Source organism: Phyllobates terribilis, unplaced genomic scaffold, assembly GCF_046119375.1.
Source record: "Phyllobates terribilis strain yellow unplaced genomic scaffold, ASM4611937v1 Scaffold_4__5_contigs__length_816908805, whole genome shotgun sequence".
NCBI classification, from domain to species: Eukaryota; Metazoa; Chordata; class Amphibia; order Anura; family Dendrobatidae; genus Phyllobates; species Phyllobates terribilis.
The window spans coordinates 162,445,312-162,716,244 of NW_027362764.1; the positions used below are offsets into that span (position 1 = coordinate 162,445,312).

Here is a 270,933-nt window from a genome sequence, read left to right on the forward strand (position 1 = left end):
CGGCTGCAGTGGTGTCACACATGCCAACATTTCTGGCAGTAAAGAAAGAATTTGGGTTTGTCTCATTCCCAGAGAACGCTACCTACTGAAATGCATAGTGCCTGGTCTAAGAGAGCTGCTTTTCAGACTTAGCTAGGCCCTTTATTTCTAATAAAGGTGATTTTAAAGGGGATGTTTGGGCAAAATAAAACCTCGGCACCCATCTGGATCCAACGTAGACTTCTCCATGGTCAGTGTCGGCAAAAGAATGGATGACCATCCACAGGACCGCTGCGGCCTGTGATGGCTTCAGAAGCTGGGTGATTGAACAGCATGTCATCAGTAAAACATCCCGATGAAGTATTACTCAAGTGCAGAGGCTGGTAGAACGGTGACATTTCTACTCTCCATACCGGTGTAGACCACGGAGCAGCCTGTGTTGCACCCAAGTAGGTGCTAACAGGGAATTATCAAACAGTTTGGTAAAAATATAGCTCACTGGGCAAGGATTTATTTTGCCTAGAAAAACCCTTTAATGCTATAGTATGCAAAGACATTTTAGACAAATAGCTAAACTTCTACTATTGCACTGAACAGCTTACACCCAAAGAAGCATATTCAATGTTGGCTTCCAAGGGAACTATATAAAAAATAAAGCATCTGTAAATTTAAACACACTTGGTACTTTTTACTTATTAAACAGTTTTCCATTTAAAAGGGTTGCCCCATATTTACGGTATGTCATATCGACAGGATATGGCATAAATGTCTGACAGATGCTACTGTCAGCAGTAGAACACCATCTTGTAGCATCGGCGTCTCTGCCCCCTGCCAGGCAGAGACGCCGTCCCCCCTAACGCCGCGGTCCTGCTGCTGGTGCACACAGCTTCCCTGGCACTGTGCTTGGGGAGTGCGCTCCCTCCCTCTTAAAGGGGCCGCGCGCGCCATCCTAAAAAGTCCTCGGCCAATGGCCGGAGGACTTTCTCTATAAAAGGCACCTCCTCCAATATGGAGGTGCCCATGCAAGGTTGTTGCTCTGTTATACTTCCTTTGCTTCAGCCTTAAGGTCCTCTGCAAGTCAGTCCTGTCCGCCAGTCTGTTCTTCAGTCCAGTCCGCCAGTCTGACTACTTTCCAGCCCGACAGTCTGCCTACAGTCCAGTCCACCAGTCTGTCTATGGGCTCTGCCCGCCTGCTTATCTGGAAGCACCTAACTGTTACCTGCCGTGCCCGCCAGCCTGCTTACCTGGAAGCACTTGCCAGTCACCTGCTGTGCCCGCCCGCCTGCTTACCTGGAAGCACCTGCCTGTTACCTGCCGTGCCCGCTTGCCTGCTTACTTGGAAGCACCTGCCTGTTACCTGCCGTGCCCGCTTGCCTGCTTACCTGGAAGCACCTGCCTGTTACCTGCCGTGCCCGCTTGCCTGCTTACCTGGAAGCACCTGCCTGTTACCTGTTGTGCCCGCCAGCTTGCCTACCCAGAGCACCTGTCTGGCTGTCAGCTGAATCAGCCTGCCTGTCTACCCGGACCACCCGTCAGCCTGCCTGTCGTGCTCTTCCGCAGTACCAGGTCAGTTCCTGCCTTCTGACCCGTGGGAGTCACCTGCTCTCATACAAGGTCGGTCCCAGACTGGCACCTGGTCACTCTGCTCGGTCCCTCCCTGGATCACGGAGTCCACTGAGCCGCCGTGCGACCTTGGTCAAGCCGAGTAGATACTTAGTCACACCCCTCTGGTCCCTCCTTGCACCGCAGCACAGAGGTTCCACCACCCGGATCGGTAGCACATCTATCTTGAGATTGGGGCTTCGTTGCATGCAGAGCGGAGTGGGGAGGTGACGACACGTGACGGGCACTCGCCATTCTGTTTTATTTGAGCTCAAAAATTGCAGGCAAGCATGTTTGTGAATTTTGAGAGCTCCTAGAGAACCTCTCCTTTCCTGACAGCCCAAGTTGAGACTCATTCTGAGAATAGATTTGGCTCTCGCTGATCAGATTCACATCTAGAAGTCATTTATTTCGTATCATGTCGCTAAATGTCCCTAAATGTCATAGATGGGACAGCTCCTTTAAGGTTTTTACACAATACTGAATCTGCAGTTCACGCCAAAACGGGAAACGATCTCAGCAGAAGGATGTAAGAAATGGGGGAATACTGTAGTTTTTAGGAGTCTGCCAGACCCTTCAAAGCAGAGTATTCGATCTGTCAAAGTATAAAACTGGGTACCAGCAGATGATTTGTGAGCAAATTGGATGTTTGGCACCAGAACCTTGGGTGCCCCTAATCAACAAAGTATTTTATGAATGCAAAGTATGAACGCGTGGTCTGGTCAGTAACAAGTGTGAAGAAACCAGCAGCTATATATACTTCCACTTTCCTTGACGACCACATTGTGCAATAGACTCAGATCTCAGTTACCCCAGTATGTGTAATTAGCATGCATCAGCTATCTAGATAAAAGATGTGCACTGGAATGGAAAGGATGCAGAATTAAAGGGGTTTACAAGAAAATGGAGAGATCGGTAGGTGACCGCTGCAACCAATCACCATGATGCCGAGTCAGACAACAAGAGATCACGGAGCCCAGGGTCTGAATGAAATGTGGATGTGATGTTACTAATGTGGTCTTTTTAAAGACCGGCAAGGAACCGCACAGAGGCAAAGGCTTAACTAGGCATGTAATGCTTATTTTAATTTAACGTATAAGTAGTTCTCATTTTCTCATGAAGCTGGAAAACCCCTTTGAGGAGGCCATTCACATTAGATGAATCTCGTGTAATTCGAGTGTTCCAATTTTGGAGATGTTGGTTGTACCAGGTGTAAGGCATCCATTACATCTCATTTACATGGCGAGTATCACGTGCCCGGAGCCTGTGTGATGATTCTGTGTCGCTGTATGGTGGATCTTGTGAGGTCCTCCCCTCTAGGAAAAGCTGGATTTCTAAGGGAGACAGCCTTGTATGTGCTGGAGCCACAGAGGCACATGCAGGCACAGTATGGGTGCTGTATGATGGCTGGTACTAGGCAGATCTGTAATAAACGTAAACGCAATAATAAAGGCTACTTGAAGTATTAACACACAAAGTGGAACTACTCGCGTTCTTCACAGCCGCGAGGTCTACTAGAACGTCCATCTCCTACTTCTCCTCAAAATTATTGGATGCACTGGGCAGTTTTTGTATTGAGACATTTTTGACAACCCGGCAGAGAGTTGCTCTAAGAAAAGCACAGGAGAAATACACTCCAGCTCTGCTCACGTATATGTTGGGAGGAGGGCATATATCTGGGGCAAGATTCAAAGCCGGCTAACAGTAAAAATATATATAAAAAAGTCTCCTTTGACAAAAGAACCAGTGATTTCCGAAACGCTTTAGAAGTGGTGGATTATTATTACTGCTGTCTGCTGCATTTACTTGCGCTTCACAACTATCTTTTATTCCTTTATTTTTTTAAATTTCTGATAGAATAGATGTTCGCACTGCTAATACTTTTCGTGAGCAATATTTATATTTCACCCTATTTATTAGATAGGTGCTTTATTATTTCTTTGCATGTGTCATTTCTAGTGCAAAATTTGATCCATGACTCGGATCAAAAATGAACGTTTACTTTTTTTGTTACGGACATATGAACAAATTAGTCTGTACTAAGTACGTGATGTATTCATGCGTGGTCCATATATCACAGATGTGTGACCCAGCCTAAGGCTACGTTCACATGACAGTATGTGCTGTCCATGGAAAAAACTGACCTTGCACGAACAGCACTCAGACCAATGCAATTCAATAGGCAGTTCAGAAGAAATCTCAGCGCGCAATATTCTTACCTGTATTTCAGGTGAAACCCAAAAAAAAAAAAAAAAAAATCAGACTTCTGAATACACTGCCATAGTTAGTCAGGGAAACTGGATTTGGTCATCTACTAATGTATAAATGCGGATGACACACTGATGTAAAGTACACACACACGGATGACACACTGATGTAAAGTACAGACATACGGATGACACACTGATGTAAAGTACAGACATACGGATGACACACTGATATAAAGTACGGACACAAGGATGTAAAATATGGACACATGGATGACACACTGATGTAAAATACGAACACACTGATGACCATCGAATGATTTTTTTATGCGCTCGTCTGGCCCTGGCCTAAGAGCAGCGATATAATACAGTCTTGCAGTGATACATCTCAATGGCTAGCCTAAAATACACTGCTCAACAAAATAAAGGGAACACTCACATAACACATCCAAGATCTGAATGAATGAAATATTCTCATTGAATACTTTGTTCTGTACAAAGTTGAATGTGCTGACAACAAAATCACACAAAAATCATCAATGGAAATCACATTTATTAACTAATGGAGGCCTGGATTTGGAGTCACCACCAAAATTAAAGTGGAAAAACACACTACAGGTTGATCCAACTTTGATGTAATGTCCTTAAAACAAGTCAAAATGAGGCTCAGTATTGTGTGTGGCCTCCACGTGCCTGTATGACCTCCCTACAACGCCTGGGCATGCTTCTGATGAGGTTGCGGATGGTCTCCTGTGGGATCTCCTCCCAGACCTGGACTAAAGCATCCGACAACTCCTGGACAGTCTGTCGTGCAACGTGATGTTGGTGGATGGAGCGAGACATGATGTCCCAGATGTGCTCAATCGGATTCAGGTCTGGGGAACGGGCGGGCCAGTCCATAGCTTCAATGCCTTCATCTTGCAGGAACTGCTGACACACTCCAGCCACATGAGGTCTGGCATTGTCCTGCATTAGGAGGAACCCAGGGCCAACGGCACCAGCATATGGTCTCACAAGGGGTCTGAGGATCTCATCTCGGTAGCTAATGGCAGTCAAGCTACCTCTGGCGAGCCAAAGAAATGCCACCCCACACCATTACTGACCCACTGCCAAACCAGTCATGCTGAAGGATGTTGCAGGCAGCAGATCGCTCTCCACTGCATCTCCAGACTCTGTCACGTCTGTCACATGTGCTCAGTGTGAACCTGCTTTCATCTGTGAAGAGCACAGGGCGCCAGTGGCGACTCTGCCAATCCTGGTGTTCTGTGGCAAATGCCAAGCGTCCTGCACGGCGTTGGGCTGTGAGCACAACCCCCATCTGTGGACGTCGGGCCCTCATACCACCCTCATGGAGTCGGTTTCTAACCGTTTGTGCAGACACATGCACATTTGTGGCCTGCTGGAGGTCATTTTGCAGGGCTCTAGCAGTGCTCCTCCTGCTCCTCCTTGCACAAAGGCGGAGGTAGCGGTCCTGCTGCTGGGTTGCTGCCCTCCTATGGCCCCCTCCACGTCTCCTGGTGTACTGGCCTGTCTCCTGGTAGCGCCTCCAGCCTCTGGACACTACGCTGACAGACACAGCAAACCTTCTTGCCACAGCTTGCATCGATGTGCCATCCTGGATGAGCTGCACTACCTGAGCAACTTCTGTGGGTTGTAGAGTCCCTCTCATGCTACCACGAGTGCGAAAGCACAACCAACATTCAAAAGTGACCAAAACATCATCCAGAAAGCATTGGTACTGAGATGTGGTCTGTGGTCCACATCTGCAGAACCACTCCTTTATTGAGGGTGTCTTGATAATTGCCAATAATTTCCATCTATTGTCTATTCCATTTGCACAACAGCATGTGAAATTGATTGTCAATCAGTGTTGCTTCCTAAGTGGACAGTTTGATTTCACAGAAGTTTGACTTACTTGGAGTTATATTCTGTTGTTCAAGTGTTCCCTTTATTTTTTTGAGCAGTGTACAAGAAATGATGGTAAGGGACAGATGATCGTATGAAAAATCGTTAATTTTTCATCCACATTGTCATCCATGCTGCCATCCTTGTGTTTGTATTTTACACCAGTGTGGTATCCGTATTTACACATCAACAGTTTATAATGTATATGATAAAATACAGTTTCCTATATTAACTATTGCATTGTAGAGTATAAATCACATGCTATATGGATGATCTCATGGGAAGTCATTTATTTGTGCTCCCACAGACTTATGCTGCAGTTTTTTTCCACACATTCAGTCCCTGTAGTAAAATACAGTCATCTGAGCAGCCCCGTGCATTACCTAGGTCAGTGTGCGGTCCGGTGGTTACTCACACTGCACACCTCTGTATAATACTCTCGTCTGAACAAGCCAGACAGCTCAGCCGGTCCATCTCCGCAGTATCCAGAGAAACGAAAAGAGGATATGACTACGGTCCACAAAAAAGTGCCTGTATGATCCGGGCAGTCAAAGTATAATCACATGTTATAGCAGAGCTGATAAGTCAGGAACTTTCCTGGCACTGCTACTTATCTCATGTACATACAATTAATGTCATCCAAACTGAAAACGTTACACAAAAAATAAAAGTTAAGGCCATGGGACGCAAAGTCTAGCCTAACTCTAAATGAGAGCAACTCCAAAAAACAATTTAATTCCTACAAAAACATGGAGTCATAGATCCAAAGTCATCACCCGGGACACCCCCACTTACCACACTTATAGGAATACACGTACCATTAATACCCAGCAGCTTATGGACAATCTCCACACATCTTTAGCCCCCATCTCCTGTCCAGACTTAGCATTGTCACACTACAATAATACACTGAAGAGTGCCCTAGATGAAGCTGCACCTACTACACGCAGAAAGACCCGACACAGACAACGGCAGCCCTGGCACACAATGCAAACACACTTTACTCAGCGTTGCTCTAGGTGTGCTGAGCGGCAGTGGAGAAAATCTCTTTTAGCAGAGGACTTCATCCACTCAAAACCTATAACTCTGCCCTTCATCTGGCCAAACAATCCTATTTCACCACCCTCATCACTTCACTGTCCAACAATCCAAACGACTTTTTGAAACCTTAAACTCCCTCCTGAGCCCTAAAGCACAGACCCCCACCACCAACCTCAGCAGTGAGGATCTGGCCACTTATTTCCTAGAAAAAATCAACCATATCCATCAGGACATCTCAGCCCAATCTCCTCAGTGCCTGGATCCCTGCTGCATTTCAAGCTCACTAGCCATCTTTGAGCCTGTTACAGAAGAAGAAGTTACCCAGCTCCTCATTTCTTCTCGACCTACAACCTGCAACAGTGACTCCATTCCTTCACATCTCCTGCAGTCCCTCTCACCGGTGGTCACCACTCACCTGACTAAAATATTTAACCTCTCTCTTTCTTCAGGTATATTTCCCTCCTCATTTAAACATGCCATCATAACCCCTTTACTTAAAAAGCCATCCCAGAACTGCACTGCAACTACAGACCGGTCTCTAATTTTCCTTTCATCTATAAACTCCTGGAACGCTTGGTCCACTCCCGTCTAATCCGCTATCTCTCAGATAACTCTCTCCTCGACCCTCTACAATCTGGTTTCCGCTCCTTACACTCCACTGAAACTGCCCTCACTAAAGTCTCTAATGATCTACTAACAGCCAAATCCAAAGGTCACTACTCCCTGCTGATTCTCCTGGATCTCTCCGCCGCATTTGACACTGTGGATCACCAGCTCCTCCTCACTATGCTCCACTCTATAGGCCTCAAGGAAACCGTTCTCTCCTGGTTATCCTCCTACCTCTCTGACCGCTTCTTCACTGTATCTTTTGCCGGCTCCTCTTCCTCTCCTCGTCCCCTTACTATCGGAGTTCCGCAGGGCTCAGTCCTAGGCCCCCTCCTCTTCTCTCTATACACTGCCCCTATTGGACAAACAATCACCAGATTTGGGTTCCAGTATCATCTCTATGCTGACGACACCCAACTATACACCTCTTCACCTGACTTCACGCCTACCCTAATATAAAATACTAAGGATTGTCTGTCTGCTGTCTCTAACATCATGTCCTCCCTATATCTTAAACTGAATCTCTCTAAAACTGAACTTCTTGTGTTTCTCACCTCCACTAACCCAACTCTACCTAACATCGAAATTTCCTTGGAGGGTTCAACCATAACTCCCAAGCAGCACGCCCGCTGCCTGGGGGTCATATTCGACACTAACCTTTCCTTTACCCCCCATATCCGATCACTCACTCGCTCCTGTCACCTGCATCTTAAAAACATCTCCAGAATCCGATCTTTTCTCACCTTTGAAACTGCTAAAATTCTTACTGTTGCTCTTATTCACTCTCGTCTGGACTACTGCAACTCTCTTCTGATCGGTCTCCATCTTACTAAACTTTCTCCTCTCCAATCCATCCTGAATGCGGCAGCCAGGGTCGTATTTCTGTCCGGCCGCTTCACCAATGCCTCCATCTTGTGCCAGTCTTTACACTGGTTGCCGGTCCGCCTCAGGGTCCAATATAAACTCATCACTCTCACCCACAAAGCTCTCCACAGTTCTGCACCGCCTTATATCTCCTCTCTCATCTCTGTCTACCGCCCTACACGTGCCCTCCGTTCTACAAATGACCTAAGACTAACATCCCCCATAATCCGAACCTTGCACCTCCGTCTCCAAGACTTCTCTCGTGCTGCGCCAGTTCTCTGGAATGCACTACCCCAGGCGATCCGACTGATGCCTAGCCCCCATATCTTCAAGCGCGCTTTAAAAACTCATCTCTTTAAACAAGCCTACCACCTTAACTACTCAGTAAATTAACTTTCCCCTGTTCCCTCCTTCTAAATATCATTCAGAATCTGTTCCCTATTCTTCATCTGTCTCCACACCCTCCATGCACAAGATAACTTAACTCGGTACTCGAGTATTGCACTTAAACATACAGGCTGATGACCGGATCATACAGCTTCATATGAAAATCCCTATTTATTATAATTGCCAGACCTGAAATAACAAGCACTTTTCACCTATTGTGTCCCCCCATTTCCTTGTAGAATGTAAGCTTGCGAGCAGGGACCTCACTCCTAATGCAACTGTTTAAACTGTCCTTAAATTGTATTGAATTTATTGTCTGTACATGTCCCCGCTTAGGCTATGTGCCCACGATGCAGAAATGAAGCAGAAAATTACTGCAGCATTTCTGCATCTCCCTGGCAGAAAAAAAACGCATGCATGCGTTTTTCCTGCAGAATACATGCGGAATACATGCGTTTCCGCATGCAGATTGACAAGCGCTTTCCAGGCGATTAGCATCACTTGGAAAGTGCTTGACAACTAGGTCACACTATATAAATCCATGCAAACAGCATGGATTTATATAGTGTGACCGTAAAACAATGTTTAAAATAAAGCTATACTCACCCCCGAGGCCCCGGTGTGTGCTGCAGCGCTCGTTCCTGTCTGGTTCCTGGCTGCCGGCATATCGCGAGACACAGCGGAGTGAAGGGCCTGCGGTCACATGACTGTGACGTCACCGAAGGTCCTTCAGCGCTGCCTGCATGCAGAGAGAAGCCGCCGGACAGGTGAATATAACTATTTGTTATTTTATTCTTTTTTTACAGGTACAATGGTACCCAGGTCTGGATGAGAGTCTTCTCTCCTCCAGACTTGGGTACCATCCGCACATTGAATCGCATATTATCCGCGTGTACAAATGTACAGACACGGATTCTATGCGTCTCAATGCAAGTCAATGGCAGCGCTTCCGCTGCGCCTCCGCAAAATTAATTAACATGCTGCGGATTTATGAGCGCTGCAGAAACGCTGCGGAAAAATCTGCAGCATGTGCATTGACATTGCGGAATGCCATTGGGGACCATGGGGTGCGGATTACCAAACGTTTTTGATGCGATTCCGCAGCGGAAACGCATGAAAAACGCATCGTGGGCACGCAGCTTAAATTGTAAAGTGCTGCGGTATTTGTTGGCGCTATATAAATAAAAAATGATTATTATTATAGTTGCCAAGCAGCAAACGCGCGTTGTGGTTGGAGGCACGGGTTTGACACAGGGAGCAATGGGTGAGCCCCATGATGTGGGTTACTGCCGGATTATTGGGCTTATTTTTAGCACTTCTTGATATACAAATTAGTAATCATCTATTCTTTCATCAACTAGTCAGTATACATGATATACAGTAAGTCATCTGGTTGCTGCCCCACGTGTTTAGACCTTGCACTTTTCATACTTGAGTCTTCATCTCTCATTTTATTATTACCTTTTCGATATGTATTTCGCCATGTTTTGTAATTTTCATTGTTAATCATTATTGGCGGATCTACGACTCCACGTTTTTGTAGGAATTATCTCATGTACACGTAGTGCCGGCAAGGGCTGTGGAGTCAGTAAGCCAAACCTCCGACACCTCAATTTCCATGACACAGACTCCACGACTCCCTCATACACGGCTCATGTTTAAGTGATAAATTTACTGTAGCGCAGATTCATCTCAGCTAAAAGTCTAGACCCTTAGATCAGGAATAGGACATTTCATAACTTTCCCAAATTCTTATGAAAAAATATTCCCCACAAACCGCATTGAACGACTGTACCCAATGTATTATATATTTTAGGAGTCGGAGTTGGTCCATTTTATTCCGACACCACAGCCCCGGTGCCGGCACTACTACCTGATGTACACGTAGTACCGTCACTACCATCTACCTGAGGTACAATATACAGACAGTACTACCTGCCTGATGTACAATATACAGACAGTACTACCTGCCTGATGTACAATATACAGACAGTACTACCTGCCTGATGTACAATATACAGACAGTACTACCTGCCTAATGTACATGTTGTTTTGTGTAACAGTAATTTACATCGAACCAAACAATACATTTCTGCTTCTTTAACATAATTTCTTATATTTCTGTTTGCCATAAAAAATATGTCTCTTATTTAGCTATAAAAAAAGATATCAGATCTACAAGCTTACATGGTTTTCACTAATAGCAAAGTGGAAACCCCCTTGAAGTCCTGTCTGGTTAGGGCAGCTCAGCTGTCTGGAGAATTCCTGCAGTTATGGCCATGAGTTACTGTCCTGTGCTCGGAGTCACAGTGCAGAGCCGTCCTCACACAGAGGCACACGGTGCACACACGTACCTCCCGCCGGTGTCCTGTACGGCCGCGGTCACCTCACTGCCCGGCGCCGACTCTCTGAGCTGAGCTGAGCTTCCCCTTTCAATGTTCTTCAGTCGAAGCACCTCTGGAATCCGGATCCCTGATAGGCTGAGGGTTGTGCAGCGCTGCTCTACCATTGGTTAGGACGTACGTCAATATAGGAAGTAGCCAGAGGGCGGGACTGTCAGTGTTCTGTGTCGTGCGAGCACCGAGTGTAAATAAGCGGAGTCACGACAGAGGGGAGACTCCACCGGGGTCATTATCCCCCAAAGACAGCGTAGTATAAGCGTACAGCTTATTAGCCAGAAACTGCTCGTGTGCTGGGGAACAATGGGCAACAGGACAGTTACAATATGGCACCCAGAAGCCATTGTTCATGGAACCTCATGTACTGGACTTCTATGAGTTAATACAATGGCTGAACTAACAAAGCTGAGAGGATGGGATCTTTGGATCCTGTTCACACCAACATCTGAACAATATACTGCTTTAGTTTATTCAAGGGTCAAGACTAGTTTTTTTTTTTTCATTGATGCATTTCAAGAGGCCTAAGTATTTCATTTCTTATCAATATAGTTCTATAAGGGTTTGGTTATTTTACAGATCAGCTTCTCCCACCTGCTGCCCTGGAGTGATAGGTCACTCCCTACATGCGTTCAGGACCCCGTACTGGCAACATTTTCAGACCCCCTTGAGACTCCGCCCAGGCGCCACCACAGCTCTGCCTCCACCGCCCACTCTTGGAAAAACTCCACTTCTGCACCACATCCTCACCAATCACACATTAACAGTTCCCATCGAACATCATATCACACAGCCATCAGTTTTTGTTTTGGCCAAAATATTTTTTGCAGCCACCACCATGACAAGGTAGACTCTTCTGTCAGAGCCCTACTGTACTCTAACCGACTAAACATTTCTTAAAATATCCAATACTCTTTTTAGGTATATTTTTATTTGTTTTTTAAGGGAATGTGTCAAATACATTTTTTAAAAGGACCAATAATACCCCATACAAGGGACAAATACCGCCACACCATGGCTGGACCACATATTACCACCACATAGTGACTGAATAATACCACATACAAGGATCAAATACTACCACACCATGACCAGACCACATATTACCACCACATAGTGGTGTACAGTGTACAGCAGGGGTCTCAAACACGCGGCCCCAGAGGCTGCTTCATGTGGCCTGGATGCAACATAGACCCCTTGACGATCACAGCACGGTCCATGGGTCTGCTGACGACAGCACTTTATTTCAGTTGAATATGTGTCCTTGGATGCACATTCAATTGAAATGTGTTGCCGCACAGAGACAAGCTCTCTGGACAACAATACCAATAGCAGCCGCCAGCCAATCAGAGTCCAGCAGCTGACATTAGCGTGCCAGCGCATGGCATTGACGGCGCATGGCAGTGACATCATACGCCATCACGCCAATGTCATCTGCTAGCCTCTGATTGGCAGCTGGCATTGATATTGCTGTGCAGAGAGCTTGTCTCTGCACAGGAAGACATTTCAATTGAATGTGCATCCAAGGACACACATTCATTCAACTGAAATAAAGCACTGCCGTCGTCGGCGGACCCCTGGACTGGGCCGCAATCATCAAGAGGTCTACGGTGCTTGCTGGCCGCATGTGCAGAAAAGAGGATGCCAAGAGAAAGGAGGACAAGTGAGAAGAATTTTTTTTTCTTCTATGTGGATGTGAAGAACGACACAATAGGGGACATTACTACAATATGGGGACTTTACTATAAGATTGGGATCTGGTTGGGGCATTATCACAAGATGAAGACAAGGATGGTCGCATTACTACAATATGGGAACCAGGATGGGGCATTAGTACAAGAAGGGGACAAGGAAGGGGCATTAGTACAAGAAGGGGACATTGATGGGGCATTAGTACAAGAAGGGGACAAGGATGGGCACATTATTACAAGATGGAGACATTGCTAAAAGAAGGGAACCAGGATGGGGCATTTTCTACAAGATGAGGACCAGGATAGGCACATTACTACAAGAAGAGGATCAGGATGAGGCATTACTACAAGAAGGGGACCAGGATGGGGCATGACTACAAGATGAGGACCAATATGGGGCACATTACTACAAAATGAAGACTAGGATAGGGACATAACTACAGATGAGGAGCAGGATGGGGACATTACTACAAGAGGAGGAGCAGGATGGGGACATTACTACAGATGAGGATCAAGATGGGGACATTACTACAGATGAGGATCAAGATGGGGATATTACTACAAGATGGGGAGCAGGATGGGGATATTACGACAAGATGGGGAGCAGGATGGGGACATTACTACAAGATGAGGAGCAGGATGGGGACATTAGTACAAGAAGGGGACAAGGAAGGGGCATTAGTACAAGAAGGGGACATTGATGGGGCATTAGTACAAGAAGGGGACAAGGATGGGCACATTATTACAAGATGGAGACATTGCTAAAAGAAGGGAACCAGGATGGGGCATTTTCTACAAGATGAGGACCAGGATAGGCAGATTACTACAAGAAGAGGACCAGGATGAGGCATTACTACAAGAAGGTGACTAGGATGGGGCATTACTACAAGATGAGGAGCAGGATGGGGACATTACTACAAGATGAGGAGCAGGATGGGGACATTACTACAAAATGAGGACCAGGATAGGGACATTACTACAGATGAGGAGCAGGATGGGGACATTACTACAAGAGGAGGAGCAGGATGGGGACATTACTACAGATGAGGAGCAAGATGGGGACATTACTACAGATGAGGAGCCAGATGGGGATATTACTACAAGATGGGGAGCAGGATGGGGATATTACGACAAGATGGGGAGCAGGATGGGGACATTACTACAAGATGAGGAGCAGGATGGGGACATTACTACAAGATGAGGAGCATGATGGGGACATTACTTCAAGGTGGGGATCAGAAAGTGGACATTACTACAAGATGAGGAGTGGGATGGGGACATTACTACAAGATGGGGACCTGGTTTGGGAGATTACTACAAGAAGGGGAACAAGATTGGCTGGCGGCTGTTAACTAATGCCGAATCCTGCCCCTGGGGCATAGTGAGCAGAAGCAAAAAGAGGGGGGCCCGATCCAAGAGACCAGTGACAGGATCCGCAAAAAATGTCAGAAGTGTGAAACCAGTGAAATACAGCTTTCATGTAATTTCATTCATCTACAGTTAGGTCCATATATATTTGGACAGAGACAACATTTTTCTAATTTTGGTTCTAGACATTACCACAATGAATTTTAAACAAAACAATTCAGATGCAGTTGAAGTTCAGACTTTCAGCTTACATTTGAGGGTATCCACATTAAAATTGGATGAAGAGTTTAGGAGTTTCAGCTCCTTAACATGGGCCACCCTGTTTTTAAAGGGACCAAAAGTAATTGGACAGATTAAATAATTGTAAATAAAATGTTCATTTCTAGTACTTGGTTGAAAACCCTTTGTTGGCAATGACTGCCTGAAGTCTTGAACTCATGAACATCACCAGACGCTGTGTTTCCTCCTTTTTGATGCTCTGGCAGGCCTTCACTGTGATGGTTTTCAGTTGCTGTATGTTTGTGGGCCTTTCTGTCTGAAGTTTAGTCTTTAACAAGTGAAATGCATGCTCAATTGGGTTGAGATCAGGTGACTGACTTGGCCATTCAAGAATATTCCACTTCTTTGCTTTAATAAACTCCTGGGTTGCTTTGGCTTTATGTTTTGGGTCATTGTCCATCTGTAGTATGAAACGATGACCAATCAGTTTGGCTGCATTTGGCTGGATCTGAGCACACAGTATGGCTCTGAATACATCAGAATTCATTCGGCTGCTTCTGTCCTGTGTCACATCATCGATAAACACTAGTGACCCCGTGCCACTGGCAGCCATGCATGCCCAAGCCATCACACTACCTCCGCCATGTTTTACAGATGATGTGGTATGCTTTGGATCATGAGCTGTACCACGCCTTCGCCATACTTTTCTCTTTCCATCATTCTGGTAGAGGTTGATCTTGGTTTCATCTGTCCAAAGAATGTTCTTCCAGAACTGCGCTGGCTTTTTTAGATGTTTTTTAGAAAAGTCCAGTCTAGCCTTTTTATTCTTGATGCTTATGAGTGGCTTGCAGTGAACCCTCTGTATTTACTTTCATGCAGTCTTCTCTTTATGGTAGATTTGGATATTGATACGCCTACCTCCTGGAGAGTGTTGTTCACTTGGTTGGCTGTTGTGAAGGGGTTTCTCTTCACCATGGAGATTATTCTGCGATCATCCACCACTGTTGTCTTCCGTGGGCGCCCAGGTCTTTTTGCATTGATGAGTTCACCAGTGCTTTCTTTCTCAGGATATACCAAACTGTAGATTTTGCCACTCCTAATATTGTAGCAATTTCTCTGATGTTTTTTTTCTGTTTTTGCAGCTTAAGGATGGCTTGTTTCACCTGCATGGAGAGCTCCTTTGACCGCATGTTTACTTCACAGCAAAACTTTCCAAATGCAAGCACCACACCTCAAATCAACTCCAGGCCTTTTATCTGCTTAATTGAGAATGACATAATGAAGGGATTGCCCACACCTGTCCATGAAATAGCCTTGGAGTCAATTGACAATTACTTTTGGTCCCTTTAAAAACAGGGTGGCACATGTTAAGGAGCTGAAACTCCTAAACCCTTCATCCAATTTTAATGTGGATACCCTCAAATGAAAGCTGAAAGTCTGAACCTCAACTGCATCTGAATTGTTTTGTTTAAAATTCATTGTGGTAATGTCTAGAACCAAAATTAGAAAAATGTTGTCTCTGTGCAAATATATATGGACCTAACTGTATTTACATGGATATTAGCAAATTTACGGTCATATATTTTAACAAAACTTCTACCACACCATTACATTTTGAGACAAAGGGAAAAAATACATGATCAAGTTAATCTGTAGTGCAGCCTTAGAGTTAGAATTTTATAATTTGTGCGCGGCCTCTACGCACTGCATATGGAATTATACATCATCCAATGCACTCAGTACTAGCTGTAAAAAAAAATGTGTGTCGCAAGCGTTCCCTAGTGGCCGCTGTAGACAGAACATTTTTTCAACACTTTGTGGGGCTGCCTCTCCCAAGAGGTCGACTGAAGAAGGTAGAGTTCTGGCTCAGTGAATAAATGCAGTGGTGTAGGCAAAACTAGGAGATGCGCCTCCAGCATTGGTCCATATATTGGGACAATACCAGTGAGTCTGAGTATTGCTCAATTACTGAATTTAAAGCACCGCTCCAGCATTTTTTTTATTTCAGTGCTGGAGTGGTGCCGCTAATTTAAGTTCTCTGCCCCTAGCAATATACTTACCCGCCGCTTTCTCTTCCCGATGCCGCTTTGGTACAGTGTCCCCATCTTGAGACTGCAGCTTCCGACAAACCGGACGTCAGAGGTAACGGTCACAAGCTCTCAGTGTAAGTATAGGAGATCCTCGCTCTGGCTCTCCTAGACTTACATTGAGATGTATCTTCTAGATCGGTCAGCAAGAAGGAAGCAATCCGACAGGTGACAAACTGCTGAAGACCAACAAGAACGGCAGCGAGGAAAAGATGAAGACTGCATCTGGCAAGTATAAGGGCTCATACTCATTTGCATATAAATCGGACGAGTGCAATCCGATAAAAAAATTGGATTGCACTCTGACTAATGTCATTCACTGGTTCAGTGTTCATCTGCGATTTTTTTCTCAGCTCGGATCATACTGAGAAAAAAAAAATCTCAGCATGCTGCGAGTTGCCGCGTATATTGGACCAGACTCACCAATGCTAGTCAATGGGTGCGAGAAAAAAAATAGTTCACACAGCACACGGACCATGCGTGTGCCATCCGATTTTTACGCACACATCTCATAGGAAACCCGACATTTCATCAGCCAAATACAGTAAATTCACAGAATAGATAGAAATATGTCAGTGAGATATATAATTAGTGCAGTGCGTGTGTAGTTTACACACTATTTAGCTAATAAATATAAAATTAAATTTAAAAAAAATGGTGTGGGGTCCCCCTTATTTTTAATAACCAGCTGGGGGAAAGCAAACAGCTAAGAGCTGGTGTTATTATTCAGAGAAGAAGCCACTATCCATATAGATTCACAGGCTGTTAATATCAGCTCACAGCTGTCTGCGTAGCCTTTACTGGTTATTAAAAAGGGGGGACCCCCCATGTAAAAGAATATGGGGTCCTCCCTATTTTTAATAACCAGTAAAGGCTAAACAGACAGCTGCAGGCTGATATTAATAGGCTGAGAAGGGGCTATGAATATTGGCCCCCTCCCAGACTAATAACACCAGCCCTCAGCTTCTCCAGAAATGGCGCATCCAGTAGATCTACTGGCGCTTAGCCTTGGTTCTTCCAGATTGCCCTGGTGCGTTGGAAATTGGGGTAATGGTTTTGGGTTTAATGTCAGCTGTGTAATGTCCACTGACATCAAGCCTAGGGCTTAGTAATGGAGAGGTGACTATAAGACAACCCCATTACTAATCCCGTAGTCAAAAGAAATAAACACACACAGAGAAAAGTCCTTTAATTGTAAAAAGCACTCCCGACCCACTTTTCCCCCTTAAATACCATAAAAAAAATCAAATAATCCAAAGGGGTCTGCCGTAAATCCATAACAAGAAGGTCCCACAACAATCCCTGACTCTGCTACATCTGGAGGCAGTGCTGAGCGGTGACATCAGTAATCTGACCGCTCGTACGGCCGCCGGAACACACAGAGTAGCGCGTGAATCCGGCTGCTGTGACAAGCGCTGACATCAGTAAGGTTATCGCAGTTCACCGCCTATAAACTGCGGTTACCTTACTAACGTCACTGTTCGCAGTATGAGAACTGGCAGTAAGTTCACACACTGCGAGCGATGGCGTCAGTAAGGTTTGAGTATTTGAGGGTTGTGGTTTTTAAAATAGTATCACTTTGGGGGGAGTTTCCAATATATAGCCCCTCAAAGTCCATTTAAATTTGAATAGGTTTCTAAAAAAACAGGTTTTGTAAATTTGTTTAAAAAATTAGAAATTGCTGCTAAACCTTTAACCCTTCTAACATCCTAACAAAATAAAATGATGTTTGAAATGTTAATTATTTTGTACAGCATAAATAACTGGTTTAAGGATATAAAGATTGAAAATTGCTATCTTTTTTTTTCAAAATTTTCTCCCAAATTCAGATATTTTTGCATATAAACGCAAACCATATTGAACAAATTTTTACCACTATCATGAAGTACAATATGTCATGAAAAAAACATTCTTAGAATCATTGAGATCCGGTGAAATGTTCCAGAGTTGTTACCTCATAAAGTGACAGTGGTCAGATTTCTAAAATTTGGCTTGGTCAGCAAGGTCAAAATCTGAACAAAACTGTACAAGTTTGGTCTAGCACATCTATTACGAGGAACGGGGGCAGGAAAGTTAAGTAAAGGTTAAATGAGTTTATATTTGTGACTTGTAGGTCTAAATTTAGTCTAAGTTTATCACTGTAGGCACAGAACATAAATTATGTTGAGGACACAAGCAGCACAAACATATGTTAGATCATAACATGTCTGTACATTATCTGTGCAATTAAAACAAACAACATTACTTTCTATACATATTGCTCCATTATGGTTGAAATCTATTTTACAGTTGTGTCAAAATTCTTAAAAAGCATCTCCTGTGCTGTATGGATGCCCCAGGCCCTCTTGTGCTGTATAGATGCTCCAGCATCTGCTGTGATGTATATGGCTCCAGCGCCTTCTATGATGTATTTATGCTCCAGCGTCTCCTGTTATGTATTTATGACGGTGTCTCCTACATGATGTATATGCAGCAGCCTCGGTGTCTGCTACTTGATGTATAAGCAGCAGTCTCGGTGTCTCCTATGTGATGTATATACAGCAGTCTCGGTGTCTGCTATGTGATGTATGTACAGCAGTCTTGGTGTCTGCTATGTGATGTACAGTACAGACCAAAAGTTTGGACACACCTTCTCATTTAAAGATTTTTCTGTATTTTCATGACTTTGAAAATTGTACATTCACACTGAATGCATCAAAACTATGAATTAACACATGTGGAATTATATACTTAACAAAAAAGTGTGAAACAACTGAAAATATGTCTTATATTCTAGGTTCTTCAAAGTAGCCACCTTTTGCTTTGATGACTGCTTTGCACACTCTTGGCATTCTCTTGATGAGCTTCAAGAGGTAGTCACCGGAAATGGTTTTTACTTCACAGGTGTGCCCTGTCAGGTTTAATTAGTGGGATTTCTTGCCTTATAAATGGGGTTGGGACCATCAGTTGTGTTGTGCAGAAGTCTGGTGGAAACATATCTGATAGTCCTACTGAATAGACTGTTAGAATTTGTATTATGGCACGAAAAAAGCAGCTAAGTAAAGAAAAATGAGTTCCCATCATTACTTTAAGAAATTAAGGTCAGTCAGTGCGAAAAATTGGGAAAACTTTGAAAGTGTCCCCAAGTGCAGTTGCCAAAACCATCAAGCACTACAAAGAAACTGGCTCACATGAGGACCGCCCCAGGAAAGGAAGACCAAGAGTCACCTCTGCTTCTGAGGATAAGTTTATCCGAGTCACCAGCCTCAGAAATCGCAGGTTAACAGAAGCTCAGATTAGAGACCAGGTCAATGCCACACAGAGTTCTAGCAGCAGACACATCTCTTCAACAACTGTTAAGAGGAGACTTTGTGCAGCAGGCCTTCATGGTAAAATAGCTGCTAGGAAACCACTGCTAAGGACAGGCAACAAGCAGAAGAGACTTGTTTGGGCTAAAGAACGCAAGGAATGGTCATTAGACCACTGGAAATCTGTGCTTTGGTCTGATGAGTCCAAATTTGAGATCTTTGGTTCCAACCACCGTGTCTTTGTGCGACGCAGAAAAGGTGAACGGATGGACTCTACATGCCTGGTTCCCACCGTGAAGCATGGAGGAGGAGGTGTGATGGTGTGGGGGTGCTTTGCTGGTGACACTGTTGGGGATTTATTCAAAATTGAAGGCATACTGAACCAGCATGGCTACCACAGCATCTTGCAGTGGCATGCTATTCCATCCGGTTTGCGTTTAGTTGGACCATCATTTATTTTTCAACAGGACAATGACCCCAAACACACCTCCAGGCTGTGTAAGGGCTATTTGACCAAGACGAAGAGTGATGGGGTGCTACGCCAGATGACCTAGCCTCCACAGTCACCAGACCTGAACCCAATCGAGTTGGTTTGGGGTGAGCTGGACCGCAGAGTGAAGGCAATAGGGCCAACAAGTGCTAAGCATCTCTGGGAACTCCTTCAAGATTGTTGGAAGACCATTTCCGGTGACTACCTATTGAAGCTCATCAAGAGAATGCCAAGAGTGTGCAAAGCAGTCATCAAAGCAAAAGGTGGCTACTTTGAAGAACCTAGAATATAAGACATATTTTCAGTTGTTTCACACTTTTTTGTTAAGTATATAATTCCACATGTGTTAATTCATAGTTTTGATGCCTTCAGTGTGAATGTGCAATTTTCATAGTCATGAAAATACAGAAAAATCTTTAAATGAGAAGGTGTGTCCAAACTTTTGGTCTGTACTGTATGTACAGCAGTCTGGGTGTCTGCTATGTGATGTATATACAGCAGTCTGGGTGACTCCTATGTGATGTATATACAGCAGTCTGGGTGTCTCCTATGTGATGTATATACAGCAGTCTCGGTGTCTGCTATGTGATGTATATAAAGCAGTCTCGGTGTCTGCTTTGTGCTGTATATACAGCAGTGTCGGTGTCTGCTATGTGATGTATGTACAGCAGTCTTGGTGTCTGCTATGTGATGTATATACAGCAGTCTGGGTGTCTCCTATGTGATGTATATACAGCAGTCTCGGTGTTTGCTATGTGATGTATATACAGCAGTCTCGGTGTCTCCTATGTGATGTATATACAGCAGTCTCGGTGTCTCCTATGTGATGTATATACAGCAGTCTCGGTGTCTGCTATGTGATGTATATACAGAACTCTCGGTGTCTCCTATGTGATGTATATACTGTAGTCTCGGTGTCTCCTATGTGATGTATATACAGCAGTCTCTGTGTCTCCTATGTGATGTATATACAGCAGTCTCGGTGTCTCTTATGTGATGTATATACAGCAGTCTCGGTGCCTCCTATGTAATGTATACACAGCAGTCTACGTTTGCTATGTGATGTATATACAGCAGTCTCGGTGTCTCCTATGTGATGTATAGACAGCAGTTTCTGTGTCTGCTATGTGATGTACAGTACAGACCAAAACTTTGGACACACCTTCTCATTTAAAGATTTTTCTGTACTTTCATGACTTTGAAAATTGTACTTTCACACTGAAGGCATCAAAACTATGAATTAACACATGTGGAATTATATACTTAACAAAAAAGTGTGAAATAACTGAAAATATGTCTTATATTCTAGGTTCTTCAAAGTAGCCACCTTTTGCTTTGATGACTGCTTTGCACACTCTTGGCATTCTCTTGATGACCTTCAAGAGGTAGTCACCGGAAATGGTTTTCACTTCACAGGTGTGCCCTGTCAGGTTTAATAAGTGGGATTTCTTGCCTTATAAATGGGGTTGGGACCATCAGTTGTGTTGTGCAGAAGTCAGGTGGATACACAGCTGATAGTCCTACTGAATAGATTGTTAGAATTTGTATTATGGCAAGAAAAAAGCAGCTAAGTAAAGAAAAACGAGTGGCCATCATTACTTTAAGAAATGAAGGTCAGTCTGAAAAATTGGGCAAACTTTGAAAGTGTCCCCAAGTGCAGTTGCAAAAACCATCAAGCGCTACAAAGAAACTGGCTCACATGAGGACCGCCCCAGGAAAGGAAGACCAAGAGTCACCTCTGCTTCTGAGGATAAGTTTATCCGAGTCACCAGCCTCAGAAATTGCAGGTTAACAGCAGCTCAGATTAGAGACCAGGTCAATGCCACACAGAGTTCTAGCAGCAGACGCATCTCTACAACAACTGTTAAGTGGAGACTTTGTGCTGCCGGCCTTCATGGTAAAATAGCTGCTAGGAAACCACTGCTAAGGACAGGCAACAAGCAGAAGAGACTTGTTTGTATATACATCCTATGTGATGTACATACAGAAGTCTCGGTGTCTCCTATGTGATGTATATACAGTAGTCTCGGTGTCTCCTATGTGATGTATATACAGCAGTCTCTATCTCCAATGTGATGTATATACAGCAGTCTCAGTGTCTGCTTTGTGATGTATAAACAGCAGTCTCGGTGTCTCCTATGTAATGTATAAACAGCAGTCTCGGTGTCTCCTATATGATCTATAAACAGCAGTCTCTGCATCTCCTATGTAATATATATACAGCAGTCTCAGTGTCTCCTATGTGATGTATAAACAGCAGTCTCTGTGTCTGCTTTGTGATGTATAAACATCAGTCTCGGAGTCTCCTATGAGATGTACACTACTCAAAAAAATAAAGGGAACAGCTAAAAAAACAAAATATAACTCCAAGTAAATCTAACTTCTGTGAAATCAAACTGTCCACTTAGGAAGCAACACTGATTGACAATCAATTTCACATGATGTTGTGCAAATGGAATAGACAATATATGGAAATTATTGGCAATTATCAAGACACCCTCAATAAAGGAGTGGTTCTGCTGGGGGACCACAGACCACATCTCAGTACAAATGCTTTCTGGCTGATGTTTTGGTCACTTTTGAATGTTGGTTGTGCTTTCACACTCGTGGTAGCATGAGACGGACTCTACAACCCACAGAAGTTGCTCAGGTAGTGCAGCTCATCCAGGATGGCACATCAATGCGAGCTGTGGCAAGAAGGTTTGCTGTGTCTGTCAGCATAGTGTCCAGAGGCTGGAGGCACTACCAGGAGACAGGCCAGCACACCAGGAGACAAGGAGGGGGCCGTAGGAGGGCAACAACCCAGCAGCAGGACTGCTACCTCCGCCTTTGTGCAAGGAGGAACAGGAGGAGCACTGCCAGAGCCCTGCAAAACGACCTCCAGCAGGCCACAAATGTGCATGTGTTTACACAAACGGTTAGAAACCGACTCCATTAGGGTGGTATGAGGGCCTGACGTCCACAGATGGGGGTTGTGCTCACAGCCCAACACCGTGCAAGACGCTTGGCATTTGCCACAGAACACCAGGATTGGCAAAGTCACCACTGGCGCCCTGTGCTCTTCACAGATGAAAGCAGGTTCACACTGAGCACATGTGACAGACGTGACAGAGTCTGGAGACACCGTGGAGAGCTATCTCCTGCCTGCAACATCCTTCAGCATGTCCGGTTTGGCAGTGGGTCAGTAATGGTGTGGGGTGGCATTTCTTTGGAGGGCCGCACAGCCCTCCATGTGCTCGCCAGAGGTAGCCTGACTGCCATTAGGTACCAAGATGAGATCCTCAGACCCCTTGTGAGACCATATGCTGGTGCGGTTGGCCCTGGGTTCCTCCTAATGCAGGACAATTCCAGATCTCATGTGGCTGGAGTGTGTCAGCAGTTCCTGCAAGATGAAGGCATTGAAGCTATGGACTGGCCCGCCTGTTCCCCAGACCTGAATCTGATTGAGCACATCTGGGACATCATGTCTCGCTCCATCCACCAACGTCACGTTGCACCACAGACTGTCCAGGAGCTGGCGGATGCTTTAGTCCAAGTCTGGGAGGCGATCCCACAGGAGACCATCAGCAACCTCATCAGGAGCATGCCCAGGCGTAGGGAGGTCATACAGGCACGTGGAGGCCACACACAATACTGAGCCTCATTTTGACTTGTTTTAAGGACATTACATCAAAGTTGGGTCAGCCTGTAGTGTGTTTTTCCACTTTAATTTGAGGGGTGACTCCAAATCCAGGCCTCCATTGGTTAATAAATTTGATTTCCTTTGATGATTTTTGTGTGATTTTGTTGTTAGTACATTCAACTTTGTACAGAACAAAGTATTCAATGAGAATATTTCATTCATTCAGATCTAGGATGTGTTATTTAAGTGTTCCCTTTATTTTTTTGAGCAGTGTACAATATATGAACAAAAGCATTGGGACACACTTCAATCAGTGAATTCAGGCATTTCATTCAGTTCCATTGCCACAGTTGTATAGCGTTCAGCCCCTCACCTTGCAGTCTGCAAATATGAACATTTGTGAAAGAATAGATTGTTCAAAAGATCTCACTGAATGTTAGCGTGGTCTTCTAACAGGATGTCACAGCTGTAACAAGTCTGTACATTAAATTTTTTCCCTCTTAAATGTTCAACGATCAACGGTGAGTGATATTATTGAAAAGTAGCATTTAGGAACAAGAGGAACTCAGCCACAAAGTAGTAGACCAAAAAAGTACAGAGTAAGGTCACTGAGTGCTGAGGCACAAAGTGAATAAAAGTCACAAACTCTCTGCTGATTCAATAACTGAAGAGTCCAAACCTCCTCTGGAATTATCAGCACTGCATTCCAGGAGCTTCATGGCATGCGTTTCCATGGTCAAGCATTGCATTGAAGCCTCAGGCTATGTGCCCACGATGCAGAAATGAAGCAGAAAATTTCTGCAGCATTTCTGCATCTCCCTGGCAGAAAAAACGCATGCAGATTGTGCATGCGTTTTTCCTGCAGAATACATGCGGATCCACATGCGTTAAAGCATGTGTTTCCGCATGCGGACTGACAAGCACTTTCCAGGCGATAGCATCACTTGGAAACTGCTTGACAACTAGGTCACACTGTATAAATCCATGCAAAAGGCATGGATTTGTATAGTGTGACCATAAAAATAAAAAAATAAAGCTATACTTACCCCCGATCCCCCGCCGCGTGTGTTGTCGCGCTCATCCTGGCTTCTTCCGGGTTGCCGGCACATAGCGAGACAGCCTGCGGTCACATGACCGCGACGTCATCTCAGGTCCTGGAAGGAGAAGCGCTGCAGGGGCCGCCGGGCAGGTGAATATAAACATTTTTATTATTTTATTCTTTTTTTCACAGGTACAATGGTACCCAGGTCTGGATGAGAGTCTCCTCTCCTCCAGAACTGGGTACCATCCGCACATTGAATCGCATATAATCCGCGTGTACAAATGTACAGACACGGATTATGTGCGTCTCAATGCAAGTCAATGGCGGCGCTTCCGCTGCGCTTCCGCAAAATTAATGAACATGCTGCGGATTTATGAGCGCTGCAGAAACGCTGCGGAAAAATCCGCAGCATGTGCATTGACATTGCGGAATGCCATTGGGGACCATGGGGTGCGGATTACCATGCGTTTTTGATGCGTTTCCGCTGCGGAAATTCCGCAGCGGAAACGTATAAAAAACGCATCGTGGGCATGCAGCCTCATATCACAACGCACCATGACAAGCGTTGGATAGTGTAGTGTAAAGCATGATGCTACTGAGCTCTAACAATGAAAATGTGTTTTGTGGAGCAATGAATCACAATGTTATTGCAGTCTGACGGACATGTTTAGGTAGATGGGAATTTCACCACACACACTTATTTTAAAGTAATTGCATCTGTGAGGTAAGAGTGTGCAGCAAAATTCCTATCTACGTGTTTCAGGGGCTAGAAGCTCCTTCCATCTGCACTTCGCACCTTTTACTGTGTGCACGCCAATTCTTACATGTTTAGTTTTAGAATATGCCAGGAGAACGTTAACTGCCTGACTGCATTGTACATACTGTAAAGTTTGGTGCAGGAGGGATAATGCTATGAGTTTGTTTCTTAGAGATTAGCTTATAACTAGTGATGAGAGAGCGTGCTCGCAACTGCTCGGTACTCGTCTGAGCAGCTCACTGCTCGAAATGCTCGGCGAGTACTTTTGAATGTTCGGGCTGGAGCTTGAGTCCCCGCCCCACAATTTGGCGCTGTTTTAACAGCGAATAAACATGCGGGGATTGCCTGCCACTCACTGTAATGCTGCAGCCATGTTGGTTGTGGCATTACAGTGATTGGCTGGCCACATAGCGTCATCGGGTCTCTATCAGACCCAGTGACCCTATGCTCGTCACAGTCTACCCTTCAAACAGGCAGAGTAGGGAGAGGTGTAGCTGAGTGAGGGAGAGAATTGGTGGTTGATTTAGTCAGGTATAGGTATTCCACAGAAATATAAATCTAAACTAACAGTCCTTCTAAGGGCTAATTCAGATGCATATATTTAGTACTGGTGATAGCAGGAGTTAGGCAGGCAGAGTTTGTGGACATTGTGTACAGCAGAATAGGGTCCATTGTACGTTCTCTCTGCTGCTGTTACTGATATCCATAGCCCTAGATATCAGGGCTAATTTTTTTGTTGCTCTTATTCCTGATTATTTGCTTAAAAAGCAATACAGTACACCATTTTACTGCTCTAGTTGCTTGTTAGCAGAATACAGCGAGATTTTTTTTAATTTATTCGCATTGCTGTATTATGGAAGCAGAGAAACTTGTCCATCATCAGACCTGATCCGATATTACTGCCGTAATAATCATGACATTTTTGGAGCATGCCAAATATTATACTCCAGTTAAAGTCTGCTAGTTGTGTGTTGTTCAACCTATTCACACTTGGTCGCTGACCAATATCACATCTATAAGGCCTCTGCCTAAAATCGTGGTCATCAGACGTGATCCCATATTACTGCTGTAATAATCGTCACATTTTTTGGAGTGTGAGAAATCTTACACTCCATTTAAAATGGGCAAGGCGCATGGCAAGGGACAGGGAAGTGGACGTGATGCTGATGGTGCACGACAAGTCCGAGGCCATGGGCAAGATGAAACTGTGCCCGCTGAGGGAGCACAACAAAAACCTACATCATGTCGAACTACCTTCCTGTCCCAATTTGTAGGGGCCAACAGCAAGTCCTTGTCATGTGTGACAATGGCCGGAACCTGGTGGCGGCTCTGAAGCTGGCAAGCTCGCACACGTACCATGCCTGGCCCATGTGCTGAACCTTGTGGTTCAGCGGTTTCTCAAAACCTACCCAGATCTGCCTGAGCTGTTTGTCAAAGTACGCCGCGTGTGTGCCATTTTCAGAAGTCACCTACCGCTTCCGCCGGCCTTGCCGTGCTTCAGTAGCGTTTGCAGCTTCCAGCTCACCGACTGGTTTGCGTTGTCCCCACGCGTTGGAACTCTACATTGCAGATGTTGGGAAGGATTTGTGAGCAGAAGAGGGCAGTTGTTGACTACCAGCATCAACAAGGCCGTCGGTATTAAGGTCAGACTCCACGCAAGACCTCAGGAGTGGACAAGGATGTCAGACATCTATACCATACTCCAAAACTTTGAGGACTCCACCATGATGGTGAGCGGCGATGACGCCATAATTACCGTCACCATCCCGCTTCTCTGTCTTCTGAAATGCTTGCTGCTCACAATTAACGAGGAAGCATTGCAGGGGGTTGCATGATGATATGGAGCAAGGAACCATACAGGGTGATGCCACATAGCCCAGCCTCATCTCATCCCAACGCGGATTGGGTGATAATGAGGAGGAGGAGGAGGAACAGGAGCTGGTTTCTTACACTACAGACTGTACTACCCACACAACTGTCATACCGTCTGTTCAGCGTGGATGGCCTGAGGAGAGGGAGAATGAGGAGGTGAGCATGGACAGTCGTCCTCTTGGTCAGGACAGGGAAGTCTTGCCTGTTGGCAGTCTGGCACACATGGCTGAGTTTATGTTCCGCTGCCTTTCCCGTGACCGTCACATTGTACACATTTTGGGTGACAGTAATTACTGGTTGGTCACACTTCTAGACCCACGCTACAAGGAGAACTTTCTATCTCTCCTTCAAGGCGGAGAGGTCAAATAAAATTTTGCAGTACCAGAAGGCCCATGTTGTGGAATTATTAAAAAAAATTCCCATCTGAAAATGCTGGCAGCATAGGTCACAGTTCATTGGACAACAAAGGAGTACAGGCGAGGGATACACAAATACAATGCAGAAGAGGAAAGGGAACACTGTCAAAGGTCTGGGAAAGTTTTCTCAACCCCTCCCATCGTCCAGCCCCTGATGCACAGGGTACTCTCACAAGGAGGGAAAAGTTTAGGAAGATGCTGAAGGAGTACAATGCCGACCGTACCAACATCCTCCGTGATTCCTCTGTGCCTTTTAACTATTGGGTATCCAAGCTGGACACGTGGCATGAACTGGCTCTCTTCCCCTTGGAGGTTCTGGCCTGCCCTGCTGCTAGCGTTTTGTCAGAGCGGGTTTTTAGTGCCGCCGGGGATATTATAACTGATAGGCGCATCTGCCTGTCAACTGAAAATGCCGACAGGCTGACTCTGATCAAAATGAACAAGGGCGAGATTGGGCCAGACTTCTCAACACCACCGGATGATAGCAGCGTAGCATAAAGTTAAATCCAGTGGTTTTTTTGGGGGGGCCTATTCCCATGCACCTCTTCACACCCAGACATGGGTATGAGCTTCCTGATTTTGTCTATTTTCTGTTGTCCTCCTCCTTCTCCTCATCCTCCACCACCATATCACCAGGGTTAATGTGATGCAACATCCACATAATTATTTTTAAGGGTGTTTATGATGCCCGTAGGAAAAATGTTTAGAGACCTACCTCTAACATTTTGTATGTTATACAGTATATTCATGTATACCCCCAGGGGTAAATGTTTTTCAGCCCATGCACTTAGTGCATGGGCATTACTAGTATAGGAGACCCACTCTTTAACAATGGTAAAAAATTTTTTTAATGAGGACCTCCTCTACGTCTCTTTAAAGGGTTATTGGAGTGCGTACAATTTTTTGGCAGCCCTTGCAGTCACTGCATGGGCATTACCACTATAGGAGACCCACTCAATAATGGGAACATTTTTTTTTTACTGAGGCCCTCCTCTATGTCTCTTCAAAGAAGTATTAGGGTGCGGCCAAATTATTGGCAGCCCTTGCAGTCACTGCATATGCAATAACAGTATAGGAGACCCACTCTTTAATAATGAGAACAACAAAGCATAGCCGGTTGATGGCCCTTTAGCAATAGTGAGGGCTGACTGCTGGCCCTTTAACTAAAGTAAGGGTCATCTGATGGCCCTGTAAAAATACATAGTAACATAGTCTTCCTTCAATCTTAAAAACTAAGTCCATCTAGTTCAACCCATAGCGTAACATGTTGATCCAGAGGAAGGCCAAAAAACCCATGTGGCAAACACTAAGTCCACATTGGGGAATAAAATTCCTTCCTGACTCCACATATGGCAATCAGACTAGTTCCCTGGATCAACGCCCTATCAAGGAATCTAGTATATATAAACCTGTAATATTATACTTTTCAAGAAAGGCATCCAGGCCCTTCTTAAATTTTAGTAGTGAATCATTCATTACAATATCATGCGGCAGAGAGTTCCATAGTCTCACTGCTCTTACAGTAAAGAATCCCCGTCTGTGATTATGATTAAACCTTCTTTCCTCCAGACGTAGAAGATGCCCCCTTGTCTCCGTCTCAGGCCTCAGAGTAAAAAGATCAGTAGAAAGGTCTTTGTACTGTCCCCTCATATACTGTATTTGTACATAGTAATAAGATGACCCCTAAGCCTTCATTTTTCAAAGCTAAATAACCCCAAGTGTAATAACCTGTCTTGGTATTACAGACCCCCCAGTCCTCTAATAACCTTGGTCGCTCTTCTCTGCACCCGCTGTAGTTCAGCTATGTCTTTCTTATACACCGGAGACCAGAACTGTACACAGTATTCTAAGTGTGGTCGCACTAGTGACTTGTATAGAGGTATAATTATGTTCTCCTCATGAGCATCTATGCCTCTTTTAATGCATCCCATTATTTTATTTGCCTTTGCAGCAGCTGCCTGACACTGGCCACCAAATGTGAGCTTGTCGTCCACCAATACACACAGGTCTTTTTCAGTGACAGTTTTGCCCAGTGTTTTAGAATTAAGCATATAATTATACATTTTATTTCCTCTGCCCAAGTGCATTACCTTACATTTATCCCCATTAAAGCTCTTTTGCCATTTATCAGCCCAAGCTTCTAGTTTACATAGATCCTCCTGTAATATAAAATTGTCCTCCTCTGTACTGATTACCCTGCAGAGTTTAGTGTCATCTGCAAATATTGAAATACTACTCTGTATGCCCCCTACAAGGTCATTAATAAATATGTTAAAAAGAAGGGGGCCCAATGCTGACCCCTGTGGTACCCCACTGTTAACTGTGACCCAGTCTGAGTGTGTTCCATTAATAATCACCCTTTGTTTCCTATCACTGAGCCAGTTCTTAACCCACATACATATATTTTCCCCTATCCCCATTGTTCTCATTTTATGTATTAACTTTTTGTGTGGAACCGTATCAAAAGCTTTTGAAAAGTTCATATACACAACATCCACCGCATTTCCTTGGTCTATTCCGGAACTTGCCTCCTCATAAAAACTGATCAGATTAGTCTGACAGGAACGGTCCCTCGTAAACCCATGTTGATATTGGGTCATGAGGTTATTCTTCTTCAGATACTATAGTATAGCATCTCTTAGGAAACCCTCCAGGTTTTTACCCACAGTAGAGGTTAAGCTTACTGGTCTTTAATTTCCAAGTTCGGTTTTTGTCCCCTTTTTGAATATTGGCACCACATTTGCTATACGCCAGTCCTGTGGTACAGACCCTGTTATTATGGAATCTTTAAAGATTAAAAATAATGGTCTATCTATGACTTTACTTAATTCCTGCAGCACTCGCGGGTGTATCCCACCCAGGCCCGGGGATTTGTCTACTTTAGTGATTTTTAGACGCCGCCGTACTTCCTGCTGGGTTAAGCAAGTGACATTTAATGGATAATTTTTGTTATTACTGATCACGTTTTCTGTCATGCGATTTTCTTGTGCAAATACTGTTGAAAAAAAATCATTTAGCATACTGGCTTTTTCCTCATCCTCATCCACCATTTCCCCCAGACTATTTTTAAGGGGGGCAACACTATCATTTTTTAGTTTCTTACTATTTATGTAGTTAAAGAATATTTTGGGATTATTTTTACTTTCTCTGGCAATGAGTCTCTCTGTCTCAATCTTTGCTGCCTTGATTTGGTTTTTACAGAATTTATTTAATTTTCTGTATTTATTTAGTGCCTCATCACTACCTACTTGTTTTAGTTCTTTAAATGCTTTCTATTTTGTCACTTATTGCGCCCCTTACAGCTCTATTTAGCCATAGTGGTTTCCTCCTATTTCCAGCATGTTTATTCCCATAGGGTATATACAGGGCCGGCGTCAGCACCCAGCGCACCTGGGCAAGTGCCAGGGCCCTGAGCAGGCGGGGGGGCCCACTCACCGTCGGGCACCCCGAAGCGCTATGAGACCCGTGAGTGGAGGAGAGCCGTGCCAGCGCCCGACCCCCCCCCCACTTGCTCAGGGCCCCGGCAGAATACTTACCTGTCCCCGTGCCTCCGCAGCAGGTCCGGTCTCTTCCTCGGCTGCTGCACTGTGACATCTCAGGTCAGAGCCATCACAGCGTAGAGCTGGAAGACACCAGTGATGCTAGAGCCCAGAGCAGCGGTAGCAGGTGAGGAGAAGCGAGGTGGGTATTTGATTTTTTTTTTTTTTTTTTTAATGTATGGAGGCATAGGGCATTATAAGGGAGGGGGTGTGTGACATCCTGCATGGGGCATTATAAGGGAGGGGGTGTGACATCCTGCATGGGGCATTAAAAGGAGGGGGGAGTGACATCCTGCATGGGGCATTAAAAGGGGGGGAGGGACATACCCCATGCAGTATTATAAGGGGGAGAAGTGACATCCTGCATGGGGCATTATAAAGGAGGGTGGGTGACATCCTGCATGGGGCATTATAAGGGGGGGTGTGACATCCTGCATGGGGCATTAAAAGGAGGGGGGTGTGACATCCTGCATGGGGCATTATAAAGGAGGGGGGAGTGACATCCTGCATGGGGCATTATAAGGGGGGGGGTGACATCCTGCATGGGGCATTATAAAGGAGGGGGGGTGACATTCTGCATGGGGCATTAAAAGGGGGGGAGGGACATACCCCATGCAGTATTATAAGGGGGAGAAGTGACATCCTGCATGGGGCATTATAAAGGAGGGTGGGTGACATCCTGCATGGGGCATTATAAGGGGGGGTGTGACATCCTGCATGGGGCATTAAAAGGAGGGGGGTGTGACATGCTGCATGGGGCATTATAAAGGAGGGGGGAGTGACATCCTGCATGGGGCATTAAAAGGGGGGGAGGGACATACCCCATGCAGTATTATAAGGGGGAGAAGTGACATCCTGCATGGGGCATTATAAAGGAGGGTGGGTGACATCCTGCATGGGGCATTATAAGGGGGGGTGTGACATCCTGCATGGGGCATTAAAAGGAGGGGGGTGTGACATCCTGCATGGGGCATTATAAAGGAGGGGGGGTGACATTCTGCATGGGGCATTTTAAGGGGGGTGACATCCTGCATGGGGCATTATAAGGGGGGGTGACATCCTGCATGGGGCATTACAAGGGGGGGGGGCAGCCTGCATGGAGCATTATGTGGGGGCACAGCCTGCATGGAGCATTATATGGGGGACAGTATCCTGTATGGAGCATTATATGGGGGACAGTATCCTGTATGGAGCGTTATATGGGGGCCAGTATCCTGTATGGAGCATTATATGGGGGTCGGTATCCTGTATGGAGCATTATATGGGGGCCAGTATTCTGTATGGAGCGATTCGCCGGTTTCTGAGCTATTGTGGAATGTACAATAGATATCGCTCATGTAATGTAAGAAGTGAAATCTTTGGCATTGTACTATGTACCTGGAGCCGGCCCTGGGTATATATTGTGCACAGGTCCTATTCAGGATGCTAATAAATGTCTCCCATTTGCTTTGTGTAGTTTTATGTCTCAGGATATCGTCCCAGTTTATTGCACTAAGATCATCTCTCAACTGTTGGAAATTTGCCTTCTGAAGTTTAGTGTCCTTGTAACCCCTCTACTACACATCTTATTAAAGGATACATGAAAACTTATTATTTTGTGATCACTATTACCCAAGTGACGCCCAACTCGTATATTTGATATGCAGTCTGGCCTGTTGGTTAATATTAGGTCTAGCAGTGCCCCCCCCCTTCTTGTTGGGTCCTGAACCAGTTGTGAAAGGTAATTGTCTCTCATAGTTGTCAAAAACCTATTACCTTTGCTGGAACTACAGGTTTCTGTTACCGAATGTATTTCAGGGTAGTTGAAGTTCCCCATAATAATGACTTCTTCTTGAGTTGCTATTTCATCTATTTGCTTTATGAGGATATTCTCCGCTGCTTCCATTATTTTTTGAGACTTAGGGTCTTTTTATATCAGTAATTAATAAATATTTTTCCCCTCTCCCCTTATCTCCACTCACAGGGACTCTACATTTTCATTAGATTCACATATATTCTCACGCAAGATGGGTTTTAGGGATGATTTTACATATAAACACCCCCCCCCCCCCTCGCTTGTTTGTACGGTCATTTCTGAACAGGCTATAGACCTGTAAATTAACTGCCCAGTCATGGCGCTCGTCCAGCCACGTCTCAGATATCCCCACCATGACATAATTATTTTCCAACAAAATTAATTCTAATTCCTCCATTTTGTTGGTGGGGCTTCTGCATTTTATGTATCTCTCTGTACCTCTATTCCTTCTTACTCTATTGACTGTTCTAACCCCATCCCAAATTTCTTTATTTGTGCCCAGGTCACTATCTGCACTTTCTTCCCCACCTATAAAATGAATACCCTCCCCCCAATCCCTAGTTTAAACACTCCTCCAACCTTCTAGCCATTTTCTCCCCAAGCACAGCTGCACCCTCCCCATTGAGGTGCAGCCCATCCCTAGCGTAGAACCTGTAGCCAACTGAGAAGTCGGCCGAGTTCTCCAGGAACCCAAACTCCTCCTTCCTACACCAATTCCTGAGCCACTTATCTCCCTAATCTCCCGTTGCCTCTCTGGCGTGGCACATGGTACAGGCAGTATTTCAGAGAATACCACCTTGGAGGTCCTTGCTTTAAGCTTGCAGCCTAATTCCCTGAAATCATCGTTAAGGACCTTCCACCTACCTTTAACTTTGTCATTTGTGCCAATGGGCACCATGACCACTGGGTCCTCACCAGCCCCTCCCAGTAATCTGTCAACCTGACAGGGTAGGCAGCACACTGTTTGACGATCCCTGTCTTTGTGACAGATTGCCCTATCTGTTCCCCTAATAATTGAGTCCCCCACTACCAGCAGCTGCCTGGCCTGCCCTGCTCTCCTATTTTCCCCCTTACTGGAGCTGACACTCCACTGGCTTTCAGAGGACATGCCTTGCTGCAGCAGTGCTACCCCTGTACTGACACCCCCCTCATCTGCCAACTTTGCAAACTTATCGAGGTGTGTAAGATCAGGAATAGCCTCCCTGGCACTCTTCCCTCTACCCCCCTTCTAACTGTCACCCAGCTAGATGCCTTACTGTCCTGCAGCTCCCTACTACCACCCTCCCCCACATCTACCCCAGTGAGCAGCTGATCAGTGAGCACCAGACTCCTTTCCATATTGTCTATGGATCTCAGTGTTGCCAGCTGCTCATTTACATCCAGTACTTGGGCTTCCAAACTCACAACGTGCTCACATTTCGCACAGCAGTATGCACCCACGACTGGCTGTTCAAGGACTGCATACATGTGGCAAGATGTACACTGGATAGCATTGGCAATAATGGAGCTAATTTCCTAATGGGGATTGCACTAGTCAGAAATGTTAAGTAAAAATAAATGTAAAGAATTAATAAAATACAGACAGCAATTCAGTCCAAATTCCTCCCTTCCAAACTCCCTGAATCCAAAGTCACTGAATCACAAGTCACACACTTACTTCCATTCGCACTTACGCTCCGGTCACACTCAGCTCGTTCACACTCGCTAAGGAAGAAGATTAAAAGAGGTTGTTTTTTTCCCCTTTAGCAGCAATCCAACCTACAGCTCAATGCAAAATAGGCTTTGTGACTTTCAGAGTCCCTCCTTCATAAATGAAACAGGATGTGTCTGACACACCACATGGGCAGATAATGTTGCCCAGGGTATAATGCGGCGCATGAAGCAATCAATAATCGCTCGTTCGTAAAGTGACTTCCAGTTGCTGTGCTTGGAACGCATGATGTCCCAGGTGCGCAGAACCAGAAGTCAGCGAGCGTTGAGAGTGCGCATGCTCACAGACCGAGGGTTAGGAGGAGGCACAGCAAGTATGGGGCTCGCACATACCGCATGCAGTATGGAAGGGGAGTAGTTAGTCCGTGGTGTCTGTAGTGAGCATATGCACAGACCGGTAACAGAAGGAGCACAGCCAGAACCCTTTTATCATATATACTTGAAAATGACTGTGCATTAGCATAATGTCTGAAAGTGACTGAGGATTTAATTCTAGTACTTAACAGCAGTCAGGCTGCGACCCTCCGAGGATATGCCAAACCGGTCATGCTGAATGATGTTGCAGGCAACATAGCCTGTATCAGGGCATCTCCAAACGCTTTCATGTCTGTCACTTGGGCCCATTATGAATGTGCTCTAATCTGTGAAAAGAGCAATATTCCAATGTTGGACTTGCCAATTCTGGTTTTCTCTGGCGAATGGCAATTGACAAATGTCGAGTCCTCATGGAGTCCGTTTCTAACACCAGTCACCCGCTGGAGGTTATTGTAGGGCTATGGGAGTGCTCCTGATTGCACAAGGGAGGGAGAGCTGGGGACCAAAAAACACAATCGGGTCTTATCTGGTGAGAAGTTGGAATTCAATAAAGAAACTTGCTCCCCTGGTGGCATTGTGTATTACACAACAATGTAAATAACTTAGAAATATTCAGCTGTGCAGACCCACAGGTAAAAAAAAAAACCCCCATAGAAGCAAGAATAAGAAAAAATGGGGTTCCTCTGCGCTTATAGGGATCCACAGGGTTAATGGAGATCCACAGGAATAATCCAGTAAACACGATAGCAGGAATGCGGTTTATTATCTACGCGTTTCAAAGTCAATCGACTTCTTCATCAGGATAGGCATTGTGACTGTCTTAAATAGGATGAACATTCAAATAAAGACGCCAGACAAGTGCACATGGTGTGTAAAATGTCATCACTTGTCCGTTTCAAATAGAGTTCATTAAATGGAAGAAAAACAAAAACAAAACAGGAATTAAAAACACAGTGATGTTATATGGAAGAGCAAGAAACCTTGGATGCAATAAAAAATATATTTTATATATAACAATGCTTTTAATTGTGAAAGAAAACTAATATATAATGTATAAAATAGAGACCGTCTATTACAGAGCTGGGCAACGTGCGGCCCGCGGGCCACATCTGGCCCTCTGGCTGTTCCAGTCCGGCCCGCGGACCGAGACAGCCGAAGGGCTGATAACAGTGGCCCACGGGCCGCACTGCACCGCACGCCGTCACCGCTCGCCGTCACTGCCCGCCTGCACACCGTCACCGCTGTCTCAATCCGTGGTCTCAATCCGCGGTGAATGCATTGGTGGAGGAGGGGCCGCCACTTCCCTCTTCCACCAATCAGCGTTAGAAACAGCTGACACAATGGCATCAGCCTGCACACTGTGGAGAGTCAGTGCATCAGAGACAGGAGCGTAGGGAAACGGGGAGTGAAGTAAGTATATGCTGGACACAGGGGGGGCTTTAATGCTGGACACAGGGACGGCTTTGCTTTGATGCTGGACACAGGGGGGCTTTAATGCTGGACACAAGAGATGCTTTAATGCTGGACACAGGGGGGGCTCTCATGCTGGACACAGGGGGGCTCTCATGCTGTACATAGTGGGGGGCTCTCATGCTGGACACAGGGAGGGCTGTCATGCTGGACACAGGGAGGGCTGTCATGCTGGACACAGGGAGGGCTGTCATGCTGGACACAGGGGGGTCTCATGCTGGACACAGGGGGGGCTCTCATGCTGGACACAGGGGGGGCTCTCATGCTGGACACAGGGGGGGCTCTCATGCTGGACACTAGGGAGGGCTGTCATGCTGGACACATGGGTGCTCTCATGCTGGACATAGGGGGGCTCTCATGCTGGACACTAGGGAGGGCTGTCAGGCTGGACACGGGGGGCTCTCATGCTGGACACAGGGGGGGCTCTCATGCTGGACACTAGGGAGGGCTGTCAGGCTGGACACAGGGGGGGCTCTCATGCTGGACATGGGGGGCTTTAATGCTAGACACTGGGGGGCTTTAATGCTGGACACTGGGGGGCTGTCATGCTGGACACTTGGAAGGGCTGTCATGCTGGACATGAGGAGGCTCTCGAGCTCTCATACTGGACATGGGGGGGTGGGTGGTGCACATGCTGGACTTGGGAGGGCTGTGTGGGGCTCATGCTGGACATGGGGGGCTGTGTATGGCTCATGCTGGACACGGGAGGGCTGTGTGGGGCTCATGCTGGACACAGGAGAGCTGTGTGGTGCTCATGCTGGACACGGGAGGACTCTGTGGGGCACATACTGGACATGGGAGGGCTGTGTGGGGCTCATGCTGGACATGGGAGGCTGTGTGGGGATGATGCTAGACATGGGGGGCTGTGTATGGCTCATGCTGGACACCGGAGGGCTGTGTGGGGCTCATGCTGGACATGGGGGGCTGTGTGGAGCTCATGGTGGACACAGGAGAGCTGTGTGGTGCTCATGCTGGACACGGGAGGACTGTGTGTGGCTCATACTGGACATGGGGGGGCTGTGTGGGGCTCATGCTGGACTTGGGGGCTGTGTGGGGCTCATGCTGGACATGGGGGGCTGTGTGGGGCTCATGCTGGACATGGGGGGGCTGTGTGGGGCTCATGCTGGACATGGGGGGCTTTGTGGGGCTCATGCTGGACATGGGGAGGCTGTGTGGGGCTCATGCTCATGTTAATATTAATATTGAGCAGAATTAATTTCAGCCTATTGGTTCGGCCCTCCCCAACAGTCACGGTCTCTCATGTGGCCCCTCGGGAAAATTAATTGCCCACCCCTGGTCTATTATATATAAAAATGTGTGCAGAATTAAGGATATTATTGAAATGATGGAAAATAGCTTTGACCTGAAGTTGTTGAGGATGAAACCACATTCCTGTGATCAGGTTTACTGGATTATTCTGGTGGATCTCCATTAACCCTGTGGATCCCTATCGGCAGCGCAGAGGAACCCCATTTCTTCTCATTGCATAAAGGAGCAGATATCAGTCTTGCTGTTGCCCTTCTGCGGCCCTATCAGTCAGGAAGGATAAGGAGAGAGTAATTATGGCCGCCACCTGCAAAACCACTCTTTTGGGACTTATCTTGCCCTTGTTTTCACCTTTACAAAAGCAGGTAAAAGTTGATTCACAATTGCTTATACTTCCTAAGTGGACAGATCAATGTCCCTGAAGTTTAATTCACTTGGGGATTTATGCTTTAAAGCACCACTCCAGCGGTTTTCTTTTTTTCAGCACTGTAGTGGTGCTTCTAATACAAAGTCCCTGGCCTGCCCCGGTCTTATACTCCCCCTCACCTTTTTTCAGTGCCGCTTTGGTCCCACGGTGCAATCTTGTGAGTGCAGCTTCTTACTGATCCAGAAGTCAGAAGTTATGCCACAAGCTCTCAATGCAAGTATATGAGAGCCGGAACGAGGCCACATCGAGGCTCTCATACACTGGCATTGAAGAATGACCTCCAGCTCGCTCAATGAAACACTGGTGCGATCGGGAAGGTCACAAACTGCTGGACACCGACGGGAGCAGCGGTGATAAAAGGTGAAGATGTCGGCAGAGGAGTATAAGACCAGGGTCAGAGACGTGAGATTAGAAGCACCACTCCAGCGGTAAAATTATAAAAAAAAATGCTGGAGTGGTGCTTGAAGTGTTCCCTTATTTTTTTTTGAGTTGTATATAATAAACTAGAAGTCCAATCCTATAAATTCTTGCAGGATGGGAGAAAGTAAAATTAATTCACTTCTTAATATTGGTGATTGTACATTGTGCAGTGGATTTTAGATTTCTTTTCTTATAGGTTGTTAAAACAAAATTCTGTTTCAAAATGCCAATTCATTTTAATATCTCCGTATCTATATAGGATGCCACAAATACAGATCTGTATATAGCCATTGTTCTATAACCCAACATGATCAAAGTGAAATACCTCCTGTACTGTAACATGCATCTTTTGATTCAAACACATGTAGATTTAGAAGAGCACCACTAGAGGGCAGCATAAAGCTGTAACCTTAGAGAACACTGCGGGAGTTTGCAGACCGATTCTTGGCTTCCATGTCTTCTACCATGTAGGGGAAAACGTGAAGCTGCTTTTTTTTAACCATATTATATAAGTAAGGCTGGACAAAATCTGAATAAAAAGATAAAAGTGGAAAAAGGCCTCTATGTGAAATTGTTTTATTTACATCATCATACAGAATAGTCATGCCGTACTCACAAATAATTCTCTACAGTTAAAAGTTCTCATAGCAGCTTATCTGATTAAATATTAGGTATATACATACTTTATATATGTGTCATTTATTTTTATTTTTTTTTTACAACTATCTAAGGCTATTTTTTTTGGAAGACATATTAATAGCTTTTGTTGTCACAGTTATTAAAAATATATCATTTGATACATTCAGTTCTGGATAAGAAACACCCATAGGAGTCAACTCATAAAAACATGACAAAAAAAAAAAGGCTGTGACAATTTAGACCGGGGATTATAAAACTGCAAAAGGGCAAAGCAGGACAAATGTTACATTATATACATCATTGAAGGCAAAAGTGGACATTGGTTTAATAAGGAGCAGTGTTATCCAAGCTCGACAGAAACATACACGTAAAACGTAAGTGACTAATAATAAACTCATCAGGCCAAAAATAAAAAAATATATATAAAAAAAAAAAGCGGTGAAAGCCAACTAGCCGTTTTTTAGCCACCATACCATCATCTTCCTTAAACAGACGCTGTTTCTAAGCACATATGTAATAAGGGTGGAATCGTGTAACATGAAGCTACTGAGATAAGGGCTTGTGTATGACTAGATACATGCCCAATGTTCTGAAAATGGCAACAACCAAGAACACGTTGCAAAAAAAGTTACCATTGATTTATATTTATTGTCGCTTTGTAATATTATTTTAAAGTCAGACACAATGTCTCCATTAGCCTCATAGTGCGAAGGACCAATAGAAGAGTCTACTGCTTCCTGAAGACCAGGATTGAAGGTAGTCAAACAGCAATGTTCCTAAAAGGGTCTGTCCCCTACACTTTCTTATAAACAAACGGGTACACAGGAGAATTTGAAAAAAAAATAAAAATAAAGGATAAACCCTTTCCACTCTTCCAAATGTGTCCCCCACTGGTGTCCTTGCTTCCTGTTCTAGCAGGGAATATCATACACCCACTGCAGACGATCAGCGGCCACTGATCAACTGCAACCTTCACATTCTGTCTGAGCTTGAAGAGTCATTGTTTCTACTTGTTGGGACGAAACATGAAGCCTGCAGCCGATCAGTGGCAGCAGCCATATCATGTCCTTCACTGGAAAAGGACGCAAGACCACCAGGGAATACAGGCAGGGAAAGGTCCATCTTTAATATAAAAAATATAGAGAAAAAACCCCTTTCAAGACGACCTGTCACAGTCAAATGTGGCTAGTTTTTGTTCCCGAGTACCCCTTTTTTTTTAATCCAACATACTGTTCCAGAAATATAAGATTTTTTATTTAGTGCACCCAATATGCTATTTATTGTCTTTGCCAAGGGGGTGGGTCTTAAGGCTCATCCATAATTACCCCGTGAGCAACTCCTCCTTTGTAAAGACCATAAAAATGAGCATATTTGACACATTAAATGAAAAACGGACCATATTTTTGGAACTGTATGATGGATTTTAAGGAAAAAAAAAAAGAATATCTAGGGGAACAGCATGAATAAAAGAAAAACTGTTCACTTTTGACTTGGTGACGGTCTCCTTTAAAGTGACTGTCCACCTTTTCACAGCCTGTTGTTTTCAAGATATCTAATCCACCGGTTTCTCGTGCAGCCATAAGAGTTACAATACCTTTGTGACTGTCTGCGCACTGATTTTTCTTTTTGTTGAGTTCAATGTATAAATTGTTTTTTATTCTGTTTTGTGGGATAGCTCACAACCCCGACCTTGCTAACTGTTCAATGATAAAATCAGATCTAGTTTTTAATGCAGTATATTAAGAAAATACAGGGCAACAATATAAACCTTGTATTAACTTTTTTTAATTTGTACACTATACTTTCATTTACATAACCCTTTCATCTCGGTTCTGTGCTCCTGTGTTTTCCACTAGAGATCCTCCTACCCAACAGATATCGGGGTATGGTCAATAGGCTTCTGTACACATTAGATGGCTGTCTGCTGAATCATCATCCGGCCAACTGCCATCTCTCCCAAGTCCTCTGTACACAGGACCTTTCATCTCGGTTCTGTGCTCCTGTGTTCTCCACGAGAGATCCTCCTACCCAACAGATATTGGGGTAGGGTCAATAGGCTTTCGTACACGTTAGAGTATCGGTGGGTTTGGCCAACTGAAGTCTAATGAGTAATGTGCATGGGGGCCTTAACAAGTGTAAGGAGCTGATTATTTTTCTACATTTTAAAGCTGCTATGGTTGGGAAATTGTGTTGTTAAAGAGTTTCTCCTGAAAAAACACTGGCTAAAATGCTAATTTTTAAAACAATGAGTTCTAGTACAGGATGATTGTGTGGACCTTCGGCTAAAATATCATTCGGACAGTACAATCACATGCATGTTAGAAGATAACACCCCCTCTGATATATAGGGCAACAGTGATATTTACGGACTTTTCCTGCGTTAGATCTGTGTGGAGATAAGCGGTTGTTGCATACTGTAGGGCCGCTAATCTCATGGAAATAACAGAATTTGACAGCCAAACACTTATTTCATGACGCATCTAGATATGCTGATTTTGACTCATCAAAGCACCTAAATGAGCACCAATCGACCATATAACAAGTTTTTTTGGCGCTCATTTACCAAATGGGGATAGAATGATGGTGAATACAACCATGCAGTCCCCATATTGTATCATGTTATCGGCAGCACATCCCTTATCTACCTGGGGTGATGTGCTGCCGATATTTTTTTGCTGGCATAAATGATTTGAGGATTCAATGAACGAGCACATTGTTGGAATGATTACAGGGGTAGAACAACGGGAACGAGCATTCTTACAAAGCATTCTCCTACTGTCCACTTACTTTATCTAAGTGCTACATTAATAGATGGAAGGTCATGGCTTAATCCGGTGCTGAGATGTCCTATGTCTTTAACGTGCTTGAGCTTTCACAGAAGGAAACCATTTACTGCCATGCCAATGGTTTTTTTCGGAACATTTTATACCATCAATCAAATGACATATTGACTTACTGATCGGTGAGGGATGGTTGACATTTTGTATGGGTCTGCTTGGTTAAAATGATATTGATTGAGTTCACTGTGGAGGAGGGAAAGTTTATTTCTGTAAATGAAGATCTTTTGTATGAAAGTGATCAATCAATATGAAGAAAATCCATCTGTGACGGTGAATGTATTTTTATTCACATTAGTGCACACAGAGGGTTAAAACCAGAGTTTTCATGTTGTCTATGACATCGGAAGAAGTGGCATCAACGCGTTTCGAGTGACAGCACTGGTTAGTCAGGACTTGTTCAACAGTGCTGTGTCACTTCTTCCGATGTCTTAGTCAACATGAAAATTCTGGTTTTAACCCTCTGTATGCACTGATGTGAATAAAAATACATTAACTGTTGGAGAACTTGATTTTCTTCATATTAATTGCCTTCACGCTGAGACAGTTTCTCCCGTGCTCCGAACCAGAAAAATAAAACTAACGGTGAGCTGGATAATTCTTCAATTAAAGTGATCAGCCCTGAATTCTGATCATTACTCCGATACACAAGTCTTGGAGCGTCCAACCCTGAAATCTCCGGTGACCTTTTCTGGATGATCTCTCTTGGTGCGTCATTGTATTGCACTGTACCGCCTGGCCTGGATTCTTACTTCTGTTCACTTTGGATTCATTTAAAGTGCTTAAAAGTCAACGGCATTACGTGTTCAATGGAGTTCTCAATAAACATCATTTTAGAGAGCTCATCATTTCCTTTGGCTCTGGAAGCTAATGGCTTTAAGTGCTAAGGAAGCTGTTAGCTCCTCTGCGGAGACTCACATTTACCCTACTTTATATTACTATAGACAGATACATTACATTTGCTGAAACAAAACACAGATGTTACATGCCGGAGTAGTAACTGCTGCGCCTTTTAATGGCCTGTGAAATAGCTGGAGACTAAAATAAGCTATTTTGGCTGGATATTAAAGGGATTTTCCAGGACTTTTAATACTAATAACCTATCCTTAGACTAGGTAATATCAGATAAGTGGGGAGCAGAACCGACACTACCACTGATCAGCAGATTGAAGGGGGCGGCAGTGCAGCTCCATGTAGTGGCTGTAAGTGGTACTGCAAGTCTTTTCCCATTCACCGCAGTAACAGTGATAGTCGCTACATGACGTACAAAGCTATGGCACCTTTGATCAGCAGATCGTTGTAGGGGCGCCCATCGTATGATATTGATAACTTATCCGAAAGTCCCAGAAAACCAGTTTAATACCCAACACAAGCCACAGTAATGATTTTCAATGTTTTTATTTTGGAAATAGAGACGTATATGTGATGCCCGTGTAGCCATGAATCGACAGCAGTGCTACATACGGTGCATTTGAAGAACAAATTCATGATTTCTGTTGATATGTCTTGTGTTCATGAAGTAGACAGAATAGGTCAATCAGGTTGCAGGGAAGCCGATTTCATATCACAAAAAAGTGAAGACCTTGATGTGTTGCAGATCGCCCTACGTGGCCGGTGGGCAGACATTTGATGAAAGGTCGGCTACAAGTGGAATTTCCAGCATCTTCATTTAATAAATATACTGCATTGTGCACGATTTTGGGAGCAGGAGGACACAGATCACCACATTATGGGGCAATCTAGTTTAGCAAATCCTGGATCTTTTCGTAGCTGCCAATACATGCCGTTCGTCATCCACGTGTCTTCAGTACATTTTCTGTGGATAGAGACACACTTGTCAGTGAAGCTGTACAATAAGAAATCATTCCCATCTTTACAAAAAAACAGGCGAGAGATAAAGCGTCTTAGCGTATACCGCACACAATACAATGTCCTAATCAACAGCATTCTAGGATGAAACATCATAAATTGTCTTAGATGCCAGCAGCACATTTCTGGGTCCTTCAGATAGGGTCTTAAAGGGATAGCTAAGCAAAAAACATTAGCCAGCACTTGCCGCTCTAAAAACTTACACAAATTAAATATCTACAATGCAGAGTCTGAATACCGGCAGGTATCTAATAGAACGAGATCACGGACGAGTATAAGGCAATGCGTTTCTGACCTCCACGGTCCATACTCAAAGCCTGTGTAATAATACAAGAGTCGATCAAATCTAATCCCATTGATCGGGCACATTTCTATTCCAGGTCCATGTATTAACAGGAACAAGAAATCAAAACAGACAAAGAAAATATTTCTTAAAAAAATATATCATTAATAATGGAGAACTGAATCTTATCAGTGATTTAGACTTTTCGGGTGGGAGGAATGAAGCATTACGATCCAAAAGACTTCTGAGAAGGAAGGAGATTTCAGAAATCTCATGCACACACCTGGGCTTTTCTTCCTGACTGTTTTCTCAAAGAGCTGTGTTTTTGCAAAATGCAACATGTCACTTCTTTTAGAGGTTCGCAGGGTTTCTCATCCATAGAAAGCAATGGGTAAGTGCAAAAACGCTACAAAAAACGCAGATATCATGTTTTGCTGCCAAAACCTGATGAAGATGAATCAGATTTTTTTATGCACTAAACTTTATCAGCATGCACAAGAGACAAAATGTACCCTGACAAAACCGCAGTAAAAAAAATGCAGCAAAAATGCAGCAAATACCACAGCAAAAACTGCTTTTTGTAAGCAGCTTAAAATTTGCAAAAAAAATGCTGCAAAAACGCCACTTGTGAACATAGCCTATGGATCTAGGATTTTTTTTTTCTTCATGCTGAACTGTCATTGGTTACTATTTAAACCCTGACCTCATATCCCTCCATAACAGCTATGAATAAGGTTTGCTAACCCGAAATGCTAAAGCTTATAGAATCTGAATCTTTTTTAGCTTTTTGTCTTTATCTCACCATGTTTTTAATTGTACAGTAAAAGTTCTGTTTTAACATTTTTTCATTGGTGCTGGAGCCCAGTCCTTATGGACCCTTCTCTCCCATTTCTGACCTGGATACCAGCCTGGTGTGTTCCTACACTCCCTGCACCACACCCTGACCAAACCACATCTACCAGGGTCCCTATGTGGATACAAGTGGTTTTCACACTGAATTGTCCTCACTGAAAGGTGAACTGATTAACATTTTTTCTCCTTCACTACATATGCTTTCTTATACAGTAATAAAGAGATATGTTGATGCATACTGGTCGAGATGGCCACAGGGGTCCTGTGATATATTCAATATTTAGCTTTAAAAGCAATCTGTCAGCTGTTTGTTTCTATGTAATCTGAGAGCAGAATGACTTAGGGGCAGAGACCCTGATTCTAGTGCTGTATCACTTACTGGACTGCTTGGTGCAGTTTTGATAGAATCCCTGCTTTCTCTGCTGTAGCAGTAGCAGTGGTCAGAATGCGAAGCTCTGTATAACCCCGCCCACACCCCTGATTAGCAGCTTCCTGTGTACACTGCACATTGTCAGAAAGCTGCCAATCAGTGGTGGGGGCGGGGTTACACAGATTAGCTGGACTACCTGGCACATGACCCCTAGTGTTCTAATAATAATCTCTTGCTGATAAAATAATGATTGTATTGAAACTACAGCAAACTGCTAAGCATGTGTCATATTTCTAGAATCAGGCTCTCTTCCCCTACATTATCCTGCTCTCAGATTAAATAGCAAATAACTGTTGATCGATTCCTTTTAAAGCTTGTTATATACACATCAGATGGCTGTCATCTGAACTATGATTTGGCCGGTCATTTGGCCAACAGCCATCTCAGCCAATACTCCCAAACACAGGAGCGCTCGCTCGGCCTGTGTTCTCTATAAAAAACCTGCCAGACTACGTGTTATCTCAGGGAGAACAATACGATCGGCAGTCTGAAACTGGACATGCGTGATCAACATCTCTCCTAACCATCAGTTGGCTGGCCCCCCATAAACATTACACCATCGGCTGAACCTGTCGATATTACTACTATAGTAGTAATGCTTTTGTCAGTAAGGCAGCAAACCACAGATGACAAATACATGCCTTTGTAATGAGTGCAGTCTTGTACTTCTACTTCTGTGGTCTAACCAAAGAGGACCAAGCTTCTAAGGGGGATGCCCATGTGCTCAATCAAGGTCTTAGACTGGCTGTAGAGGGGAGTGATCCAATGTACCCCGATAGGGAGGTGACTTTCATCAATGACCAGAGAAAAACAACTGCAGAACCGAATCACAGGTCAGTGTGGCTAAATGTACTGTATGAACATGAATGACAAGAATACATCCCGTAATATGGCTGCCACAGTCTCCACAACTCCTAAAGCAAGTAGGCCTAGGCCCAAATGGCCAAATCTAGAGTAGCAAAACTAGTATGCGTATGACTATCCCCAACTGGATCCATGGCTAGGCTAGAATAACCCAGGATCCAGATTGATTACTTGATACATAAAGTCATTCAAAATTTGAAGGTCAGAAGGAGGCAGCTAAATACAAGTTGACTTGGGTCAATAAAGAGGTATACAATGTACTATGAAGAATAATGTACAGGCCTCACCGATCTATATGAATCTGTGAAATACAAATTGGACAGTTTTGGCTACAATAATAATGACAACACTATCGTAAATAGAGTAGGTGACATGGCAAGGACAATTGATGGCCAGTATATTATATCATTGCAAGCAGGGCTGTGGAGTCGGAGGCGATATAAAATGGACCGACTTCGACTCCTAAATATATATAATACATTGGGTACAGTAGTTCAATGCAGTTTGTGGGGAATATTTTTTCATAAGAATTTGGGAAAGTTATGAAATGTCCTATAAATGTCTGTCCTATTCCTGATCTAAGGGTCTAGACTTTTAGCTGAGATGAATCTGTGCTACAGTAAATTGATCACTTAATCCTGAGCCGTGTATGAGGGAGTCGTGGAGTCAGTGTCATGGAAACTGAGGAGTCGGAGGTTTGGCTTACCGACTCCACAGCGCTGCTTGCTAGTGTGTTTCCTACAACAGTATAAGCACATTTTTAGAAAGATAAACACTAGCACTTTTTTAAAGAAGCACTCGGAATTGCAGTCATGTGATTGAGAACAGGACAGAAGGGGCGCTGGAAACTGGGAGATTGCGAATGGTGAGTATATTAATGCACTTACACTACATTATGTAGACATTTACACAGGTTTCGGGAATAGAACATTTTGTGGCAGTGCTTCTTTAAAGACAGAGTTCATGCCCTTCATATTCCATGAGACACTTTTGAACTTAATACTAGCTATTTGGATTAGTGAAGGAGATTAAAGGCGTACTGTCACCAAGTCGAAAGTGGCCATATTTTGCTCTTTTCTCGCTGTTCCCGAGTATTATGATTTTTGCTTTGGTTTGTTTGTCTTTTATATCCGTCATAAGGTTCCAGAGATCAGTACTTTTTTATTTAGTGCAAATTTTTATGGCCATACTGAAGGCATACTCTTGGCCTCCATAAATAATTTTTGACTCATCTGAACCTCCAAATCAGGAGAGATTCGGTGTTATCCTTCAACTTTGAGAGGTCCTTGGCATCTACTTGGCTGCAGAGTCATGTCATGGTGACAATAATTCAGCAGCTTCACAGTAAAGATGCATGGAGGAGTGATAAGGGGTGCAGCTTGAAGGGGGATCTGGTCTGCCTGGTCGACACAAAAGAGAGGAGAAAGTCTGTTCCATAGGTGTTTCTGAAGTGTGTTTCTAGGAATTCACAAGGGTATATCCCCTCCTCCGAAGCAGTTAATTCAGGATCATCCGGGAATTGTGATTTTGTCCCATTTGCATTCCCATTGCAGACCAACAATAAATTGTCCACAGCTGCTTGCTAGACTTTTTTCTTGCGTACTGACAAGATATAGAGTAGAAAATAAATATGATCTCAGGAATGATAAATGCAATAGTGCAGCGGTAAAAGGCCAACCAAGCGTATTCTTATGGCAATTGTGCAATCCGTTACATAAAACAGAAGGGTGCCACCAATACAGAGTAAGATGGAGTCAGAGAAACAGGAGGATGATTAGGTAGCAGAGTGTTCCTACACAGATCTGTGCACAGATCTCCAGGCGTGTAGCTTCACAGGGCCTGAGGCCTTACGAGCAGTCTGGAGCAGGTTTCCTGGCCAAAATGACAAAAGGCCCAGAAGACCATATATATCCCCTCCGCTGGAGTCCAACTGTATTATGAGGAAGCAGATGGATTCTTTATTCAGAGTAGCCATGATGAAGGTCAAGCACCAGCCACTAAACGCTTCACACGGAAGGGTGCAAATTAAAAGTGGGCCAAATTGCCCAAGAGTCAGCTCAAACTGTTCCCCAAGGTCCGATGGGCCGAAATGTGGTGCCCACTTGTGCGGTATAATGCGATAGGCCATGGATAAGCTCTAAACTGAGCCAAAATGAGCTCTTTGAAAGTGGCTCCTCACATCTCAGTGGCTTGGCGAAGTTCTTGGATTTCCTTTGAGCCACTCTCGATCTGTACTAACCACTGTATATAAGAAACATCCCATGAGCCCCACTATTATGGGGATGATCTAATGTAGTCATCTAGATATAAATCAGAGCAACCAATGTTATTCACATCACCTGTTGGTGGTCTTAATATTCGTGAATATAAAAATGTTAGAGCATGTAGATTAGCGCAGTCTAAAGCAGACTGTGGTTAAAAAAAGGCATACAGATACACGGCAAACTACTAATATGGATTTACATTGATATAGAAATGAGCAATGAACAGATCTACACCTGAAGAACCGAGGCTGGTGCTCCAGATTGTTCTCTTCCAAAACTCTTCTCCTCTCTCTCTGCAGCTGTTCTATCCTCTGTTTTTGTGCTTCTGCTCCTTCCACGTTCCCTTCCTCAAGCAATCTGTCAGAAAAAAGCCACACATATACTATTAGCAATGGAGATGAATGTACTCTTGAGAATACCACTTCGTTGTGCCATTACATGACGTAATTAGATTTAAAATTATTTTCAACGTAAAATCATCATTTTTTCGGATGTCCTCCAGGATAGGTCAGACGGATCTGAATGCAGAATATTTATGATGTGCGTAAGCAGTCTGCAATCAATTCCTTAAATAGAATAAAACTTCTCCCTAGACAATCCATGCCTCATCACACTTATTGGGCATTGACCTCCCCGTTACTGGAACTTCAATATTCAGTAAAGAAATCTGTGATGGAGCTTGAGGTGTGCATGTGTGAAAACTCTGCAATCCAATGAGAATTGCTCCATACTAGTTTTATAAATTCCCTTGAAAATTTACGTATTCCGAAAGTTTTCTTATCAGTCATAAATTTTGCCACAAATTCCTATACAAAATCTGTTTTACATGTGTAGGTGTAATCTGCTATGAAAATCCATGGACAAAGGCCACGATTCATCACCGCAATTTTTCCAGAATTCTGGTGTATATTGCTTAGAAAAAAAAAAAAAGGGTGAAAAAATTTTTTTTTGCACATAAATGTTGTGGCTTTTAGCGTTTTCGCACCATGTTCTCATAGCTCTACCAAAATGGCCGTGACTGAACAGGATGGGGGCGCAGTGTGGGGCTGAAGCCTCAGCCCATCTAATTCATGACGAGCTGTGGTGTTCCCTACCCCAGAAATCTCACTGCAGTCAGGCTGCACCTCTTAATGATCCACGAGTCTCTGACTCCACCACACCCCTCATCAAGACTGGCGAGAAAATTGCCGGACTTGATGAATCGGGGCCAAGGAGATGAATCTTTTCGCTGTAGGAGATGTGCTAGCGTTAGGACACTTTAATCAGTATAAGCTTTTCTGCACTAGGTATGTAGAGTCTGATCCTGCTGTCCTAATTAGATCTAAAGGGGAAGTACCCCATTAATGCAAAGTAACATATTAACTTCACCTGTTATGTAGCCATATTTCCTACTATTTTCTTATGAAATATACATTTGATAGGTTAGGAAGCTACAGATAGAAGTATAACCGCAGGAACAGATCACCCATAAGGATTGTTTAAGTTTTGCAGCTATAGAGACACATAGCTTTGCATGTGACCTGTGGACTAAAAATGATATAACATTTTTAAATATCTTCATTTTTATTTCATTTTTGTTTTTCTATGCACTGGAACAACGAAAAGAAAAGTAGCAAACATGTACATAGCCTGCATAGCAGATCTGTAACCTAAATATAATGCCCCATGTAAATACAGCATATTTTAGGGACAGATATGTCGTCCTATTAACTAAAACTGCACAAAAATATTGCGTAATTTGGCTAATTCAGTGACCAGAGAATACAGTGGCGGACTCAGATATGAATCTAGTGTTTTTATGAGGGAGTGGATCCTTCTCCACTTTATTAAAGCCAATAAACCACAGGTATGAAACGTTACCTTTGGTCTGGTCTAAGCCTGGTGTCGGTAGAAGGTAGCTGCGGCTTTGTCTTTGGTTCTAATTCATTTAACCGTAGTGCAAACTTTGTAAACCCATAGTACAACTCATATTCCTTGGGCATTGGGTCTGTTACAAATGAAAAAAACAAACAAACAGCAGATAGCGTGTAAGTATAAAACAAAACCACAAATATCAGTAAAAAAGACAACTGCATACCGTATTTTTCGGACTATAAGACGCACTTTTTTCCTCCAAAATTTTGGAGGAAAGTGGGGGGTGCATCTTATCATCTGAATATTATATACATGGCTGTGCGTGGTGGTGGGTGTGGGGGAGCGGCAGCGGGGGATCAGTGTGGCATAGGAGGCAGCAGCCGCCTGCTGCAGACTACGCTGTGCCCGCTACTAAAGAAAATGAATATTCCCTGCTCCTCACGCCCATGGAGAGCAATGAATATTCATTTTTCTTAATAGCCGACACACTGGAGCCGCAGCGCGGCTCCTGCTGCCACTCTGCAGTCAGTGTGCCCACTATTAAAGCTCTCATGGGTTGTAGTGAATATCCATGGTCTTTAATAGCGGGCACACTGACCGCAGAGCGGCAGTAGGAGCCGCTCTGCGGTACAGTGAGCCGGCTATTGAACAGACTGAATGGTTACTGCTCCCCATGCACTGAACAGACTGAATGGTCACTGCTCCCTACGCACACAGTCCCGGCATGGGGAGCAGTGACTATACCAGCACAGCGTCTCACACTGTGTGAGGGCGCATGGCAGGGACGCCATGCGCGGCTCACACAGTGAGAGTGTCGGCAGCAGATCGGGACAGTGCTGGAGGAGAGAGGAGGCGAGTATGATTGTTTATTTTTTTGTGGGAAGCGTAATGGGGGCTCAGAGGGTGCCATGCATACCAGGATGGGGGATCAAGGGGTACCATGCATACCAGGATGGGGGATGAGGGCCAGGTATACCGGGAAGGAGGGGCCATACATACCAGGATGGAGGAGATTAACAGAATTGGGGGACATTACCCCAATACCAGTGTCAGCAGCAGACCCCCTCCCCCATAACAGGGCATCATGACCACATTTTTTGCTTACATTTTTTTTTCCTATTTTCCTCCTCTAAAACCTAGGCGTGTCTTATAGTCTGAAAAATACGGTATATAAAACGGCACAATTATGTGTATACAAAGGAGGAATATGTAGATCAGTCGGGATTGTCATCTTTGACCAGGATGGAAGTGCGGTTATCTCAGGTCACTAAGCCTTTAGATGATGCAGAAAGGTGGGTACAGCCAAGGGGCAAAACAAGCCATCTTTGTGCTCCCGGAGGAGTCCTTGGCATGTGACACCACCCTCTGCCCTTGAAGTCCAGAGTGATACCTGCTCGAAAGACCACGATTCATTCAATTGCAGTAAATGGAAGTGCTCATGAGATCACAACCTAGAGGATTGTCAGCAGCCACATTCTTGCCAACAGTCACAATTCTAAGGTGCGGCGGTCCCGTGAAACAGGCCACTAAGCATGGGCGTTACAGATGTATAGCCACACCCATAGTGGGAGTTTTTGTGGGGGTGTTCCTGTCCTGTTGGCAGGGTTTAACTATCCTGAATTTTGCAGTGTAACTGTTGGTACTATGCTGATTATGAGACTCATTGGGCAAAATGAAAACTGCAAGATTTTTTTATATATATATCTAGATACTTATATGGGAAAAAAAATCATCAAAAATCTGTGGAAAAAAAAGTTTAACATACATTTTTTGAAACAGTAAGTCATTTTTTTGACAAAAACATTCCTTTTAGGACACTTCTATGGACTTACTCGTCCGCCAGATGCAGATTGGTGAAGAAGGGGACCCGTAGAATAGGCTCTCATGCCATTTCCCAAAGAGCCGATATACAACTTTACCATTCCTGTCTGTCACCGATCCTTCAATTTCATGCACATTTGGATTCCAATACTTTGCCTACAAGTGAACATAAAGTGCCTTTTTATTTGACAAACATGAGGATACAACAGTGTAGTGGCCATCTATTAAAATACCCGTGTGCCCAATATATGTGAATTGGTAATTTAGTCCCAAAGAGGTTTAGTAGATTTTAGGATAGCAAGCTCAGCAAATACAATTTTTGGGTCCATATACCTTGGCCATGCGATGTATGTGAATAACTACTGCTAGAAGATAATTCTACCGATTTACTGCAATCTACTACACAAGTACTCATTATGCCCCTTTATTCAGTATGCCAGGAAGCATCTTATAGCAACTTACCTTTACAAATGTGACTTTGCAGTGACAGTTGTTATTTTTGGTGTTCTTGATTAGGATTTCTCCGTAATGTTCTATCCACCTCTGGCCACTGAGAATGTTGTGAATACAGGAGGTCACCTTGTTCCACTCATAATGGTCTCCGTATCTTGAATTACAGAAAATATAAGTCAAAACAAGTTTTCTCCTCTTGTATATTTATGGTATATCCAGAGTATATGCCAAAAATGTATAGTAGATGTGGATCCCGCATCTTTGTCAAGAACAGGGCTCTGATGTGAACCTCTGAGCAGTAAGGTGGCTGGAGATCCCATTCATTTCTATGGGAATTCTGACCATCTCTTGACTGACTGCAGCAGGCGATGGGACCTTGTTCCGATGTGGGTCTACATGTACTGTACATTTATGGCATATTCTGTGGGAATACCACTTTAAATTTTTAAAAACCATTAGGCTCGATTCATCAAAGCTTTCACGTCAGCATTCTGGCATAAAAGCTTTGAAAAGGTGAAAAATTTAAGTGCAACATTTGAGCCTAAATTTACAATTTTTGGTGTTTGCGTGCCAGTTTCTCCCAGCTTAGACAAAATGGGTGGAGCTAAAGCGGAACAGGGTGCGGCAAAGGCGGGACGTCTCAGCTCATCAAATTCATAACGAGCTGTGACATTCCATACGCCACAAAGCTTACTCCAGTCAGGTACTGGAGTGACATTTCTGGCATAGCACATGGAGGCACAAGCCATTCGTCAGACGCTCCAGATTCATGAAGAAGAGTGCACACCTTCATGAATCAGGAGCGTCTGACTATGCCCCCTTATTAAGACAGACGTGAGCAATGCCAGTTGAGATGAATCGGGCCCATGGAGTTAGTATCTTCACCACGGATTTTTTCCAATAACTTAATTTTCTTCCCCCACTCCAGAAAAATTGACTTCCTATGCAATTATTGCAATGATATGTACACCCAGTAAAGCATCTTGGCGCACTATTCAATAATGCATGTAAATATATAATTTTTCCCTGTTTCTCCATCAATAGTGGCAACTGTTCAGCTAAAAAAAGCAATTCTGTGGAAATATTACTAGATCTAGTATTAAATCAGTCAATAATGTTTTCCTGCAACTTGATAGAAAACAAATACAAATTCCTGTGTATTATACTGTAATATAACTTTCTATATTATATCACTATGTGACGGGGACTTACCCTGGTAGAATCAAATGTGTTGTCCCAACTGGGACTATTTCCATAGATTTACCCCAAAATTTATTTTTCCATCGTATATCTGAAATATAAAAGAAAAATGTGTTTAATAAAGAACGGGAAAAATATATGGATATAATTATTATTCATACAGACAGAATTCATTGTATAAAGATGCTTTAGATGTTTCTTTAGATCATTTCCTTACACAGTTCCTTATAATAAAATGTACATTTCCAACTAGGTCATCTTCTACCTAGAATACATATATTTTTTATTATGTACTCGGGATCCATTCACATTTTATAAATATTATCCATCCTAGGTGACAGTGCATTTGGAGAGAAGACCACTAGGGGGCAGAGTAAACCGTGTAACAATTCTCCGTTGTAACATCCAGCTATATATTTTATTTTAACACAATGCAGAATTATAAAAGATCACATACAAAGTAAAACTTTGTATACACTATAAACAAAATAAAGGCACTAATATTGTTCACATAGTATATAAAGATATTCTATAGTATTATTATGGGTTCTCAGAGCTGAAAATATGGGACAAAGCAGAAATCATGGCACATAAATTTCTGGATTCACAGTCAGTCATCTTATTAAGGTACACTAGAGTGTCTACCCAGCCAGCGTTGGCTGCTTACAGGGAACAATAGCTTGCTCTAAAGTGCTTAGCACATCATATAAAACTACTACAATCACCACTAAACATTGACAATGAATACGGCTTTTTAAGGCCCCGTCACACTTAGCGACGCTGCAACGATCCCAACAACGATACGACCTGTCAGGGATCGTTGCTGTGTTGCTATGTGGTCGCTGGTGAGCTGTCAAACAGGCAGGCTCACCAGCGATCAGGGAGCAGCGACATCGTGGAAAGAATCTTTCCACGATGTCCTGCTCCTGGTTACCAGCCTGCTGAAGCAGGAGCAGGCTGGTAACCATGATAAACAGCGGGTTACTGAGTGCGCGTGTGCCCTAGTAAAGCACTGTTTATCATGGTTACCAGCCTGATCGCTGCTCCCGCTGGTCACACACAGCGATGTGTGCTGACCAGCGGGAGGGCAACGACCAAAAAAAGGTCCAGGACATTCTGCAGCGATCAGCGACCTCACAGCAGGGGCCTGATCGCTGCAAAGTGTCACACATAGCGACATCGCTGGTGAGGTCGCTGTTGCATCACCAAAACCGTGACACAGCAGCGATCTCGCTATGTGAGACGGGGGCTTTACAATATATGATACTGAACGGAAAGTGGAGCATAACAATAGAGATCAAATAAGCACCCGTACATAGAATAGCTAACAGCATGTGGAAAGTCTGTATAGGGGAAATGTCTATTCAGTGAAATTCTGAATTTTGAACATTCAGAAACACTGACAGCCAAGATCGCAAGTAATAAAAAGTGCCTTTCCTTTTAGCCTTCCTAATCATCTGCTGCTAAAAGGCCTTGAACACATTGACCCCCAATGCAGGCGACATTAAACCAATATGTGCAGAAAATTTAAAGGGGTTTTCCAGTTTCAGAATACCCAACACCGTTGGCTGCAGTTTGTTTTACACAAACAAACTGGTCTTTACTCACCCTCCCCTGGTCCAGCGTTGAGTCCTTGTTGCTGCTCCCAGTGCTGACGTCACACACAGAGTGCAGCAGCTAGCAAGTGAGTTCAGCGTCTCTGCCCGATCTGACTATACAAGCTGCTGAACCCACTGATTGTTATTGTCTGCAGCACTGTCACGTGCAGCCAATCAGTGAGCTTAGCGGTTTGCATAGTCATCTCGGGCACAGACACTGAGCTCAGTTACTAGCTGCTGCACTGTTGGCGTGATATTAGCACTGCAAACAATAAAAGCCACGGGGAGCAGCACCAGAGACTCCGCGCTGGACAGACAGGGGAGAGTGTGTACAGCACAGTTTGTTGATTTTTAATAAACTGCAGCCGGGGAAAATAGTTATTGCAAAACCAGAAAGCCTCTTTAACACAGCGTTTCTCATCTCACAAAATCTTTCCTATCTACTATTGTCTATCATGTCCGTTTCTTGAAGAAAACTATGACCGTTATTGGTCAAAGTAGGAAGGTAGGAAAAAGATATTTGTGGCACTACCAACCAGATCATAAAAATTAAAATTTTTTATTATGACTAAGGGTACGTTTTTTTGCACCAGAAACATGTCAGGTTTCCTTCTTCTTAAAATTATTCTCTTAATAAAAATTTAGAATTTTTTTATTATCTGGCTGGTAGTGCCGCAAATATCCTTTTCCTACCTTCCTACTTTGACTGTTCTCACCAGTGGATCTGGCACCCGCCTGATGAACTCCTCTAACGACCTGAAGAGGTCTACAATTTGACGTGTGTGAGCTCCCACCCTCCTCCCCTGACGGCTTTATTTTATGACAGTTATTCTGTATCCTACACATTACAACTTCCCCAGAACATGGAAGTACATGGAAAATGGGAGACGGCCTGGAACTTCAAAAAAGAGTCAGCCAAACTCGCAGGTCCCTCTGAAACTTTACGGAAATCAGCAATTCTGTGAGTTTTCTTTTGCTTGGTGAGCCAAGGACCGAGGTGTAGAGAGGGCACAGAATGGGCGTAAAGTGGGTTATGCAGGGCGCATGGCTTCTAAAGAGGGCGTGTTGGAAAAACAAAACTTTTTCAGCGACACGCAGCTTCTTCCAGGTGCCAACTTCCAAAAGTTTAGATATGTGTTGGAGGCTCGGTAGAGAACTGCCACCGATATCTAGAGATTTCATGTGAAGAATATCATTATGCAGCTCTGTTCTTCACGTCAAAGTGAGAAACACCATGATGGAATCCAGACAGCCCGACTAGAAGTCAGTGTGATCCGTTGGGACCTTTTGGTGTCTGTCATGTGAACGTAACCCAAGGGCAAAAAGAAGGAACTAGGAATTTCTTTGAAACCCAAGTATCAATCCCTGTTGTGGAGGCGTTGGATATGATAAAAATGAGGGATACAAGTTTCCTGGCTGGAGGGCATTTACTATCTGGTAAATGTACCAATGAAGATTGAGTAATGTATTCCTATAATACACTGCCATTGTAACTCACTGCTAATGTGCATTCGAAATCCCATTTACAATCATAATTTTCTCATAAAATGCCATTTGGAGTCGTCATTTCCAAACACATTAGACAGTATAGGCTATTTGGAGAACATCCTGCATCCCAAGATGATACCTGACCCATTAAAAGCTGCCAGTAATATCAGCCAAACATGACATATCACTGTAATTTACAACGGCAATTTATCTTGTCTGAACACGTTATGTTTAGTCGTAGGAACAGATGAATCCAGAATTGCTATGTATTTAGATTACTAAAATGTACTGTTTCTATTATTGGTCACATTTTACTTGTGGTTTATTTTGGCAACAGAAGGCAGAAAAGCCATTTTAGTGAATGTGAATAATAGAGGAGGAATGATGTTTTACAGCACTGAAGCTTCTACCTTATGTAGATATTCTACCAAACCTATAAGGCTATGTGCCCACGTTGCATTTATGAAGCAGAAAATTTCAGCTGCATAAATGCAAGTCCTCTCCCGGAAAAACGCATGCGGAATTCCGCACGCGTTTATCGCGCATTTTTCGCGCGTTTATCACGCGTTTTCCACATGCGGAATTGCCTTGCGTTTTTTATGCATTGGACAAAGGCAATTCCGCTTGCGGAAACGCAAAATTAAATGACATGCTGCGGATTTTTGAACGCGGCATAAACGCTGCGGAAAAATCCGCAGCATGTGCATAGAACTTGCGGAATCCCATTGGGGACCATGGGGTGCGGATATACATGCGTTTTTCAAGCGTTTACGCTGCGGAAATTCCGCAGCATATACGCTTGAAAAATGCTACGTGGGCACACAGCCTAAAACCTTTTTTCTCTGTCTTTTCCCTCCCATGCCATGTGGATAAAGGGATGTAAAAAATGGAAGGAACAGAGTTACTAAAAACTAAGAGGGTACTGCTGACTTTTAAAGTGATGGAATATTGCAGGAAGAGGTTTCACATGTATTTTTTTTTACATTTTAAAGGGGCTATCCATTAGTTTGATATTGATGGCCTATACAGGGGTGTCAGGAGCTGGTGTACATTGAACAGAGCTGGGACACCATGGCTCAATACACTGTGTAGTGGCTGTTTTGGGTACTGCAGCTCAGCTCCTACAACAGTATTTGAAAGTTGTGAACCCTTCAGTATTTTTCCATAAATTTTAAACAAAATTTTCCTTAAAGCAAATAAAGAAACCAAATAAAAAAAATTACAGTCTAATATTTTTGCTCATTTTTTTTTTTTTTAATTATCCAATTTCACATCTTTGAGTGGCAAAAGAATGTGAACCCTTGCATTCAGTATCTGATGTGACTCCCATATGCAAAAATAACTACATCTAAATGTAACCAGTAGTTGTTTATTAGTCCAAAACACGCCTGAACCAAGTTATTACCACCGTCATGTTTCAGAGACTATATGAGATTTTTATGCGGTTATATATGTAGAAAGAAAAACAGTTCTCACTTAAACCAAAAAGTTATATTTTCATCTCATCTTTCCACAAAGCAATGTTCCAGTTGCCGTGTGGCTTGTCCATGTGATTTTTAGAAAACTGCAGACTGGTAGAAATGTTCTTTTTGGAGAGCAGTGACTTTCCCCTTGAAATCCTGCCATGCTTACCATTGTTGTTTAGGGTCCTCCAGTTGGTGGGCTCCTGAGCATTAATATTAACTAATGTGAGACAGGCCTTTAATTGCTTAGAGGTTACCTTGGGTTTCTTTGTGATCTTGTGGACTATTACACGCCTTGCTCTAGGAGTGATCTTTATTGGTCGATCACTCATGAGTAGAATAACATGAGAATACATTTCCTCCATTCGTACACCGTTTGACTTCTGGATTTGTGGAGTCCCAACACTTTAGTAAACTAAACTAAAGGTTTTGTAAACTTTTCTAGCCTGATGACCACCAGCAAACCTTTTTTCCAGAGTTCCTTATGAATCTCCTTTGTCTATACAATGATATACTTCTACAAACATATTGTGAAGATCAGACTTTGATAAATCTCTGTTTTTTAAATAAAACAGGTTGCCCACTCACACCTGTTTGCCATCCCATTGATTGAAAACACGAGACTAATTTCCCCTTTGAATTCACTGCTAATTCTAAAGGTTCACATACTTTTGACTCTCACAGACATGTGATATTGGATGGTTTTCCTCAATAATAAAATTCTAATATTTTTGACTCATTTGTTTGATTGGCTCACTTTATAGACATTTAAGACTTGTGTGAAAATAATCTGATGTAGTTTTAGGTCAAATTTATGCAAAAATATGGAAACTTCAGGGTTCACAAATTTTCAAGCGCCACTATATTATTTATTATACGTAATAAGTTCATTACATTTTGTCACATCAGATTATCTGATTATTTTGGGAAACATTTCCAACAATACCTCTGCATCCGTAGGTTAAATATTTACCTTGATGTAATACAAAATTATCAGATTCGGCATGACAGGCAGATACAGGCGGGTGATGACTCACCTGAGAAGAAAAAAGACATTCATTCATTCTTTTACACTCCATAAATAGAAATGGTTTGTATATTTCCCAGATATCCACTGCACTACCATTCAGAATCTGTTGCTGTGGTCATCACGGACACTTGTTTTTATCAGCGGATTTTATTTCACGCTTCATTCTTTAAAAAAAAAAATCCCTGCTTGCTATGAGTGAATGCCTTTTTGCTAACACAGTGGCTAAAAGCTTACGTCCAGCTTTCACAGGTGTTGGGCTCTTTTAAAGTTGTATCATTATGGTAGCGTTTTATCAGAGCGGATTTTTATCTTCTGTAAGTAAATTAAAGGAGCTGTTTTCCTTCATTAAAAGTTAATTCCCGACTGCAACAAATTGTGCTGCACTCACCTTCCCCAGGTTCGCCTGCGAGTCTCACAGTTGCTCCCAGTGTATGGGTTTGGCTGCAATGTTGTCAGCGCTACTGAGTGGGCACTCAGTCTACATGGGAACTACTTGCTCAGATCCAATAGCTCACTGTTTGGTTGCAGCGCTAACGTGGCAGCCAAAGCCAAACACCGACAGCGACACTTGCAGGTGGAGCCAAGGAAGGCGAGGATAGAACGGTTTGTTGAAGTTTGGGATTAACTTTTAATGAAATGGAACAGCCCCTTTAAGCTTCCTATTGAATGACTGCAAGCATTGAACGGTATATTGGAAAATTGTACAATGAATAATCTGTGTTTGCTTAAATGAATACTCTTGAAGGCGCTTTCTGGAAATTTTTCATATTACAAATATAGATTTAAAGATCTTAAAATTGGGTAGGAGCAAGAAAAAAAAAAAAGTTTTTAGCTAAACTCATTGCTATTCCTAAGCCTCAGACATCCCTATTGCCACATACAAAATCTCTCCAGCCATGGCTGCGTTCCTACAGAGACCTGTGCAGATCTACATATACTGTTACGTCTTCTAGGCTTCAGGATCAATTAGACTTTCAGCAGAGGAGACTCGCTCTTAAAGATTCAATTTTCAGTACAAGAATCAATGACACAAACAGTAATAGTGTTTTTTTTATCAATCTCTTAGGTAATGCTTTAACACGTCTAACAAAAAGCTCTTGCAATAATCCATTACAGGCTGAATTCCTTCTCCACACTAAATTAGGTAGAGCGTAGGAACAACACTATCTGCACCGTGTTCTTACTGGACTCTCCTCACAGAGAACGTCTAAGGGCACCAGTCTAACAGAATTGGCAACACATGTGGCCCCTGGGACTGGCTCGGATAAGAGCCAAAATAACAACCCTGCCTGCTTCCTGACAGGGCACAACGTACAAGTATTCTTGGTGGAAAGAAAATCAAAATACAATCCTTTACTCAGGTGTCTTGTTAAATCTATGGATAATACTAAAAAAAAAAAAACCAGATTTGTATTTTTTTTTTTTTTTACACTCAATGTATAAAAGGTTATAAAAAAATAAGATTTTGGAGGTTGTACAACATTTTCTGACATGAAAATTAAGTTGTATGAAATGTCTAATACCATCCTAATTCTTTAGTCTCCGTGTGCAGGCTCGGACTGGCACACAGGATAACAGGTAAATCCCCTAGGGGACCCCCAACCCTTATATGGACAGTAGACTGTAGAATACATATTTTTTCACTATGTACAGACAAAAACAACATCTCATCATTCATTTATTCAACTACCCATCTGTAATAAAACGCTGCAAGCGTGTCTCTGTCTGAAGCCTCGATAGACTGCGCATGCGTGACGCGCAGTCTGGCTCCAGACAGAATCACGCATGGAGCCGTTACAGGTAAGTGGAGTGTATGGCGCTGGAGATCGCGATATGCGTAGACACTGAACGCATAGTGTGATCTCCAGCGCCATACTTACATACTTACCTGACTGGGCGGAGAATTGCTGCGGCACCTCTCTTCGCCGGAGACCGGGGCAGGAGTGAGGCGTCGGATCAGCGCATGCGCATAGCGCTATCCGGCGCCATTTTACTGAAGACACATTTGCAGTGTGTCTGTAGCAAAATGGCGCCGGACAGCACAGGTCTCCGGCGCCGCACTCCTCCCCTGGCCTCCGGCAGAACAGGACGCAGCAGCGCTGGAGTACAGAGAAGAAAGGTGAGTAGAACGGTTTATTTTTTTGTATGTGTGTACAGTGTGAAAGGGATGAGGGGGCCACACATACCAGGATTGGGGGGTGAGGGGGCCACACATACCAGGATTGGGGGGTGAGGGGATCATGCACACCAGGATGAGGGGTACCACACATACCAGGATTGGGGGGTGAGGGGTACCACGCATACCAGGATGAGGGGTACCACACATACCAGAATGAGGGGGTGAGGGGACCATGCATACCAGGATTGGGGGGTGAGGGGTACCACGCATACCAGGATTGGGGGGAGAGAGGACCATGCATACCAGGATTGAGGGGTGAGGGGCACCAAGCATACCAGGATTGGGGGATGAGGGGACCATGCATACCAGGATTGGGGGATGAGGGGACCATGCATACCAGGATGAGGGGTACCACACATACCATTATTGGGGGGTGAGGGGACTATGCATACCAGGATTGGGGGGTGAGGGAACCATACATACCAGGATAGAAATGCGGGGTGCCATGCATACCAGGATGAGGGGTGCCATGCATACCAGGATGAGGGGTACCATACATACCAGGATTGGGGATGAGGGTACCATACATACCAGGATTGGGGATGAGGGGCCTATGCATACCAGGATGTGGGTGAGGGGCCTATGCATACCAGGATGTGGGTGAGGGGCCTATGCATACCAGGATGTGGGTGAGGGGCCTATGCATACCAGGATGTGGGTGAGGGGCCTATGCATACCAGGATGTGGGTGAGGGGCCTATGCATACCAGGATGTGGGTGAGGGGCCTATGCATACCAGGATGTGGGTGAGGGGCCTATGCATACCAGGATAGGGATGAGGTATGGGGTACCACGCATACCAGGATAGGGATGAGGTGAGGGGTGCCACGCATACCAGGATTGGGGGTGAGGGGTGCCACGCATACCAGGATTGGGGGTGAGGGGTGCCACGCATACCAGGATTGGGGGTGAGGGGTGCCACGCATACCAGGATTGGGGGTGAGGGGTGCCACGCATACCAGGATTGGGGGTGAGGGGTGCCACGCATACCAGGATTGGGGGTGAGGGGTGCCACGCATACCAGGATTGGGGGTGAGGGGTGCCACGCATACCAGGATTGGGGGGTGAGGGGTGCCACGCATACCAGGATTGGGGGGTGAGGGGTGCCACGCATACCAGGATTGGGGGGTGAGGGGTGCCACGCATACCAGGATTGGGGGGTGAGGGGTGCCACGCATACCAGGATTGGGGGGTGAGGGGTGCCACGCATACCAGGATTGGGGGGTGAGGGGTGCCACGCATACCAAGATTGGGGGTGAGGGGTACCAGGATAGGATGGTGGGGACAGGATTGGGGCAGCGCAAATACCAGGAGGGGGGCAGCACATACCAGCATGGGAGACCATATAATGAGGGGTACCACACATACCATTATTGGGGGGTGAGGGGACCATGCATACCAGGATTAGGGGGTGAGGGGACCATGCATACCAGGATTGGGGGTGAGGGGACCATGCATACCAGGATTGGGGGGTGAGGGGACCATGCATACCAGGATTGGGGGGTGAGGGGTACCATGCATACCAGGATTGGGGGGTGAGGGGTACCATGCATACCAGGATTGGGGGGTGAGGGGTGCTATGCATACCAGAATAGGAATGAGGGGTACCATACATACCAGGATAGGGATGAGGTGCCACGCATACCAGGATTGGGGGTGAGGGGTGCCACGCATACCAGGATTAGGGTTGAGGGGTGCCACGCATACCAGGATTGGGGGTGAGGGGTGCCACGCATACCAGGATTGGGGGTGAGGGGTGCCACGCATACCAGGATTGGGGGTGAGGGGTGCCACGCATACCAGGATTGGGGGTGAGGGGTGCCACGCATACCAGGATTGGGGGTGAGGGGTGCCACGCATACCAGGATTGGGGGTGAGGGGTACCAGGATAGGATGGTGGGGACAGGATTGGGGCAGCGCAAATACCAGGAGGGGGGCAGCACATACCAGCATGGGAGACCATATAACAATAAAAATGCTCGCCACCCGGGGGTTTAACGGGTTCAATAGCTATTATATAAAAGCACAGGTAAATTTGTGAAGGAGGGTCAGGAAATATTGGCAGGTAACAGAAGAGTGGACCCCCATAGTCATTGTTACCGGTAGGGCCCATGACACCCCAGTGTGACACTGCCCGAGTGGATAGAGACCATAACAATAGACCAAGGTTTTCCGTCACATGAGTAGAGATATTGTAAGGGGGGTGCTAATAAGATGTTAATGAACTGAACTAAAATTGGTCCTTAACCAACTTCTGGCGAATGGGAAACCGAAATGTAAGAAAACACAGTACCTGCTCAGCAATAAAGCGGAATCCTTTGTCTTCATTTACACATTCATACGTTTCTCCGAGCACAGGGTTAAATGGTTTGCTACCAGCCCTATAGAAACTGGAGGCATATGCGGATACTGCAAATGTGGCAATGTAAACCTACGATACACAAAATAAATAATCTCACGGAAATTAACACTTTATGGAAGAGTCTATTAAAAACAGTTAATCGCTTGTGTACCAAAGCCCCTTGTGTATCTGCTGTTATACATAGAAGAGAGACCCAGCTGAAGTGATGCTTGTATTGTAAAGTGCTGGGGAAAATATTAGCAATTTATAGATGCTAATATTATTATGGTTGGGCGTCATTTAATTCAGGAAAGGAGAGCAATATCAAAATGGAGGAAAATATCAGAAAAGAACAGTTCACTGATTTCAAAGTAAGCCGATCCATCCTTATAGCCTTGTACAAAGGCCTGTCCAATTTGCTTCCTTCCTAGTGAAGTTATTAAGGGGGTTGGAGACGACCTTTCACCAAATTTTTCATGTTGAACTGAACACACAATATAATAATGGCTGCAGAGCGGATTAAAACGTCTTTTTTTTTCTTATTTCATCTCTCCGTTATGGAGAAATTAGCAATAAAGTATTTGCAGATAATGAGTTAACTTTAAGTTCAAGTGGGTGTTACCAGATAACTCCTACAGAGAGTAGAACAGGCCCCAGTGAGAAGTATCTAATAACACCCTCTCATTAGTTAGCAAATACTCTGATTGCTCATATCTCCACAACGGAGAGGCAAAATGAAAAAACAATTCCACACTGCAGCCACTATAAGGCTGTGTGCCCACTATGCGTTTTGTAAGCGTTTCCGCTGCGGCAATTCTGCTGCAGAAACGCTTAAAAAACGCATGGTAGAAGGCCTGCCATGTTCCCCAATGATAATCCGCATGTGCTGTGCACATGCTGCGGAAATTTCCGCTGCGGATTATCATTGCGGAAAAAAGCGCAGCACTACCAGTTATTTTGCGGAACCGCGGCGTTTTCGCCGCCACTGACTTGCATTGAATCGCTTAATATCCGCATGACTACATGTGCAGATGCGGATATTAAGCGATTCAATGTGCGGATGGTACCCGGGTCTGGAGAAGAGGAGACTCTCCTCCAGACCCGGGTACCATAGTACCTGTAAAAAAAAATAATTAAAATAAAAAATATACATTATACTCACCTTCTGATGGCCCCCGGTCTCCATAGAGATGCGTCCTGGCTTCCCGGGGTGTCACGGTTGTGTAAAAGGACCTGCCATGACGCGTCATTTAGTCATGTGACGAGTCACGTGACCGCTGACGTTGGCGGTCGTGTGATCTGTCACATGACTAAATGACGTCATGGCAGGTCCTTTTACACAACCGTGACACCCCGGGAAGACCGGACGCATCGGATAAGGAGACTGGGGCCCATCAGAAAGTAAGTATAATGTTTTTTTTTGTTTTTGCTTCTTTTTTTTTTTACCATTTTTGTTCTTTTTTTTAACTAACTTGGTCACACTATATAAATCCATGCCGGTTGCATGGATTTATATAGTGTGACCAAGTTGTCAAACACTTTCCAAGTGATGCTAATATCGCTTGGAAAGCGCTTGACAACCCGCATGCGAAATTGCATGATCAAAAAGCTTCAATTACGCTGGTCCCTTGCAGGAAAAAAGCATCTAAAATCTGCATGCTTTTTTTCTGCCAGGGAGATGCAGAAACGCTCAGGAAAAATCTGGAGCATTTCTGCATTGTGGGCACTTAGCCTTACATTGTGTGTCCAGCTCAACCTGAAAAATTTGGTGAAAGGTCCTCTTAAATTTATAAAATCTACTAGGAAACTAAGTTACTACAGGAAAAAAATTATATTAAAAATTCTCATGCATTAGCCAAACAGAAAAGCAGATAGAAATGGTGTCAATCTGAAGGACACAACACTTTCTGCATTGCTTTCAGCTTATTGCTTGCAATGACCACCACATAATGATTCATTTCTCAAGTGGTGGTGCTGCACTAGAAGAACTTAGTGCCAAATTTATCTAAACAGTAAAAATGATGAATTGAGGTACCAGCAACAGAACACCCAAGAAGAAACCACCCATTATATAATAGGTGAGCCTTCTAACCAAAATATATAATACATGATGGACAACCCTTTTACAAAGCACACTCAGATATGAACAGAAATCATTTGTAATATATATGATGTAAAAATATATATATACATATACTGTTATAGATATTTTTTAATCTATATAGTCACACATTATATATAATATAGAAACACATTATATATAAACGAACATTGTTTATATATATCATACATAAGGTGTGTGTTTATATATATATATATATATATATATATATATATATATATATATACACATATACACACATACACACAGTACAGACCAAAAGTTTGGACACAACTTCTCATTTAAAGATTTTTCTATATTTTCATGACTATGAAAATTGTACATTCACACGGAATTATATACTTAACAAAAAAGTGTGAAACAACTGAAAATATGTCTTATATTCTAGATTCTTCAAAGAAGCCACCTTTTGCTTTGATGACTGCTTTGCACACTCCTGGCATTCTCTTGATGAGCTTCAAGAGGTAGTCACCAGAAATGGTTTTCCCTTTACATGTGTGCCCTGTCAGGTTTAATAAGTGGGAATAATAATAATAATAATTTCTTGCCTTATAAATGGGGTTGGGACCATCAGTTGTGTTGTGCAGATGTCAGCTGGATACACAGCTGATCGTCGTACTGAATAGACTGTTAGAATTTGTATTATGGCAAGAAAAAAGCAGCTAAGTAAAGAAAAACGAGTGGCCATCATTACTTTAAGAAATGAAAGTCAATCAGTGCGAAAAATTGGGCAAACTTTGAAAGTGTTCCCAAGTGCAGTTGCAAAAACCATCAAGCGCTACAAAGAAACTGGCTCACATGAGGACCGCCCCAGGAAAGGAAGACCAAGAGTAACCTCTGCTACTGAGGATAAGTTTATCTGAGTCACCAGCCTCAGAAATCGCAGGTTAACAGCAGCTCAGATTAGAAACCAGGTCAATGCCACACAGAGTTCTAGCAGCAGACACATCTCTTCAACAACTGTTAAGAGGAGACTTTGTGCAGCAGGCCTTCATGGTAAAATAGCTGCGAGGAAACCACTGCTAAGGACAGACAACAAGCAGAAGAGACTTGTTTGGGCTAAAGAACACAAGGAATGGACATTAGACCAGTGGAAATCTGTGCTTTGGTCTGATGAGTCCATATTTAAGATCTTTGGGACGACGCAGAAAAGGTGAACGGATGGACTCTACATGCCTGGTTCCCACCGTGAAGCATGGAGGAGGAGGTGTGATGGTGTGGGGGTGCTTGCTGGTGACACTGTTGGGGATTTATTCAAAATTGAAGGCATACTGAACCAGCATGGCTACCACAGCATCTTGCAGCGGCATGCTATTCCATCCGGTTTGCGTTTAGTTGGACCATCATTTATTTTTCAACAAGACAATGACCCCAAACACACCTCCAGGCTGTGTAAGGGCTATTTGACCAAGAGGGAGAGTGATGGGGTGCTACGCCAGATGACCTGGCCTCCACAGTCACCAGACCTGAACCCAATCATGATGGTTTGGGGTGAGCTGGACCGCAGAGTGAAGGTAAAAGGGCCAACAAGTGCTAAGCATCTCTGGGAACTCCTTCAAGATTGTTGGAAGACTATTTCCGGTGACTACCTCTTGAAGCTCATCAAGAGAATGCCATGAGCAGTCATCAAAGCAAAAGGTGGCTACTTTGAAGAACCTAGAATATAAGACATATTTTCAGTTGTTTCACAATTTTTTGTTAAGTATATAATTCCACATGTGTTAATTCATAGTTTTGATGCCTTCAGTGTGAATGTACAATTTTCATAGTCATGAAAATACAGAAAAATCTTTAAATGAGAAGGTGTGTCCAAACTTTTGGTCTGTACTGTATATAGTGTGTGTGTTTATACATTATATATAGTATACAAACACACATACATAATATATAAACATACACATTATACATAGCACACACTACTATGCAAAAAGTTTTATTCGGGTAAGGAAGAAATGCCGCAAAGTAAGAATAGTTTCAAATATAGAAATGTCAATAGTTTATTTTTTAATCAATTAACAAAATGCAAAAGTGAATGCAGAAAACAGAAATGTAAATAAAAGCAATATTTGGTATAACCACTCTTTGCCTTCAAAACAACATGAAAGCATCAATTCTTATAGGTACACAGTTTTGAAGGAACTCGGAAGGGAGATTGTTCCAAACATCTTTGAGAACTAACCACAGATCTCCTGTGAATGTAGACTTGTGCAAATCCTTGTATCTCTTCATGTAAACCCAGACAAACTTGATGTAAAAATCAGAGTTCTGTGGGTCCGTATTATCACTTCCAGGACTCCTTGATCTGCTTTACGCTAAAGATAGTTATTAATGTTATTGGCAGTAGGTTGGTGGTTTATTGCTGTACAGCAGCAGAATAAATTTGGAGCCAATCAGGCACCTTCCTGACGGTATTGCACGATAGATAAGCATTTGCTTATATTTGTTTGATGCTTTTTGAAAGTAAAAAGAGTGGTCCCACCTAATATTGATTTCATTTAGATTTCTCAATTGTTCATTCACTTCGCAATTTGTTAACTCATAAAAATAAACTTCTTAGCTTCTATTTTTGATAGCATTCTTACTTTTTAGCATTTTCCAACACCAGCTTGTGCTATTTAATTGCTATTAAAAAGACACAATCTTAAAAGTCAGTATCTTACCATTCTTTCAAATGGGTCCTGGGTTTCTGCTGCTTTGTCTAGAAGTTCACTGTATTCAAGTTCTTCACATAATCGTTGCAGAGTGTTGAGAGGCTCATTAAGCTGCACAGGCATGGACACCTTGGATAGGTCCTTCCCAATATTATTCCTAAGAATGTTCCATAAACTGATATTACTTGTGTTTGGGCACGGGGCTGGAAGACACGTTCTGTGCTTTGGAAAACCATCTACTACACAAGCCCCATCTATGAAATGAGGACATAAGAGAGAAAAAAAGATTACCATATAAATCACCCATGCTCCCTGTAATATACTACCGCTATACTCTTCTATACTTATCATCACAACACATGAACAAGTGAGAAGTTCAAAGATGATGAAACTATGGAAGATTAGTATTTTGAACCCACTAAACCTCTCTCTGTACTCTGTAGCCTCCATTAGGCAGCTTGAATGTATATTTTTACTGTTTTTGTCAAAATTGTTGCCATTTCTTCCTGAGGGGGAGGGGATGGTAATATTACTTTCATCAATTAATTAGAATATTATCTGTGCAAGTTATTCGCTGGGCGTCCCTTTTTTTTTTAATTGATTGAAAGGCTGAAATGATGAATTGTTCTTGTGGGACTTATTGCAATTTTTGTTAGAATAATTTAGGGGTAAGTGCAATTCATTAAACACATTTATTGATGGTGATTTAAAGAGCACCTGTCAGCAGGTCAGTGAAGGTACATTGAGTTGTTATAAGAGCATACAGAGGAATATGTAATCAGAGTACCAGATAGCGCACCCCCCACAGGCCGCCCAGAGCATGGGCATATCATTATCTCCAAACTGAAAATAAAGATTACACAAGAACCACAGGACGGATTTCATCACCGCAGGTATGATTTTAATCAGTGTAATGTTGCCCACCTGACAGTTTATGTGGTTTACGGAGCACAATCCTGCTGACAGGTGTGCTTTAAGGAAGTTTGGAAAAAAAAGGGTCAAGTATTGTTTTGATTACTCAAGTACCTTATAATACTAGAGGTAAGACCATCCTGATTGGGCACAACTTGTCGCGGTGGGATGGCTTTTACGCTTTTTTGATCAAAACAGTGAATCCTTTTTTTTTCATTTCATTAAGCTTTACTGTTGTTGATTTTACTTTTTCCAAAAATGAGGGTTGGCAGCTGCAACTGTCTGGTTGATTAGCATACCAAAACACTGTCAAGCTGACATCTGCCCCAAACTGATTGACAGGCTTTTGTCAGAACCCAGGAAATCTCAGGACAGCGTTGCAGGTGGCTTAAGTGTGGCCAACCAATGATACATCTCACACTAGGACATGGTTTCGTTATAAACAGGGACTACAAGGAAGATGTGAACATGGAGGCCAAAAGACTTCCCATTGGAATAATTTGGTTATAGTTAACCATTTACAAAAAATGTAAGCAAAAAAATATATCGAAGTAGACACAGAGTCACTATTAGGAAAAAACAGCAGAATTCAGGATATAACTCAAGACCAACATACCTAGAGACTGCCTTTCATTGTCAATGTCATTGCTTAGATTGTCCTCTGATATGTTATCACTTATATCACTGACATACGAGTCATCATCTGATACCTGGGAAACAAACAACACATATATTAATGACCGAGTGCAATGGATAGCAAAGACTGAAGTATATCTGATAAAGACTGAAGTATATCTGATAATGGAGACACTGGCCATATGAGAGGAAAACATTTCCATGTCCCCTTCATACATTAGCTATGAAATGAACCTCTTAGTTTCAGCAATAAAATGCAATTATTGAGCAAATGAATAGTGCAATCCATAGAACATATTTAGAGTTCAGATGTTAAAGAAAAAAAAATCATTCAAATCAAAATATACAACTTGAAAATTATAAATAAATTACATTACTTACAGGGGTTGTCGACTAGTAGGACAACCCCTTCTTGATCTAAATGTTTGGCGCCAATAAAATAAAAAAGCTTATACTCGCCTCCCGTGCCGGCGCCGTTCCAGTGTTGTCGGCACTTGCTCTCCCGGGAGATAGGACCATCCTGAGTGGGTACACCTTGTCAAGGTGTGTTGGCTTATGTGCTTTTTTGATCAAAACAGTGTCAACTTAGTATCCCATGTTATTTACATGTACTATTACCCTGTCCTATAATACCCAGACAACACATTAGCCAAAGTGTAATGCTTCATTTCTCCTGTGGCGGTGCTGCAGGGAAACTGAACACTTCACAACCAGATTTCTGCACGTTACCGCTAGCTGATAGCTGCTGATCCCAGCAGGTAAAAACTAATCTGCCTAATGGCAAGAAACCTTTCTAACAAGCAAACATTGTCCACATGCTTTAGTTAATATGGACAATAACCTACTGGAACAATGAGGATTCCACGACCCTTGTAAGTATCCCAGTAAGTAGCTTGCAAACGCTGCTAACTTTTATAGTTTTGGTGAAATAGGCGGCTCTGTCAGTAATTGAAGCCATGAAGAATAAGCAGTAATTCTGAGCATTATAACGAGGGCAACAAATATTTATAACCTAACAAAAGAAATACTGCAAAATACAGAAGAGGTATAACATTCCCAAAATTCTCTATACTGTAACCATAGCAACAGAGGATGCCTGGACAATATGGGATTGACAGGAAAGGGAAAATAACAGACTGCGGGGAGTCTATTCTAACTACACAACTGGCAACATGAATGTTTCTATAGCATTGTGACATATTTGATATAAAAAAACAACATTAATAAAAGAACCAGTTCCACATAGCAAATTTTCATACTATGTCTCCTTAACCAAGACCAAATGACCATATCACAGTTTACAATTGTAGAGTCACTTTCTATGTGCTCCATTAGAGAAAATGTTACACAAATCAGGAATTGGCATTCTTGAATGAAAACATTTTTTTTTTTTTCAATTGTCATTATGATTGACAATCACGTCCCTGTCCTCAATCAGCACTGAATATGGTGCCCTACGTGCTGGCAACATACAGAGCAAGTGTACATCATCATACAGCAGTCAGTCATTGAAGAAGACTCTCCCCTCCCACTTATGTTCTCAAAAGTCCACTACCTCTGGTAAGGTGCCCTGTCCTTCACCCCACACATCCAAGTCCTGCTTCACTATCAGGGGCATACCGCCAATGGTAGTTGTGGATGAGGTTCTTTAATTTCTCAGATGGTGAAGCTGCCCATTCTTCTTGGCAAAAAGCCTCCAATTCCTGTAAATTCCTGGGCTGTCTAGCATGAACTGCACGCTTGAGATCTCCCCAGAGTGGCTCAATGACATTGAGGTCAGGAGACTGAGATGGCCACTCCAGAACCTTCACTTTGTTCTGCTGTAGCCAATGACAGGTCGACTTGGCCTTGTGTTTTGGATGGTTGTCATGTTGGAACGTCCAGTATTTGCTGATAACGTGCTGCATTCATCTTTCTTTCAAATCCTACCAAGTTTCCTGTGCCTTTGTAGCTCACACATCCCCAAAACATCAGCGATCTACCTCCGTGCTTTACTGTAGGAATGGTGTTCCTTGTTGACCTCTCTCCAAATGTAACGTTTATGGTTGTGGCCAAAAAGATCAATTTTGGTCTCATCACTCCAAATTACCTTGTTCCAGAAGTTTTAAGGCTTGCCTTTGTGCTGTTTGGCGTATGGTAGGAGAGATACTTTGTGGCATTTGCGCAGTAATGGCTTTCTTCTGGCGACTCGACCATGCAGCCCATTTTTCTTCAAGTGCCTCCTTATTGTGCATCTTGAAACAGTCACACCGCTAGTTTTCAGAGAGTCCTGAATTTCAGCTGATGTTATTTGTGGGTTTTTCTTTGCATCCCAAACAATTTTCCTGGAAGTTGTGGCCGAAATTTTTGTTGGTTTACCTGACGGTGATTTGGTTTTTACAGAGCCCTTGATTTTCCATTTGTTAATCACAGTTTGAACGCTGCTGACTGGCATTATCAATTCCTTGGATATCTTTTTGTATCCCTTTCCTGTGTTATACAGTTCAACAACCTTTTCCCGTAGATCCGTTGACAATTCTTTTGCGTTCCCCATGACTCACAATCCAGAAACGTCAGTGGCTGGATGAAAGATGCAAGAGTCTGTCTGGATCCCAGAAACTCGCTCAGCTTTTATACACACACACTGATTACAAGCAAACAGGTCACAGGTGAGGATGTTACGTTTAGTAGCCCTTCAAACCCATTTGTGTCAATTTCTGTGCATGTTATCAGGCCAAAAACACCCAGGGTATGTGAACTTTTGATCAGGGACATTTGGATGTTTTTGGTTGTCATTAAGATTTAAAAAGAGAAAACACAGTAGTTTGACAATAAATTGTTCACCCAACTAATAACCATGAGTGGAGAAAAAGTTTTTTTGTTATAATTCATATTCTCTGAAACAAGGCCAAGAAAGCAAAAATTCTGCCGGGGTATGTAGACTTTTGAGCACAACTGTATCCTGAGTTTTTGTCTCTGGAACCCCAACAATGTCACTTGAAAGCCCTTTTCTGAATGCAGTAGAGGTACGCAAGCTCATCTTATGCTCATTAGTAATTAATGGAACTACATAGCTCGGATTTCTCTGGAAGTCCCATAATAAATAGATGGAACAGAGGTTGAGCATGCGCACCTCTGCTCAATTCAAGATGGTGCCACAGAGCCCTATTCTCGTGGTTCCAGAGCCCAAGTCTTGGGGACGCTGGTAGGCCCTGCGATTATCCGTTGGATAGGGGATAACTTTTTTTTCTTTTGGCGGGGGGGGGGGGGGGGGGGGGGTGATTAACCCTTTAACTTACTCTCTATGTTTTCTCTCTCAGATTAGAAGTTCTTGGGGGCATTGACCTCTTGCCTTCTGTGCCAGTCTGTTACTCAGTAAGCGCATTTTAATTGTACCGTCTTGTTTTTATCATTTGTTCTTGTATTTAAATCCCTCTTCATTTCACGTGTACAGCACGATGGCGCAGTGATTTATTGTATGGATCCAGAGAGTTCATTCTCAAAAAGTAAAATTGTTTGTCAAATTAAAATGTCCATACTCTACCAGTAGAAACATAACATGTTCTCACAATCTATTCCATGACCAGCCATACTATCAAATTAAAGAGACCAAAAATAAAAAACCAACCTCATTCTCAGATGAGCTCGAAGACAGTAGAACTTCCTGAGCATCAAAGAACTCTGTAAGGGAATCTGTGATAGACAGGCGGCTTTCATTAGACATCTGATGCACCAAGGTCCTGTTCTCTTCACGTGGCGTCTCCTGTAAGTTTTAGGGTAAAAACAAATTATTATTTAATTTCTATAATTGTTACTGCCAGTCATGTAAATATCAATCTGTCAAAGGTGGAACTGGTAGAAAATTCAAGTGCATGTAGTGCCAGTCTGCAAACAAAGGCTAATAATTCATTTAAAAAACGGATTTGGGCAATGTAACCTAGCACTCTGTATAATACATCATTACCAATTGGAGTGTAATAAAAATAAATCAATGTTGCTACTTGAAAACAGTCAACATGGTAACTTGCTGTTGCTGGCAAATGTTATAATTTATGCTTTTGTCTAGTAAAATTGCACAATGACATAATACTTTCAATAGGGCGTGGGTGTGATTAGGCCATTATTCAGTGAGATCTTCCAGCCTAATGCCGCGTTTAATTTACAAATGAACACATGAATGCCAAGTCTACTATTATTGACCTTATTTTAAATATCCCAATCACACCCACTTTCGATCTTAAAGTGAACAGGTCAATCCACATTTTGTTTTTATTTACTACAGAAAAAAGTGAAGGATCCACTGTTGGATCACAGTTCAGACAAATTCAAATGCATTATTTTACACCAGTTCCACTAGGATTATTTATTTTTTTTTTTTTAAACAGACCACAAAAAGTTCAGGCTATCGATTATTGGGTACCTAAAAAAATATCACAAATTGCAATGAAAGATCAATCATCCTGCGCATTCATTTTTATGGGTAATAGGAACACAGTTCTTAAAGAAACGGTCCAGAAATAATCTGAATGTCTCTCAATCACTGCAGTTCTCTGAGTACATGGTGTACTAACACCCATGTAGTTCAGCCTCAATTCTCTGCCATCAATCCCATAATGCATTAGCACAGCATCACATGGCCAACCCAGTAGGGACAATCTGATTATCCCAACCTCTATATTCTCCTAAAAGAGTTTATAGATTATCATCATACAGTCATAAAACGGAGCTGTGATCTCTTACATTCTAATTATGTGACAGGAGCTGTGTAGTCATCATCATTATCTGTGATGCCATTTTTTTTCCCCCTTCCCAGTCAAGAACGTAAGTACAGTCTATGTAATTTCATTATGCAGGCAGCTCTGGTGACTGAGATGGTCACCCTCTTAACAGAACATAAAAGCTTGTAATTCTCAGGAGGTCACCATGAGATCACATTACCTATATTGGGCAAAATATTAAAAAAATGAAAAAAAAAAATTTAAAAAGCAAAATATTGTACTGCTATATTAACAAGCATGTGTAACAGAACCTCTCAAAAACACCACCTTTTAGAGAAAACTTCCTTGGAACTAGACCATATTTTTCAATTTCACTGTATCATATGCATGTTAGCTGCCTTCGTTGAAAAAAACATTCCCCTAGAATGCAATTTGTCACTGAAACTCTTAGGAATGTTGCTCAATAAAAGTTTCACTGCATTTTCATTGGAATAAAAAAAATAATGAAAACTGATCATCTTTTATGTCATTGTACAATTATTTCAAGTAAAATCAGGAAAGACTCGTGGTGGGATCATGAGTGTGTTCATTAACAGATTTCTTCTACACAGAGTAAAAAGAGGAGCCGAAAACATAATAAATTACAAAAATACTTCATATTACTTTGCCGATTATATAGCTCATGCAAATCTTTAAAAGAGATGGCATATCAGTGGGATGCCCAAAATGCTCAGAATGAAGGGGCGGAAGAATTGCTGTTTTTCTTTTCCCATTGACACCCCTGGTCAACTGCTGAGCTGCAAAAGGCAGCATCACCCTTATTCAAGTAAATGCACTTCGTTGCAAACTTTGAAGGACTAAAACAGTGCTGAAGTCTCCGTATTCTCAGGATCAAAAGGCATCTCAGAGATTGGAAGCTTGCGAGCCGGACCCGCACTCCTTCCGGTATCTGTTGAGTTATGTGTCTTTGTCTGTACAAGTCCCATCTAAAATGTAAAGTGCTGTGGAATACGTTGGCGCTATAGAAATAAAAAATTACTATTATTATCCAGGATCTCAGATCCTCACTAATCAGACAGTGATTGTAAATGCTATCAACTTGGCATAACTTTAGGAATAACTCCATGCTCTGTCATATTCTTCCTGCAGTCAGTGTAGAGGGACTGATATTCCTGATGACAATATTACTACATCAATACTCTAGAAATAGTCAGAAAATATCTTGTGCTTTTAAATATTGCAGACTCAGATACATACATTTTCCAATACTGCAAAGAGACTGAAATCACAAAGGCTGTATGTAGGTCATGACTACGCTGTGTTTAGGAAGCCGGAGCTACTATTTCTAGTTTTCTATTATCATTCTTCATCCTCTGTGCCATTCACCTGAGGGGAATCTGCTCTCCTGACACAAGGACATGAAATCCAAATGCTTTTAGGTTTTGTTTTTTTTATATAATAGGAATGATGGTGGATCTCACATAACAGTAATCCTTAGGCCATCCCTCAATGGGACCTGGCTCTTCATGAATGATTGATTGGACATGACAAGCTGGCTCTGTACATGATAAAGCCTGGGCTCTTATTATCCACATGAACAGACTCAAAGTCTTCAAAGTCTCACAAATGGTAAAGGCTTGTCTGATCCTTAAAGTGCGAATAATAAATGAGGTTAAATTTCTCATCATGAAATTTAGAAAATTACTTACATAGTGTAGTATTATTATTGGGACCAGTCAGAGGAACTTATCAGTACTTCTACTAGCCATGAAGGAACTACTTTATTTTGGTGTATAATCTATACGTCTCTGCAAAAAAGCCTATAGTAGAATTTGCGTGGTAACAAGGTTCGCAGTGCCGTACCCAGAGCCCTTATGGACAGGGCCCACTCTAATTCCAGTCTGTCACTTGCTAAGCTCAGGTTTATTGTGCTTCTTTTCACATTGATTGTGTTAAAGAGGACCTGTCACTTTTTTTTTGCCAAATGGGCGGGGTCCTCATGAAGAGTCCCATAATGAAGAGTTGAGGACCACAACCACTTTGCTAAACAGACTAAATTTATATACAGGGAAGAGGGGACATATCTCAGAAATGGATAGATGCAGGAACAAAAGCACAAAAAGCAGCCATATTTATCGTAGGCCGGCTGCATGCTGTAGTGCATTAGTATTGTGACATGGCGTTGGTAAATATGGCTGCCTTTTCTTTTGCGTAACAAAACAGCAGATTAGGGAGAACATCAGCATTTACACCAGGTAAATTACATATATATAGCAAGGATCCCTCTAGTGATAGGCTAGAATCTGTGAAGGAACCTGGGAGCATTAAAGAGATTTGTAGCTTTAGACTGGACAACCCATGTGAAGCATCCACAAAGTTATACAAAGGTTCCTTTGAGGATAAGCTGATCACAAGGTGCTGGGATCCCTCTAGTGATAAGCTAGAATCCGTGAAGGAACCTGGGAGCATTTAAGAGATTTGTAGCTTTATACTGGACAACCCCTTTAAGTCCTATTTATACCCCCTCTCAGTATTTGACATGTGAAGCATCCATGAAGTTATACAAAGATTCCTTTGAGGATAAGCAGATTACAAGCTGCTGGGATCCCTCTAGTGATAGGCTAGAATCTGTGAAGGAACCTGGGAGCATTTAACAGAACCACAGAAGAAATTAAGTTTTACACAGTTTCATAAGGACATCAGTGGGCTACATGTAATGAATGGACATGAAGGGTCCTTTAGAGAGATAGACAAAGAATGAGTTTCCAGATGAGGTTCCTAAACAGGCTACCTTTAAATGGGTTATCTAGTTAGGAAAACTATGAGCTAAAATGGGAAGATTTTATTCATGGACAGAGATAAAATTGGTTACAGGGAATCTGTCAGTAGGATCAGCCCTCCTAAGCAATCCATGTGGGTATGCAGGTCATTGAAAGTTGAATAAAATGATACGTTGAGATATGTGATCCGCCGTCTTATTGCAGAGAAATCCATGTTTTTCTTAATATGTGAATGATCAGTTAAGATCTATGGACCAGACACTGATCTGCATGAAACTTCGCCTCCAGAGCTGGGTGTAGCCCAGTCCCTGAAACGAAGGTCACTGATGACGCTTAATTTCATGGAGGGGGCAGCGCCTGCTGTAGTGACCGCAGCCTCTGTCCCACGATGACTCTTCGTTTGAGTATCCTAGCATGCACCGGGATTCACAAAAGAAGCGTCATCAAAAAGGAAGTTGTAAAAAAAAAACACTAGGATGTGGCTTTGACTGTTTGAGTGGTCATCACTAGCTTCTCTTCCTTCTCTTCATATTCCAATGAAAGAGGCAGGAGAAAAAGCATTCGGCACATGACTGCAAAGATGCAAATCCCATACAAGCAAGCACGTGATGACCAACTGGTAAATTGAGTGGAATCCTTACACACCGTCAGGATCCAGCATGATACAGTCTCTGCAGAAATGTATGCCTGGCCCGGAAAACCCCTTTAAAGGGGTGTTCCTATACATTTCTGATTGATTTAAAGTGGTTGTCCGGTCTTAGGCTACAAGTCTGCACTTAATGTGACTGCAGATTTATAAATCCTTACTTCACACGCACAGCATGCTGTGAAGATTCTTTGGTTGCGGGAGCGGGCGGTCACGGGACCGCAAGTATGCGATTTGCATACTTCTGGCCATATTCAGACTAGACTGTGTCTAGCCTTGATCAATAAACTTGCATTGAGTGAAAGTGCACCCATTTAGTTGGCACGTGATCGCATATATGGAAATGACATACTTACGGTCACGTGCCCACCCCTCCCGGCACCGTAGAATACTCACAGTGCTCAATGTGCGCGATCTGAGGATTCACAAGTCAGCAGTCAGAATGTGACTGCAGACTTGTAGCTTTAGATCGGGCAACCCCTTTAAGTCCCAAAGCTATAGAGATTAGCAGCATGTACGACCTTCTCCCAAAAGTACATGCCGATGCTCCTTTATTGGACATTTATGGCATATCCTATCGATATAGATGAAGCAACCCCTTTGAAAATTGATGCGGCAACCCCATTCAAAATAACTACATGTAAATCAATTACAAAGCATCAAAAGGTTAATTAACTCAAATAATATAAATTTGGGAGCAGAAAATAATCTCTCTTGACGATGCAGACACAAATTGCACCCACTTACCACTGATAAGGCGTTCTTCAAACCCATCATCTGAGCGGTTGGGGAAGAGTCTTGCTCCATTAGCTGCTTAAGTTTCTCTCGCTCAGCGAAGACGCTGCTATAAGCAGACTTTAAAGTAAAATAAGCTGCACAGAAAAAAAAGGGAATATTAGTAACGTCAACTACATCATGAGAGCATCCACAAAAAAAAAAAAAAGACAGAGGCGCACTCAGTATAGTGAGCCGCACAACAGTCATGCAGAAGACTTTAATAAATTAGTACAAATTCTTCTAAATTTATCGGGATGGAAAATGCAACATTATGCATTCAGCTCAACATATTTCTGTACATATTGCTCTCTCTTATGCTGAATCATGGCAGTTGTATATGTAGGCTAATGCAATGTGCCAAAAAACTGTGCTCCTTTATAATAAGTACAGGCAGTTGTACTACCTTTTTTTGAAATTTGGACAAAATGGGATTAAAGGGACACTGTTGTCCAAAATTGACATTTATCTGCGGGTATAGGGTAAATAGCATTAAAATGCTGCCTGGCTGCCTTACTGGAGCAACTGATACAGGGAGAAAAAGTCCTTATATCCTCCCTATAGCGGCCAGCTTCCAGTCATCAAGGTGAGGCAGGGAGCGTTTACAGTCACTGCTCAGTACACAATGACTAATCACTCCCCTGCACTTTGATTGTGCAAAGCTGGGTGTCATACACACACTGCGGTGCAGGCTTTTAATCAGTGCGCTGGGGAGTGATTTCAGCTGTGCTCACTGTGGAGTTAGTGGCAACTATAGCTGGTCCCAGCACCACCACTCCAATGATTTAGCTTCAGGGAGGAAATACCATATCTTTCGGACTATAAGACGCACCGGACCATAAGACGCACCTAGGTTTAAAGAAGGAAAAAAAATGGCAAAAGGCAATAAATGTGGTCATGATGCACTGTTATGTGGGAGGGGGTCTGCTGCTCATACTGTTATAGGGGGTAATATCCCCCAATTCTGTATCTATATCCCCCATCCTGGTATGCATGGCACCACCCTCCTCATCACCGTGCACACAAAAATAATAAAGGATTCTACTCATCTCCCCTCTGCTCCAGCGCTGTGTCCTGTTATGCGGTCAGCAGCTGATCTCAGCGGTGAGCCGTGCATGACATCACTGCCATGTGCCTTCAGACGCTGAGATCAGCTGCAGGAATAGTAACTGCTCTCCACACCGGGACTATGGACGTGGGGAGCAGTAACTATTCACTCTCCTTAATAGCACGCACAGTGTCAGCCGCAGTCGCGGCTACTGTAGAGGCTCAGAAATCACATGTGGCGCCCATGGAAGTGGGGAGTAGCGAACATTCATGCTCTTTAATAGAGGGCACACGTGTTTGCCCGGCCGCTACAGGAAGCTGGCAGTTGCTGCTAACACTGTGCATGCTATTAAGGAGAATGAATATTCAGTGCTCCCCACACCCATGGGCGTGGGGAGCAGTGAATATTCATTTTCTTTAGCAGCGGGCACAGTGTTAGCCGCAGCAGGCGGCTCCTGCCTCCTGTGCCCTGCATCTCCGCCACTGCCGCTCCCCCCACATCCACCACCATCCACAGACCGAGTCCCATTTCTTCCTGCAGCTGCTGCTCTAATAACACCAGGCAGGCTTTTATCGCAATTTACCTGCAGATTAAATTTATTTCTGCAGACAAGTTCTCATTAAAAAAGGCACAAGTCACAAATATTAAACAGTCCATTAAGAAATATCTTCATCAAATCTCCTATACGGGCAATAGCATATTTGACAATAATGTATGTAAAGCGCTGCGGAATATGTTAGCGCTATATAAAAATAAAGTTTATTATTATTATTTTCTACACAGGAGACACTTTATGTTCTGACTCATTGCCCTTTAATTGAACTATGACTGAGTAATGCTAAAGCGCGCTGAAAAAGTTCAAGCTTTTATTTTACACGGTCAACTGAGAGCAGAACATGAGTAACATGTGCCTACAGAGGATAGCCAGCACTGCAGAATACAGTTACAGCAAGCGTCCATAGCCAGGACATACACTTCACTGTTCCAAGCACAAAAATGGCAGAAGGATTATTGTTCTGTCATAAGTCTACAAAGACAAGGTGAACGTTAAAGGAAAAAAAAAAAATTAAATGTCAGCAATCAGTGGTTTGGCAGCGGTACAATGGCATAGGGCATGTCTGTGTCTGCATTTTGATACATATGACGATAACATGAATTTTTGGGAAAAAGACAAATACTTCACCTCTAAATATGACACACCTGTAATCACCCGATCATAGTTCAGCAAAAAAAAAAAAAATTAAATCAAAATCGAACAGTACGAACTAATTATTCAATCTGTGAAATTCCTGAATTTGGATTCATGCCTCTTGTAAAGTCTCTGCCATATGTGATCAATTAATAAGTAATAGTAAATGGATAAAATTCAGTATCTTCGTATCTGAAGGAGATTTTAAAAGGGAAGCAGTCACCATGAAAATACCGTCCAATCTGCAGGCTCCATGTTATAGAGCAGGGGAGCGGGCAGACTGATATATAGATAAGTGAGAAAACATTCAGTATAACCCTTGATTTAATCATTTAGTCCTCTGCTTTTTCTGGGGTTTTCAGTCCTGCCGGCGGTCCTATCAGTGACTGACAGCTATCTATGTATAAGTGTGCATAGAGAGAAAGCGGTCAGGTACTTTGGCCAATTCTGTGCTAAGTACCTTCATTATTTAACATGTTTTCTACAGCAGTAAAGCAGTTCCAATGTCATATATCCAATGATTACATACTATAGCCTTGCAGAGTGCAGCCGTAATTTGTTAGTTCAGTGTAACTAGGGCTGCTCCCACCTTTGTGTGCAATATGACACAAATCATCCTGCATCTTGGAGAACTCGGAGCTGTCCGATCCGCTGGAGTACTGCTTCTCCTCGGCATAATCTATGGTGGAGAGGTTTGGGTTGGAAGCGTGCAATCTTATATTCCCAGCAATGGTTGGCGGCACCTATATAAAAAATGGGGGACAATTAAAACCCAGCATTACACATTGATGGATTATATGTCTGCTTGGGCAGAAAGTACAAGGAGATAACTGGAAGAAACATTTCTTTTACCTCAGTTTTAATGTAACAATTTAATTCCGTTCACACAACCTGATCTCCAGACGGATGGATTTATATACAGGAACATAGGGAGAGAACAAGGAGCATTTCTACACTAATGCCGGAAAAGGCTATGGACACACGCCGAACATTACATCTACAGCAGGGAGCGGCAACCCATGGCTTCTCCACGGCCGATAGCCTTCAAAGTTATTTCTACAAGTCATATCTGCCTGTAAACTAGTAAAAATCAGCATTGGAAGGGACTCCCTAAAAAGCAAACACCAGGGCAAGTGTTAGAGTGCTGCAAAATAAGCAATCACCCAATCAATGCCTATCTTAACATGGATGGTAAATACCAGTACTAGATGCCACACAGAATTAGCCACCAGTGCATTATTTAAAGGGAATCTGTCAGCAGGTGTTTGATATGTAATCTGACAGCTGCAAGACATACGAACATAGACCCTGATTCCAGCAATGTGTCACTTGGTTTAAGCAGGTGTTTGATATGTAATCTGACAGCTGCACGACATACGAACATAGACCCTGATTCCAGCAATGTGTCACATGGTTTAAGCAGGCGTTTGATATGTAATCTGACAGCTGCAAAACATAAGAACATAGACCCTGATTCCAGCAATGTGTCACTTGGTTTACTGGGTGCAGCAGTTGTGACAGAATCAGAGTTTTCTTTGCTGCAGATCTAGCAGAGCTCAGAATACTGAGCTGTACAACGCGCCCACACCACTGATTGGCAGCTTTCTGTGTGCAGTGTATATTGATAGAAAGCTGCTAATCAGTGCTGGGTGACGGGTTGGACCAGGAGGCACGAGGCACCTTGTTCTCTAGCGATAATCTGCTTCTGATAAAACACCGATTTCACTAAAACAGCAAAATACAGCCTAGTAAGTGACACATGGCTAGAATCAAGGTCTCTGTCCCTACATCATGCTGCTCTCAGATTACATAGCAAACACCTCCTGACATATTTCCTTTAAGAGGTGAAATGCAATATTATTTGGAAACTATATGGGATTCTCTAGGGTCTTAAAATATGTTTTGTAGGACTTCACAATCTAGGATAGGTCATCACTATCAGACTGGCGGTGTCGAGCGCTGATTACAGGCACTACTTACCAATCAAGCTCATGCAAACACCAGAAGTAGCCTGAGTCTGTACATTCTGTTCAAGCTCTATCAGATTCACTGGCATGAGCAGTAGTGGCTTTGAATATTACTGCGCCTCTGTCCCATTCCCTTATATGGGAGAGACCTTGCAGTACCATTCACCACCACTACACAGTGTACGGAGCTGTGTCACTTCTCATTCACTGAAGGGCACCTTCAACCAGTCGATCAGTGAAGGTCTAAGAAAAGACCCTGAAAGAGTATCATTTGAGCACCGCATTTATTTGGCCATTAAGAGGAATTACATGGATTGTACATACTGTACATCTTCTCACTATATTGATTTGTGAGCAGAAATTATGAGAAAAAACATATCTAAAATGGCAAGAGGGAACCAAACTTTCCATTACCCAGGGTCCAATTTTCAATAAAACCAAGCACCCACCTATATTTTGGTTATCCTACAGTTCTGGGTCCATACCATTGACCATACATTCTATCAACAGAGATCAAGGACAATAAACCAAGGAGGGAAACATACTGCTACCTGTAAGGAGCCTTTAGTGTCTTTGTTATTGCCTTTTGTCCTCCACTTCTTCCTGTGTATTCCTTTCTCTTTCTTGGGACTTTCAAGAGCACCAACCTTCCACAACACATTAAGAGCCGATATCAGAACGGTTTCCAGGAAATCTAACACTTACTAAGAAGTAGCTACACAAACATACAAAACCACAAACCAAAGCCTCAGTCTACACAGCTAAATTACAGTCATAAAAGGCATTGTCACTATGTGTAGAGGACCCCTGGCAGTGAGACCTTAGCGGGATTTGTATGGTCTCTACATGGTTAATTCTGTATTTAAATAGATGCTGAAACATGGGATCTTCACGGCCCATTGAAAACAACTATGTGATAGTTTGATAAAGGGCTCGGTAAACTTTAGCAATTTTATATACTTCGATATTGATGTGCCTCAGACCTGCAAACATAAAACAGTAGGATATTTTATTGTTAAAAAATGCAGTTTAATTAACGTTAAATGCAATGAAACAAAGTATGGATTTTTTTATTTTATTAAAAGTCAAAATTGGATGTTGGCATAAGAGAGATGAAAACATTTCCTTATGTTTCTTTTCTTCATTAGAAGCGTGCATATATACCCTGTATATGAGAGACCGGATCTCCTGAATGCGATCTCCATGGGGTCCAACACATGAAAGCATGTCAAAGTGTTATGAGCAGAGCGGGGGCCATACATGCAAAACATTAATTCGCCAATAATCGACAGATTCGGCCAACACTCTACTATGTATGGTGGCACCGGCCAACTGATTGGGCAATGATGATTTACGTTTGCCGATCGCATTGTTCTCCCGGAGATAAGTCACCAGAAAAGAGGTCTATTGGCGGCCGAGCGAGCGCTCCTGTATATGGGAGCGCCGGCCAAAATGTTTTTTGGCTGAACGATTGACCAAAGCATCATCCAGCCAACAGCAGTCTGAGGTGTACGGCTGGATTTAGTGCGGCTTATTGACTCAGAACAAAATGACTAGGCATGTTGAAATTCAGCAACCCAAACTTTTTACTCATTTTTTTTTTTCATATTTGGAGGATTCTTGACATTAACAAATGCATTAGATGGTTGTCCACTGTAGGTAGGGCTGTACAGATGACAGTCTAGGAGTCTCATTGAGCGTAAAGTAAAGGCCCCCCACACACGTTCGCTGAACCGGTCAATATTGGTGGGATTAGCAGTCAATCTAAGGTGTATGGGGGCGCCAGACTGGGCTGACCGACTAATTCCAATGGCCGATCCTTTTGTTCACCCTGGAGATAAGCCGCCGCCAGACTCCTCTCATGGAGAACACCGGAATTTTCAGCCGAACTGAGTGTTCCTATGTACGCAGTAGTTGGGAACATAGTTGTCGGCCGAACGATGATAGGAAAAGCTAACTAAAACTAATGTGTATGGTGGTCTTAAAGTTCCTGAAATAGGTCACAAAAATATGGAACAGGCTACTGAACAATGCTATTTTTGTGTAATTATGGCAGAATATGTGCCTATCTGCTCTCCTGACATGTCTATTTTGGCAAATATCATATCCCAATAAAATAATAATTATGGAACATTGTCTCATATCACTTTACAGTTTCATTGCTCTTGGAAATGTGCACATTGTCATGAATACAGCATCAAAAGGGTCTAACTAACAGCGTCAAACTGAAAGTCTTGACAAGGGCAATAGTAAACACACATACATACCTGGATGGCATTTATTGCAGGTGCAGAATATGTCCTATGAAGAACCTCCATGTTTTGAAGAAGTTGACTCATTTCCACCAGATAGCTGTGACACTGTGAAAGGTCTGCGGAGCGAAGAACAAACACTACTGCTGTGAAACCCTATCCTGCCAAGTTATTTACTGCTGAACCCAACAGCCCTGAAACCTTCAATTGCTGAGATATGTATCCCTGGCCAAAAAACATGATGCACAAACATCTCTCAATGAGAAGCTTTGATAAAAACCAAAATGACTGAATGTAAAATCTTACACAACCACAGGACATGGACACATTCACACTGTATATGTCTTGCCAAAATGGGGCCAGACCTCATGAGTGGTTTAGGAGGGCAACCTTTTCATAGTGGGTCTGTTTGCTCTCCTAATAAGTCTTGGATTCTTCTTGAAATACTAATTCTGGAGCACATAATTTGGAAACTCTGCTTTCCTGCGTTCCTCAGTTATTAATTTTAGAAATCTATGAAGCTTTAGAGAGGAACTGGCTCTCCTTAAAGGGGTTGTCTGGCCAAGTGATACTGTTGACCTATCCTCTGGATCAATATCAGAATGGTGGGGGTCCAACAAACAGCACCCCATCATTCAGTTGTCACAAGCTCCAGCGGTGGCCGGATGTGTGTCATCCATTGCTGGGTACTGCAGAATAGGTCATACCCAGTAGTGGCCTCTATGTATAGGTCATACCCAGTAGTGGCCTCTATGTATAGGTCATCAATACTACTAAACCAGACAACCCCTTTAAGGATACCAGACAAAGTCTTATTGGCCATGCTGCATAGAAGAAAATATGCAAATTAGAACAAAAACATGCAAGCGAAATACTGTAGACTAGGGCATGCAGGGGGTCCACACTAGGTCTCATCTAACCTTATCTGGGCAAGCTCATTCACTTACACTGGTCCATGAGCTACCCGAGTGGTGCACAGACCGAAAATGCACTCATCTGAATGATGCCTTTTCGGATATGTTCACACATGACAGTTTTGCAGCACTTTTTCTGCCCAATTTTTTTTTCTGTAAGGAAAAAATACTATTTTATAGTGTCCGTAATGTAAATAAGATTTCTAAAACCTCATTCACACGCTGTGTTTTTCTCCCTGCATTTATTTTAAGCCCCTGGGCGTTCTTTTGGAATCCGCAGCCTGTCAATTCTTTCAGTGGTTTTCACCCATTCAAATGAACGGGAAAAAAACCTGCCAATTAAAACGCTGCAAAAACGCACCAAAACTACATATATATTTTTACACAGTGTTTTTCCTGCCAACACGGTCGTTTTTGGTATAGAAAAATCTGCAGCAAAAACACTACGTGTGAACATATCCTTTGGCTACAGACATCAGTTCTCATCCGTGTGCAGACCCATAGAATTTATTGGAACTATTCACACACCCATTTTTATAAGAGACCTGTGTGTCTATTCCAGTAAATGCAGTGCTTGTTGCATTTTTTGCATCCATTTCTGCAGATCAGAGTCGGCCATTCAAGTCTATGGGGATTTGTAGGAAAACAGATGAAAAACTGAAGACATTAGTTTTCCATGCACCATCCACTTTAAATAAATCCATGTTTAAGTAACACTTAAAAATATACAGCCCACACAGTTTTCTCTTTTGTTGATGAAAAAACTTGTAAAGTGATGTGTGAATGTGCCCCCTGGTGTTGTAGGGCCACAACCAGTTGCCAATTTACTTCTATATTTCCAGGAGGAATAGCAGAAGGATGACAGAGAAGAATGCAGAGTTCTAAGAAAAGACGGAGGTCTTACACGGTGGCAATAACTCAGCCTTACAGATGGAGCAGGATTCATTGAAACAGTACATCATGTCCAAAGATGATTATTTTGTAACTTCTGATTCATTGAGGACATTCAAAGCCACTAGCAAAATAAACCCTGAATATTAAAGTACAAGGAAATAAATGCCATGGCGTCACGCTCTCCGCAATTTATTCTGCTCCATCTGTTATACAATACTAAACGGTAATACAATGAAGGGAGTAGAAGTGCTGCCCAGGCAGCTTCTAAATACCCAAGCCGAGCACGTGAAAAATAACCGCACCATTATAAATCAGATTAATTATTTATCGTGCTTTCTTGTGATGGCGCCACAACTTTCTGCAATGTATTTCGGTACCTTTAGCACATTTATCCATATCATCATTAGACTGGAGCCAGGCTGGAACTTTGCTTTCATTATTTAAACAGGAAAAGTTTAGGCCCCCTGCCAGCTTCAGTGAATTCTGCCGGGTGAATTGACTTTCCTGTGATAGTAAGCAAGAAATCACATATTAATGAACTCCTAAGTATCAGTTTGGCAAGAGCTGGATATTCCCAATATATGTCACACCACATTATACATTTAAGACAGCTGAATAATAAAACAGGTCATGAATTATAATTCATTACAGGGAATTTGTCGCCAAGTTTTTGCTATGTAATCAGAGAGCAGCACAATGTATGGGGCAGAGACCTGGATTCCAGCACTGTGCCTTACTTTACTGCCAGCTGCAGTTTGAATTGAAATCTGTTATCTGCTGCAGATCTAGCAGATCTCTGAATGCGGAGCTCTGCTTAACCCCACCCACACCACTGATTTACAGCTTTCTGTGTACACTGTGCATAGGCAGAAAGCTGCCAATCAGTAGTGGGGGCATGGCTTGACTACCAGGCAATAGGTTTACTAGTTCTCTAGTGATAATCTCCAGCTGATAAAACAGTGATTTTCTAAAAACTACACTAAGCAGCCCAGTAAGTGACACCTCACTGGAATTAGGGTCTCTCTGCCTCTTCATCAAGGTGCTCTCAGATTAGGTGGCAAAAACCTGGTGACAGATTCCCTTTAAAGCATATCCAATCTATACTTCACCATCATCATCTAGCAAAAATAGGATTACTTAAAGTGGACCTGTCCCTTGCCAGAAATATGTTTGTTTGCTTATTTTTTAAACCTGGTGTAAATGCCACTTACCAGAGTCTGGCATTTTTTTCCCTGCGCCTCCCTAGCCCCGAGATATAGCCCCCTCTTCCATGTTTCTCAATGTAGCAATTTGTTTGTTAGATTTCAAGCTCAAATTCTTTAAAAAAATTGAAACTTTGTGTTTCTCTGTGTTGGCAGGTGAACTTTCTGGACTTGAACATGACTGAAGACCATCACTGAAAATTATATACATGTGGCTCAGGGGATATAAAAGATTGGGGATCTCTGGTCTATATCTTGTATGTTTCTGCACATATAACTAGCTTATTGGGAGGCTATGTAGAGCAGGGTTCCCCAACTCCAGTCCTCAAGGCCCACCAACAGGTCATGTTTTCAGGATTTCCTTAGTATTGCACAGGTGATAATTCCATCATCAGCACAGGCAATAGTTACATCACCTGTGCAATACTAAGGAAATCCTGAAAACATGACCTGTTGGTGGGCCTTGAGGACTGGAGTTGGGGAACCCTGATGTACAGCACATAAAACATATGGTACAGAGCAAGAAGAGTGCTCCTTGTAAAGCTGGGGCGGCAGGAGAGATCTGACACATTTACTCAGCTAGAACATGTCAGATACAAGCATAAGGCAGAAGTGACCCAATGTAATGAAAAGCTCGTCAAACTACAGGACAAGGAGTCGAATAAAAGAAAAATGCACAAGTAAACGGCTAAAAATACACAACTAAAAAAGCCAAAAATGAATAACTAAACAGCTAAAAATGCATAACTAAATTTGCCAAAAAATGCACAACTAATCTGCTAAAAATGCATAAATAAATAGCCAAAAATACAAGAATAAACAGCCATAAATCATAGCTAAACAATTTCCTAATAATGATGAATACAATAAATATAGGGTTTCTCCCATCTCAGCTTGTTGATGGATAAGACTGGAGTACCTGCGTCCATGTGCCGGTCCGGAGCTGGGGCTATGGAGACAGCTAAGGGCAGCTGCATTGCGCTGTTGGCATAACTTTCATGGGCATAAATAGGAGTTATGGACACAGCTTGGCACAGTGAGCTACTCCATTTTTGTATATCCTATTCAATTAAATGGGAGATATGGAAATAGTTGAACTCGCCTGTTTTTGTAGACCCCATTCCAGTGGCCGCCACATGGACGCAGTAATTCCAGCCTCATCCATGAACGGCTGAGAAGGTGTATCACTTTTAAACACTGTAGTTACTTGCACAAAGTTTAACCTTTTTATTTTTCCTCCTGGTTTCGATGGCTGGGTGTATACATAGTGGCCATAGCTCAGTCTGTATATGCCCCCTTCACTTTCTACGTATATTGCAATAAGAACAGCTCTGTGCAGCAACCAAAGAGGCCCCCATCATTTGGCCGCTAATATTAACATCTATTGGATAAAGCGGTAATGTGATGAAGCCACACGTCCACTGTTCAGAGAGGATCTCCATACAATGTACAGAGAAAGCAAAGCAAGCAACGGGACAACAAAGCCATCACTGCAGAGCTTACTGTGACCAGCTGAGGACAGAAAATGGAAACATTTCTAATAAAAAATAAATTAGTTAAATGTATTCACATTCTTGGCGATATTGCTAAAAACATATTGTACCCCAAACAACCCTTTATATCATAGAAAGGCTTAGCGGTAAGTTCTACTTAACACGGAATAGTACTAGTATTACCGCTCATAGGCGGGACAGGGCAGATCACATACCTGTGGACTGGAGATGGGGTCAAAACTGGAAGCGGATTCTGTGGCTGAGAGAAGTGGGTAGAACGGAGCATTTATATCATGGGGAAACACAGAAATTTCATTCTGACGAAAAAGGCGGTGGTCACGGAGCTTCAGTACCCAGTCCTCAAAGACCTCCGGAGGTTTCACCTGTAGAAAACCACAGAAAAATAAACAACATGAAAAAAGGAAAGTAGTGACATAAAAGGCTAAAAACTAAAACTAAAATAAAGTTAAAAGGTCTGTTATGTTGCTTCCATAATTGTAGTCAGATGGCTAGTTAATCCATCTTTTTTAGGGAAGCTGGGGGGCAAAAAATATGGCAGCTGTTACAGCTACTACATGAGGCATCGCCTAACACTTCTGGACTCTTGAAGCAGATTTCTCTGATACAGATATGTTATAAAGTTTTTTATTATCATGTGCACTATTGATTTATGGAAAAAAAGCAAAAAAAAAAACAACAGACAGGCAATCTTTAAAGAGGATGGGACAGTCCCTGTCTACATGCCCTGTTAGGACCAGATTGAAGAGTTACTGGTTTAGGCAGCATTCACACGTTCAGTATTTGGTCAGTATTTTACCTCCGTATTTGTAAGCCAAAATCAGGAAAGGGTGAAAAATACAGAAGTGGTGACTTGTTAGTATTATACTTTACCTCTGATTTTGACTTACAAATACGGATGCAAAATACTAACCAAATACTGAACGTGTGAACGTGACCTTAAAGTAGCTCCTGCTCTGGCAGACCCAGCCAGTTTCATACATTACATATCAGTGTTCCTCAACTCCAGATCCCAACTCAACAGATCAGGTTTTCAGGATTTCCCTAGTATTACACTGGTAATGATAACTTCACCTGTACTATACTAAGGTACTAAGGAAATCCTGAAAACATGATCTGTTAGTGGGTGTTAGGACTGGAGTTGAGGAACACTGCATGACAGGCGAAGTCTTTCAATTTAATTGTCAGCATGTATTGATATATTTTCCTAGATTCAGTTTAAGAAACTTGACCTACTGTGTTTCGCCAGCTTCTATTTAAAGAGGACTTGTCAGCAGGATTTAGCACTATAAAGTAAAGGTATGACGATAATGTTGTTATTACACTGATTAAATTGATACCTTTGTTGAAGGAATCCGATCAGTAGTTCTTTTTTAATCATGGTTTTAAGTTTTCTTCTAATGAAGTCTTCTTTGCATTGGGGTTGGCCTGGGGGGTAATTGGGTTTTCTGCTCTGGCCTCTCTCCCTGCCTCCTGTGTTTCTACAGGTCACTGATTATTCAGTGACCTACCTCAGTTTTGAAATTTGAGGCAGACACGGACCGCCGCCATCATAGGTTGGGCGGTCCGTGCGCAGTGTGAGATTTCACATATGGTCTTTGGGACTTCAACAAAATGGTGCAGACACATGTGCAGATCTAGATCTCAGCTCAGATCTCGATCCGCACATGTGCCGACTCTAGCACAGTTTTATTAAAGACACAACGTGAAATCTCACACTACACACGGACCGCCCAACCAATGATGGTGGTGGTGCAAAAGGCCCACCCCAATGCACAGAAGACGTCATCAGAAGAAAACTTAAAATCACAATTAAAAAAGAAACACTGATCGGATTCCTTCAACAAAGGTATCAATTTGATCAGTGTAATAACACCATCATGGCCATACTTTTACCTTATGGTGCTAAATCCTACTAACAGGTTCCATTTAAAAAGGCCTTTTCTTCATGAAAACTTGTTTCTTTATAGCCACATAGATGGTAGTGGTCAGAGCACTAAAGCCCCTTCACAGTTTTTTATTGCACAGCAGCTCACCAGAAACCCGTGCATGGAACCGCAACAAAAATACATTCAAGAGAAGCCGGTGGTCAGGGAAAATTCTGTAAGAGCCCAGAATGTGGCCTGTTTATTCCGGCCACCCACCAATAATAAATAAAAAATAGCACAACTTTACATGCAAGTTGAGTGGGCAAGTGTGAATCAGGCTAGGGTGAGCATGGTGGGTGGTGGCGGCCCAGCGTTCACCCATATAACACCCACAGGTGGGGCTAGCAGTTTATCCCCTCATATGCTGCAGTTAGTTTAATCATGGGATTGCCAATGGAATTTGTGATATTTGTGGCCTTATAAAGGCATTTGTATCTGCCGTCCTTGTACTTTCATGCCAGGTAAGGCTTCATAAAAAATTGCTAAAATGAGACATGTGATCCACTAGAGCCTACGACTAGCGGCAGTGTCACATGCATGTCCCTATGTCGTCATTTGCTTTGTGATGTTATTACTTACGCAGGAAGTAGAGACCAACGTGGGACCAGTGTCAGAAACAGAACGGCAAAGGGTCGATAAGTGAAGTATATTACTTTTTTATTCTTTTACACTATTCTGAGTGATTTTTAAGCTAATTTCCCTTTCCTGGAAAATCTCTAATTGATTGATCTAAAAGGCAGAATAATTTGTTTGTAAAGAAAATTCTCCAAAGACATCCACAGGGGAAAATTGGTGACAGAGCAAGCGGTATAATTCCTTCATTTTATTTATTGAAAGCCCCAGTGTATTTCTAATGGTCCGGAGCCCTGTGTGTGCATTTAAAAAGAACAATTTTTATTTTTTAGCTACAATCGGCGTTAAAAGCCATCTGGTTGGATTCAGTGAAGGGTAAATCACGGAGACTAACTTGCTGTTTTCCCACCTGCTCTGGCTCATAATTTGAGAGCGTTCATAAATTTGTTTACTAGCGGAGAGCGTCAGTGAATGAAATCACACAGAAATGTGTGCACAAGATCATCTGTTAGCTGACACATGCCAACTTCCTTCTGATGAATCTACCAAGATAAAAAAGCGGTAAAAGAATTGCTGACATTATGGTTGTCATAATACATTTGATGAGAGATGCCAAACTTCATCTGTTTTATTGATGAAGATGAAATGCTTGAATACAGAATGGTGAACAGCTACTATTAAAGTACACCCAACCACCTCTCCTCTCAAACCACAAAAAAAAAACCCAGAAGACCCTACAGAGGGGAGATCATTTCAGCTCTGGGTGCACTAAAATTCTAAAATTATTCAGATTAAATTCAGGGGATTAAAGGACACCTGTCTCTTAACAAGCCTGCTAGATCTGCTAGTGTCACGATTTATAGCTGTGTGAAAAAAGATTTATTACTTGAAACTTGTTGATTGAAACATTAAGAGTCCAGTGGGCGGTCTTATCAGTGATTGACAGCCTTTGTTACAGGACTTTGATTTTGACTGCCCACTAAACTTAAAAGTTTAGGTGCAAGGAAAAAATGAGGCACTCACCACTTCACATTAAAATGGCACTTTACTGTGGTCCCATAAAAAAGAACATGGAGACAAAAGTGTGACAGCAGTTTCGCGTGTGAATCACGCTTCCTCCTGAGCCGCAAAACAGCGGTCAGACACTTGTCTCCACATTCTCTTTTGTGGAACTGCAATAAAGTGACATTTTAACGCAAAGTGGAGAGTGCCCCATTTTTCTCCTTGCACCGTATTCACAATTGGACTGTTTCATAGTGAGCACTATCAGATCAGTTTTTGCTGCAAGTCATCTGTTTAAAGATTACCATTGGAAATTGCAGAGTGTCTCTAGAAAGAAGACAATCCAAAAAGCTCATGGGACACGGTTGACATGTATTATATGCACCACTTCTAATTGACTACAGAGGTTCAACAATGGTACTGATGCCAGCAATCGCGCAAACTCATATAAACCAAAAGCAGTAGGTGACCATAGCACAACCGGTCAAAAAGTGCATCTATAATTGGGTAACAAAAGAAAAATCTTTTGTCACTGGACTTCAGGAAATATTAAACTAACACTGAACCGTATAAGTATGTATGGGAGATTCATTTAGTTTCTCATTAATTATAAGGAGCAACTACTGGTGGCATAGGATTTTTTTTCTATGGTGATTACATAGGTTTCACATTAGGCTGTGCACTTAGTGAAAATACCTTTAGGTGGTATATATGTTCTTCAGTATCCAGATCAATGCACTTCGTTGATTTCTTTACAGACATCACAGATAGCCCAACATCAATGCAGCCATGTAGTTTACCCTTTTCAATCTAGAAATACAAATACATTACACATATATATAAAACACAATTTAGATATTCTGCCTCTAAAACATAGATGTTATCTATATAGTATTGTGTGCGTGTATGTGTGTGTGGGAGTGCCTGCGCCTGAGCGTGGCGGTGCCTGCGCCTGAGCGTGGCGGTGCCTGCGGCGGTGCCTGCGCCTGAGCGACGCAGTGCCTGCGTCTGAGCGTGGCAGTGCCTGCGTCTGAGCGTGGCAGTGCCTGCGTCTGAGCGTGGCAGTGCCTGCGTCTGAGCGTGGCAGTGCCTGCGTCTGAGCGTGGCAGTGCCTGCGTCTGAGCGTCGCAGTGCCTGCGTCTGAGCGTCGCAGTGCCTGCGTCTGAGCGTCGCAGTGCCTGTGTCTGTGTGTGTAGAAATATCCAAAATACTTTTGTTTTGTAGTCATGAAAACTTACTTCAATCGGACCCTTGGCATACTTCAAAATCCCTTTGTCCAAGTAGAAGTATCTCTAAAAGGAAAGCAGCAGAATGTAAAGCCTTCAATGCTGGTCATGAGAGTTAACTGTATGATAACACCAATTCACACTGAAAGTGTTGTTCACTCCTGAGTAAATTTTTAGCAAGCAGTGCAGCCTGCCTAAAAATTTGAGCTCTGAATCATCCCACCTACACCAATGATTGGCAGATTTCTGCCGATGTACAGTGTATACAGAAAGCATCCAATCAGTGGTGTGGGGCAGGATTATACAGAGCTTATGAATATTCTTGACTACCTGGCAGCGTGTTTACTTGTCCTCTAGTGATAATCTTCTACTGATAAAACAGTGATTTTATTAAAACAACAGAAAGCAGCTCAGTAAGTGACACATCACTGTTATCAGGACTTCTTCCACTACATTATGCTGCTCTCAAATTAGGTGGCAACAACCCTGTGACAGCTTCCCTTTAAGTATACTGAGCCACTGTTACAATATATTAATGCATATTTTTAAAAGGTAATCTGTCAGCAAGATGGAACCCCGCAAATTATTTCTATGCACACGTAGCTCTTTCAAAGACAAACCAGCAATACCTTTACATGGCCAGACCTTTCGGTCGTTAAAAAGAAATCAGCATTTAAATTGATATTAAAATGAGGCTGAGGAACTATAGTAGATCTGAAGTTTCTGTCACTCCAGCTCTATTTTCTGCCTAGCATCCCCTCCTCCTGTTTGACTGACGGCACCTTTGCTTGAAGTCACCTTTGCTGTCCGTCAAGCAGGAGACGGCTTCTTTGGATGGGAAATAGAGCTGGAGTGACCGCAGCTACAGATCTATCATAGATATGATTTATTAGTTCAAAAGGCATTGCTGGACTTCTCTTTGACAGAGCTACATGAGCATATAAATAATTTGAGGGGGGGGGGGGTGAAATCCTGTTGATAGACTCCCTCCTAGTCCACTGATGTATTGCTTCACTTTCACTTCAATTTCCTTCCTTTGGTCAAAAACATTGTAGCACAGCCCGTGCTGTAAACCCAGCCATCTCTGGAAATGGCACATAGACAGAGTATTGCCGTCTCAGCAATAAAAGGCTGACATGGGAATACCCCTTTAAGAGGTTAAAAAATATTTATGTATATTAGTGTCGAATAAACTTAAAAATGACATTGCTTTCCTGATCTTCTCCTATTATTACATTATGGTCGCTGCATTTAAGAGGTTGAATTTAAAATTCTGCTGTTCCCTCGTTTCACGACCTCAGAAATCGCTGGAGCGCCTAGAAGTCACAGGTTTCTAAAAAGCATATGGTGGTCAACATATTTATAACGGTCATTTTTTATTACACAAAAATCAAACATCTTAAGGATACAACTGCTTGGGACGTATTTGCTGCAATAGAAAATATCACTGCGGTTTTAACGTTGCAAATGCTGCGGACACACCACTGCATCGCAAAGGGCGAAATCCAGGGTGAATATCTGCTGCTTAAAAGGGTTCTCCAGGCTTTTGATACTGATGACTTATCTTCAGAATAGTTCTATAATATCAGATGAGTGGGAGCCAACACCCGTCACCCCTCTGATTAGCTGTTATTAGCTCTGTTGGTGGCCGGATGTAAAAACATAGAAAAGAACTGTGCAGCTCCATTCAACATGTAGTAGCCACTGCCAAGTACAGGAGATCACCTCCTATTCTTCAGAATGTCAACATCCAGCTGCCACCGGAGCTGCAAGAAGCTGACTGATGGGGGGTGCCGGGTGCCATGCCTCCACCGATCTGATAAGCAGAGGATAGGTAATAAATATCATATGCTCAGAGACCTCCTTTAAATTGACAGGTAGCAGATGTTAAAATAGCAGCATTGCTCCAATTGCACTGCAGGTTTTCTCTGCAGCATATGGGTGAAATGACAAAATCTCATCCATGGCACTGTTACTCTAACATAGAACTTATTTTATGTCCAGATATCTGCTGTGTATTCAACCCATGTGGAAACACCCTAGGGGTATGTATGCACTGAGTTGTTTTTTTAGAATATTTTTGGGGCAAAAATGGAGAAGGAACTCTCCAAATACACCTCAAATGCTCAACTTTTCAAAAACTTGGATGGTCTCCAACAATTCAACAAAAGAAAAGACTCAGTGTGAACACACGCTAAGGCTATGTGCCCACGATGCAGAAATGCTCAGGATTTTTTCCTGAGCGTTTCTGCATCTCCCTGGTAGAAAAAAACGCATGCGGATTGTACATGAGTTTTCCTGCCAGGGACATGCGGAAATGGAGCGTTATTCACTGACATTTCCGCATGCGGGTTGACAAGCGCTTTCCAAGCGATTAGCATCACTTGGAAAGTGCTTGTGACAACTAGGTCACACTATATAAATCCATGCAAACTGCATGGATTTATATAGTGTGACCGAGAGAGTGGTTAAAAATAAAAATATAAATATATACTTACCCTCCGATGGCCCGCGCTGTCTTGCTTCACTCGGTGCCGGCAGCAGTGGATTGAAAGACCTGCCGATGTCAGCGTCGCGTGACCCGTCACAAGACTCTTGAAGTCAGCGCAGGTCCTTCAATCCACTGCAAAATGCCGGGAAGCGAGGAGGAGCGCAGCGCAGGCCGCCAGAAGGTAAATATACATTTATTTTTTATTTTATTCTTTTTTTACAGATTTTTTTAATGGTACCTGGGTGTGGATGAGACTCTCCTCTCCTCTCCACCCAGGCACCATCTGCACATTAGAATGCGCCAATTATGCAAGTACAGATGCAGTCTTGCGGAATTGGCGCAATCTAATGCAAGTCAATGGCGACGAAAACGCAGCATTTCCGCAAAATAATTGGTAGTGCTGCGCTTTTTTCCGCAATGATAATCCGCAGCGGAAATTTCCGCAGCATGTGCACAGCACATGCGGATTATCATTGGGGAACATTGCTGCCCTTCTACAATGCGTTTTTAATGCGTTTCCGCAGCTGCAAAAACGCTGCAGAAACGCATTAAAAATGCATCGTGGGCACACAGCCTAATCATTGTTAGATGTGAATAGATAAGCAAACAATAAACACATATCAAAACCGAACAAGTGAAGCAAAGCATATATAAAGTTACTATAAGTTTACAGTGAACTGCAAAACAGAACAAAAAAGGTGGAGATAGATTATTACAAAAATAGAAAGACAAAGTTCGGCCGCATCTTTTTTTTTTTTTAATTCATTTATTAAACAGCAATAATAATAAAAAAAAGTACACGTTTTGTATATAACCAATATAACGTATACACACGCATCATAATAATTATAAGAAAACAGCAAGTTTGTATAATGATTTATTTGTATAAACTTCAATTCCGCAAGTCCATATTATTTTGAGAGGCTTATGGAACAATTGAGGAGTAATTAAAAGACTCATTATTCAGATTTATATGTTTGGTTAAACATAATTCAGAATGATACAATACATCCAACATAGCTATCATTTTTAAGAACAAAAAAAACTAAGACTATCCTGCTGCCAAGAGCGATTTCGACATTGTTAATAAAATTATGATACTATCAAGTGTGAGAGTCAATGTATTCTTTACTACAGCTATTATAATGGTACCGGACCATTATCGACGTGTTGATATAGCAAGGTGAGATGAGTTCCACACATCCCAAATCTTATTGAATTTCCCCAAGCAGCCTCTATTCTGATACGTTGTCCGCTCGTAAGGTATAATGGAGTTTACCAGCTCAATCCAAGCTCTGAGAGATGGATGTAAATCATCCAGCGTAGGGTCAATATTTTCCTAGCTAAGAAAAGAGTCTTCCGCAGGAAAATTTTAACATGATATCCCCATATCTCTTCATCTAGCACACCAAATAAGCATACTAACGGATTAAGCGGAACAGGAGTAGATATAAGGGAGGTTAACATCGAAGTTACCTCGTTCCAAAAGGATAGGATAACTGGACATCTCCACACCATATGTATAAAATCCGCATCCATTGAATGGCATCTTAAGCATTCTGAAGTTTGAGACCGTTCCATTCTGAATAACAATAAAGGGGTCAGGTATGATTGGTGTACTATATATAATTGGGTCATTTTGTTATTAGCCGATGGGGACACCTTGGTTGGAGTTTCAAGAATCTTCTACCAATCTTCATCTTGGATATCAGGAACGAGGAGTTTCCATTTTTCTCTTACTGTCAATAAAGTAGAATCAGTACTCACCGATAACATGTATGTATATAAAGTGGAAATAAGACCTTGTGATTTAAGGATCCCTATTAAAGGGAAAGATGATATTGTTTGAGTTGTATTTATGTTACGAAAGTGTGATTGAATTGCTGATCTGAGCTGTAGGTAGCAAAAAAATTGGGGCCTAGGGATTCTGTATTTAGTTTGTACTTGTTCAAAGGCCATTAAGACACTGTGATCATATAAATCTTTAACCAAGGAAACATTATGTGAGATCCAGAATTAAGTGGATGGGTGGTTTAGTAGCACTGGGAAGTATTATTCCATAATGGCATTTCAGCTATGTCGTCATCAAAGCGAATCACTTTTTTAATTTGTCTCCAGACTGATCGTGCCAATCGGAGTAAGGGTAATAATCTAGGGGTATTAGGTTTATCTGTTTCTAAAAAACCCAACAGGCAATCGACTTTTGCAGCATGGGCCAAATGGCTCTCTGAATTAGGTAGGTAATTATTGGGCATGCACTTACTCAAAGCTTTGATTTGCCCAGCCAAATAATACAAAAAGAAATCCGGCAGTGCCGCTCCTACCATTTGTTTAGATCTATGTAAGGTGGACAATTTAAGTTTGGGTCTAGTCTTCCCCCTTATAAAGGACGAGATTAATGAATTTAGGTTTGAGAAGAAACATTTAGGAATCAATACTGTACTATGCTGGAGGGAATAACTGAGCTTTGGAAGTAGAATCATTGTAATCAGGTTTATACGTCCTGAGACAGATAACGGTAATTTACTCCAAATGGCAAATTTAAGCTTGGCGAGTTCTAACAACGGGAGAATATTAAATTGTAAACCGAGTCTGCTGTGTTTTGGTATATTTATTCCTAGATATTTAAAATTAGATACAATAGGCAGTGGGGATAACGTTTCAAGGTGATCCATTGGATCCTGGGAAAGAGGCATTAAAGCGGATTTATCCCAGTTTATGTATAATCCCGAATATTTACTACATTTGTCTATAGTGGTAATCACATGTGGTAATGTTTCTTCTACTTTATCCATAAATATCACCATGTCATCAGCATATAAGCCAATAGTGTCTAAACGGTCTGCTATAGTTATACCCATAACGGCTGGAGTGGATCTTATACGTATCGCTAGTGCTTCGATTGCAAGAGCAAAGAGGGCAGGGGAGAGGGGACATCCTTGACGTGTTCCTCTTGCCAAAGAGAACGACCCTGATATAGAATTGTTTATAATTATTCGGGCTTTTGGTTTCATACATATTGCGCAAATCCACTTCCGAAATTTAGGACCGAATTCATATTTTTGTAAACATGCAGATAAAAAGGACCACTCAATGGAATCAAAGGCCTTAGCTGCATCCTGCGAGGCCAGGGCCCAATTATCATCTGTCACCAGAGAACTGTACTGAACTACTGATTGAACTCTCCTGATGGTAATATATGTATTCTTCCCGGGCATAAAACCGGTCTGGTCTGGGTGTATTATTTCAAGCATCACCGAGTTTAGTCTAGTGGCCAGGATTTTAGTGAAAATTTTGTAATCCACATTTACCAACACTATGGGGCGGTATGACCCACATTCGAGGGGATCTTTCCCTTCTTTCTTAAGCATTATTATATTTGCTTCATAAAAGGAGTCTGGTAAAGAACCTTCCTCCCAGGTCCTCTAAAACACTTTTAGAAGGAGTGGTGCCAAAATATCCCGATATTTCCTATACATTTCTATAGGAAATCCATCTGGCCCAGGTGCCTTCCCTGAAGCCATATCCACTATAGCTCTATTTATCTCCTCTATAGTAAAATCAGCATCCAGAAAGGCTTGTTGAGTGGGGCTTAACGTGGGAAACTTTATGTCTGAAAAATATTCCAGACACCTTTGGAGCTACATAGTGTTTTATAGTAATCATGAAAACATTGGAGTATGTCATCTGTTGAGGTTACTATCGAGTTATCTGGTTTTCGAATTTGAAGTATGGTGTTAGATGTGTTATGCTGGCGTACTATAAATTCCAGTAGTTTACTGGACTGGTTCCCTAATTCAAAATATGACTGGAGAGTAAAGAATAATTTACGCTTAGATTTGGTGTCCATATATTGGGTATATAACCTATAAGAGTACAACCACTCAATTCTATTTTCATTTGTTTGATTAGTAATATAAGTTGTTTCCGAATCCCTCAGTCATTTTTCAATTTCATCATCATCCTTTGATGTCACCCGTTTAATATAAGATATTGTAGAAGATAAACATCCTCTTAAATATGCTTTAAGGGCATCCCAGAACAAGTTAATATTTCGGGGTTCAGGGTGAGATGAAATGTAACAATCCAAATGATCTAGAGTTCTATCGTTGGAGCCTATCAATTTCAGCCAGAATGGGTTTAGCTTCCAAGATAAATTCTGATTTGTTTGGCCAAACCTGAGTTTAATTATTATCGGACTATGATCTGAAATACCCCTGTTACCATGTTCCACATCCCACACCCACATTGCCAAGTTACTGGATACAAATATATAGTCTATACGGGATAAAGTGCGTCTAGTGGACGAGTGCAAGTATATGCTCTCACATCAGGATGACGTACCCTCCACAGATCCAACCAACCATTGCCTTCCATGAACATTGATAACTGGGATGGAGAGGAGGTCACCCCGGAGGCTCCGTCATCCAATCTGAGTCTATCAAGACCGTTGTCCATGACAAAGTTAAAATCTCCCATGCACATAACATGTGCATCCAGATAATTTAGGGAAAAGCTTACAGCCTTCTTAAGAACTGTCATATTAGCTGGGGGCGGGTTATAGATACACATTATGACTTAAACTTTCAGATTTACGATGCATGCACAAAAATAAAGCGTCCCTCAGTCTCTCCGAGCCTCTTTGACCTCCCATCTAACGTCTTTGTGTATTAACAAGGACACCCCTCTAGAGTAACTGGTGTGAAATGCATGCATGGACCATTGCACCCATGGTTTCTGCACATAGCGAGCCGAATCTCTGGTCAGGTGTGTTTCAACCAAAGCTACAATGTGACGATGATGATGCTTAATCTGGGAAAAAACCTTAATTCTCTTTCGAGGAGATTTGAGACCCCTCACATTCCAGGTCATACATATAACTTCAGATCCCATGTTCTCCTATCCAGATATGATGTACATTGTCACACGGGTTAAATTTTGCAGGCAACTTAATTAGTGTCTTAGCAGCAGTATCTATATAAACATTAACTATCAAAACTAAAACAAGAGAGAACAAAATAAAGTTCAAGAAGGAGCACAATCTCATGCTCCTGTCATATTCCAAAAAGAGGGTACCTTCACTGAACACAGTGTCCGGTATTGTTGTTCTATTGGACGCTGGAGGAAAGAGCTCCTATCATTACAAATATTGAGAGAGTTAAATTTCGTATGCACATACATAGGGACGGCGGCAAACAAATCAGGGCTACTTTCCATTTGCTCCTGGGTGGGACCGCAGCCATTCCACGGCCTCCGCTGGGGTTGTAAAAAATATGGAGGAACCCTCAAACAATTCGGAGTCGAGCTGGGTAGGTCATTGAATACAGAATATTCCTTTCTCTGAGTTGTTTCTTGTCCTCCATGAATTGAGCCCCTTGTTTCTGAAGCTCCATAGAGAAATCCGGGAATATTGATATTGTGGCATTGTTGAATTTAATGGGACTTTTTTGCCGTGCCACACGGAGCATAGTGTCCCTGTCCCTGCAATTTAAGAGGCGTGCCAGAAAAGGTCGCGGTGGAGTGCCCGGGGGGAGAGGTCTTGTGGGGACCCTATGAGCCCTTTCCACAGCAAGAACTCATCCCCTAAAGTGTCCTTGAGCCAGCTTTCCAAGAATTGCTCAGATCGCTGACCTTCCGAGCGTTCTGGTAATCCAATGATTTCGGATATTATTCCGGCGCATTCTATTCTCCAAGTCACCCGCCTTCTGCCTCCAGTCATTTATGGAACCAGCCACCTTCGTCAATTTAGTCTCCATAGTTGCAAGGTTATCCTCCAGGTGGGACACTCTTGATTCGACTTCCGTGATGAGCCCCCCCATGGCTTGCATATCCTGTCGGAGACGTCCCACTTCAGAATGCACCTCCTCTATTTTCCCAGTCAGGGATGTCCTAGTTAAAGATATGGCTTGCATTAATTGTTCAGATGCCTGTCTCAGAGTTAAATCTTCTTGATCTCCACCTTCTTCACTGTCAGAAGCACAATTTTTACGTTGGTCTGCAGCTTTAACATTTAATGGGTTATTTCTGAGAGATCGTGAGTTGTCTGGGGGTCAGTTCTTGCAAACTCTTTTAGCTTTTCAGCCACACCCGAACTCTTTGAGCGGCTCATAGTTAACGTTTATGAGAAACAGTAAGATGGTTAGGTATATTCTCTTCTTCCCTAGCTCCCAACTGAAGTAGTACTTTTATGAGATGCAAGTACAGTTTTCCTGGTTTACTAATAATGTGAAGCAGTACAGACAGTCTTAAGCAGAGTAATAGAGCAAAAACTGGCATGGATTTCAGCAATGTAGAGAGAGTCAATATAGTCTGGTTAGTGAGCTTTATGACTAGCCCAGTCTGCTGTGCAGGTCTTTTTGCAGATATGATATGTTTCTCTGTCAGCAGGCTGCTGCGTCATCTATGGCTCCAGCCTCAGGGGACTGGGAAAGTGAAAGCACAGAGATCGACTCCAGCAAGAAGTCTAATCTACTGCCCTGCCAGCAAATTGTTATACCAACTATGACCCCAGCCTCTGAGCGGTGAATGCAAAGTATAAGAGTCCTGTAGCAGACCTCAGCGTGCGGTCTGGCGTACTGCGCTGTCAGCAGACTGCCGTAGCAACCGCCGCCCCAGTTCTGAGCAAAGGAGGTGATAGTGAAAGCACTAGTACAAGTACAATGGCGGGCGCTAGCACGCGGTCTATGTCATTGATGAGGGAGCGTGGGGCTCATTTTTCAGAGCTCACACCGCGTTTTCCTCCCTGTATATCTCTGTGAGTCCGGTGCGCCATCCAGCTAGCCACTCCTGAGGTGGATTCTTCCTTGCTGTGCCGCCAACTGCTGAAGCGCGCAGCAGCAAATAGCCGCCTTCTTCTGCTGGCTCTGTCTCCCACTTGGGTTCTCCTGCATCTGATCCGACCGGAGCCGCACACCGCACCTCCTCAGGAGTCGGAAGTCCCCAAGAGCCCAGGGGTCCACAGTATCACCGGGTGAGTCCTTTTTGGATAATATAAATGCAGGAATTGGGTCAGGATTATAGGAGCTCTGCCTAGACACGTCCTCTCAGCTCCACTACATCGCCACACCCCTCGGCCGCATCTTTAATGAATAAAATATACATTTTCTAGTTCAGACGTCAACATAAAAACATGAGCTACAAAACTTAAAAGCGTAATACAGCAATATAGAAAATTCTCTTTGATATTATCTTGGCTAATGAGCTCTGCGTGTGACTGAAGCAACAAATTACCATAGAGTATTTAAGAATGCCTGGATTTACTGAGAGATTATTTTATTTTAGGTGAGCATGAACGTCAAGGGAGCGGAGAACAAAGACTTCAACAAACATCCGTGCGGTTCTAAATAATGATCTCATTAAATTACACTAAGCCTGATGTCTTATCCCTCCAAGTCGTCATGATATCTATATGAATGGACAGGGGGGTTATGGCTCTCATTGCATAAAATCAAAATTCTGAAAATGAATCATGACTTGGATGCTTATTCTGCAGCGATTTCATTTGTTTCACTATGGGCAGGTGCGGACTAACGTGTATTCTCTCTTTCGAGAGAACCGGGTCAATTAAGTAAATCACACACTGATCAAACTCTGATCAGTGTGATCACAGTGTGCTTCTATTCTCTCAGATGAGGAGAAGATGGGGGAAAAAAAAAAATCTATCTTCTCCATTCTATCAGTCAGATGTCATCCGAGTGCAGTCCGATGGTTTCTTTCCACTTGCATGGCCAAGTGTGATCTGAATATCAGATCAAACTCGGGCGTGTCGAGATTGTTTCCTAAGAATGGCTCGGTCCGAGGAAAAATCTGACATGTCCATGGTCCTATAGAATAACATTGGTCCGAGTGTGATTCAATTTTTTGTCGGATCGCACTCAAACTGAAAGTACGGCCATGTGCACGAGCCTTATTTAGATTTTTCCTGCACTGCTGTAAGGGTAAGTGCACATGATGCCTTATAGACACCAGTGTACCACAGTTTTTGAAGCAAAAAATTCTTCAGGAAAACGCTGGGGTGCATTTTTCCTGAAGTGTCTTCTCTGTCGTTTTTAAGGTGTCTTTTTAAAAAAAAAATCATATATAAACTAGTGGCGACTTCTAAGAGGAAGGCACATGAAGAATGGTCAGGTCACTTTTTAGCTGCATCATGGGATAAAAATCAGAATCAGTTCAAAGAAGTTAAGAAAGATGGAATCTCGTTTGGAGATTGCTGTGAATATGTCCATTAATTTTAACATTTCTTGAGCACTTTTTTTAAGAAGATTGCAGGTTAAATCTACCTGATAAAAACGTTGTGTCCATATACCATAAGTGGGTTTTGTAAACCAAAAAATAATTGAAAAAAAAGCAAAATAATTCAACATGCAAATCATGGCCCTTAAAGGTTTGTTTATTTATTATGTGTGTTTATAGTAGCCGACTGGCAGCACTAAACGACCACCAATCGGCCATTTGCTGATCGGCGGTGGCTTAACAGCCTGTTTACAGAGATTGATCCTGCTACAGGTGCAAACTGAATGATCTACTGTATAATAGATCATTCAGTGAACACAGATAACATTGTTCTTGGCAGCCCAAGACCTGTTTATACAAGACGATGCACTGCCAAGAACGATGATCTTGCATGCAGGCCAAAAGGTCATTTCACCCAACGAACAAGCATTTTGCTGGGTGATATTTAGAGCTACATATCTTGAATTTCATGATGGGACTGTAATGAGTCCTTAAATCACCCACTAGTAGAAATTATTGGCAAATGTGATGCTAAAGTAGTTGCACCCAAGGTCAAAATGAAACTTAAGAGAATCCAATGAATTACTCAATGCACGCTCATATATGTCACTATTAGAAGACTGAAGTCACTAAAGCCCAGGCTAAAAACTAAATGCAGTTTAAAAAAAAACAGACTACATCTTCAGAGGGTTTACGGACATTTCAATGACTGACCTACACAAGCCACCAAGAAATGCTTCAGTCCATTCCTGAGCACATCAGTAACCATAGTGCATGTTCCCTCCATTGTACTTCTGTATGTAAAGTGCATTGTATAATGTAATTGGAGCGTGTCATTTAATAGCAGTCCGGGTCCAATTCCTGGCTCTGACAATGGTGCTTACGATAAGACAAACCTTGTGCCAGCCTTTCAGAGGCCATTTTCGCTTCTTCAGCAAGAAACCCTCCTTTTTTTGCGGCTCCTGTGTACAGATTGTGCTTCCCCGGAGGCCTTCAACAATTTCCCAGCTGTCCTGTTGGGAGAAAATAAGAGTTAATAAACTGGTCCGTCCGATGAGAGAACTCAAATACTGATTTGATCTGATCAATAACAATGTTTTGATGGAAAAGCTTCATTATAATTGGAGCAAAAGTTGTCCCAAATTCCAATAACGTGCCGTCACGGGAGTCAAAAATCAGATCAGTCAAGTAAGATTTAAAGTCTAATTTTATTTTTATATGTATAAAAAAATATTTACCATTTCATTATTTTTTGTGGGTTTTTTTTATATCGCACCAACACATTGCACACGAATTGTAATCAGCCAAATCAACCAACCAGTCGCCAGTGGGGTTCATCATGTAATTTCACCATCTCAGACACACAACAGGGGCAATTTTGTTTAAAAACTCAATTAATATATCAGTATGTTTTTTTGAAGAAATATATCTTAAATGGTTATCTCATCTGATAATGTGATAAGTAGGCAATCGTAAAAGACAAATGTACCGTTATTCACTTTTGTTCTAATATTATGTAAATCTTGGATCCCACCACACCAAAAAAAAATCTCTAAAAAGCCGGCAACTAGGTGTCTCTCCTCCGTCCCCTGCCTGTTAGGGCGCATTCAGACGGCCATGTATATTGGGCCAAGATCGGACCGCAATGCATGGACTGGCCGGCGGTTCTCCCGACCTGAGCACCACAGCTTTGTGTATTTCTATGAGGCTGTCGTCCGAATGCGCCCTTAAGTGTACTCCATCTCTAGCAGAAAACACAGGGAGGTATTAAATAAAGTGGGGGCGTCTTTGTCTCTCTGCTCCTGCTCTTTTGTTTCTCAAACTGCAAATAAAGCATTAACAGAGACAGGCTTTCAGTTCAGAGTAGGCAGGACGATGCATCCTGGGAAGTGAGGAAAGTAAAGTTACAGAACATAAAGTGCTGGTAGAATACTGATGAAAGGGAACAGCCCACTTAGAGAGTGGATGAAAAATTGCTAAGTAGGAGAATTAGGATTTTTTTTCCTTAACATATTAGACTAGTATGTGCACCAAAAGAAGTTTTACCTTGTAGTGGATAAGGTCAGCATGACCATGAAGATTATGCTTTTCTATAGTTTTGGGAGAAAATACAGGAACTCTTTAGAGAATAATTATAATATATGAATTGCACTATAAAAAAAATTCTATATCCCATTCATTAATGATTTTGCTCTGAATTGCAGCTTGGACAGTCCATGGTCCTCGCTGTCTACAGAGAGACGTAGGAGACACCATGGGACCATTTCCGACTGTGCTGCTAATGAATGTAAAGTGGCTAATTAAAATGATTGCTCCTGTGCTATGCTCATATTTCTGTATAACTGGAGGTACAGTTTACAAAAAACACAAAATTTGTGAACAAAATATAAACTAACGAATCTACTAAACTGGCCCATTAACTAAACATGATAAAACACAAAACACAATAAAAGGGCATATGTTTTGGGAAACTTTTCTCAAATAAATACGGAGGAATATAATTTGACTGAAAAGTAGATATATAACCTTTAAGTACTTTTTGAGAATTGTATTATATAGATTTAGGCCTTGTGGCTGCCCCTAGGCCAGTATGGGAAAAAACCCCAACCTCCTGATGAAGCCGCAGGGTAGCGGTGAAACGCACATCGGGATTGCTTTACCCCATACAGGAAGCAGGATGTCCCTAGGTATATATATCATAGCTGACCTATTAATTCTGCTTTTTGGCCATTGTTTGATATTATGGTTATTTGAACCTGGTATGTTTATGCTATATTCTTTACAATGGGCCAGTTACTTCTCTGCTCAGGGGTGTCCTATTTTGTATCAGATTACATTGTATACACCTTTTCATATTTAGCATTATTAAGTGTATATTTATATGATAAACCTTTTTTTCAGTTTATGGTATATTATATTGCATCTATGATTTTACTATGTAATTTTAATCAATATTAATCTACTTATTGGTCTAAATAGTTACTTATGGGTTTTCAACCAAGTGTGGGAAGAAAGCCTGACCTGTATTGGTCTTATGCACATAGGCTTTATGGACCTTAGTAGAGCCCGTCTCCATATGCACCACAATATTAGAAAATATTGGGGAATGGTACAATGTGCCATTATACAAGGAATAGGTAGGCGATAGAAAGAAGGTCATGTCCACTTATTCCATTATGGTGTCAAGAACCTGGCTTCATTTTGCTCTCCCAATAGGGTCAATCTATATACAGCCGCTTGTCCACTAGTACATTACATATATAGTAAACGATTCCTTTAAAAAAAACAGAAAATTAGGGTGTACATTTTTTTTCTACCACGGCGATGATAGCTTATGCAACATTAAGATCGATGACTTATGGACTCATCCCTGCAAGATGCACATTTATCATAAGCATATCATACTGATACAAGCCGGAGAAACGAGATGCAATGATTTATTACAGCCGCCTGTCAGATTTACTAAGCGCTTCTCTTCAACATTACAATTAATAAAGGATAGCAAGCAATTTTATTTTTACTGTGAATCTGCCTTCTGCACACGTCAAAATATTTCTGACACTACAACATACAAGAACTCGTGACATTTGTACCATAAATCTCATAAAAATGGAGAAAACGCTTCAATAAATAGAGATAGCAATGTGAAAATAGATCTGATTTTTTAAGTGGTAAGATCTAAACCAGGTGTCAGATTAAAGAATCATCTTTAGAAGTAAAGACAGTCTTATGATACACATCACAATTTCTGCAGAACTTCTTTTAATCCTTCAATCATGCCTTATGTGGAAGTCAGATTAAAGGGAATTTTTTTGTAAGACCTCATTCAGACTGTGTTAAATTATAGTCTAAGGGAATGTTTACATGTCAGTGTTTAATCACGGACCATGTGTCAGTGCAAAAATCACGGAGTCTGTTTTTTTCCGGTAGCACAGGTGAAAAAGTACCAATACAGGTTTAATATTATTTATTTATTTATATAGCGCCATTGATTCCATGGTGCTGTACATAAGAAAGGGTTACATACAAAATACAGATATCACTTACAGTAAACAAACTAACAATGATAGACTGGTACAGAGGGAAGAGGACCCTGTCCTTGCAGGCTTACATTCTACAGGATGGTGGGGAGGAGACAGTAGGTTGAGGGGATGCAGTAGCTTAGGTGTTGTTGAGGTGGCAGAAAGCAAGGTCATGGCAGGCTGTAAGCTTGTTTGAAGAGATGGGTTTTCAGGTTTCGTCTGAAGGATCCAGGTGTGGTGGATAATCGGACGTGTTGAGGCACAGAATTCCATAGGACGGGGGATATTCGGGAGAAATCTTGGAGGCGATTAGGTGAGGAACGAATAAGTGTGGAGGAGAGAAGGAGGTCTTGGGAGGAACAGAGATTACGTAAGGGAATATATCGGGAGATTAGTTCGGAGATGTATGGAGGACAAAGGTTATGGATGGCTTTGTAGGTCAGTGTTCGTAGTTTGAACTGGATACGCTGGGGAATTGGGAGCCAGTGAAGGGATTTGCTAAGGGGGGTAGCAGAGGAGTAGCGAGGCGCGAGATGAACCAGTCGCGCAGCAGAGTTGAGGATGGACTGGAGGGGTACAAGAGTGCTAGCAGGTAGGCCACAGAGGAGGATGTTGCAGTAGTTGAGGTGGGAGATCATGAGGTAATGCACAAGCAGTTTAGCAGATTGAGGGTTGAGTAAAGGATGGATTCTGGAAATATGCGATAGGAGGTGGCGAGAGCTTGGATGTGGGGTTTGAAGGACAGGGCGGAGTCAAGGGTTACACCGAGGCAGCCGGTATAGGGGAAAGCGTGATGTCATTTATTGTGATAAAAAGATCAGGTGGGGAAGATATGCGAGATGGGGGAAAGATGGTGAGTTCAGTTTTGTCCACATGGAGTTTGAGGAAGCGAGAGGAGAAGATGGAGAGTATGGCTGATAGACATGCTGGGATTCTGGATAGCAGAGAGATGACGTGTGGGCCAGAGAGGTAGATCTGGGTGTCATCAGCACACAGATGGTAAACAGGTCTACAAGTGTATAGTCGGTATGCGGTCAGTGATTAATCTTGCTAATTACAAGAGAAGCTCTGTCCTTTATTTATGCATAAATGAAAAACCGATCTAAAACATTGACAGGCTGTGTGCCCACGATGCGTTTTTTAAGCGTTTCCGCAGCCGCAATTGTACTGCAGAAACACTTAAAAAACGCATGGTAGAAGGCCTGCCATGTTCCCCAATGATAATCCGCTGCGGATTATCATTGCGGAAAAAAACGTAGCACTACCAATTATTTCACGGAAGCGCTGCGTTTTTCGCCGCCATTGACTTGCATTGGAACGCATGGAATCCGCATCACTGTATCTGTACATGCGGAATCCATGCGTTTCAATGTGCGGATAGTACCCGGGTCTGGAGGACAGGAGACTCCTCCTGACCCGGGTACCATAGAATAAATAAAAAATAAATATTATATTTACCTTCTGATGGCCCGCGGTGTGCTTGTCTTTGCTTGCCGGCAGATCGCTGTGGACTGAAGGAACTGCGCTGACGTCATTTGGTCATGTGACGGCAGGTCCTTCAGTGTACCGCGAGCTGCCGGCAAGCCAGGACGGATCGAATAAAGACACCAGGGGCCATCAGAAGGTAAGTATATATTTATTTTTTGACATTCTTTACGGTCACACTATATAAATCCATGCCGGTTGCATTGATTTATGTAGTGTGACCAAGTTGTCAAGCACTTTCCAAGTGATGCTAAAATCGCTTGGAAAGAGCTCGACAACCTGCATGCGGAAATGCATGTGAAGAACGCTTCACATCCGCATGTTCCTGGCAGGAAAAACGCATGTACAATCCGCATGTGTTTTTTCTGCAAGGGAGATGCAGAAAAGCTCAGGAAAAAATCCGGAGCATTTCTGCATCATGGGCACATAGCCTAAGAGGGGCTTAAAGGGAACTTGTCTGGTCAAGAAACACCTGCAGATATAGGCTCCGATACATTAAATTGGGTATGAACAACGCTGGTCTTAATGAGGGGGCATGTTGGAGTCAGACGCCTCTTAATGAATCAGGAGTGTGTCTGACAAGTGGTGAGCGCCTCCGTGCGTCTCGCCACAAGTCTTACTCCAATAAGATTTCTGGCACCCCCATTACCCATCAGCTCTGTGTTGCGCAAAAAAGTTTTAAAGCAATTTTGGTGCAATTGCTTTTTTGATAAAATAGGGGGTCTTAGGTTTTATCCGCAGGTAAATAGCATTTAAATCCTGCTTTGCCATCATTACAGGAGCAGCGGCTGCAGGGGAAAATTAAGTTTTATTCTCCCTGCAGCAGCTTGTTTCCAGTCACCTGGGTGATGCTTGGAGCTGTTATGTCACCACTTACTATATGAACAGCACAGAGGTAATCACTCCCTGTCAAAGTGCTTGGGAGTGATTACAAGACACTCACAGTATAGTGACTGAAGACTAACTTCTCTCTGGACTTCCCTGATGATTGGAAGCGAGCAGCTGCAGGGAGAATAAAACTTAATTTTCTCCCTGTAGCCGCTGCTCCAGTAAGACGGCTTGTTAAAATCAGCTGCTATACATCAATCCAGTGCTGAATTTAAAGAGATATTAGCATTTCCAATATTTATGGCATATCCACAGGATGCTGATTGATATTATGATTTTAGCCTTCTTCTTACTCTGGCGATATGAGTGAGGTTGGGTAAGGTGCAGGACCCAATTTCCTTCACAGACTGTACAATTACCAGTGGGAATGGTCCAGATCTCTTTTTCATACTAAGCAGAAGATGGGAAGCTAATTCTGCAACTAGTTATTTTCACAGTCATGTTGCTGGCTGAAAGTATGAAATAGCTGATCTTCCAAGACACATTTAGAAGAATATTAGAGACGTTTTTTGAATGGTAATATCATAGAACCCCTCTAAACCCACAAAGAAATTTTGAGCAGAACAGAATGAATAACCAATGCAAAGACTCCAGTAAAAGACAAAAGATGAAATAAAAGTTTGACAGACCGTAACAAAAAAAACCAAAAAAACAGAAATCCTAAAAATCAAAGAGGCTGTAAAAGTAGATTACATCTCAATGCATCCAGGAACCTGAAATGGACGGTTCACTGCTCACACAAAAGAATAAAAGAACAATATGATCGAAGAACGATAAATGAATGTATGCAGTGGAGGTCAAATCCTGAAATCTGCAAAGACTACTTTGATTTATTATGATACAAAAAAAAGAATTTTAGAAATGTTTGAAGCTCAACCAGGAAGCAATTCTGGAGATATGAAAAATCATTTTATAAAAGTCAAGCAAAGGAAAAAATAAAAAAGGGATCCTGCTGCATATATTTTTACATGATATTATGGAACATAAAACTCTGAACATTTATATTGTATTAACATTTTCTGTGGTTGACTAAAACTGTGGTGGTCATCTTGCAGCGAGGATATGCCGTGCGTGCCCGTATGATTACTACAGTCAGTCACTGGCCTCAGAGGTGAACCTTGCATGTAGGGCACAACACACGAGTGATTGGCTGCAGTGATCACATCCGCACACAAGGCACATAATCACTGCAGATCGAAAGACTAGTCAGGACCACCAGGGCAGTGGCCCTGGAATGATTGGGAAATAAACAGACAATTGTAAGTAAATAATTATGTTCCCAGCTCTTGGAAAAGTTTTTCAGGACAAGCCCTTTAAAGGAAACCTGTGATTAGATGCATGGTGCCCAAACCATGAGTTGCATGTATCAGGGCCTGGCTGAGCAATTATAGCCAGGTATTTTTAACTCTAAAATGCTGCTGCATTCTGGAGTTCACACACTTTGAACAGCCAGCCAAGACTAGAGGGAGAGACCCGACTAACCCAATGTGGTCCCCAGCCGGTTTGCCTGCCCCACTCCAGGTGATTGACAGATCCCTCCCATACCTCGCTACAATCACACAGCCATGCAGCCTGTGATTCAAGCAGCAAGACTTTAATGAGAGGTTACCTTTAAATGCTTAACTAGTAGCTGATCTGCAGCACCCAGGAGCAGCCACTGAACAGTGTGATGGAGCAGGGGTGTTTAAACCCGCTACTGCTGGAACTGGGAACAGTTGATTGGTGGAGGTGTCAGACCACCACCCATCTGATATTGATGACCTATTCGAAGGAGAAGTCGTCTCTATCCTAGTAATGGAAAATCCCTTTAAAATTTTTGGAATAACCATGCCATATGAGCTGACATAGTGGGCAGTGGTGTATGCCACAAGCAAGACGACTCAACAGCAAATTTACATTTTAAGAGTTTTGAAAATATGTGATTGTGTAAGTTTCACAAAATATTATTGGGCAAATCCTGAAAAGTATTTTGACCCTTTAGATTTCATTATGGCCAAGACTGGAACGGTCAGTGAAAAGTTATTAATTTTGTAAAGTGTCTTTACCTTATTACGGTTATTTTATTTATTTTTATTTTACTCACTTATATAGTTATATAGGTTATAGGTATGGTAATTACTGTATCACTAACCTTTTGGGAGTCCAAGTCCGGAGATCCCCACTGATCGCTCAAAAGACATCCTAAAAATGTGCAGCTAAGGAAACTTCTAAGAGGTATTTTGAACGATTGGTGGGAGTCTAAAGATCTGGTCCCTCAGAATTAAAAAGCCTAAACATAAAAAAAATCTTCAGAAAGTTTAGTTACTCTTTAATGAGTTACACTTTAGATTACATAAATACTTGAAGAGAGAAAATACGACCATATCAACCCAAAAGCTTTTTGCTTTTGCTGTGGCGCCGAGGCCCCCTTTCATATGTGGACCACATCGTCCCTTCAGTGAGACGGTTTTTTCTACATGTGTGTCTTTCTGTATTTCTGTATTGTGCCTTATATTGACTATGAAGTAAACTTTTTATACTATTTATGAATAAAAGTTAATTTTTATAATTGTTTTGGGTTGATATGGTCGTATTTTCTCTCTTCAAGTATTTATCTATGTTTAAACGACCTAACCTAGATTTCCACCAGTAGGTGCTAGCTATTTAGCAAGATATATACTATCTTTAATATGCACCAATTGAGAAACTTATATTGGACTTTAGATTACATGTAACTTCCATTTAGGAGTCAGGAACATAAATGCACTTCTCCAAATGAACCTTGTCATTTAGGAATCAATGAATGCTTTCCTACACGAGTCAAATCGGCAGAATTCTGCCTGCCTGCAGTCACCACTAGAGGGCGCTTATTAGAACACATCTACACTGCTCCCAATGTACATGATCAGCTCCATTGCTCCTTCTAGTGGTAGCTGCAGGCATCCAGAATATTATCATTTTAACTACTGTGTGAAAGGAAGGTTTTTGTCACATAAAATTCCAATAAAGATTTATTGTGACATTACTTCAAATATAATTTTAAACCTAAAAATATGTTATTAAAATAGAGATTCACTTGATGCATCACAAAAATATGGACCTGTTGCACACAAAAGTCAGATTGATTGAATATTGGAGAAAACATGAAATCTGACCTCTGGTTGCAGTGGGTGAGATGGAGACTCTCGGGGAGAGATTTGATGCGTTTCTGTACAGCAGAGTGACTAGTAAAGCCATGCATCATCGTTCTGCTTTGTTACCTGCCTAACACAGTGACCTTCTCCTGCACTGGCCGCTTTATTACTGTCTGAGATCCATTTAAATTAAAGGCATTGATTCTTTTGAATAATAACACAATTCCCAGGAGAACTTTGAAAAAAATCAAGGAAGCGGTTGGCAGCAGAGTTTGGTGTGGGCAGCCGGGAATAAATGAGCAAGCTATTGATCCTAGAGAGGGCTTCCTGGCCTCGGTAGCCCTTAGGAAGTAATGTACAACGTGCTGTCTGGAACTTCAGTAACAACCAAAGGACATACTGCTGGAATAAGAGAAGCACACGGGTGCACAGACAGCAATGTATCAGACTAGCAATATGGAAATATTGGCAGTGACGTAAATGGGAGCCGAGCTGCAGAAGCCAAGAAGGGCCACTACACCGTATATACAGAGCTGAGGTGTTATTGTGCCGTACGACATGGTAACCAGATCTGTGGAGTCGGTAAGCCAAACCACCGACTCGTTCTCCTCAATTTCCCCGACTCCCGACTCTGACTCCACAGCCCTGGCAGGAGGAGCTTCACTACTGAGCGTGTACATAAAGTGCAGCACAGATTCATCTCCACTAAAAGCCTAGAACAGACATTTATAGGACATTTCATAACTTTCCCAAATTCTTATGAAAACATTTACAGCACATCCTGCATTGTACTACTGAACCTAATCTATTATATATTTTAGGAGCTGGAGTAGGTCTATTTTATACCAACTCCACCAAAATGGACACCAACTCCACAGCCCTGATGGTAACAAATTGGTGGGGTGTCAGGCTTTCAATCCAGACCAATATGAAATTGATGACACAAAGGGAGTATAAAGTGAACCAAGCTTGGCAGCTGCATAGAAATACATAAAGCTGTCACACTCTGGTCAGGACAGCCACCGGCCAGTCTGTGCACTTCGTTCCGATCTTGGTCCGATTCATAGAGCCGTCTGACTGCGCCATTAGAGCAAGTCCTCAATAGTCCTGGCCAACCCTTAAAGTTAAGGCGACATTCACATTTGTGTTACTACTTTAGTTCACCATACACGACACACCGATCTACCAAATCTGTCATGCGACAGGAGTAATTTTCCGTCAAGTGTAGAAAAAAAAAAGCCCCCCTCCCCCCAAGCAAAAACACTAGCAAAATGTTCAAAAAGTCGCCCGGGCATCAGCCTTCCCATTGATTTGTATTGTAAAGTATAAAGCATTTTCACAGCAAAAACGCCTGCAGACTGGTCAGGTCACTTTTAACTGCTTGGCGTCTTTGGAAACCTGAAGCGGTTAAAATACGCTCAAAAGACAGGACATATGAACAGCCAGTTGTTTTTCCATAGAAATACAGATGCCCATTATTTTGAGTTATTTTCTGGATGCTTTTTCATGGGGGTTTCAGAGTGGACCTGCCTGAAAACTACGTTGTGTGCACTTACCCTAACACACACTTTGGGCTTCGTTTTTTTTTTAGTTTGGACACTTGCTGATGGCGGCCCTGTTACACATAAACAGAGTCTTTTGGTCACTTTCTCATTAATTTAATGTTTCAATCTATTTGATGAAAATCAAAAGTTAGAATTGCCAAAATCAATGATAACTATATGATAACGATGTCACCACTATATTATTTTGCACTTTCCATTGTTGCAAGATTAAAATAATATAGTCGGCTATATTTCCTGTCCGGCTGAACTAGTTTCTCAACTGGTTACATACCATCATACTTCGTCATTAAGATTGCATGCTGAGAAAGTCACAGCTGTCAATTAAAGGGGTTGTCCAAGACTCTGATACTCATGTCTTATACGTGTGATAGGCTATCAATAGGTCATTGGAAGGACTGGCCCATAAAGTGATGTGGCAGCACGTCATGTGCCATTCTCCTGATTAGTAGGCACGGCTCAGCACATTTTACTGCTTGCACCCGGCATTACAGCTCATTGCTGCTCAGTTCCATAGACGTGAAAGAGACTACTGTAACTACGAGAAGTACAGAGCTGAACCAGGTCTTTTGCCTTTGATGGGGTCAGGTTGCTGAGCTCACAGTAGGCTCTGAGGTTTGTCCATAGATGCCCATCAGACCACTAGGAGCAGAGCACCATGCAGGAGAGCAGTAAACAAGGTACTTTTTAGATGGACGCAAAGGCGCAAGGAATGGGTCTTTAGGATTCTAAATAAGGCTATGTTCACAAGTCGAGCTTATGCAGTTTTTACTGCGAAAACACAGTATTTACAGTCCCAGAAAAGTGAATGAGATTTCTGATATTGCTTATTTTTTCCTAGCAGATATGAAGCAGTTTCAAATCTACAGCACATCAATTATTTCAGCGCTTGTGCAGCATTTTTCACCCTTTTTGATGAATGGGAAAAAAACGCACGGATTATACACAGTGTTTTTCTTACTAACAAATCAGTATTTGCAGCAGATTTATTTTTGCTGCAATACTGAATGTGTGCACATGTCCTAAGAGGGACATAACGTGCTGGTGGTAGCAGTTTAATAACTGGAAGTCTAATGACAGGTTCCTTTTAATATCAGGATGATAGTGCCATTCTGAAATTGATTTTCAAAGTAAATACACAAGCCTCCTCAGCTTTAATACATCTATTTAACAATATAGGTAGTTTGTATCGTGAAATCCGGTGATAGTTCCGCTATACTGTAATAAAAAGTACCGTATATACTCGAGCATAAGCAGACCCAAGTATAAGCCATGGTACCTAATTTTACCACAACAAACTGGAAAAACGTATTGACTCGAGTATAAGCCTAGGACGGGAAATGCAGCAGCTACTGGTAAATTTCCCCATCTTGGTAAGTATTGCTCACTCATCCCCAATCCAGGTATGCATGGCCTCCTTATCCCCCAATCCTGGTATGTATGGCCCCTCATCCCCAATCCTGGCATGTATGGCACACCCTCATCTTCAATTCTGGTATGTATGGCCCCTCATCCCCAATCCTGGTATGCATGGCACCCCTCATCCCAATCCTGGTATGCGTTGCACCCCTCATCCCCAATCCTAGTATGCATGGCCCCCTCATCCCCAATCCTAGTATGCATGGCCCCCTCATCCCCAATCCTAGTATGCATGGCCCCCTCATCCCCAATCCTAGTATGCATGGCCCCCTCATCCCCAATCCTAGTATGCATGGCCCCCTCATCCCCAATCCTAGTATGCATGGCCCCCTCATCCCCAATGCTGGTATGCATGGCCCCCTCCTCCCCAATCCTGCTATGCATGGCCCCCTCCTCCCCAATCCTGGTATGCATGGCCCCCTCCTCCCCAATCCTGGTATGCATGGCCCCCTCCTCCCCAATCCTGGTATGCATGGCCTCCTCATCCCCCAATCCTGGTATGCATGGCCTCCTCATCCCCCAATCCTCGTATGTATGGCCCCATCACTGCACACATAAAAAAATAAACACATACTCACCTTCCTTCCTCACATCTTCTCCAGCGCTGTGTCCTGTTCTGCTGAAGCAGCTAATGTCAGCATCTGAGCAGCGCATGGCGTCACAGCCATGCGCTCTCAAACGCTGATGTGAGCTGCCGGCATATTCATTCTCTCCTCACCAGGACTATGTGCGTGGGGAGGAGGGAACATGCATTCTCTTTAGTAGCGGGCACTGTCAGCAGGAGCTGCGGCTCAGTGCTCCTCCGTGCCCGCTACTAAAGAGAATGAATATTCATTCTTCACCATGCCCATGGGAGTGGAGAAGAGTGAATATTAATTTACCTTTAGCAGCAGGCATACGTGGTAGCTGCAGGAGCGGTTACTGCGTGCCCCGCTCCGCCGCCGCCATCCCCCAGCCCCCACTATCCACCAACGGAATTTCTATATACTCGAGTATAAGCCGAGGGGGGCTTTTTCAGCACAAAAAATGTGCTGAAAAACTCGGCTTATATTCGATTATATACAGTACTTGATAATCTACATAACCAGAAGCTATTGTGGAACATTATACAAATCTGAACATAATGTCACTGATATTACTAGCTTTAATTATACAACAAACATTGTACTTGGAACATAGTGAATGCAGTCATCCCACATATAAGAACATATAGATTACACCACTAGATAAACACCTCCCATGGGCCATCCCCAAGTTATTTAGAGGGCACACCGAATTTATACCATTATACAAGCTGTACACGGACTACTTTACATTGCATCAAAGAGTCATATCTTCAGTGTGGTCTCATGAAAAGCTATAATAAAATATTAACAAAAATGCGCGGGGTGTACTCACTTTTGAGATATACTGTATGTCACCTTAAATATACAAAAAAGGTTTCTGGTCTATATGGCTTGTCTGTTCAGCTTAAATCTGTGTTTGAACTAACAGAGCAAAGAGAATGTACAGAGTTAAGGAGATACATCGAAAAGGAGAGTTTTTTTTCTACTCTCAGACCTTACAAGTAAATACTACGCGATATATGTTCACATGTGTGGCACCTCTATGACCAAAAGCTTTGAAGAATTATTTTTTTGGGGGTAAATATTATTCAATTGAATTAAGAAAAGCTAATTTTTTTTCTGTAGTTATTGATTAGCTTTTGCAAGGTTAAGTTATGAATCTTTGTATTATATTCCATAACTTTATATTGCTTCCTTTGCTCTCAAGCATTATGCCGAAAGGGTTGTTTTAACTGCCTAGTTCATGCTCTTTTAGAAGTGGCTTTGTACTGCTGTTGCAGTAAGAATAGATACTCAAACACAACTTACAAAACACTTTCACTGTCTGAGCATGGGTGAGAGAAGAATAGACGCTCACACAGGAAGAGTGCTTATAAATAGTGCTGGAGTACAGATTTTTGCTAGAGCAGCAGTTCGAAGGCACTTCTAAAGACAAAAAACAAACCATGAACTCAGGTGTTAAAACAGAACTTTCAGTAGAATGTTTGAGACAGAAGGAAGCAAAATAAGATAATGGATAAGAATACAAAGATTCCTACATTTTCAAATGCACATCAATATTTACATAAAAAAGTTTAGCTACTCTTTAATGATCACTTTTGAAGCAGAAAATGTCAAAAAAGCAAAAAATAGAGAAAAAAATATCACAGAATGTAGTGCTCTAAAAGGTTAGATTTAGTTCTTGGCAGCAAGGCCTAAGAGACTTCCAGAATCTGGAATCATAAAATCATGGCATTTTGCACATGAAAGTGAACAAGATTTTTTTTTGGCTCCACTTTTAGGGAAACATTGTCCTATAATAAACTATAAAGTGTATAACAGATTTTATTTTAAAGCCATAATTTGTATTATTGCATATTCTATATGTTCCATTACAGCTTACACGTTTAGACTTCTATAGCTAGAAATCTCCACTTTTACAGTATTAAAATAAGCAATTCCTCCCACACTCTGTACCGAGTGTACAAATATATTTGAAGATTTGTTGCCTTATAATTGGATTTTGCCTGTGCTATGCTTCTGCAAGAAAGGATGAAAGCAACATCTTACTCTCATCACAGACACTAAATTAATAACCACAATCTAGTGGAGTCTATGGTTTCTAAATAACTCCCAGTAAATAACTGATAGAAGTTTTCTTCTTTTTTCTTTAAAAGCAAAATAATCTATCACCAGGTTTTTGCTACCCCACTTAAAAGCAGCATGATGTAGGGGGAGAGACCCCAATTCCAGTGATGTGTCACTCACTCGACTGCTTGCTTTAGTTTTGATAAATCACTGCTATCAGCAGGGGATTATAACTAGAGGACCCCATATTCATGAGCTGTGTATAACCCCTAGCCCACCACTGATTGGCAGCTTTCAGGCAATGTACATTGTACACAGAAATCTGCCAATCAGTGGTGGGCCAGGGGTTATACACAGCTCAGCATTAAAGAATACTAGATCTGCAGCAGCGAAACTGACTTTATAAAAAAAATTACAATGAGCAGCTCTGAGATTAGTAACAAGTGTCTTTTCTAACTTTGCATGCATGATAATACACGGAGCCAGGCCCCCGCCTCGGCAGAGTGCAGCCTCAGCCAGGCCCCCGCCTCGGCAGAGTGCAGCCTCAGCCAGGCCCCCGCCTCGGCAGAGTGCAGCCTCAGCCAGGCCCCCGCCTCGGCAGAGTGCAGCCTCAGCCAGGCCCCCGCCTCGGCAGAGTGCAGCCTCAGCCAGGACCCCGCCTCGGCAGAGTGCAGCCTCAGCCAGGACCCCGCCTCGGCAGAGTGCAGCCTCAGCCATGACTCCGCCTCGGCAGAGTGCAGCCTCAGCCATGACTCCGCCTCGGCAGAGTGCAGCCTCAGCCATGACTCCGCCTCGGCAGAGTGCAGCCTCAGCCATGACTCCGCCTCGGCAGAGTGCAGCCTCAGCCATGACTCCGCCTCGGCAGAGTGCAGCCTCAGCCATGACTCCGCCTCGGCAGAGTGCAGCCTCAGCCATGACTCCGCCTCGGCAGAGTGCAGCCTCAGCCATGACTCCGCCTCGGCAGAGTGCAGCCTCAGCATAGTGCACACAGTGATGTCGCAGCATCGGGACAATACACAAATTCATAATGCAGCAATGGGATAATGCACAGTGATGTCTTGGCCTCGGAATAATACATAGTGATGTAAAAGTACAGGGATAATAAGCTCAAAGCTACAGTTTATGAATCTTACACGGTGATGTCAAAGTACAAGGATAATGCAAAAACAGATGTCACAGTACAGGAAAGACACTCAAAGTCACATATCAGGAATAATGAGCAATACAATGTCAGAAATTGCCACGTTTTATTGATTTCACAGTAATTTGCATTAAAATTTTAATTCTCCTTTCTTCAGCCAGAATCCTCACTAATGTGGTCTTACCGGCAATGGATTATAGGGCCCCACCTTATTTGCTAGTTCCCATCTACTCTGGCAGTTACGCACTTGGATACAATAAAAGAACCTAGAAATTTGGACAACTGTGGATTTTTTTTTGAAAGGGAGATTTCTAAACTTTAATCCACATCAAAATGTAATAGTTTCTTTCATGCAGTAATAATGGTGCTACAGAAATACCTGTGTACATCGTCGGCTAACCTGGGGACTGTGAGCGGAAGGCAACCTGGCTGGATTTCGTTCCATTGTGTAAGCAGATATTTGTTAAAGCGCAACAAATTATATTCTTACTGAAATTGGCAAACTGACCTGGCGGCTCTCCAGTTTTGAGGAGCCACTGCTGGTACTTCGGGATGGAGACAACATCTTCTGTGACATTCCGAGGTTCCTTTCTTCCCCCATATTAATATTCTGTTCTTGACTCAGGAAATGTAACAGAGGCTCCCGGTAATTTTCTTGTATTTAGGCTGGAGAGCGCCAGATAGGCACAATTGCTTATTCATCTTCTGTTCGGTGTGCACACATTCCTTCAGCTCCTATGGAGGTAAAAGGAACAAACTACAAGTCAAAAACTTGTGCAACTTTTGTTTCTTACCTATTGTTTCAGTACAGAACATAACTACCATAAAGCATTGCTAATATCACCTGGGCATTCATACAACGAGCATGTCTATACAAAAGCTCTATTGTTGGATTCATCCGTCTTTACATGGTATGATATTGATTACTGAATCCTACCAGCAGACATTCTTTAACAGAAAAAAAAATCCCCTTTTAATGGATGACTTGTTCTTAGAAAAATCTGCAAAAAAACAAAGTCATAAAACCTCTTAAAATGAAACAAATAAAAGCAAATAACCCAAAAACTAAAACAGATCGATGATGGTCACATTCAGTTAGGGTAATGTGGCTCTGCTCTCTTCTGTATCGGGAGGTGAGTGGTGCGGTGACGTCCCGTCTACAGGCATCTCTAAGAGATCACCCACCACACACCTCCTCAGTGGAAGTGAACTAAGCTGGATTACCCATATAAACTGGACAAATGTTCAGTACTGTCTATCGGCGCCCCCGCCTGTAGTCAATATAGTATGCTTAGCTGTAGGTACAACACAGTGCCTTAGTAGTAGCCCAACATAAAGCTTATGCGGGTGTTCCTAGCTTAGACACTATTGGTATCCTCTGGACATGTCAAAAATGTCTAATCTCCAAAACAGTGATACAGTGCCGGCAAAAAAAATCTTTACAAGTTCAATGAAACCACAAAATCTTAATATTCAAGTGGATTCAAGTGTTTTATTGTGGATATTTTATTACAATTAGTATTTTGTCATGTCACCCTTACATTTTATCACCATCTGCAGTCGTTTAGGCATGGACTCAGCAAGGCTGGCTAAGTATGTGGAGTCCATGTTTACCCACAGTGTCTTCAGCACCTCCTTTAGATTGTTGATGTTGCTGGGTCGTGTCTCTTGAACCTTGTTTTTCATTAAATTCCAGGCATTTTCTATGGGGTTAAGGTCAGGGGAATTACCTGGCCACTCTAAAATGTTAATGTTATGGTCACTGAGAAACTTTCTCACGGCCTTGGCTTTGTGGACAGGGGCTCCATCATGCATAAAGTAATCACACTGATGTATGACCCAAAAAGTAAGCATGTGTTCTTCCAAAACAGTAATATAATTGCTTGCTTTCATAGTTATAATCTTGGGAAGGAAGTACAAACCTGCCCTGCCCATGCTTCCACTGAATGCACCCCACACCATCACACTGTCAGGGTGTTTAACAGTCTTAACTGTATATTTTGGGTCATAACGTGACACTGTACTCGGACGACGCACAACCTTTGAGCCTCCCCTGACCAGCCTGAAAGTGCTCTCATCACTAAACATCACTTTCTTCCACTCTTCAGATTTCCAATCTTGATATTTCTTACAAAAGGCCAGCCGTTTCTTCTTCATTGCTGCTGTGAGCAGGGGCTTCTTTGCGGCACGGCAACTTGGTAGACCCAGGTCCTTCTGCAGGCGGTGACGAATTGTCCTAGTTGCGATGTTCTGGAGGAGCATAGTGTACTTATTTTTTATTTCAACGGCAGTTATAGAAGGATGTGACATCACTTCACGCTTCAGAAGCTTATCAATCCTTGGTGAAGTCTTCTTAGGTGCGCCAGAGCCTGACTTCCTCTGCGGTACCATCCCAGGAGGCAATAATGCCGCCAACCGCTTCAGTTGATAAATTGCTTCTCTTGACACTCCCAGATCTCTAGCTACAGCAATCACTGAATCCCCCTTCTCGAGCAGAGTCAAGGCACGGGATTTCTCTTCCATTTTAAGCTTCTTTCGACCCATTGTGGGAGAGAATATAAAACTGAGGGAGATAATAAAAGACTGCCTAATAGCAAAACTGGCTGAGCTGCACATAACAACCAATGAGAGTGCAGCTTTCGCTTGACCAGAGAAGTGAAAACTGAGCATTGATTGGTTGATATTTGCAACAAAGCCAGCTTTAATATTAGACAGTTTTTTATTATCTCCCCCATTGTGTACACTTTTAAAAAGTGAAATTATGATGTGGATTTTATATGTAAAGTTTTTTTTTGCTGCGCAAGTGTAAAGATTTTTTTTGCCGGCACTGTAGGTGTGGGTCCCGCATCCAGTAATGAATGAAGACGTGGGCCGCACATGCTTGGCTGTTACTAGGACTCCTATAGAATAGAGAAAGCCACACCTGCATGGCCACCTCGCCATTAATTCTCCATCTGGATGCAGCTACAGCATCATTAGGATGGATGGGAGTCAGGGGCCCTTCATTCAGGAGATATTTTGGGATCTACCAGAGCAGATAAGGGATATCAATCAATTACAACACTTATTTCTCAATGCTTGTTAATAATCAAACACTGACTTACAAGATAGCTACCTTTACTAGATGGCAATAGCACTATAGCTGTCTCTTTTTAAGAAAGACCTAATTTACATGTTTTCCCAAGAATCATTACCAATAAAGGTCCGTTTACATCATACATACAAACTCTGGCCCGTGGGTCAAATCTGGCCTGCAGGGTGGTTTTATTTGGCCCACGACACCAGAACCACCAAAAGTATATGGGCCCATTATTCTGTATGGCGGACTATGCGGGGCCCATTATTCTGTATGACGGACTATGCGGGGCCCATTATTCTGTATGGCGGACTATGCGGAGCCCATTATTCTGTATGGCGGACTATGTGGGCCCATTATTCTGTATGGCGGACTATGCGGGGCCCATTATTCTGTATGACGGACTATGCGGGGCCCATTATTCTGTATGGCGGACTATGAGGGGCCCATTATTCTGTATGGCGGACTATGAGGGGCCCATTATTCTGTATGGCGGACTATGAGGGGCCCATTATTCTGTATGGCGGACTATGGGGGGCCCATTATTCTGTATGGCGGACTATGGGGGGCCCATTATTCTGTATGGCGGACTATGGGGGGCCCATTATTCTGTATGGCGGACTATGGGGGGCCCATTATTCTGTATGGAGGACTATGGGGGGCCCATTATTCTGTATGGAGGACTATGTGGAGCCCATTATTCTCTATGGCGTACTATGTGGAGCCCATTATTCTCTATGGCGGACTATGTGGAGCCCATTATTCTCTATGGCGGACTATGTGGAGCCCATTATTCTCTATGGCGGACTATGTGGAGCCCATTATTCTCTATGGCGGACTATGTGGAGCCCATTATTCTCTATGGCGGACTATGTGGAGCCCATTATTCTCTATGGCGGACTATGTGGAGCCCATTATTCTCTATGGCGGACTATGTGGAGCCCATTATTCTCTATGGCGGACTATGTGGAGCCCATTATTCTGTATGGAGGACTATGTGGAGCCCATTATTCTGTATGGAGGACTATGTGGAGCCCATTATTCTGTATGGAGGACTATGTGGAGCCAATTATTCTGTATGGAGGACTATGTGGAGCCCATTATTCCGTATGGAGGACTATGTGGAGCCCATTATTTTGTATGGAGGACTATGTGGAGCCCATTATTTTGTATGGAGGACTATGTGGAGCCCATTATTCTGTATGGAGGACTATGTGGGGCCCATTATTCTGTATGGAGGACCATGTGGGGCCCATTATTCTGTATGGAGGACCATGTAGGGCCCATTATTCTGTATGGAGGACCATGTAGGGCCCATTATTCTGTATGGAGGACCATGTAGGGCCCATTATTCTGTATGGAGGACCATGTAGGGCCCATTATTCTGTATAGAGGACCATGTAGGGCCCATTATTCTGTATGGAGGACCATGTAGGGCCCATTATTCTGTATGGAGGACCATGTAGGGCCCATTATTCAGTATGGAGGACCATGTAGGGCCATTATTCTATATGGAGGACCATGTGGGGCCATTATTCTGTATGGAAGACTATGGGGGTGCATTATTCTGTATGTAGGACTATGTGTGGCCCATTATTCTGTATGGAGGACTATGTGGGGCCCATTATTCTGTATGGAGGACTATGTGGGGCCCATTATTCTGTATGGAGGACTATGCAGGGCCATTATTCTGTATGTAAGACTTTGCGGGGCCCATTATTCTGTACGGACGACTTTGCAGGGCCCATTATTCTGTATGGATGACTTTGCGGGGCCCATTATTCTGTATACTGGGTGGCCCGCAACTTTATCCAAGTTTTTCATTTTGGCCCTCTGTATGCTTGAGTTTGACATCCCTGAGTTACATTGACCAAACAGCGGCACAATATGACCGCCAATCAGTAAGGGTTTACTGATCGATGGCTGTTTGAATGCCTGTTTATAAATGTAGGCCAAAGTAAATAGATAGCCAAGTGTGCAGAGGCTACCGCTGTTCTCAGCAGCTCGAGTCCTGTTCGATGATGCACAACCAAGAAAGATTATCTTTTTTGCTGCATAAAAGATAATTTCTTTTGATGAATGAGCGTTTTGCTTGTTCATTGGGTGATCGACAGCCTGTTTACACGGTCAGATAATTGTGAAATGAGCGTTTTTTAACACTCATTTACGATTATCTTGCAGTGTAAATGCCCCATAAGACTCCATATTCAGCTGGTATCCTCAAGGAGAGCAAGTTCCCCCACCAAAAGTCAGGTAACAGAATGCTGGGCTTTGGAGCCTTTTTGTTCTCTGCGGTCTGTTTTCACAACAATGCAAGTCATCATGTGGAATGTAACACTACTGCTCTTCTCACAGCTCATCTGGTAACACTATTAGGGGGATCATTATTTAGGCAGTGACTATACAGATTTGGGTAGTGTCATCAAAGCCATGTACACAGTAAAGATGGCAGATTACAAGTGCAATAAGATTAAATTAGTGAGAATAAAGAACAGCCTGGTCTCAACATCCCTATAAATTAGCTGAGCATATAATAAAGCCCGTGACGATACACAGGTTATTTCAAGATCCGCATGCCTAAGGTTGCCTGAAGAAAAAAAAAAAAAAACACACAAGTAGCACAGCTATAAATATCAGGAGCCTGGGGAAATATTAATAGAGATTTAAATGGAGAGCCAAAAGGCAGAAGCAGAAGAAAAAACCCTAGCCATGGGGTTTCAGTGTGGGAACCCATTGCCATGGAGATTAAACAAGGCTCGTAAAGCGAGTATATAAAAATAGCATAGTACCTGGATGGGTGTACAGCGAGTGCCGAGGTATTCAGACACACAAACTACAAGGAGCGTACAAGGAGGAAGTGGTCTTATGAGGACACGAAACATGGAGAAGGGGGATAGGAAATCCCAGAGACAAAGCAGAGAGCGCCCACCTATATCTATATCATAATACTGCCATATCACCTAATCTAAGCAGGCCCAAGTGAAGGTATTGTGGATCATGGCTTTAAAGGAAAGGTCAACAGAAACCTTTTTTTTTTTTTTATCAAATATTAATGTTAAACATACATTTTTTTTACATTTTCAGTCATATATATAATTTTTGTTCCATACCACTATCTACACTAAACAAATATCTTGTAATTTTTACTCTGACTACTAAGCCTAAATGTCCGTCAATCAGCAACATGTTTGCCAATCGATGGTCATTTAATAGCCAGTTTGGGCATACAGATGAGCACAGAATAATCAGTAGTAAATGGTTCTGAGCGCAGGCTGCAGTATACTGAAAAATCTTGTAAGACAGTCAGACGATCATTTCACCTGACGATCAAGCGTTTTGTTTATTCATGGGGGGGGATTATCAGCCTGTTTACACTGTACTGTAAAAAGAGTGTTCTTAGACACACTCGTTCTCAATAGTTGTACAGTGTAAATGTACTTTAATATTAGGTAGACAACTCCTCGTCTACATAGGTGTTATATCATCACAGGTAAGATTGAAATGAAAGAGGACACAGGATCGTCCATTTACAATAGGAGAGATGAAAGCTCACCTCCTCCTCCTCCCTGCACAGTGACCTCTGCACAGCTAACAGAGCATTCCTGGAAAACTCTTTCATAGAAGTCCATGAACATCTTCAGACTATTGTTCCCCATGTCCATATTGCTGTAGGAAAACATAACTGTAAATGCTATTAACAGATTGCGTAGGGAAGAGGACTGCCCCCATAATCATTTACAGATAATAGAAGAAGCAAATGTACAATAAGATTATAAAACCAGATTGGAAAAAAAATGGATCAATATATGGTTTTAAAGGACATCTGTCGTAGGAGCTACCCTCCTAAGCAGTCTACATGAGCATGCAGGTCATAGAAAGATCAATAAAGTGATACCTTGATATCTTCAATCCGATGTCTTATTCCAGAGAAATCCATGTTTTCCTTATATGCAAATAAGCTGTTAAGATTTATGGGCCAGATATAAATCTGCATGAGAATCTGTCTCCAGAGCCAATTTTAAATGAAAGGTAAGTTACCAGATTGAGACATGTAATGAGTAACAGTCTGCTCTCATAATTACACATAGCTCGGCAATGAAATAAGAGAACAGTACAGCAGAAGTGAAGTCTGACTAATTACAAACACATTTGCAGTTATCCTCTCACAGTGCTTCAGCTTCCATCTCACAGGCAGCCAATATGGGGGGTGGGGTGGGTAAAGAAGAAGTACAGCAGAGCTCCAGCACTAAGAGGGGACAACTGCAAATGTGTTTGTAACAAGACAAGGTTGAACTCTGCTGTACTGCTCACACTGCGGAGCTGTATGGGATTATGAGAGCAAACTGTCAGTCATTACATATCTCACACTGGTAACGCCTCCTTTAATTTAAAATAAGTTCTGGAGGTAGATTCTCAAACAGATCAGTATCCAGCCCATAGATCTTAACAGCTTATTTGCATAAAAGAAAAACGTAAATCTCTAGAGAACAAAGCAGGGGATTGACAGATATCAAGGTATCACTTTATTCAGCTTCCTATGACCTACATGCCCATATAGACGGCTTAGGAAGGATGATCCTACTGACAGATTCCCTTTATTTAGTACAGGTTATTATAGGTGATAGATGCACTATGAAAGGGGATTTTCAGACTGAACATTAAATTCTACAGTCCCTGAGCAGATTGCTGAATCCTGACAGTTTTTAACATGCACACTGTCAGGGCTCCACTCTCTGTTAGCTCAAATGGTCGTCTCATGACCACACGTATGCAGTATCCCAATGTCTGTGTGGCTATTGTAAAACTGAACTCTAAATGCTGCCAACAAGCTCAAGCAGGATGAGCTTCTCTATACTATGAGAAATGCTAATCATAATAGAAAGACAGGGACACAGTGGTGCTACTGTCCAGAAACTGTTTTACCCGACTTCCCTTTTGGATTCACATCTACACTGTTCAGAACGGTTATATAATGTCCCCCATGGTGCAGCTGCTTCTGAAAATGCATGACAAAGAAACAAAGGAGCAGCAATCCCTCATGTCTCTGTGTAGTGTGTATAGGAGACATTACAGCAGCTTGTCTTCACCCACTAGCTCAGAGAGAATTGAAAATTGGAAATAAAGCCCATAAATGGGAAGACTGCTGAAAATGCATGATACAAGTCATATAATAGCTGGTCATAGTATTACTCATGCACAACCCATGGCAGTTTAGGCTAGGTTCATATTTATACAGTCTATTCCTCTGGACGTATACGCATGAATTGCAAAAAAAAGTATTCAGGTGTAAAAGGCAGCAAAAAGCCATTGCTTAAAACTGGCAACATGTAGTAAACAAATGTTCTTTTGACCAAGTTTTCTCAGGTTTATATTGTATTGCAAGTTTTCTTTTCTTTTTTTTGAAGTACAAAGAAATCTTAGTTGATCACGTTTTTTACGCACTCAAAAAAAGATATTAAAGACTTAAACTTTTTTCTCAATGAGAGATGTATTGAAACATATAGCTGTACATATTAATATATCAAAAATGTATCCATTTACCACAAAAAGCTAGTTGAGGAAAGAATTACAAAAATAAGTTTTTTTTTTTTTTTTTTTAAATATATCATCGTAGATGACATGCACACCAAAATTCAGACAGACGTAGGTTGACGTATTTCACGTATACGTCATATACATATGTCTGCAGACGTACAAATGTGCACCTAGCCTACTTCTGAAAGTTACCTGAAATGGGAGGTACACGGTCTACTCAGTGCTGGGTGGTTGATGCCAATATATGCTGCCATGTATCACGTCTGATCTTAGATAGGAATGGTAGTTTATGGATGTGGCAATAAGGGACCTACAAGACAGGTCCCCACGTCAAGCAAACAGTTAAATGTAAATGGTCCATAGTAGGATCTGCAGGTCTGTTGTGAGTCCATTAAGATTCAGATCACAGATTGCCTACCCTATATAAAAAAAATGAAAGAGACCAACTGAAAGCCTGAGCTTTTAAAGAAAAAGCACAAAAGATTTAACCGGAGTTATATCTCCCTTAGGGCAGATTCACCATTACATGCACATATTTTTTTTTTGTTTTTTTTAATCATGCATCACAGTCTTTGGCAAGAAAGGGGTAAGGGGTGCACGCGTGCTGGGGTGTGCACGCGTCTTCTTGTGCAAAGTGGCTTCGGAGAGAAGTGGCAGTTATTTCAGAGGCCATGGACTAACATTCGTCTTCTTCTTCTCTTTCCACAGGTACATGCTCTGCATAATTCCCCTGCTCCTATGTATGCTGTCTGCTAATGCTCTGCTGACCTGTCTCTCTGGTACATGCTCTGCATAATTCCCCTGCTCCTATGTATGCTGTCTGCTAATGCTCTGCTGACCCGTCTCTCTGGTACATGCTCTGCATAATTCCCCTGCTCCTATGTATGCTGTCTGCTAATGCTCTGCTGACCCGTCTCTCTGGTACATGCTCTGCATAATTCCCCTGCTCCTATGTATGCTGTCTGCTAATGCTCTGCTGACCCGTCTCTCTGGTACATGCTCTGCATAATTCCCCTGCTCCTATGTATGCTGTCTGCTAATGCTCTGCTGACCCGTCTCTCTGGTACATGCTCTGCATAATTCCCCTGCTTCATCTGTCCCACTCCAATCAATATTCACATATGTTTCTTCTTTCCCCACTATATACCTTATCTGATTTTTAGAGGTGTTAAACTGCAGAGACTTGCGTCCTGGCTCTGTCTTTGATCACCCAGCCATCTCCTGTTGAAATGACCAGCTGTTAATTTATCCACAAGCCGTTCCCACAATGCCCTACACCTGATATAGTTTAATGTGGCCTATATATTTAGACTCTCTGTAAGGGGTGCACGCGTCTTCTTGTGCAAAGTGGCTTCGGAGAGAAGTGGCAGTTATTTCAGAGGCAGTTAGTCAGGGCAGGAGTCAGGTAACAAACACTTTGACCACTTACTCTCCTTTAACTATGTTTCTGTTAGCTCTCACTTTTTCCTCTATAGTCCTCCACTTTCTAATAACCCCTCAAATCCCTACACCAAGTAAGAAACTCATCATCTCTCCCTCTATCCTCCCCATTCATCTCACCTCCTCCTCCAAATTATTCCTCAACATTCAATCCTGGATCTCCAAACACAGACAGCCACCTCATGCTCTCTCTTGCTCCCACCTGCTAACACTTTCTCTGCTCCTCCTCACTGCTGGAGATATCTCTCCAAATCCTGGTCCTCCTCGCCATATCCCCACAGTCACTTCTACCTCCTATCCACGACCTTCCTCAAAGTGTCGCAACCCTTCTAACCTCATACCCATCCAACTAATACCCACCTCCTCAGCTATACTAACAGGAGCTCTATGGAACGCTCGCTCTGTCTGCAACAAACTTTCCTTCATCCACGATCTTTTCATTACAAACAAACTCTCCTTCCTCGCCATCACCGAAACCTGGCTCACCCCCTCTGACACAGCCTCCCCAGCTGCCCTTTCATATGGCGGATTCCACCTTTCCCACACCCCCCGCCCCAATGGCAAACATGGTGGAGGCGTAGGTTTCCTCCTATCAGAACTCTGCGCTTTCACCAAAATCCCACTGCCACCCTCCGTTACACTCCCCTCTTTTGAGGTGCACTGTGTGCGCATCTATTCCCCCTCCAACCTCCAACTGGCCGTCGTTTACCGACCCCCAGGGCAAGCCACCACCTTCTTAGACCATTTCACTACCTGGCTGCTTCACTTCCTTTCCACTGACATCCCCACTATCATAATGGGTGACTTCAACATCCCCATTGACACTCCCCACTCGTCTGTCTCTAAGCTCCTATCCCTCACTTCCTCCTTTGGACTCACTCAATGGTCTTCCACACCCACCCACAAAGATGGCCACACACTGGACCTCATCTTCACCCGCCTCTGTTCCCTATCTAACCTCTCTAACTCACCACTCCCTCTCTCTGACCATAACCTCCTCACATTCTCTACCCTCTCCTCTCCGGGTGCACAATCCCCACTCCACAAACTCACACACCCTCGCAGAAATCTCAAACACCTTGACCTACACTCTCTCTCTGAATCCCTCCTTCCTCTCACAGACATAAATTCCTTGCACGATGCAGACGTTGCTGCTGCTTCATATAACACCACAATAGCTGCAGCTCTAGACTCGATCGCCCCTCTCACACACACCACACCTCGCACATTCAACAGGCAACCCTGGCACACTAAACTTACCAAAAAACTGCGCCGGGCCTCCAGGGTTGCGGAGCGGAGATGGAAAAGGTCTCACTCCATCGAGCACTTCATCGCATTCAAGCAATCCGTCACTAATTTCAAGTCCGCACTCACTACAGCAAAACAAACCTACTTCTCATCTCTCATATCCTCCCTATCTCACAACCCTAAACAGCTATTTAACACTTTCAACTCTCTCCTTCGTCCCCCAGCACCTCCTCCCTCTTCTCTCATCTCAGCCGACGACTTTGCCTCATTCTTCAAACAGAAGATTGACACCATCAGACAAAACTTTGGCCTAAAGTCCACACAACCCCTCCTCATATCTACTCAACCCTCCTCCTCCAAACCCCACTTCTCCACCATTACAGAAGGTCAAGTCTCCTCTTTACTCTCCAAATCACACCTCACCACCTGCGAACTTGACCCAATCCCATCCCACCTCATCACTAACCTCACCTCAGTCTTCATCCCAACCCTAACCCACCTCTTCAATCTATCACTAACAACCGGAGTCTTCCCCTCATGTTTCAAACATGCCGCAATCACACCCATCCTCAAAAAGCCCTCCCTTGACCCTTCCTCTCTGACCAGCTACCGCCCCATATCACTTCTCCCCTTTGCCTCAAAACTTCTAGAACAACATGTCCACCTTGAACTGTCCTCCCACCTCTCCTCCTGCTCCCTCTTCGACCGTCTACAATCTGGCTTCCGACCGCATCACTCGACTGAAACTGCCCTGACCAAAGTCACCAACGACCTACTAAATGCCAAATCCAAGCGACACTACTCCATCCTCCTCCTTCTGGACCTGTCATCTGCCTTTGACACAGTGGACCATTCCCTCTTACTCCAGATTCTCTCATCTCTTGGCATCACGGACTTGGCTCTATCTTGGATCTCCTCATACTTAACAGACAGGACATTCAGCGTCTCCCACTCACGCACCACCTCCTCATCTCGCCCCCTATCTGTCGGTGTCCCCCAAGGTTCAGTTCTAGGACCCCTGCTCTTCTCCATCTACACCTTCGGCCTGGCACAGCTCATAGAGTCTCACGGCTTTCAGTATCACCTCTATGCTGACGACACACAGATCTACCTCTCTGGACCCGATATCTCCTCCCTACTAACCAGAATCCCACAATGTCTGTCCGCCATCTCATCCTTCTTCTCCGACAGGTTTCTAAAACTCAACATGGATAAAACAGAGTTCATCATCTTTCCACCCTCTCATTCACATCCCCCATCCGACCTATCCATCAACGTCAATGGCTGTTCACTCTCCCCAGTCCCACAAGCTCGCTGCCTTGGGGTAACCCTGGACTCTGATCTCTCCTTCAAGCCACATATTCAAGCCCTTTCCACCTCCTGCCGACTCCAACTCAAAAACATCTCCCGGATCCGTGCATTCCTCAGCAAAGACTCTGCAAAAACACTAGTGCATGCCCTCATCATATCCCGCCTCGACTACTGCAACCTCCTGCTCCGTGGCATCCCTTCCAACACTCTTGCACCTCTCCAATCTATCCTAAACTCTGCTGCTCGACTAATCCACCTGTCCCCCCGCTATTCCCCGGCCTCTCCTCTCTGTCAATCCCTTCACTGGCTCCCTATTGCCCAGAGAATTCAGTTCAAAACTCTAACCATGACATACAAAGCCATCCACAACCTGTCTCCCCCATACATCTGTGACCTAGTCTCCCGGTACTTACCTGCACGCAACCTCCGATCCTCACAAGATCTCCTGCTCTACTCCCCTCTTATCTCCTCCTCCCACAATCGTATACAAGATTTCTCCCGTGCTTCCCCCCTACTCTGGAACTCTCTACCCCAACACATCAGACTCTCGCCGACCGTGGAAACCTTCAAAAGGAACCTGAAGACCCACCTCTTCCGACAAGCCTACAACCTGCAGTAAACACCACTGCACGACCAGCTCTACCCTCACCTACTGTATCCTCACCCATCCCTTGTAGACTGTGAGCCCTCGCGGGCAGGGTCCTCGCTCCTCCTGTACCAGTCGCTGACTCGTTTTGTTAAGATTATGTAAATGCTTTTGTTATGTATATCCCTATCACATGTAAAGCGCCACGGAATAAATGGCGCTATAATAATAAATAATAATAATAATAAGAAATAAACGCCAGGCATGTGGAAATTACTATATATATATTATATATATTTACAATGTATTAAAGCTAGATAGTCAATCTTTTTTCTGATTTGTACATTTTAATTATATATTCCATATGATAATATCCACCATCTTGCCTGAACTGCTGTAAATAGCATTCAGATATGGTTTACAGCATCTACATTGCCCAAAGTCAGCAATAGTCTCGAGATTTTCACTCGCTTCCATGGGAGTTTTCTAGGCATGTTCTGTGTCCTGTGCAGAGGTCACTGTGCTAGGAGGAGAGCGGTGACCAACACATTACTGTAATTAGTGGATTCAGTCGTATCCATCTATAGAGGATACCTCATTGTAATCTTGCCTGTAATGATTATGTAATGACTGCATGATGTGATAAGAATAAAAAATAAAGAATTAATCATAACTAAGGATTCTTAAATCAGTTTTGTTAGCCCAATTACTGAAGTGATGGGTGTATGGCTGGAGTATCATATTAAGGCGTACAAGCACATTCTCCCCCCTCAATGAAATCTTCAAACGTAACCTAAACACTCTCCACATTATTCTGATCACACTACTTGTACCAATACTGGGACAACTCTGTTGTCATCCAAGTGCCCAAAATACCTGACCAACATGGATAGTGGTCGATCAAAGATCACTCCAACAGCAAGGATCATAATAGTCAATGAGGTCACAAAAGAGTTCAAGGTAACCGCTAAGAAACTAAAGGCCTATCTCACATTAGGTAATGGTAATGCTCATAAGTCCACCATCAGTAGAATACTGAACACCAATGGTGTGCATGGCAGGATTGCACAAAGAAAACCACTGCTCTTTGAATATTGCGGCCCATCTGCAGCTTGCTAAAGATCACATGGCCATGCCAAAAGGCTACTGGAACAAGGTTTTGTGTACAGATGAAACCAAAATAGAGCTTTTTAGTTCAAACAAGAAGTGTTATGTTTGGATAATGAAAAAAACTGCAATTACAGCATAAAAACCTGATAAATTCTGTAAAACATGGTGGTGGTCATGATTTAGGCCTGTTTTACTGGAGCTGGGTTAAGACAGCTTGCTTTCAATGATGGAACAATGAATTCTGAATTAGATCAGCAAATTCCAAAAAGTAAGTATCAGGACAACCATCAATGAGCTGGATATCAATTGAAAGTGCTTCATGCAGCGAGATCAATGACCCAAAGGACACAAGTCTTTCTACAAAACTAAAGAATAAAGTTAAAGATTTGAAATGGCCAAGTCAAAGTCCTGATATACTCCCTATAGAAATGTTGTTGAAGGACCTGAAGCAAGCAGTTCATGGGAGAAAACCCACCAATACAATAGAGCTGAACCTGTTTTACAGGGAGAAATGGGCTAAAATTCCTCCAAGCCGATGTGAAGGACTACACGGTGTTCCAAATTATTATGCAAATAATATTTTCTCAGATTTTCCCAAATTACCTATATGAATTGCAGTCATTGTAATTTGTCAGTCAAATAACTATTAGAGTACAATTGAAAGGTTTTTGTACAAACTGCCTATGATAATGACGCGCCCCTGGGCCTGAGTCGCGCAGCGTTGCGCACGCGGGAGCCTACCCGGAGCCGGATCTGATAGGGGTAGTAGTCTCGTGGCGGTGACCCGGTCCGTGCCCAGGGAGTCAAACTGAGCGGCAGAGTTTAGCAGAAGATGGTACGGTGTTCGACTACGCCACCCGTTGAATGCGGCTATGAAGCCGCCGCTGCAGGGCAGACCGCTGAGGCCGGTGGTAAGGTTGTGCAGCGTAGCTGGTAGAACCCCCAACGGGAGGGGTATGGCCTCAGGGCAACCGACGTGTTTGAAGGGGGTAGCAGGAACCACTCAGAGACGGTGCGGTGTAGTTCTGGGTCTTTACTGGTGACAAGGTAGACCCTCCCGGAGTACTGGCCAGCGATCGGGGCCTGGTCAGTCCGTGAGCTGATGGGATCTCCCCTGGCCAGGCGGAGTTGTAGGCCTCCCCAACTAATCGTACTCTTCTGGCTACCTTGCTAGAGGCTGGTAAAAGTAGCCCACGTCCCTGAGTGTACCGTGTGGTGCTCACCCGTATGGCCGGTGACTCGGGGCCTTTTGGTAGCTTCCGCTCCACGACGGCGGTGCTGGTCCCTTGCGTGTGACCGTGCCTTCGGGTTTCTTGGCCAGAGGACCTGAAATCCCCTGCCGGGCGGTTTCTGCTGCTGGGTAAGGATTAGTCCCCACAGCCTCGGACTCCGGGTCCGGTAAGAACTCTTCAATCAGGGCGAGCTCTACAGCTTCCAGCCCCTGACCTCTTTTAGCACAGCTCCCACAGAGCTCCTGATCTTTCTTGTTCCTAAAGCTGCTCCACTACAGACCAGACTGTGTCTCAGTCTGTGTTCTCTGCTCTTTCTCTACTCTAACCCTGCCTCAGCCCTAGTTTTATATAGGGGAAGTTCTTCCCCTCCCAGGACTGGGCAGGAGGTGTGGCATGCATAGGATGTCTGACCAGGAAACCTCCCACCTGCTCACAGACGTAATATTGCTATTACTGTGGAAACCAGACCCCTGGGGTGCCACAATAACAGTATATTTTTAAAAAAATAAACTCAAACTGCACTCAAAATGCATGTTCCAAATTATTATGCACAGCAGAGTTTTCAACCTTTTCATTTTAATAAAGAACAAAAAAATGGTCATTTTTGAAATTATAAGCATTAGCAGGTTATTACAAACTGAAATCAAACAGTTTTCAACTCAAAACTTTATTCTAGGTGATGTTACTTTTGCACATAGGACCCCTTGTTCGAAAGGAGCTTCTGAACTCTCTCGTCCATTGAATTTGTCAGGTTTTGGATGGTTTCTGCTTCAATTGTTTTGCATGAGGACAGAATACCCTCCCAGAGCTGTTGCTTAGATGTGAACTGCCTCCCGCCATCATAGACACTCCTTTTGATGATGCTCCACAGGTTCTCAATGGGGTTGAGGTCAGGGGAGCATGGGTGCCACACCACAAGTTTGTCCCCTTTTATGCCGATAGCAGCCAGAGATGCAGATGTGTTATGTGCAGCATGAGACGGGGCATTATCATGCATGAAAATGATCTTGCTGCAGAATGCACGGTTCTTCTTCTTGAACCATGGAAGGAAGTGCTGTTTGAGAAACTCAACATACATTATGGAGTTCATCTTTACCCCTTCAGGGATCCTAAAAGGGCCGACAATCTCTCTCCCCATGATTCCAGCCCAAAACATTACTCCACCTCCTCCTTGTTAGCGCCGTAGCAGTGTTTGCATGGGGTGTCCATCAACCAGCCATCCTCCACTCCATCCATCTGTACCATCGAGATCATTTCATGCATGATAATGCCCCGTCTCATGCTGCACATAACACATCTGTATCTCTGGCTGCTATGGGCATAAAAGGGGACAAACTTATGGTGTGGCACCCATGCTCCCCTGACCTCAACCCCATTGAGAACCTCTGGAGCATCATCAAAAGGAGTGTCTATGATGGCGGGAGGCAGTTCACATCTAAGCAACAGCTCTGGGAGGGTATTCTGTCCTCATGCAAAACAACTGAAGCAGAAACCATCCAAAACCTGACAAATTCAATGGACGAGAGAGTTCAGAAGCTCCTTTCGAACAAGAGGTCCTATGTGCAAATGTAACATCACCTAGAATAAAGTTTTGAGTTGAAAACTGTTTGATTTCAGTCTGTAATAACCTGCTAATGCTTATAATTTCAAAAATGACCATTTTTTTTGTTCTTTATTAAAATGAAAAGGTTGAAAACTCTGCTGTGCATAATAATTTGGAACATGCATTTTGAGTGCAGTTTGAGTGTTTTATTTTTTTTTAAATATACTGTTATCATAGGCAGTTTGTACAAAAACCTTTCAATTGTACTCTAATAGTTATTTGACTGGAAAATTACAATGACTGCAATTCATATAGGTAATTTGGGAAAATCTGAGAAAATATTATTTGCATAATAATTTGGAACACAGTGTAGTCAGCAATTACAGGAAACGCTTGGATGCAGTTTTTGCTTCATAAGAGGAGGGGGGGTTTACATCAGATAGAGAGCAAAGGTTCACTTACTTTTGTCACTCAGACATGAGATAGTGGGTAATTTTCAGCATTCAAAGTCTAATATTTTTAACTCATTTGTTTGATCTCTATCTACTTTTAGGAACTGAGGGAAAAAGCATATAATTTTGTATTTAAATTAATGCAGAAATATGGAAAATTCTGAAGGGTTCACAAACTTTAATAAACATATATACACACACAGCATAGTTTGTCCTGTTTTCCTATACTGTGTAAAAAGGACAGTCTTTTGGTGCCTGTCAGATGAAGGAGGCCCATGGTTACGTTAAACATATGCACTTAGCCCCCCAACACCACATATTTTGAACCTGTCCAGATAAGATGCGAGCATAGCCTTCTAAAAAGAGAAAACTAACCAGATAAAGACAAGTAATGCGTCATCGGCAAAACGTCTAAGCGGACTTGTTTTACACATGCTGATTGTATCTCTTATTCATATGTTATTTATGGCAACAATCATAGTCACGTGGTGATAGCTCTGCCCTGAACATGGCGATAAAAATGGAACTAAAGAGATCACCTGGCTCTATTGTACTACATGGAGCACCTGGGAAACAGATCCAGCAGGTCGGTAAATTGGTTATACAAGTGTCATCACCGTTCATTACTGCTACTGTTTACATGTGGTAATGACAGGGTAGAAAATGTTGTGCTCATCCCCCCAATTCTATGTATTTCAGGACGACCACATCAAAGAGAGATTAATATCAATATACATTATGATTAATAAATATATGAGACCTAGAGAAGGATCAGGATCTGGGTAGAGTTGAGTGATCACTTCTTTGCCCACAGTAACGGCAGCACTATAGTGGTAATCTCTTATGGTCGACCTGCTATCACTCCTATTGGCTCCTTCCACTTCCCCGTCATATTCCCACCTTAACGGGAACCTGACATCAGATTGTCTTGGATGACTAGTCCAAAAGGCTGGTAACTGGCAGCGTCTCCCTGGCCCACTTTCCTAGACTGACGGGCCTCTCCCTATACACATCTGTAGAGAGAGATCTATGGGTCGTGGAGAGCAGGGCGGGTGGGTTGAAGCCACCGGGGACTAGCCTCTTGGACTAATTATCGGAGACACCTTGTACCCCCCCTTGCTGGCTTTTCAAAGTATATTTTACCTGAAGCACGACAGAGTTTAGAGCAGTACAACATTCACAGCAGCAATAGCACAACCAGCGTCTGATTCATGCTGCCCAAGGTTCGGGAGCATTAATCTGATGTGTAACTACATTGATTCTAGGGAAGAAAATCTCTGTACACACAAGGTCTTCAAAGCAGTGAATAAGCGCCAATACATACAGGAAGTATATATCTATAGTGTGGTACTGCATTGTCACCTTTCATTGCCAAGTCTAGTTTAGATACTCCATCACCAGGTTTTTGCTGCCCCATCTGACACAAAGTAGGAGCAGAAATCCTGATTCCAGCATTGTGTTACTTACTGGGTTTCTTGCTGTATTTTTGTTAAACCTTTTTCTTATCTGCTGTACCTCTGCTAGTCCTCTCAATGATCAGTTTCCACTATATAGTATTTGATACCCATGAGCTAAAGCTATTCTTCTCTCTCACCATTGAGTTACTACTTTCGGTCTGAGCACCGTGTAGGCAGAAAGATATCAGTCTATGATCAAGCATGATTAAACAGAGGGATCCTCATTGAGAGGACTGGCAGAGTAGCAGAAGATAATTGTGATTTTATCAAATCTACAGCAGGAAGCCTAGTAAGTGATACACACTGGATTAAGGATCTCGGTCTCTAAATTATGCTACCTTTAGATGGGGAGCATAAACAGTGTGGAAGATTCCCTTTAAAAATTAAAATGTGAGCTGTTAATTAGTGGCACGGGTGGAGTAGACAGAGCTCCTTAGTGAGAAGTTAAACAGGTAAAACAATGGTAATCAAAACTGTAGCACGAAGCCTAAAAAGTGATTCACCACTGGAATCAGGGTCTTTGCCAACCCTCCTCCAACAAAAAAGGATTGGGCAGCTTGAATTCAATCACCCTGATCCTTTTGTTCTCAGAGTGATAAATCTGGCAGCTACTTACTCCGCTCTCCCCATAGAGAGCATATAAATGCTTAGCTGAGCCGAGCATTCATGTGTATAGGGAAAAATAGCCAATAGCTAAATGAGCATTCGAACAACACTTATATAATATGTATAGGTACAGTTCAGACTGGCATTATAGCTTTCTTTTTTACAGGCGCTATGGCAGATACACGATCTGCATGAGTTGTCCCGATTGCTTTTTATTGTTTTACAGGAGAAAAAGCTGTAAAAAAGCAGCAGAAAGCAATAATGTACAGGGCGTATGTTTCTTTCATAGTTTAAAATATTTTACTGCAGATCTTCTAACTAGCTTAGTTTCTGAAACGGTGTCAGCCGAAAACCACACAGGATTTCCCTATAGATGGCTTACTAAGAATACAGGACAGAAGAGGAGACTAATAGTAACACTTTCACTACCGTCAAACACAAATATCAGGAGGGAAGTTCTAGAACAAGTTTGAGCCCAGGAAGGTCAAATACACAAGTATTTCACCATTTACTAAAAGTTTCCCTTAGTAACAACCCTAAAAAATTCCAGACAGTCTTCAGATTCCTACACATCGATGGAAAACGCACAAAATGTATAAAAACAGAGATAATCAGCCTTTCCCCGGTCTGACATTTGTTACTGAGCACTTTATTAGGTGCTGCAGCAAAATGACGTGCAAGGACCCAGTATGGGGGCAGGTGGGAGCGCCTATGATTCCGTAGTATGCGGACATAGCACTACATGTGCTGCCGCATGGTGGAATATTCTGGAGGTACTCTCCACTTAGTAACTTGATCTGCTCCAATAAACCTCTATGGCTTCTAAAACATTCCATACAACTTTTATAAGCCTCAACAGTCATGCGCATAAGGCCCGAGAGCTCGTGCTCTTTCCACTGGGCTGTATTCACACAATGCAGCAACATCAGGGGTCAGAGTTTTTCACAAGCTTTGTGACAAATTAGTGAAAAATAATGCAATTTTACAGTACCCTGTGAATAAATATGAATGAAGCCTACTGCTTTTTATAAATATAATAAACACATACTAGGTAATTCCAATACTGATTATTGACATTTAACCCTTAAAAGGAACCATCATGGAATAGCTTTAGTTAAGGCACCATTGTGATAAACCACAGTGATCGCAGAGGCTCGGAAGCTGTGGTCATGCAATCATCACAGTAGCCCGGGCGGTGAGCGACAGCTGGACTCTTACCGTCATAGCCGGAATCCGGGCGTTTAACCCCTTAGATATCACAGTTTATGGCGACTGCTGCGTTTTTGGAGAGTGGGAGGGAGCTCTCTGTCACCCCAATGAAATACACTATGGAGAACTATGAAGCCCCAGATAGATCCCAAATGATCAGCAAGGAAAACTGCAGATGGAAACCTCTCTGACGCACTACATTGGGAAATATGGTTATTATAAGATCATGCACCAATTTACATGAATGGCCGCTCATTGCACTAGCTTTCTGCTTTGGCTAATATATATGTTTTTCAGTTCCATCCATTAATGTATATGTCCCCCTATTACCATCTACAGCCCGTTTTGACATAAAATGAAACTGAAGCATTTGCAGATGTACAACTACATTGATATTAGTGGCAGTTTTGTGTGTTTTTTTTTCTTTTACACCACCGCATCCTCTGGGTGTGGAATTTTTGTGGCTTTTTTTCCCACCCATCTACTGACTTTAAAAGGGGATAAGCCACATTTTAGAACTATAGGCGGCACTGAATATAGGGGATTACGGTATTTTGTATCAGTCGCTGGAACATTTGTAAGAACGTTCTTCAAACATCGGCACCTGACAGAAGCCGGTCCTAATTCTAGGAAAGTATACTGTCAGTTACGTTCCACTATCACAGTGACTGTACAGAAACCTATTCATAGTAAGACGGAATTACTCAATGGTTTCCCGATGCAAAAGTAACGAGAATAGAGACACTCACCTCTCATAAGCGAAGCATGTCTAACACGGAGATCAGACTTTTTACTCCAGCTTGTATATAGTTGCCTAGCAATACGTAAATTCACTGAAGTATACACCCCATCTACGTGGTAATGTGTCAGAAGCAGCATCATCTTACACACTGTGGGACTGACAATGTACGGCTTCCTGGATCCTGACACTTTGTAGAATCACATAATAAACTGCTACAATTCTAATAAAAAGGGAACTGAGCAGTTAGGCTATGTTCACACGTTGCGTTTTTTGCATTTTTTTTTTCTGAAGGCAAAACTTGCTCTCTTGGCAGTAAAAAAAAGCCGCTTACAAAAAGAAGGTTTTGCGGCATTTTTGTTGCTTTTTTTGTGTGCGTTTGTGATTATGTGTGTCATTTGTCTACAATACGTTTCATAAAGTTAGTTTAAGGCTACGTTCCCACGATGAGCTTTTGGGGCGTTTTTTGATGCTGCGTGAAAAGCACAGCGTCTTACAGTTATAGCAAAGTGGATGTGATTTATAGAGATCTCCTGCCCACTGCGCTTCTTTTTTACTCAGCGTAAACTGACCTGAAGTGCGAGTTTCAAATCCGCAGCATGTCAATTTCTCTTGCCGGTAAACAGAGTTTTATGTGTGGATTTTCCCCCATAGACTTGCATTAGATGCGAAAAATCTGCAAGTAAATAATGCACGTACATTTTCTTAGTGCATTTCCACGGCGGATAGGCATCAAAAACCCATGTAATCTGCTCCCATGTATATCAATATGTTTTCTTTAAGCCAAATACCAGGAAGTATCAAAACCAAAGCGGCTTTATTTAAAGCATGACACCAAAAAGACAAACGCAGCATCAAAAATGCAATAAAAAAAAAGCAGGTTAAAATGAACACAATGAAGAAACACAAGCAACATAATTTAAATAGTAGGTGCAGAAAATCTGCAGCGTCAAAAACTCACCAAAAGCAGCAAAAACGCATGGTTTCATTACTTTGCAGCATTTTTGCTCTTCCTCATTGATTTCTATGGGTGAAAATAAGCTGCGAAAAAAGCTGAAAGAATTGACATGCTGCAGATTGCAAAAACACTACGGTTTTCTAATTCAGTCTAAAACAACAAAAAAAAGTCAAGTATTTCAGAATTCTCAGCTTTTTCTAGTACTGTAAAAAGTAGCTTTTAATTTTAATAAAAAATATATATAAATAGCTGAAAAAAAAAAAGTTGCAAAAATGCATGTGAACATACCTTAATGTATGAGAGATCAAAGGACGTTAAGCAACTATCAAGATATACGGTATCTACCTTACATAATGAAGAATGCTCTACTATGTCATAGCTCTCAATACAAAATGAACATATACCCTGCTGTAAATAAGTAAACGCCATAGTGCATATAAATAACATTGGATACTTAGGAAACACCCTATCTTACCGTAAAAGCCATCCCACCAGCGCCAAGGTGTACCCAAATCGGGATGGTCCTATGTTGTAGCTGCAGTCATTTGGGTTTACTGGTGTCCTAATTGGTAAAAATTATTTTTAACTACTTCTGGATTGTCCATAGACTATAACCATAAGGGCAGTCCACACTTACACTCTACGCTCTGCACTGACATTCGAAGTAACACTCCACAACAAGCATCTTGCAGGTAATTCTGCGGGGGCAGGGAGCTGGCTGTCAGATACAGCTAGACTCCCCACAGAGAAGGTAGACATAATTAATCACCATCTCTTTCTCCTTGATCTAAAAAAGTGTTGTGTATACAGATTAGGAAGCACTGACAGTGCTTCCTCCTCCAGACCAGAGATTAAAACTGATTCACTGGGTGTAAGAAGGGAGGAGAAGCTCCCAGTTGCAGGGGAAATCAACAAAAAAATAATGTATTAATACGTTCAAATTCCCCCCAAAGGTATTTTAAAAGACCTTATGGTGGGAGAGGGGAGGTCACAGTGTGTAATATGAGAAAGGGAAGGAAAACACTTTTTAGACCTGATGCACATACTTTGGAAGCCTCACTCAGAATGGCTGTATAATCCCAATATGAAGAGGAACATAAAAATACACATTTTAGTACCAGAAAAATTAAGACCTTAAGTACAGAAAAATCTCTGTATACACTTTGTATTGTGACATCTGTTATCAGGTTCCCTTTAAGAGCATGAAACTGACTACACAAAAAATACAATGGTAAAAAAAAATACTTAAAAAAAAAAAAAAGTGATCATCATCAGCAGCATTCCTTCAATCATGATTACAATCTAAGACTTCCTGACAGAATAGCTTTTAGTGTGTTCTTCGCAGATTGTATCATTCTGGCAATTCCAACATAAGTGCAGTCATTATAGTGAACTAGAGTAGTAATTGGCTCGATTATTTTATTATTTATAGGTTTTATGGTGGGAGGGGAGGAATACCCTAATGAATGTTTTTGTGATGGTTTGTGTGATTGTGGAAATAACACATCTCTGTTTTGTGATAGTAAAATAATTTATTGGTAATATTTTGATGGATATGTATAATTACAGTTATATGAAAAAGTTTGGGCACCCCTATTAATCTTATGCTTAATGTTTTATAAAAATTGTTGTTTTTGCAACAGCTATTTCAGTTTGATATATGTAATAACTGTTGGACACAGTAATGTTTCTGCCTTGAAATGAGGTTTATTGTACTAACAGAAAATGTGCAATCTGCATTCAAACAAAATTTGACAGGTGCATAAGTATGGGCACCTCACCAGAAAAGTGACATTAATATTTAGTAGATCCTCCTTTTGCAAAAATAACAGCCTCTAGTCGCTTCCTGTAGCTTTTAATGAGTTCCTGGATCCTGGATGAAGGTATTTTTGACCATTCCTCTTTACAAAACAATTCCAGTTCAGTTAAGTTTGATGGTCGCCGAGCATGGACAGCCCTCTTCAAATGATCCCACAGATGTTCAATGATATTCAGGTCTGGGGACTGGGATGGCCATTCCAGAACATTGTAATTGTTCCTCTGCATGAATGCCTGAGTAGATTTGGAGCGGTGTTTTGGATCATTGTCTTGCTGAAAGATCCATCCCCTGCGTAACTTCAACTTTGTCACTGATTCTTGAACATTATTGTCAAGAATCTGCTGATACTGAGTGGAATCCATGCGTCCCTCAACTTTAACAAGATTCCCGGTGCCAGCAGTGGCCACACAGCCCCAAAGCATGATGGAACCTCCACTAAATTTTACTGTGGGTAGCAAGTGTTTTTCTTGGAATGCTGTGTTTTTTTGCCGCCATGCATAACGCCTTTTTGTGTGACCAAACAACTCAATCTTGGTTTCATCAGTCCACAGGACCTTCTTCCAAAAAGAAATTGGCTTCTCCAAATGTGCTTTTGCATACCTCAGTCGACTCTGTTTGTGGCGTGCTTGCAGAAGCGGCTTCTTTCGCATCACTCTCCCATACAGCTTCTCCTTGTGCAAAGTGCGTTGTACAGTTGACCGATGCACAGTGACACCATCTGCAGCAAGTTGATGCTGCAGCTCTCTGGAGGTGGTCTGAGGATTGTCCTTGACTGATCTCACCATTCTTCTTCTCTGCCTTTCTGATGTTTTTCTTGGCCTGCCACTTCTGGCCTTAACAAGAACTGTCCCTGTGTTCTTCCATTTCCTTACTATGTTCCTCACAGTGGAAACTGACAGGTTAAATCTCTACAGCTTTTTGTATCCTTCCCCTGAACAACTATGTTGAATAATCTTTGTTTTCAGATCATTTGACAGTTGTTTTGAGGAGCCCATGATGCCACTCTTCAGAGGAGATTCAAACAGGAGAACAACTTGCAAGTGGCCACTTTAAGTAGCTTTTCTCATGATTGCTTACACCTGGCTATGAAGTTCAAAGCTCAATGAGGTTACAAAACCAAAAAAAGTGCTTTAGTAAGTCTGTAAAAAGTAGGTAGGAGTATTTAAAACAAGAAAATGATAAGGGTGCCCATACTTATGCACCTGTCAAATTTTGTTTGAATGCAGATTGCACATTTTCTGTTAGTACAATAAACCTCATTTCAAGGCAGAAACATTACTGTGTCCAACAGTTATTACATATATCAAACTGAAATAGCTGTTGCAAAAACACCAATTTTTATAAAACATTAAGCTTAAGATTAATAGGGGTGCCCAAACTTTTTCATATAACACACACATATACACATATATATATATATATATATTTTTTTTTTTTTTAAAAAGTAAGATTCATAGGCATCTGTATGCCCTAAGGGTATGTGCCCACTAAGTATCTGCAGCAGACATTTCTGCGTTTTTGATGTTTTTTAACCATTTATTAGAATGGGTAAAAAAAAAAAAACGCTGCAAAAATGCTGAAAGAATTGACAGGCCGCAGATTGAAATGGCTTTAAATCTGGAAGGAAAAAACAAGTGTGCATGAAATTTCAGGAATCTCACTTTGTTGGGACAGTAAAATGCTGCATTATTCGTGGCAAAAATGCGACATCTGAACATACCCCAACAGGTAGTGTCAAAGTAAACGGGTCAACCCTGGTGATTGGATTATGTGGCTAGACAGTGAACAAAATATTCAGGCCTTTAGTGGGGCTGTGAATCAAAGCCACCCTCCCATAGACGACAGCGGGATATGACCACTGTGCCTACACAATAGTCCTCCTTATAACAAAAGTATTCGTCCCAATGCAGGAAAGGGTTACAATAATGTAGTGTACTTTCTGCAGTTCTTGGTACAGTATGCCTGAGGTCTACTTACATTCTTTTCTATCCAGTTATTCCAGTATAATTACCAATATAGAACATACAGCACATATTTCTTTGTTTTTACGTAAAGTCTCGAGAAAGATAGTCTCGGCGCAGAGGACAAACAACCGCCACATCATGCTGATGTAGAGGTTAGGTGTGTCATTGTGCCACAGCCACATTGCAGTATGCGTATTTTTAGATTAATGTAAGCCAGTGCTTTGGCCATGATAGCATCACATTGTCATCCATCCCAGTAATCCATTTTAATTTTGTAATATACATAACAATATTTTAATGGGACTTCAATTGCACAGTCTGATAGTGAGACTCTCATTCAAATGAATGACTCTGCAGGGCTGGTATTAAGGAAGAGGAGGAAGTAAAACTGTTCAGCTGCCCAGAGTCCGCATCCTCAAAACATAAAGGGTGCCTAGCAGTGTGTGGCAACGCCCATGCAGTGCTGGCGCAAGTGCAATGCCCAATGCAATATACAGCGTGTGTAGCATGTAGCACATGCATGCGTGTAACCGTGTATGTAGCATGAAATATGTTTAATATACAGTGTGTTTAGCCTTCACATTAAAAAATGGCAGCAGCGCAGATGAGAATAAGTAGTTGTAAACATGTTGGCAATCACCCAACAAACTAGCAAAACACTCAAGAAATCGGGTTACGGGATCATTTATGTAAACATACAATTGTTATCGGCAGCACAACCCATGTACACATGGGATGTGCTGCCGATACCCTGATACTGTATGGGGACAGTATGAGCGAATTAGCGATCATTCTAGCCCCATCAATCTAAAGTTGTCTCAAGAGGACAGTAAGCAAGCGCTGATCAACTTGAGTACAGTCGATTGGTGCGCTTTTAATGCACTGAAAACGCCTTGTGAAAATGCACCCTAAAAGTTTCGGCGTGATCATGAAATAAGTTAGCATTTTGAGCCCCACTTTTAGTTGTGCCCAGGGCCAAACTTCAAACATGCACAGACAATGAGGTTGAGATGATAAAAATAAATTCAATTCATGGGTTTGTCATACAAAAATGTACATCGTATCCCCAGACTTACACATTGCGTACATCAGGACTATGAATTGGAATGGAGAAAAAAGGTATACTGATCGATACAGCACATACGTATGCTAAAAACATAAGGCTGTGTGCCCACGATGTGTTTTTGGTGCAGATTTGCAGCGCGGAAACGCTCCAGAAACGCATTGCATACCTTATCCCATGACTTCCTATGACATTCTGCAAGTTCTGTGCACATGGTCAGGATTGTTTCTGCGCGGATTTTACTTGCAGAAAAAATCCGGACATGACCAATTCTTGTGTGTTTTTGCCTATACAATGCACTGGAAAAACGCATGGCAAATCCGCATGCGTTTTTCTGCCAAGGAGATGCAGAAATGCTCAGGAAAATTTCTGCTTCGTGGGCACTAAGCCTCATTGGTACAGTGTGTCTGAATGTGTCTATGGCTGTCAATGCATGGCGTATGCTAAACAAGGGTGTTTTTAGCATACGTATGTGCTGTATCGAACAGTATACCCTTTTTCTCCATTTCAATTCATAGTCTTGATGTACGCACTGTAAATTCATACTGATTCACTGAGGTATTTCCAAGCTAGATACGTATAACATGTCTACAGGATATGCCATAAATGTCTAAAATATGATGTTCCCGCTAATGTGAAAAAATGAGGTCGGCGAAAACTAATTATTCGCCATGATAATGAATGTTCGGCTGCTTTACGTAACTCCCTTAGCAGTGAATGGAAAGAGATTAGTGTGACCACTTCTCATTCAATTTCTACCTGCTTGGGGAACGAGCCTCACTGTAGATGAAGGTCTGCAAATTACCCAAATTAAGTGTAATCATTGTTTTAATTTTTATCTAATAAATCAATAAATAAGAAACTTTGTATTATATCTAATCAGAGAAATCTGCTTAAGGCTATGTTCACACACTGCGTATTTTTGCGCGCTTTTTCAAAATATGCAATGTGCCTTGTGTCTGCCGGCAAAGTGAATGGGAAATTCACTTTGCCGTTCAGACACTGTGTAATTTTACGCAGCGCAAAAGCGCAACTGCGTAAAGAATTGACATGTCAATTCTTTACGCACCGCGGCCTGCGCTTTCTCCCATATTGTGCCCAAGGCTAAGTGCCCACGAAGCAGAAATGCTCCGGATTTTTTCTGCATCTCCCTGGCAGGAAAAACGCATGCGGATTTTACATGCGTTTTTCCTGCCAGGTAGAACTTTTGTCAAGCATTTTCGCATGGCAGGTCCTTTTACACCACCGCGAGCCACCGGGGAGCCAGGACGCATTGCTGAGGAGACCGGGTGCCATTAGAAGGGGAGTATAATGTTTGTTTTTTTTATTTCATTTCTTTTTTAACTACAGGTACTATGGTACCCGGGTCTGGATGAGAGTCTCCTCTTCTCCAGACCCGGGTACCATCCACACATTGAATCGCTTAATATCCGCATGTGCACATGTAGTCATGCGGATATTAAGCGATTCAATGCAAGTCAATGACGGCGATTACGCTGCGTATCCGTAAAAATAATGGACATGTTGCAGATTTTTCCGCAATGATAATCCACAGTGAAAATTTCCGCAGCATGTGCACAGCACATGCGGATTATCATTGGGGGCCATGGGGCACATATTACCAAGCGTTATTTAAGCATTTTCGCGGCAACGCTTGAAAAACGCATAGTGGGCACGCAGCCTTATTCTCCTCTTGAACTGGTCTTTTACTCTCAATTCAGAGGAAAATTTGTATTCAGTGAATATTTAATATGAACTGGATAGATGACAGTTGGTGCTCAGAATATTCTATGGAGAGGGAGGAGCTAGAGGCAGATACAGACATTCTGGTGCAAGTTCTTCTAAAACAACAGTTACACTTTAAAAAAACAAAAACATTTAATTATTGTAAAATTTGTATTCTGGGTTTTATTAAAATCAGTAAATGTTTATTCATAGTGACAGGTTCATTTTACACTAAAAAGCCTGTACGTGCTCGGAACAATACACATCGAGTAGTCAGAATAAATATGATGGCAAAAAAGAAAGGTCACATTAATGACTGTCCTCATCTTTATTCTGTCTGAAGTTGGACCCCAACAGTCTACTGCTTAGATTTAATTACAGCTATTTACAGTGAAGAAAAACATCGCCACTTGGAAAAAGAAAAATAAATAATGAAATTGCATAGCAAATAACGAAGAAGAGCTGTTTGTTCTTGCACAGTCAGCTTAGAAGAGGTGAAAGATCGCCTCCGAAGCCTGGTTATACAGCAGATATCCAGCTCCTGCCCACTTAGTAACTCGAATGAACAATTTCTCAGGACTTTTGGCAGATGACAAATTATATATATTAGCCCTGGTAATTTCAAGTGTATTCTGATAGTTTTTTTCTTGAAGGGCACGCATAGAATTATTCATATTTTTGCCATTTGAGTCGCCAGTTTGGTTTCAGCTCATATTTCCATCTGTTCAATTATCAGTGGGTACCGGCTCCCGATGAAGAGAGACTTAGGCCGATTTCACACAATCGTAAAACATGGACCATGCTGTGATCGCAATATCTGCCCTGACCACCGGGTGTACTGACCTCAGCTACCTGCCTCATATATGGCCTATGAAGCAGTTCGCTCAGATCAGGTCAGATTTGGTGGATTGACTGAGATATTACAAATCACATCACGGTCTATGGTTTTATGTATAGCGGGTGAAATAAGTATTGAGACTATATTCTCCAAGTATTTCACAGACTTGTCTAAATGTTGAACAAACTTTAAATGTGCTTGAAGATGCTTTTTGTTCAGCAATGGAGTCTTGTGTGGGGAGTTTGCATACAGGCCAAGGAGGTTGAGTGCATTACTTATCCTTTTCTTTGAAACAATAGTATCTGCTAATTCCAAATTTTTCTGTAGCTCTCCACAGGTGGTCCTTGGCTCTTGGACAACTTAATTCTTTTCACTCTCCTGTCTGAAATCTTGCAGAGAGCACCTGGCTGGTTTAGGCTATGTGCCCACGTAGCAGATTTGATGCAGAGCGTTTTTGCCTCTCTCCTTGCCGTCCCGCGGAGTACTGCCAGGACCTGCAGTGACGTAATTTAGTCAGCTGATGATCATGCGACCATCACCTGACCGCTGACGTCAGCGGTTGCGTGACCATCAGCTGACTAAATGACGTCACCACAGGTCCTGCAAGTACACCGCGGGACGCCAAGGAGAGAGGATGCCGCCGGGAGCAGACTGGGGGCCGCCGAAGAGGTGAATAAACCGTTTTTTTTTTGCTTTTTTTTTTAAACTTTTTTTATTTCTTTTTTTCACCGCGTGGTAGCCAGGATGAAAAGGAGTTGTAGTCTCCTCTTCATCCCGGGTACCACACGCACCGCGATTACGCCGCAAATTCACATATACCTGCGGGTTTGCTGCGTTTCAATGTTCCTCAATGGCCGCGAATTTGCAGCGTAATCGCGGTAGAAATGGCCATGCTGCGTTTTGCAACGCAATGAAAATTCGGCTCGCCAATTAGCGCATCATGTGCACGGCACATCCGAATTCACATTGCTTTTCGCGGCCGTAAAAACACCGCAAAAACTCTACGTGGGCACATGGCCTTATAGTGAAATGATGTTCTTTCCACTTCCAGAGTATGTCCCCAGTAGTGCTCACTGGAACCTTCAGTAGTTTATAAATTCTTCAGTAACCAATACTATCAAGTAAGTTTTGCAACAATAAGGTTGCGAAGATCTTGAGACAGTTCACTTGTTTCACCCATCATGAGATGTTTCTTGTGCGGCACCTTGGTAATGAGACATGTTTATAGGCCATCAGTTGAACCAGCTGATATTTTTCACTAACTAGCGGGATTCTTTTCTAATAACTGATAGATATCAGCTGGCGTAATTACTTCCATGGCTTTTAGCACCTCTCTTCCTTCATGTGCTCAATACTTTTTCCCTGTGTCATGTCTCATTATTACACAATTTAATTTATTTACATCTATGGTTTGACTTCTTTGCCTGTGTTGATTGGACAGGTTGCTACCGACATCTGGTGAGAATTTCATGACAATAACACTTTTAGAAATGTATTTACTTAAAAAATTGGTGAAGTGCTCAATATTTATTTCAACTGCTGCATGTGTGAAATTGGCTTTACCTACAGTCAATGTTCTATTGGAAAAAAGTATGCAGATTATCATCTTTTTACCAGGAAGGGAAACTCTCATACTATCTAATCAACACACTCATCTGCAGACTGTGGTTTCAGAGTGGTTTCTTCTTGTCAGTATAGACGCAGGATACTACTACCAATCAGTACCCTGCTCTATACTGATCTTCAAAACAGGAGTCTACAGATGGATGTATGGTTGGAGTTCAAATTTGTTTTCTTCCTCTTATCTTTTGGAAATCATAAGTGGAAAATTCCAAAAAAAAAAAAAAAAAAATGAATTACAGGTTTGGCATTGCATTGTGATAACACCTGTTAGAGAAGTCAGACCTGCAGCATCTGAGTCAACCACTTTAAGGCAATGACATAGTTAATAGGGAAAAGACAGGAAGGAGGATAGTGATGGACTGCTGGTAGAATTTAAGTCTGTGGCATTCAGACCATATGTGGTTTATTCTCAACGCGTTTCAAGATCGAACCGACCTCTTCCTCACATCTTGCTATTGTGGGATCCTGAGGAAGGACGGTGTGACCTCGAAAAGCGTTGAGAATATACCACATAGCATCTGAACACCATGGATTTTGGAATTTGTTGATCTACCAGAAGCGCAGCACTATCCGCCTTCCTTACTTTTCCCTAATAACTACATTGGATTTTCCAACCCAGCTGGATACCTTACTAAGTTTTTATAAGAGTTGCGCTTGTCACAGCTAAATCAGGTGAGAAAATACAGCACCTTAAAACGCTTTTATCTGGATGTACTCTGTTCATTTTTAATTTTTGTTCAAAACCATGATATACGAAATTCAGTTTATTGTGGGATACACTGTAGTACTTTTCAAACCATCATTTTGGTGTACATTTAAATTAGCACTAGAATTATATTAGTGTGAAGATGATACAGGGAAAAAAGTGATCCCATCATTTAAGTTTTATACCGGTCACTGGTCACCAATTTATTAACATCTCTAAATATTCCATAACCATAAGTGTTATAGCCAGCTTGAACATTTTGAGAATCAAATAATTTCCCACATGTGACAACCCAAAAATGTACAGAACAAGTGGACGTTCAAAAACTGCACCTAAAATATTAGTCAACAGTGACGATTTTGCTAGGACAATGTGGGCTTACGCAAATCCTGACAAAAAGTAGGTAGTTTTCGGGCACACCCAAGCAGGGCTGGAAGGTTCCCAATTTTGGGCTTTCAAATGTTGGTAAGTATGACCTACCGTCTGCCATTTATTACATTGATGCCTTGACATATGCAAAGTCTACCTTAGGCAACTTCAGCACAAGGGCCAAGGTGTAGCGCCCCCTATACTGTAGCTACACCTGAAAAATATTTATACATATAGGTTACGATGAGACAGCTGGTAAAAGGCTCAACCAACGAGTGCAGTATCCCTTGTGTACATTCCTATCATACACAAAGTCAAATGTCCTATGTTACAGGAGATCGCTGCACCCACTGCATGTTATCCACCGAAAATTAAAAGCCGCATTGCTCAGAAAGCACCTGGATCTGACGCACTAAACAAGAGGTGATGATGACAGATCCTCATGTACCCTAATTGCTACAATAAGAAGTCTATTTCCATCATTTGGGCCCCGGCCCACAGATGACGATCAGCTCGCTGGCTTTTCTACCACTATTAATGGGTGGCTTGCTATACGAACACTGTAAGTTAATGAAAGGTGAAGTCATTTCCTCCCACAGAATACATTCTTCCTCACAATGCCCTGTAAATTGCTTCACCTCCCTCTCATTAAGTGCAGGCGCAGCAACTCTGGGGGTCGCACCGTCTCCCACGTACACAGGCAGTAGGTATGCACTCTGAACGCTCATGTGATACTTCATTTATCATGACGGCTCCAGAGCTTCTTTTTTTTTTTTCATTCAAATTAAAATTAGTGACACCATGATAAAGTGAAGTCAAAGATTTCAATTAGAAATAATTAACTAAGCTGGAGCTGGCGGGCTCCCTATACTGCAGATAGCATGTACTCCAACAAGGCACAATTGTGTATTTATTGCTCAACGCCTGGCATAACGAGGTGATTTGTCAATCCTTACAACCACTGAGTCAAGAATACTTCTATGTTCAGAAAGAGTTTTAACAGGAAAGAAGTTTATTCTCTCTGTGCCACATGACCTTAAAGGGTTAAGAGTGGAAGTTATCAACTATCCATGGGCTAAGGTAAATTCGCTATCTTCAGAGATTAGAAGGTTAATTTACAATCTTGGTACAAACCTTTTAAAAAAGGACCACCGGGAATCACCGGAACCACCACCGGGACCAACACCACCACTACTACTACTCTTTTCATTCTGAATGTTTGCCCCCGTTAAAATAAAAACACCTATACTCCCCTCCCGTGCCGTTCCAGTGGAGTCGGCACTCGCGTTCCCGGAGCTCACGTGAGGTCGTTATGTCACATGAGTCCGGTGCCCAAGCACTGGCGGAATGAAGAGGAAGTGAGTGGCCAGCCGCAGCCCAGAATTCCTGATGATTACTTATATATCCAAAGTCAGGGAAAGTGAAGCCGGCGCCAATTGGGAGCAGGGCTCGTGTGACATAATGACGTCACATGAACCCCGGGAACACGAGTGCCGACATCGCGAGAACGGCGCTGGCACTAGAGAGGAGGATAGGTGTTTTACCTAGTAGTGGACAACCCCTTTCAGGCTGGGGTTACACAGCAACTTTGGCCGAAAATTGTGCTATGCCGGCGCTACATGGTATCATAATGTAAGTGAATGGGGTTTCACTATGACCGGGACATATGTTTATGAATAAAAAAAACAACAACATTCTGGCTCTTGGAAGACAGGAAAGAGAAAATAAACAAAGAACAGAAACGGTTTATCTACTTGTCAGCATCTCACATATATTTAAGCTAAATGTTCACAGAAAGTGCTATGGCCAGAGTTCGGCTCCATATACTGCAGACGCTGGGTGTTATAAAACATACCAGTAATATGTACAGTACAGACCAAAAGTTTGGACACACCTCATTTAAAGATTTTTCTGTATTTTCATGACTATGAAAATTGTACATTCACACTGAAGGCATCAAAACTATGAATTAACACATGTGGAATTATATACTTAACAAAAAAGTGTGAAACAACTGAAAATATGTCTTATATTCTAGGTTCTTCAAAGTAGCCACCTTTTGCTTTGATGACTGCTTTGCACACTCTTGGCATTCTCTTGATGAGCTTCAAGAGGTAGTCACCGGAAATGGTTTTCACTTCACAGGTGTGCCCTGTCAGTTTTAACAAGAGGGATTTCTTGCCTTATAAATGGGGTTGGGACCATCAGTTGTGTTGTGAAGAAGTCTGGTGGAAACACAGCTGATAGTCCTACTGAATAGACTGTTAGAATTTGTATTATGGCAAGAAAAAAGCAGCTAAGTAAAGAAAAACGAGTGGCCATCATTACTTTAAGAAATGAAGGTCAGTCAGTGCGAAAAATTGGGAAAACTTTGAAAGTGTCCCCAAGTGCAGTTGCAAAAACCATCAAGCGCTAAAAAGAAACTGGCTCACATGAGGACCGCCCCAGGAAAGGAAGACCAAGAGTCACCTCTGCTTCTGAGGATAAGAAATCGCAGGTTAACAGCAGCTCAGATTAGAGACCAGGTCAATGCCACACAGAGTTCTAGCAGCAGACACATCTCTTCAACAACTGTTAAGAGACTTTGTGCAGCAGGCCTTCATGATAAAATAGCTGCTAGGAAACCACTGCTAAGGACAAGCAACAAGCAGTTTGGGCTAAAGAACACAAGGAATGGACATTAGACCAGTGGAAATCTGTGCTTTGGTCTGAGGAGTCCAAATTTGAGATCTCTGGTTCCAACCACCATGTCTTTGTGCGACGCAAAAAAGGTGAACGGATGGACTCTACATGCCTGGTTCCCACCGTGAAGCATGGAGGAGGAGGTGTGATGGTGTGGGGGTGCTTTGCTGGTGACACTGTTGGGGATTTATTCAAAACTGAAGGCATACTGAACAAGCATGGCTACCACAGCATCTTGTAGCGGCATGCTATTTCATCCGGTTTGCGTTTAGTTGGACCATCATTTATTTTTCAACAAGACAATGACCCCAAACACACCTCCAGGCTGTGTAAGGGCTATTTCACCAAGAGGGAGAGTGATGGGGTGCTATGCCAGATGACCTGGCCTCCACAGTCACCTGACATGAACCCAATCGAGATGGTTTGGGGTGAGCTGGACCACAGAGTGAAGGCAAAAAGGCCAACAAGTGCTAAGCATCTCTGGGAACTCCTTCAAGATTGTTGGAAGACCATTTCCAGTGACTACCTCTTGAAGCTCATCAAGAGAATGCCAAGTGTGTGCAAAGCAGTCATCAAAGCAAAAGGTGGCTACTTTGAAGAACCTAGAATACAAGACATATTTTCAGTTGTTTCACACGTTTTTGTTAAGTATATAATTCCACATGTGTTAATTCATAGTTTTGACGCCTTCAGTGTGAATGTACAATTTTCATAGTCAAGAAAATACAGAAAAATCTTTAAATGAGAAGGTGTGTCCAAACTTTTGGTCTGTACTGTACATTACATGATAAATTAAAACGTAAAAAGGTTTCTGCAAAAAACAAAAACCTCATACAGCTATGACGAGGTAAAGAAAAAAAAAAGCACTAGGAATACAGGGGGGAGGGAGAAAGGAAAAGCAAAAGGTATGTAAAAAAATAAAAATGGATGTACAGGCAAAATTTAATTTAAAGGCAAAATGATAGAAGTATGGTATATTGCAGTAACATTTGGTGACCACTGTGATTGAGGGGGGAGTTGTTTCTTCACAGATCTGTTCTGCATGGACAACCTTGTAATACTTGCAGTACCTCGGTATTGCTGCTCTGAGTGTCACCATTTAGTGTCTCTGTGTTCTAGCACATTATAGAGGATACTTCCATATTATGACATCTGATGCAGCACGTCATTTTTTTTTCCACCTTTGTATGAAGACATATAAGGTTTTCTGCACCCTGTACAGGACGGCAGCACGGCCATACGTAGGAGATATTTTAGCATATTTTATTCCATACCATTCAGGATCTACAGTCAATGGCAAGACATGAGACTGGGGCAATGGCTGCCACAAGTAATTGTTACTTTTGGTAATCTAGCATCAACCTGAAACAGCAACATAGACTTCAGGTTAAGTGCACACATCGCGTTTTTGATGCGTTTTCGCGGCAGTTTTTAGGTGCGGAAACGCATCAAAAACGCTTGTTAATCGGTCTGCCAGCTATTGCAATGGCAATCCAGATGTCATTGCGGAAAAAAACGCAGCATGTCCTTTCTATGCAGCTTTTCCCGCCCATTGACTTTAGTTGATCTGTAGCAAATCTGCAAGTATAACATTTATACCTGCGGATTTGCTGCGGTTCAATTTAGGTCAATGGGCTGCAGTAACGCTGCGCCCCCCGGCGATGTCATCCTCCCGGCGGCACACTGCGCTGCCAGGACCTGCAGTCACATGAGCTCTCAGCTGAACATCACGGCCTTCACTTTACGGCACCGGTGCTGCGTGGGAGCATTCTCAAGAATGTTCCCACCAGTATTGATGCTAAGGTCACCGGAGCTGATCAGCTGATGAACCCCAGTGACCTCACTCCTGCAGCAGCATGTACACTGATAGAAGTGATTTTACACTCCTGACAGTGTACATTGCTGTCTTCTACAGCAGTGACATCAGTGATTGCTGATGTCACTGCTGTAGAAGTGACCCGGATTGCCGAAGGACAATCCAATGGACTACGCCGTGACGGCGGACAGGTGAAGGATATGGTTGTTTATTTTACTTTTTTTTCAGGAGACGAAGGCTTAGGGAACGGAGAGTATAATAAAAAAAAAATTATTAAAACCATGTGTAATTTTATGTCATTAAAATACTTTATTCTGGCTGTGTATTTATTGAAAAAGAAGCGACAACTTTACTATGCGGCTAGTAATGGGGGCGTCTTATATACGCCCTCAATTACTAACCTGGGCTTCAGGTCAGCCGCCAATACAAGGCTGACATGAACCCCAACCCCATTATCCCACTCGCCACCGCTACAGGGCAGTTTAAAGAGCGGAGGCCAAGCGCCAGATTTGGTGCATCTTATGGATGCGCCATTTCTGGGACTGCTGATGGGTGATCTTAATCGCCGCAGAGGGGGCCAGGATCCATGGCCCATTCCCTGGCTATTAATATCAGCACGCAGCTGTCTGTTTAGCCTTTTCTGGTTAGATTTTATAGGGGGACCCTACATCAATTTTTTTCTGGGGTCCCCCTGTAATCTAAACAGTAAAGGTTAAACAAACAGCTGTGGGCTGATATTAATAGCCAGGGAACATTTTTGGCTAATGGCCCCTTCCCCGTCCTGAAAGAAGCGCCGCATGTCAGTGTCCACGGGTAATCCGCAGCCTCAGATGCACGCATAGTGGACATTGGATTTCTAGAGTTTCCATCCACTATGCTGTAACATTTGGACGCTTCAAGTTTGACGCTGCATAAACACGCAGCGTTAAACCTGCAGCAGCTCCTGGGCCACGTACCTAAACTCACCCGCAGCATGTCAATTTCTGTAGCGGATATGCTAGTCTCCGCTGCATATTTTGACCGACTGAAGTGGCATTACATGCGGTGGATTCACATGTACCGACAACAAAAGTGCGGCATTAGAACACCGCGTTTTGGATGCAGCAAAAATACGCTGATCATGGGAGCGTAGCAACTGTGAGCTGTTAATAGCCAGGGACCATGTTTGCCTAATGGCACCTTTCTAGGCTAAAAATAGCAGCTCACAGCTGCCCCAGAAATTACATGAATGGGAATGCTAATGAAGATTGGGTGAATGGGATTAGCTGACACCTAGCTCTTTTGTTTGGTGATGACAAGTAGGGTTGAGCGAGTATGTTCTGTCCGAGTATGCTCGGGCCGAGCTTCGAGTATTTACAGCTGCTCGGTGATATGGTTGAATCGCTCCCGTGTGCATGATTTGCAACTGTATGACAGCTTTATTACATGTGAGGAATGTGTAAGAAATAGACATTCCTCACATGTAATAAAACTGTCAAACAGTCGCAAATCATGCACACGGGAGGGATTCAACCATATTACCGAGCAGCTATAAATACTCGGAGCTCGGCCCGAGCATACTCGTGAAAAGGGTTAATAGAACATACTCACTCAACACTAATGACAAGGTGTCAGACCCTTTCACCAAACCTAATTAAAGTAAAGAGTTAAATAAAGACACACACACACAGTAAAACAATTTATTTTAAATACAACAGACACATTCTTTAATCATTTAAATTACTCACTATACTCACCCCAGTTCTGACGGTAATCCAAGGGTTAAAGCAACGTCCCACCAAGTAAATTTATTTAGCTCCAAAAAGCATTCATTCATGTACAAAAACGCTTAAAAACAACGTGGCAAAAACGTGCATTTATTCTGTAGCGTTTTTCCTGCTAAGGAGATGCAGAAAAGCTGCAGAAATTTCTGCTTCAAATCCTGAAAGTGCGAACATACCCTTATAGAGAGTTCACACAAGATGACCCTGTAACCTGGAGTTCTGGTTCATTCTTTTTTTTATAGGAGTTATTGCTTTCTAGCAAAAAAAAAATTTGAAATGCAAACAAAAATAGGCAGTATACTTCTTATTAAGTCTGTGCATGGCAATTTAAAATCATAAATAATGTAAATTAATCTTTAAAACCCAAAGGAAAAGCCAAGTGTCAGGATAATGACCCAGAAGACAGTGATTGCACGCACTTTTCTAGTATGAGAGATACTGTCTCTTCATGATTCAATTCCCACATATCTGAAAAGCGCTAGTCGTTCTGCAGCTCACTCACCTGCTATGATCCTAATACATGAATGACTGAGTCAGAGCTTATCTATTCACAGAAGAGGAAAATCATTAACTTTGTTAATAGTCATCAAAATGGTCATAAAATACTTGAGAAAAGTCCAGTGAGGTAAGAAGGATGTAATAGTACAAATAAATCTGTTACATCACAAAGCTACCAGACATATCCCACAGTATCAGACTAGTCAGATTTTAATTGTACAGTAAAGTATATATTAAAAATTAACATAGTAAAACTGTATCTATAGTAAAAAGTTTTAAAGAATGCTCATTTAAGGGTCACTATTTAAAAAAGGAAAGCGGTCATTGTAACGTTTTAGAAAAAGGGTCATGTTTATAAATGAGGAATAACACTATTTGTACCTAACATAGGCCTTGTAGCCTGCATTTTCCCTCTCTGTAGGCTCTAACTCGAATTGCTATGATGTCTCCTATACACTATGGATGGATAGACGTTCTCCTGGTCGTCTTTCTTTTGGTAGCAAGCTCAGAAGCAGCAGCAGCAGTACGGAGGATATTATACAGCAGCACTGAGCAGTGTAGATCTGAATCCAGCACTAAAGTGACAACTGCAACAAGCTGCAGCATGATCTGTGAGCTAATGCCTCTCTAACTTTCCCAGGTCCTGCCCCTAATAAGAGCCATCACCTGACATTTTGGTCAGCTGGTAGTTCTTCCTGTCTAGAAAAAGATGGATTTAAGCTATTTTTTTCAGAGCAAATGAGGAGTTCAGAGAGCAGATGGAGGAGAAATGGCTCTAATGAGAAGATATATTAACAGTTTCTTATATTCACTTGTTCTATTCATTTAAAGGGGTTGTTGTTTTTCTTTTTTAGATTATGTTCAGCCCCAGCTGCAGTTTGTTACCAAATAACAGACCACACTGTAATCACCTTCTTTGAGGCCAAGGGCAAAACTCCGCCGCTGCTCCCGTTATCTGGCAGTGCATTGCGATGCTGATGTCACACTGACGGTGCGGGAGCCAATCAGTGAGCTCCACAGAACTGCCGTGTAGATGGAACGCCCCCTCAGAGCCGCTGAGCTCACTTGATGTGATGTCAGCGCCTCAGACGACTCGCCTGTGGCTCCAGGGAAATTGAATACAGTGTTACAATATAATAAACCACAAACAAACAAACAGAGCTGAACATTATGTGAAAGAAAACAACCCCTTTAAGCAAAGTTTGTCGAAACAACTATTTGACCTTTTAGTGTTAAGGCAAGTATACAATGCCAGAAAATTAGGTAATGGCAGTATCATGTTCACTCTTGAAAAAAGCCCCGAAACTTCAAATCGGGGGTCCCCAAATAATGTGTGGCTAGGTTATCTCAGGAAATCAGAATCGTGCAGAATGAGAGAACGGCATGGCCAAACGAGCCTTCATGCGCAAATTAAGAGTGTTTAGACTCCAATCAAAGGTGTACCATGACGGAAAAATATCTGAAACAGATTCAAGTGCAAACTAGATTTGTCTATTTGTGGACTTGTCTTTCAAATAGTTTGGGGTGTGAAAAGCCTGCAGATAGATTACCTTTAAGGATAAACTACAAGGACAAAAAGTTGCAGTCAAAGCACTTTCTTTAAAGGGATGGTACAGGATTGAAAACCAAAAACACCACAAAAGGACAATTTTTTAAGGAAGTTTAGGCTATGTGCCCACGTTGCGGACCTGAAGCATATTTTTTACGCTTCTCCCTGGCGGGAAAATCGCATGCGGATATTACATGCGGTTTTCCCGCCAGGTAGAAGCGTTTGTGAGGCGTCTTTGCATGCATTTCCGCATGCGGGTTATCAAGCACTTCTCCAAGCATCACTTGGAAAAGTGCTTGACAACTTGTTCAGCCTTAGGCTGTGTGCCCACGTAGCGTTTTTCAAGCGTTTTTGATGCGGAATTTCCGCAGCGGAAACGCTTGTAAAACGCTTGGTAACCCGCACCCCATGGTCCCCAATGGGATTCCGCAAGTTCTATGCACATGCTGCGGATTTTTCCGCAGCATTTAGGCTATGTGCCCACGTTGCATAAATGAAGCACAAAATTTCTGCTTCATTTCTGCAAGTCCTCTCCCGGAAAAACGCATGCGGAATTCCGCACGCGTTTATCGCGCGTTTTCCACATGCGGAATTGCCTTGCGTTTTTTATGCATTGGACAAAGGCAATTCTGCTTGCGGAAACGCAAAATTAATTGACATGCTGCGGATTTTTGAACGCAGCATAAACGCTGCGGAAAAATCCGTAGCATGTGCATAGAACTTGCGGAATCCCATTGGGGACCATGGGGTGCGGGTTACCAAGCGTTTTACAAGCGTTTCCGCTGCGGAAATTCTGCATCAAAAACGCTTGAAAAACGCTACGTGGGCACACAGCCTTATGCTGCGTTCAAAAATCCACAGCATGTCAATTAATTTTGCGTTTCCGCAAGCAGAATTGCCTTTGTCCAATGCATAAAAAACGCAAGGCAATTCCGCATGTGGAAAACGCGTGATAAACGCGCGATAAACGCGTGCGGAATTCCGCATGCGTTTTTCCGGGAGAGGACTTGCAGAAATGAAGCAGAAATTTTCTGCTTCATTTATGCAACGTGGGCACATAGCCTTAGGGACCTAAAAGACAATGAGGACCCCTTGACGCGGGTTGTGAGCTTGCACACTTTAGATAGATTATATATATATATATATACATATACATACACACATATACAGTGCCTACAAGTAGTATTCAACCCCCTGCAGATTTAGCTGGTTGACACATGCGGAATTAACTTGGCATTGTGACATTTGTACTGTAGATCAGCCTGGAAGTGGGAAATGCACTGCAGCAAATTTTGTTTTTGGTTTTTTTTTTGTTTTTTTTTTAAAACGTTAAAAGTTAATTCAGAGTGTCATTTATTATTCAACCCCTCAAACCACAAGAATTCTGTTTGGTCCCCCTAAAGTATTAAGAAGTAGTTCAGGCACCAAGAATAATGAGCTTCACATGTGTGGATTAAAGATCTCTTTTGCCTGCCTTTTCTGACTATTTAAGACCCTCCCCAAACTTGTGAACAGCACTCAGACATGGTCAACATGGGAAAGACAAAGGAGCATTCCAAGGCCATCAGAGACAATATCGTGGAGGGTCACAAGGCTGGCAAGGGGTACAAAACCCTTTCCAAGGAGTTGGGCCTACCTGTCTCCACTGTTGGGAGCATCATCCGTAAGTGGAAGGCTTATGGAACTACTGTTAGCCTTCCACGGCCAGGACAGCCTTTGAAAGTGTCCTCCCATGCCGAGGCCAGGCTTGTCCGAAGAGTCAAGGCTAACCCAAGGACAACAAGGAAGGAGCTCCGGGAAGATCTCATGGCAGTGGGGACATTGGTTTCAGTCAATACTATAAGTAACGTACTCCACCGCAATGGTCTCCATTCCAGACGAGCCCGTAAGGTACCTTTACTTTCAAAGCGTCATGTCAAGGCTCGTCTACAGTTTGCTCATGATCACTTGGAGGACTCTGAGACAGACTGGTTCAAGGTTCTATGGTCTGATGAGACCAAGATTGAGATCTTTGGTGCCAACCACACACGTGACGTTTGGAGACTGGATGGCACTGCATACGACCCCAAGAATACCATCCCTACAGTCAAGCATGGTGGTGGCAGCATCATGCTGTGGGGCTGTTTCTCAGCCAAGGGGCCTGGCCATCTGGTCCGCATCCATGGGAAGATGGATAGCACGGCCTACCTGGAGATTTTGGCCAAGAACCTCCGCTCCTCCATCAAGGATCTTAAGATGGGTCGTAATTTCATCTTCCAACAAGACAACGACCCAAAGCACACAGCCAAGAAAACCAAGGCCTGGTTCAAGAGGGAAAAAGTCAAGGTGTTGGAGTGGCCTAGTCAGTCTCCTGACCTTAACCCAATTGAAAACTTGTGGAAGGAGCTCAAGAATAAAGTCCACATGAGACACCCAAAGAACCTAGATAACTTGGAGAAGATCTGCATGGAGGAGTGGGCCAAGATAACTCCACAGACCTGTGCCGGCCTGATCAGGTCTTATAAAAGACGATTATTAGCTGTAATTGCAAACAAGGGTTATTCCACAAAATATTAAACATAGGGGTTGAATAATAATTGACCCACACTTTTATGTTTAAAATTTAATAAAATTCAAATGAGCAACATAACTTTTTGGTTTGTAAGATTTATGCTTCTGTTCATAAAACCTACTCTCGTTTGCAGTTTGAAGGCTCTAACTTATTTGAATCTTATCAAACCAGCTAAATCTGCAGGGGGTTGAATACTACTTGTAGGCACTGTGTATATGTATATGTATATATATATATATATATATATATATATATATATATATATATATATATATATATATATATATATACGTATACTGGAGTGCTGCCTCTTTATATTTTTTATATATATATATACACATACATACATACACACCTATTATAACTGTACATTTTTCATTTCTATGCAGGATACAGCCAAGACCATCAATGTTGGCCCTGTAAACTAGGGTGCACTTATATAATGCTAGGCAGATCACCTGATCTAATAGTTTGGGCGTCACTAATAGGCTGTAAGACAGACTGTGCGCCCTATACAAGCCTTGTCAGTGTGCAATTTTAACGCTAGACAACCACCTCCTCCGTGAATTGGCAGGTTTGGGGGTAGTTGTCCCATCAGTATTTTGCACCTGTGCTGCTTCTGCCTTTATCGGGGGGCTGCAGCATCCTGTAAGTGCAGTAGTTTTGTGACATGTTGGTAAATAAGACTGACTTTTTTCTGCTATGTTTGATGGTACAGAATTAGAAAAACACTGTTGCGGTCTTCCAAAAAAACAGCACAACACTTATTCACTGTTTATGTCTGATACTGCAGCTCAGCTTCATTAATGTGAATAGGGCTGAGCTGCAAAGATTACGTGGACAGATGTCGCACTATTTTTAGAGGAATGCAGTCAAGTTTCCAAACACTGTACAATCCCTTTAAGCAAGGAAACACAAAATGCTGAGAGTCAAACTGGAAAATAGTTAGAACTGTATGACTTCCATAAATAAAATGTAGTTGAAGCAACGGACTTGTGTTGAGTTCTCCACAAATGTTACAACATAAGAGATGACGGACCACTAGCACACACCTGATAACGTGTCATGTCCTTTAGCTTAAATGGTCAAGGTCAATAATCACATATCAATGCAAAGCTCATTCAGAACTGTAGTTTCACTGCTACATTCTCAAATACAGAGTCTGTACAGAAAGAAAACATTGCTAAAATCTATTCTAATACAACACCAAGCAGCAAAGGTCACATCATCACAGGCGATGAAAGCAACAATGCTTACAATATGTCAGCAGTTCCATGTACCCAAAGTTTAAAGGAAATCTGCAGGCATGAGCAGATAAATATATAGTTTTGTGGGGGGAAAAAAAATCATTAACACTTGCAGTTTATTTATGAAATTTGAACCCATTTGGGCTTTTCAGTCAAGTGGGCGGTCCTAATCAATGACTGACAGCCTTTCTTGTATAAGTAGGCATAGCTATAACTGTCAGCCCCTGATTAGGACAAAATTGCCCAGAAAGAGCAAAAAATACAGGGGATACAGAATATTTTCCTACAAAACTAGATATCAATCGGCTCAGCTCCTCCTGCTCCATGTTGTACTGCCTACAGATTGGACGGCATTTTCTATATGACAGATTCGCTAAAAAAAAAAAAAAGGATCCATAATTAAGAATATGAAGTCCAGATCTAGGATTTGTAAAGTATGGTACAGACGTTATACAGTCCGTCCGTATCTGTAGGTGCGCAGGAAGGGTACCACACTGTAGAAGTAAAAAGGAAAAACCCGGCACTCCTTGTAGTGTTGAAGTATCAATGGTTAGTAAGGCGCCTTTCTAACAAATCAATACAGAACGTTTTAGCTACACAGCGCAATCCACCTGAAGAAGGTCTAAGGTGGACTGAAATGTCATGATATTTTTTTGGAATATACTACAGATTTTTCTACTTCAACACTGCATGGCGTGCTGGGTCTTCATTTTGGTATATAGAAATATAAGTGACAACCATATAACAGCACTGTAAGGTCTCTAATGGAAGAAAGGTTGTGTTGGTCTGGCTGGTGTCTTGAATGTGTTACATTCCACATGATAGGGCCATTATCAGAAATATAACACTACTTAGCTATGGGAAACAAAGATCCAGGGCAGGAACAGGAGCAACAAATGGGACAAACCAGATTTATACACACTTACACTATCGCTTGCCTTGCCTTGTATAAGTGTAGATATGAAGATATGAAATAAAAGGCACATGGAGGTACAGTTAGCATCTATACACTTCACAGGGTAAGTTCATGTTAGATTTACATATTGCAAATAAGACATTTACTACAGTATTTGCAGCAGAAATTGAGTGTCATGGAGGACACTCACTGAGGCTCACCCATAAGTAGCTAATCTGTGGGGTTCTTCTTGCAGAATGTGCATTATTCTCTAGCATGTAAACAGACTTGAGGAATCTCATTCCTGAGCATTGGAAACGATTCATCAGCTTCCACCAGAATTCTGGCAACATTTTTTTTCAAAACTCACAGGTGCACAAAAAGTTTGAGACGACATTTTTATGCCAGTGCTGACCATCAACTAACAGATAAGGTTTCTCAAAAAAGGGTGAATCAAATACTGGTTAACAAACTTCCCCTTAAAATGTGTCTTGTATTATAATTATTAAAAGGTATATTAACAAAAAACAGTGAAAATGTGCACTATAAAAATCATACTCCAAATTCTGGTGTACACAGCTGTATGTAGATTATTATATATGAAGTCTATATGTCTCATTCAAATCTACCTCACCGTGGAGGTCAATACTCCAAATGGACGGTGTGGTTGATAGCTCAGCTCAAACGTGGTCAACTCCACTAAAGGTCGGAATTTAATGACGGACCTGCATATACCGTATTTTTTGGACTATAAGACGCACTTTTTTATTCCAAAATTTTGGAGGAAAATGGGGGGTGCGTCTTATAGTCCGAATGTTGGGGGTGGGGTGTATATATGTATATATATATATATATATATATATATATATATATATATATATATATATATATATATATATATATATATATATATATATATATATATATATATATATATATATATATATATAGGGTGTGGGGGGAGGGGTAGCGGTGGAGGAGCGGGGCACAGGAGGCAGCAGCCGCCTACTGCAGCCTACACTGTCCCTGCTGCTAAAGAAAATGAATATTCACTGTTCCCCACGTCCATGGGGCGTGGGGAGCACTGAATATTCATGCTCCTTAATAGTGGCATACAGTGTAGCCGCGCTGTGGCTCCTGTCAGCTATCTCCCGCTGTTAAAGGGCATGAATATTCAACCTCTCTCCACGCCCATGGGCGCGGGGAGGGGGTGAATATTCATGTCCTTTAATGAGCGTTAGCCGGCAGCAGCCGCAGCGGGGCTCCGCTGTGTGCCGGCTATGAAGGAGAGTGAAGTCACTGCTCCCCGCGCACACAGTCCCGGCGTGGGGAGCAGTGACTTCCGGCAGCTGATCTCTCCTTGTGAGCCGCACATGGCAGTGACGTCATGCGCGGCTCACATGGAGAGATCAGTGCAGGCAGACAGGACGCAGCGCTGGAGGAGAGAAGAAAGGTGAGTAGGAGTGTTTATTTTTTTTTAATGTGCAGCATGATGGGGATTAGGGGGACCATGCATACCAGGACAGGGATGAGGGGTGCCATGCATACCAGGACAGGGATGAGGGGTGCCATGCATACCAGGACAGGGATGAGGGGTGCCATGCATACCAGGACAGGGATGAGGGGTGCCATGCATACCAGGACAGAGATGAAGGGTGCCATGCATACCAGGACAGAGATGAAGGGTGCCATGCATACCAGGACAGGGATGAGGGGTGCCATGCATACCAGGACAGGGATGAGGGGTGCCATGCATACCAGGACAGGGATGAGGGGTGCCATGCATACCAGGACAGGGATGAGGGGTGCCATGCATACCAGGACAGGGATGAGGGGTGCCATGCATACCAGGACAGGGATGAGGGGTGCCATGCATACCAGGACAGGGATGAGGGGTGCCATGCATACCAGGACAGGGATGAGGGGTGCCATGCATATCAGGACAGGGATGAGGGGTGCCATGCATATCAGGATAAGGATGAGGGAGGGGTGCCATGCATACCAGGATGGAGGGATGCCAGGCATACCAGGATGGAGATGGGGACCACGTATAAAAGGAAGGGGGCGGCATATATACCAGGATGGGGGATATTGTCAGAATTGGGGGACATTACCCCTATACAAGTGTCAGCAGAAGACCCCCTCCCCCTTAAAAGTGCATCATGACCACATTTTTTTGCTTAAATTTTTATTTTTTAATTTTCCTCCTCTAAAACCTAGGTGCGTCTTATAGTCCGAAAAATACGGTAATAAACAGATAGATCCAAAATGTCAAAAGAACAGTGCATCTCCCTAATGTGCCCTAGAGTGACCCTTCTGTCTGCAGGAATTTGCACCCTAATGATAGTACGCATTTGGTGCCTCCACTGTCCCTAATGTACCCTATAAAGCCCTGTTTAATCCGTATGTACAGAAAAGATAAAGTTAAGGGATATAATATTGGACAGTAGTATAAATACAGGAAATATGAACAACTCTGGGTATTCTGTCATGTGAGCAGGAAAGGCCACTCAAAAAAACCAAACATATATGTAGGAGAAATGTGCACGGCACCCACTGATATGCCATATATTCAGAAGTTAGTGAAGGATATATAGAAAAGATTCCAGCAATACAACTACAGGAGTCACAGAAGACCTGCAGGATAGACAAGGACTTCATGTATAGTATTGATATACAGTAAACATAAGATGCTAACATCAGATATCCTTAAATAAAATAGAACAGACAGCATGTGCCAAGGTACTTAGCAATCCACATGTTAGTCTAATATCTCGACGCGTTTCTCCTCCGGATGATGGTTCCTCAGGGGATATAGGACTGAAGGATCCATGGCCATATCCTGCAGACTTGAGGGATCTCATTCCTGTGCATTGGAAACAATTTAGTTTTCACCAGAATTCTGGCGTAAAACTATTTGAAATGTGGCAACATTTTCACCAAAATTTTGAGACTTGGTATTTTTAAGCAAGTCCCGGACAGTTTCCCCTACTTTTACAAAAGTAGATGGAGCTTTGTTGATAGGGGTGTAGTCGAGCTTTTGTAAATTTGTGACAAAAATGTATATCTTTCAGATTTTCTAAAGGGTGAAGGCCCCAATAAACACCAGATGTTTCCATCTCTCGCGATTCCCCCACACTCAGGAACGCTCGGCTGAGTGCTACTACGGTGTTCTCTATGAGAGGGCAGCTGCCACACACCTCTGGTGGAGGCTCAACTCCAAGAAGAACAAAATGAACAACTGCTGAAATTCAACAGGCTAGATATTTTGCCAATCAAAATCTGTCAGGGGAGAGTCAGGAGACCGCCATACACATTTGACTGTCAGCCAATCCCACCAGACTGTCTTAAAATGGGTCAGATTTATCAGTGAACCATGACATTTGATAAATCATTAAAATTTTAGAATTTTATTAGTTGGCTTACTATGTGACTGTGTCACATGTTAGACCACAACCCTTTCCCAGTAAGCCACACACCCTTTCAACAAAGCCAAAAAAGTATGATTTTTGTGAAATTATAAGAACTTGTAATACATCATAACTGTATCAACGGCAATGGAACGCAAACAACCGCTTTAAACTTTAACATTGCTTGATTAACAAAGACAAAGGCTGTGAGGAAGAAGATAGAAGAGGTCCATTACCGCTTCTGTCTTCTCTTCTGCCAGCTGCATATCATTAAATGAGCACAATGCAGTGAACTGAAGCATCTGCACTGCCAATACTTTTATAGGTCTGGCAATCACATTAATGCCCACGTAATGCTGATTGACAGACGGCTGTCAATCAACATGACGTCAGAAGTCACGCCTCGCCAACAGGTCAGCCCAGAGAGGAAGAGCTGCTGTGTTTATGAGAAGCTGCTGAATCCCCATCAGGAGGGTCAGCGCCCGATCTGAGCCGGTACCCGATACAACAGGCAGGCAGTTTGAAGCAACCTACATGTTCTCTTTTTTTTTTTTTTTTTTTTTTTTTTTAACTTTGAGCCTAAAAACTAAGTCTTAGACAACCTCTAATAGTAAAACAATTTGTCCTGCATAAAACAAAGCCTCATAAAGCCATGCCACTACTAAAGAGCAGAGAGGAAAAAACACAAAAAAAGGCAGGTCATTAAGGCCACACAAGGCCTAGTCATTAAAGGGGTTTTCCATTTTCGAAAAACCCATCTGTACACGCGTAGTTTATTTTTATTTATTTTTTTTAAAAAACAAAAATGGTGTTTTCTTACCCTCACTAGATCTAGCGTAGTCTTCACTGCTGCTCCCAGTATCTGTTATGGTCTGCAGCGCTGTTATCAGGTTGACAGCGCTGCAGCCAAATCAGTGAGCTCAGTGGCTCATGCAGTCTTTTCAGAATTCAGTTTTTTTTATATTCAGTCCTGTGACCACAGGTGTATAACATCAAAGAGGGCGATCAAAGAGTCCGAGGGCTGTACTCAGGGGCAGACATATCACTGGTAGAACCAGTGTACCCCCATAGAGGCCCAAGAGGCAAGGGGGCCACTTCTACCTCAAAAGTGTCAAGCAGCTTCTACCTACAGACATATTACTGGACTTGAAAAGGGCCCATATACACTGTTCTTGCACAGGGGCCCTCCTTTGTGTCTGGCAATGTCTCTCTAAAAAAAATTGGCACAAAAACTGTGCACTGGGAGCTTCATGGCATGGGCTTCCATATTAGAGTGTGTGCATGCAAGCCTTACATTACCAAGCACAATGCCAAGCGTCAGATGAAGTGGTGTAAAGATGCCATTACTGGACTCTGCAGCAATGGAAATGTTCTTTGGAGTGATGAATCACACTTCTCTATCAGGTCGTCTAATGGATGAAAATGGGTGGCCGTTATAATTACAATTGTAAAGTTTGGCAGAGGTGGGGTAATACTAGGGGATGTTTTCAGGCGTTGGCCCCTCACTACCAGTGAAGGGAAATCCTAATATTTCAGCATACCAAGACATTTTGGACAAGTTTATACTTCTAACTTTGTAGAAAGAGTTTGTGGAAAGCCCTTTTTTGTTTCAACATGATTGTTGGGTGCAGAAGAACTTGCCTGGCCGCACAGAGCCCTGACCTCAACCCCATCCAACAACTTTGGGATGAACTAGAGAGACAGGAGCCCCTCTCGTCCAACATCAGAGTCTGACCTCACAAATGCTCTTCTGGATAAAGGTGCAAAAATTCCCACAGACTCCACAATTGTACAAATCCTCCCTAGAAGAGTGGAAGCCATCATATCTGCAAAGGGGGAATCAACGCCATCAACTCCGAAACAAGTAAGCTGAGCAAATATCAGATTTATTTCACAAGGGATTTCTGCCATGATAAGAGGACGTATTGAATCACAGCTAAACGAGTCCCACACTATTTCCTAAGAAGCTTTTAACGTGTTTTACGGAGGTAAAATTAACATACTATTATAACAGCTGCTCATTTACATAGAGCTTTGCCTTTTAACGCTCTAAAGTATCAATTTTATGGAGAGTACAACTAACCATGAAACAGTCTTTATAACTGAACATTTTCTATAGCTCTGCACAGACCAGATACATAAGAACTATGCAGGCTTCTATAACATGAAGCACCTATGATCATCAGTAGGGGCATGTGCACACTTGTACACACCAGATGCATTCCTGTCAGCAGACAAAAACCTCTAATGTTACCCATGGGCATGTTATAGCAGAAAACTGAATGTAGTAGAAAATACCCTTATTTATCAGCCCCCTCTAAAGCCAAAACATCACCAAAAATGTCAAAGTAGTTTCTATACGGTTAAATGGAAGAAGTGATCAACATGGCCGCCATTATATCTCAGCCAGATTTGCTGACAGGAATTTGAAAAAGCTGTCAGTCTTTATCCTCATCATAACAGTCACTTAAGGAAATCGACAAATACACATTTTTAGATAAGAAAATATTACTACATAAAGAGCTCAATGTTGAGGTGAGTCCGAGAAAAACATCAGATGCAATACTTCAGTAGGCCAGAGGGGCAGCATACAGAGATTTCCACGCCATCTGCCTGAAGTATTGCAGTTGATGTTTTTCTTGGACTCACCTCAACATTAAGCTCTTAATGTAGTAAGACGGTCTGTCATCTCTGTCTCTGGCCCTTCCCCGACTTCATCGTCATTGTTGAGGAGGAGGAGGATCTGGGCCATGTTTAACCTCGGCCAGGCCCCTGCTCCTCTTTCTCTCATTCCCTCTTCTCTCTGATCTGGGGCAGAGGCTTCTACAGGAAGGGGCTCAGTCACACTCTGCGGCAGCGGTTCAGAACAGGCATGGAGCTGCTGTGCTGCGAGATGGACACGATCCGCAGGGCCCATGTCTACCAGAACCTCCTGACTGAGCGGGTGCTGCGGACCATGCTCAAGGCGGAGGAGACCGGCTGCCCCTCCCCCAGCTACTTCAAGTGTGTGCAGAAGGAGATCCTGCCCTACATTATGAAGATCGTGGCCACATGGATGCTGGTGGTGCATGCAGCTCCTCTGCCCAGGGTCTGCTGCAGCCTGGAGGGCTGGGTGGGTGGTCAGCAGATGGCCAGCGCCCCTGGGGACACAGTCACAGCAGGCGCCAGTTGTTGCTTCGGGCCTACCGCCCCCGGGGTCACCTATGCCTTCCCTAGGTGTCACTACCTGCCATCCACGTCCGCGAGACTCCGCCACCTTCATCCTCTGCTGGGAATTAGGCTTTCATGTGAATATATTTTATCTTTGCCCCCCCAAAAAAAAACTTTAAAAAGTCTGCAACCAAAACTGCCTCTTCTGCCCTCAATGAAAGGAGCAGAAGAAGGTGCAGAACTTTCCAAAGCCATTGCATTAACCCCTGCAAGAACAGAGGGTAAGGGAAGGGCTGCACTGGGGGGGGTAAGATGACAGCTTTGTTGTTCATCATGTAAAAAGGCTGATAGTTAGTGTTGAGCGATACCTTCCGATATCGGATCGGACCGATACCCAAAAAATATCGGATATCGCCAATTCCGATACCTGAAACCAATGCAAGTCAATGGGACACAAATATCGGAATGAAAATAAACCCTTTCTTTCCTTGTAGGTGAATTCTACATGAAGGAAAACAACTAAGAATAATGTAGAATGTATTACATGAAAAGCCGGCAATTCAGCAGCGGCATACACCGGTACCCAACAATTTAGAACAGAAAGAATAGAGCTTCACACATAGATTAGATAGATAGAAACATGTCAGTCACATATATAAGAAGTACAGTGACAGTGTTGCTTACTGTACTTGTCATTTAGTGTTAAAGGATTTATTAAAAAAAATAATAGTGTTTTCATGCACCGTCTCTTTAAAAAAGCCGGCCGGCAATTCAGCATCGGTACCCGACAATTTAGAACAGAAAGAATAGAGTATCACACATAGATTAGATACATAGAAACATGTCAGTCACATATATAATAAGTACAGTGATAGTGTTGGTTACTGTACTTGTCATTTAGTGTTAAAATAAAGGATTTATTAAAAAAAAAAAAAAAATTGGCGTGGGGTTCCCCGTAATTTTAGTCTCTAGCGGAGGCTAAGCAGACGGCTGGGGCAGATGTTTGAAGCCTGGGAAGGGCTTAATTAAAAAAAAAAAATAAAAAAAATACGTGGGGCTTCGCCCTATTTTTTTGTCCAGCCAGGTACAACTAGGCAGTTGGGGGCTGGAATCCGCAGCGCAGGGAGGCCCAAGCTTTCTGGGCAACCCCCCCGCTGCAAATTGCAGTCCGCAGCCACCCCAGAAAATGGCGCGTTCATAGAAGCGCCATCTTCTGGCGCTGTACCCAACTCATCCAGGGCCCTGGTGCGGTGGCTCACTGGGTAATAAAAGGGTTAGGGTCAGCTTGGCATTATCAGCTGGCCCTAAGCCCGAAATTCATGGGGTCACGCCAATATTAGACATGACCGCCATGAATTTCTAGTAAAGTATTTAAAAAAACACAACACCCAGAATAAAGTCCTTTAATTGAAATAAACACACAATTTTTTAATGTTCTAAATTAAACCATACTTACCATCACGCCCATTCCAGCTGAAGCCAACGATCTCCTGCAATAAAAGAAAAATAATAAAGCAACCTCATCCTTACCTTTCCATGGTTCTCACGATAGCTTCAGCTCTGCTACATTCACATGACAGGCTGGATCGCAGCCGAAAGCTGCCATCCAGCTTGCCATGCCGCAGACACTGAGAAGCGCAGGCATGCTTGCACTCTGCAGTGTCTCTGAAGGATGAAAAGCTGGATGGCAGCGCTCAGCTGCGATCCAACCTGTCATCTCCATGCCATCCCAGCGTGGGAAAATTCTCCTGCTGAAGCGCTGAGCGCAGGAGAATTTTCCCACACTGTCAGTGACGTGCATGAGGTGAGGTGAGTTCATTGGACATGACCTCGGCTCATCTTTATGCCGTCACAGCCAGACACTGAGGAGCGCAAGCATGCCAGCGCTTCTCAGTGTCTGCGGCATGGCAAGCTGGATGGCAGCTTTCGGCTGCGATCCAGCCTGTCATGTGAATGTAGCAGAGCTGGAGCCGTCCTGGGAACCATGGAAAGGTAAGGATGATGTTGCTTTATTATTTTACTTTTATTGCAGAAGACATTGGCTTCAGCTGGAATGGGCGTGATGGTAAGTATGGTTTAATTTAGAACAATAAAGAATTGTGTGTTTATTTCAATTAAACAACTTTATTCTGGGTGTTTGTGTTTTTTTTTTAACTTTGACTATGGGGTTAGTAATGGGGGTGTCTTATAGACGCCTCTCCATTACTAACCTGGGCTTGATGTCAGCTGGCATTATAAGCTGACATCAACCCCAGCCCTATTACCCCACTGCCACCGCTACAGGGCAGTGGGAAGAGCGAGGCTAAGTGCCAGAATTGGTGCATCCTATGGCTGCGCCATTTCTGGGGCAGCTGACGGCTGGTGTTTCTCGCCTGGGAGGGGGCCAATATTCATGGCACCCTTCCTGGGCTATTAATATCAGCCCCCAGCTGTCTGCCTAGCTTTGCTAGCTATTAAAATAGGGGGGACCCCACGTCATTTTTTTTGGGGTCCCCCATTTTAATAGCTAGTAAAGGCTAGGTATTGAGCTGGGGGCTGGTATTAGTAGCCTGGGAAGCTCCGTGGGTATTACCCCCTTCCCAGGCTTCAAACATCTGCCCCAGCCGTCTGCTTAACCTCCGCTAGAGACTAAAATTACGGGGAACCCCACGCCAATTTTTTTTTAAATAAATCCTTTATTTTAACACTAAATGACAAGTACAGTAATCAACACTATCACTGTGCTTATTATATATGTGACTGACATGTTTCTATCTATCTATCTATCTAATCTATGTGTGATGCTCTATTCTTTCTGTTCTAAATTGTCGGGTACCGATGCTGAATTGCCGGCCGGCTTTTTTAAAGAGAAGGTGCATGAAAACACTATTATTTTTTTTAATAAATCCTTTAACACTAAATGACAAGTACAGTAAGCTGAGCGCTGCCATCCAGCTTGTCATCCTTCAGAGACACTGCAGAGCGCAGGCATTATGGGAACTTCCGATTCCGGTATTCGATATTCTAAAAGTATCGGAACTCCGATACTGAAATATCGGGTATCGACCGATATTCGCGGTATCGGAATGCTCAAAACTATCGATAGTTTTTATTACATAAAGTACACTTTTCTAGCTTCCGAAACGTATTTGTTTTGGAACTCGGGCTGCTAGTATAATTATAATAATAATAATAATAATAATAATAATAATAATAAAATAAAGTCAAATAGTGCCAATCAGACACGTCCCTGATGGTATTGCATGATGGATACAAGTATCTGCCCAGAAGCATTAAAGAGAAAGCGCCGTTTTCATTTTTATTTCATAAATCAATAGTACACATGAAAATAAACAACTCTAATATACAGTGGCATGTAAAAGTTTGGGCACCCCTGGTCAAAATCACTGTTATTGTGAACAGTTAAGCAAGCTGAAGATGAAATGATCTCTAAAAGGCATATTGTTAAAGATGACATATTTCAGTTGTATTTTAGGCAAATAAATATATATAGTCTTTTTTTTTTTTTCATTTTAAAAAATTACAATAAGGGAAATGGGCCTATGCAAAAGTTTGGGCACCCTTGGAGATTTGTGTGCTTTGATAATTTTGACCAAGGTTTCAGACCTTAATTAGCCGGTTAGGGTTATGGCTTGTTCACTACCATCGTTAGGAAATGCCAGGTGATGAAAATTTCCCAGCTTTGTAAAAACCAAGCCTCCTCTAACTTTATACCAAAAAAACAGCAGCCATGGGTTCTTCTAAGCAGCTGCCTAGCACTCTGAAAATGAACAATGGTGGAGGCCCATAAAGCAGGAGAAGGCTATAAGAAAATAGCAAAGTGTTTTCAAGTTGCCCTTTCCTCAGTTTGAAATGTAATTAAGAAATGGCAGTTAACAGGAACAGTGAAGGTCAAGATAAGGTCCGGAAAACCAAGCAAAATTTCAGTGAGAGCTGTTCGTACGATTGCTAGAGAGGCAAATCAGAACCCCCGCTTGACCTCAAAAGACCTACAGAAAGATTTAGCAGACTCTAGCTTTGTGGTTCATTGTTCTACTGTTCAGACACACCTGCACAAATAGGACCTTCATGGAAGAGTCATCAGAAGAAAACCTCTCCTACAGCCTCACCATAAAATTCAGCATCAGAAGTATGCAAAAGAACATCTAAACAATCCTGATACATTTTGGAAACAAGTTCTGTCGACCGAAAAGGTTAAAATAGAAGTCTTTGGCCACAATGATCAAAGGTATGTGTGGAGAAAAAAAGGCCACCAAATTTCAGGAAAATAACTTCTCGCCAACTATTAAGCATGGGGGTGGATCACTCATGCTTTGGGGTTGAGTTGCAGCCGATGGTACAGGGGACATTTCACGGGTAGAGGGAACAATGGATTCAATGAAATTTCAACAAATTCTTGATGCAAACATAACACCATCTGTAAAAAAGCTGAAGATGAAAAGAGGATGTCTTCTACAAATGGTTAATGATCCTAAACAAACATCAAAATCCACAATAGGCTACCTCAAAAGGTGCAAGCTTAAGGTTTTACAATGGCCCTCACAGTCCCCTTTTCTGAACATCAATGAAAATCTGTGGCTAGACCTCAAAATAGCAGTGCATGCAAGACGACCAAGGAATCTCACAGAACTGGAAGGATTTTCCAAGAAAGAATGGATGAAAATCCCTCAAACAAGAATTGAAAGACTCTTGTCTTGCTACAAAAAGCTTTTACAAGCTGTGATACTTTCAAAAGGGGGTGCTACTAGGTACTAACCATGCAGGATGCCCAAACTTTTGCATTGGTCCATTTTCCTTTTTCGTCATTTTTAAAATGTAAAAAGATTAAAATATATATATTTTTTGCCTAAAATACAAAGGAAATCTGTTATCTTTAACTTCAGGCCTTTTAGAGATCATTTCATCTTCAACTTGCTTAACTGTCCACAATAACACTAACTTTGACCAGGGGTGCCCAAACTTTTACATGCCACTGTATCTAATCAGAGAAATCTGCTTCTTTATCTGTTAAAATTGATCAGTCATTCTCAAAATTCTCAATTCTGAGGTAAAATCTGTATTCAGTGAAGACAGACTTTCCCATTACTGGGATAGGAAAAGGCAGCTGCTACGGATACAATTCTATGTAGATGGCTCTGCCTTTAGCTCCTTCCATCTACATAGAATTGTATCCATAGCAGCTGCCTTCTCCTATCCCAGTAATGGGAAAGTCTGTCTAGAAATTACAAATGACGTTTTATGCATGTACAGAGGCAAATATGGGAGACTTCAGTCAGAAATGTTCCAGGTACACAAGACTGAGGTTAAAAAGGAGACTTTGGCCACGACACAAATCATGTGGCCAAAGATCATTATATGCTGCTGCTACATCACGGTATAATGCAGGTGAATGTGGTGGCATGGCAAACTGCAAGATACTTCAACCACCAAACGCAGGTCAGATAAAACCTCCAACTTGATCCGAATTTTTGAGACTTGTCTGACGCAGTCGCAGTATCCGGGGCATCATATTGTGACCCAATTCACCTGCACTGGCCACACAATCTGTGTCATGGCCAAAGTCGCCACATATCTCCAGCCCAAGTCTGATGGAAGGCTGTAAATGAGGTGAACAGGCCTGTGTAGGCATTACCCTCCCGGCTAAGCCATACTTTGATCTAAGCGTTGGTCTAGTTCAGATCTTCTTCAATTGTACATCGCTCTTGTATTGGATTTTTCTTTACCACTGGGAAGTTCAGAATATACTTTCTTATATCCTGAAGACACAAATGTCACATCACCTATAACAGTTATTGTCTTAGCAAAAATAAAAAAGCGCAACTTTTTTGATCTATTGTTGATTAGCCCTCTAAAACATAAGAAAACATTACAAAAAAGTCCACAGACCTCTATATATAAAACCTCTGTGCAATATTACACAATGACATGTCTCCAGACAACCGTAGCTATAAACAGACTTACCAAAGATCGCACATATTTGGCTCATAGTCTCATATCCACATACAACCATTTTGATCTTGCTGTAAAATAACTCTTGTATACATACAGCTCAGTGTCTATAGTATCACCAAATAACAAAAAGCATTTCAGCAAGACACAAGCATGACCATCCCAGGACCTGGAAACCAGATGTACAGGTTAGGCTAGACAGGGGTTACTCAGTTTACATGGGTGTGCAAATAGGAAAAAATAGATATAAATACCATGACTACAGTATTGTAATATGAGTGAGCTAGCAGACTTCTATACTCCATAAAACCTACATAATATGCACATAACAGAGTGGCAATAACTACCAAGAGAATTTCTTAAAGATCACTCATTACTTGTCAGATTTGTGGAAGTCCCATAGACAATGAATAGAACAGAGGTCCAGCATGCGCACCTCCGCTGCATTCAAGACGGGTCTCTGCAGAGCCTGGTTCCTAGGTTATTGGGATGACTGAGGAGCACTGTGGTTGGACCCCCGGCGATCAGCAAGGTATTCCCTAGCCTGCTTCCACTGCTTCATTTTTGAGATTGCAGGCAGGACTGTGGAGTCAGAGTCGTGGAGTTGGAGTCTGTGTCCATTTTGGTGGAGTTGGGAGTCGGTACAAAATGGATAGACTCCTAAAATATAATAAATTGGGTTAAGTAGTTCAATGCAGTATGTGAAGTTTTCATAAGAATTTGGGAAAGTTGTGAAATATCCTATAAATGTCTGTTCTGTTCCTGATCTAAGGATCTCGGCTTTTAGTTGAGATGAATCTGTGCTGCACTTTATGTACATGCTCAGTAGTGAGGCCGTGCTGTGGAGTCAGAAGGGAAATTGAGGAGTCTGAGCCGGTGGTTTGGTTTAACGACTACACAGCCCTGATTGCTGGGAGTCCCTTAAGTGGTTCCCCCTGCGATCACCAAGTCCTGTGAATAGAGAATTATTTGTTATTAAGGGACTAACCCCTTCACTCAGCTTCCAAAATGTAATGGGATAGTTGTTCACCGGAGAGAAAATCCTCAACGTAAGCTCAGTGCAGATATTGAGGCAGCAGGGAATGCTGGGAGATTTCAGCTCTGAAATTAGTCACTCAATCTGTGCATGCAGCCCTCAATTGTTATACAAACTGTAACTCGCAGAGTATTCACAACCAAGTCGAACGGCAACACCAACAAATCCCAACATTAGATTGCACATCTCGAACAGTTTCTTCTAATCAAATGACTCAAAGATCAGTCTGTCATGGAAAAGCTGATGAACACACTTCTCAGGGACATTTGGGTAGATTTAGGACGTCGCTAGGCATTGATTGGTAGATAAAAATGTTTCATGACATACAAAATATTCCAGACATCATGTGTGCTTCTTGTTGTATGGATACATATGCGAAAATGACATTTGTTGGCAGTCTCCGCAGGATTGTATCTATGCTCTGGTGTAAACGGATATATCTCTTTTTAGCATATGACATAAAATCAGAAGCTGCGTGACTCATAAATGATGATTTCCTGGAACTTTCTGTTGAGCACAAGGTAAAATGTCAAAAACTACTGAAGTTGTATCTATGTATTCATGTCGGATAAAATAGGAAACTTACAACATAATTACATTTTAGCTTCATGATCTAGAGGGGCGTTACAGAAAAACTTGTATTTTTACTTACTTTTCAATTAAAAAGACTCATAAGAGGGAACCCAAGAATGTTGGAGTTCAGAGTCACCTACTCTGAGCTCATACTAAAAGGGGGCTAGAAGGCATTGGGGAAAAAATTGGTTGTTGGTTGAACAATTGGTGAAAGACTTTTCCACCAACTCAGTACACATGGCTATATGTCTACCTATTGTCTTATAGATCCAAGTGCTCTTTGGCATCATCCTTCTGTATCAACGTAAAGGGAAAAGGTCACAGGGCTTTTGATACCCAATCTGAGAGCAGCATGATATAGTAAGACAGACAATAGCTCTAAAAACCTGGTGAGAGATTCACTTTAAGGAAGGATTCCGAACCATTTATCATAAGATGCTTGTACTGTACATATTAAAGTCATCCAAATCTGCCAATTTCTATCTAAACATCTAATGTCTTTAGGGGCCACCTAACTATCCCTCAACAGATGATATCAGAAGAGAGAAAAATGCCCAATCCTTTGGTGTTCCCAGGACATAAGCTGATGCCAGGCATCTCTGCTATTCCCATTGAAAACATATGAACCTTTGGCTCATGTGAGCATTCCTAAGTATGGGGGAATCGTGAGGGTTGGCGAAACGTGAGCCAGCAATAGGGGCACTCCCTTTCATTAAGAGAATGTGTAAGTGTGGCAAACCTTCAGAAACCGTCTAACACACCCAACAGCAACAAACTAAGATCTTTTCACAGCCAATGAATATAAACTCTACTAGTTTATATTCAAAGGATGAAAATCTGTCCTAATATATGGTAAATCTATTCACAAAGAGGGACGTCCCTGATATAAGAGCTCTGGAACTGTGCACCATGCACCTACGTGTCTGCAAGCACAGATGCCCAAAGTATAACCAAAAGTTTCATTACTTCACTACCTTGTGTGAATAAGCATTAGTGACAAAAAAAAAGAACGAAAAAGCTGAGCTGTAATGTGGGACCAAATACAAAACAGAGAAGAGGTAAAGTGCATACACTCAAGAGCGCAGACAGTTCAAGGAGAGGAACTAAGTGCAAAAAACTAAAAACACCTCTCTAGGTCAGTCCAATAAAGTGTAAGGACATGTAGAACTTGATATTCATCTGATAAAGTCACAGCTCCGTCCCAAAAGGTTAAGATTAGTCGTGGACATCCGGACAATAGAAAAGCAACATGGTGCAAAACCACTTTGAATGAAGATACAGAAACAATTTATGGAATAAACTCACAAACTGAATCTAAAGAAGTGAAAGAGAAGCTAGCTCCTCCCCCTGGACTATCTGCGTGGAGTGGGGGGAGTGCATGCACATTACATTTTCTCCTGGTTAGACTTATGTCTCAAGCTGCAGTCAAACATTTTTTTTTTTTTTAAGTTTATGGCATTTTTTGGACTCTTCCCATCTACTCAGCAGGGACCTTGTCCAGACTGAGGGGGCGACACTTTTTATGCAATTTCCATTAGTTACAAAAGCCTCTAATCTGTGGCTCTAACCTGTAAATCTCAGAGGTAAGGGACCTGAAAAACAGAATGCAACTTCAATGATAAAAATGAGAATATACCGGTATGTGCCGTACATTTGATGCAGCAGAGCACAGGAACTGTATCTACTGAGTGATAACTGGTTCACCGAATACTCCCAAAATAAGTGACACCCAGTGTAACCTAATCCATTAAATACCGCGGCGTTCATCACCCACTGTAATTATAGGAAGAGACTAATATTTTAATGAGGATTTCAACAGCAATATAATCTTTACTTAATGCCTAATTTCTATTATAAGTGTATCTTTGTTTCACAGCTGGATGGTCCATTTTCATAAGTAATTACACCAATTTGAGGAAAAGATATTTGTTTCCTGTAAGGAAAAATGAAATTAAAACTTCAAATTTCCACCATAGATAACTTCTACCATCATGTACTGTACAGAGAGAAAGAACTCCTCATCTTAGTAGCTCATGGAATATCTCGTAATGTGTATTCTTTTACTATGGGAGTCAATGGCAGATATATGTGACTGTATACGGCGGGGGGAGTACGACCAATGGAATATACCTCTAGCGCAGACAAAAAACAAAAGGGCCTGATTCATTATTACACTACCGCCTTTTCTGCCTGTTTTTCCATTTGGGCCCAATTCTTTTAATTTGCAGTTTTTTTAATGCCTATTTTACATGTTTGTCTGTTTGGTTTTTTTTGCCATAAAACAGGTTAAAGACTAAAAAAGGATTTTTTGTTTGAACCATGTGCGCCAAGTTTGATTAATTTGGCAGAAAAAAAAAGTCAGCAAATACCACAAGACAAAAAAAAATCACAAATGATGAATCGTGCCACAATGTGAACAGACCTTCATTTATTGCTGGCATTAGCTTAGATGCCACAGGAAGGGTAAAGATATAAAACAGCAGATTTTTTTATGCTCCAGATTTTAAGTAACAAAAAAAAGGAAGTACAAGTCTGAGATAAGTGTCAAGGTTTAATGTACCGTCACCCCCCCCCCTCCAGAAAAAAACAGGTTCACATTTTTCATGGGGATGTGGAATGGAGTTGAAATGACAAAGTTCCTTTAAGAAAACCTATTGCCACACTGGGATTCTCTGCTGAATATATGTATTTAGTCTATATGGATTATTCCTATGTCACTTCTGCAGCAGCCTATCAAATTTTAAGTCAAAATCTTAGAAACAAGTCCATTCATTAGCTGATGAGATGAAAAGCTTTTCATGCTCTAATTAGCGCTCTGCCTGCAGATTCTTGCATTGCACTAAGTGGCAGCGGTCCCGCCGGTCCGTATTGCACAGTGCAATCAGCTGCCACCTCCTGCTCCCCAGACGTGCTCATCTATAGAAAAAGTCTCCGAGCCCTGGATTACTCATCTGCAAGATTTATGAATTAAACTTTATTTTTTTTGCAATGACAGACTGAATAGTGTCTACCTAGAAAGGTGACTGAAATCTACTTCCTCTTCATATAGAAAAGTCTTCAACAAGAAAGACTCAGCTGCAAGTAAATCAGCCTTGATGTCCTGACCGAAGGATTTACGGTCACAACCAGGCCTAATACATCGGTGTCTCACAGTACGGACTGGCCACAGGTATCCTGACTCCAACTTGACAGCCCGACTGGACATATATATGCGGCTGTCAAGTTGGGATTAAGACCCACAGCCACTCAGACCATCTCATTCTGCTCTCGGACAGTGAACACACAAATGTGTGAATCCGGCCTTACGGTACGTAACAAAACATCTCTCCACTACAGAGCGATCAATACGATTATGTTGCTTTTTTTGGCTCCTTAAATGAGAAAGCTTGACCTATCAGTACACTATTCCCCGAGGTAGCATAGAAATTCAAAATCTTTTCTTGGAAGATCCAAAATTCTTAACAGTAAGTAGGCGATCCAATATTTATGCACAGTTAATGCACCACTTAGTAGAAAATCCTTCAAGACAGTAATTTTGAATTTGATGAGATAAACTGTAGACAACAGTAAAAAGCATGTACACTATACAAAACGGAATTAAATTAACCACAGGAAGCACGCCTCGCATTACAAATCCACTATATTTAGCCACATAATTTAATATGTAATGTGGGTATTAAATATTACATTACACTCTTTTACGCAAGGCTAATACAGTTTCCAGTACTGGACACACACTGTACATATGAAAGAGGAAATTCACTTGTCATTCTTAAAAAAATAAATAAATAATAAAATAAATGAAAATATCAAGTTATCACCTATCCATAGGAAAAAGGGACAACTTGTTGATCATTGGTGATCCAACCGCTGTGGAACCCTAAAAATGGGGCTCTGCAGCCCTGTCCTGAACGGAGGGAAGGTGTGCATGTTCGGCATCCACTCCATTCATTGCCTATGGCACTGCGAAGTACAGTGCTCAGCTATTTTCTGCAGTCCCCATAGGTAAAGGAATGGTGTAGAGGCCAAGCATGCGCACCTTCCCTCCACTCAGGAGTGGTCAACACAGCACCACACTCAGGGCTCCAGAGCCCCGGTCTCTGGATTACTAGGGGTCTCCGCGGTTAGATGATTTACAGCGAGTGACATAAGTATTGAACACATCACCAATTTTCTAAGAAAATATATTTCTAAAGGTGCAACTGACATCAAATTCTCACCAAATGTCTGTAACAACCCATCCAATCCACACAGGCAAAGAAATTAAACCATAGATGTCCATAAATTAAGTTGTGTGTAATAATGAGAAATGACTGGGAAAAAGTATTAAATACATGAAGAAAGAGAGGTGCAAAAAGCCATGTAAAGTAATGACACCAGAGGAAATCTCAGTAATTAGGAAGTAATCCTGCTACTTATTATTTTTCACTATCAGCTGGTTCAACTGATGGCCTATAAAAAGGTGTCTCATTAGCGAGGTGCAGCACAAGAAACACATCATGATGGATAAAACCAGTGAACTGTCTCAAGACCTTCACAACCTTACTGTTGCTAAACATATTGATGGCATTGGTTACAAAAATCTTTCTAAACTACTGAATATTCCAGTGAGAACTGTTGCAGCCAAAATTCAGAAGTTGAAAGAACATTTTAGCATAAACCGGCCACAACCAGGTGCTCCCCGCAAGATTTCACACAGAGGACTGAAAATAATTATCAGAAGAGTTGCCCAAGAGCCAATGACCACCTGTGGAGAGCTACAGAAAGATCTGGATTCAGCAGGTGCAATTGTCTCAAAGAAAACAATAACTAATGCACTCAACCTTCATGACCTGTATGCACACTCACCACACAAGACTCCATTGCTGAACAAAAAGCATGTTCAAGCGCATTTATAGTTTGCTCAACAACATTTAGACAAGTCTGTGAAATACTGGGAGAATATAGTCTGGTCAGATGAGACCAAAATTGAACTCTTTGTATGCCATAATACACACCATGTTTGGAGGCCAAATGGCACTATCACCCCAAAAACACCATACCAACAGTGAAGTTTGGAGGTGGGAGCATCATGCTTTGGGGCTGTTTTTCAGCATATGGCACTAGCAAACGTCATATAATTGAAGGAAGAATGAATGGACAAATGTACTGACACATAATTGATAAAAATCTGCTGCTATCTACCAGGATAATGAAGATGAAACGAGGGTGGACATTTCAGCAAAGTAATGATCTCAATCACACAGCCAAGGAAACTCAATTGGTTTCAGATTTAGAAAATAAAGCTGGTAGAGTGGCCAAGCCAATCACTGGACCTGAATCCAATAGAAAATTTATGGAAGGAATTAAAGCTCAGAGTTCATAGAAGGAGCCCATGGAATCTTCAGTATTTGAAGTGTGTTTGAGAAAATGGGCCAAAATCACACCTGAGCAATGCACAAGACTAGTTTCCCCATACAAGAGGCGTCTTGAAACGGTTACCACCAATAAAAGCTTTTGTATGAAGTATTCTACACGTTGTCTTTGTGTCATTTTCTCATTATTACACATAATTTATGGACATCAATGGTTTGATTTCTTTTCTTGTGTGGATTGGATGGGTAGTTATCGACATCAGATGAGAATTTCATGTCAATAGCACCTTTACTGAAAAAAAGGACTAAAAATCAATTAAAAGGGAACCTGTCACCATTTTTGGAATATAACAACTAAAAATATGACCTTATTCAGTACCTGTGCTTAACTCCATAAATGTACCTCCTGACTCCCCCTGTATACTCCCCAAAAACCTTTTAAAGTTCTCCCACGCTGTATAGAAATCGGGTCGGTCCCATCCAATGGGGGTGGTTTCAGGCCTCTCCATCCCTCTCCCCGGCATGCCCATTATGCTTTGCTCTACTGTCGGCGCATACGCACTTATGTTTTCGGCTCGTCCCGCAGACTCAAGATTTCGCCCAGCAATATGGAGGACGCGAGGAGTCTTACATGTCAATTAAAGGAGGACAGCAAGCAGCAGCCAGAGGGAGGGATGGAGACCCCCGAAACCTCGCCCATCGGACCGGACTTACCCAATTTCCATACAGTGCGGGAGAACTTAAAAAGGCTTTTGGGGTGTATATGAGGGTGGAACCAGGGAGTTATATAAGCATTTATGGAGCAGAGCATAAGCGGTGCATAAGGTCATAGTTTTAGTTGCTACCAGTTTTGTCATATAATATTTTTCCTTTAAAAAAAAATCACTGAAAAAGAAAAATAGCATATCCAGACACAAATGCACAACAGGACAAAGGCGGGGGCAGCACAGGTGCAAAATACCAATAGAACAACCACTTACTAACACACCAAACCTCCGTGGGGTGGCTGCCTAGTATCCAAAATGCAGACAGGCTTGTAAAGGATGCCATTCACACCATTTCGCAAAATGCATCTTTGTCCGCATAGCCTATTACCAACATCCCTACTATTACATTAGTTGGGCTGCCAATACCATATGTGCACCCATAACCCAGCCACCACTGGAAGGACCCAGCCTGTACCCTGTATAAAAAACATGCAAAAAAAGATGTATATAATTCATGAGGTATGGAGGACCCTTGACGTGGGTTGCGAGCTTGTGTCTTTTGGCCAAAATATAGACCAATACTATTAGCATTTTATAGAAAAGCCCATGGTCCGTAAACACCTTACAACACAGCAAAGGGATCTCATTATTGAGTCAGTGGAAGAGTACAAAAAAAATTCCAAGACATTAGCTAAACCATGGAACACTGAAGACCTTAATCAAGAATTGGCTTAAATTTAGAAGAACAGTGACATTACTTAGAACTGGACGTCACACAAAAATTGATGAAAAGACAAGAAGAAAATTGGTCTTGCTATGCTGCCAAGAGGCCTACAGCAACATTAAAGGAGCTGAAGGAATTTCTGGCAAGCACTGGCTGTGTACTTTATGTGACAACAATCTCACGTTTGGCCTCTGGGGTAAAGTGGCAAGACGAAAGCCTTTTACTTACAAAGAAAAACATTCAAGTTGGCTAGGTTTTGCCAAAACCTATAATAAGTCGGCCAAAAGTATGTGGAGAAATGTGTTATGGTCTGACGAGACAAGGGTTGAGGTTTCTGGCCATAATTCCAAAAGGTATATTTGCTGCAAAGTCAACAATGTCCACCACCAAAATAACACCATACCCACAGTGAAGCATGTTGGACGCAGCATTATGTTTAGTGGTCATTTTTTCTTTTAGCAGATGGAACTGGGGCTTTATTCAAGGTGAAGTGAGTTATGAACAGTTCCAAATATCAGTCAATTTTGCAACAAAACCTTCAGACCTCTGGTAAAAGACTAAAGAAAAAGAGGAATTTTAACTTTCAGCAAAAGAAGGATCCTAAGCATACATCCTAATCGACAAAAGAATGGCTTCCCAAGAGGGATAAAAAGGTTTGGAATGACCCAGGCAGAGCCCAGAGATGAATTCATTTGATAATCTGTGCTGACCTGTAGAGGGCGCAGTACACAGGAGAGGCCCTCGCAATCTAATAGATTTGGAGAGCTTCTGCAAGAAATAGTGGGTAAAGCTTGCTAATTTTAATTTTCCAATTGAACCGTACAGATTAGAGGTGACACTGAAGCTGGAAAAAGTACGAGTGACACACGTAGCAGTGGCGGAGGCTAGAGCCCTGGACCCGGGGAGGGTGAGTAAAAAACAGTTTGTTTTTTTTTACTAGTAGCAAAACTTATAGGAAAAAATGTTTTGAAAGGGGACAACCTCTTTAATATCAGATCATATCAGTGGCTTACAGCTCCAAATGCAGCCAGATGTATTGAGCCACAACAACGCGTCTCTGTACATTCTGCAGTGTCCGCTCTCAGGCACTACGGTTCCACATTTCAATTAGAACATAGCTGCAGTACCCAACAACACCCACTACCTAGTTTACATATCTGTGATGTTTTGGCGCCATACAATGTATACATCCAGGATCAGCAGGAGTCGCAATCAGCTAGTGGTCCAGGGTGTCGCACCCCCATCGATCAGATATTAAAATCATGCAAAGCAAACCTTAGGAGCATGAACTAAAATATTAAACTGAAGCTTTTCTTAGGCCATGTGCCCACGATGCGGAAATGCTCTGAATTTTTTCCTGAGCGTTTCTGCATCTCCCTGGCAGAAAAAACGCATGCGGATTGTACATGCGGATTGTACATGCGTTTTCCTGCCAGGGACATGCGGATGTGAAGCGTTCTTCACATGCATTTTCGCATGCGGGTTGTCAAGCTCTTTTCAAGCGATTTTAGCATCACTTGGAAAGTGCTTGACAACTTGGTCACACTATATAAATCCATGGATTTATATAGTGTGACCGAAAAGAATGGTAAAAAATAAAAAAATAAATATATACTTACCTTCTGATGGCCCCCAGTGTCTTTATTCGATGCGTCTCGCTTGCCGGCAGCTCGAGGTACACTAAAGGACCTGCCGACGCCAGCGGTTGTGTGACCCGTCACATGGCTAAATGACGTCATGGCAGGTCCTTGAGTCCACCACGATCTGCCGGCAAGCCAAGACAAAGACACCGGGGGCCATCAGAAGGTAAGTATAGTATTTTTTATTTTAGTCTTTTTTTTTTTTTTTTTACAGGTACTATGATACCCGGGTCAGGAGGAAAGTCTCCTCTTCTCCAGACCCGGGTACCATCCACACACTGAAAAGAATGGATTCCGCATGTACAGATGCAGTGATGTGAATTCCAATGCAAGTCAATGGCGGTGAAAACGCTGCGCTTCCGCAAAATAATTGGTAGTGCTGCGTACTTTTCTGCAATGATAATTCGTAGCGGAAATTTCCGCAGCATGTGCACAGCACATACGGATTATCATTGGGGAACATGGCAGACCTTCTACCAAGCGTTTTTGAGCGTTTCTGCAGCGGATTTGCCGCTGCGGAAACGCTTAAAAAACGCATCGTGGGCACACAGCCTCAGGAACTCTTTAGATGGAGATGTCCAGCCTGTTGTGCACAAAGTCATTAAAGTATGTAGTTGGTCCACGGCCTTAATGTCAGAACATATACTTGTCCATAAAACAGTGTTCTAAATGTTCAAAAGTTGCAAACGTCTGTAAATTACAAGTGCATTAAGGCTGTTTATTAACCACACAATCTGTTGGATTATAAAAGACATTTACAGTGTAACTTACCAGGATGAGACCAGCAGCTCTACTTCACCAGTATTGAGAAAGATCAACACCAGTTACTGCATTACATACAGGAGAGCAACAATCCTCAGCGACGTCCCAGTCCTGTGACACAATGGTGATGACGCCTTCAATTAATCCTGCATTAACAAAAGGGACAGCTTCACTATGCATTCAATAAGGACAAGTTGTAACACATTCCTGGTAAATGCCAAACACCATGATGGAAACCCAATGAATGCCATGGCAGTTAAAGGGGTCTTTCGGGCATTGTTTATGTGCATCACTTGACAGATTCATTTTCATTAATCCATTTCTAGATTTCTATAACAGAACAGTAAAATAATTTCTAATGCTTAGTCTGTCCTTTATTGTAGCTATCCATTTCTGTAGATCTTTTCCTATTTACCTTTAGGCTATGTGTGCACGTTCAGGATTTGAAGCAGAAATTTTCTGAGCGTTTCTGCATCTCATTGGCAGGAAAAATGCTGTGGAAAAACGCTGCTGTTTTGCCGTGATTTTGCAGCATTTTTTGAAGCGTTTTTGTACATCAATGAATGCTTTTTGGAGCTAAATAAAGATATTTGGTGGGACATTGCTTAAACCCTTGGATTACCTTCAGAACTGGGTGAGTATATTGGTTAATTTAAATGATTAAAGAATGTGTCTGTTGTATTTCATATAAAGAGTTAGCTCTGTGTCTGTTTTTATTTAACGCTTTACTTCACTTTAATCAGGTTTGGTCATGAAAAGGTCTGATTCACACCTTGTCATAACCAAACAAAACAGCTAGGTGTCAGCTAGTCCCATTCACCCAATCTTCATTAGCATTTCTATTGAATTTATGCGGCAGCTTCGAGCTGCTATTTTTAGCCTAGGAAGGTGCCATTTGCAAACATGGTCCCTGGCTATAATTAACAGCTCACAGCTGTTTCATTAGCCCCTACATCCCCCCGATCAGCACTCAGCAGCGCTTTGGATGCAGTATATTTTTGCTGCTTTCAAAACGCGGTGTTCTAATGCCAGACTTTTGATGTTGGTAAATGTGAATCCACCGCATCTAATGACACTTAAATCGGTCAAAATTTTCAGCGGAGATTAGCGTGTCGGCTACAGAAATTGACATGCTGCGGGTGAGTTTGGGTACGTGGCCACAATCAGGAGCCGCTGCAGGTTTGACGCTGCGTGTTTATACAGCGTCAAACCCTCAGCGGCCAAATGTTATAGCATAGTGGATGGGATCTCTAGAAATCCCATGTCCACTATGCGTGCATCAGAGGCTGCGAATCACCCGTGGACACTGACATGCGGCACGTCTTTCAGGACCGCAGCATGTAAAGTTCTTTTGTGGAGTCGCTAGTCTCCGCAACAGAAATTTGACCACTATAATGTATTGAATGCAGTAAATCCGCATGGCTCAGTGAACACATGTGGATTTACTTGTGTTCAATAGAATGGAACATTTTGGACGCAGCAAAAATATGCGTCCAAAGCGCTGCTACGTCCAGATCGTGGGCACAGAGCCTAAAATTAAAAAAAAAAAAAAGACTCCCGCATCATTTTCATAACCAGCAGAGGGAAAGACGACCGCTGGGGTCTGATACTAGTAGCTGGGGAAAGGGCCATTAGTCAACAATGTTCCCTGGCTATCAATATCAGCCCACAGCTGTTTGTTTAGCCTTTACTGGCTAGATTACAGGGGGACCACAGAAAAAAAATGAAGTAGGGTCTCCCAATGAATCTAACCAAAAAAAGGCTAAACAGACAGCTGCGGGCTGATATTAATAGCCAGGGAAGGGGCCATGAATACTAGCCCCCGTATATAAGACGCCCTCCATTACTAAGCGCGTAGTAAAATGGTCGCCGCTTTTTCAATAAAAGACACGGCCAGAATAAAGTATTTTAATGAAATAAAAAACACGCGGTTCTACAATTTTTATTTATTTATTTTATTACCCTCTGTCCTCGAATCCCTTAATCTTCTGAAAAAAAACAAAACGTAAAATAAGAAACAACCATATCCCTCACCAGTCCGCCGTCAATGACGCAGTTCACGTACCGCCAACGATTGTCCCAGATTGGCAATCTGGGTCACTTCTACAGCAGTGACATCAGCAATCACTGATGTCACTGCTGTAGAAGACAGCACTGTATACTGACAGGGGTGTAAAATCGCCCGTTAGTATACATGCTGCTGCAGGAGTGAGGTCACTGGGGTTCATCAGCTGAACGGTCACGTGACTGCAGGTCCTGGCAGCTCAGTAACACTGCTGGGAGCGAGCCCGCTCCCCTCAGTGTACCGCCAGCTGCCGGAAGCATCAGACCGCCGTCGGGGACCAGGAGTACACAGGGGGTCGCTGGACAGTTGAGTATAAGGTTTGCTTTTTTTAATTTTTACTTTTCTTTCTTTTTTTTTTTTTTTTAACCGCGGGCTGGGCAGAGCAGACTTCTGCTCCCCCCAGCCACGCCACTCTCGCTGTTATCAGCTGGAGCGGCGGTTGAATGAGAGGAGTAGCAGTCCTCCTCTCCCGACCCGGGTACCACACGCAGCGCGTTTCCGGTGCACATGCGCGCCCATTGGCTTTAATTGAAACGCAGCAAATCCACAGGTATAGACATTATACCTGCGGTTTTGCTGCGGTTCAATTCAAGTCAATGGGCACGAATTTACAGCGGAAACGGCCGAACAATGGTCATGCTGCTTTTTTTTCCACAATGGTAATCCTGAGAGGAAATTTCCGCATAATGTGCACAGCACATCAGGATTAAAATTACTATAGCTGGCAGACCTATTAACAAGTGGTTTCGCAGTGTTTCCATGGCGTGAAAACCGCCACGAAAACACATCAAAAATGCTTCGTGTGCACATAGCCTTATTCCTTAAATTGCACAGAATACAACAGTTGAAATGATTTCAAATTTCAAGCAAAATCTTTGAACTTATGGCAAGGTTATAGTTCTTATGAAATTAATCTTTGCACCTCAGAAGTTTGCCGCGTAAAAGATTGACCTATAAGTCGTACGTGATAAAACCTGCTAAGCCATGCATCTGTCCACCAAAGCAGGGGACACCCTGCACCACTTGTACATATGAAAACAAGAAAAGCCCAAGGGATCAATAATTGAGCATGATAAATCCCAAACATGTCCTGAAAATAAATCCACAGAGTAAAACTGGTAATACCGACGTATACCGATCTACAGTATAAGATATGAACTAACAGGTGGTAAAATTAGGTAAATACAACCTCAGATGAACAACACATAATAAATTACAACTTGTTAACTAAAACTTATTATTTAATTTCACTGTTATCCACTAACACTCACTGCAGAGTCTCAATGTGATACAGGCTCACTTTGTCTGCCTTCTGCTTGCGATAGGTTTTTCTCTGTCCGCTCCTACGAGCAGGAGACAAGGGAGACAGGCTGATCTTATAAAAATAATACAGTACTCACAGATAGTAAAGACAGCAATTGAGAGGAGTTTCATAAAAGTTTAATGGCTCATCTAATATATCACGGCTCTTATGTAAAGCAGACATTATATGTTAAGCTGCAGGCAAGAGGTAGGTGAACAAAGAGCAGAGCTGAATGGAGCGAGATGTTTGAGAGCTGTTAGTAAGGCTGCGTGCCCACTATGCGTTTTTCAAGCGTTCTTGCAGCGGAATTTCCGCAGCGAAAACACTTAAAAACGCTTGGTAATACGTGCCCCATGGTCCCAAATGATAATCCGCATGTGCTGTGAACATGCTGCGGAAATTTCCGCTGCGGATTATCACTGCGGAAAAATCCGCAGCATGCCCATTAATTTTGTGCACACGCAGCGTAATCGCCGCCATTGACTTGCATATTATCCGTGTCAGCACATTTGCACACACGGATATTAAGCGATTCTATGTGCGGATGGTACCCGGGTCTGGAGAAGAGGAGACTCTCATCCAGACCCAGGTACCATAGAACCTGTTAAAAAAAGAATTTAAAATAAAAAAATACATTATACTTACCTTCTGATGGCCCCCGGCCTCCTCAGCAATGCGTCCGGTCTGTTGTATGGGTCGCAGTGGTGTGAAGGACCTGCCATGACGTCATTTAGTCATCTAACAGGTCACGCGACCGCTGACGTCGGCGGTCGCGTGACCAGTCACAAGGCTCAATGACGTCACTTAAACACAACCGATACAACAAACCGGACGGAGCGGAGAAAACACCCGGGGGCCATCGGAAGGAAAGCATAATCTTTATTTTTTACCATTCTTTTTTTTTTTTTTTTTTTTAACTATTACTTGGTCACACTATATAAATCCATGCCGGTTGCATGGATTTATATAGCGTGACCAAGTTGTCACACTAGCGCCGCCCACATATTTGAATTTTGCTCCTGGTGAGCTCTGAAGTTATGTGGCGCTTGTGCAATATGACACGGCCAGGCAGTAAAGCTTCCAGCGCTGGGAGCCGCGTGTGCCCAGCGAGGCTGTGTAGTTTCCAGCTTCACTGCGCATGCGCTATGACGAGCTGCTCCCCGCGCAGTGAAGTTCCCTGCTGGAAACTCATCATATCGCATAGAAAAAACCTGAGAGTCTGAACTGAAACGTAAATTGGTGTGCATGCAAAGTGTAAATGCATGTTCACATAAGGCCTTTAGACAGAAAAAAACAAAGACAAAAGCACAATACACAAATACCCAAAGTTAAATGGATAAATCGCAAAGTGCATAAAAATAATCATCATAGAGCATGCGCAGCGAAGCTGGTAGCTACACGGTCTCGCCGCCCGGCTCCCAGCGCTGGAAGCTTTACTGCCTGACCATCTCATACTGCGCAAGCGCCACATAACTTCAGCGCTCGCCGGGAGCAAAATTCAAATATGTGGGCGGTGCTAGCCCTGACTAAATGTAGACCCGCCCATGACTGAATATGAGGATTAGACCCCTATGATTGAATGAGCATGTAGGCTTATAAGTATATAAAATGTCATATACTCATTATATTTGCACCAATTTTAATGAAAAAAGCGTGTAATACACATTGCATCACTAACAATGCTATGAGGGCAGTTTACATAGTAGATAGGACATGACAGGTTCCCTTTAATATATTACAATTATATTATAAAGCACTGTGTACTTACAATTGCTCATTTTGCCTTTCTACCCAGCTAATTCTTCTGTTTTCCATTAGGCCTATGGCATCACATAATTAAAAACTGACTAGCTGAATCCTTCTAAGCTCTGTGTAGAAACAGGAGGTCAGTTTTCCCTGCATGACTCATCAGTCACTGCAAAAGCCAATGGCAGGGGCAGAAGGGAGCAGCTGGGTCAGGAGTTGAAGAGGGGAATGATAAATGCAGGGACAAGAGACTTCCTGTTTCTACACAGAACAGAGAAAAGAGAAGAATTAGGCTAAGTGCCCACGAAGCAGAAATGCTCCGCATTTTTTCTGCATCTCCCTGGCAGGAAAAACACATGCGGATTTTACAGACGTTTCTCCTGCGAGGTAGAAGCGTTTGTCAAGCGTTCTTCACATGCGGGTTATCAAGCGCTTTTCCAAGTGATTTTAACATCATTTGGAAAGTGCTTGACAACTTGGTCACACTATATAAATCCATGCAACCGGCATGGATCTATTTATTGTGACCAAGTTAATAGTTAAAAAAAGAATAAAAACTGCAAAAAATAAAGAAATAAACATTATACTCCCCTTCTGATGGCGCCCGGTATTCTCTCCGGTGCGTCCTAGCTCCCCGGTGGCTCGCTGTGATGTAAAAGGACCTTCCATGACGTAATTTAGTCACGTGACAGATCACGCGAACGCCGACGTCAGCGGTCGAGTGACTTGTCACATGACTAAATGACATCAGAACGGGAGTATAATGTTTATTTTTTATTTTAAATTCTTTTCTTTTTTTTTTTTTTTTTTTAACAGTTACTATGATACCCAGGTCTGGAGGAGAGTCTCCTCTTCTCCAGACCCGGGTGCCATCCGCGCATTGAATCGCTTAATATCCACATGTGTACATGTAGTCAAGCGGATATTATGCGATTCAAAGCAAGTCAATGGCGGCAATTACGCAGCGTTTCCGCAATAATGGACACGCTGCGGATTTTTCCGCAATGATAATCTGCAGCGGAAATTTCCGCAGCATGTGCACAGCACATGCAGATTATCATTGGGGCATGTATTACCAAGCATTTAAGAATTTTTGCTGCGGAAATTCCGTGGCAAAAAAGCTTGAAGAACGCATAGTGGGCACGCAGCCTTAGCTGAGTAGAAAGGGATAATGAGCAATTCTAAAGTACACAGTGCTATAAATATGATGAATGCAATACTGTATATTAAGAGAATAAAAAAGTTTGATGGGAGTGCTTTTTTTTTTTTTTTTTTTTTTTTAAGACTGGTGGTGCTCACCTGCAATAGTGTACACAAACGGATTCTTAAAAAAAAAAAAAAAAAAAAAAAAAAAAAAAAACACACCACAATAGTGGCACTCACATGGTTTAATTTATCAAGCATGAAGTCGGGGAGGGTGCTGAAACGCTGAGCCAGCAGCTGCTTTGCTTACTCTGGTGCTTCAATGGGCCTCACATTTGCTTTAACATTCTAATAGGTTCCTAAGAAAAATTAAATTAGCCCTAGGATTCGTTAGGCTAGCTCAAAAGCCCATCTTTGCCATAACCCTAATCTAATGATATTTTTATAGCCATGATCAAGTAATCGTCACAATGTCGTTTCCAGATCACTGTGGCATTCATTTAACATTGAGACCTTACTCTTAAAGTGACATTTATTTCCCATTAATGTCTATTTAGGTGCTGTTCTTTGTACTGGAACCACACAAAAGGGTAATTCAAGAACTCTGACAAGAACAACGGAAATTCTGCTTGTAATTCCTCTATCAGCTTCAGGGAGACGTAAGAGCATTTGTCAACATTGACAAGTGATATGGCTGACTGCTTAAGTATTGCAAAAATCAGTGTTTTAAAGGTGCCAGTAGTCAGAAGCCAGCAATATTATTCCTTTATTCATTACATTAGTGATCTTTGGTTTATTGAAAGATAATGAAGCAGATTTATCAATCATTGCAAGCATAATATGGGATAGTGTCAATTTAAAAGGTCTTATCCGGGTGTTAAAGGGAATCTGTCACCCCCTGGCACTTATGTGACCTCTAATATGGGAATACAGGTGAAAGAAATGTAAATCTATACCTACCTGTATGCCTCATATTAGATGTCTTGTTGCTGTAAAATGTCTTTTTATTCAATCAAGTTTCTGATGCTTGCGGGTCGGGGCCAGGAAGAAATCCCAACCTCCTGTGTGAATTATAATGTTTCCCACCTCCCCTGCACATCACAGTGCTGTGACATGCAGTTGCCACGGCCAAATCTGGGCACTGACATGCAGGGGAGGTGGGAAACATTGTAATTACCACAGGAGGCGGGGATTTCTTGCAGGCCCTGGGTCTGGAAGCATCAGAAGCTTGTAGGAATAAAAAGACATTTCACAGCAACAAGACCCCGAATATGAGGCATACAGGCAGGTATAGATTTACATTTCTATCACCTGTATGCCCTTATTACAGGTCAGATAAGTGCCAATGGGTGACAGATCACAGCTATGGCAAATGATTGGCATTTACGGTCTGTTAAGATGGGCACAGAAGACATAGAAGGAACTTGGGATTTGATAGAACAGGAACAGTGGGGGCTCAGGAAATTCTTGCACAATCTTTGTTAAATCTTATAGAAAATAAAGTTCGATTAATAGTCCAAATTTCCATGGGATCAAAAAACTAAACGGAATGTCACTGTAGACAAAACATGCAAACATTGAAAATATCGAGGAGACTCCTCCAAAATCAGTTGGCCCCTGCAACTGAATGTTGCATTCAGAGCTAGAAAGAACTGAAAAAAAACTGCATGTCCAAGCAGAGGACTGTGCATGGGACTTTGGATTTAATCTGGAGTCTAATTTGTTGCCTGTATTTTCTTTCAGGGTCAAAGTAGTTTTTAAAATGGATTTTCTCATCATCATGAATGAGTAAATGTTATGGCTTATCCGGTGAGGTGGTTTCACTAAGCTGCAGCACAGGATGAACACACAGGCCGAGAAAGATGCCAGATGGCACGTTGGACAGTGAGAAACAGGACAGCAGGCAGACAAGCATAGCAGGACACACCAGAAGACACAGCGCAGGGGAGTAACCAAGTACAGAAAACCAAGATGTATAAAAACTCCAGGAATAGCTGCAGCATTTGGGAATTGGAACTAGCCCAGAGGTAAGTTCGTAGTGCTTTCAGCAGATGAAGGGTTAATAAGCAAACAATGGATAGCCACTGCAAAAGAGATAAAGTGGAAAATTGTTTATAGAGAAGATACACTCTGTTGCAGCAGAAATAGTAACGTGAACATTCGCTAGAAAGGAATTTGATATGCTTACAGCAAACGATATATTGAATAGTAGGTCACAGCCAGGAAACAAATGCAGATTGTAGAAGCAAACAGGAGTTTCAAGAGATGATTCCAGCTGAGTAAACTGTTTGAACAAACCCAAAAAGGTAACAAACACAAGGCTTAGTAAATACTCAGACACAGAGGCCTTGAGTGTTGATGTCACTGGAGTAGCTGGCCAATTTGTAAACTTGACATTGCAGAAAAGGGCGGTGGCCAGTGGAGAAGGGAGCAGAGTCCAGCCCTGGAGCCACGTGCTGAAGAGTCTATAAACGGTGGCCGGTTTTATAGGCAAGAAGCATACGCTTGCAAACTCTTTTCTATACCTACAAATGTTTCTCTGAAGCTGGCTGGATGACTGGATCTAGCCAGTTTCAGAGTGCCTGCACTCCACTGATGCTGCAGAGACAACGCTGCCTTGGCCAACACCATGAGAAAGTGCACAGTTCAGGCCAGTGGCGCATCACCTGGCAAGCAAGAAGTCGAGAGCCAGGGTAGCTCTGTGCACCTGAAGACAAATCATGTGATCAATCCATAAAGTTTAATTAAAATGTCAAATGCACTTTTTGGGAATTAAAGTGCACCTGTTGGTTCACTCAGCCTGTCAAAAATCATAATATTATCAGCCACAAGTTTGGTGCATAAACAAAATTAATATGATGAAGAATTCTCCTAATGATCATCCTATGAATGTTGCCATCAACTCTTTCAGTAAGCAGTTAGTCTTCGTCAGCATTCTGCCAGTAATACAGGTCCTGGAACTAGCTTTCCCCTCTATTCTTAGAATGTGTTGACTTTTTTTAATTAATTGATTTGCAGATTGTCTATATTACCTTCTAAATGAGAACAAGTTGCCAGAAAGTACAGTAACCAAAGACAGTAGATCTACGTTTGGGTTGTAACCCATATACTGATAAATATGATTTTGTTGCACCATACTTTATCTCACTGATGTCAGCGTAGACAAGTATGCCGAAACTCGTAAATCAATTTATTTACTTTGAACTCACAGAGCAGCAGAGTCATTCTGGACAACCACATTTACTGACATCTGGTAACACGGTCCATAATAGTGTTGTGCGGTCAAAATACACTGCTCAAAAAAATAAAGGGAACACTTAAACAACAGAATATAACTCCAAGTAGATCAAACTTCTGTGAAATCAAACTGTCCTCTTAGGAAGCAACACTGATTGACAATCAATTTCACATGCTGTTGTGCAAATGGAATAGACAATAGATGGAAATTATTGACAATTATCAAGACACCCTCAATAAAGGAGTGGTTCTGCAGGTGGGGACCACAGACCACATCTCAGTACCAATGCTTTCTGGCTGATGTTTAGGTCACTTTTGAATGTTGGTTGTGCTTTCACACTCGTGGTAGCATGAGAGGGACTCTACAACCCACAGAAGTTGCTCAGGTAGTGCAGCTCATCCAGGATGGAACATCAATGTGAGCTGAGCAAGAAGGTTTGCTGTGTCTGTCAGCGTAGTGTCCTGAGGCTGGAGGCACTACCAGGAGATAGGCCAGTACACCAGGAAACGTGGAGGGGGCCGTAGGAGGGCAACAACACAGCAGCAGGACCGCTACCTCGACCTTTATGCAAGGAGGAACAGGAGGAGCACAGTCAGAGCCCTGCAAAATGACCTCCAGCAGGCCACAAATGTGCATGTCTCTGCACAAACTCCATGAGGGTGGTATGAGGGCCCGACGTCCACAGATGGGGTTTGTGCTCACAGCCCAACACCGTGCAGGATGCTTGACATTTGCCACAGAACACCAGGATTGGCAAAGTCGCCACTGGCGCCCTGTGCTCTTCACAGATGAAAGCAGGTTCCCACTGAACACATGTGACAGACGTGACAGAGTCTGGAGACGCCGTGGAGAGCAATCTGCTGCCTGCAACATCCTTCAGCATGGTCGGTTTGGCAGTGGGTCAGTAATGGTGTGGGGTGGAATTTCTTTGGAGGGTCGCACAGCCCTCTATGTGCTCGCCAGAGGTAGCCTGACTGCTATTAAGTACCGAGATGAGATCCTCAGACCCCTTGTGAGACCATATGCTGGTGCAGTTGGCCCTGGGTTCCTCCTAATACAGGACAATGCCAAACCTCATGTGGCTGGAGGGTGTCAGCAGTTCCTGCAAGATGAAGGCATTGAAGCTATGGATTGGCCCACACGTTCCCCAGACCTGAATACGATTGAGCACATCTGGGACATCATGTCTCGCTCCATCCACCAACCACAGACTGTCCAGGAGTTAGCGGATGCTTTAGTCCAGGTCTGGGAGAAGATCCCACAGGAGACCATCCGCAACCTCATCAGGAGCATGCCCAGGCGTTGTAGTGAGGTCAAACAGGCACGTGGAGGCCACACACAATACTGAGCCTCATTTTGACTTGCTTTAAGGACATTACATCAAAGTTGGATCAGCCTGTAGTGTGTTTTTCCACTTTAATTTTGGGGGTGACTCCAAATCCAGGCCTCCATTGGTTAATAAATTTGATTTCCATTGATGATTTTTGTGTGATTTTGTTGTCAGCACATTCAACTTTGTACAGAACAAAGTATTCAATGAGAATATTTCATTCATTCAGATCTAGGATGTGTTATTTGAGTGTTCCCTTTATTTTTTTGAGCAGTATATATCACCTTTTAACCAGTAGATCAATGCCCTTAGGATTATCCAGATCATAACCTGCCATAAAAGAGCACTTCGACAGCTGACATTTCCCTGACATTCATGTGATCCTTGGAAATATATGACAACGATGTAAATGAGCAATGCTCTTCTGCACGGCATCTGAACCATGAAACAAAGCACCACAGGACGGTGATAACTAGAAAGTGTTAGAACCTTGCTCTTAGGTTTTTTCCTTTGCTGGTCACATGACCTTGTTGGCCTATTTAATCCTGCTCCGCCCTTCTGGCTTTGCTGGACTTCATTGTATAACTACTTTCTAGCTAGCCTGTGCTCTGTATCTAACTCTGTTAGTTTGCTTGGTCTACGGACCTCTATGTTCTATATATTTTGTTTGTTCGTCTGTCTGCTACTATTTCTGTTAGGAGGTGTCCCATTTTCCTCCCAGTCCTTAGTACTTGTAGGGATTCCTTCCCCACATCTATAGGTCTCCGTACAGACTAGCTTAGGACTTTAGCAGGTCTGATCGCAGGATCAGGTTCCCTGTTACATCGTAGGGATTCAGCTGAGTTCTATCGTAGGGACAGATCTCCTCTCTTTCCTTAGCTCTGGTAGCAGAACATAACAGAAAGCCAATACTCACACCTGGGGCTGGAGATTATCTCTTGGCTCAAGGTACTCGTGGTTTAAAGGAAGCACCAGCTGAGCTCCCCTGGAAGCCCCGTTAACGCTGCTTAGGTTTTATTGATTGTCTCTATCCTTCTCTGTACCATTAGTGGATGAAACAACTGCAGAGAGATCGCCAACTATAAAAAAAAAAGGAGAATTTGTCTTCTACTTACGGAGTATGTCCAACGTAAATTTTGCCACAGAGTGCCCAATGGGTATGTTGTGCAAAATGTAACAATGAGAAAAATGCACCAAGAAAAACACTAAACCACAACATAGCGGCCCTAGGATTCAATAATGGTACCACTAAATGATACAAATAGGGAGGGATGATGCATGAGAACATTATATGCAGCACAATACAGTATATAAGTGACTGCTGTTGTCTCTGTAACCAATGCACCCAACTTCCACTTTACATATTAAGGCCGGGGACACATGTAGACTTTGGCTGTAACATAGGCTGAACAGCTAAAGATCGATGCTAGATTGAAGCATGGTGCAAATGAATGGGGTTGCTTTGTGACCTGCAGAGTACCACGACAAACATATCCAAATGGTTCTGACTTTTTGCAGAACATTGCGGGTGGCATTGCGACCTTATTTGCTTGCATTATGCTGTGTAGCGGTGGACTACAGCATTCTTTAGTACATTAATGGCTTGGGTCAGCCAAAGCAAGAGAGGCCCTTGTAGGAAGCCCTCTGTTCTACAAGACTGAAGCACTCTAATAGGGCAATCATGGACGGTTTTACACTCCACTGTCAGGATACTTCTGGAGAGGTACAAAGAGCCTAGTCCCAATATCTCTGGTCCTGTCTGCAGACCTGCCTTTAGACTGGAGCTATGCATCAAGAAATGAGGTGTAATTTCTGCGACTAATATATTGCTCGAACATATGCAGAGAAAGTGAGGTGAGGCACAGAAAAATTAAAACAAAGTTATTACTAAACTAAAAATAAAAAAAAAAGGCTCAAACTTTTCACTTTTTTATGGAAATGCCCTTTAAAGATACATCTCTGATAATCTCCAACCTCTGACAGTTGTTTCCCATTACAGGCTTGTGATGCAGGAGGAATGTGCTCTTTTTACTGTCCGGCTGAAATTTCGTCTTTATCAGATGTTCTTCTCTCATTAAAGAACAGCCTATATCACATGTAAGCCTGTCCTCATTTTTCAGGTTGCGGTTGTTACACTCACCTCAACACATAAGAGTCCATTTTACAAAAAGCATTTTAAAGGGAAAGTTTCATCACAAAATGACCTACTGTTTAAATTATTTTTTTGCTTTATATGTATAGTTAAAAAAAATGGTCACTTTGTTCTTCATGTCACAACCTATATTAGTAATCTTGCAATTTTTACACTGGACACTTAGCTATTTTAGACTCATATGTCCGGTTCTTTTAGGAAGAGTTTTCAGCAGGCTTCTTATCAGCAGAGGCAGGGTTACAATAACCGGTAACACTTCTATACACAGCTGATATCACCTATTTTGATAGGTTGATCCTGTGTTATTACAGAGGACCTTGCTCCCTCGTCCCTTCACAAGGACACTTGCACACGCTCATTAGATGGGTCTCAGTCAGTCTATTGCTGCTAATGTACATGTTAATTTCCTGAAATAACAGGAAGTTCAGGCACTGTAATGCTGATTATATCCATATGTTTATTTTAAGAATCTGGGAGTATATTTCAGAGACATTTATTGTCGAATTGTTATCCAAATGAGCTGCAAATGCTGTGGCCGGCACTGCACTAACAGCTCTGTTGCCTCTCTTCTATATTCTTCCTTCTCACTGACGGCCTCCTGTTGATGATTGACAGGTTACTCTTCTTTCAGTGAGCTGCCTCTCCTCCTGCGATTTAGCACAAGCGCTGTCATTCCCTTTCATTTCAGGCACAGTAAGATCCAGATGAAGACGACTGTCATGAGTCTGGCACAATCTGCACAGTTATCAGATCCCGCCAGATACGGACCACCGTCTTCATTCCTGCTACTTTTTCCCCAGGTCATTTGCCCTAGTAAAGACTGTCAGTGTCTGGAGCGATCTGCATATTTTGCAGTCTCATTCATCAGCATCCTATTGTGCATGACTGATAGGCGGGAGGGGCAAGTTACTGAAGAGTGGCCTGTCAATCACTGACAGGAGGCAGCATAGAGAAGAGCGGCTGCAGAGCTGTAGGTGCGGTGATCGCCAACTGCACTTGCGGCTCATTTGGGTAACAATTCAACAATAAATGTCCCTGAAAAGTAAACTCAGATTTGTAGAATGAAGGTATGGATGTAATCAGCCTTTATATAGATGCCATTCCTTTGGGGTATAAAATCTGATGACCGGTTCCTTTAAAGTATGCATCAGACCGGAAAGTCATTTTGCAAATGATACAGTGCCGACTGGCGCCTAGCTCGTGCGACAGAGCTAAACATGGAAGCGGCCATTTCCACAATTGCAGACGTGACTGGTCTGTGAATTGCCACGTAGTTATAGTTATAACTGCAATTAAACTGTCAGTAAAGATTCCTGCAAAAAATTGTAAGCGGAGACATGATGTGACAGCATCGGTCTGACACAGGGTCACCGTATCTCGGATATTTAAAAAAAAAAAAAAATTAAAAAGTTGTGGCGATATTGTATTAGGCAGTTCTCCCTCCCATGGAGAGTTACCCAGCTGTGGCCTTTAGCCTATCTGACAACTTCAAAGTCTGATATTTTAATTCGGACACATTGTTAAATTGGCTATAAACAGGGGATGTGCAGAGACAACGCCTGGAGTGATGCAAGGGAGACAGACGCGTAGTACAAAGTCTCCACAGATGTAACCTCCGCTGAGAGGATGCCAAGACACAGAAATATCAGGTCACCAGCAAGAAGGGCGCAATAGCTTGTTTATGAGGATACAAAGTCCAGCGGGAGCCAAATTGTCACATACCATTATCTGCTGGTTTTGCTTATATTATCTATATCCTCTTAGATGGTGTAACAGCAGAAAATGGATTCTCTGGCCCAATATATTTAAAGATGATCCATCATTAATTAAGGTCATCAATATCGGTAGTGATCTGATTCCCATAACCTTAACCCATCAGCAGATTGGGCAAAAGATACACAATGTACATGGAAACTATTGTTTGCCAATTCCTCTTAGAAGCCCCGTTCCTGGGGTCATCCCAGCGGCCAGCCTCCGAGCAATCAGGAAGTTAACCCCTACCCTATAGGTAGGGTAGACCTTCCAATCTTGGTACAAAACCTTTACTAAGGGAATCTGTTAGTAGGATGAACCCTCTGTGGACATGTAAGTCATAAGAGGCTGAATAAAATGATACCTTGATATCTGATCAAATGTTTTATTCCAGAGAAATCCATGTAAATGAGCTGTTCCAGGCTATGGGCCGAACAATGATCTGAATGAGAATCGGCCTCCAGAGAATGTTTTAAATGAAAGATGAGACATGGTCTCTGCTCTCCTGATCTGACTGCAGAGCTGTGTGTGATTATAACTAACACATCAGCATGTGTTCAGCTTCTATCTCTCAGACAGATAGTATTGCAACACAGCAGAGCTGTGAGAGCTGTAGAAAATGTGTTTGTAAGAAGACAAAGTTCAGTTCTACTGTTTTGTGTTAGTAACATGGTTACGCCCCTTTCATTTAAAATAAACTCTGGAGGTGAAGTCTCATACAGATCAGTGTCTGGTTGAAAGATCTTAACAGCTCATTTACATATTAAGAAAAATGTGGATGTCTCTGAAATAAGACATCGGATCACAGATTGCACCAAATGCCCTGATTTAAGGGCATGAAAATTGCAAAATTTTCGCCAAATTTCCGATTTTTTCACAAATAAATGCAAGTGATATCGAAGAAATTTTACCACTATCATGAAGTACAAGATGTCATGAAAAAAAACAATCTCAGAATCAGGGGATCTGTTGAAGCGTTCCAGAGTAATTATTTCATAAAGTGACAGTGGTCAGAATTGTAAAAATTGGCCTGGTCATTAACGTGCAAACCACCCTCGGGGGTAAAGGGGTTAAACTCATCCAATTGTGGAACTTATTATTATTCCAAGACCTATTGATTAAAATGAACTTTTGTTTGTGGGAAAACCCCTTTAAGAAGGGATACTAGTGATGGTTTCTCAAGTACTCGAATGTGAGGAAATACTATTATGAAAAGACAAAATTACCCTGATATATATTTTCAGAAAGACAAGTACATTTGTAAAAAAAAAATATTTTGCAAAAGTAAAGAGCAGACAAAGTGGCTTGCATTGAATAAATGAGTGAATTAGGAGTGCACTCCTCTGCAAAAATAAAAAAAAACCAAAAAACCAAAAAAAACACAAACCTACATACAAATGACCTGTACAAAAAGAACGGAGCGCAGTTTATCCGTATCTGTGGTGATATTCACAACAAGAATTCAACCTCATGCTAAAAGGTTTCCTAATCTAACCAATGTGAAAGGTTTCAATTATAGTACTAAAATTAACACTACAGAACACATGCCACAAAGAATGAGGAATATTCTGCTCGCTTCAGAGCTGAGAACTAATTTTTTTTTCATACTTTAAGAGCTTTGGCTCAGTCGCATTAAAAGTTATGTTCACAGAAGTTTTTCCTTTTAATGTGGAAAATTCCAATGTGGTTTGAAAGGAAAAAAAAAAACAACAAAAAAAAAAACTTGAGATCTTCTTGCGAGAATTTTATTCTTAATGATTTTTTTATTTTTTTTATTTGAGGTTTTCCACTTTTTATCTTTGTGCAGATTGCACGTTCTGCATTAAAGCAAAGTTTTATTGTGCCACAGTTTTTAAGACCTCAAAATTAATATTTCAAGTGCTTTCGGATTTAGATTTCAGCGGATCCACTTAAAATTCTGCATAAAAAAACCTCTATGAGAATATACTGTGAGGCTATCAATAGGATATTTACTAAGAGCAGCTATTAGATGGTCTAGAACAAACAGCTTTGTAAGTGCCTTGGCCAGTTTCCCTATACAATTTACTGTACCTCTTATCCAATCAGTGAGATTATAAACTGATCTGACCACAGGAACATCTTCCATATCGAGGGATAATAAATGCATCAATGGACGATGTATTCTGACAATAAGCTATTGTTATGTTATCAACCAGGTAAAAATGTTATATAATAACTGGTGACAGGAAGCTTGCTGTTTGCAGTACAATTGATACCATTTACAGTCATCGGCTACATTCAAATCCCTTAAAGGGAATGTGTCACCCCCCTGGGCGATATCAGACCGTTAATATGGGCATACAGGTGATGGAAATGTAAATCTATACTTACCCGTATGTCCATATTAGAGGTCTTGTGGCTGTGAAATTGCTTTTTATAAAATCCTTTTTCCTAGGCCTGGCGTCCGGGGGAGGGGGGGGGGCAAGAAATGCCAGCCTATATACTTAATTTAAATATTTCGCCCCTCCCCTGCACGTCATTTCTATCACCTGTATGCCCATATTAGCAGTCTGATAACTCCCAGGGGGTATGACAGATTCCCTTTAAAGGAATTCTGTCAGCAGGTTTTGCTACGTAATCTGCGAGCACCCTGATGTAGGGACAGAGACCTTGATTTCACCGATTTGTGACTTACTTGGCTGTGTTTGTCTGTTTCAATAAAATCAGTATTTTAAATCAACAGGTGATTATGAATGCAGGACAAGCTGTCTTGTGCCTCCTGGTCCAACCCCTCACCCACCAATGATTAGCAGCTTTCTAGCAATATACACTGTACACAGAAAGCTGCTAATCAGTGTTTTGGGTGAGGTTATACATAGCTCAGCATTCAGAGCTCTGCAGAAAAATCTGTGATACTATCACAACTACTGCACCCAGTAAACTAAGTGATACATCACTGGAATCAAAGTCTATTCCCTTACACCATCAGATCACATAGCAAAAACCTGCTGACTGATTCCCTAGAAGATCTGATGAGGACTTTAGGATATCATGAATCTTTAAAAATAAACACCACATATCAACCTCAAGGGGTTCTACTCACCCATGCACACTTCCCTCCTTTAGTAGATGGTGCCCAAGTCAACCATTACGTACATAGTTACCAACAGTCCTTGTGACAATCTTTTTTTTATTTATTTTTTAAAAAAAAAGAGCACACAGCAAACACTTGTCAGTTTTATTTATTTATTAATACGGGCTTTATCTATGTTTAATTCAATAAATAAATAAGCAATATTTAAGCATCATCCTCTCGTTGTTCCTGGTTATAGGTGCTGTCATATATGACGTTCTGATATTGACCAGTGTATGGACGTGTTGATTTGCTGCAAAATCTGGGCTGGACTTCTTTATTTACAGTATTTGACTGGCTTCAGGGTACAAGTCTGCAGTCATTCAATGCGACTGCAGACTTGTGAATCCTCATTACAATATTGCAAGTTATACAGCCACATCTCTACAAGAAATACAATAGAGTTCACACGTTTCAGTGGATATAAAAAGTCTACACATTAAAGGAGCTGCAGGAATTTCTGGCAAGTACTGGCTGTTTACTGTATGTGACAACAATCTCCCCTACTCTTCATATGTCTGGCCTGTGGGGAAGGGTGGCAAGACAGAAGTCTTTTCTTACAAAAAATATCAAAGGCGGCTATGTTTTGTCAAACTCTACATTAAAGTCTGCAAAAAGCATGTGGGAAAACGTGTAATGGATTTATGAGACCAAAGTTGAGCTTTTTGGCCATAATTCCAAAAGGTTGTTTGTTTGGCGCAAAGCTAACACTGCGCATCACTAAAAGAACATCATACTAACAGCAAAGCATGGTGGAGGCAGCATTAGGCTTTGAGACTACATTTCTGCAGCTACCACTGGGGCTTTCAGTCAAGGTGGAGGGAATTATGAACAGTTCCATATATCAGTCAATTTTGCATCAAAACCTTCAGGCCTGTGCTAAAAAGCTGAAGAAGAGAAATTTCACCTTTCAGCATGACAACGATCCTAAACATACTTCCAAATCAACAAAAGGATGGCTTTGCCAGAAGATCAATGTTTTAGAATGGTCCAGCCAGAGCCAAGGCCTAAAGCCAAATTAAAATCTATGGGTGATCTGAAGAGGGCGGTGTACACAGGAGATGGTCTCGCAATATGCCAGATTTTGAGCGCTGCTGCAACGAAAAGTGAGCAAAGATTGTCAATTGTAGATGTTCCTTGCGGATAGACTCTTACCTAAAAGAGTGAATGCTGTCATAAATTAAAAGGGTACTTTAACAAAGTATTAGTTTAGGTGTGTGCACAATATATAACAAAAAGTACGCACGTGTTCTATATTTTTCACAGAGAGAACACAAATATTATGGTGCTAATCACACGTCCGATTTTTTGTTTGCTTGGTTATTTTGCAGACCATGACAGTGTTTGATCGGTGTCATGGATCACAATTATCCACATTATGGCAACTGATCAATAGATTTGTCATTTGGATGTGACGCGCCCCCTGGGCCATGTAGGGCAGCGTTGCGCATGCGGGGAATACCCGGAGCCGGATCTGATAGGGGTAGTAGTCCTCGTGGCGGTGACCCGGTCCGTGCCCAGGGTGTCAAACCAAGTGGCAGAACTTAGAATAAGATGTTATAGAGTTCGACTACGCCACCCGTGGATTGCGGTCAGTGGGGACCGCCGCTGCACTGCCGACCGCTGAGGCTGATGTTATTTGTGCAGCTGAGAGTGGGATGACTCCCCACGGGAGGAGTATCGCCTCAGGGCAGCTATTGTGGAGATGATGATGGGAGTGATGGTGTGGGTGTCCCAGTACTGATGGTGCAGGTGCGGCGATGAAACACAGAGGCTTGAAGTGCAGTTTCCAAAGCTTTACTCACTGTAGGTTCAGATCACTTCGGCCAAGAGTGACCACCCGAGCCGTGCTGCGTTCACCAGGGGAGGGACTCGGTCAACTCCCAGGCAATTCCGGAGTGTGGTTCAGGGCTTCCCTCTCTTTCCTTTCTCTGGCCGTCCCCACCAGGGACCCACCTTTGTCCAGCTCCCTCGGGCCTTCTGGTGGCGAAACCTTTCCCGGTTTCCCTGACCCTATACGGTATGCCTTCCTGGTGGATATGGTGAGGGGTCGCGCCAAGACTTGACCACGACCTCCGGTTCCTGGCTAAGGATAATTGGCCTCCACCAGTTTGGGATCCGGTACCCTGTTCTGCCAACCCTTCACCCGTTATTCTGTGGGATCTTAGGGTTCCCTCTTTTCTTGCATCTCTGGGCCTTTCCTGGTGTTTCTTGCCTCCTTTCTCTTTCTGCTGTCTCAGGCCTCCACTCCAGGCCTGCCTCTGGAACTGGGCCCAGACTGAGCCACAGCTCCCTGTCAGCCCTCCCTGGCTGAGCTCCTCTCTGAACTGAACCGGACTGGACTGACCCTGTCCTAAGATGGTGCCCACCTTTTATACTCCCTTCTGACACCCGAGCCCAGGTGACCAGCACCCAATGGGCTCCTACCTATGCCCAGAGTCCCTCCCCTGTCTACTCCTACACCACTGGGATATTCCTCCCCCCTCCCCACTCCAGCCAGGGACAGACGCTGTCGTACCTGCACATCTATCTGGTGGGAGTACCGTTGATCTGTCCCCCGGAAATGGGGTGAGTGTGGTGCATGCAGCCTACTGAGCCCCGGTCCACACTCCATCCTTACCCGGGAGTGGAATATCACACCTCTGGTTCGAGGTGCAATACCCCTGTAGCAGCCGAGTCCTCGGGGTGCTACAGATGCACTAGTCACTTTTCTACAAGCACTTTATTAAAATGACCATATCTTTTTTGGCAATGTCTAAATTAACTATATCTTTATAATCAGGCGCTTTCTTTTCTGGTGATGTCGCTTTTTCACCTTGTAACCAGTTTTTAATCATGATTTGCCTTAATAAACTGATAGATGTCCTGTACATATTTTTGTATTATCAGGTATTTTTTTTGCAGATTGTATGGATAGTACGCTGTTATGGAAGCAGAAAAATCTTAGTAACTTACTGGTAACAGGATTTACAGAGCCCATGACAGCACCACGGAGAGAGGGTTTCCTATCAAGGACAGGAAACCTTCTGAATAAAAGGGCGGTACCTCTCCTCTGCATCAGTTGGGTTTCAGAGCACAAGAGGACCTCCAGACAGTTATTTGTACAACCAACACCAAACAAACATCATTATTCCTAATTATACACCCAAATTTAAGCAGTGCACACAGTGATAAAAGGGAGGAAGTATAAAAGGTGCTGTCATGGGCTCTGTAATTTCCCATTACTGGTAAGTAACTAAGATTTTTTCTCCCTTTCTCCCATGACAGGACCACATGAGATATTTATATAGAACAAACACCTTAGGGAGGGATCACCACTTCAAACACCTTTCTCCCAAAGGATAGCTCACTAGAGGAAGACAGATCAAGTCGGTATTGTTTATAGAAGTTGGAAGGAGAGGACCATGTTGCCGCCACCTTAAGTATCCGGTCGATAGACACTTCCACCTTCTCTGCTCAGGAGGTCACTTGTCCCTTGTAGAATGAGCCTTTAAGATCTCTGGAGTTGACATTACTAGAGGAGTAGGCTAACCCAATGACCTCCCTGATCCATCTAGCTAGGATTCCCCTTGTCACCTTGAGGCCTTTCCTAACCCCCTAGAAGGAAACAAACAATGCCTCACTCTTCCTCCACTGTTTCGTCACAGCCAAGTACTCAACTAGAACCAGTCTAACGTCTAGGGTGTGAAGTCTCCGCTCCTTTGCATTTTTAGGATTACTAAAAAAGGTGGGGAGAACAATTTCCTGGCTACTGTGGAACTTTATGGCCACTTTCGGAAGATAGAATTGTCTTAAGACCAGATCCAGCCTATCTTCAGCAATCCGCTTAAACAGATGGTTAACAATACCTGTACGTCACTGACTCAACGGGCTGAAGTTAGAGCCACCAATATCACATTTTTTAAGGTGAGAGTCTTGACTGGCAATCCTTCTAGTGGTTCAAAGGGGGCCTTAGTTAATGTCTCTAGGACCAGATTTAAATTCCCAGGGAGGTATTCTTAGGCCAGGTACTGGCCTGGATCTTTGATATGACTTGATGAATCTAAATCCACCTATCAGCCGCCAGATTATAGTTACCGTATTTTTCGGACTACAAGGCTATGTTCTCACATGTTGTGTTTTTCAGCTGCAGATTTTTATGCAAATTTTCAGCTGCGTCATGCAGTACCAGCAAAGTCTATGAGAAACCAGAATTCTCTGTACACATGTTGTTTGTTGTTGCATATTTTGTGCCTTGTTTGGGTTTTTGGATAATGGAGCAAGTCACTTCTTTCAGCATTTTTTCACCCAAAGGAAGTAATGGGTGGTGAAAAAAAAAACGCACCAAAATTTGCATCAGCATTTTTTCAGCGTTTTTGATGGCAAAATAGAATGGGGTTCATTTTTTCACAGGACTTTATGCACATGCATAAATAAATAAAGAAGGACAATGAAAAAAAACACACAAAAACGCAACAAAACCTGTGTTTTTGACGCAGCTGATTTCCTGCCAGAGACTGGGTTGTGCTGCAGATTTGTGACGCTGAAAAACCCAACATGTGTGAACACAGCCCTAGATGCACCGGACCATAAGAAGCACCTAGGTTTTAGAGGAGGAAAATAGAAAAAAAATGTAAGCAAAAAACGTGGTCATGATGGACTGTAAGGCTATGTTCACACATCATGGTTTCTTTTGCGTCACATATCTACAGCAAAAACAGATCTCTCAAGGGAGGTTTGCTGCAGATTTTTCTTGCAGTTTTGGTGTGTTTTTTCAGCGGTTTTTTTTTCACTATCCTTCTGCCTCTTTTTATGCATGTACATAAAGTTCTGTGAAAAAAAAAAACATTCTATTTTGGGTTCAAAAACGCTGAAACAAATTTTGATGCGTTTTTGGTGCGGTTTTTTTTTTTTTTCACCACCCATTACTTCCTATGGGTGAAAAAACGCTGAAAGAAGTGACGTGCTCTATTTTCCAAAAAAACATGCAAGGAACAAAAAAAAAAAAAAACATGATGTGTGAACTAAGAATTCTGGAATCTCAGACTTTGCTGTAGAAAATTTGCATAAAAAAAACATGATGTGTGAACATAACCTTAAGGGGGAGGGGGTCTGCTGCTGACACTGTTATAGAGGTAATGTCCCCCATCCTAGTATGCAGGTCCCCCGTCCTCTCCCCTCCTCCTGGCATGCAGGGCCCCCCTCCTCTCCCCTCCTCCTGGCATGCAGGGCCCCCCTCCTCTCCCCTCCTCCTGGCATGCAGGGCCCCCCTCCTCCTGGCATGCAGGGCCCCCCTCCTCCTGGCATGCAGGGCCCCCCCTCCTCTCCCCTCCTCCTGGCATGCAGGGCCCCCCCTCCTCTCCCCTCCTCCTGGCATGCAGGGCCCCCCTCCTCACCCCTCCTCCTGGCATGCAGGGCCCCCCTCCTCACCCCTCATCCTGGTATGCATGGCACCCCCTCATCCTGGTATGCATGGCACCCCCTCATCCTGGTATGCATGGCACCCCCTCATCCCTCATCCTGGTATGCATAGCACCCCCTCATCCCTCATCCTGGTATGCATAGCACCCCCTCATCCTGGTATACATGGCACCTCCATCCCCATTACGCTGCACAAAAAAAATAATCAATTCTACTCACCTTCCCTCCTTCTGCTCCAGCGCTGCGTCCTGCTCTGCTGCCAGCACTGATCTCACCATGTGTGCCGTGCATGACGTCACTGTCATGCGCCCTCACACGGTGAGATGATCTGCCGGAATAGTCACTCCTCCCCACACCCGGACTATGGACGTGGGGAGCAGTGACTATTCACTCTCCTTAATAGAGCACACAATGTAGCCGCAGCCGTAGCTCCTGCTGTGGCTCAGTGGTCACCAGTGCCCATTATTAAAGAGCATGAATATTCACTACTCTCCACTCCCATGGGAATGGATTGCAGTGAATATTCATGGTCTTTAATAACGGGCACACGTGACCGCTGGAACAGGGATGAATTCTCATCGCCACTCACTAAAAGAAAACAAGGTGCCACAGCCGCGCTATTAAGGAAAATGAATATTCACTGGTCCCCACGCCCATGGGCATGGGGAGCAGTGAATATTCATTTTCTTTAGCAGGGGCACAGTGTGGGCTGCAGCAGGCGGCTCCTCCGCCGCTGCCCCCACATCCACCACCATCCATAGCATATATATCTAGCACTTACAGACTATAAGACACCCCCCCCCCACACTTTCCTCCAAAATTTTGAAGGAAAAAAAGTGCGTCTTATAGTCCGAAAAATACGGCATATAAGGCCTCTAAGGCCGACACCAGCAACTTGAGAGTACTAGTAGATAGGCCCATCTCCATACCTTTCTGGAGAAATCCTAATATGGCATTAATTGGTATTTTACCTTCCAAGGTTTGTCCCAAACTAGACAAGAACCTTGCCCAGGTTCTACCATATATCTTAGTTGTTACTGGTTTTCTGCTTTTAAGGAGAGTAGAGACTAGGTTCAGGAAAAAACCCTTTCTGAATCAATAATGCTCTTTCAAACTCCAGGCTGTCAAATGAAGGCCCGAATTCTGCAGATGGAAAATTGGACCCTGATTGAGGAGATCAGGAACATCTGGGAGGATCCAAGTATCCGATATGGACATCAACCTTATCCATGAGAACCATGGTCTCTTGGGCCAGAATGGAGCAATCATAATGAACCACACTTGTTCCTCCCCAAGTTTCCTCAACACTGCAGGAATCAACATCAATGGGGGAAAGGCATAGGCCAGGTCAAAGTCACAAGGAATCTTCAGAGCATCCACTGCGTGAGGTTTCTCTCTTGGATCTAGAGAGCAGAATCTTTCTATCTTCCTGTTTTGTTTGTTTGCAAACAGGTTTATATCTGTGGATCGTTGGGGGCCAGCCAATCTGTTGGAATATTGTTTGATTCAGTTCTCATTCCCCTTGTCTTCGTTGGTTCCGGTGGTAGGTTTGGTGACTGCTGCTCACACTAAGGACTTGATCTTTTCTTCCGGCAGTAGACAGGTCTGATCTTTTCAAGTTCAAAATAAGACCTAAGAAAGATTGAACCCTCTGTGGCTCTAGTTTCGATTTCTCTAGGTCTAGAAGCCAACCCAGTCTGGCTAGGCTGGTCCTGACTTCTATCAGTTGACAACTGCAGTGCTCTATTGACCTGCCGACCACTAGAAAATCATTCAAGTATGGGATTATTAGGCTGTTTGCCCACTATGCTTTTTTAAGCATTTCCACAGAGGCAATTCCGCTGCAGAAACGCTTAAAAAACGCTTGGTAGAAGGTCTGCCATGTGCCCCAATGATAATCCGCATGTGCTGTGCACATACTGTGGAAATTTCCGCTGCGGATTATCATTGCAGAAAAATTGTTTTCGCCGCCATTGACTTGCATTGGACCGCATGTCATCCGCATCACTGTATCTGTACATGCGGATAACATGCAGTTCAATGTGCAGATGGTACCCGGGTTTGGAGAAGAGGAGACTCTCTTCCAGACCCGGGTACCATAGTACCTGTAAAAAAAAGAATAAAATAAAAAATACGTCGACGGTCGCGTGACCAGTCACATGATTAAATGACATCATGGCAGGTCCTTTTATTCTACCTCGAGCTGCCGGCAAGCCAAGACAAGGACACCGGGCCATCAGAAGCTAAGTATAATATTTTATTTTTACCATTCTTTTGGTCACACTATATAAATCCATGCCATTTGCATGGATTTATATAGTGTGACCAAGTTGTCAAGCACTTTCCAAGTGATGCTAAAATCGCTTGGAAAGCGCTTGACAACCCGCACGTGGAAATGCATGTGAAAAACGATTCACTTCCGCTTGTCCCTGGCAGGAAAAACGCATGTAAAATCCGCATGCGTTTTTTCTGCCAGGGAGATGCAGAAACGCTCAGGGAAAATCCAGAGCATCTGCATCGTGGGCACATAGCCTTAGGGTATTTTGTTCCCAGAGATGTGCTGTGACTTCCAGTATAATTTTTGGAAACATGCTCGGAGCCATGGACAGGCCAAAGGGTAGAGCTCTGAACTGGAAGTGTTTGACCTGCTTGTTCACATATTAACACAAATTTTTTTACCAGGATGTATTGTAATAACCCAGTAAAACAGGAAGTAACAAAATAATTTTAAAATAAATATTTTATTATAGACATATTAAAATCAAGAATAAAACCGTAAAAAGAAAGGTACCAATCATAGGGAGACAGGAGAAGAAATATTAAAGTCTTTAGAAAAGTATGCATAAATTGCTGGTTGATTGTTAATACATACACCCAGCTTAAATAGTCTTATATCAAACTTGTTGTACCATTAATAAAGTACCCATAATAAATTAGAAGGGTGTATATTTTAAATTTTTTGTTATATATATCAACACGGAGTATCAGAAATGAGTTATTATGCCACACATTAGACAGAATCAACAGAGCAGCAGTGCTGTAACATACTGGTGCTCTCGTGCACAAAGGCACATAGATCAGCACAATTCATTAATTACATGACCAGCACCTGCTGCCAAAGTGATCATTCCAGTGCACATAGAAACATATAGATCTCTCACTGCCGATAATAACTGATACTGAGTGGATACAATCATCACATAAGCATATACCAACAATAAAATGTATAGTGCTATTTCATACCAATATAGACGCTCCTGCTTCCTGCCCCGACGCGCACGTTTCGCATTAGCTTCTTGGCCTCTCGAAGAAGCTAATGCGAAACGTGCGCGTCGGGGCAGGAAGCAGGAGCGTCTATATTGGTATGAAATAGCACTATACATTTTATTGTTGGTATATGCTTATGTGATGATTGTATCCACTCAGTATCAGTTATTATCGGCAGTGAGAGATCTATATGTTTCTATGTGCACTGGAATGATCACTTTGGCAGCAGGTGCTGGTCATGTAATTAATGAATTGTGCTGATCTATGTGCCTTTGTGCACGAGAGCACCAGTATGTTACAGCACTGCTGCTCTGTTGATTCTGTCTAATGTGTGGCATAATAACTCATTTCTGATACTCCGTGTTGATATATATAACAAAAAATTTAAAATATACACCCTTCTAATTTATTATGGGTACTTTATTAATGGTACAACAAGTTTGATATAAGACTATTTAAGCTGGGTGTATGTATTAACAATCAACCAGCAATTTATGCATACTTTTCTAAAGACTTTAATATTTCTTCTCCTGTCTCCCTATGATTGGTACCTTTCTTTTTACGGTTTTATTCTTGATTTTAATATGTCTATAATAAAATATTTATTTTAAAATTATTTTGTTACTTCCTGTTTTACTGGGTTATTACAATACATCCTGGTAAAAAAATTCATGTTAATAATTGATGTTTTGGAAGTATTATTGGTTTACCAATTATTTGGACACTTTTTGTGAAATCTGCTTGTTCACATGCAAGGCCACCCTCAAAAACTTCTGATCTTCCACATGGATTGAGACGTGGTAATGAGCGTGCTAGACTTGAAAGACGTTTATGTAGCACCCTGGGAACAGCATCTTTATGGCCGATTTTATAGACTCCATCTTGAAGGTCCTGTAGATTAGGAATCTGTTCAACCCCTTCAGGTTCACTATAGTCCTGAAGGTGCCATCCATTTTTTTTTTTTTTTTTATTAGAAATAGGGGGACTAAAATCCCTTCCCTTGCTCTGCCACTGGTACTTCCGTCAGGACTTGCTTCTGCACCAGGTTCAAAACTTCAGTCTCCAGAGCTAATTGTTCCCTGGAACCCTGGAAGATGATACTCTGAAGGTGTGTCGGGGGAACAGATCTGAATTCCAGCCTGAATCCTGACTGTAGTATCCTGAGGATCCAGGCACTGGATGATATCCTTTCCCAGGCAGGAAGGAAGTGGGACAGCCTTCCTCCTACCTGGGAAAACCCGTCACTGGGAAGACTTTCTTGGCTCCGAGGAAGGGCCTCCAAATGTGAAACCTCTATTTTTTGGTTTTCTCTCCTTCCATCATTGACAATAAATATGCTACTGCAGTGGCTGCTGCTGCTCTTCTTGCATATCCAGGCTTAGAAAGAGAGGAAAGCTAGAGCCATCTGCATTCTGGTGGTCATACTTCCATTATATACATGAGGGACCATCCACAGCCACACCTCCAGTCTTCCAAACCCTCCCCCGGACATATCCTTAGGATTTCTGGATCAGACTTTTGTTCCCCGACACGCTCTGTGCAGGAAGCCATAAGATGAGCCCTGCGCACATGCAGACCCGGAATTTCACTGCCGTAACCTGCTTTCTGGCGCAATTGTCATCAGGGCACGCCGATTACATCATCAGCGCGTGCAAGACCCAGGCGGCCATGTCTCCAGCATGCTCGACACCAGGCATGTCAATCCTGAGTGCTCCAGCATGAGAAGACCCAGGTAAGCGTGTCGGCTGAAGACATTTTAGCAAAGAGGTCTCCACCTGCACGCGACCGCACACCACCAACCTCCTAGCTGGCGGTGATGCTCCCAGATCCGCCAGTGTCCCGGACCTCAGCAGACACTAGCCAGACCTTGATGAGTCTTTAGTACCGTCCTTCGCTTTCTTTTCCAGACCTTGAGGGAACCTAAACTGATGCGGAGGAGAGGTACCACCCTTTTATTCAGAGTAGGTTTCCTGTCCTTAATGGCTGGATACCCTCTCTCAGATGGTGCTGTCATGGGGGTTAGGAGAAAATTATTGATTCACTAATAATCATAAAACAGGAGTAAAAGTGATCTGATTATTGTTCGAACCGTTTCCAGTCACCACTTGCTTGTACTGTAAAGGATGACTCAGGAGGAGAAACTGTGGAGCAATCATGAGATGAAGTTCTACAATCCAGGAAATAGAAGTGGAGACAGTAAGAAATTTGGAATGTTTGCAATGTTAAAATTGCAGGAAGGCCACATTTTCCATTATTATTTCAGTGAGTGCATGTAAATATATGCAAAGCTAAGCAGGTGAAAACAGATGTGCACATTGAATGGGGCAGGACCAGACAAACCAAAAGCACCTGAAAACCTGATGCTGGTGCCCAACTTTTAAGATTGGGCAATAAGGACATTAGCATAAAGCAACTATTAAAAAAAATCAAATTGGAACCTCAAATAGTCTTCAGTCAACTAAGATTTGTTTACTTCTGGTATGAAATAAATGGAATAGTAGGTATTATGTATTAAAGGGGGTTTTCAAATTTCAGGAAAGGGATCCCAAACACTCATAAACACCTAAAATAAAAAAACAGATCAGGTACTTATGCTCCCTGTGTTCAGTGCCGGCCTCTCGCCATTGTTCAGAGGTCTTAGTATTCTGGTTGCGGCGGTGACATCACATTGACAATGCGCATCAGTATAGCCAGTCACTGAACTCAGCAGCTAAGCAGATGTGGACGGCACGAGCTGCTGAGCTCAGTGATTAGCTACAGCGGTGATGCGGGTTGTTACTTTAGGTATATTTGAGTGTTTCGTGTCCATTTTCCTGAAAGGGGAAAACCCCTTGGAAAAGCAAAGGCTATACAAGCAGGAAAAACTGAAAGCCATGATGCCACAATAAGTCTACGCTTACATCTGCGGTGGAAGCTTTATTTAGAGCCTCGGTCATAGATTCCACACAACAGAAACCATAATGGAATCCAAAGGTTCCAATCGTTCATGTGTTTTTAATGGGGTCAGGGGAGTAAGCCGCTGCCAGACAGGTATAGTGGCAGCTTATCAACTAGACCAACAAAAGGATCAGCAGCTGAAATGTAACATACCCAATCCTGCTCTCCCCCAACATCAACTCGTGGGGGAAAATTGTGAAGACTCGTACACAGTAGGTCCAATTTACACATCCATAAAACACGGACCGTGCTCGGATTGCAGTACACGGCCTGACCATCTGGTGTCCTGCCCTGAGCTCACTGCCCCACAGGGATATATATGTAACTTATCTCAGGTCCAGGGACTCGCCAGTCGGACGTGTGAATTCAACCTTAGATGATTGGCAGCTTGGAGAGACTTTTCTTTCAAGCGTGCAATGACCTTTATTTTGTAACCATAAAATGTATGTATTTTTGCTTTGTTGACCTCAATATACCACAGTTTTTAATAAGTCACAATATGAAACAATAATCGCACTCAAAGTTTAAAAAAAAAAAAAAGAAAAGCCCAATAATGTTAATGTTTCAATCTTGCCCCGATAAACAAAAATTATGGAGTATTTTTTCTCTTAAACCTGTTCCAATTCTTCTGTTATTCATCCTGGAAAAGTATGTGCAAGTTGACACTGTGATCAGAGTTTGATCAAAGCATTATATACACATTTGAGCCGATGCTCTGGGATGAGAGAATCTACGTTCGTCTGCACCTGCCCTAAGGACTTATTCACACATCCGTATAGAGGCCGTACTTTCTGGTCTGTATTACGGCAGTTAGGCCAGAAATTGTGACTGTAACAAATACCAAGAATTGCAGACGCTATACGGTCATGTGAATAACCCCTGAAACTATCAGCAAATTTAACAGGGGGACAGAGCACAGGGACGCACACCATCCACAAAATGGAGATTCACACCTTGCTTTTAATTTGCACATAAGTTTCCAGGAGGTAACGAGTGACGGTGCAATGCAGATGTCTAATGAAAGATGCTCTAAAATTATATCATGGCGAATACTAGCATTTACTAAAAAGACAAGTTGTGGATAAACTGCTAACAAGTATCCCTAGGTTTGTACATGCTTTTCTTTCAGAGGGTTTGGCTTTACTCTCACATACGCCCAGACATGTCTGACCCGGGCACCAATCACCTGACAATGTTGTGATCATATATATTTTGTGACTCAGACAATGAGGTTAGTGACTCAGCTTGTTCACTAAGTCACTGTCATAGCAAACTGAGAAAACAGTGACCTGGAAATGCTCCTCGCTCGCGTACACTCATAAATATTACATCTAGTTTCCATCTACTAAGTGCTCACTAACCAATTACCTATTCAGCGAGCTGTGGGAGAGGGGTTATCACGGCTTCTTGGAAATTATTTACTTGGAGGGAAAAAAAAAAAAAGTACATTTAGTAGCAAGTGTCACCCTCAATATTAACAAAGAAGAGCCACAGAAGCAGAGAAACAAGTGACGGTAAAATATTCATGATGGGAACATGGCTCCAGCTGTGACAAAACGTTCTACACTAACAATTCTCACTCAGGTTACCATTGTAGTTACCTATACTACTGGTGGATTATTGAGAAGGCGTGAGACCAGTTAAAGGAGAACTCTGGGGGACGTGAAGTCTCCAATAGAAAGGAAGACAAAGATCAGCTTTCAATAAATGTTCCCATTGAGGCCACGTGCACACGGTGAGTATTTGGGGAGTTTTTTACCTCAGTATTTGTAAGCAAAAAACCAGGAGTGGAGCAACCAGAGGAAAAGTGTAATAGAAACAAGTCACCACTTCTGGATTTATCACAGGGATGTGGAGTCAGTAAGCCAAAGCTCCGAGGCCAGCTCCGAGGCCAGCTCCGAGGCCAGCTCCGAGGCCAGCTCCGAGGCCAGCTCCGAGGCCAGCTCCGAGGCCAGCTCCGAGGCCAGCTCCGAGGCCAGCTCCGAGGCCAGCTCAGAGGCCAGCTCAGAGGCCAGCTCCGAGGCCAGCTCAGAGGCCAGCTCAGAGGCCAGCTCAGAGGCCAGCTCAGAGGCCAGCTCAGAGGCCAGCTCAGAGGCCAGCTCAGAGGCCAGCTCAGAGGCCAGCTCAGAGGCCAGCTCAGAGGCCAGCTCAGAGGCCAGCTCAGAGGCCAGCTCAGAGGCCAGCTCAGAGGCCAGCTCCCTCATACAAGGCTCATGTTTAAGTGATAAATTTACTGTAGCGCAGATTCATCTCAGCTAAAAGTCTAGACCCTTAGATCAGGAATAGGACAGACATTTATAGGACATTTCATAACTTTCCCAAATTCTTATGGAAATATATTCCCCACAAACTGCATTGAACTACTGTACCCAATTTATTATATATTTTAGGAGTTGGAGTTGGTCCATTTTATACTGACTCCGATTCTGACTCCGCAGCCCTGATTTATCACCCGCTCCTGATTTTGACTAACAAATACCGAGGTAAAAATCTCACCAAATACTCAATGTGTGCACGTGGCCTTAGGAAAAGCATTCTAAACTGTTAAACTGGCAATTTGTGGTAAAGTGTGTGTAGTTCCTGGCAGGGTGGCACCCTACCGCAACACTCAAGCCCAGCCTTTATGGCCAATTAAAAAAAAAGTCCTAAAGTTGCAAATATGTGGCTAGAAAAATAGCTCACCACATGTCCTCCTTGCTCTTTGAGCCCACCTTAAAAGTTGCTATGGTGCTCCTCACGTCCACATTATGAAGTTCCAATGATGACATCCCGTCAAAAGGTGGCTCCCTGCTCCTTTCCTACGATACCTGGCAGCCATGCACATGTTCTAGGTGGCACTTGTACATACGAAAATAAATGGTGCCAGGAGAACGCTTTAAACGACTTTGTCTACTTTGGACACTCCCTACTTGTAAGAAGAGTCCCCTGACAATAGTCTTATCACAAAGTGTCCTCCTTTTCGTACTCCCACTGATCAGCTGTAATGTGTAAGAATAAGGAACCCTGGCAATAAGGCTATACAGTGACATAGTGTCCAACACCTGTCAATGTGGATAAGTTGTGGGATGTGACTGCAATGTAAGTGTCCAAAAATCAAAAACTTCAGAGTTTTTGATTAAATGTTTGGGCCACTTGACATTTTTATAAACTTCAACATAAGTCTCACGCAACAGATCCTTTTTTGCATTCTGGCTGCCATATGGTGGTTTCGGTTTTTTTACATCTATATCGTTGCTCTAAAATAGTCATGCACGGCATCAGGTAACGCACAAATATTTGGTGTTCTGCAACCAGTCTGATACTCGATGTGACTAAAGTTCATGAAAAGCCCTAGGCTTAGGGTGCATTTTTCCGGTCATATTATTGTATTTGGTCTGTGTGTAAACAGGCTATTAAACCACCGCCGATCAGTAAAAGTTTATCGAATCATTTTTGTGCCGCCGGTCAGTCCGTGTATTTCCCCACATAGATTTTTTATACAAATAAAAATATACAGTACCTATTGATGTCTTTCCCGCTCCAGCACCACCTCCATGCTGACACAGCTGTAGCAGGAAAGTCATGTCTACAATAAGTGTCCAATGCAGTTAATCACTGAGCTCAGCAGTGATGCAGGCGTACACGGCACGAGAACGCTGAGTTCAGTGTTTGTCTGCAGCAGTCACGTGTTACAGACGTGATGTCACCACTGCAGGATTGTCAGCAGACATTCAGGGAGCAGAAGAGGTGACAGAGGCTTCAATAGGCAAGTATTGATTAGTTTGCCATTTTAAAACATAAGCAGCGATCTCTCCATTTTCCTACAAAACTGAACAACCCCTTTAAGGCAGGGCTCACATTAGCATACAACATCTCTTCTGCAAGCGTGAGCTGATTGTCATTCTACTGTGATCTGATCCTCTTGCATGCTAGAACCGGATCACAGGTGAGAAGATGAAGGAGAGATTAATCTCTCCATCTTCTCCATTGCCGGTCTCGGCATATACAGGTTTACATACCCCAGCAGAATTTTTCCTTTCTTGGCCTTGTTTCAGAGAATATGAATGATAACAAAAAAAAACGTTTTCTCCACTCATGGTTATTGGTTGGGTGAAGCCATTTATTGTCAAACTACTGTGTTTTCTCTTTTTAAATCTTAATGACAACCAAAAACATCCAAATGTCCCTGATCAAAAGTTCACATACCCTGGTGTTTTTGGCCTGATAACATGCACAGAATTTGACACAAATGGGTTTGAATGGCTACTAAATGTAACATCCTCACCTGTGACCTGTTTGCTTGTAATCAGTGTGTGTGCATAAAAGCTGAGCGAGTTTCTGGGATCCAGACAGACTCTTGCATCTTTCATCCAGCCACTGTTTGTGGATTGTGAGTCATGGGGAAAGCAAAAGAATTGTCAACGGATCTACGGGAAAAGGTTGTTGAACTGTATAACACAGGAAAGGGATACAAAAAGATATCCAAGGAATTGATAATGCCAGTCAGCAGCATTCAAACTGTGATTAACAAATGGAAAATCAAGGGCTCTGTAAAAACCAAACCACGGTCAGGTAGACCAACAAAAATTTCGGCCACAACGGCCAGGAAAATTGTTCGTGATGCAAAGAAAAACCCACAAATAACATCAGCTGAAATTCAGGACTCTCTGAAAACTAGCGGTGTGACTGATTCAAGATGCACAATAAGGAGGCACTTGAAGAAAAATGGGCTGCATGGTCGAGTCGCCAGAAGAAAGCCATTACTGCGCAAATGCCACAAAGTATCTCTCCTACCATACGCCAAACAGCACAGAGACAAGCCTCAAAACTTCTGGTACAAGGTAATTTGGAGTGATGAGACCAAAATTGAACTTTTTGGCCACAAACATAAACGTTACATTTGGAGAGAGGTCAACAAGGCCTATGATGAAAAGTACAGTAAAGCACGGAGGTGGATCACTGATGTTTTGGGGATGTGTGAGCTACAAAGGCACAATAAACTTGGTAAAAGTTGAAGGAAAGATGAATGCAGCACGTTATCAGCAAATACTGGAGGCAAATTTGCACTCATCAGCCCGGAAGCTGAGCATGGGACGTACTTGGACGTTCCAACATGACAATGATCCAAAACACAAGGCCAAGTCGATCTGTCATTGGCTACAGCAGAACAAAGTGAAGGTTCTGGAGTGGCCATCTCAGTCCCCTGACCTCAATATCATTGAGCCACTCTGGGGAGATCTCAAGCGCGCAGTTCATGCTAGACAGCCCAGGAATTTACAGGAACTGGAAGCTTTTTGCCAAGAAGAATGGGCAGCTTTACCATCTGAGAAAATAACGAACCTCATCTACAACTATCACAAAAAAACTTCAAGCTGTCATTGATGTTAGAGGGGGCAATACACGTTATTAAGAACTGGGTTATGTGAACTTTTGATAAGGGTCATTTGGATGTTTTTGGTTGTCATTAAGATTTAAAAAGAGAAAACACAGTAGTTTGACAATAAATGGCTTCACCCAACCAATAACCATGAGTGGAGAAAAAGTTTTTTTTGTTATCATTCATATTCTCTGAAACAAGGCTAAGAAAGGAAAAATTCTGACGGGGTATGTAAACTTTTGAGCACAACTGCATGTATGTATATCACACATACGTACATACGTCTTGGTGATTCGGACCACAGTGTATAGAATAGTGCAATCATCTATACGGCAAAACTCAACTCCAGAAGAGGATCGCAGCCATCACAGTCCCCCTTTCATACTTTTAAGACCTTTTAAAGAGCCTCTTTAGGCAATGCCATGGGCAGTGTCTGTATGGCAGCACTAGGAGTCCCAACGGGGTCATATTTCAGAATCATTTGCACACCATGTTCTGGCATAAGTGATTTCCGTGGGGTGCTGTATCCATTATGGAAGAAATGCATGATGTGTTGAAGGATGCCACAATTTTAAAATCAAAAATGCACAAAAAGTAACAGTATGATCCTACAGATTTCTAAAAATGTCCCATTACAGATCCATAATACATTCAGATTCTAACTCTACCATGTACATAAATTGTATTTTTTTTCAGCGGAGTCAAATATATCACATCTGTCATCCATAAGAAGCTCAGTAAATGTTGCAACACAAATGCCTTTTTTATGTGTTGTGTTATACACTAGCAGTTTATTTAATCTGCAATGGGACGTGCATTTCTTTTTTTTTTTCTTTTTTGAGGGAGGTTTTGCATCCTTAAAGGGGTTATCCCCCTTTTGAAAAACCTTGGTCCCAAAGTGCAGTTTGTTATTTAAAAAAAAAAAAATTATTAAGCCTCGCTTTACTCATCATCCCCAGGTCCAGTGCTGAGTATCTGCCATGTGTGAGGTATTGGCTGCAGCACTGATGCCGTGTCGACAGTGCAGCAGCCAAACAGTAATCTCAGTGGCTCTTACTGTTTAGACAGAATGACTCACTCGGAGCCGCTGAGATCACCGATTGGCTGCGGTGCAGCCAACATGATAGTGCTGTAGCTAATCCCAGACACTGGAGAGCAGAGGTAGAGACTTAGTGCTGGACCTGGGAAAGGTGAGTAAAGTGCATTTTTTTTGTTTTTTAAAAAAAAAAAAAAAAACTGTGCCTGGGGTCTAAGATTTCTTGAAAAGAGGATGAAGTCCCAAACCAATCTGCAATAAATAATCAAACTACCCAGGACATAAATAAAATCGCTTTTTTTTTTTTTTTTTTTACTAAGGCCTCTAAATATTAGAATTTTAATTAAAAGAAAATAAAGTGGTATAATAAAAGTGACTGTAGTTTTAAAGGTTGTAGTCTAATTTAGATAAGTGTCCTAAGTATGGGAGATACCAGAGCAGCAAATCCCCGATGACTCCGTGAAAGGTGAAAGCTAGAAGGTAGAAAACTGCTAAATAAATAAAAAAAAAATCAGGATACAAGTCATATAAAGCCCAGAAATAGTGTCACTCCTTATGTGCTCACACAGGACAGAGTATTCTGAAAATTCACCTGAACCTTGGGAGCCATATCCTAATGATCCGGGACGGTCCAACTGATCATATCATATGTTCTCACCTATCTGAAGGTGCGAGGACCAAGAGTGACCTACCCAGCAGTTTCTCCAAAGGAGTCTACACTACTATTCATTCAATTTGGCATATGATAGTCCAGAAATGCAACTACCACTGAGAAGATACAGCCAAACGTGGTGTTCTCCTGTTTGTTTGTTTTTTGTTTTTTTTTAAAGAGGATCAGTCACTTGTCATAAAAATGTTAATAAGTAGTAGTAGATTCTGCTGTTCTTCTAAATCTGCACTTCTCAGTTCTAGACACACGGCCCTCTCTTTCCTGAATGTAAATTTAGCATTTTTAGGCAACGGGGTGTGGTCAAGAAAACACCCATAAAGAGAATCTGCGTGCCACGCCCACTTAGCTTAAAAAATGTATGTATGTATGTATGTGTATATATATATATATATATTTATTTACATAGGAAAATTTACAACGGTTTTCCGCTACTTTATTTTTTTTTTTTTTACTTTTCTTAACTCTACATATGGCCTTCGTGTAATAAAAAATAGATAGCAGTATAAACCCACCCTTTACAGTCGCTGCTTCTCCTCCGTCCTGCTAGCTATGTCTGCCGTTAGTCTTCTCTCCTATTCCATCAGGGTTGGCACTTGATGACAGCTGTGGTTGCATGTGAACCACGACAGGAGAAAAGTAGATAACACCAGTGGGTGTCATAGTCAGCAAGACAGGTGAGTGTCGAGGGATCAGAAGCTGAGGATGCGCAATTTATTTTTACCAAAGTGGGGCCACATGTCAAGTTAAAGAAAGGGGCATAAAATCCCTTTAAAAAGGCACTTAAATCTGAGAATTAAAAAAAAAACAGAATTTGGGGACAATTCCTGGGGAGTATGGGGATGAAGCCGACCCTAGGGGGTAAAGCATTGCTCCTAGCCCAGGCAACAATGGTATGGACAAGGCATTTAATGGTGACAATGACAGCAGATGTCAGTTAGTTATCACTACAGATCATTCATTTTGCCAGGATATTAGCGGCTGGTGCTGAGAACATTTATGACAGCCATCCCAGTCTGTACAGCGCTCCCAGCAGCCTCTCACTTCCCAGTAGGAGACTATATTCCCTTGTGCTGATGTAGGAAATACGACAAAGACGTAGTGTGCAGCAGCGATCCTGAGCCAGCCAAGCATTTCCTCTGAGATAGCTTAAGATTTACCGGCAAGAAAAGCTCCGGCAGAACCGACCGCACTTATATCCCCAGTGCATCGTGGCCAAAAATAAACCCAGAGGGTCTCCTGAAGTCACTGGCTGCTTATGTGACTGGACCATTACCTTCTATGGAAGATCAGGACTGGCCCTGAAAATGTTTTTTATTGTCATTAACTAGTGGAGTACCAGGTCAACAAAAAAAATATCTCAGTCCAGGTTGAATTTCTGCAGTACAGTAAGACAAAACCTAATTCACATGGTGCGGCAAAATCAGCGTAGATGTTAGCGCCGGCTGCGCAAATCTGTCCGATCTACTGTACTGTGAGCGTCAAGCTTCAGTGATAATCCACATGTCCATTCAGAAGTATCTGCCTTCAGATCACGAGCGCGCTATTATATGCGCCATTTATCTACTGAAGCCTCAAAAGGATTTAAATGTACAATTCTGATGTCAATCCGCTTCAAAATCCACATCAAATACTGATTCAAATACTCTGATGAAGCAGATCTGCATCAAAGCCCATTTAAATAAAAGCTATGTGTGAACATAGCCCTAGTCGCCACTCATCAAGCACAAATGAGAACGGGGATTGCCCCTTTTAGTAGACTGAGCATTTTCAGGGTATAACGGGGGTCATTCAATAGATCTGTCACATCTGTTTACTCCTTGGCAAAGCTGTGCCCCTCACACAGACCCCACAAGAAGGACCCATAAGGCATTAATAGTGTAAGGATTTTGCTATATTGGTGGTCACAGGGGGGGGGGGGAGAATGGGGCAAAGTGATGGGTCCCCAGGAGCTGTATAGTCATCATCAGTGTCAGTGATGGGAGCTCTACTCCATAACTTCTCCAAGCAAAGCACTAACGTACAGGTACGGCCACATCCCCCCGGGAGCGTGACCCCTGCTGCCGTCCTCAGGAGCCCCGCTCTGTCTAGCCCCATGTAAAGTAATGAGCGTCTTACCTGTCTGGACTGGAGCTCATGTAAGCTGCTTTTTCCGGTTGCTGAGTTACAGCAGATAAAGGCACCGGGGCTGTACAGACGGGACAGGCGGCGCCGGGAGCTGTCACCGGGCAGCGCGCAGCTCCAGCACTCCGTGCGCACAGTCCCCGCTCCGCCGCACATTGAACTTCTCCCCGTACACCCAGGTTCGCGCTGAGGCTCCTCCCCCTTCTGAGTGCTGAGTCCGGAGCTGCCACAAGGGGGCGTGGTATTGTAGAAATGACTGACAGGAGCATGGTGGACACGCCCATTTTCGAAACGTCACGTTGCTCTCTGCGGGTGGCGGCGGCCAGGTGCAGGGGGCACTACCTGGGATTGTCCAGTGTGCGGCGTGATGAGATGATAAATGTCATAGAGCACATAACACGGGGGCTTAAAGGGGTTGTCTGCTGTTAACTACTGTTCTCCCCTGACTGTAGTTTGCTAGAAAACAACAGCTGTGCTCACCTTCCCAGCGACCACCAGCGAGTCTCCACTGCTAACCAAATGTACTTAATTATTCTCCTGGTGGTATGCGCTCCCGAAACACAGTAGGTAGGATGCGAAGATATATTAAATAACCAAATTTTATTAGCTTACAACGCGCTTTGACTCTATATGAGCCTTCTTCAGGTATTACATATCATAAACAGGACAGTTTTGTTCACTTCAGAAAAGAAAGACGATGCTGAACAGAGGCCAGACAGAGTCCAGAGTAACTCTGCTGCCTCATTATAGTGAATAGATCTCTGGCGGTTTCATCTGAATCGTGTCACCTGGAGATTTAGATGGAAACCCCGATGTAAGTGCTCAGTGTGCAGGATAAACGTGATCCAAAATGTTATGTAAAATGTTCTCAAAGCTTCAACTGAATCCACAAAAAAGTAAGTCCCCAATCAGGTCCGTCATCTGTTAACTGAAATATAGCAGCTTCCACGTTACTGGTAGTACAAAGGCTCTGGAAAAGCTAAATGACTCATAGCCCTCCAAAAGAAATTCAACAAATTCTGCACTCCCAAATCCAAATGCCCCCTCCCTTCTGAGCTCCAGTCTGTGCCTAAACCGCAGTTAACATTCACATGTTTGGCATTTCTGTAGCGATGAGACCCCATCTAATTTACGTGTGCATGTCTCCAGAAGCATGAGCTGGGCATAACATACTGGTCAGTACAACGTACTGGTCACTACAATGTTTTGGTCACTACAACAGCAGTTTGCAATTGTCACTTAAGCCCCCGTCTCACATAGCGAGATCGCTAGCGAGATCGCTGCTGTGTCACGGTTTTGGTGACGCAACAGCGACCTCACCAGCGATGTCGCTATGTGTGACACTTTGCAGCGATCAAGCCCCTGCTGTGAGGTCGCTGATCACTGCAGAATGTCCTGGACCTTTTTTTGGTCGTTGCCCTCCCGCTGGTCAGCACACATCGCTGTGTGTGACCAGCGGGAGCAGCGATCAGGCTGGTAACCATGATAAACAGCGCTTTACTAGGGGCACACGCGCGCACCTAGTAACCCGCTGTTTATCATGGTTACGAGCCTGCTAAAGTGAGCGGTAACCTCCCGCTCACCGTAGCAGAGTGGTAACCATGATAAACAGCGCGTTACTAGGAGCGCGTGTGCCCCTAGTAACCCGATGTTTACCATAGTTACCAGCCTGCTCCTGCTTCAGCAGGCTCGTAACCAGGAGCAGGACATCGTGGAAAGATTCTTTCTACGATGTCACTGCTCCCTGATCGCTGGTGAGCCTGCCTGTTTGACAGCTCACCAGCGACCACATAGCGACGCAGCAACGATCCCTGACAGGTCGTATCGTTGTCAGGATCGCTGCAGCGTCGCTAAGTGTGACGGGGCCTTTAGCAACATCTACTGCTGCTTGTTTCTGGAAAACACCCATGGAGTCAAAATTGTAACTACACCTGTAGATGAATTTACAAAGTGGTATAATTTCCAAAATGGGTTCGCTTGAGGGGGGATTCAGCTCTGCTAACACATATGGGCTCTGTATATGGAGTCCGCAAACTATTCTAGGAAAATAGCGCTCCGTCCCTTCCTAGTCTTGCCATATGGCGAAGCAGTACTGTACAGCCACATATGGGGTATTTCTAACTTCAGCAGAAAATGTGGGACACATTTTGGTGCCATTTTTACCCATTTCCCAGTGTGAAAAGGTAAAATCTGGGGCTAAAACAAAATTTTGGTGATAAAAATTCACTGCCCAATGGTATCAACTACTGTGAACACCTGTGGTGTAAATATGATCCCCTAGATGAATTCATTAAGAGGTGTATTTTGTAAAATGGGGTCACTTATGGGGGATTCGGCTGATCTGGCTCCTCAGGGGCTCTACCAATGTGACATGGCACCTTCAAACCAGTCCAGCAAAATCTGAACTCCAATATGGCGCTTATTCCCTTCTGAGCTTTGCACTGTGCCTCAAAAGTAGTTTTTGACCACATATGGGGTATCTGCGTACTCAGGAGAAATTGCACAACAAATTTTGGTGTCCATTTTCTCCTATTACCCTTGTGAAAATGCAAAATTTGGGGCTAAAAAATATTCTTGCTGGAAAAATGTGATTTTTTTTAATCTTCATTCCTCAACGTTATAAACTTCTGTGAAGCACCTGTGGTTTCAAGGTGCTCACCACACATCTAGATAACTTCCCTGATGGGTCTAGTTTCCAAAATGGTGTCACTTGTGGGGGGTTTCTACTGTTTAGGCACATCAGGGGCTCTCCAAACGCGATAAGGTGTTCGCTAATTATTCCAGCAAATTTTGCATTTTTGAGACTGATGTCTGTTGTTTTTGTATATACTAAAATTTGATAATTTGTCATATGCAGATAACCTTGATAAAGGCCCAACGACCAAAACGTTGGTTTTGAAATCTGTCTCATATATAATGGCATTAAAATGACATGAACCAAGAATTCATTTGTGCCTAAGGTTTTAATTTTCTGGGAACTTGTGGGTGTTTCCACTGTTTAGGCACATCAGGAGCTCCCCAAAAGCGACATGGCGTCCGCTAATTATGCCAGCAAATTTTACATTCAAAAAGTGAAATGGCGCTCCTTACCTTCTGAGCCCCGCGTGTGCCCAAATAGTAGTTTTTCCCCACATATTGGGTATCGGTGTGCTCAGTACAAATTTCACAAAAAAATTGGGGTCCATTTTCTCCTGTTACCATTGTGAAAGTAAAAAAAAATGGGTCTAAAGTAAAATTTTTGTGAAAAAAAGTTAAATGTTTATTTTTTCATTCCACATTCCATTAATTCCTGTGAAGCACCTGAAGGGTTAATAAACTTCTTGAATGTGGTTTTGAGTACCTTGAGGGGTGCAGTTTTTAGAATTGTGTCACTTTTGGGTATTTTCTATCATATAGACCCCTCAAAGTCAATTCAAATGTGACGTGGTCCCTAAAAAAATGGCTTTGTAAATTTTGTTGTAAAAATTAGAAATCACTGGTCAACTTTTAACCCTTTTAACTTCCTAACAATAAAAAATGAGGTTTCCAAATTTGTGCTGATGTACAATTCAGCGCAGCCGTCTACCAGGAAATTTTAGAGCATTTCATGCTTCCCTCTGCCAAAGAGCATTTTGGAGATGGAAATTTCATTTTCCATCAGGACTTGGCACCTGTCCACACTGCCAAAAGTACCAGTACCTGGTTTAAAAACAACAGTATCACTGTGCTTGATTGGCCAGCAAACTCACCTGACCTTAACCCCATAGAGAATCTATGGGGTATTGTCAAGAGGAAGATGAGGGACACCAGACCCAACAATACAGACGAGCTGAAGGCTGCTATCAAAGCAACCTGGGCTTCCATAACACCTCAGCAGTGCCACAGGCTGATCACCTCCATGCCACGCCGCATTGATGCAGTAATTGATGCAAAAAGAGCCCCGAACAAGTACTGAGTGCATTTACTGAACATACATTTCGGATTTTAAAAACATTTTTCAAGCTGTTATTATAATGTATTCTAATTTACTGAGATATTGACTTGTGTTTTCATTGGCTGTAAGCCATAATCATCAACATTAACAGAAATGAACACTTGAAATAGATCACCCTGTTTGTAATGACTCTATGTAATATAGGAGTTTCACTTTTTGTATTGAAGAATTTAAATAAATTAACTTTTTGATGATATTCTAATCTAGTGAGAAGCACTTGTAGATGACTTATTCTTGGGCTAGACTATCACTATCAGATTGGTGGGGGTCATACACCTAGCAGCACTGCTGATCAGCTGTTAATTTCTGGGGCGGCCACTAAATATAAATACTTTGAAAGGAGCCGCGAAGCGCAGTTCCGAATAAAGTGCAGTCGCTGCTGCCAAGTGCTGCTGAAAAGCTCCTATTCTTTAGCACTTTGCCGCTTCGTTCAAGGTGTTTGCATCCGGTGGCCGCAGGAGCAAATAATAGTTGATTGGTGAGGGCACCAGTTGTCATTCCCCTGCCGATCTGATATTGATGACCTGTCCTATACCCGGCTTTATTTACCCTCATGTTGCCATTGGAGCATTCCTCCTGCAGTCCCAGTAGTGGTCGAGCTCTTGCTGAGCATGCGTGGTGGTGAGCTGATGTTTGCAGCTGAGCGCTCCGTAATTCAGTTATTACACCGCGCCGGCGTTGTCTCCACCTATAATGTCAGCACTGTTCTTACTGCACCTGGGAAGCAGTGACAGTAATGATTCTACACTCAGTGTTGGCTGCCCTGATACAAAACCCAATGATGTCATGACCATACGATCAGTCACATGTGTGTAGAGGAAGCGGGCTCCGGGGTGAGCTTCTCAAGTGTTTTATTGCATGATAAGTCTGCACTTCACTTCAGTCATCTACAGCAGAGGTGTGTGTATATTCTGTGCATTTATCTCAATTTCTGTAAATAAGAAAGAGGTGTACATCCTGCGGCGCTGTGCGCGCCACAACAATTTTTATTTTACGTTGATCTAGTACCCTTATCTCGCCCACTCCTTTATATGTGCCCACACAGAACTATTGCTTCTAGTGAAGCCCCTTAGTGTTCCCACACAGTATGGTACCACTTTCATGGTCCCAGTGTGCTCCCTATACAGTACGATAACTGCAAAGTCCCCCACACATAGTATAATGCCCCCACAGTGCCCACCAAACTGTATCATTCCCCTATAGAACCTCTTATCTCATAGTATGATGCCCCTGCAGTAACCCCTTCACACAGTATGATGCCCCCACAGACCCCACCATGCAGTATGATGCCCCCCAGTACTCCCATCACACAGTATGATCCAATCACAGACCTCACCATGCAGTAAAATGCCCCTACAGTACTCCCATCACACAGTATGATGCCCCTCACAGACACCACCATGCAGTATGATGCCCCCCAGTACTCCCATCACACAGTATGATCCAATCACAGACCTCACCACACAGTAAGATGCCCCCCAGTACTCCCATCACATAGTATGATGCCCCCACAGACCCCACCATGCAGTATGATGCCCCCACAAACTCGCTCATCACACAGTATATCTCCCACAGTGTGCACACAGAGAGCTCTGCAATATGAATATACACACTCAGCTCTGCTATATATACACACACACACACACACTCAACTCTGCTATGCATGCACACACACTCAGCTCTCCAATATGCTCACATACAGCCAAGCCCGCCATCAGGGCATTACTGCCCTTACTGCTGTATGGGGCCCGGTGACCAGAAACAAAAAGGTGGGGCCGGCCAGCCTGGGCCCCAAGCCCACAGCCCGGGGCCCCTCTCTCTTTGCTTCTGCTTACCGGGCCCTTAGGGACAGCAGCTCGGCGCATGATGCACCCGGCGGACGGAAATGAGCACTGTACCTTTAATCCGCAGCCGGGTGCATCATGGTCCTGGTCATGTGACACGCACCCTAATTTATTATATAGGTTGTGCATTCTTTTCCCTTAGTTTTCCTAGTTGGTCATGTGACAGGCTGCGCGCTCATCTTCAATCAGGAGCAGAGCAGCAGCGTGCTACATGTGTTTTGGGGACGGCAACGGGTGGTAAGTGTGTGTGTGTGTGAGTGTGCGTGCGTTGCTGAGGGGACACTAATGGAGTGGAGGCTGCTGAGGGGACACTGATGGAGTGAAGGCTGCTGAGGGGACACTGATGGAGTGAAGGCTGCTGAGGGGACACTGATGGAGTGGAGGCTACTGAGGGGACACTGATGGAGTGGAAGCTGCTGAGAGGACACTGATGGAGTGGAGGCTGCTGAGGGAACACTGATGGAGTGGAGGCTGCTGAGAGGACACTGATGGAGTGGAGGCTGATGAGGGGACGCTGATGGAGTGGAGGCTACTGAGGTGACTCTGATGAGGGAGTGGAGGCTGCTGAGGGGACGCTGATGAGGGAGGGGAGGCTGCTGAGGGGATGCTGATGAGGGAGGGAAGGCTGCTGAGGGGAAGCTGATGAGGGAGGGAAGGCTGCTGAGGGGACGCTGATGAGGGAGGGAAGGCTGCTGAGGGGACGCTGATGAGGGAGAGGAGGCTGCAGAGGGGACGCTGATGAGGGAGGGGAGGCTGCTGAGGGGACGCTGATGAGGGAGGGGAGGCGGCTGAGGGGACGCTGATGAGGGAGAGGATGCTGATGAAGGAAGCGGAGGCTGCTGAGGGGACGCTGATGAGGGAGGGAAGGCTGCGGAGGGGACACTGATGAGGGAGGGAAGGCTGCTGAGGGGACGCTGATGAGGGAGGGGAGGCTAATGAGGGAGGGGAGGCTGCTGAGGGGACGCTGATGAGGGAGGGGAGGCAGATAGAGACGACTAGTTGCTAAATGTGGCGACCCCCCCCCCCCTTTTACTCTTGATTACTTGATAAGTCTTTTATATTATCACTTTGAGTTATCATGTTTTGAAGTGTATTTATATTCTAGAATTTATAAGTTTTTAATGAATACCAATAAAGATATTTTTAGTAGTGTATAATCGGTGAATATATATGCAATAATATACCCTGTTTACATTTATTAATTCGGTGATCGCAGACTGAGACGGCGGCGGTGGTGGCGGTGGGCAAGCTGAGGCGACCATTAGATTCTTCTTGACTGGGCGGTGGGCGGTGCCACTGGCTATGTGAGTAGTTAGCTTAAGTCCATGTATTAATTTGTCCACCATTTCAGTACATGATTGTATGATGCAATCATTGCCTCTCCTCCCCAGAGCCTGGTCAGAGTCTCAAGGGGGCCTGCAAATTTTGACAGTATGGGGCCCCTAAATTCCTAGTGGCAGCCCTGCATACAGCTCTGCATGCTGTATACACATATCGTCTATACACACACTCATTCAACTCTGCTATATACTCACTTGACACCCACACTGCCGCCCACACTCAGCTATGCTCTACACTCTGTCAGCTCTGCAACACATACTCAATTCTCCTATACACACACTCAGACCTTTCAAAAAGTTGCTGATACTGTTGGAAAGTATCAACATTTTTGCCCAACTATGATATTTAAAACAGTTTTAGACAAGGTTTCTGTAGCAAACTGTTTGATGAATTGGCGAACATGTCTTTAACTCTGTCATGTCATAACTGATGAGAAATTATTCTATCCAATCTTAAGTAAAGTAAGAAAACACCTCTCTACAGGCCAGCCCTGACCCAATGTACGCCAAATGATTGTCCTCTTGGCCTATGCTTGGATGTTACGTGTCTGAAAACCTCTTTTAACTTGACTACATTTCTCAATGCTGAGGCATTCAACAAAGAAGCATATACTACATGGCAGCGGCATACTTCCAATGGATGCAGACAATGCAGCTCCTATGGGACCCATGGGTGCAGAGGCCTACTGATGAATGTTCAGCACCTAGTTACTGTCACGATGGTGTTGGGACTATGGGCGCTAACCTGGTCCCTAGAACAAGGGGCGCCATAGTCTATCCCTGTCCCCCCAGACTTCGGGTTCACGTGCCTTGCTATGCTCCTATCCTTATCTGTCCCCTCACCCACCCAGGGTAGTGGGAAGCTGAAGTGTATAGGAACACACTAACCAAACAAACAAGGGAAGACAGACAGGGATAAATGAAAATACCAACCATACAAAATTTACACACCAAACTACAGAGTGGGACACAGGGGAGTTAAAGGAAGGAGAAACCAAATAGGAGAGGATGAGGATGTGCACACAGACAAACTCCAAGCAACAATCTCCTGAACTAATCTCCAAAATGCCAACTCCAACCAACTACACCTCCAACTCCAGAACCAGGCAGTAAGAACTAACACTGACAATCCCTAAGTGCCAGAGTTTGTGAAACCTGACACTGCGGTCTTCAGGCCCCTCTCTGTCACGGTATCCCCATCACAGTTACTCTTGCGTGAAATCTTGATTTCAACAGTGTGTTGAAAATAACAGTACATTGAATACAATGGTGGTGCAGGGAGCCTTCATCTCTCTGCTCCATCATTGAGCCTATGCTAAAGGCGTAATGATGCTTCTAGATGGTGCCGGCTTTGTGGACCTACAAACAGCACAGACTGGAGCAACTCATCGTGGGATGGGGCTAGGTGAGAAGTTTTTTATTTTTTTTTATTTTGTCTTTATGGGGAGGAGGGGCAATTTGTTCTAGGGCTCTATGATTTGTATGTGTTCTTGTCGAATGGAATGCTTGTCTGTTAAGATCGGAGAGTATGAAAGTAAAGCATAAATCTGATGTGAATAGAACATTACATTTACTTTTCCTTTGTTCCTAGAATGAACACCTCATGCTTTGAGGGAAATCTGGCCTGATATATAATCATAACTATATTTTACAGTGTGTAATATAACATTGTCTTGTAAATTACTTTAAAGACACAGGACAAAACTCCTTAACATTTACTGATCATGAACTTTATTTCCATGGAATTACTTAGAAACTTGTAATGTGTGTACAAAGGTTTAAATTATCTCATGTATTATGCAAGGATTTCCATTTACTGAAAGTAGCCATGCAATTGAGTTGGTAAACCAGCTGGCAATTTTCCATTTTCTGGGCACTGATTCCTGATATCACTCCTTTAATGTAATCTTGGAAGCCAAATTCCCTTTCAGCTGCTCCCTAAAGTGCAAAGAGCGATTATATCCGGAGCCAGTAAACACATCAGCATTCCTACCAAACAGCACACATTTATTTATTTTTTCTTGTCAAGGTATCTATGTTCCATGCAGATATGATTTTGGAAAGTCATTTATGCTTTACCTGCACATCAGCTGAATATTATTACCATACATCTTTCCCTCCAATTACAAGAATCAGCTGCACTCATGACCATGGGTTATGTCTGATTTTGTAGCTCAAGCCAATTCACTTGCATCGGAGACCCTTGTGTTTAAGCCAGTTCTGCAAGTGTGTATATAACACAAGCCGAACCATCCCTGGAAAGGCTGGCCTACCAAAATTTCACCAACAGCAGATCGATTACTCATCCAGGAGGGCACAAAGAGACGAACAGCGGAAAAACTGCACCGCAGTGTTCCGATTTCAGTCATGGGGACGACGCCAATGCTGGTTCAGTCACCGTTCTGAGTTACCGGTGAGTATACAGAGCAGCGGCTGTAACCGCAGCCCTGGCACTGACTGACAGATGGCCCCAATGCAGAGTGAGTGTCAGTCAGGGTCGGGGGCAAGGTTACAGCCACCGCTCTGTATTCTCACTGGTGACTGGTGGAGCGGTGACTGAACCAGCGCCGCCGTGACTGAAACCAGAACACTGCGGGGGGAGTAAAGTTCATTTTCTCCCTGCAGCGCTCGGGTAAGTGCAGGAGCCGGGCAGCTTAATAACGCTATTAATCTGCAGATTAACCCCATTTCTGCAGGTTAATAGTGTTTTTCCAGGACATCCCTCCTGACAACACCTTCAGGAGGACGTCTTTCATATCTCTAATAGGGACAGGAAACACTGAAGAGTTTAAAAGGTCCCCCCTCCACCCATACCTTCAGTGTTTTTCCTGTCCCTATCAGAGACAGGACGTAGAAGACCTACTTCCAGTGAGCAGGAGCTCCTGATGCCGGACGCAGGAGGATCGTGATGGGGTCCTCGCACTACTCTCCTTCCTTCTGCCGCGGTCCGGAGCCCGACACCCCACCAAACAAGGGGTCCCTCAGCCTATCCGGTTGAGCGGTGGCTCCCGAGGTGGTCCGTTTTCCCCCGCAAAAGGGGGCTCTGGGCCCATGCTGCTGCAGCCCTGCGCGTGGTCCTGTGCATGCAGGGGAGAAGAGTGAGCAGCATTTCCGGTTACAGGGGCAGTGGAACACATGCCTCTAGTAGCCGGCGTACGTTCCACGCTGGGATGCACTTCCGGTTTCCGTTCTCCATTTGAAAAAAAGGGCGCCAAACTTGCAATTGAAGGGAAAACGGCTATTTTGACTAAACAGATGGAAGACAGGTGAGATAGAGGCTATTTAACTGTGGGGCTAGATCTGCTGTTATTAGTATGTCCTGGCCACCAGTTTTGGAAGGACTAATCACTAGTCGCCCTGATACGCCAGCTGAACCTCCGGTACAAGTGAGTTAATGGGAGTTTCCTTGTCTAGTTTGCTCTGTTACCATCTGTATTCGGTAGTATATTATTATATGATCCCTTGTTGTTATAAGACAAGGAGATCTCTAAAAAATCCACAACGTCATCAACCCCTAAGAAAAAAGGCAAAAGATGCGCCATCTGTAACCTAAAGCTACCGGATACATACTACCGGATACATATGGGAAGCAACTATGCACCAACTGTATTGCCTGAGTAGTCAAGGATGAACATTCCTTCTTTATGTCCGACATAAGATCCATAATAAGGGAGGAGGTCCAAAGTTCAGTTGCATATTTAATCCCCACACAAACTTCCCAGCCTGACCCTAGACAAAAGAGACCCCGGTGGGAGATTGAATCCAGTTCGGAGGAGGAGGAGGAAGAATTGTCAGGTTACTTCGATCCTGAACAGAACGAAAGGGAAGGTTCTATTTCAGTTCCCCCGGAGGAAAGGAAAAAATATCTCTTTTCATGGGAAAACACTGAGACACTTTTATCTGCAGTAAGGATGACTATGAAAGTGGAAGACACCCTCCAGCCATCCTCGGTACAAGATGAAATGTTCGGAGGGTTGAGAACCCGTATGAACAGAGTATTCCCTGTCAATAATCATATTAAAGCCATGATTTTAGAGGAATGGGAGGAGGTAGAAAAAAGATTAGTCATTCCCAGAAGTTTCAGATCCCGTTTTGCCTTTTGAACCAGAGGAAATCAAGTTGTGGGAAGAAATTCCAAAAATTATATTCCGATAGCTAGGGTAGGAAAGAAGACGTTGATTGCTTTCGAAGACTCGTCATGCTTAAAAGATCCTATGGACAGGAAGGCAGACAACCTCCTCAAAAAATCTTGGGAAACCTCAGCTGCAGTAATCAAAACAAACATCGATAGCGAGATCCATGATCATTTGGTTAGAACAATTAGAAGACCATCTGAGGAACAAGACTTCCAGAGATGAGATCCGAGACTCCATCCCTCTGTTAAGCATGGCAACAGAGCTTATGGCCGACGCCTCAGCCAAATCAATTAGATTTGCCGCAAGAAATGACGCATTATCTACTACGGCTAGGTGAGCAATATGGCTTAAGACCTGGTTTGGGGATAACCACTCCAAGAACAAGTTATGCTCCATTTCTTTTTCTGGCCTCCGAGTGTTCGGCCCGGTTCTAGATGATATGCTAGAAAAGGCCTCGGACAAAAAGAAACTATTTCTGGAGAAAAAGAACAGACAAATAACATCCTTTCGGAAACCACGTTCCCAACAGAGACCAGAACACACTGGAAAGGGAAAATCAGGTAGATGGAGCTACCCGAAAGAGGGTAAAAGCAGGAATACCTTTAATAGTACGGGAAATAGCTCGCGTAGACAATGACACAATGAGAGTAGGATGAAGACTCCAACACTTTCTAGGAGCATGGTCGGGGGTATCCAGCAATCCATGGATACTGCAATTAATTGCAGATGGGTACAAAATAGAGATGGTAAGGGTTCCCCTGGAGAGATTCCATCTAACTACTGCCCAGTCTCCACTAGTCCTACAAAGATTGCTGACGGATGTGGAAAAGCTGTTATTAGCAGGCGTAGTAATACGGGTGCCAGTGACCGAACAGTTTTCGGGATACTATTCAAACCTGTTCCCGATAAAAAAAACCAGGAGGCGACTACCGCACAATTATAAACCTAAAGCCGTTGAACAGGTCAGTGGCATACAAAAAATTAAAAATGGAATCCATCAGATCAACGATTCCTCTGGTCATAGAGAACATGGTGATGTGCACATTAGACCTCAAGGAGGCATATTATCATGTACCCATTCACCCCCACAGTCAGAAGTATCTAAGATTTGCATTGAAAGACGGGCTGACCATACAACATTATCAATTCAGATATCTCCAGTTTGGTCTCTCCTTGGCCCCACGCATTTTCACCAAACTAGTAGCTGAGGTTATGGCTTTCTTAAGAGAGCAAGGAATTCTAATTGTCCAGTACCTGGACGATTTCCTACAAATCACAGACTCTCGCCAGCAACTAAGAGCCAGTTTATCCTCAATGACCTTGGTTCTAAAAAATCTAGGTTGGATTATAAACTGAAAAAAAATCAGACCTGTTACCAGGAAGAAGAAAAATCTTCCTAGGGCGCCTTCTGGACTCGGAAAGACAGATGTGTTTTCTTCCAGACGAGAAGCGAACATATCTCAGTGACTGAGTCATCGCTTTCGGGAGAAAATCAAAGGTTTCCATCCGAGAATGCATGAAGGTTTTAGGTCTGATGACAGCCTCCATACCTGCGGTTCAGTGGGGCCAATTTCATTCAAGACCTCTTCAGCATCAGATCCTGAGATCTTGGAACAGAAAAATGGATGGTCTAGACAAGAAGATAACCTTGTCAGGGATAACAAGGAAATCTCTGAAGTGGTGGACTTCGAGAACCAACCTAGAGAAGGGAGTCATGTGGAAGTTTTTCCCCTTCATCACTCTCACCACCGACGCAAGCAGCAGTGGCTGGTGAGCACATGTGAAAGATCAGTACCTACAATCTACCTGGCACACATAATACCTTCCTGTATTGTCAAACCTAAGAGAACTCTTAGCGGTCTGGGAAACATTGAAAAGATGACAGACGGATCTGAAACACCGACATATCAGAGTCCTGTCAGATAATATGACAGCCGTGGCTTTCCTCAGACATCAAGGGGGGCCAAGACATCACCAGCTGCCAGCCTTATCAAGCAAGATCTTTCAGTGGGCAGAAAAAACAGTACTTTCAATAACGGCGATATATCTGAAAGGGTCTCAGAACTCGGTGGCAGACTTCCTCAATCGGAAAACTATACAACAAACAGAATAGGAGCTGAATTGGGAGGAATTCCGTCGCATAAAACTCCGATGGGGTTTTCCTCAATTCAATGTATTCGCCACTTGGGAAAACGCAAAAACAAAAAAAAATTTCTCCCTCAACCCAAGAGGCAGACCAACAGCGGTAGATGCTCTGTCCCAGAAATGGGACATGGACCTGGCTTACGCATTTCCTCCTCTACCCTTAATTCCAGTAGTATTAAGGAAGATACAGGAAGACCAGGCCAAAGTGATAATAATCCTACCGTTCTTGCCCAGGAGGAGCTGGTTTCCTTTACTGAAAAAAATGGCCCCAGAGGATCCAATCATTCTGCCGGAGAGACAGGATCTACTCTTCCAAGGACTGTTATACCATCCCAGCGTGAAATTTCTACAACTCCCAGCCTGGATCCTGAAAGGCAAATCCTAAGGTCCAAGGGGCTCTCAGACGCGGTTATATCAACAATGCAAAATAGTAGGAAACCTGTGACATCAGCAATCTACACAAAAATATGGAAGAGGTTTTGTGCGCTATACGGGGAATCTGCAATTGAAGATTCGAGTCCTAACATCCCAGAGGTGTTAGAATTTCTACAGGCCGGTTTAGACAGAGGTCTAAGACCTAGCACTCTAAAAGTGCAGATTGCAGCTCTGAGTACTTTCATGGATTTCCCCCTAGCACATCATCCCTGGATTGAGAGGTTCATTAAAGCCACAACGAGAATGAGGCCGACAGTAAAAACTCATATCTCTCCTTGGGATTTGAATGCAGTCCTAAATAACTTGTGCAAACAACCTTATGAACCCCTCAGGGAGGCAAGTGAAAAATTTCTCTCCTTAAAAACTGCCTTTTTAGTGGCTATAACCACTGCGTGCCGCATTGTGGAAGTACAAGCATTCTCAATAAGAGATCCCTACCTAAAGATTCTAGATGACTGTATCATCCTCAGACTTGATCCAGCATTTTTACCAAAAGTGGTAACACCTTTTACATGAATCAAGAAATAGTTTTACCCTCGTTCTATCAGAACCATAGAAGTGAGCAAGAGCTAACCTTTCACCCCCTAGATATCAGGAGAGTAGTTCTTCAATATTTAGAAACGACAAAAAACTGGCGAATTGATCCTAACCTGTTTGTACAGTTCACAGGTAAAAACAAAGCAAAAAAGGCTTCAAAAACGACTCTGGCAAGGTGGGTCACATTAGTGATACATCTAGCCTATTCATCAGAAGGAAAAACTCCTCCAAAAAATATTAGAGCTCATTCTACTCGTGCAATGGCCACGTCATGAGCAGAACGAGCAGGAGCATCGATGGATCAAATATGTAGGGCTGCAACATGGACAAGCTTGAACACCTTTTGCAGACACTATAAGCTGGACATTCTGTCTGGCCAAAAATGTTTTTCGGAAGGAAGGTCCTCCAAGCTATAATCCATTCCTGGGTGTATACTCTGGTAGTCTCCTGAGCGTGCTGTCAGGAGGGACGTCCTGGAAAGTGTGCATTAGACCTACTGGTAATAGGTTTCCAGGAGTCCCTCATGACAGCACCTATTACATTCCCCCCTAATATTCCATTCTTCAGTGTGATGTTAACATAGATAGAAGGAAGCTAAATAAATTAAATAAAATAGTGTTGCATCCATCCTGGCGTGGTACTTTGAAAATCACTGAAGGTATGCTTGGTGGGGGGGGGGGCCTTTTAAACTCTTCTGTGTTTCCTGTCCCTATTAGAGATATGAAGGACGACCTCCTGGGGGTGCTGTCATGAGGGACTCCTGGAAAACATATTACCGGTAGGTCTAATGCCTGCTTTTCTGGTGACAAGTTTCCTTTAAAACGATTCTTAAGAGTTAGGCCAAAATTCCCCCACAGCAATGCAATGTTATCGCCAATGTATGATTGCAGTTATTACTGCTAAGGATGGCACAATCAGTTCCAGGCTTGTTCACACAATGCGTTTTTTTGCAACTTTTTCCTCCACTTGTTTTTCAAGGTTAAAACACGCTGCAGTTTACAGTACCAGAAAAGTGAATGAGATTTCTGAAATCTCGCGCACGCGCTGCTTTTTTTTCCTTGTAGATTTAAACCATCATAGCATTTTCTCAAATCTGCAGCATGTCAATTCTTTGGGCTTTTTCACACACTGCATTTTTGCTGCAGAAAAAGGGAGATTTTTTTGTACCAGCAAAGTGTAACCGATTTCTGAAGTCTCATGCACATTCTTCTTATTTTGTCTTTGCAAATTTGAACCATTAAAGTGTTTTTTTTTTTTAAATCATGTGACTCGCCCCCTGGGCCGCGTGGGGAACCCGGAACCGAGCCTCTGGTGGGATGCTGGGGGTGGTAGTCTCAGTGTGGCGGCGACCCGGTCCGTGGCTCAGGGTGGTCAAACCAGTGGCAGTCTTAGTGTAATAACAAATGTCCGACTACGCCACCCGTGGATTGCGGTCAGTGGGGACCACCGCTGCGCTGCAGGCCGCTGAGGCTGATGTTGTAAGCGCAGCCAAGTATGGGATAACTCCCCACGGGAGAAGTATTGCCTCAGGGCAGCTAGTGTGGATGATGGGAGTGATGGTGTGAGCGTCCCAGTACTAATGGTGCTGGTGCGGCGATGAAACACAGGGTCTTTACTGATGGTATAAAGCAGACCCTCCCGGGAGTACTGGTTAGCAGTAGAGGCCTGGTCAGTCTGTGAGCAAGCAGGATCTCCCCCTGGCCAGGTGGAGTTGTAGGCCTCCCCGTCTATCTGCACTCTTTCCTGGCTACCTTGCTCTATGCGGGTAGAAGTAGCCCACATCCCTGAGTATACCGTGTGGTGCTCACCCGTATGGCCGGTGACTTGGGGCCTTCTGTTAGCCTCCGCTCCACGACGGCGGTGCTGGTCCCTTGCTTGTGACCGTGCCTCCGGGCTTCTAAGGCCAGAGGACCTGGAATCCCCTGCCGGTTGGATTCTGCTGCTGGACCTGGATGTCCCCACAGCCTCGGACTCCGTGTCCGAGTTTAGTGTCTTCAGCCAAGGCGAGCAATCTAGCTTCCAGCCTCTGGCTCTCACTCCTGCTCCTACAGAGCTCCTGCTGTATCTTTCCCTCTCCAAGCTCTGACTGACTTAATCCCGCCCCAGACCCAGTTTATAAGGGCAGATTCCTCCCCTCCCAGGTCTGGGTGGGCAGTGTTGCATGCTTAGGGCTCCTGACCAGAGAAACCTCCCACTTGCTCTCAGACATAATATTTATATTACTGTGGCAACCAGAACCCTGGGGTGCCACACATGCATCGTGTCAATTCTTTCAGCATTTTTGCAGAGTCTTTCACTTATTCAAATGAGTGTGAAGAAAAAGCATAAAAACCGCCTGTATTATATGCAGTGTTTTAACTGACAACACTCTGGTTTTTGGTGCTGAAAAATCTGTTGCACATAACTCAACGTGTGCACCTACCCTATGGGTTTTAGGAGGATAAATACTTTTTCACATATTATAGGTTATATATCCATCTACATGTTCAATTAATGGAACAATGATTTAAAAGTTACATTTTGTGGTTACTGTTGTGGCTTTTATCTTATATTAAGATAAGTTGAATGATCTGAAACATTTAAATATGATAAATTAGCAAATACTTTTTCTTAGCACTGTATATATTATTAAATGCCCCAGAATCAAGTTCCCAATATCTATGAAAAGAAAGATTAAAGCATAACCTCCACTTTCACAAGATTACAATTATAATGTAGTATAATAATTTTCCTAAATTAATCTATTACATGCTTTTACTGATAACTGCCTCATGGACCGCCCAAAGTCTGTGCCGCGGGCTATATTAAACTAGTCACTGTCCTTCTTCTGCTGCTGGGCTACTGTCCTAACCAGTAGCAGTTGCTATAAAATCCTATGACCTTGGCTCATGCACTGAAGACGGTAGGACACTGCCATTCGCCATCCGGAAGCGCATCACAAGTCTTGCCCATCGGTGCTCCTATCACGTGATCGCGGGGCGCCAATGGGTTGTCATACAGTACAGGCGAACAAATGATCGCAGCTTCAAGTCTCCTAAGGGGACTATTCAATAAAGTAAAAAGTGAAAAAAAAGTTTTAAGAATTATTAAAAAAAATAAAAACACAAAAGTTCAAATCACTCCCCTTTTGCCTCATTAAAAATAAAACAATAAAAAAACACTAAAAATACACATATTTGGTATCGCCACGTTCAGAAATACCCAATCTATCAAAATATAAAGTAAATTAATCTGAGCGGTAAACGGTGTAATGTGAAAAAAAATCAAAGCCCCAGAAGTACTTTTTTTGGCCGCCACAACATTGCAATAAAATGCAATCACAGGAAATCAAAACATTGTATATACCCCAAAATGGTATCAATAAAAATGTCAACTTGAGGCGCAAAAAATAAGCCCTTACCCGGCCCCAGATCCCGAAAAATGAAAACGTTACGAGTCTCAGAATATGGCGAAAAACGCAAAAACTTTTTTTCGTACAAATTTCTGAATTTTTTTTCACCACTTAAATAAAAAATAAGCCATGTATGTTTGGTATCTGCGCACTAGTATTGACCTGGAGAATCATATTACCAGGTCAGTTTTACCATATAGTGGGCATGTTGAATAAAAAACCCAAAAAACAATTGTGGAATTGCACTTTTTTTGCAATTTCACGGTACTTGGAATTTGTTTTCCATTTTCCAGTACACTATATGGTAAAATCAATTGTGTCATTCAAAATTACAACTCATCCCGCAAAAAATGAGCCCTCACATTGCCATATTAATGGACAAATAAATAAAGTTATGGCTCTTTGAAGAAGAGGAGGAAAAAGCGAAAATGAAAAATCGCCCGGGGGTGAAGGGGTTAAAGCTCATTAGCTTGTTAAAGAGCACCTATTGCTAGTTTGTGACTCCCCTTCACTTAAGAAAACAGTGGGCTGACAAAGACAGAGGATTTTACAAAATATAATTCTGCATGATGGGATCCCACAACTCTGAAGTTCAGAACCGACTTTGTTAGAAAGTCGGGTCCTTTAGCCTTGCACTAGGGACACTTTTGGGCATTTTTGCTAATAAGTTATATTTAGAAAAATCCTGTGTGTTTCCACTGTTTTGTTGTATAGATAGGGTCTGCAGTACAGGTGTCTCTTGCAGATTCTGGATACTAACAATAAAAATACTTTATTATGTCTGAAAATATAGAGAAAAATATACAGATCGATCTGAAATGAACAATTATTACATCATTCAGCCCCCAAGGTGAACAAGTGAAACTGAAATAAAAACACTGCCAGAATAGTTTCTTTATGTTCATCCTTCCTCACAAAATATGTAGGGTAACTGCGCATGCGCAGGAATCCACTGGAGGAGGCTTGTGATACCCGGCTTGTGGATGTCAAGTATGTGAGAATGGGATTGGCCAATTTTAGCGTCCTTGAGAGCAGCTTCACCTCCTGAGCTCTCACTTCGGTATCAAAGCAAAATTAATTATTTTTTCATTTTATATCTAATGTGTCAGAAGATATAAGACCATCATTATGGATCCAGTATAACAAGGAACGGCAGTTCGAGGGTCTAAAATCCTGCTGACAGTTTCTATTGAAGTCAAATGTCATAACCTACATGTACTTTAATGCTCATAAGATGCAAATAAAAAAAGTTTATTACTTATGTAATCTCATGGTCAGTATTGGACTGGGATGGCAAGGGCCCACCAGTAGCATTGAATTTGGGGATCCTCTCTTCAACTACATGCAAATATTACATTACCCCCATTCATAAATGTACTTATTTTTCTATATAATAATACACTGGGTAGATTGTTGGATGCATGATGAGATGTTTCTTTTGTCTGTACATAGTGACTCAAATGTATTCGGCCAACTACTGTTCATGTTGGGGGGTAAATTACTTAGTCCTGCATTGGAGCCCACCTGGGAATTCCCCTGTTCCCCCGTGAGCCAGTCCAAACATAGACATGGTTAGCTTATGTTTCGATTATGGATCAGTAAATCACTATGGGCAGTCAAAAGAATAGCTCCACACAAGTTTGGTCAGAAACTTTTCTTTATTTTTTTCTCTCAAAGTTATGCAAACAAGGTTTTCAATTTAAAAGAGATTTCCACTAAAGTTTCTCAAGACATGGGTGTTCCCCATTGAAGTGCAGTCACTTGAATTCACATCTTTGATTTGCCCGTTGTTGTTCACTGATGTCTCCCAGCTCTTGATTAGAAGGTTGGCAAAAAACATAATTTGATGAGCTGCGGGCAAAGAAGTTCGCTGTGTCTGACGATATTTGTTTTTTTTTTAATCATTGCAGTAATGTGTCTTCTCTTCTCATATGGTGGCACGTTTCTAAATGACTAATATTACATTTCACAAATGTAGACAAATATGGTTACGAGTATGACTGGGACACATCAATGACAAGTGTGTAACTTTGTTTGCTGAGGACAGTAATGTTCTAGCTGGTGTAGAAAGGACACAGCACCGCATTTAGCACAGCATTAGAATGATATTAATTGCTTACTTTTAAATAGCTCTGTTTAATCAGCCAGAAGCAGAAGTGCTGTAACATCATCAAATGACCACAGATCCCATTACATAAAGACTGTGGTGGCCAATTAAAAATAAAGCAAATTTCAGAAATTTAAAAACTCATTACATGACCATTAAAGTTCCACCCAGGTGAAGATTGGGAGAGATATGAGCTACCTCATAACAGGATTCATGAGCATTTTACTAACTGTCAATGCACTGGAGGACACAGACAGAAGAGGGTCCCTGTGCAGGAGCAATATATGGGCCCTTTACAGTCCAGTAGCTCATCATAATGCATAATTCCACATATTTTGGAGGTGGAAAAGGGCCCCCTTACCTCTTGGACCCCTGTGCGACTGCACAGGTTGCACCAATGGTATGTCCGCTCCTGCGTCAATGTCTTAACACACTTTTCTTAAAGTAAATCTGTTAGTAGGATCATTCCTCCTAAGCCATCGATATGAGAATGTAGGTTATACCGTAGGAAGCTGAATAAAATATTAGCTTGATATCTGTGAACCAATGTCTTATTTTAGAGAAATCCACATTTTTCTTATATGCTAATGAGTTGTTGCAGGCAATGGGCCAGACATAGATATACATGAGAATCTGCTACCAGAGATAGAGATAGAAGGGATGAGTTCCCAGTGTGATGTGTGATGGCCGGTCTCTGCTCTCCTGATCTCACTGCAGAGCTGTGTGTGATTATACCTGACACATCTGCAGGCTCCTCTGAGTGTTTCAGCTTCCATCAGACTGGCTTGCAATATTGTTGCAAAACAGTAGAGCTGTGAGAGCTGCAGCTGCTAATGTGACAAAGATCAGTTATACTGTCCTATGTTAGTTACATGTCTCACAATGTTAACAGCCCTTTTATTAAAAACAAGCTGTGTAGGCCGATTCTCATGCAGATCAGTGTCCAGCCCAAAGTCCTGAACTGCTCAGTTACATATATGAAAAACATGGATTTCTCTGGAATAAGACATTGGATTGCAGATATATGAAAGTATCACTTTATTCAGCTTCCTATGACCTACATGTCCATATAGATGGCTTAGGAGGGATCATCCTACTGATAGATTCCCTTTTAATCAATTCCTCACCAGGACAAATAAAATCAGGTGAAGCTTCTCCACCCAAATAGCAATCCCTAAAATACCCATTTTTGGTCCTGTTATAAGGTGTTCCTATAATATAAATATAGCATTCTCTAAAGTTATCTTCATTGTGATGTGAGATAGTTTATATTTTCTCAGCCATAGCACCGTAGGCTGAGTGCTGTCTGTCCCCTTTTTTTTGTTTCCCCATAGGCTGAGTGCTGTCTGTCCCCCTTTTTTGTTTCCCCATAGGCTGAGTGCTGTCTGTCCCCCTTTTTTGTTTCCCCATAGGCTGAGTGCTGTCTGTCCCCCTTTTTTATTCCGCCATAGGCTGAGTTCTGTCTGTTCTCCAAGTTTTTAATTTCTGTTTTGTATGCTGGATACAATAAAGAAGCTTTACTATTTGGTGAGTGCCATAACTTCATCTTCATATCTGGAAGTTTACATTTAGATTTTTTAGCTTTGAGTGTGAGTTGGGGGGAAGGTAACAACAATTAGTTGTCCAGATATAAAGAAATGAGTAGGTGTGTTATTTTGAGGTCACTGAGAAGATGAGGTGCAAAGTTACTTTGTACTTACACTGTCTTAAATGGTAGATATCAAGGAGGGAAATGTACCAAGGCATTTTCAATCCTTTTTTTGCCTTCAAATGTTAAACAAATATGTTGGGAACATATATTTTATGGATACACATTACTTTCAAACTGACAGAGAAAAGCAAATAATTGTAACTTCCATTATCTCATGTGGTAAACAGGGAAGCTTTATCTTATATTTTGTACAAGGGAAAACCTAGAATTTCACATAGTTTATGACAGAGCCTTCAGCCTATGATCCAATTTGTCTCACTAACCAAGAGTCAGACAAAACAGAAATATTAGTTTTCAGTTTGGTCAATAGTTGATGGGTAACCAAGGCAAGTGGAAGGAAACAAAGGCGGATCAAAACCACACACATTTTACCCCAAAGTTATCATAGTTTGTCACAGTTTTCTTAGTTGTGTCTATTTGTCATTTCACTATAGGTGTATTCCACAAAAAATAATGGCAAAAAAACTTTCTGCAAAATTGCTCACATTTTTACAGCCAATTACTTAATTTTTAATTTACTGCTTTTGGGTATGTGTTTATTTCTGCTAAAGGCAGTTCTACAACATATTGATTCATGGCTTGTACTTAATTTTTCATGCAGTGCGTCTGAATTTTGGCATAGTTACTCCATGTCTTAATTTATTTATGTGTTGTGGTTGTTCATCAGAGGTCGTATTTACCCAATTTTATGACCTTCCAATAACCAGATTTCTTTTTATTATGTCATTATACATATAACCATAGAATTCAATGCGTTTTTCTCATTTATATATGTACGGCAGAAGTCACAAAGATGCCATTGCAATCTTACAGAGTAAATGTCTGCCAGTAATAGCTGCGGCTGGAGCTAGCTCTGATCGTTGCAGTGTAACCCATAGATGGCAGCGATCATAGCATCTAAATGGTTAGAATGGGGGGCCTATTTCACCTACATTGGACCCCATCAACGTGATCGTGGGAACCTGATGGGTTGTTTAGTGGCAGCTAGCGCTCTGCTCTCACAGTGATGTCAGCTCAGCTGTACTCCCCACCCCCACACCAACTGCATGTGAGATGTAAGCTAAAGAAGTGTTAGTTGTAATCAGGCACAGCTCTGCAGCAGAGCTGACATCACTGTCAGAGGAGAGCTGCAGCTGCAGATGTGTTTGTAATGAGACAAAGCTCAGTTCTGCTAATCACACACAGCTCTGCAGTGAGCTCAGGAGAACAGTCAGTCATTACATATCTCACACTGGTAACACCCCCTTTCATTTAAAATAAGCCCTGGAGGCAGATTCTTAGGAAGATCTGTGCTCATAGATCTTAACAGTTCATTTGCATATTAAGAAACATGAATTTCTCTGGAATAAGACAAGGGATTGCAGATATCAGGATATCACTTTATTCACCTTCTTCAACCCGGTTGATCCTACTGACAGATTCCTTTAAATCTGCAACTTCTTCAGGCAATAACTGTTTGAGAACAAATTTAGTTACATGTTAGCCTTGGCACATACCCATCTGCTGTTGTAATTCTGAAAGTATGTCTTCATTTTTATAGTCTCACTTTCAGTAGTCTATAAGAGGTAGGAAATGTCTCTCCCCAGGGAGCAGGAATTTAGCCAAACTTATTCATTGTTGCAAGAAACACTAGGTACAATGTAAAGTTGTGTGGCATTTGAAGCACGTAATTTTTTCTTTATATTCCTGTTTGGATGATGCAATTTTAATAGTTGTAGTAAAGCTTGATGTTTTTATTCCCCGTCAACTGGAACAATTTTTGATATTTTCTACCTAGTAAAAACGCCTGCTCATTGCAGGTTTTGTGCACCGTGGAGCAAACATCATATATAATGGAAAGTGAGCTGTTTTTTTTTTCCTTTTGTTTGAACGTAAACTATCTTTATACGCTTTCTGCTATGACAGTTTCGGGCTTCTCCATCCCTCCCCCCAGCTGCGACTTGCCACCCTCCTTCTTTAATTGACGTGGAAGACGCCTCCTAAGTAACGTCACTGCAGCGCGCGATCTGGACCAGGGACCGCCCACCTCCTGATGTCTAGCGCGGCCATAGTGAATTCATGGCTGCGCCCACAAACATGCTGCTGCCGCCGCTCGTTACTGGGTAACACTGTTCCAACACCGCCCCAGCTGCCGCAGCCCTCTCCGCTGCCGCAGCCCCAGCCGCCCCCACATCACAAAACGGTACATTCGGACCATAAGGCGCACCCCCATTTCCCCCATAATTTGGGGTAAAAAAAGTGCATCTTATGGTCCGAAAAATATGGTAAATGTTAAGTGGCCACTTAAGAAGCATTATTGTTTATAGGGGCACCAGTAGTATAGCTAGAGGCTGCTGATCTGGCTGTCAGTCAGTGCCAGGGGCGCAGTTATAACCGTCACTCTGTATACACAGCGGGGTGACTGAAACCGTGCCAGCCCACCCCTATGACTGGAAGAGCAAGGCTGCCGGGAGGAATAAAGTTAATTTGCTCCCGGCAGTGGGGCTCTCAGTGCGGGCGCCGCGCGGTGTCAGAACGCTGCTAACTTTCCGATTAACCCCATATCTGCAGGTTATTATCGTTACTTTACATGACAGGTTCCCTTTAAGCACTGCAGCAGAGCAGGGAGACATGATCTCCCTGCACGTCCACTCTCTGTTTTGTGGACCGCATGTCGCTTTAAGCCTGCAGTCTATAGAACGGCAGGGTGATGCACTGGCCGAGGCGCCAGCGCATGCACAGAATGTCCCAGCGTGGTGATGTCATTGCGTGCCATCATACAATGTAAGGACTACTCTGCGGGGCCCTCATAAAGTGTAGAGACTATTGTGGCTGCTATTATGAAGTGTGAGGGCCATTGTACAATGTGGGAGATACAATAAATATCAATTAACATTGTGGGGGCTACTGTGGGGGACATTATATATTGTGTATGCTACTGTGGGGGCCAATATACAGTGTGGGGGCCAACATAAAGTGTGAGGACTACTGTGGGGGTCATTATACTGTGTTTTGTGGGAGCAGTGCGGGTATAATTCTATGTATAAGGGCAATCAGAGTATTGTGACCATCAAAGTTGCATATGGGGTATTATTACCGTTAGGGACAAAATGTGGAGCGCACTTGCACAGGGCACTAATATTTTCTAGGGGACAATTTTACCATCTAGAGGGCACAAAGGAGGCGTTATTACTATGTAAGTGGCACGGTGGTGGCATTACTATATAGGGCGGTAAGAGGAGCTTTGTTATTGTACCACACAGCAGGTGCAGGTATAGGAACACATACGGCAGCAGCGGCTCAGTATTGGGGAATCAACAGGATGAGGAGTTTGTGCAGGTTGGGAATAGATGAGGACGGGGCCTGAAATGTAAGGAGTCAAATGTGTCTTTGTTGTAATCTCTTCAGCTGAGTCGTGGCTGGAAGAAGTTGTCATATCGGTCTGGGCCAGAGGGAGAAGGTGGGAAAAGTGAACGACTCCATAAAGAAGAACATTAGCTGTGAGTTACTATCTGTAACTCTACTGTAATCACTTGTATGTTCTGCAGGACTGGTATCTACCACTATATGGTCACCATATGGCGGTAATATCAGTGCTGGTCTTTGTAGATAGACTTATTTTTAATAACAGAGCAGTCATCTGCTGAGGTTCACCTACATCCACTATTAGGCTATGTGCCCACGATGCAGAAATGCTCCGGATTTTTCCTGGGCGTTTCTGCATCTCCCTGGCAGAAAAAACGCATGTGGATTGTACATGCGGATTGTACATGCGTTTTTCCTGCCAGGGACATGTGGATGTGAAGCGTTCTTCACATGCATTTCCGCATGCGGGTTGTCAAGCGCTTTGCAAGCGATTTTAGCATCACTTGGAAAGTGCTTGATAACTTGGTCACACTATATAAAATCCATGCAACTGGCATGGATTTATATATTGTGACCAAGTTATAGTAAAAGAATGGTAAAAAAATAAACATTATACTCACCTTCTGATGGCCTCCGATCTCCTCCGGTGCGTCCGGTGTGTTGGGCCGGCTCGCGGTTGTCTAAAAGGATCTTCCATGACGTCATTTAGTGATGTGACAGGTCACGCGACCGCCGACGTCAGGGGCGGCGTGACCTGTCACATGACTAAATGACGTCATGGAAGGTCCTCTTAGACCACCGTGAGCGGCCAGGACTCATCGCTATGGAGAGTGGGGGCCATGAAAAGGTAAGTATAATGTATTTTTTTATTTTAAATTCTCTTTTTATAACAGGTACTATGGTACCCGGGTCTGGATGAGAGTCTCCTCTTCTCCAGACCGGGTACTATCCGCACACTGAATCACTTAATATCCACATGTGCACATGTAGTCATGCGGATATTAAGCGATTCAATGCAAGTCAATGGCGGCGATTTTCTCTGCGATTATGCAAAATAATTGGTAGTGCTGCGGATTTTTCCACAATGATAATCCGCAGCGGAAATTTCCGCAGCATGTGCACAGCACATGCGGATTATCATTGGGAAACATGGCAGACCATCTAAAGCGTTTAAGCGTTTCTGCGGCGGAATTGCCGCTGTGGAAACGCTTAAAAAACGCATAGTGGGAACACAGCCTTAGGGTTCGCCACTATAGTTGTAATCAGGGTGACCGGTTGGGGGCCCACTCAGAAGTTTCGCCCCCCCTGAGCTGAACCCCTAGCTACGTCTCTAAAGTTCGTATATTAAAGCTATTTGATTGCATAAAAAAAACAAGACGTTTCAGAACGGTTCTGGTTCTTTCCTCAGACCTTTATCATGCTTTTTATCATGTGCACAGTTTCCTTATGATTTGCAGCATTAAATCACCTCTCAGATGCTTTATGATGAACTTCCAGTGGAGCAGTGCCTCCTGTCTAAGGCTGTTTATCATGAGATATATAATACATTATTCATCTAATGAAATTTAATGCAATATTTGTTTGCAGAACGCCTTTAGAGTCAACTGAAAATCTCTGACAAACCATCATCGCCGCCTCGTTCTGAGTCTGCAAATTGCTCAGATAAAGGCAGCATCCGCTGGCTGGCAGCTATTCGATGATATTGATGCACACAACGTGGCTACTAATCAGCAATTGCTTTATTAAAGAATTGATGCATTAGGAATACAATACACAAAGTACAAGGCTGTGTGTCATATACAATTCTGTTCATCTATAGAGACATAATGAAACAAATATTGAATTCATACAAGAGTAAACATATTTATCATTCTAATAACACTTTTAAAGTATTAAGCTGCAACATTTAACTCGCAGTCCACAGGGAGCCTTCTTGCGATTCCTAGCTCCATCGTCCTGTATACCATGTACTCAACTTACCAAGCTCTAAATCTATCACCGGGTTTATGCTTTCCAATCTGAAGGCTGCGTAAAATATAGACAAAGATCCTGATTCCAGTGGTGTGTCACCTACTGGGCTTCTTGCAGTAGTTTTAATGTTTCATCTGCTGCAGCTCTGCTAGTCTTTTCAGTGATGAGCTCTGTATAACCCAGCCTGGAGCACTGATTAACAACTTTCTGCCTACACTGTGCACAATCAGAAAACTGCCAATCAATGGAGATGGGTGGGGTTATGTAAGGAGATGGGTGGGGTTATATACAATGGGTGGGGTTATGTAAGGAGATGGGTGGGGTTAAACTGGTGTATAATGGATTTAAAGATACAAGATAAATAATACAGTTTACTGAAATGATAATGAAAATTAATGAACAATACAATACAAAACATGCAGGCTATCATCTAGTTGGAATGTGACCGGGAGTATGCGTATCGCATACTTGCTCTCACATGATCGCCGTTCTCGGTGACAGCAATGGAAAATCTTCACAATGACAGTGCTTACGCTTAAGACTGAACAACCCCTTTAAGTACTTCAATACAAAATATTTGGTTGAGGTCTGACCATTGTGGCTAGGTACATGTGTTGTTTCCTGAAACTACAGGAAATTAGAGTCAAAAGAATCCCCAGTGGCCAGTAAGAAAATTGCAAGATTTTTATTTTTAATACAAAAACTTCACCCGCAAAAACCTGATTTAAACAGGTCATTTTCTGATGATAGCTTCCATTTAAGGATGTATGATAAATTGGTTTTCTAATCAGATGTACTGTATAAGCACATATATGAGCTGAGCCTGCTCCATACTAGGCAGGTGCTAGATCCAATTGCTGCTGTTCAACCATTCAGATGCAGCTGACAATCGCTATCAATGGCATTTGATTGGTTGGGTTGTTGATTTTGTCATGAAGATGTAAAAGTTATAATCGCTCCCCTTTTCTCAATTCAATAATAAAAAAGTAAAAAAATAAACATGTCTGTTTATATACGCATCCATAGAAGGCCGTACTATGGAATTATATATTAAAATAACCCCAGTGGTAAACTACAAAAATGGCAGAATTGCGCAAACTCCAGAATTGCTATTTTTCACACATTTCCCCTAAAAAATAAAATAAAGAGTAATCAAAATATCATGCGTGCCCCCAAATCATATTAATAAAACTACAGCTCGCCGCTCAAAAAACAAGTCCTTACACAGCTCTATTGATGGAAAATAAAAGAGTTACAGAAAACTGCGATCATTTTTTTTTTACTTTTGTTTAACTAAAATAATAGTTTAAAAAGTTAACTTAATAAATAAAAAAAAAACTATATAAGTTCGGTTTTGATGTAATTGTACTGACCTGTACAATCACGCTCCTGATTAGGGTATGTACACACGCTGAATATTTGATTGCAGAAATTTCTGCAACGTTTCTGCATCGCTAGGAATTTTTTGGCAGCAAAAACGCAACGGAAAATACATGCTTTTTTGGTGCATTTTTTCAATTGAAGTCAATGGGAGAAAAACACGCAAAGAATTGACATGCTGTGGATTTAAACGCACAGCAAATCCTGAAAGGAAAAATACTGATCATGTGCACAGCACTTCAGGTTTTTCTCACTGACTTTGCTGGCATAAGGATTCTTAGCGTTTTTGGGCCAATTCCAACCAGAAAAAGCCCTGCAAAGATGCACTGTGTGCACACAGCCTGGTATCTCAAAGTGAACGCTGTAAAAAAAATAATGGCGGAATTGTGTTTTTGTTTTTTTTCACCATTTCATCTTTCTCGGCTTTTCTTCCACCATTTTTCAGTACATTATAGGGTAAATTGAATGGTGTCATTCAAAACTACAACTTGTCACACAAATAACAAGCCACCATGCTAGTTATGTTGATGGGAAAAAAAAAGATGATGGCTCTTAGAGGGTAAAATTGAAAGTGCATAAACGTAAAATGGCTTGGTCCTAAAGGGGTTAAAAAACCTACAACGTGTGAAAAAAAAAAAAAAGCAAACAAAACAGGCACCCCAGGTCCCCAGAAGTCATATACTAATACAGTCAGTGAACAGAGGGATGTGGGACCACCCGAGTAATGATGTTACATGAAGAAGGAATTAAAAAGGTGAATACTGTATTTTTTTTTATTTTGTTTTGTATTTTTAGGGTATTTTCTTATTTTTTTCTTAAAATCTTAAAAATCCAAGTGCCCTTCGTGCAGCATCAACTTCCCAATGTGAAACATCATTTTAGTCTGTCACAAATCTAAATAATGTAGAAATCACATGCATTTTTCATAAATTGCTACTTTTAGCTTAGCATATGACAAACCTACTTACAGCAAGCTTCCTTACATTTTAGGGAGCCTTCTTCCTTTCAGTTCAGTGATTTGTTACAGTTTACAAGGTAAAGGACTTGGCAGAAAAAAACACTAATCCCAGAGCATGAAAATTGTAAGGCTATGTGCCCACGATGCAGAAATGAAGCAGAAAATTTCTGCAGCATTTCTGCATCTCCCTGGCAGAAAAAACGCATGCAGATTGTGCATGCGTTTTTCCTGCAGAATACATGCGGATCCACATGCGGATTCACATGCGTTTCCGCATGCAGATTGACAAGCGCTTTCCAGGCGATAGCATCACTTGGAAAGTGCTTGACGACTAGGTCACACTGTATAAGGCTGTGTGCCCATGCAGCGTTTTTCAAGCGTTTATGCTGCGGAATTTCCGCAGCGGAAACGCTTGTAAAACGCTAGGTAATCCGCACCCCATGGTCCCCAAGGGGATTCCGCATGTTCTAAGCACATGCTGCGGATTTTTCCGCAGCGTTTATGCTGCGTACAAAAATCCGCAGCATGTCATTTAATTTTGCGGAAGTGCAGCGGAACTCCCGCCATTGACTTGCATTGAGACGCACAGAAACCGCGACTGTACATTTTTACAAGCGGCTTCTATGCGTCTCTATGTGCGGATGGTACCCAGTTCTGGAGGAGAGGAGACTCTCATCCAGACCTGGGTACCATTGTACCTGTAAAAAAAGAATAAAATAACAAATAAAGTTTATACTCACCTGTCCGGCGTCTTCTCTCTGAATGCCAGCAGCGCTGAAGGACCTTCGGTGACGTCACAGTCATGTGACCGCAGGCCCTTCACCGCTCTGTCTCGCGATATGCCGGCAGCCGGGAACCAGCCAGGAAGCAGCGCTGCAGCCACACCGGGGCCTCGGGGGTGAGTATAGCTTTATTTGTTTTAATTTTTACGGTTCACACTGTATAAATCCATGCTGTTTGCATGGATTTATACAGTGTGACCTAGTTGTCAAGCACTTTCCAAGTGATGCTATCGCCTGGAAAGCGCTTGTCAATCTGCATGCGGAAACGCATGTGAACCTGCATGTGGATCCGCATGTATTCTGCAGGAAAAACGCATGCACAATCTGCATGCGATTTTTTCTGCCAGCGAGATGCAGAAATGCTGCAGAAATTTTCTGCTTCATTTCTGCATCGTGGGCACATAGCCTAAATCCATGTAAACAGCATGGATTTATACAGTGTGAACCGTAAAAATGAAAACAAATAAAGCTATACTCACCCCCGATGTCCCGGCGTGGCTGCAGCGCTCGTTCCTGTCTGGTTCCTGGATGCCGGCATATCGCGAAACAGAGCGGTGACGGGCCTGCGGTCACATGACTGTGACGTCACCGCAGGTCCTCAAGCGATGCCGGCATTCAGAGAGAAGCCGCCGGACAGGTGAATATAAACTTTATTTGTTATTTTATTCTTTTTTTACAGGTAGAATGGTACCCAGGTCTGGATGAGAGTCTTCTCTCCTCCAGAACTGGGTACCATCCGCACATAGAGACGCATAGAAGCCGCTTGTAGAAATGTACAGTCGCGGTTTCTATGCGTCTCAATACAAGTCAATGGCGGGAGTTCCGCTGCGCTTCCGCAAAATTGTGGCTGCGTGCCCACGTTGCGGATTACAAGCGTTTTTGATGCGGAATTTCCGCAGCGGAAACGCTTGTAAAACGCTTGGTAATCCGCACCCCATGGTCCCCAATGGGATTCCGCAAGTTCTATGCACATGCTGCGGATTTTTCCGCAGCGTTTATGCTGCGTTCAAAAATCCGCAGCATGTCAATTAATTTTGTGTTTCCGCAAGCGGAATTGCCTTTGTCCAATGCATAAAAGACGCAAGGCAATTCCGCATGTGGAAAACGCGCGATAAACGCGAGAAAAACGCGCGATAAACGCGCATGCGTTTTTCCGGGAGAGGACTTGCAGAAATGAAGCAGAAATTTTCTGCTTCATTTCTGCAACGTGGGCACATAATGACATGCTGCGGATCAGCATAAACGCTGCGGAAAAATCCGCAGCATGTGCATAGAACATGCGGAATCCCCTTGGGGACCATGGGGTGCGGATTACCTAGCGTTTAACAAGCGTTTAGGCTGTGTGCCCACGTAGCATTTTTCAAGCGTATATGCTGCGGAATTTCCGCAGCGTAAACGCTTGAAAAACGCATGTATATCTGCACCCCATGGTCCCCAATGGGATTCCGCAAGTTCTATGCACATGCTGCGGATTTTTCCGCAGCGTTTATGCCGCGTTCAAAAATCCGCAGCATGTCATTTAATTTTGCGTTTCCGCAAGCGGAATTGCCTTAGTCCAATGCATAAAAAACGCAAGGCAATTCCGCATGTGGAAAACGCGTGATAAACGCGCGAAAAATGCGCGATAAACGCGTGCGGAATTCCGCATGCGTTTTTCCGGGAGAGGACTTGCATTTATGCAGCAGAAATTTTCTGCTTCACAAATGCAACGTGGGCACATAGCCTAAAAGTCTCCATCAGTGCCAGCTGGACAGTTAATAAGTGTTACACACAGTGACCTCTGGTGGACAAGACTAAGAATGCAATGTAAAGATGAGAATGATACAAGCTGCTCATTCTATATGGGAAAGTTTGTTAGGTGTCGTCTTGTCCTCTTTTTTTTTATTGGATTTGTTTTGCTGTATGGGAAATAGCATTAAATTTCATAGAGCTAATAGTGGAGTTACAAAACCCATTAAGTTATAGAATTTTCTTTCGTTGCATGGAAATGGTGATAATGTCTTATCAGCGCTATTAAATATGTTGGTGAAGAATATTATAAGTAAGAAGAAAAACCGACACAGGGCCACCATTCTCTTGATCATTTTGTATGGCAACTAATCTTTTTCTTGGTATTATTCTAGAATGAATGAGGTCACCTATAGAGGGGTTTTCTCATTATCTATGCTCAGAAGCGCTCTTCTTCCTTGTCTTCTGCTTGATGAGGTGGTGCACTCCTGATAACAGACAGTACAAACCAGCAGGGTTTCGCCACTCGCCCGAACTGTGCGCCCTCCCAAGGTGTAAGCAGAGGAAGCTTTGCTTCCAGCTTCAGAGAGGGGTTTGGAATATCTGTATTAAACAGCTTAAATGTGCCTCACTCCTTTCCTAGGAGACCGTCCACCTCTGATGGACTGAAGCTGTGGCCGAAACCAAGGCAAAGAGCAGTAAACTATTCAAATAAAAATCGCCCAGTTCTTTAGAACAGAGAGGACTTTTAATAAGACTTATTTGGATATATGACGGGAGCTAATTAAGGTGACTGTGTTGGTACAGTGTAATAGTCCCCTTGTGTTGGCTTTGTATACTGTTTGTTATTAAGATGGGGGCACAGGTCCTACATTTTTACTGTTGCAACAGGATGTGCTAGACTCTGATGGTGATTAGAGGACACTTCTGAGATTCCCAGTTTGGTGGCTATTTGTATGAGCAGTAAGCACAATTGGGGGACATTTCTTCCAACCCATGGTCTCAGAAGTATTGGTTGGAGATCAGCCGCAATGGATGGACTTGCCGTAGCTCTCCCGACCCGAGCATGACAGTCTCATAGAAATACATGAAGCTTTCACTCTTGGGCCGGGAGAGCCGTGGCCAGTCTGTGCATTAGCAGTCCGATCTTGGATTGATGTGTACGGATGTCTGAATGAGTCCTTAGGATCCTTTTGGCTCTGTGAATCTGTTGACATTCTTGTTGTAAAACCACAGCCTCACTATCAGTATTTGGTCAGTATTCAGTCAGCATTTTTTCTCAGGTGTGGGAACCAAAACCAGGTGAGGAACAATCAGAGAAAAGGTATAATAGAAACAAATCACCAATTCTGCATTTATCACCCACTCCAGGTTTTGGCTCCCACTACTGAGAAAAATACTGACCAAATACTGATAGTGGGTGTAACGGGTCTGGGAGGTGGAACCTCTGAGCAACTATACAAAGGGGCAGTCCTTGTAAGGAAGCGGGTGGCTCCCAGGGAAGGCGGGCAGGTAGTCACGGCTAGTGATGGGGACAGTCTCTGGGTAGAAGGGCAGGAGGTCACGGCAAGTGACGGGGACAGTCTCTGGGTAGAAGGGCAGGAGGTCACGGCAAGTGACGGGGACAGTCTCTTGACAGGCGGGTGGTCACGGCTAGTGACGGCTAAGCCTCCAGATAGGCTAGCAGGCAGGTAGCAGGTGGACGCTCCCAGGCGAGCGGGCGAGAGTCTCTGGACAGGCAGGTGGTCACAGCAAGTGACGGCTGAGCCTCCAGGTAGACTAGCAGGCAGGTAGCAGGTGGACGCTCCCAGGTGAGCGGGCAAGAGTCTCTGGACAGGCAGGTGGTCACAGCAAGTGACGGCTAAGCCTCCAGATAGGCTAGCAGGCAGGTAGCAGGTGGACGCTCCCAGGTGAGCGGGCAAGAGTCTCTGGACAGGCAGGTGGTCACAGCAAGTGACGGCTGAGCCTCCAGGTAGACTAGCAGGCAGGTAGCAGGTGGACGCTCCCAGGTGAGCAGGCAAGAGTCTCTGGACAGGCAGGTGGTCACAGCGGGTGACGGCTAAGCCTCCAGGTAGGCTAGCAGGCAGGTAGCAGGTGGACGCTCCCAGGTGAGCGGGTAAGAGTCTCTGGACAGGCAGGTGGTCACAGCACGTGACGGCAGAGCCACCAGGTAGGCTAGCAGGCAGGTAGCAGGCGGACGCTCCCAGGTGAGCGGGTAAGAGTCTCTGGACAGGCAGGTGGTCACAGCACGTGACGGCAGAGCCTCCAGGTAGGCTAGCAGGCAGGTAGCAGATGAGCGCTCCCAGGTGAGCGGGCAAACAGATCCATAGACAGACTGGCAGGGCTGGTAGGAATGTAAGCAGATAGACAAGTATCAGGCAGGTATCAAGCAGGAATCTGGCAGGTAACTGGCAGGTAACTGGCTGGTATCTGGTAACGGGACCTGAGGGCTGAAGCAGAGTGATAGGCTATGCAACAACATTGCTCGGGCACCTCCATTTTGGAGGCGGTGCCTTATATATGGTGAGGTCCTCCGGCCATTGGCCGGGGACTCCTTAGGACGGCGCGCGCGGCCCCTTTAAGAGAGGGGGAGCGCGCGTACGCCCTAACCACAGTGGCCGGAAAGCAGCGCGCGCTGCCAGCAGAGCGGGAGGAAGACGCCGGGCACGGAGCGGAGAGGTGAGGGGAACAGTGTCCCTGCCTAGCAGGAGGCAGGGACGCCGACGCTACAGTACCCCCCCCTTTAGGCCCCTCCTTTTTTAGGCCAGACAGAAATTTATCAAGGATGAGAGGGGCATGGATGTTCTCCCGGGGCTCCCACGTTCTCTCCTCAGGACCAAACCCCCTCCAATCTACTAGAAAAAAGGTCTTTCCTCTTACCCTATTGGTGGCCAGAATGTTCTCTACCTCAAACTCGTTTTCAGCGGAAACCGGAGCAGGGGGCGTACCTGTAGACTTGGAAAAAGAGTTAAGTACCACGGGTTTGAGGAGAGATACATGGGAGGAGTTAGGGATCCGCAAGTTGGCCGGGAGTTTCAATTTATAGGCCACCGGGTTGATTTGTTTGATAACTTCCAGTGGGCCGATGAACCGAGGCCCTTACTTGTAGGAAGGAATCTTGAGCCGGACATACTTGGACGAGAGCCAGACTTTATCTCCAGGACGGAATTGTGGAGGATCCAGGCGTTTTTTGTCAGCGTGTTTTTTCATCCGCTCGGACGACTGAAGGAGTGCGGATCGGGTACTCTCCCAAATGGAGGAGAATTCGCTAACGAGAGATTCCGCAGCCGGATTGTCCACCGAGGTGGAGACGGGAAATGGGATCCGAGGATGCTGACCGAAGACTACAAAAAACGGGGATTTGGAGGAAGATTCGCTCTCGTGATTATTGTAAGAGAACTCGGCCCATGGTAGGAGATCCACCCTGTCCGAATGGTGGGCATTAACGAAGTGCCGGAGGTAACTGGTCAGGATCTGATTGATCCGCTCCACTTGACCATTGGACTGTGGGTGGTAAGCGGAGGAGAAGTCCAGGGTGACGTCAAGCAGCTTACATGTGGCTCTCCAGAAGCGTGAGGTGAACTGAACCCCACGATCCAACACGATGTGGAGGGGCAGGCCATGGAGATGGAAGATGTGGCGGATAAAGTCTTTAGCCAGCTCGGGTGCAGACGGGAGGCCCGGTAGGGGAATGAAGTGAGCCATCTTGGAAAAGCGGTCAGCGACCACCCAAATGACCGTACAACCGGCAGAGACAGGGAGATCCGTTATAAAGTCCATAGCTATATGCTGCCACGGGGCAGCAGGTACTGGAAGAGGAAGGAGGCGACCGGCTGGCAGGTGTCTCGGAACCTTGTTGCGGGCGCAGGACACACAGGCTGAAACAAAGTCTATTACGTCCTTGTGCAGGGTAGGCCACCAGTAATGCCGGGTAATAAGCTGGAGGGTCTTTTTCTGACCGGCGTGGCCAGCTAACTTAGACGAGTGACCCCAGTGTAGGACCTTCTTCCGATCAGGTACTGTTACGAACGTCTTACCGGGAGGGAGATGATTTAGATTCACGGGGGCCACCTGCATTACTCTGGCGGGATCAATGATGTGCTTAGGCTCCTCCTCTAGATCAGACACCAGGAAGGATCGGGACAAGGCGTCAGCTTTGATGTTTTTGTCTGCCGGGCGAAAATGAAGAACGAAATCAAAGCGGGCAAAAAACAAGGACTACCGGGCTTGGCGCGGGTTAAGTCTCTGGGCGCTCTGGAGGTAAGCCAAGTTCTTGTGGTCCGTGTAAATTATTACCGGGTGAAGAGCCCCCTCGAGCAGGTAACGCCACTCCTCCAGTGCCAGCTTAATGGCCAATAACTCTCGGTCTCCTATAGAGTTATTGCGCTCAGAAGGGGAGAAGAGTTTGGAGAAGAAGCCGCAAGTTACCATTCTTCCGGAAGGCGACTTTTGGGTAAGTACCGCTCCGGCTCCAGAGGAGGAGGCGTCAACTTCCAGGAAGAATTGTTTGTTGCCGTCCGGACGATGCAGCACCGGGGCGGAAGAGAAAGCCTGTTTTAAGGAAAGAAAGGCTTCCTCTGCTTCGGGCGGCCATTCTCTGGGATTAGTGCCCTTACGGGTGAGCGCAGAGATTGGGGCAGTCCGGGAAGAGAAGTGCGGTATGAAGAGGCAGTAGTAGTTGGCGAAGCCCAGGAACCGCTGAATAGCCTTCAACCCCTCTGGTCGGGGCCACTTCTGGATGGCAGACAGTTTCTCAGGATCCATTCGTAGGCCGGTCTGAGAGATTATGTAGCCCAAAAACGGAAGCGAGGTCTGCTCAAAGAGGCACTTCTCATATTTAGCGTAGAGGTGGTTCTGCCTGAGCCTGAGCAGGACCTGACGAACATCCCTCCGGTGAGTGAGAAGATCCGGAGAGAAGACCAAGATGTCGTCCAGGTACACCACTACGCAGGAGTAGAGAAGGTCCTGGAAGATGTCATTGACCAACTCTTGAAAGACGGCGGGAGCATTACAGAGACCGAAGGGCATTACCAGGTATTCATAGTGGCCGTCCCGGGTGTTGAATGCCGTCTTCCATTCATCCCCCTGACGGATACGGACCAGGTTATACGCCCCACGGAGGTCCAGCTTGGTGAAGATTCTAGCCCCCCTCAGACGGTCAAATAATTCCGGAATGAGCGGAAGGGGGTATTTATTCTTCACCGTGATCTGGTTAAGGCCTCTATAGTCTATACAGGGACGGAGTGAGCCGTCCTTCTTTTTGACGAAGAAGGAGCCTGCTCCCGCTGGGGAGGTCGATTTCCGGATAAATCCCCGGGCCAGATTCTCCTCAATATATTCAGACATGGACCGGGTCTCAGCAGCGGACAAAGGGTAAATACGCCCACGGGGAGGAGTAGCGCCGGGTATCAGGTCGATTGGGCAGTCGTATGGTCTATAAGACCAATAGGGAACTGGAAGACCAGGTAGATTGGCTGGGGTAGGAGAAGGACGGACAGGATGGACGGGAACTAAACAAGTCTTATGGCAGTCCTGTCCCCAGCGAAGGACTTCTCCGGTCTGCCAAACAAGCACGGGTGCATGTTTCTGAAGCCAAGGTAGGCCTAGCAAGAGGGCGTGAGAGAGTCCAGGCAGAACATGAAAGAAGATGCTCTCTGAGTGCAGCATTCCCACCTGCAGGGTTATGGATTCGGTGATGAGTTGGATGGGATGTGGTAAGAGGCCCCCATCTACGGCAGCGACAGATAAGGGTACAGCTAGAGGTTTGGTGGGAATGCGGTATTTCTCTACCAGGGACTGAGAAATGAGATTTCCGGCAGCTCCAGAGTCAAGTTGGGCTAGTTCAAAATAACGGTTCTCCCCGCAGATGATAGAGACCGACAGCAACAGAGATGGAGAGGGTTTACTCTTATCTAGGACGACCTCTCTGAGCGATCCTAGACACAGGCGTTTCCCGACCTCTCCGGGCAGGAACGGATCCGGTGCTCCTTACTGCCACGGTAGAAGCAGCTCCCCTCGGCTCGGCGTAACTCTTGACGGGTTTTGACCATCTTGGTCTGGTCGACCTGCATAGGCTCGGGTGAGTGCGCCTGGGGAGTAACGGGAGAAGTGACGGGTTTCTGGAAGGTAGGGGCTAGACGTGGAAAACCTCCTCTCACGGGTGACCTCTTTGGCGCGCTCCTGGAACCGGATGTCAATCCGGGTCGCAAGTGTTATTAAGTCGTCGAGAGTGGTAGGAATGTCCCGACTGGCGAGTTCATCTTTAATACAGCCGGACAGACCCTCCCAAAAGACAGACACCAGGGCGTCATTATCCCAGGCCAGCTCCGAAGCAAGGGTACGGAACCGTATGGCATATTGGCCCACGGTGAGATTTCCTTGACGGAGGCGTAGCAGAGATGATGCGGGTGAGGTCTTCCGTCCTGGTTCGTCGAAGACTTTCTGGAAAGCCGTGAGAAAGGCTGGCAGGTTGGACACCAGGGGGTCTCCTCTCTCCCATAGAGGATTTAGCCAAGCCAGTGCCTCTCCCGTGAGATGGGACATGATGAAGGCTACTTTGGCTCGGTCGGTGGAAAACTGGTGTGCAAACAGTTCGAAGTGCAGAGTGCACTGGTTAATGAAGCCCCGTGCCTGGCTGGGATCTCCGCCAAAACGAGGAGGAGCGGAGAGGCGGGGACCGGGAAGAGATGCCATGGTGTTGATGGGCTGCGGCGGTGCCGGGGTAGTAAGTGTGCGTGTGGAGGCAGCTCCTGAAGAGGTAGTCAATGTGTCCAGGCGGGAGTTAACACTACGCAGGTGACTCAGGATGGACTCCTGTTGGGACCTCTGACGGGAAAGTTCATGACATAGGTCCGAGAGCGAGGGAGCTTGGGTGCCACCGGGTTCCATGGCCCGAGCAAACTGTAACAGGTCTGGGAGGTGGAACCTCTGAGCAACTATACAAAGGGGCAGTCCTTGTAAGGAAGCGGATGGCTCCCAGGGAAGGCGGGCAGGTAGTCACGGCTAGTGACGGGGACAGTCTCTGGGTAGAAGGGCAGGAGGTCACGGCAAGTGACGGGGACAGTCTCTGGGTAGAAGGGCAGGAGGTCACAGCAAGTGACGGGGACAGTCTCTTGACAGGCGGGTGGTCACGGCAAGTGACGGCTAAGCCTCCAGATAGGCTAGCAGGCGGGTAGCAGGTGGACGCTCCCAGGTGAGCGGGCAAGAGTCTCTGGACAGGCAGGTGGTCACAGCAGGTGACGGCTAAGCCTCCAGGTAGGCTAGCAGGCAGGTAGCAGGTGGACGCTCCCAGGTGAGCGGGTAAGAGTCTCTGGACAGGCAGGTGGTCACAGCACGTGACGGCAGAGCCTCCAGGTAGGCTAGCAGGCAGGTAGAAGGCGGACGCTCCCAGGTGAGCGGGTAAGAGTCTCTGGACAGGCAGGTGGTCACAGCACGTGACGGCAGAGCCTCCAGGTAGGCTAGCAGGCAGGTAGCAGATGAGCGCTCCCAGGTGAGCGGGCAAACAGATCCATAGACAGACTGGCAGGGCTGGTAGGCAGACTGTCGGACCGCAGGAATGTAAGCAGATAGACAAATATCAGGCAGGGATCAAGCAGGAATCTGGCAGGTAACTGGCAGGTATCTGGTAACGGGACCTGAGGGCTGAAGCAGAGTGATAGGCTATGCAACAACATTGCTCGGGCACCTCCATTTTGGAGGAGGTGCCTTATATATGGTGAGGTCCTCCGGCCATTGGCTGGGGACTCCTTAGGATGGCGTGCGCGGCCCCTTTAAGAGGTGGAGCGCGCGCCCTAAGCACAGTGGCTGGGAAGCGGCGCGCGCTGCCAGCAGAGCGGGAGGAAGACACCGGGCACGAAGCGGAGAGGTGAGGGGAACAGCGTCCCTGCCTAGCAGCAGGCAGGGACGCCGACGCTACAGTGGGGCCGTGGCCTTAAGAATGCAAATTGTCTCTTCAGAGAGGAAAAGGACCTGAACTCCAGCGCCACCCACTGGAAGCAGCAATACCACAAGTCAATATCTACCCTTTAACGAGATTTCCAATATGACTTAGGATAAAGGCCAAACCAGAATCCCAATTTGCAGACACGGTGTATTGGGGTGCAAGGCTTGTTAAAGGTCCTCGTCCTCTCTGAAGAGACAATTTGCATATTTAATTTCCCAGAGGAGCATGCAAGGTGTTTAGGTCTTCTCTTGCTGGCATGCCAGACTTGGCATGGAACCTTACCCCTTAGATTGGTGTAAGAATGTAATTCTGAGTGACAGCCGGTGTTTCTGTGTTCACTGTCTGAACAAATTTCAATGTATCCTTGAGCTTGGCTGTAGATGATGACTTCATTTTTTTTGTCTTGGATGAGAACTGAAATAATTAAAGAAAAAATAAATAAAAAGATCACATGACACTCCCGTAGAGTAACTCCATGTAAGAGAAATCCAGGGAGGTATAAACATAGATGCGAAATGTACTTATCTTAAAGAAGTGGTCACGCCCCTTTAATTTTTAAACAAGGTGCAAAATTGTCTAAGAATAAAAATAAAACCTATGCTCATCTACTCATCCCTCAGCTATTCTAAATAGTGCCGAGGAGATGATATAGATCTGCCTCCTTTCTTCTTCTTTTGGAAGGGATGGTATATGACCACTGCAGGTACTAAGTATTAACAACTTAGCACCAATTGGCCAGGGCAAAGGTAGAAAATTGCTATTGTCTACGGTGGGTTTACTCTTTTGAGTTTTGCTGACACTTGTGGTAGTCTGCTGGCAATGTCTTCAACTGCACCTCCTTCACACTGCAACAGTCACTTTTTTAGTGGTTCAGCACACACTCAAGTGCTGGTAACAACCACTGTCTTAGTCACCTCTATTGGTAGCAATCACCTAAAATAGCCTCTTTGGCGCTTTGCACACTTTAGTGGCCTACTCTTCACAGTTACCACCTCACAGTCCCTTACACACGAGCTGCAGTCTTTTTCCAGTCTATGGCCTGGCATGTCTCTTCACACCCAGGCATCAGCATACAAACTCATCTAGTGTGACTGCTATCCCTGAGGCAGCTAATCCCTCATCTACCCGTCAGATGCACTCGCACTCTTAAGCGCTTGTGCAGGACAACCGTATTTTCATTCTGAGTGCAATCCGACAAAACATCAGATTTCACTCGGACCAATGTTAGTCTCGGATGAGAGAAAATACGGTGGTGTGACCCTAGCTATGAGGGTCTAGCCTAACAGTCAGTAATAAGCCTCTTCTTTTCCATGTAAATACATTTTATTGATTTTCAAAAAGAAGAAAAATTAAACAGTTGACAATAGTCAAAGCTTCAAAAGCAGTCAGTACAGACACCAGGTGATTTTAAACAACAGAAACCTCATTACAGGTGACGATCAGGATAAATATATTTACAACAAATCTGAGGTTTCATTAAGAGGTCTTTTGCCAAATCCTAACAGTGTGTAATATACTAACAAGAGGAT

At 43.1% G+C, this 270,933-nt stretch overlaps 2 protein-coding genes across 7 annotated transcripts in view; both read right to left on the reverse strand.

Moving 5' to 3' along the window:
• GSDME (gasdermin E) overlaps positions 1 to 11,076 on the reverse strand; it is a 130,273-nt gene extending 119,197 nt beyond the window's left edge. Inside the window, exon 1 of one of the 2 annotated variants that reach the window (XM_073677870.1) lies at positions 10,946 to 11,076. The gene's annotated coding sequence lies outside the window, so the exon portion shown is untranslated. The other variant, XM_073677871.1, reaches the window with a different exon arrangement.
• Positions 11,077 to 43,250: 32,174 nt separating this feature from the next.
• Positions 43,251 to 229,895, reverse strand: OSBPL3 (oxysterol binding protein like 3). 5 transcript variants are annotated; one of them, XM_073677873.1, is made up of 24 exons: positions 229,674 to 229,895; positions 191,079 to 191,215; positions 128,784 to 128,896; positions 122,663 to 122,889; positions 106,788 to 106,904; positions 95,181 to 95,234; positions 94,639 to 94,752; positions 90,637 to 90,804; positions 88,104 to 88,230; positions 85,934 to 86,037; positions 84,215 to 84,313; positions 82,289 to 82,442; positions 79,436 to 79,560; positions 74,173 to 74,307; positions 70,546 to 70,639; positions 69,027 to 69,271; positions 64,197 to 64,334; positions 59,669 to 59,732; positions 54,159 to 54,237; positions 52,956 to 53,100; positions 52,505 to 52,649; positions 50,679 to 50,805; positions 49,053 to 49,175; positions 43,251 to 44,072 (listed from the first exon to the last, which is right to left on the reverse strand). In XM_073677873.1, the coding sequence occupies exons 4-24, from the start codon at positions 122,753 to 122,755 to the stop codon at positions 43,976 to 43,978; spliced, it is 2,547 nt and encodes an 848-aa protein (XP_073533974.1). In that variant the 5' UTR covers positions 122,756 to 122,889; positions 128,784 to 128,896; positions 191,079 to 191,215; positions 229,674 to 229,895; the 3' UTR covers positions 43,251 to 43,975. The 5 variants fall into 5 exon arrangements, with proteins under 5 accessions (XP_073533974.1, XP_073533978.1, XP_073533973.1 ...); XM_073677877.1 differs by lacking the exon at positions 128,784 to 128,896 and having other exon boundaries at positions 84,218 to 84,313; positions 229,674 to 229,894; XM_073677872.1 differs by lacking the exon at positions 128,784 to 128,896 and having other exon boundaries at positions 229,674 to 229,894.
• Positions 229,896 to 270,933: the final 41,038 nt, after the last annotated feature.

Excerpts from the sequence above, each read along its gene's own strand:
- OSBPL3 (XM_073677876.1), bottom strand. The coding sequence starts at position 122,755 with ATGGGGGAAGAAAGGAACCTCGGAATGTCACAGAAGATGTTGTCTCCA. Across the intron at positions 69,272-70,545 it reads CAATGAAAGGCAGTCTCTAG|ATGGGGCTTGTGTAGTAGAT; the intron begins GTATGTTGGTCT and ends CTCATTTCATAG. Across the intron at positions 59,733-64,196 it reads TCCGCTTTATTGCTGAGCAG|GTGAGTCATCACCCGCCTGT; the intron begins GTACTGTGTTTT and ends TTTTCTTCTCAG.